At 45.9% G+C, this 288,358-nt stretch overlaps 4 protein-coding genes across 6 annotated transcripts in view; 1 reads left to right on the top strand and 3 right to left on the bottom strand.

Moving 5' to 3' along the window:
* Nucleotides 1-10,800, bottom strand: part of LOC137431415 (3-mercaptopyruvate sulfurtransferase) — a 20,343-nt gene extending 9,543 nt beyond the window's left edge. Inside the window, exons 1-2 of the mRNA XM_068122715.2 lie at nt 10,278-10,800; nt 5,046-5,212 (exon numbers count right to left, since the gene is read on the bottom strand). Of these exons, the coding sequence (XP_067978816.2) occupies nt 5,046-5,212; nt 10,278-10,559 (449 nt within the window). The 5' untranslated portion in view covers nt 10,560-10,800. The remainder of the gene's footprint in view (nt 1-5,045; nt 5,213-10,277) is intronic.
* Nucleotides 10,801-11,971: 1,171 nt separating this feature from the next.
* NT5DC1 (5'-nucleotidase domain containing 1) lies at nt 11,972-45,348 on the top strand. 2 transcript variants are annotated; one of them, XM_078780508.1, is made up of 11 exons: nt 11,972-12,201; nt 12,379-12,464; nt 12,891-12,962; nt 13,633-13,742; nt 14,025-14,192; nt 16,446-16,620; nt 17,855-17,952; nt 18,252-18,370; nt 36,655-36,888; nt 38,080-38,218; nt 43,484-45,348. In XM_078780508.1, exons 1-11 carry the CDS (start codon nt 12,106-12,108, stop codon nt 43,558-43,560), a joined length of 1,374 nt encoding a protein of 457 aa, XP_078636634.1. In that variant the 5' UTR covers nt 11,972-12,105; the 3' UTR covers nt 43,561-45,348. The 2 variants fall into 2 exon arrangements, with proteins under 2 accessions (XP_078636634.1, XP_078636636.1); XM_078780510.1 differs by lacking the exons at nt 11,972-12,201; nt 12,379-12,464 and adding an exon at nt 12,675-12,797.
* On the bottom strand, nt 43,995-144,667 carry LIG1 (DNA ligase 1). 2 transcript variants are annotated; one of them, XM_068122844.2, is made up of 26 exons: nt 144,599-144,667; nt 139,050-139,115; nt 138,154-138,595; nt 131,709-131,787; nt 116,734-116,898; nt 115,422-115,580; nt 115,163-115,244; nt 104,335-104,442; nt 94,356-94,412; nt 94,018-94,190; nt 93,407-93,573; nt 92,937-93,013; nt 88,127-88,215; nt 76,717-76,804; nt 72,418-72,503; nt 71,336-71,451; nt 68,729-68,824; nt 65,031-65,141; nt 61,317-61,388; nt 58,683-58,827; nt 58,463-58,545; nt 54,470-54,622; nt 54,325-54,378; nt 53,416-53,559; nt 53,222-53,314; nt 43,995-44,897 (listed from the first exon to the last, which is right to left on the bottom strand). In XM_068122844.2, exons 1-26 carry the CDS (start codon nt 144,631-144,633, stop codon nt 44,811-44,813), a joined length of 3,027 nt encoding a protein of 1,008 aa, XP_067978945.2. In that variant the 5' UTR covers nt 144,634-144,667; the 3' UTR covers nt 43,995-44,810. The 2 variants fall into 2 exon arrangements, with proteins under 2 accessions (XP_067978945.2, XP_067978952.2); XM_068122851.2 differs by having other exon boundaries at nt 116,734-116,895; nt 144,599-144,653.
* Nucleotides 144,668-158,563: 13,896 nt separating this feature from the next.
* On the bottom strand, nt 158,564-278,658 carry UBE2O (ubiquitin conjugating enzyme E2 O). The gene is made up of 20 exons (XM_068122737.2): nt 277,927-278,658; nt 272,447-272,509; nt 266,863-266,973; nt 262,866-262,963; nt 262,138-262,201; nt 257,678-257,818; nt 257,420-257,529; nt 244,505-244,655; nt 239,657-240,432; nt 239,208-239,362; nt 218,828-218,943; nt 218,434-218,559; nt 205,021-205,110; nt 201,577-201,763; nt 174,901-175,157; nt 174,662-174,800; nt 166,407-166,543; nt 163,559-163,762; nt 161,683-161,740; nt 158,564-160,728 (listed from the first exon to the last, which is right to left on the bottom strand). The coding sequence occupies exons 1-20, from the start codon at nt 278,230-278,232 to the stop codon at nt 159,965-159,967; spliced, it is 4,053 nt and encodes a 1,350-aa protein (XP_067978838.2). The 5' UTR covers nt 278,233-278,658; the 3' UTR covers nt 158,564-159,964.
* Nucleotides 278,659-288,358: the final 9,700 nt, after the last annotated feature.

The following is a 288,358-nucleotide window of genomic DNA, read 5'->3' as shown; positions in this document are numbered from 1 at the left end:
TGCTCTGCTGCTCTATCTCACCCTCTCTCTGTTCTCTTCACCCTCTCTTTTGCTCAAGGTCAACTGCCATCTGCTTGGAAATCAGCCAACATCACCGCTTTGCACAAAAAAGGTGCAAAAACAGATCCTAGCAACTACAGACCAATCAGCCTTCTCCCAATTATCAGCAAAGTCATGGAATCCATCATTGCTTCGGATATGAAATCTTTCCTCTTCTCCAATGGCTTGATCTCTGATCATCAATTTGGTTTCAGACCTGGTCACTCTACTCTGGACATGCTGCTTCTGCTGTCTCAACAATGGATGGAGGTCCTCAATGCCAAACAGGAAATTAGAGCTGTCTCCCTCGACATATCACGTGCCTTCGACACGGTCTGGCACCCCGCTCTGCTCACCAAACTCTCCTCCTTTGGTATCCATGGAAATCTCCACGCATGGCTGGCGGACTTCCTCTCTAGTCGTCGTCAACGTGTGGCCCTGAATGGGTTTCTCTCATCTCCTCTTCCTGTTCAGGCTGGAGTTCCCCAAGGCAGTGTTCTGGGCCCCGTGCTTTTTCTGGTCTTCATCAATGATCTCTCTGACTCTCTCGAAAATCCTCTCTATCTCTTTGCTGATGACTCCACTCTCTGCCGCTCCATTCCTCTTCCCTCAGATCGGCAGTCTGCTGCCTCCTCACTCTCTGAAGACCTGGACAAAATCACAGACTGGTCAAACAAGTGGAACATGTCTTTCAATCCTGACAAATCTCACACTCTTACTATGTCTCTCCGAAAAGATCGACTGGACAACCCTCCCATCTACTTTCTCAACAATCCTCTCCAAGAAGTTCTGTCGCTCAAGATTTTGGGTCTCAATATCTGCCATGATCTTTTTTGGGAAAACCACATTTCCAAGCTGGCCTCCAAAGCCAGTCGCCGACTGGGCATCCTCCGTCGTGCGAAGTCCTTCCTCGGCACACCTGAGCTCCTCACCACATACAAGGCTTTCATCCGCAGCTCAATGGAATACTGTTCTCCCCTATGGGCCGGTGCTCCTGCCTCACACCTAGCTCGGCTTCACGCTGTTGAAACCAAAGCTTTCAGAATTATTGGAATCTCCCGCGATGAAGCTATCTCTGAGGGCCTTTCACTCACTCACCGCAGGCAGGTAGGTGGTCTTTCTGTCTTCTACCGACTCCTCTCCGGCCTTGCACCCCCAGCTCTCTCTGTGCTCTGTCCCCCAAATATTCCTACAGGTCGCACAAGATCTGCCAGCAACCCTCTGATGGTTAAACTGCCGAAATCTCGGCTCTCTGCTCACCTTCACTCTTTCATTCCTCTTTTCTCCCGCCTCTGGAACAAACTCCCTCACTCCCTTCAATCCCACTCCTCCCTCCAGGTCTTTAAAACAGCTGTTCACCACCATCTCTTATCTTCCCCCATCCAAAACCTTGATCTTTTCTACCCCCGCTAATTCACCCCAGATCCACCTTGTTTGAAATTCCAACTTCTTTCCTGGAAGTCCTGGCAGTGTCCATATGTTTTATACCTCTCCCACCGCCCCCTTCCCATGCCCCCCCCCCCCCAAAGCCCTCGCCCTCTCTCAGATCTCTCCATGTCTCTCGGTCCCTGCTCTCAAATGTTGTGTTTGTGTCCTTCCCCCTCTCTCCCCATCTTGTCTACCGCTCCCGATGTTATATGTTTTATGTGTCGGTTTGTCTTTCTGTGTGATTAATGTTCGCTCTTTCACGAGCCTCGATCTTGTATACAAAAAAAATAAAAATAAAATATAAAAAAAGACCAGATAAGGCCATTACCCATTTACACGAACATAACGACCATGTTGCTTTTCATTAATTTGCATTCCCTCATCTGTATCCGAAGTCTGTGTGTGGGGACGTCCCGATTAGGACATTTTATTATCGGCGCGTGCTTTTCCTGTCCTTGCCTTTTACTCTAATAAACCCTTGTATTATTTTCCATTCCCTGTTAAACCTGTGCCCGGTTGAATTAATTTCCCTGCAGGATTCGAAGCTGCCGTGGGTTCGTTGAAGGTAAGCGCTTGCGCAGCTTCCACTTTCCTTCTTCCTCCCGTGCGACATAAAGTAAAATCCGTGTTTGGCCGTCGCCTCAATTAAAGCCGTTTTCAGTCCATCCGCGAGCCTCTGGTATTAACCGAAGGCTACGCATGACAACTGGTAGTCAGTAGTGGGATTGAACCCTAAAAAAAAAAAAAATTGGTGTCAGAGTGTGGAGAATTTGAACGCAAATTCTTTTAGTCAGAGGCGATAAACTTCCATCGGCGATCGGTGCGCGAGACGCTGACGGAGCATTGTTAAAAGTTAAATTTTATTCCTGTAAAAGACTCGCGGGGAAGCTACTCCTTCTTACGGATGGAAGAAGTAAGCAATATGGAGGAAAGGAGAATGGAAGATGCGGGAAGTCTTGGGAGTGAGTCGGAAGTAGTGGGGGTAGAGGGTAGTGTTGGAATTTCCCCCACCGCTCGGACGGCCCCGACAACCGACCAGATGTTGGAGCAATTGCTTAGGGCAATGAATACTCAGAGTGAGAGCAGTGAGCGAACCAATGCAGAAATTCGGGAATTGAATGACAAAATTGGGGGATTGAAAAATGATGTGGGAGAAATGAAAAACAAAATGGATGCTCAGGGTGAGTGGTTGGACGGAAAAATTGAGGGATTGAATAACAAAATGGAGTCCCAGGGGAGTGAACTAAACGGAGAAATGAGGAGATTTGGCGCCAATGGGGCACAGGAGAAGCCAACGGTGGCAGAATTTGAATCGGAATGGGGGGAAGGCAAATTGGGAATTGCACCGGGAATGGCAAATGAAGAGGTGAATGGGGAATGCGCACAGGTGAATGTGGAGTGCCCACAGGTAGATGGGGAGACTGAATGTGAAAATTGTAGTAGGGAATGTTGCCCACATCGTGGCCTGGAGGTTTATCGGGACCGGGTGGATGCCACAACACACCAACAGGGGGATGAATTGGAATCATTGCAGCACGAGGGCAGTTGTGCGGTGCAACAGGGGGTAGAGTTATTGGGGGTCCATGTGAAGGAGCCGGACCATGTATTTATTGATCAAGACCTGTGGGGGCCAGAAATGATTTGTGATAATGATGTGGATGATGAGCATGATGTGACCCAGCGGCTGGAGACCTGGGACAGTCCCATGGAAGACAAGGTTGACCGGGCCCAAAGGAGCCTGGGGGATGAGGTGAGTCGGTCTGAGGAGGTGGCTGTGGTGACCAAGGGGACCCTCACCGTGCACAATGATTGGGTACAAGAGGCTCCGAAATTGAATGACCAGTTGGGAGAGTGTGTTGGCTCTGGGCTGGATTGGGACATTGGAGGATCGGGAGATAGAGCCTCTGGAAATTTGGTCCCTGTAGGGAATTTGGAACAGCTGCAGGGAGGGGCAGAACAACCTGAGGAGGTTGTTACCTGCAGCTGCGGTTTTTGGACACCTGGGGCCAAATTTTTTAAAAGGAAATTTAAAATAAAATTAAAATGGGAATGTGATTTGGCACGGCCATGGTTGGAGTCGGTCCCCGGGCTGTGGAATGTGGACCGGGAGAGGTCATTGGTGATGGCCTCAGGCAAAAGCTGCCCCTTTGGAAATTTTGGTATGCCAGCCGGCTGGGGGGCTGTGCTGGCGAGATTTGGACGTGGGGTCCAGCCATGGGTGGCATGGTACGACCTCGGCCCCACGGGGGGTCTGGTGGAGTGTGGCGTCCCTTGTCCGTCGGGGCGCCGTCCGGGTGCGTCGCTCGGGCCGGCAGGGTCACCGGACCCTGGTGGGGGTTAAGACTTCTGGGGGGGGGGGGGAGGGGAGGGGTCAGAGGTGGTTTCTCAAGCCTGGGATGGCATATATTGAGGACCACTAGGGGGAGGTGTTGTGGGTCGCGCTTTGGTGGTGGCACCACGGACGGCAAACTTGGGCCTGATGTAGTGACCACCCGGGCATGTGGCCTGACACCCTCTCTCTGAGACTCTGGGACAGCCAGCATGTGGTGACCTGCCATGCCGTGCTGGTCTATGGACGTGGGTCAAACCGAATGGACAGGGATGGACATAGCCTGCTGGACAACCATTGGGGCATCTGTGGAACGTGATGGTGCGAGAGTGACCTTCCACAGATGTTCCGTTATGATTTGTGGACTCTCGGTTTGGGAAGAGAGCCACGGGGATGTGAATGGGAATTTGTAACGAGCCGAGCATATGGGCCATGCTCGGCTGGCATGTGTATGGCAAAGCATCTTTCTTTGGTGAGTTTAGCAAAATGTGAAAAATGTTTGGCATGGGTAATTGGAGAGTTAGATGTAAATTTAAGGGTGGATTTTGAAATGTCATGGGGGTCACTGCACAGTGACACCATTATTGATCCAGGTGTGTAGACCAAAGTGTTGGAGGCTGTGATAAAATTGACATGGTAGCAGGACACAGCCTTCAACTGGTTGCGGGGGCGACTGTGCTGATATTTGGGACGCGTGTAAAATCCGTGTTTGGCCGTCGCCTCAATTAAAGCCGTTTTCGGTTCATCCGCGAGCCTCTGGTATTAACCGGAGGCTTCGCACGACAATACACACACACACACACACACACACACACACACACACACACACACACACACACACACACACACACACACACACACACACACACACACACACACACACACTTTTTTATAGAAGGGCAAAACCCTGCCAGGCTTTCAGTGTATGATGTCAATTAATGCAGCATTTAAGTCTTTATGATTGTTATAGCCAAGGACAGAAGAACATCTCTGTGCTCATGTGGACAGGCCTTCATCAAACTATGTAATACCTTTTGTCTGCCTCCAATAGATGATGGACTGCGACAACATAAAAATGTATAGCTCTTAGCCCCACGAAATGCCACGAACACTTTAATTTCAGGCCAAATTTCACAAATGCCAGTTCTTCAGCACGCTTTAAGTCAAAATTTATATTCCTATGAGCTCTTAGTAACACACATAAGCCCATTTAACCAACTGTTGGTCCCCAACAAAATAGATTCCTTACTGTCCACTTTCAACGGCGAATCCCTGAGCCGTCCACGCAGCCAGGCCTCCATCCAGTACGGAAACACGGTTGTGGCCAAAGACGCGAAACATCCACCAAACACGTGGCGCAGAATACTGTCCAAAAGTACTACCATCGTACACCACTACATGAGTATCTCCTCCAATCTGTACACACGACACGCAGAATAAATTTTAATGTAGGTGCACACAATAAGACAACGTGATCTTGATGTACCATTTGGATATTCTTTTCTCCAGAGTCTGTCTGTTTTGTAGAATACTGACAATATGATCAGTGTATGCATTGGCATGCATATCAATGTGGTTTGGCTGCTTTGCAATTTACTTTCTACAGCAGGTTTATTAAAAGCGTATGAAACTAGAGCAATGTGATTGTATCACCAATATGTCTCCGCATAGTCCCACAACGGGTACATGTCCTCGTTCATTGTCCTAAAAATAAACAAGTTTGATTAAAATCCCTTCAGCAGTTTTCAAGTATCACATTTTCACCAGCCATGACAGGTTCCACATCGATCGGTGAAGCGGTTTCAGAAAAGGGATTTTTTTAAAAATATCGACGTTCAAGCTAATATGGCTGCCATACCACATGACATATGACCTTAAAAATGTACACTTTGCATATGTATGGGCAAGGGACCCCTTTTGTGAAGTTTCCTGTTGATCGGATAAGGTTCGTTTTTCTATCCAAGATAGCTGCCAAACCACGTGACCTACGACATCATCATTTTCAAATTATATGCAACAATAGCATTAGATGATATTTGCAAAATTTTGCATTGATAGGGTAAGCGTTTTCAGATATAATTATCTAATATTTCCTTTAATACAATATGGCTGCCACACCATGTGACCAAAGATGTTTCTGTGATCATCTTTTAATCGCCATGCTTAGTCAACGACACACATAAAGTTTTGAGTCAATTGATTTGGTGGTTTGGGAAAATATGTTTTTTTAAGGTTTTAGGATAAAGCCAATATGGCTGCCAAACCATGTTATAAATTTTATATTTCAATACAAATGGGTCATAGATCATGTGCATGCAATTTCAGATTTTTAGGATGAGGTATATTAAAACAATTTTGGCTGGTATACTGCTTCACCTATGATGTCATCAATATTATGATTTGTTCCCTATTGGGAGTACTTGACAATGTGCCAAGTTTCAAATTTTTCCAATCAGCGGTTTCCGAGAAATAATTGTTTAATTATTTGCGTTTAATTCAAGATGGCTGGCATACCACATGAGCTATGACGTCACAATTATCATAAAAACATTCTGCATGGGTGTCACTGCTACCCTGAAAGTTTCGTCCCAATCGGATGTGGTTGCTGAGAAAATCGAGGTTTAGCCCATACGGACGTATGGACAGATGGACAACCCAAAAACAGAATGGCTCTGGCCACCTTCGAGGGCGGAGGCATGAACAAAGATAAATGTGCTTGTCATTGCTTTTGCATCAGACAAGAGACTATTTAAAAAAATTTTTAATACCTCCGCCACCGAAGGTAGACAAATTCAGATGAAACTTAGTGGATAGGATGGGTGTGCCGTGTGTGCAAGGACGAATTGATTCGAATTTGGTGAAGATTCGATTGAATGGACTTCACAATTATTGAAAATAGAGCCAAAAAGATATATAGCAAGGTATTTCAAAAAGTTATGGACGGGTTAGGACAAAACCTGGTGGGTGAGATGGGTAGATGATTAAACCAAGTTGATTTGAGGTCGAAATCTACATCTAGCCTATCAGTGGGATACAAAACGTAAACTTTCCAGCCTGGCAGAGAGAGGTACGTGCTCTACCGAGTGCCCATTCTAGTTACCCTCGCCAGTGGAGAGGGTATTGCATTTCAGTCCGTTTGTTTGTCTGTCTGTCTGTGTTTGTCCCGCACAGAATAAATATGATTTTGTCTGCAACCGTTGGTCCGATTGACAGGAAATTTTCACCAGAGGTGCAACTCCACTTGTATATATATTTTTTATGATAATTATGACGTCATAGGTTACGTGGTTTGGCTGCCATCTTGGAAAAAACGAAAAACTTTGCACCTCTATATCTCCGAAAGCGCTGCATCTATCTATAATTCCAGTAATCTCTGTGTGTGTGTGTGTGTGTGTGTGTCTGTGTGTCTGTGTGTGTGTTTGTTTGTTTGTCTGTGACCGCTGTTTCTCGACAACAACGGGTCCGATATACTTGCAACTTGCCAGGTATATTGCTGGGGACCCGAGGATGTGCCTTTTCAAGGTTTGAAATTAATCGGACAAGTAGTTACCGAGCTATGTCCAAAAAACGATTCAACCAATCAGAGAGCAGCGAGCTATCACGTGTGCCGAACGTGGCGAACAGACTCTGCCTCGGACGGCACATTTGAGAGCGTATTCATTTATTTCACAACTATGTTGGCGCTATGTTGGCGTTAAACTATGTTTTAAAACTAATAAAAACTAATTTGCGATTCTTTCGCTTTCCTGCGCGTTTGGGCACGCTATGGCGATTTCTTTACCAAACTCCGCAAGCCGTTCGCTTTGGACCAAACCATTTCATGTAAATAGAGGGGGGGGGGATTGTCACCGTACTCGCAAGCCGTTCGCTTTGGACCAAACCATTTCATGTAAATAGAGGGGGGGGATATAATTTTAGATATAGATATAGTACGGGCATGCCCTAGTAGAAAAAATTGAGACATGGCTCATTGTAAAGAACTCCCCATGGGGAATAACATATGTTAATGACGGTGTCATAGGTGCCTCCAATACGACTCATAATTCGACAAATACAAAACGTCATCCGATCAAGATGAAATTTCTTGAGCGTCATCTAGGGATAAATTGGTGGAGAAAAAAAAATGATGACGTCATTGGTTATGTGGTTCGGCCACCATATTTATTTTAACACAAAAACCTTAACAACCACTAAAACATGTCCTGGCGGGGGTCTGCAATTTCTGATCTTTCTTGTTCCATTTGTTACATCCGCCACCAAAGGTGGATGGAGGTTATGTTTCACCCCTGTCTGTCTGTTTGTTTGTGAACAAAATATCTCAAAAAGTTGTCGCCGGATTCGCACCAAATTTTGCAGAGATGTAGCGTATATCACAAGGACGAAATGCTTAGATTTTGGTGAAGATCCGGATTCGGATCCGGCTACTAGAATTTTTTAAGTGATTCTTAACCATTGGGAGATAGGGCCAAAAACGATACATCGCAGGATATAACAAAAAGTTGTGGACGGATTTGGACGAAACTTGGTGGACCGGTTGGGTGTCTGACAAGGACAAACAGATTTGATTTTGGTAAAGATCTGAATATGGATTCGGATATGAGAATTATTTAATTTCTTAAGTGATTCTTCACCATTGGGAGATAGGGCCAAAAACTATACATTGCGGGATATCTCAAAAATGTATGGATGGATTTGGACGAAACTTGGTGGACCGGTTGTGTGTCTGACAAGCACAAACAGATTTGATTTTGGTAAAGATCTGAATATGGATTCGGATATGAGAATTATTTAATTTCTTAAGTGATTCTTCACCATTGAGTGATTGGGCCAAAAACGATACATAGCAAGATATCTCAAAGTTGTGGACGGATTTGGACGAAACTTGGTGGACCGGTTGGGTGTCTGACAAGCACAAATATATTTGATTTTGGTAAAGATCTGAATATGGATTCGGATATGAGAATTATTTAATTTCTTAAGTGATTCTTCACCATTGGGAGATAGGGCCAAAAACTATACATTGCGGGATATCTCAAAAACCTATGGACGGATTTGGACGAAACTTGGTGGATCGGTTGGGTGTCTGACAAGCACAAACAGATTTGATTTTGGTAAAGATCTGAATATGGATTCGGATATGAGAATTATTTAATTTCTTAAGTGATTCTTCACCATTGGGAGATAGGGCCAAAAACTATACATTGCGGGATATCTCAAAAACGTATGGATGGATTTGGACGAAACTTGGTGGACCGGTTGTGTGTGTGACAAGGAAGAATCGATTCGATTTTGGTGAAGATCTGAAAATGGATTCCGATATGAGAATTATTTAATTTTTGACGAAATTTTGATTCTTCACCATTGAGTGATATGGCCAACCAAGCGGAGGTATGCTCTCTACTGAGTGCCGTTCTAGTTTTTAGTGTTTTAGTGCTAGCTCGGACAGGAATTTGGAATCCAGTGTCCCAACAACTTGCCTACTATTGATTGAAAAGCAACGTGGGATCTTTCACATCTTCCAGCTGATGCTGAGCGTCAACCCTGCAGTTTAACGTCCATCTGCGGGAGTCACACACATTGATGCCTTGCCCTGCATGCGAAATACCAGGTAACAGTTTACAACTGGGCAAGATTGAACCACAATCTGAAAGCAAGGTGAAATGAAGAATGAAGAACTAGTCGTGCTGGTGAAGACTGGTGTTCATCTTTGTCGGTACAGAGGTAGGACAATGCATTAAATCGACAGAATGTTGAGCGAGGTACGCTAACCGCCATGGAGGGGTGAAAGGAGATATAAAAAAAACTTGTAAAAGACAGAGGGATGGCAGGATAGCTTTGATGATGCGTTGACCTTTTCCATTAAAGGAATAGGAGAGTTATCGCCGGCACCCTGGATTCTAAATTCCAGTTTGAACACACCGAGGGGGCACTGCATCAGCGGCACGTGTAAACAACAGCTAATGGTGATGCACACCAGGAAACGATTCAACTAAATGGGGTATTTGCTCTTGGAGATGGGCGCATGGAGGGACTTCGTACCCTGAGTTGGGAAGCATATTGTGAAAAGTGCCCCGTGCTGGGCAGCATGTATATGGTCATACCCCGATGTATATGGTCATACCCCGATGTATATGGCCATACCCCGATGTATATGGTCATACCCCGATGTATATGGCCATACCCCGATGTATATGGTCATACCCCGATGTATATGGTCATACCCCGATGTATATGGTCATACCCCGATGTATATGGTCATACCCCGATGTATATGGTCATACCCCGATGTATATGGTCATACCCCGATGTATATGGTCATACCCCGATGTATATGGTCATACCCCGATGTATATGGTCATACCCCGATGTATATGGTCATACCCCGATGTATATGGTCATACCCCGATGTATATGGCCATACCCCGATGTATATGGTCATACCCAGATGTATATGGCCATACCCCGATGTATATGGTCATACCCCGAGTTGGGAAGCATACTGTGTGAAGTGCCCCGCGCTGGGCAGCATATGGTCGAACTCCGAGTCGGGCGAACTCGCCACGTCCAGGTCGAAAAACCACGCTCCGGGAATGTGTTGCTGGCGGTACTCGTTCCGACCATTGCGCCCTGTTTTTGGGAGATACCAAGAGGTGTCGATTAAGCGGAGCTGCGCACCCGATAGAGGTTGCCCGGCGGTCTTGGCCACAGCCAGGCGTTCGGCTAACCAGGCACCGTTTACTAAGGCACGCACGGTCGCAGCCATTCCGACTTTGAGGAGCCCACGGACGCGGAAGTTGGCAAGGGGTACACCTCGGCGCACGCACGAAAGAATACCGAGAGATCGACCGCCGGGCGGGGCGTTAACGCTGGTGCTGATATTTTTTTTTCTTGTTCATCGTCCACACAATCTTTTGGGAATGAGAGACGGAGTTTTAGTTTGACCAATGGTTTTACATATCCGGTTATAAATAAAGATATCCGGTCAACCTGACAACATTGGAGCCAAAAAGGAGGCGTGGTTATCTCCATACAAAGTCCAGAAGGAGGCGTGGTGATCACATGGAATCATAAAGAAGGCGTGGTGATCACACAGAGACATAAAGGAGGCGTGGTGATCTCCACACAGAGACATGAAGGAGGCGTGGTGATCTCCACACGGAATCATAAAGGAGGCGTGGTGATCTCCACACGGAGTCATAAAGTCGGCGTGGTGATCTCCACTTGGACTTGGAGTCATAAAGTAGGCGTGGTGTCATGAAGAGCCATGAAGGAGGAAGGAACTTTGGTTGAAAGAATAGAATACTGAATACTCATCGGACTCCGACGTCGGACCCATCCTATTCCTCCCATATTTACTCGTATATGTCAACAACCTATACCTAGTACAGTGAAATCTTCTGTGAAAATGTTTGCTGATGTGATGACAAGAAAATCTACTGTGGAGTCTCTTGCCAAGATGACTGTGACATGTTGCAAATTGACCTAAATGTCGTTTCAGTCAAAGTCTCACAAATGGTTCCAAAATTTAATCTCAACAAATGCAACAATGACAATAACACCCAAGGAAATTCAGTACAAATGCACCTTGGATGGCTCCAACGCACCTACCTAGCTGACGTCACCGACACCTGGGCAGTGGGGTGGGTTCAGTTACCAAGTTTCTTGTAGAGTGTTCGCCAAGTGTAAGTAAACACTCCATTCAAAACTGTTGCTAAGGAACGGTTAGCTTGGCAAGCTCTAGCAAGTAGCTTAAGCACTTAAGCAAGCATTCATTGCATTCCAACATTCATTCCAGCAATTCCATTCCTCCATTTATACAGCACTCCAACATTTTTGCTGAATAATTTACCACAGAGAATTGAACACACTCCATTGTCCGGCTATAGGTCCCCAGCAGTAAAGTAATGAAAGATACCCTTTAATAGTGCAGGAAATAGATAAAGCAAGACCGCGAACAACGCAATCGAGGCGATAGCTTTGAGGTGTATTATCGTGATTTTTGGTTCGAATGGTTCCCTCCAATACTTTATTCCATCGACGAAGAACTTCGATTTTCAATACTATTTAATATCATTAATTAATGTACTGTATTGATAATTTAATTATACATTATATTCAGTTATTCGATTGATAATCAACTCACTGACACTCCCGGATGTTTCTTGGCGTCGTGATGAATAATTGTTGTTGTTGTTGTTGATGCTCATTCAGGAAGTCGATTACAGGTGGGAGTTGTTTCAATTCAGTCGTTTGAAACCAGCGTCAAATAAACCAGCGAGGGAAGGGAAAGTTACAAAATTGAGAATTACATGATGTTGGACTATTTCAGTCTTGAGGACTATGACGTGGTTGGTCTTGACATGGACCACACACTTTGCCGATATCATCTGAAGGAAACGTCTGAGGTACATCGGTTCGAAAAGTTTGTTATTGACATTGTTTAATCGCATCTGAAAGCATTCATGTTTTTTTTCTCTCGTCTTTGAACAAGGTCTCTGCTTTGAGTTGTAAGTCATTTATTTTGAGCCTTTTGATATTTAGTATTCGTTTAGTTGTTATATTTGCAAATTCACTTCTTCCAGCTCGTCTATAACAGCTATGCCAAGTTTCTTGTGGAAGAAAAAGGATATTCTGAAGAACTCCTGACGTCTTATGACCATGAATTCAGGTACCGCTCTCCTTGGTGTTAATTTTTGGCATTTATTCATTATATTAATATATGCCTCAGAGGGGAGGGGTTTGCACTGGAGTGTACCACGTGGGAGGATGAAGCCCCCTACCCCACGTCTTGGTCCCACCATTTTTCCGCGCCGATGGTTTGGGTTTGATTGACGCTCCTGGAGGATAAATTAAGGAAGTGACACTGATTTGTAGGTGGTGTTTTGGAACACACACAGAAAACGACTTGCGCTAAACCGAGGCAACGTTGGATCTTTGATGTCAATTCGTGCAAATTGTAGATTGATTTATTGATGGAGATGGCCTCCGCGTGCACCCGATAGTACGTGTGCGCCGGCTCATGCTGTGCAATGTTTTGAGTTATTTAGGATATGGAGTTCATGATGTGTTGGTGACCGAGTATTGTCTCCGACAGCATGCGCGGCTTGATTCTGGAATGCCTACAAGGAAATTTGCTAAAGTTGGACAAGGAGGGTCGAATACTTCGGTAAGTTTTTGGATACTTTGGTTTTTAGAGAGTTTTTGGTCATCTGTTTGGCATTCTGGATTGGTCTGCTTGGTGTTCCCATCTGAGCACTTGGCTCATAGTGCTGTGACAAAAGGTTAAAATGTTGAGGGTTAATTTTTTTATTGATCAGAAATTGAAAAAAAAAAGACACTATCCACATAGAAGGAAAATCTTCTTCTTCTGTTAAACGACAATTATTTACCCACCTTTTCTTGTGGTTTCAACCAGGGCAAGATTGGCTTGATACTTCATGAACTGGCTGGCCAGGCCTGACGTATGACTCGTTCGGACAGCAATTTATAATTTGGCTATGGTGCCGGCAATAGCTCATCTACTCTTTGTGAGGGACACCATGGGATCTTTAACGTCCACCAATGAATGCTGGCAGACGGAACGCCTAATTGATCATCCATCCGAGGGATGGCGTACATTGATGAATCGCCCTGCCAGTGAAACAACAGACTGAGTTTATAGCTGGGTCAGGAATCAAACCCATGCTCGAGCGTGTCTACCTTTAGGCCATCCTGTCAGTTCCTACATGGAATAAATTGATAGTTAAATTTTTTTGTTTGCAGTCATCTCTTCAACACCAACTCTTTTGCAAACGTCCAGAAACAGAAAAACCTTTGTTTTCCTTGTTGGACTGCAGGGCCAGCCACGGCACTCGGGCAATGTCTCGCGCCGACATAATAGAACAATATGGGCCGGAAATGCGATGGAAACACTTCGAGTCCTTCTCAAAATCCCTCGTCTCTCCTCGTAAGTATTATCTCGCAGGATTGGCTCGGTCTTTATTTAGAAATCCGAAATGACTCTAACCTACGTTTTACCAACATTCACTGAAATTGGAGATGTATACGTTTTAAGGTTTTGGCGAAAATGTGTGTTTGTAACTTATCTCGAGGTAAGGGCTTGTAAAATGCAGTACTGTACATTTATTATTTCTGCCCAAAGCGACACGGGTGCTTGTGGCGCTCGTCGAGTTGTCCGAGTACATGTGTTGGTATAATTGGGCTGGACTTCACTTTTCCCACCTTGCAGCACAATGCCATTTCTTTGACAACTTTGTGGAACAATCCGGCGCTTTGCTGTGCGCTCGGATTGTCGATTTGATGGACAAGGCAGGGGCCAGCGACACAAAGACCTACACTTTCTGGAAAGATGTGATTGCAGCTGTGGAGCAAAACTACAATCCCCGTTCTTTTAAAGGTGTGAAAAAGGTTTCCATGTCACTGACTGCTTGACTGTTTATGTTTATAGGTGTGTGCCCTGGTTGCTGCTGAGATAAACACCTGGTTGTAGAAGACATGAAGGGTTTTAAGTCTCCCTCTTCTTTGTCTCCCTCTTCCAAATCCTGGTGGCGTCTGGTCAAATCTGTTTCTGGTGTTTGTTCCCCCTCCATCCCCTCCCTCACCTCAAACGGCCACACGGCTGACTCCGCACGTGAAAAAGCTGAATGCCTCAACTCTGTGTTTGCCTCTAAATCTTGTGTCCCAAACCCATCCCTCTCTGTACCCACCATACCCAGCTGCTCCTGGACTCTGTCCTTTCCTCCTGACAAGGTGGAAAAGTTTCTGTCAACCCTCGACTCTGATTCTGCAACTGGACCTGACGGCATCAGCCCACGGGTCCTAAAATCCTGTTCTTCCGCTCTTTCACTCCCTCTCTCTGTTCTCTTCACCCTCTCTTTTGCTCAAGGTCATCTGCCATCTGCTTGGAAATCTGCCAACATCACTGCTTTGCACAATAAAGGTGCAAAAAAAGATCCCAGCAACTACAGACCAATCAGCCTTCTCCCAATTATCAGCAAAGTCATGGAATCCATTATTGCTTCAGATATCAAATCTTTCCTCTTCTCCAATGGCTTGATCTCTGATCATCAATTTGGTTTCAGACCTGGTCACTCTACTCTGGACATGCTGCTTCTGCTTTCTCAACAATGGATGGAGGTCCTCAATGCCAAACAGGAAATTAGAGCTGTCTCCCTTGACATATCACATGCCTTCGATACAGTCTGGCACCCCGCTCTGCTCATCAAACTCTCCTCTTTTGGTATCCATGGAAATCTCCACGCATGGCTGGCAGACTTCCTCTAGTCGAAGTCAACGTGTGGCCCTGAATGGGTTTCTCTCATCTCCTCTTCCTGTTCAGGCTGGAGTTCCCCAAGGCAGTGTTCTGGGCCCTGTGCTTTTTCTGGTCTTCATCAATGATCTCTCTGACTCTCTTGAAAATCCTCTCTATCTCTTTGCTGATGACTCTACTCTCTGTTGCTCCATTCTTCATCCCTCAGATCGGCAGTCTGCAGCCTCCTCACTCTCTGCAGACCTGGACAAAATCACAGACTGGGAAAACAAGTGGAACATGTCTTTCAATCCTGACAAATCTCACACTCTTACGATGTCTCTCCGAAAAGACCGACTGGACAACCCTCCCATCCACTTTCTGAATAATCCTCTCCAAGAAGTTCTGTCACTCAAGCTTTTGGGTCTCACTATCTGCCATGATCTTTCCTGGGAAAACACATTTCAAATCTGGACTCCAAAGCCAGTCGCCAACTGGGCATCCTCCGTCGTGCGAAGTCCTTCCTTGGCACACCTGAGCTCCTCACCACATACAAGGCTTTCATCCGCAGCTCAATGGAATACTGCTCTCCCTTCTGGGCTGGTGCTCCTGCCTCACACCTAGCTCGTCTTCACGCTGTTGAAACCAAAGCATTCAGAATCATTGGAATCTCCCGCGATGAAGCTAACTCCAAGGGCCTCTCAGTCACTCACCACAGGCAGGTTGGTGGTCTTTCCGTCTTCTACCGACTCCTCTCTGGCCTTGCCCCCCCCCCCCCCCAGCTCTCTCTGGGCTCTGTCCCCCAAATCTTCCTGCAGGTCGCACAAGATCTGCCTGCAACCCTCTTATGGTTAAACTGCCAAAATCAAGACTCTCTGCTCACCTTCACTCCTCTTTTCTCCTGCCTCTGGAACAAACTCCCTCACTCTCTTCAATCCCACTCCACCCTCCAGGTCTTTAAAACAGCTGTTCACCACCATCTCTTATCTTCCCCCAACCAAAACCTTGATCTTTTCTACCCCCGCTAATTTCACCCCAATTCCACTTTTTTGAAATACCAACTTCTGTCCTGGAAGTCATTGGTGTCCTTGTGTTTTATACTTCTCCCACCCCCCCCCCTCCCTTCCCACGCCTCCTCCCCCCAAGCCCTCTCCCTCCCACACATCTCCCTGCTCTCAAATGTTGTGTGCTCTCAAGTGTTTGTGTGCTTCCCCTTCTCTCCCCATCTTGTCTTCCGCTCCCTCTTTTTATATATTTTGTTTGTGTGGTTGATTTGTTTGTGAAGTAAATGTCAGCCGTTTCATGAGCCTCGATTCAGTATACAAAAAAAAGGAAAAAAAAGATTGTACTATCTTCCATTCATTCTTCTGACTTGCAATTAACCCTTTGTTCGTTGGGTAGCTGACAGGGGTGGATATTTCCCTGCATTGAAAAGGACTCCAGGAAAGTACCTCCGGGCACCAACGCCTGTCTTAGCCAATTGGCTGTCAAAGCTACGTAGTGCTGGAAAGGTCACCGTGCTGCTGACGTCATCTCACAGCGATTACTGTCGCCTTGTGGCCTCACACACCCTCGGGTAACATTCAACTTCCTCTTACCTCTCCCTTCACATGACTGGCACATGCTTCCTCCTAGATTTGAATGAGAAGAATAGGCTAGAGAAGGACGTTACAATTTTTTTTTCCCACTGAGATCATCTTCGTGTCACATGTGAAATAAGGGGAAGTGGAGGGAGTTTAATGAGTAAATAAGTGGTTTGTTTGTGTTCCCATCTGAACCTCTGACGCATTGTGAGGAACCCAGGTCAAAATCTCATGTACCACATGTTTTTGTCCATTGTCTAATTATCGCCTTTTCATTGGACACATACGTGCGGAAAATGAATGTCTGGAGAAGTCGATCATGCTGGTTGGGTTGAGGGAAGATGAGGAAGAGGCGGACCTTGTATATGCCTGATGGATAGGGTAAAGACTGCAACCATGCTGTCTCTGCCAGAGCTTCTGAAAGCAGTGCAGGATCGGAATTTTTAGAGAAATCCCATCATGAATGTCACCAGAAGTCGGATACGACTTGACAAAAAAACCCAAAAAAAAACCACCTTTAGAGGCCATTTTTCCCCGCAAAGCGGGGGTTGGCCTTTTTCGGGAACCGTGGTTGTTGTTGTTTTTCGGTCCCCTTTTTGAAGCAATGTTTTACGGCCGGATGCCCTTCCTGACGCCAACCCTTTTTGCCGCCTTTAACGACAAACAGGGAATTACCAGTGAACTGGTACTCAATTAGCCGACCTCGGAAGGTATGACAGGCTGAGTCAACCCCCCTGGCGTTAATTCAGCAATCGACCGGGATTCGAACCCAGGATCCATTGGATCCTAAGCCGGCACCCTAGCCGCTAGCCCAACACCACACCACACGACTAGCTAGCGACACGACACGGCTAGGGCCGGCACCCTAGCACACCACACAACACCACGTTGACATACGACTTGACAGAACTAGATAAATTATTCGAGTAAAAGTACAGTAACGTCTGCACATGTCTTTGTCCTGAATGTGATGCATGTACAAGGTTCTCCATGAGGTTTGGATCAATGTTTAAAAAAAATATTGTAAAGGTGCAGCATTGATATGTTAGAATAATGTAGAGAAGGGAATGTTTGGGATTCGGGAATAGTTATTCCATGCATTGAAAGATATGTGACACAAGCAGAACATCTAAACTGCTACCATATTAAATATAAAACTTAACATGTAGATAACACATTCACATACTCTACCTTGTTTGAGAGAAGAAGCCTGTGTTTATGCTTCAGGGTAGACTTTGAAAACCTGTTTGACGTGATCATCTCCTACGCACTCAAGCCTGGATTTTTCTCGGAAAAGCCCATCCGTCGGCCATTCTTGACCCTCGGTATGTGGTTTTTCAGATTTTAAACGCGTTTATAAACACTTCCAGTTCGTGGTGAAATGGACGTGCCTGGGCAGGATTGGGCTGTGATGCTGGTTTGAATGAATGAATGAATGAATGAATGAAGGATGAAACATGAAACAAAACGAAAGTGAAACTGGTTTGGCTTCCAAGCAGCTGCATATTTGCCACAAATCACCCAACATTTTGAAATGGCACACAACAGTCAAACGTAATATATTTTTAAAATTTGACATCTCTTAGACAGTAGCTTCCTGACACTTCTCTCACCCTCTACCCAGAGCAAGATGTGGAGGGTCCTGCACTTTCTGAACTTCCAGGGCCAGGATGGTACTCGCAGGGCAACTGGACACAGCTGCACTCGCTGCTACAGAGGTTAACAGGGAAAGCCAGTCCAAAGGTGCTGTCCCTCTTCACTCAACTTGCCACTCCTTCAATTAGCGAATTTCAACCTATCACTGGATATGATAATGTTGCGGATATGGGATTTGGCCTCCATATCCGCTTGTAAATATTCCCCTATTTCCCCAATACTCCCCAACTATCCCCAATCCCCCATTCCCTCGTCCCATTGTCTGTAAACAACACTCTGTAGAACCGACCTTCCCCTTTTCCCCCCATTAACTGTCGTGCCCAGGTCCACCGCATCTCACGTAGACAACTTTCGGACATCTTGCTAGTTATTCTTAGTCCATGTCAGTTAAGGACTCGTTTCCATTAATTCTGACTCTTCGTTGCACCAGAATGTGATTGTATGGCACCAGTAGTGAGTTTAGGACCTCCCCATACCTCCTCCCATCTTCCTCATGAAACGATAACAACAACAACAACTACAACCACAGCGGGGGCGGCGCGGCCGCGGTGCGGGGAGTGTGCGTCCTCACACCGGCTTGGTTAGCCGCCATTGCCATGTGCGCCCACGGGGTTACCACGAAGGGGCTGGCTGTCAGCTCCTCGTCAAGGGCGGAGCCCGGTAACCCCCGCACCCAATAAGAAGCAACGGGCCGATTCCATCTGGGGCGGAGCTAACGAGCCGAGGGCGTGTCACTCCCCGCCGGATATACGCAGCGACTTACCGGACGTGACGTCAGATGCGCCTCAGCCACAAAGGAGAAACAGACGCCACCTCCAGCGCGACGAGACCTCCCGCATCTCTGGACCGGACCGGACCGGGTCGATTCTGCCCCTGCGCCAAGGTGCACCTTAAGCCTCGACTACCTGCCCTTCCTTGCCATCAATCCCCGTGTGAGTCAGTCTTGTCCTGTTTATCTGTCGTCTGTCGGGGTTACTATAAGACCGTGATTAAGTGCCTACCTTACTATGCTGTCTCTCTTGTCCTTGTAATCTAACGTTCCGCAATATTATAACCTCCTCCGGAGGTCTTGAGAACTGTACCCCTGGTGTCGTGTCATTTAATCCAGCCGTTGTGTCCTTTCCTCAATTGATTTAGCGTAGCGCGACTCGGCCAACGTTCGAGTATAATCGGGTAAACTGTGCAGACGCGGTCATACCAAACCGCTCGGTAAACCAACATCCACAACCGCGTCTGTAACATTTGGTGTCAGGAGTGGGATTCGGACCTGGGACTAAATTCAGTTAGGCCCAAATTTTGGAACACCAATTGTACCATTAGGGTAACATTTTGGTGTTGGGAAGTGGAATTCGATCCGGAGCGCGTTTCACGCGCTCAAAATTATAACGGCGAAATTTGATTTTGTTTTACGAAAATAAAAACCCGAATTTTGAAAGTCGCGCTATGGCAGACCAAGACGGCTGGGTTCCGGTGGGGGAGAGTGAGGCAGGGTCGATCCAGGACCAAATTGAGGGACATGAGGAGAGCGAAGCAGTGAGGGTAGCAGACGCACGAAATGGCGCCTCGCACATGGCCACGGCGACCACGCCCGCGACCGTGGTAGCGCCGCTGGTGGATTCGAACCTTTTCCTCCTGCAAATGAGGGCCCTTATGGAACAAATGGGGAACCGGATGGATGCTCAGAGTGAGCGATTGGAGGGCCAAATGGGGATAATGGGAAACCAAATGGGGGTAATGGGGAACCGGATGGTAGCTCAGGGTGAGCGATTGGAGGGCCAAATGGGGGTAATGAGGGACGAAGCGAGGGGTACCAGCGAGGGGTTAGACAATAATTTTAAGGAGTTAGACAAGAAATTTGGGAAGTTAGACAATAATTTTGAGGGGTTAGACAACGGGATAAAAGAGGTGAGAAATGGGTTAATGGGGATAGAAAACAGAATGGCCGCTCAAGAGAATCAAATGGAAGGGATGCAAAAGGGGTTAGAGGGGTTAGAAAACACCATGGAAGGCAAATTGAGGGACACGAGGGACCAAGCGGAAAGGGAAGTTAAACAAATGGGGCAGCAGATAGAGGGGGTCAGAATGGGGGTAGAGACCAAACTGGATGCTCACAGGGAGGAAATGGAGCAGATGAGGGTGGCATCTGGGCAGGAGATGCAAGTGATGGGAGAGGAGATCAGAAGAGGTGTGAGTGAGGAGGTCGGAGGAGTGCGCGAGGAGGTGAGGCACTGTAAGGAGCACATGGAGAAGGAGGTGAGAAAGGGGACTGTAAAATTGCAAGGGGGCATAGAGGACCTGACGCAGGAGGTGGAACAGCTGACGGAGGGACAAAAAGGACTAACGGAGCAGGTTCAAAGGAACACTGCGGTATTAGGAGGGTTGAAAGCGACACAGAAAGAACTAAAAGACGACTTGATAGCGACGAAGAGGGAATGTCAGATGGTACGTGAGGGACTGACAACGAGGTTGGACGAGGTGATAGAGGTAATGGAGACGAAGGACCGGCAGGTGAGGACGCACATGGAAACGGTCAAGGTAGCCTTAGAGGACGAGCTTGAGGAGACGTACCGGGGAATAAAAGAGGTGAAGCAGAAATTAGAAGAAGTGGAAGAAGGGGTGAGCGAAATTAAGAAGCGACGGAGAGGGGATAAGAAAGAGATAAAAGAGGAGATAAAAGAATTGGTCCAAAGTCTGTGTTTGGATCGTGATGATGTGCTCATTAACCGGATGAGGGATTCGCAGGTGATGGAGGAGAAGCGAAGAGGAAGAGGACCCAGTGTAAGTGGTGACCAATATGGTCGTGCGTATGATGCGCCAGGGGATTTAAGAAGCTTGGGGGTCGAGATGGACCCGGGTGTTCGTGAGAGGCCGTTGGTGAAGTGTGCGACAGGTCTGGTGTGCGAAAAAGGAGGTGTGCGAGAAAGTCCGACTCTGGGGTGTGTGAGGAAAAAGTGCGTGCCAAGGAGTGAGGGTGCTGGCGAGAGTGAGTCGGTCGTAGCGCGTGTGCGAGGGAGCACATGGAAGTGCGGTGTGGTAAGTGTTACAGAGGGTGTGACGGGAGAGTGTGCGCAGGAGTGTGCGCGAGAAAGGTGTGTAACGGACGGGTGCATGGGGAAAGCGCATGCTGTCAAGAGTAAGGGAGAATGCACGCCTGTGGTGAGTGTTACAGAGGGTGTAACGGGAGAATGTGCGGAAGAGTGTGTGCGAGAAAGGTGTGTAACGGACGGGTGCATGAGGAAAGAGTGCGCTGTCGAGAGTAAGGGTGAGTGCGCTGTCAAGAATGGAGGTGAGAGTAGTGAGAGTGACACGGAGCGTGAGTTGGTTGTGGCAGGTGAGCGAGGATGTACACCTGGAATGGAAGGATGCACACCTGGAATGGTAGAGCGTGTGTGGGAAGGCACATTTGAGTTGGTAGTGAGGCACGTGGTTGGGTGTGCGAATGAGAGCACACCTGTGATTGTCACAGAGGAAGTGACCGAGGAGGGGGCGCGAAGAGGTGTGTTGGTGAGGTGTGCAACCAACGAATGTGTGCCAAAGTGTTCGGTGGTCAGGTGTGTGACCAAGGCTGGGAGTGGAATGAGTGTACCGAGGTGTGTAAGGAAAGGTACGAGGAGCATGGAGACGGCTGGATGTGTGAGCAAGGAACGGGCTGCGGGGTGTAAGCATGCAGGTGAGGCATCGAAGGTAACCGGGTTAGAGGTTAGAGCGACTTTTAGTCGAATCGGGCCCTCGGTGCGTGCTGGGCCTCGCTTTGAACGGCCGCGTCCGTGCTCCACTAGGCGGAGCGGGCGGCTGGATAGGAAGGGTCGTCATGGCGACCACTTTTTGTTGAGGCATTCCGGCAGGTCGAGATCGAGCCATGGGATGGCTCCACGCCGAGGTGGTGCGTGGGATCTCGGCCCGGGTAAGCCCCCGTCCCTGCACCGAGTGCCGGACGCATCCAGCCGCTGGCACAGAGCAACCCGCATTCATGGCTTGGCTTTACGAAGCCGGGCTTTGGACAGGAATTGGCGCACCGAGAGGCATTAGTGAGTAGACGGGTGATGAGGATAGTGTTCTGGCCCCAAAATTAGAGAAAAACAAAATTTGATGATTGGCAAAGGATTGGCAGTAATGATTGGCAGATGATGGGCAGTGATTGGCCAAATTTTTGATTTGTTGAAATTTGATGTGCAAAATTGGTAGTGAGTGATGGGCCCGGTGGGTAAAGGTGGCATCCCTGCCACCCTTCCCATGGTGGGGCAAATGCGCAATAGATTATGGGGTGTATGGCAGTGAAAACTAGCCCGGGTGGGTTAGGATATTGGTAGGGATCTAGCGAAGATGACATTAGGTGACGTTAAGGTTAGTTAGTGACTGATACCTGTAGTGGGGACGCAGGTAGATTAGTGTGGATTATAATGACGAGGGAGCGCAATAGTTTAAAGGGACGACTGGGAAGCGCAAGTTTCAGAGGGGAGTAGTTAGATGAGATGATGCTGTGTGAGAACTGAACAGGTGTGTGGAGCAGTGTGTGGAGTAGTGAGTGTTGTGGATCAGCGCGAATGCGCTTGGGGAGAGAAGGGTGCAGGCGGCACCAAGAATGAGAGCACAGGTGTGCAAGTACAGGTGTGTGGAGAGAGTTGGAGTAAGTGGTATGGAGTGGTGTGCATGGTGCGAAGGTGTGAATGGGGGAAGAGTGGACCCCCATTACGGATACCCGGGGCGGGTAGTGTAAGTGTTAGGTAGAGGGTATAGGTAAATTGTGGTTGGATATTGGCATTTGTGGTGCGGTTGCAGAATGGTGTTGTGGATGGGTGCATTAGTGTTGTGGAAATGGCTGGGCGTGTAGCCTGTTAGTGTGTGTAGTTGGTTGGGCACTCCACCACTGTGAGGATGTCGGCCAGGTGAGGCCGCAGGTGGGCTCTGGGAGCCGTTAGTGTCAGTGGGTGCCTGAGGATCCCGGGTGTGGATCGGGTAGCCCAGTGCCAGAGAGGGCACCGAGTGGGGAGAGCGCCAGAGGGCCTTCCCCAGGTAGTTAGGTTAGGGTAAGGAGCAGGTAAGCTCGGAGGCAACTGCAGTGGTGGAGGTGTGCAGGTGGGTAGACCCGCTGGGAGAGGTACACGCCACAGCCCAGAAATTGTGCGAGGGCACCGGGAGATGAATCGGGGGAGTGAGACCCCAAATTGAAAAGCACCACAGTTTGGTCAATGGGAATTGGTTTTTAGAACCCATAGTGTAAGAGGGCCAATGGTTTGGCAGGAGAAAGACCCCGGGTAATGTAAAGTTGTTAAAGTCATTTAGGAAATAGTTAGGATTGATGAACCTGTCGCACCATACGCAGCCACCTACCTGAGGTGATGATGATGACTCCACACCTGTGTTTTCTTTGTTCTGTTGCAGGAAATGAGAATTGCTGTGAGGATTTGTGAGACGCATCACGACGTGGATGAGACATTGGGGTGATTCCATCTCTCCCTCCCTAGGAGGGACTGATGATGAATTGGTGATAGCAAATTATGATGTTGAGTTGAAAATGGCAAATTTGATTGGTTAGGAGGGAGAGAGGACGAATTTGGTTTATGGGAGGAACGGGGAAGACAGTAGGGACGTTTGTTGATTTGTAAAGTAGATGTTTATGGGTAGTGTTGTGTTTTGTGGATACAGTAAGGGGTAAGGGAGGGGCCATGTAGGTTACCTGGTGGGGGAGGGGGGGAGCGGGGGGGGGGGGGCGTACGGTAGGAACGTACCTGTCTCACCTGGTTCCCATGTGCCCCCAGTGTGCATTACCTTACATTGCGTGCACTTTTGCGCCCTTACCACCTTACTCACTTGTCTGCTTCTTTTGTCTCCCACCTCCGAGGATCTGGCTTTGGGGCAGAGAGAGAGGTGCTGGCTCCGCAGTTGTGGGCCTGCACTTTCGCTGCTTGCTGCCTGGATCGATACACCATATGGACCGCAATTTTGGTGGCCACCCACAATGGACCGCAGTCTTTTGCGGGCAAGCACCACCCATTGATGGACCTATGGGTCAACGTGGCACCTATGCCATACAGGTGAACCACTAATAGTTGGCCCCCTGACGGCCACAATTTAGAAATGGACGCGGTTGGCGCCTTTCTTTATTTTTGAAGGGAGCCAGAACACCAAGTGCACCACACGAAGGCAAGACCAGCGGCAGAACATCGGCCGGCTGCGACACCACACCATGATTATTAAACATTTTATTGGTGCACCGGATGGTGCTGACTGTGTGATGGGGTGGTGCTTTTGGTGCTTGGAAGGGGTGCTCTGCACATTATTAAAGGCCGTAAGGCCACAGAGCACTCGTGGGTTGGTGTATCGATGCTGGCATGCGTGCTCTCTCTATGCATAACATCTGCATGTGTTCCTCCAAAAACAGGTCCTGGATCGTAGTGTAAATATCAGCGTAGTCTTGTGTAAATAATGCTCCCTACCGGCTGTATGTTTAGTTTGCGAATTCTTTCCGCGATTCGGTTATCCTGTGGGTGTGTTTCTGTGAGGAGAAGGGTGCAACGTCGCAGGGGGACATATTTACTCATTTGTGAACATCTGTAAAACTGTCGCACTCAGGGTAGAGTTAATAGTAGAGGGAACTACATCTGAGTGCCACACTAAAGTAGGTAAAAATTTATCGGGTCGGGACGCCCCGAGGGTAGAGAAGGGTGCAATGTTGCGGATATGGGATTTGGCCTCCATATCCGCTTGTAAATATTCCCCTATTTCCCCAATACTCCCCAATCCCCCATTCCCTAGTCCCATTGTCTGTAAACAACACTCTGTAGAACCGACCTTCCCCTTTTTCCCCCATTAACTGTCGTGCCCAGGTCCACCGCATCTCACGTAGACAACTTTCGGACATCTTGCTAGTTATTCTTAGTCTATGTCAGTTAAGGACTCGTTTCCATTAATTCTGACTCTTCGTTGCACCAGAATGTGATTGTATGGCACCAGTAGTGAGTTTAGGACCTCCCCATACCTCCTCCCATCTTCCTCATGAAACAATAACAACAACAACAACTACAACCACAGCGGGGGCGGCGCGGCCGCGGTGCGGGGAGTGTGCGTCCTCACACCGGCTTGGTTAGCCGCCATTGCCATGTGCGCCCACGGGGTTACCACGAAGGGGCTGGCTGTCAGCTCCTCGTCAAGGGCGGAGCCCGGTAACCCCCGCACCCAATAAGAAGCAACGGGCCGATTCCATCTGGGGCGGAGCTAACGAGCCGAGGGCGTGTCACTCCCCGCCGGATATACGCAGCGACTTACCGGACGTGACGTCAGATGCGCCTCAGCCACGAAGGAGAAACAGACGCCACCTCCAGCGCGACGAGACCTCCCGCATCTCTGGACCGGACCGGGTCGATTCTGCCCCTGCGCCAAGGTGCACCTTGAGCCTCGACTACCTGCCCTTCCTTGCCATCAATCCCCGTGTGAGTCAGTCTTGTCCTGTTTATCTGTCGTCTGTCGGGGTTACTATAAGACCGTGATTAAGTGCCTACCTTACTATGCTGTCTCTCTTGTCCTTGTAATCTAACGTTCCGCAATATTATAACCTCCTCCGGAGGTCTTGAGAACTGTACCCCTGGTGTCGTGTCATTTAATCCAGCCGTTGTGTCCTTTCCTCAATTGATTTAGCGTAGCGCGACTCGGCCAACGTTCGAGTATAATCGGGTAAACTGTGCAGACGCGGTCATACCAAACCGCTCAGTAAACCAACATCCACAACCGCGTCTGTAACAATACTATCAACCAAAACTATGCTTACTTATCAAATTGCCAGCATTTTTGTCCCCTTTGATATCCAATTCTATTTTCACGTGCACATACACAACATGACCAAAAGTATGTGGACACCCCTTCTAATTAGTGGATTCGGCTATTTCAGCCACACCCGTTGCTGACAGGTATCTATCTATAATTCCAGTAATCTCTGTGTGCATGTCTGTGTGTATGTCTGTGTGTCTGTGACCGCTGTTTCTCGACAACCACGGGTCCGATATACTTGAAACTTGCCAGGTATATTGCTGGGGACCCGAGGATGTGCCTTTTCAAGGTTTCATATTAATCGGAGAAGTAGTTACCGAGCTATGTCCAAAAAACGATTCAACCAATCAGAGAGCAGCGAGCTATCACGTGTGCCGAACGTGCCGAACAGACTCTGCCTCGGACGGCACATTTGAGAGCGTATTCATTTATTTCACGTTGGCAAACTATGTTGGCGTTAAACTATGTTTTAAAACTAATTAAAACTAATTTGCGATTCATCGTAACTGCGATATGCGACCTTCCGGACAGTCAAATGAGGACGTCACTTCCGGACTTACGGATAGTCATAGTGACGACGTACTGATGCTGAACGTGGCGAGCAGACGCTGCCTCGGACGGCACATTTGAGAGCCAGGTATTTATTTGACGTTGCAATCTGTGTTGATTGTTGTAAGGTACGATCGATTGTAGTACATACATATTTATATTTTGTACATATTCATTACGGGCACGTCACGGGTACGGTACGGGTACGGTACCGGGTACGGTACGGTTACGGGTACGCCACGTACGGGCACGTCCTAGTATATAATAAAGCACACAGCCATGCAATCTCCATAGACAAACAATGGCAGTAGAATGGGCCGTACTGAAGAGCTCAGTGACTTTAAACGTGGCACCGTCAGAGGATGCCACCTTTCCAACAAGTCCGTTAGTCAAATTTCTGCCCTGCTCGAGCTGCCCCGGTCAACTGTAAGTGCTGTTATTGTGAAGTGGAAATGTCTAGGAGCAACAACAGCTCAGCCACGAAGTGGTAGGCCACACAAGTGCAGAGAACGGGACCGACCAGTGCTGAAGCACCGAGCACGTAAAAATCGTCTGTTATCGGTTGCAACACTCACTACGAAGTTCTAAACTGCCTCTGGAAGCAAGGTCAGCACAACAACTGTTACTCGGGAGCTTCATGAAATGGGTTTCCATGGCCGAGCAGCCGCACGCAAGCCTAAGATCACCATGCGCAATGCCAAGCGTCGTCTGGAGTGGTGTGAAGCTCGCCACCATTAGATTCTGGAGCAGTGGAAACGCGTTCTCTGGAGTGATGAATCCCGCTTCACCATCTGGCAGTCCGACGGACGAATCGGGGTTTGGTGGATGCCAGGAGAGCGCTACCTGCCCGAATACATAGTTCCAACTGTAAAGTTTGGTGGAGGAGCATTAATGTTCTGGGGCTGATTTTCATGGTTCGGGCTCGGCCCCTTAGTTCCAGTGAAGGGAAATCCTAACACTACAGCATACAATGACATTCTAGAGTCTAGACGATTGTGTGCTTCCAACTTGGTGGGAACAGTTTGGGGAAGGCCCTTTCCTGTTTCAACATGACAATGGCCCCGTGCACAAAGCGAGGTCCATACAGAAATGGTTTGTCGAGATCGGTGTGGAAGAACTTGACTGGCCTGCACAGAGCCCTGACCTCAACCCCATCAAACACCTTTGGGATGAATTGGAACGCCGACTGCGAGCCAGGCCTAATCACCCAACATCAGTCCCTGACCTCACAAATGCTCTTGTGGCTGAATGGAAGCAAATCTCTGCAGCAATGTTCTAACATCTAGTGGAAAGCCTTCCCAGAAGAGTGGAGGGTGTTATAGCAGCAACGGGGGGAACAACTTCATACTAATGCCCATGAATTTGGAATGAGATGTGTTATGTTTGGGTGTCCACATACTTTTCGTCATGTAGTGTATCTTGAGCAGGTACAACCCTTAGAATGAATGAGTAGCTGAAGTGATAGATTGACAGCTGAAGGGTAGAATGACAATACATGTGGACTCGCTTGGCATTCTTCCACCGAGACAAGATTGGTTCATTCCTTTTCCTTCTGGAGTGCTTGTGCTGTCGTACAATGCCGAAAGCTTTGCTTTGAGTGCCAAAGCAAAGCCAACCCTTTTAATGGGTAGAGCAAGTGCTATGTTGGCTTGTGCAGATGGGAAAGGAAAGTCAAAATATGGAGAGAAAAGGAAGGCCACACCACAAATGCTCTGATTGAATGAAGGTTTATTTTGAGTAAACAGTGCCTATCACACTCGTTTGCGCTCATTCACACATGATGAGAGTTTCACAAAAGTACGGGTACTTCTATAACACTATTACTGCCACGTGTGCACTTTGTAGAGATGTCCTCCATGTTTCCTGATTGGGTGTGCGCACTGCGCATTTGCAGAAGTGCTCGTGTTTTAATCATTACTCTCAATTGCACGGTGGAATCGTGATCAGGACTACTTCCTCTATCTGTCTTGTGATTCCAATGTCCGTGATTATTTTATGCACAGGTTGCACACATTCTGTTAGAAATGTTTTCCTTGTTACACTCAAGTCTAAACTCAATGCTTTCTTGCTCTGTTTTCTAGCCTGTTAACTGTATTTTGCTGTAATGAAGGGTTAACTTCCAAAACGCCAGTTCTCCTCACTTCCCACAGTGCTGAGCATGTTTTGATTAATGGCCTTTTGATTTCTTTAATTTCATGGTCTATTTTGGTGTTGGCAGAGGTGATCTTCAAAACAAAGTTCATCAAGTTCTGACTTCTACTATTTCCAATCTTTGAATGTCTTCTCAATTCCCATTTCCTCAAGCATCTTGAATCCCAGTCTTCTATATGACCATCAATATGGCTTTCGCAAGGCAAGATCTACCAGTGATATCCTTTCTTACATTATAAATGTCTGGGCTTCTTCTCTGAGACATTGGGGAAACCTTTGTTGTAGGCCTTGATATTTGATAGAGTTTGGCATCAGGGTCTGACATCCAAGTTCCCTCTTTTGGCTTTCCTTCTCCACTCTGCTCTCTCATATTGAGCTTTCTTTCCGACTGCTCTATTTCCGTAATTGTTGATGGTTCAACATCTCCCTCCTTATCATCAGGGGGCGTCCCTCAGGGTTCTGTCCTGTCTGCAACACTCTTCCTTATTTTTATCAGAGATCTTCATCCTTCTACAAATAACCAAATGCACTTTAAAAGGCTTTTTTCAATTTCCTCTAAAATTAATTCCACTTCAAAAAAAAATTCAATCTCTTACAGTCCTTCCTTTCTACATTCTCTAAACTCACCTTCATTCCACCCCTCCTCTATCGTTTTCAAACAGATCTCTGACTTGAAAATCACAATAAACCCAGTTTGTAATATATGGTCGTTTTTCATTAATCATCCACTTTCTAAACTCCCTCCTCACCCCTCTCCTCCGAAACTCCTCCTCACCCCTCCCCTCCTAAACTCCCCCTCACCCCTCCCCTCCTAAACTCCCTCACCCCTCCCCTCCTAAACTCCCCTTCACCCCTCCCCTCCAAAACTCCCCCTCACGCTTCCCCTCCAAAACTCCCCCCTCACCCTTCCCTTTCAATTCTACCCCCTCACCCCTCCCCTTCAAAACTCCCCCCCCCCACCCTTCCCCTTCAAAACTCCCCCCTCCAAAACTCCCTCACTCCTCCCTTTCAATCTTCCCTCCTCCCCTCCTAAACTTCCCCTCCCCTTCAAATCTCCCCCCTCCCCTTCAAAACTCCCCCGTCCCCTTCAAAAATCCCACCTTGCCCCTCCCCTTCCCCTTCAAATCTCCCCCCCTCCCCCGCCATCTTTCTCCAATTCTCCCTCCTCCCCACTTCCTCTCCCGTCTATCTCATACCTCCACCTCCTCCAACGTTCGACTTTGCTCTGCCTCCCCTCAAACAACCCCTCGCTGTGCCTCATCCCATCAAACCTTTGTCCTCCTCATCCTTCCCTTTCTTCTAGCTCTTCTGCAATCTCTGACACACGATCAACAGCTCTCGTTACCTCCCCCTCTCACCCCATCTTGCCCTACCCCTACCCTCCCCTGTCCTGTACCCAATGCTCCCCCTCCCTCTTCATTAACGGTATGGACTTCAAACAACCGGGGCCTTCGCTCAAACCTGATTTATCTCTCCATTCAGGTTGCTTCTGACAAACCAGACGTAATCTGCTTAACAGAAACTTTCCTCCTTCAAGATGTCTGATTCCTTAATATCTCTTCCTGGTTACTCCCTCCTCCGGTATGATAGACCTGAGCCTCGTCCTGGTGGTGGGGTTGCTATCTTTATCAAAAACTATCTTCCTCACTCTCCTTGCACTGCACTCTCTCCACCCCTCCCCCAGGAGTACCTCTGGCTACAGCTTCCTCTCCACTCCCACCTTTTGTTCATATGTGTTCTGTACCGTACGTCCTCCAAACAGTGATGACTCCTTATACATTTCACTGTCTGACAACATGGACCAACTTCTATCCACTCATCCCAACTCTCTTCCTCATATATGACGACTTCAACTGTCATCATGCCAGCTGGCTGGGTGTGGGTGTGGGCCCCGGATCTCAGTCAACTGAGCATCTTCTCTTCTAGATTTGGTTATGACAAACTTTCCTGCAAATGTCTGCTGCTCTTCTTCTGCTCCAATCGGTTCTTCTGATAATTTGCTTGTTGAAGTGGACATCTCTCTGGCCATTCTCAAGAGCCTCCTCAGCATTGACGAGTCTGACATTTCACTCAGGCCGACTGGCATGGTCTTCAAGCAGCCATCAATCATCTGGACTGGTCTCCCATCTCGACTGCCTCTGACATCAACTCTTCCTGGGAATTCTTCCAAAGCAAACTGCTCTCTCTCATGCATAGATTTATCCCATCTCGTCTGCAGTTGTCATACCATTCCTCCTGCCCATGGTACACTGAATCTTTGGTGAGGCAGTTGCCCTGAAACAACTTGCCTTCACCTCATGGAAGGCTAATCCAACTGAAGGTAATCTCAGTTCCTTTCACAAAGCTCGGAACAAGTGTGTGTCTACTGTCTACCCTCAAGAGAGCCAGGAAGCAATATCTCTACTCTCAAGACTGAACTCTCAAACCTGTCTCCCTGCTCCAAATCATGGTGGAGTCTGGTCAAATCTGTTTCTGGTGTTTGTTCCCCCTCCATCCCTTCCCTTACATCAAAAGGCTACAAAGCCGACTGTACGTGACAAAGCCGAAGGCCTCAACTCTGTGTTTGCCTCAAAATCTTGTGTCCCAAACCCATCTCTCTCTGTACCCACCTGACCCAGTCGTACCCAACTGCTCCTGGACTCTGTGTCCTCTCCTGACAAGGTGGAGAAGTTTCTGTCAAACCTCGACGCTGATTCTGCAACTGGACCAGATGGCATCCTAAAATCCTGCTCTGCTGCTCTTTCACATCCTCTCTCAATTCTCTTAACCCTCTCTTTTGCTCAAGGTCATCTGCCATCTGCTTGGAAATCTGCCAACATTACCGTTTTACACAAGAAAGGTGAAAAAACAGATCCTTGCAACTACAGACCAGTCAGCCTGCTCCCAATAATGAGCAAGGTCGAGGAATCGATCATCGCTTCTGACAAATCCTTCCTCTTATCCAATGGATTGATCTCAGATCATCAATTTGGATTCAGACCACTCTGGACCTGCTTCTGCTGTCTCAACAATGGATGGAGGTCCTCAATGCCAAACAGGAAATCAGAGCCGTCGCCCTTGACATATCTTGTGCCTTCGATATGGTCTGGCACCCCGCCCTGCTCACCAAACTCTCCTCCTATGGTATCCATGGAAACCTCCACGCATGGCTTGCAGACTTCCTTTCTGCTCGCAGTCAACGTGTGGCCCTGAATGGAATTCTCTCTTCTCCCTTTCCTGTTCAGGCTGGAGTTCCCCAAGGTAGTGTTCTGGGCCCTGTGCTTTATCTGGTCTTAATGATCTCTCTGACTCTCTGGAAAATCCTCTCTTTTTCTTTGCTGATGACTCCACTCTCTGCCGCTCCATATCCCAACCCTCAGACCTGCAGGCAGCAGCGTCTTCACTCTCCGCAGACCTGGACAATATCACAAACTGGACAAACAAGTGGAACATGTCTTTCAATCCTGACAAATCTCACACTCTCACTTTGTCTCTCCAAAAGGACCGTCTGGGCAACCCTCCCATCTACTTTCTGAACAATCCTCTTGAAGAAGTTGTCACTCAAGCTTTTGGGTCTCACTATCTGCCATGATCTTTCCTGGGAAAACCACATTTCCAAGCTGGCCTCCAAAGCCAGTCGCCGACTGGGCATCCTCCGTCATGCGAAGTCCTTTCTGGGAACTTTTGAGCTCCTCACCACATCATCCACAGCTCAATGGAATACTGCTCTCCCCTCTGGGCTGGTGCTCCTGCCTCACACCTAGCTCGGCTTTACGCGGTTAAAACCAAAGCATTCAGAATCATTGGAATCTCCCGCGATGAAGCTAATTGAGGGCCTTTCTCTCTCTCTCACCGCAGGCAGGTAAGGTGGTCTTTCTGTCTTCTACCGACTCCACTCCGGCCTTGCTCCCCCTGCTCCGTGCTCTGTCCCCCAAATATTCCTGCAGGACGCACAAGATCTGCCAGCAACCCTCTTCTGGTGAAACTTCCAAAATCAAGACTCTCTGCTCACCTTCACTCCTCTGGAACAAACTCCCACACTTTCTTCAACCCCTCTCTTCCATCCAGGTCTTTAAAACAGCTGTTCACCACCATCTCTTATCTTCCCCCATCCAAAACCTTGATCTTTTCTACCCCCGTTAACACCCCAAATCCACCTCTTTAAATCCCCAACTTCTTTCCTGAAATTCCTAGAAGTGTTCATTTGCTTCATGCCATGTACCCCTCCCTCCTCCCCCAGCCCTCCCCCTCCACAGATCTACCGACGTCCCTGTTCTCTTCTGTTGTTGTGCTTGTGTGCTTCCCTCTCTCCCCCTCTTGTCTCCCGCTCCCTTCATTGCATGTTTTTTTTTGTGTCTGTGCATGTTTTCATGTTCCATGTGTTAGCTCTTACACGAGCCTAGATTCTGTATACAAAAAAAAAAAATGCACTTGTATGCTGATGACTCAACATAACATTCCTCCATGTTTTTTTCCCCATCTGCCCCTTCTTCCCTCACTTGATCCAAATCTCGTTTCATCGCAGCCACCTCTTTAAAATCGGATTTGGACAAGATTTCCCAGTGGGGTAAATGTAATCGGGTTACGTTTAATGCTTCTGAAACTCTATTTCTTCCAATCCCTCTCAAACTTAAAAAAAAACACATTTCAAATCTGGCCTCCAAAGCTAGTCGCCGACTGGGCATCCTCCGTCGTGCGAAGTCCTTCCTTGGCACACCTGAGCTCCTCACCACATACAAGGCTTTCATCCGCAGCTCAATGGAATACTGCTCTCCCCTCTGGGCTGGTGCTCCTGCCTCACACCTAGCTCGTCTTCACGCTGTTGAAACCAAAGCGTTCAGAATCATTGGAATCTCCCGCGATGAAGCTAACTCCAAGGGCCTCTCACTCACCGCAGGCAGGTTGGTGGTCTTTCCGTCTTCTACCGACTCCTCTCTGGCCTTGCCCCCCCCCCCCCCCCCAGCTCTCTCTGGGCTCTGTCCCGCAAATATTCCTACAGGTCGCACAAGATCTGCCTGCAACCCTCTTATGGTTAAACTGCCAAAATCAAGACTCTCTGCTCACCTTCACTCCTTCATTCCTCTTTTCTCCCGCCTCTGGAACAAACTCCCTCACTCTCTTCAATCCCACTCCACCCTCCAGGTCTTTAAAACAGCTGTTCACCACCATCTCATATCTTCCCCATCCAAAACCTTGATATTTTCTATCCCCGCTAATTTCACCCCAATTCAACTTTTTTGAAATACCAACTTCTGTCCTGGAAGTCCTTGTGTTTTATACTTCTCCCCCCCCCCCCCCCTTCCCACGCCTCCTCCCCCCAAGCCCTCTCCCTCCCACACATCTCCCTGCTCTTAAATGTTGTGTGCTCTCAAGTGTTTGTGTGCTTCCCCTTCTCTTGTCTTCCGCTCCCTCTTTTTATATATTTTGTTTGGTTTATTTGTTTGTGAAGTAAATGTCAGCTCTTTCACGAGCCTCGATTCAGTATACCAAAAAAAACAAGAAAAAAAAACTCAACTCTCCAATTTCCTTTGAAAGCTCCACAATTACACCAAGTGATTCAATAAACCTACTAGGTATTACCCTAATTTCAAATATATTCTGGAATCCACACATTACACAAATAGCTAGTCTGCCTCGAATAAACCAGGAGTCCTGTCCAGATGTCGAAAATTCTTCTCCTCTCAACAGTTGCTTCAACTATATAAAGGATTGATTCGTCCTTGTATAATAATAATAATAAATCTTTATGGTCCTACATTCAGAGAAATTATTCTATAGAGTGCTGCTCTCACATCTGGGGCGGTTCTAGCTCCACATACTTACTGGACAGAATTGAATCCAAAGTAATCCGACTTATCAACTCTCCCAATCTGACCTCAAAACTCGACCTACTCTAATTACGCCGCAAAGTTGGCTCTTTCTCTTTTCTACAGCGATTACTTCGTTTTCTGCTCCAAAGAACTTGCTGCTTGTATACTTCCGCCGTTAGCGAGACCATGGAATACTCGACAAGCCACTACACACGATTATTGTGGCCATTGGGAACTCAAGCGTGGGCCTTTATGATGTTTGTTTCTTCCCCTCCACTGCCAAACTCTGGAACTCTTTACCTTCCCATGTCTTTCCAAACACTTATAATTTTCCCCTATTCAAAAAGCAGATTTTTTTTTTTTTACTTCCTCAAAAACTCATGGACTATTCTCTCTTTCTTCACTTTTCTATCAATGCAGTTATTTTATTTAAGGCCTGGCCTCGATGAGGACTTAATAGTCTGTGACTGGAGCCTTCAACATTAAAAAAAATTGATGTGTTGTGGCTGAACGCATGGCAGGAGGATGCCTCTAAACCTCTGAAGGCTCTTTTTCCATTTACGCCAGGATGAGTGGCTTCTCATTAAAAATGTTTTAACATGTCCTTCCTTTTCTGCAAAGGCCTAATGTCAGTTCACCAATTCAGATTTAGACCAGGTCACTGCCTTGAACATGCTGCTTCTACCCCCCCACCAATGGATGGACTATGGAGGCCCTCAATGTCAGACATGAGATCAAGGCCATCTCTCTCGGCATATATTGAGCTTTCAATACAGTTTGGAATCCTTAATTGCTCTCAAACTCTCTTCCTATGGCATGCAAGACTTAATGACTTCCTCTACACTCGTAGCCAACTTGTGGCACTCAACAGAATCCTCTCAACCCCTCTAACTGTTAAGGCCCCAATTGGGTGTTCTGAGTCCAGTCCCATTCCTAATATTTGTCAATGATCTCTCTGACTCTGGAAAATCCTCTTCATTGATTTGCTGATGACTGTAATCTCTGCCATGACATCCCTCATCCTTCAGATAGACAGGCAGCATCTTCCCTCTCTACAGATCTTGATGGAGTCCCAAATTGGTTAAACACTAGGAATATTTCTTTCAATCCTGACAAACGTCACCATCTCGCAAACCCTCACATCTACTTTCTTAACAATCCTCTTGAAGTTCAGCCACTCAAACTCCTGGGTCTCACTATCAGCCATGATCTTTCAATCCACATTTGGAAGTTGGCCTCCAAAGCCAGCCGCCGACTGGGCATCCTCTGTCGTACAAAAAGTCATTCCTAAGCACACCTGAACTCATATCCACCTCCGAGGCAGGCTTCCATCCACAGCTTGGAGTACTGCTATCGCCTCTGGGCTGGCATTCCTGCCTCACATATTGCTCAGATTGATGCCGTGGAAATCAAGGCCTCAAGTATCAATGGAATTTCCTGCAATGAAGGCGAATCTATTGGCCGATCACTTTCCCCATTGCAGCCAGGTTTGGTGGTCTTTGTCCTCTACCCCCTCCTTTCTGGTCTTGCATCCTCTGTTTTTCCATGCTTTGTTTCTGCAGGGCACACGCGGTCCACAATCAACCCCCTTCTGGTGAAACTACCTAAATCCAGACTGCTCACTCATTTGTTTCTCTTTTTTGCCCACCTGTGGAACCAACTTCCACATCCTCTTCAATCTCATTCTTCCCTCCACGTCTTCAAGACAGCTGTTCACCACCATCTCAGATCGTCTCCAATCCAAAACCATTATTTTATTTGCTACCCCTGTTAACTCCTCCCCTACCTCAAGTCCACCAACATCCAAATTTCCATTCCTTCCTTCCTGAGAGTTTCCTTCTGCATCCATCTGTCCACCCTGCCCCTCTCATTCCTCCCCACATCCCTTAGTTGTCTATATCCCTCTGTTTTGTCCTTCAACCCTGCTGTTGGTGTTTCCCCCCTCTCGACTGTTCCTTTTGTTCGGTCGCACCCAGATCCATTCAGCATTCAAACTCTTCCATGATTCTTGAATTTGTTTACAAAAAAGATCCAATCATCCTGTGCAGTGTAACACAGCAAAAATGCATTTGCATGAATACTTGGAAATAGTAAAACTTTGTCAATTGTGTGCAACAGATGGTGTATGTTGGGGACAGCATAAGATGCGACATTCTTGCAGCTAGTCAGCGTGCCAACCTGGACACAGTCCTTGTCCTGGAGGAACTGGTAGACACAGTGTCTGGGAAGCAAGGACTGGATTGCAAAGTTCAAAAGAAGTTGGACTTAGAAGGCAACAGCAGTGGAGTTTCTATCCAGAGGGAGCCTCCATGCAAGAGAACAAAATGGAAGAATATTCCACTGACAAATACGGTGAGTAATTTGCACAGAATGTGTGCCTTTTATATGGCGAACGTCAGTGCTTTGCTGATATATTGGGAACTCTTCCCGACTGAGAACCTGCTAAAGGTCCACAGACACAGAAAAACATTTTTTGATGCGATATTGATTTTTAATTCTCAATTTTTTGGGAATGTTAGTCAGAAAAAGGAAACCCGTTGGGTACCGCCCCTAAAAATCACGATGGTCATGACATCATCTGCGTGACGTAATCAAAGGCAAGGTTGTCTCGGCAAGCAACAGATAATGGCAGCAGATAATGGATCTCGGCACTCACTTCAGTCATCACTCATCAGAAAGTGAATTTGATGAAGATCATCCTGATCAAAAATCCTCGGATAGTCAAAATCATTGTAAAAACTACCTACAGCAAAACGATCCTCGAGATACGTAGCGGGTCATGTGAGTAATCAAATTGCCGTTTTTGGGGAGGAGGGGCCAATCGAGCATAAAAGGACACCAAAAAAACATTAATATCTTCCTTTCAAGATATTTATTCAAAAAAATTAACAACGATTAAATGTTAAGTGAAGCCATATCTATTAATTAAACCAAACATGATGTTCTGTGTCTCTGGCCCTTTAAGCTCTGCTGCTGATACCTCGCCATCATAATGCAGGTCTGATTTAATTGAATCCTCAAAGTCTACGTGAAGAGCAGATTGATAATGGATGCTTGCAGGCTTGCCTGAACCTGTGGGGCAATGTCACCTACAGAGAGCATGCAACCTCAAATTGGCAAAAGCCTAGCGCCAGCATATAGACAATACATATTTGAATGATGGAGAGCAGTCGTAGCCAATGAAGACTAATAAAAGCTGATATTGAAAAATAAACCATTGCTGATATTTGGGGAGGAGCTAGAGTTCAGCATCATTGCCATTTTGGAGTAACAATGTGGATGATGGTCCCAAGCAATGTGGTCATTATGATGTATGGAATTTTAAAATCAACTTGATTGATGGACCTTTCTCGAACTTCAGTAGTTGTAGAGATGACTTCAGCAATTAGACGTTTCCATGAACAGTTCAGGAAATATCTTTATTTGTAATTTATATTCTTTTCAAGAAACTTTATTGGAAGAAAAAAATCTCGTGTACCTTCTAAAAAATTCAGAGTTGTTTTGGATATTGTATTTTTTCAAATTATCAAGTTTTGTGTGCAGGACAACGGGTTCTGGGGTCCCATGTTTTACGATGGGGGAATTGCAGATGTCAATGACTCGTCGCCAAAGGAGACGTTCTTCCATGCTGTGATGGAACAACATGCCTCGCTTGTCCTGCCCAGTGTCGAGGTGTTGGCATGTATGTCTATCAACACAAGTATCTCTTCCTTCAGAACATCGAGGTGGAAACGTGCTGATAATCAGCAAATCTGTAATGGCATAGACAGATTTGGATTTCACTTTTGACTTCAAATTCAGAAATATTTTAATTGGATCAAAGTTTGCTCTTTTATTTAACTCCTTCCCTTCTCCCCACACACCTACCTACCTCTCCCCTCCCCCTGCCACCACAACTCCAAAATCATATCAACCAAGGATATTTGGGACTGGTTTAACATGAAAAAGTCCATTAACCTACATGTTGAGTTTGATCTTCACCACTAGCATGTTCAGCTATGCTTTTTAGCCCCCGTTGGACCTAGTCTGAAATGGGGGCTTATGGATAGGGTCTTTTCCGTGCGGCCGTCTACAACCATATCTCGGACATGTATGGATGGATTTTGTTCATACTTGTCAGAAAGACGATACTTGATGATACATATGCACATCTTCTTTTTTTGCGATGCGATCAAAGGTGGTCGACTGGTGGTCGTTTTAGTTGTAAAGAAAACCCGGTATTTAACACGTCAACTATTTGTCTCAGACATGTATTGATGGATGGACTGAAGGAAAAGATGAACAAGTGGAAGGAATGTATGGAGACAAAAGGTCTGAAGGTGAATATAGGAAAGACGAAGGTGATGGCAAGTGGTAAAGCATGTGGTGAGGTGGAAAGAACTGGGAAGTGGCCATGTCCTGTGTGCAGGAAGGGTGTCGGAGTGAACTCCATTCAATGTACAATGTGCGCTGAGTGGGTTCATCAAAAATCTAGTGGTCTGAGAGGGTCATTAACCAGTGTGGCAGCTACATTCAAATGTAAGGTGTGCACAGAGGGAGCTGCAGATGAAGGAAATGTTGGGTTGGATCTTGGAGACGGCATGAAGCTGGAAGGTGTGAAAACATTTTGCTACCTCAGACATGCTGAATGGAGAAGGTGGATCAGACACGGCAACGGTTGCAAGAGTGAGATGTGCATGGAAGAAGTTTCGGGAACTGAGTGGCGTGCTGATGAGGAGGGGAGTGTCGTTGAAGCTGAAGGGAAAGGTGTATGCTGCATGTGTGAGAAGTGTTTTGATTTATGGGAGCGAGACATGGGTCATGAATGTAGAGCAGCAACGAAGGCTGGAAAGGGTGGAAATGCGAATGGTTCGGTGGATGTGCGGAGTATCGTTGAGAGAGAGGAAGACAAATGATGAATTGCGAAAGATGATGGGAATAGAGCCTGTGATTGATGCTGTGGAGAGGAACAGGTTGAGATGGTTTGGTCATGTGTTGAGGAAGGATGAAAGTGACTGGTTGACAAGAGTGATGGAAATGAATGTAGAAGGAAGTAGAGGATGGGGAAGACCGAGAAAGACTTGGCTAAAGATGGTGGAAGAAGAAATGCGGGCAAGGGGGTTAACAAGGAGAGATGCAGAAAATAGGGCAAAATGGAGAAGATTGTCATGGGGACCGCGAGGCTAACCCCCGCTCTAGCAGGGAAAATGGCCTTGAAATGCATGTTGTTGTTTGTATGTATTTACCGATCTTGTTCAAACTTGGCACACATAATGAATGATGGTGTACATATAAAACGTCATTTCCTTTTTGAGATCAGATCCAAGAAAGCAGACTGGCGGCCATTTTGTTACTTAAACGTGTCCTAAACAATTTCTCAGACATGCATGGACCGATTTTGTTCAAACTTGGCACAGACAATACATGAGAGTATGCATATGTAGAATATTTTCTTTTGTAATCCAACCAAAGATGGACGACTGGCGGCCTTTAACTCCGTACAGCAAAATTACTAAAACCACGGGGGCTATGACATTTGTCTTTTTTGTACACCATTCCTTTCCTATTCCATGTCCAGGCGATGCATGACACTATCACCGGGCACCATTATTCTGTTTCTCAATTTCTCGGTATTTGTTTTCCTTTAATTTCTGGCATACAATTTCCATGGACAGAAAGATGATTGTGTACATAGGCAAGCCTTTGCGAACAAAATACGCATTTTCCGTCGACGTAAGCAAGTCACATAGTAACAACGTAATTCCTTGGCACATCACACAAATGAAAACGTTTGTAAATAGATTCCAATCCTGTGAAGTAGATGTCGTTAATTTTGCCATGGATTTTGGTTCATTTCTAAATCTATTCCAATCCCATGAAGTAGACGTCGTTAATTTTTTCATGGATTTTGGTTCATTTCTAAATCTATTCCAATCCCATGAAGTAGACGTCGTTAATTTTGCCATGGATTTTGGTTCATTTCTATATCTATTCCAATCCCATGAAGTAGATGTCGTTAATTTTGCCATGGATTTTGGTTCATTTCGAAATCTATTCCAATCCCATGAAGTAGACGTCGTTAATTTTGCCATGGATTTTGGTTTATTTCTAAATCTATTCCAATCCCATGAAGTAGACGTCGTTAATTTTGCCATGGATTTTGGTTCATTTCTAAATCTATTCCAATCCCATGAAGTAGACGTCGTTAATTTTGCCATGGATTTTGGTTCATTTCTAAATCTATTCCAATCCCATGAAGTAGACGTCGTTAATTTTGCCATGGATTTTGGTTCATTTCGAAATCTATTCCAATCCCATGAAGTAGACGTCGTTAATTTTGCCATGGATTTTGGTTCATTTCTAAATCTATTCCAATCCCATGAAGTAGACGTCGTTAATTTTGCCATGGATTTTGGTTCATTTCTAAATCTATTCCAATCCCATGAAGTAGACGTCGTTAATTTTGCCATGGATTTTGGTTCATTTCGAAATCTATTCCAATCCCATGAAGTAGACGTCGTTAATTTTGCCATGGATTTTGGTTCATTTCGAAATCTATTCCAATCCCATGAAGTAGACGTCGTTAATTTTGCCATGGATTTTGGTTCATTTCGAAATCTATTCCAATCCCATGAAGTAGACGTCGTTAATTTTGCCATGGATTTTGGTTCATTTCGAAATCTATTCCAATCCCATGAAGTAGACGTCGTTAATTTTGCCATGGATTTTGGTTCATTTCGAAATCTATTCCAATCCCATGAAGTAGACGTCGTTAATTTTGCCATGGATTTTGGTTCATTTCGAAATCTATTCCAATCCCATGAAGTAGATGTCGTTCATTTTGCCATGGATTTTGGTTCATTTCGAAATCTATTCCAATCCCATGAAGTAGACGTCGTTAATTTTGCCATGGATTTTGGTTCATTTCGAAATCTATTCCAATCCCATGAAGTAGATGTCGTTAATTTTGCCATGGATTTTGGTTCATTTCGAAATCGATTCCAATCCCATGAAGTAGATGTCGTTAATTTTGCCATGGATTTTGGTTCATTTCGAAATCTATTCCAATCCCATGAAGTAGACGTCGTTAATTTTGCCATGGATTTTGGTTCATTTCGAAATCTATTCCAATCCCATGAAGAAGACGTCGTTAATTTTGCCATGGATTTTGGTTTATTTCTAAATCTATTCCAATCCCGTGAAGTAGACGTCGTTAATTTTGCCATGGATTTTGGTTCATTTCTAAATCTATTCCAATCCCATGAAGTAGACGTCGTTAATTTTGCCATGGATTTTGGTTCATTTCGAAATCTATTCCAATCCCATGAAGTAGATGTCGTTAATTTTGCCATGGATTTTGGTTCATTTCTAAATCTATTCCAATCCCATGAAGTAGACGTCGTTAATTTTGCCATGGATTTTGGTTCATTTCGAAATCTATTCCAATCCCATGAAGTAGATGTCGTTAATTTTGCCATGGATTTTGGTTCATTTCGAAATCTATTCCAATCCCATGAAGAAGACGTCGTTAATTTTGCCATGGATTTTGGTTTATTTCTAAATCTATTCCAATCCCGTGAAGTAGACGTCGTTAATTTTGCCATGGATTTTGGTTCATTTCGAAATCTATTCCAATCCCATGAAGAAGACGTCGTTAATTTTGCCATGGATTTTGGTTTATTTCTAAATCTATTCCAATCCCATGAAGTAGATGTCGTTAATTTTGCCATGGATTTTGGTTCATTTCTAAATCTATTCCAATCCCATGAAGTAGACGTCGTTAATTTTGCCATGGATTTTGGTTCATTTCGAAATCTATTCCAATCCCATGAAGTAGATGTCGTTCATTTTGCCATGGATTTTGGTTTATTTCTAAATCTATTCCAATCCCATGAAGTAGATGTCGTTAATTTTGCCATGGATTTTGGTTCATTTCTAAATCTATTCCAATCCCATGAAGTAGACGTCGTTAATTTTGCCATGGATTTTGGTTCATTTCGAAATCTATTCCAATCCCATGAAGTAGACGTCGTTAATTTTGCCATGGATTTTGGTTCATTTCGAAATCTATTCCAATCCCATGAAGTAGACGTCGTTAATTTTGCCATGGATTTTGGTTCATTTCGAAATCTATTCCAATCCCATGAAGTAGATGTCGTTAATTTTGCCATGGATTTTGGTTCATTTCGAAATCTATTCCAATCCCATGAAGTAGACGTCGTTAATTTTGCCATGGATTTTGGTTCATTTCGAAATCTATTCCAATCCCATGAAGTAGACGTCGTTAATTTTGCCATGGATTTTGGTTCATTTCGAAATCTATTCCAATCCCATGAAGTAGACGTCGTTAATTTTGCCATGGATTTTGGTTCATTTCGAAATCTATTCCAATCCCATGAAGTAGATGTCGTTAATTTTGCCATGGATTTTGGTTCATTTCGAAATCTATTCCAATCCCATGAAGTAGACGTCGTTAATTTTGCCATGGATTTTGGTTCATTTCGAAATCTATTCCAATCCCATGAAGTAGACGTCGTTAATTTTGCCATGGATTTTGGTTCATTTCGAAATCTATTCCAATCCCATGAAGTAGATGTCGTTAATTTTGCCATGGATTTTGGTTCATTTCGAAATCTATTCCAATCCCATGAAGTAGACGTCGTTAATTTTGCCATGGATTTTGGTTCATTTCTAAATCTATTCCAATCCCATGAAGTAGACGTCGTTAATTTTGCCATGGATTTTGGTTCATTTCGAAATCTATTCCAATCCCATGAAGTAGACGTCGTTAATTTTGCCATGGATTTTGGTTCATTTCGAAATCTATTCCAATCCCATGAAGTAGATGTCGTTCATTTTGCCATGGATTTTGGTTCTTTCATTCAACACTGGTGAGCATTTTAGTGGTATGTCATTCTTTTTGAGATTCCTGAAATGTGAGATTTATTTATTTATTTTCCTCCTTCAGCTGTTCCACTGAACTACAAGTTCCCTTGCACATCAGCATGTCGTGACTCCAACGCCAAATCCTGTTCTAACGAATGATCCAACCTCTTCGTGGAAGAACATTACAATGACCCACCACGTCTTTACTTTGTTTACTTGTGCTATAATAAATGGAACAAACCTGTTTTGTACTGGACTGTAAGAAACAGGTTCACTGCACTCTAAGAAACAATAAATGTATCTTGCATATTTCCGTACTGTAAGAAACAAAATCGTTCCATTTGCCATAAAATTAATATTGTTTACCTGAAGAATGCATTTCTCTTCTATTGTTAAGATATTGGCAGCTGTGCTATGGATTCGTCCTGTCTTCTGTTTCCCAAACCCCTGTATTTGCCATGGTTGATCAGACTAATCAGGTATAAGTTATTGGAAATGTTTTATTCTGTGAAATGTTTTGCCCTCATTTGCAACTTGTATTTAGTTTAGTTTTTTTTTTTATCGCATACATATTGAGCACTTTCTCGAGCAAGCGTCGTCAAGAGCTTTATTTGTACAAAATGCAAAATGGAATGATTGAATAGCAGGTGATGGACAATGCTGCTCATCATGTAAGACCAACAATACTTCAAGTCTGTCATGGGTTATATTCAATGTGTGGTTTTTTTTTGGGGGTGGTTTTTTTTTGGGGGGGGGGGGGGGGGTTTCTAAATAAAGCAATTCCACCAAGCTTGTGCGTTAAATTACAAGTTCTTTTTCAGGGTGGTGTAAGAGACATTCCCTTTGCAAGTTGTGCCAAGAGATCTTGAGATGTCCATTTAATAGGCATTCCCCAAGTATTTTTGTACCAGCCCAAGCAACTTCAGAAGCATTCAGCGTTTTTACCATTGGTCTTTCCATCGATTAACCAAATAACACAAAACATCCACATGTAGATATGTCCCTCTGGCCTTTTCATGAAACTCTGTAATCCAAATCGATAAATTAATCAAAGTGGGTGAGCAGACCAAAACCAATGAAAGTCACACTGATGAGCAACTTGGTGCTGTGTATAAGATTTACTTTACAATGGGTGTAATGTGATTCTCTCCTGAATATATAAAAACCACCTTTAGAGGCCATTTTCCCCCGCAAAGTGAGCATAAGGTGAGAGCAGGACCAAATTTAATATTTGTAAAATGTCTGTTCATGGGCTTGAGGGGAAGTTCAAATTACCTTGTTTGGAGAAATTTGTGTTAAATTGAGATCTGGCAGGTAAGTCCATCTAGTTTGCTTGCACCACAAGTACCCGTGTTCATTGGGAAGTCAGACAGGCGGCGAGTTGTATCCACCTTCCCGCATCCAGCGGTTCAATAGGTTTCTTTGTCTCCCTCTGGCCGATCGGCCGCTGCTCGCTGATTTTGCACCTGCTGCTGTTTGTTGTACAAATCTGCTACCTGAAGCATGCAATGCATATAATGTCAAATGAGATCCGGCAATCAGCATGCTTAAACACCGCATGACACCTGTTCATTTTTTTTTCTTTACAGGTGCAAGGCTCAGAGGAGCTGAGCATTTAATTATAAAAACAAAATTGTTTTGATGCAACTGACATGCGAGGGGGGGATGAGGGAGGTAATACTCAAGGCCATATATGAAGGGGTTCAATATAGTGCATTGGGTAACGAGAACGGTAATCCTAGAGTGAAAAGTCTCCTCGCGTGCTCATTCTGAACAAAAATACTATCATTAACTGAACACGCTGCTATTATGACCCATATACTCGTATCATCCATGCACCCTGTTACGTCACACATATTGCCATTACCCGTAGCTTTATGGATTAATTATTGGATATTTAACAACCACGTATGCATGTGAAGGCTAAATTGTGTCGATGGTGAATATAAAAAAAATTCAAACTATATTCTCCATGGCTCGTCGATTGTACCTAAAGTTTTGCATCGATCTATTAAATGATTCTGGAGAGGGTTTTTTAAACGTTTTTATTTTCTATCCAATATGGCCATCAGACTACCTTACAGATGACGTCATAAATTTAATTCGTCACTCATATCGGGTCATATAAAAGATATGAAGTTTAAGATTTTTCAGACAAGGATTTTGATTGAACCAAATTATGGCTGGAATACCACTTAGCCGACGATGCCATCGTTATCATCCTATATAACCCAAGTGGAGTTGATAACATACGCCATTTAAAAAAATTTCTTCAAGTGGTTTCGGAGAAAAAGATGTCCATTTTTTTTTTCCCCCTTTCATCCAATATGGCTGCCATACCATGTAATCTATGACAGAGTTATCAATAAAATATTCTCCATGGGGAATCGCTCTAATGTTGAAAGTTTCGCATTGATCAGACAAGTGATTGCAGAGAAAAATAATTTATAAGCTAAAATATATACGGTCAGACAGACACGGACGGACAGGGACGTTGCAATAGTCTCACATACCCTAGGGCACGTGACTAATGATTTCAATCTAGTTTGAAAAATTCCTTCATTCATGTAAATGGTAGAAGATGTATAATTCACCAGAGTAGCACATCTTGCACCATTTAGGCAACATTTAACACCATCTCAACATTGAGCACCTGTGGCTGAGCACGACATTACACAAATCGCTTCATATATTTTGACACCATAGAATTGAACAATACAGCGACATGTACTGATGCAATAAGATTCAAATAGGTTCAAACCCTGGCTGAATCATACCAAAGACTTTAAAAAGGTATGTGCTGTGGTCCTAACTCGACACTCAACATTTAAACGAGAACGGCACTTGGTAGAGCGCATACCTCCGCCAGGCTGAAGTTTGTTTTGTATCTCACTGATAGGCCGGATCCGGATTCGGAACTGAACCAAAATCTAATTGGCTTGCTCTTGTCACCTAACCAACTCTTCCACCAAGTTTAGTCATAACTCATCCATAACTTTTTTAAATACCACGTTATATATCGCTTTTCGCCCAATCTCTCAATGGTGAAGAATCACATACATACATACATCCGGACAGACAAACACTGTTCTGGACAGCTTTGCCCTTTGTGCTACGCCGTAAAAACCCATTGAACTAGAGCTAGTCTAGACCCAGATTCGTTCGCTTGTGTTACCAGCCAAGGTGGAGAATTGCTCGGGAGCAGGAGGAGAATTGCCCGAAGGGAAGGGAGAGACTATTGTAAAGCGTGTGCATGCCTGTGCACACAGATCTACTTTAATACAGATTGTTCATTCTCAGACATAACTTAATCTACGTAAGCAGCGACATCGGAATGAAAAGCTCTGGTTAAAAAAAAAAATTACATTAAAAAAAAGTTGTCTAATTTAACCATAAGTGAAGAATGCAGAAATTCTATGTACTGTATAAATTTGGTCCAGCAAATTGTGTTCATAAGATTCGCAGCATTTCTCTCAGGCCTTGCCTCGTATCTCAGACCCGAGCTTGATTTGCATGCCCAAGGTCTACAGGCTTCACGAGAAGGAAGAATATATGGAAGAGGAGGTGTATAACAAATTGATGATGATGGAAGAGGATGGTGGGAGGAAGATCGATAAATTGGCTTGTGACAGGGATGGGGATAGCAAGGACATGGAAGGGGGGGGGGGGAGGGGGGGGGAGGTGCATTGGTATTAAGGATGGTAGCGGGAGGCTAGTGCCAGAGAGGGGTGCAGTATTGAAGGAATGGTTCAACAGTCATCTAATTTAACCACAACTCCATTTTATACCTCGACTGTGGATTATGCTTCAGCTAGCCACTGTCAGTGAGTGAGTGAGTGAGTGAGTGAGTGAGCAAGTCTCGGAGATCTCGGAGATCTCGCGAGATCTTGGAGACGGCGGCAGGGATTTTCGAAGCTCCACAAGGTCTCCACGTTTTTCGAAGTTAAGTCTGTTCACAATTGTATTTTGTCGAAACTGTAGTTATCTTTCGGTGTGTGAAGTTATTGTGTGCAACTTTGGTTGTTTCTCGGTGTTTATCTTTCATAAATTGATCGTCTGTTTGCCGTGTCGCGAGCAAGGCCTTGTACAGTGTGCACTGTACAACCTTGAGGCTTTGTTTTTCTCTCAGTGGTCTGTCGTTTGTGATCCAATAACTTTCGTTCTCTGTATTCCCAGTCTTTTCACCCATAGCCTACTTCCTTGTGTAAATCTCAACTCAAAAAAAAAAAAAAAAAAACATTTCCTTCTCTGTTCTCATTCGTTTATTCATTCTTATTCGTTCGTTCGTTCTTCGACCACGTGTTTCTCCCCCATTTCCCCAGATAGTTTTCACTCATTAACCTTCAATGTTTACACTTTCCCCTCAAGTTATGTATTCCGTCATATTTTATAACACCTTTTTCTTCTTCTTCTTTAAAAGGCTGCTTTCGACTTGCTCACCAAATCAATTCATCCCAAAAAAAATATCCATCTCCTATAGTGCCTTTGTTCTACATTCCCTAAACTCTCCTGCACTCCATCCTCCATCCAGCGTCCTTAAACGTATTTTTAACTCGAAGGTCACAAGAAACTCATTTTGCAATAAATGTTCGTTTCCCATAAATCGTACACTTTCAAAAATCCAATCTCACCCCTCCCCTCCAAATCTTCCCCATAACCCCTCCCCTCCAAATCTTCCCCATCACCCCTCCCCTCCAAATCTTCCCCATCACCCATCCCTTTCAAATCTCCCCCCTTGCCCCCTCCCTCCTAAACTACCCCCTCACCCCTCCCCGCCAAGACGCCCCCTCGCCCCTCCCCTCCTAGAATCCTGCCTCACCCCTCCCCTCCAAATCTCCCCCATATCCCATCCCTTTCAAATCCCTCCCCTTGTCCCTTCCCTCCCAAACTCCCCCCTCACCCCTCCCCTTCAAATCTCCCCACCCTCATTGCTTCTCAATTTCCCCCCGCTCACTCCCCCTCCTCAAAGCGTCCTCCCCGCTTCTTCCCCCTTCAAACTCTCACCTCCATCTCCCCCAACCTTCTGCCTCGCTCTTCCCCCTCCTCAAATAACACCTCATTGTGGCTCACCCAATCACCATCAAACCTTTTGTCCGCCCCATCCTTCCCTTTCTCCGAGCTATTCTGAAATCTCTGACACACCTTCAACAGCTCTCCCTACCTCTTCCACCTCTTCCACATCTTACCCTACCCCTCCTCCCCCCTGTTCTGTATCTGATGCTCCCCCTTCCTCTTCATTAACGGTATGGACCTCAAACATCCGGGGCCTTCGTTCAAACTTAACCGATCTCTCCATACAGGTTGCTTCTGTCAAACCAGACGTGATCTGCTTAACAGAAACTTTCCTCCTTTATGATGTCTCTGATTCCATAGTATCTCTCCCGGGCTACTCCCTCCTCCGGTATGATAGACCTGAGCCTCGTCCTGGAGGCGGGGTTGCTATCTTTATCAAAAACTCTCTTCCTCACTCGCCCTGCACTGCACTCTCTCCACCTCACCCCCAGGAATACCTCTGGCTACGGCTTCCCCTTCGCTCCCACCTCTTGTTCATATGTGTGTTGTACCGTCCACCAAACAGTGATGACTCCATCTACATCTCGCTGTCTGATGATATGGACCAACTTCTATCTACTCATCCCAACTCTCTCTTCCTCATATGTGGTGATTTCAACTGTCATCATGCCAGTTGGCTGGGTGTGGGTACCTCTCTCACCAGCCATGGCTCCTCAGCAAAGGACTTCTGCGACTCACTGGGACTGACACAATCTGTCAATTTCCCGACCCGGATCTCAGTCAACGGAACATCTTCTCTTCTGGACTTGGTTATGACTAACTTCCCTGAAAATGTCTGCTGCTCTTCTTCTGCTCCGATCGGAACATCTGATCATGTCCTTGTTAAAGTGGACATCTCTCTGACCATCCTCAGGGAGCCTGCTCAGCGTCGACGAGTCTGGCATTTCACTCAGGCCAACTGGCACGGTCTTCAAGCAGCCATCAATCATCTGGACTGGTCTCCCATCTCTACCACCTCTGACATCAACTCATCCTGGGAATTCTTCCAAAGTAAATTGCTCTCTCTCATGCACAGATTTATCCCATCTCGTCTTCAGTTGTCATACCCTTCCTCCCGTCCATGGTACACGGAATCTTGTGGTGAGGCTGTTGCCCAGAAACAACTTGCTTTCGTCTCCTGGAAAGCAAATCCAACGGAAGGAAATCTCATTTCCTTTCACAAAGCCCGAAACAAGTGTGTGTCCACCCTCAGGAGAGCCAGGAAACGATATCTCTCCGTTCTCAAGACCGAACTCTCTTATCTGTCTCCCTCTTCCAAATCCTGGTGGCGTCTGGTCAAATCCGTTTCTGGTGTTTGTTCCCCCTCCATCCCCTCCCTTACCTCAAACGGCTACACAGCTGACTCCGCACGTGAAAAAGCTGAATGCCTCAACTCTGTGTTTGCCTCTAAATCTTGTGTCCCAAACCCATCCCTCTCTGTACCCACCATACCCAGTCGTACCCTGCTGCTCCTGGACTCCGTGTCCTTTCCTCCTGACAAGGTGGAAAAGTTTCTGTCAACCCTCGACTCTGATTCTGCAACTGGACCCGACGGCATCAGCCCACGGGTCCTAAAATCCTGCTCTGCTGCTCTATCTCACCCTCTCTCTGTTCTCTTCACCCTCTCTTTTGCTCAAGGTCAACTGCCATCTGCTTGGAAATCAGCCAACATCACCGCTTTGCACAAAAAAGGTGCAAAAACAGATCCTAGCAACTACAGACCAATCAGCCTTCTCCCAATTATCAGCAAAGTCATGGAATCCATCATTGCTTCTGATATGAAATCTTTCCTCTTCTCCAATGGCTTGATCTCTGATCATCAATTTGGTTTCAGACCAGGTCACTCTACTCTGGACATGCTGCTTCTGCTGTCTCAACAATGGATGGAGGTCCTCAATGCCAAACAGGAAATTAGAGCTGTCTCCCTCGACATATCACGTGCCTTCGACACGGTCTGGCACCCCGCTCTGCTCACCAAACTCTCCTCTTTTGGTATCCATGGAAATCTCCACGCATGGCTGGCGGACTTCCTCTCTAGTCGTCGTCAACGTGTGGCCCTGAATGGGTTTCTCTCATCTCCTCTTCCTGTTCAGGCTGGAGTTCCCCAAGGCAGTGTTCTGGGCCCCGTGCTTTTTCTGGTCTTCATCAATGATCTCTCTGACTCTCTCGAAAATCCTCTCTATCTCTTTGCTGATGACTCCACTCTCTGCCGCTCCATTCCTCTTCCCTCAGATCGGCAGTCTGCTGCCTCCTCACTCTCTGAAGACCTGGACAAAATCACAGACTGGTCAAACAAGTGGAACATGTCTTTCAATCCTGACAAATCTCACACTCTTACTATGTCTCTCCGAAAAGATCGACTGGACAACCCTCCCATCTACTTTCTCAACAATCCTCTCCAAGAAGTTCTGTCGCTCAAGATTTTGGGTCTCACTATCTGCCATGATCTTTCTTGGGAAAACCACATTTCCAAGCTGGCCTCCAAAGCCAGTCGCCGACTGGGCATCCTCCGTCGTGCGAAGTCCTTCCTCGGCACACCTGAGCTCCTCACCACATACAAGGCTTTCATCCGCAGCTCAATGGAATACTGTTCTCCCCTATGGGCCGGTGCTCCTGCCTCACACCTAGCTCGGCTTCACGCTGTTGAAACCAAAGCTTTCAGAATTATTGGAATCTCCCGCGATGAAGCTATCTCTGAGGGCCTTTCACTCACTCACCGCAGGCAGGTAGGTGGTCTTTCTGTCTTCTACCGACTCCTCTCCGGCCTTGCACCCCCAGCTCTCTCTGTGCTCTGTCCCCCAAATATTCCTACAGGTCGCACAAGATCTGCCAGCAACCCTCTGATGGTTAAACTGCCGAAATCTCGGCTCTCCGCTCACCTTCACTCTTTCATTCCTCTTTTCTCCCGCCTCTGGAACAAACTCCCTCACTCCCTTCAATCCCACTCCTCCCTCCAGGTCTTTAAAACAGCTGTTCACCACCATCTCTTATCTTCCCCCATCCAAAACCTTGATCTTTTCTACCCCCGCTAATTCACCCCAGATCCACCTTGTTTGAAATTCCAACTTCTTTCCTGGAAGTCCTGGCAGTGTCCATATGTTTTATACCTCTCCCACTGCCCCCTTCCCACGCCCCCCCCCCAAAGCCCTCGCCCTCTCTCAGATCTCTCGATGTCTCCATGTCTCTCGGTCCCTGCTCTCAAATGTTGTGTTTGTGTCCTTCCCCCTCTCTCCCCATCTTGTCTACCGCTCCCTATGTTATATGTTTTATGTGTCGGTTTGTCTTTCTGTGTGATTAATGTTCGCTCTTTCACGAGCCTCGATATTGTATACAAAAAAAAAAAAAAAAAAAAAAGTCTGTGGTGGTTCTCAGATCTACTGCAATCTAGATACCCTGACAAGGCACTCCATTGTCAATAGCTCTGTTGTTCCCTTTGACCCACAAGAGCAAGACAGCACAAAAGTTCACCAAGTTGCTTTTGACTGCTAAATTGTGCATTCTTTTTTTCAAATCGGCATGGGTGAAACTGCAGAAGTTTAAAAAAAAAAAAGGAAAATGACGGGGATCTGGGGGCATGTCCTTCCTCCCCCTTTCCCGCTCCCCTCTGTAAATTGTTGAAATTTTGATGTCAAAATATGCATTTTGGGGCTGATCTTGTCCAAATTCTAACAAAAAACTATGCAAATAAAAAAAAGTGATATTTGGTGGAATTTTGTTTTATTTCACCTGAGTATCCATTACTAGGAAGAATATTTTCAGTTAGTACAGCATTTTATTATCATAAAATAAATGAATACCACATTCCTTTCCAGGACTTCTGATACACTAGTGGACCTGTTGGTCCAAATTTTCATTGGTCCTCATGGCCTTGTAGTATACCTGCCCCCTGTACTGATTGAGCATTAGCTTGCCTTTCACCAAACCCAGATGTGCTTGAGCTAGGGTGGGGATTATACGTTCGTTATTATTTTTCCCAAATGATGTTACTCTTATTATTGTTGTTAATATTAATTCGATCATTTTGGTGTATTATATTCCACATCACACACATCAGATTCCACATCATGACATATGACACATGACACATGACACATCACACACAGATCACCATGTAATGGAGGGTTTTCCTGGAATCACCCTTGCTCCAATGTAAACCAGAGCAGATTTTGCACCATGGCTTTAATGGCAAATCCACAGAGGAGGTTAAATAGCAAATTTTATCTAAAAGATGGGTGGAATTAACCACCTCCTGCATCAAAGATCCTTGTTAACATTTATTGATCTCGTATGGAAGTGGTCACAAACTCACCGCGACCAACAGACATTATCAGGTTTTGTATTTGTATGCAGCAGAATCGCGTCTTCACTACATGCAATGTAAAGACGACATTTTGGTATTTTCCGTGAAGATCATAGGAGCGAACAGCGATGCGAAACTCCAACAATGGGCGCTATTTCCGTATTTACCAACATAGACTTTCTTCTGCCTGGCGGACATCTGATCACGGTAACTCACTTGCAAGCTTTTGTAGCCGGATAACTTCTACACGAATGTACACCGTTAAGAAACGAATCAGCTTATTGGAATAGCACCTTAATTCCCCAACAAAAAATCATGGCATACTTTTCTGATGACGAAAATAGGGAAACCTCAGTATGGGTTGTTACAAAAATACGGAGTTCCGTGCTATACGGAAGGAGTTTCGCCCATGTATCAATATGTGGTGAAAAAAATTGTTCGATCACATGTATTGTTTCTTAATCATACCTGGGAGTTGCTTGTGGCATCTTCAGGCTGCTTATCCTCCCGAATGCGAAGAAAGCGTGGAAACCGAAGGGAAATTCCTTTCTCAGGGTCCACCTGCAATACACCAAGGAAGAGATGGAGTGAATGATTACACGAGGCAAACTACTAGTTTGGTTTTCTCAAAATTATGGTCACACCTATTCCGCAGGACTTACCAGCCCTAGCGCAGCTTTGTACACGGGCGAGATGGACAGGTCGGCGCACTTGACCTCCCATACCTGCACCGGTTCAAACCAAACGTCTGGCTCCGCACCAGAGTCCCACCGATAGTACGCCCGTGGGAGTGTCAACACCTTTTCCTGCATCATCACAAAGACGACAAACTGCCACTTCCATTTCACTGGTTGAAATGAATTTGTGCCGAACATTCAAACCCTGGTGTTGGGCTAGCGGCTAGGGTGTCAGCTTAGGATCCTAGGTTCCTGGGTTCGAATCCCGGTCGATCGCTGAATTAACGCCAGGGGGGTTGACTCAGCCTGTCATCCTTCCGAGGTCGGCTAATTGAGTACCAGTTCACTGGTAATTCCCTGTTTGTCGTTAAAGGCGGCAAAAAGGGTTGGCGTCAGGAAGGGCATCCGGCCGTAAAACATTGCTTCAAAAAGGGGACCGAAAAACAACAACTACCACGGTTCCCGAAAAAGGCCAACCCCCGCTTGCGGGGAAAAATGGCCTCTAAAGGTGGTTATTTTTAATTTTTTTAAATTTATTCAAACTGGTGCCTGGTGTTGAGCCTGGTGTTGGTGTAGCGGCTAGGGTGCCAACTTAGGATCCTAGGATCCTGGGTTCGAATCCCGGTCGATCGCTGAATTAACGCCAGGGGGGTTGACTCAGCCTGTCATCCTTCCGAGGTCGGCTAATTGAGTACCAGTTCACTGGTAATTCCCTGTTTGTCGTAAAAAGGCGACAAACAGGGTTGGCGGCAGGAAGGGCATCCGGCCGTAAAACATTGCTTCAAAAAGGGGACCAACAAAAAACAACAACAACCACCACGGTGCGCTTTGCAGGGAAAATGGCCTCTAAAGGTGGTATTTTTTTTATTCAAACTCCCAAAGGATAAGGCCCACCTTGAAGAAGGTGCCATATGTCTCCAAGTCTTCATCCTTAAAACCTGTGCCAATCTGAGACGTAAGGGAACAATAATGCCGATGACCAATATAAATCATACAATGGTGGTAAATGTCAATTTTGATCGTGGACGTGTGGCCCTGCCTTGCAGATGGTCTGAAACTCCTCATTCTCCACATCGTAACAAGCAAGCAGGAAACCTCCATACGTGCCGGTTCGTTTTCCTTTGCCGTGATAGCCACCGATCACCACAAGATCCAGTGTGTCGCCCACTCCCTCAAGGTAGTCTTTCTTTAGCTGCGGGGTTGGAAGAACGGGGAGGGCTTGGTTAAGCAATTGATTGTTTCCGGCAAGTAACTAAACAATGAACAATTTATGTTAATAACAATTTGCGGCAAAAAGGGTTGGCGTCAGGAAGGGCATCCGGCCGTAAAACATTGCTTCAAAAAGGGGACCAAAAAAACAACAACAACCACGGTTCCCGAAAAAGGCCAACCCCCGCCTTGCGGGGAAAAATGGCCTCTAAAGGTGGTTTAAGTAACTAAAGACCCTGACGCTAATAGAAAATTAAGAGGAAAAAAAATATGTCACATTTCAAGCAGATTGAATTTCTTAAAATCCACAACCCAAATGAATATTAACTCTGATAATTCGCAACAGTTAACTTCAGGTGAACCCCGCTATTTTGCAACGAATAAATGGTGAAGTATTACAAACAATGGTGGTGTACTTTAAGAAGGATATACAATAGGTGAGGCAATCTTGATGATGCGGAACCAGAAACAACACCAAAGATCACGCCTCCGTCTCCCCCAGAAATTACAGTAGATTGCAACTTGTTTGCGAGTGTGCAAGGAACCATACGCTGTTTAAATTCACTCGTTTTCATCCACCAGCATATCGCCCCACCTTGGCTGCTTTGTGGGCTGACAGTTTGGCCTAGAAGTATGCATACTTGCCTGTGAGCTGTTTAGCCTGGGTTCGATTCCCGACCCAGCTATAAATTGTCATCCCGGTGTTTCACAGGCAGGGCGATCCATCAATGTGTGTGCCGTCTCTCGGATGGAGGTTAAACTGGCGTCCCGTCTGCCAGCATTCATTGGTGGATATTAAATATCCCACGGTAGGTGAGCCATCGCCGGCACCATGAACAAATTACAAATTCCTGCCCTAACCGACAGAGAGCACTCGCGCCCTCAGCCAATGATGCAACCCAGCACAAATGAAGAGGCTACTTTGTGATGACGAATCATAAGTGGTGATCTGCTTTTATTTTACGATTGCAGACTTAAAAAACAAAAAAGCATTGTGACCATAACCGACTCCAAAATGAAAATCATTAAATGTAAATCAAAAAGCTTTATGATCACAAAGGAAAAGCTCCAAGTGGGCTGTTTATGCAGAGCAGGAATTTAGAATTTGATCGCAGTGCCAGCGATAACGTGCCCGCTCTTGGTTGAAAGACAGTCAGTGGCATCCTTTATGCCTGTCCGACAGTCGGCACATTTAGCAACACAAACCCGTACGAGTTGCTCAATGTACCGGTGGTGCTTAGAATAACCTGTAGTAGTTAATTTACCTTGAAACAGTCTCATTTAGGTTCTGTCAAATTGATGCTGAGAATAACCTATTCGCCCAGCTACAAAGTGTCGGATTGGTGCTTCACAGGAGTGTGCCGTTCCTCACATGGATGTTAAGCTGGGAGTCTTGTCTGCTCGCATTAGGTAGTCGATGCTAGAGATTGCAAAATTTCATTTGTGACATGTAGGGGAGTGTGAATGAATGAATGAATGAATGAATGATCGTTTTAAGGCCATTTTTCCCCGCTAAAGCGGGGGTTAGCCTTGCGGGCCCCATGACAATCATGGTTCCCTGTTTGAGGCAATGTTTTTATGGCCGGATGCCCTTCCTGACGCCAACGCTTAGTCGCCTCTTACGATGCGCAGGGATACGGTGTACCTATTCTAAATCGGGGTACACACCGTGATCATTCATCCCAGCAAGTTGGTACTCAATTTGCCGACCTCGGAAGGATGACAGGCTGAGTCAACCCCCCTGGCGTTAATTCAGCGATCAACCGGGATTTGAACCCAGGATCCTGGGATCCCAAGCCGGCACCCTAACCGCTAAGCCAACACCAGGGATCAAGAAAAGTGTAGAAGAAGAAAATTAATGTGTAAATCAAGTAGATTTACCTGAGCCTCGACTTTGCCATTGAAAATACGTAAACTTAATATATATATTAAAAATATTTAAAAGAATGATGTATAACCCTCACTGATTCGAACTTTCTCCAACCCTGTTTTTCTCTTAGAGATTGAGAAGCAACCAATCTCCTCAGTCACGCGAAGGCATATTATCTATTAGAAACAGAAGGCTTTGTTTATTTTGTAAGATGTTAGAAATCTCTGTTATCTCTATGACTTGACATTTTATGGCTGGGAGAGTTGCATATGAAGAAAGAAAAAGAGCTGACCCAACGAGTTGAAGACACGAAATTGCCTGTTATCTTTCTTGAACCTTACCTGACCCCGCTCTTTGATCTCTGACTATAAAAAAAAGCCATGCCACGGCACCCTCGGAGAGTTCTTGGTTCATTTTCTTGTCTGAATGTGTGTAGAATGTAGCGTGGTGATTTCGTTTTATTCGTGTATGTGTAACTCAAATGGAAGTATATTCTGTAAATACCTTTGGTGAAAATGAATCAAGTATTACTATGTGTCATTAAATCATTAATTGTCTTCTGAGACGAAATGTGGACATTTAATTCTCTCGAGTCTTGTCAAATCAATTCAAAGGCTAATATTAGATTAAACAAAAAATTCCACAACAGGAGTTATCGCCGGCACCCTCAACAAATTACAAACTTATGCTTTAACATCAGCAGTATAGTCACGTCACCCAGAAATGAAACAGCCTGTGGGCCAAACTTGCAATCGATTCCCTTCCCAATATGCATACGATACGAAACGAGTACTTCAGTGATCTCCATTCTACATCAACAACAAAAACAAGACTTGCAATTCATAGTGCTTCAGTGACAACATACATGTTCACACAAGTGCAACAGCACAGCTTCAGAATATTATAAAAACCATTTTCACCCAAGTTAACGCTTTCAGGCATGTTCACGTGATGATCATGTAACAAAAATTAGACCATATTCACCTGATATGAGGACACGTAGAAATAATATACAATGACCTGAGGACAGAGGCCTGCAGCATCAGTGAACTAATCTATAGCAGAGACTAAACTGAGCGTGAAAGCCACACACCAATGCAATCCAATTTGCGCAATATTAAATTTGTACTTTATTTGTGCCGAATCTTGTAAATATTTTCAAGTTTTTGTGCATTATTCTTTCACGGCCGAACTTAAGCACCTAAAGGTCCGAAATTTTGGGTACTTCAAAATCTGGGCACGGTTTTAGGCGACCACACGATGGCCTGGACTTCCGTTTTGAGGCCAACAAAGGCCGCTATAAAGTGTATATTGGGTTGTGGGCTCAGGCGGTGCTGCCGCCGGTCCGCAGGAAAAAGGTAGCCACCATTAGGCTAAGAACTCCATCGCTTTTCAATGCCCAACACATCCCGAAACCCCCGCCAGGGAAAGCTAACCCAACCGGGATGTGCGGGGTAACTGCCCTCCCTCCCCTGGGCAGTGCCGGGTATCCCCTGCCAGTAAATAATATTACACATTTAGCGCCAACGGGTCGAGGCTGGAGAAACGAAATTCAAAGGCTAAGGGAATGGATATGTACTATCTTCTTCAACATCACTTCACATCGTTATAAAAACCCGAATTGTCCATAAATGCAAAGCGATGTCGATTCGATGCATATCGACCGGAGCAAATATGTCCGTAAGGTCCACCTCAGCAAACTCATCTACTTTAACAAACTGATCCAATCGCCATCAGATGTTGCAAATCATGCTTTAAATTTACTCGAGAGTTTAGCAACTTTATCAGTACAGTATTATCGTTAAGTACCCCGTTACACCACGTCAAGGTACAAGTCGTTCGTTTGTAACTGGCATTTGTAATACTTGAGATTGTGTTTACCACAACTTGACCTGCCTTCAGGTAAAGCGTCTCCAATATGCCACGTCAACTTATTGAGATTTCAAACCTCACCTTTAGCCAGTTGTGGGAGCGCTTGGCAATTTCATATGTGGCATCTTTATCCAGAGTTTTCACCATAAGCCCCTCACATGAGTCTGTAACACAAAGGTAAAGATCCAACCAAATGTGCTTCATGCATGATGAGGGCTTCCAGCTGTGATCAAGATGTAGCATTCTACTTGAATATGGCAGTTGCTTTTAACTATTCTCCTGAGGAACACAGAGGCGTTACCGCGGATTGATTGCTCCAAGAAGTCGGCGATGTCTTCTGTACTGCTGCTCACCATGCAGCGTGCGAACAGAAACTCACCCTCCCGCTCGTGAAATGCACCATGGAGCAACTCTCGCCGTTCACGCAACGGCCGTCGTACCAAAGACTGTCCCGAAAACATACAACATTCATGAGATTTCATACGACTGGGACCACACACATATGCAAACAAGAGTGAGAGGTACATTTATACGATAAAGGTGAAATTGTGTATTTATCCCCATGCTTTATGAAAAAGAAAACTGGGCGATATCGTAAGTCTGTCTGTCTGGTGGCCCGTCACGCTATCTCCTTCTAAACAGTTGTGTGGAAATTCAAACTTGGTAGTTGTGATGTTTACATGGCATTAAAGTGCAAGAGGAGCAACACTTTTGGCCCCCGCCCTAAGTCAAATACCAAACTAGAGGTTCCAGGGAACCTGAACTCAACTGGTCTATATCAATATGGTTAGAATATGCATAATAGAACCACAATCTATATAGTTTATATGTGCTAAAGAGGTACAGTAACGTTGAAGGTATCTCATGTTTAAACAGGAAACGAGAAAAAATTGAGTTTTAAGTGAGGCATGAAAAGTAAAACTACAATTACTTTTCTCAGATTTCAGACTTGAATTTATTATATGTGTTGAGGTTTGTTACATACTGTCTACACACCAAGTTTCAGCCTTCCAGCTACATTAGGAAGTACCAGATTGACAAAAATTGATTTTTCGATATGGCCACCCTGCCGCGACCATTTTTGGGCGTGCAACGCCCAAATGCAATCCCAAACTAGTTTATGTCTTAAAGATGCTGCATAACAAGTTTCATCAAATTTAATCAATATTTGTGACTTTTAGCACGTAGACGTCGAATTATTTACAGACGACAGACAGACGGACACTGGGTGTCGACAAAAACTCAGCTGGACATAGTCCAGTTGAGTTTAAAATGCAATTCCAAGTCTGGCCAGCTGGTTTGGGAAAGACTTTTTTTTCTTTTACCCCCGTTAAAACACCCCAAATCCGCCTCTTTAAACCCCCAACTTCTTTCCTGAAATTCATAGTAGTGTTCATTTGCTTTATACCGTGTACCCCTCCCTCCTCCCCAGCCCTCCTCCTCCTACAGATCTACCGACGTCCCTGTTCTCTACTGTTGTTGTGCGTGTGTGCTTCCCTCTCTCTCTCCCTCTTGTCTCCCACTCCCTTCATTGTATGTTTTATGTGTCTATGCCTGTGTTAATGTTCAATGTGTTAGCTCTTACACGAGCCTCGATTCTGTATTAAAAACAAAAACACGGATGAACTAGAATCCGGGCACTCGGTAGAGCGCATACCTTCGCCGCAGCTACTGTTCTGTACTTGGCATGGGAGTGTATGCGATGTGAAACTTTATGTGAAATGCGATCGATTTTTAAAAATCAGAATTTGAGCAAATCTGTTTCATTCGTCTGTTAATATGCCTCCCCGATTGACAAATCTGCAATTTGAATTTCATTTGAGGTTGAAATGATTGCGGGAGATCGCGTTATAGTGATGACGTCTTGGATGGACATCCTCTTCTTCAGTCGCTCATAACTTTGAGTGAAATACGATCGAGTTAAAAATAGTCAGAATTTGAGCAAATCTGTTTCATTCGTTTGTTAATATGCCTCATCTCTTGACAAATCTGCAATTATAATTTTTTTTGAGGTTGAAATGATCGCGGGAGATCGCGTTATAGTGATGACGTCCTGGATGGACATCTTCTTCTTCAGTCGCTCATAACTTTGAGTGAAATACGATCGAGTTAAAAATAGTCAGAATTTGAGCAAATCTGTTTCCCAAAATCTAATCAAATGTGTCCCGTATAATAACCAATCATCCCACCAAATTTCATGCAATTCGGTTGAATACTTTTTGAGTTATGCGATTAACATACACACACACAGACATACAAATAAATACACAGCGATCAAAACATAACCTTCCGCTTTTGCGAAGGTAAAAATACGGACGACAGACACTGGGTGTCGACAAAAACTCAGCTGGATATGGTTCAGTTGAGTTAAAAATGCAATTCCAAGTCTGGCCAGCTGGTTTGTGAAAGACTTAGGCCAGAGTTCAATCTCAGCTGACCCCACAAGGTGGGACGAATTGCACCGTAAAAGACGCAGTAGTGGAATACGATAATGGCCATATAATGAATTCAAATCTATGACACTTGTCTGATTTGCTTCCCATCCAATGATTGACACGAACAATAACATCATTCATGATATAAATATTTATGCAGGATGTTTCTTTGAACGCCAACTCTTTCCCAAACAACTCATAAAAAATAGTTATATATTACAATAACAATGACCGATAATAACATCTTTATTCAGGATATTGTGATAAATGGAAATTCCTTTCTACCCAGATGAGACGCATCTCCAGTTGTTCAAGCAGTTTCCTCTGCGAGATTGCATTTCCTATCCTAAAAAATGCCAGTGGTTACAAAGTAAAACTTAAAAGACCTTCAGTGGAAAACAAAACTAAAGTTATTAATCACCATTTTAAACAATGTTTACATTAATCAAGGAGTGCTAAAGTTACTGATGAAATGGGCCCAAACTCCTTGTGTTTCTCACCTCTCCGTTGAGGTAAAGCAGGTCAAATGCGTAAACACACACCTGCACCTTGATCTCAGAGGCATCCACATCCTGTTGGGAACATTCCATTAAAAACACCATGAGATATGGAAATTGCAGCAGGGAAAATACTGTTAATTACAAGCGTGACCACCACCATGATCACTCAAATGTATCACAAAGTTCATTTTGCAAGATTAGAAAAGTGCACAAGATTGAGGCACCATGTGACTGAAAGCAGTGGAGACCTGGACTCGTTTTTTCCCCACTGGGTCAAAGGCCCATGCAAGAGCTGTTGCACAAATCACACACGCATGCAGACAGACATGAGATAACAAAGAACTTTGTTCAGACAAACACGTCGGCGACCTTGGGGAAAGTGATCTCATTTCCTGTATAACTTTGAGTGCTGGTGACGCCACCTTGTGAAGTTGCCTCTCTCTTGACAGTCAGTGGATTACAAAGAAATCCAAAACCTCGCCCTCCCCTTCCCTCACCATTCCGACAATTGACATTAATCGTGCTCCTGCCAGTCATTTCCCACATATTCAAAATCAGAAAATGGGAGAAAGAGAGAGAGAGAACTTCCCTGGTATAATAGAGGAGGACGCTTAATGCAAGAGAGACCCGAACTGGATTAAAAATGAATGAGGCACAAGACAATTTTGCATCTATTACTACAAGCAGAACCGTCCGTCTGACCATCCGTTAATGTGTGTGTCACGCTTCTTCTAAAGGGTTCCTGCTGTCGTGGAATAATTAAAATGGTATCATTGGAAAACGAATGTTCTATTTACAATTTACATGGTTGGCAAGCTAATAATATCTTTACTTGGAACAAAAATTTGTGTCCGCATAATCATAACTTGCCTGTTTTTTAAAAAGCCCGTGTTTCCAGGATTGAAGAAGAAAAATAATCAGGAACGCGAGCTTTAATGCAGGGGTTCTTGCTTTTTGAAGTCTTGTGTGTGTGTCTGTGTGTTAATTGGAATGAAAATTTGTGTCCGTTGAATCAAAGAGATCCCCGTTTCAGAACTCCTCTTTCCAGGACTGAGGAAAAAGTGAGAATGGGTGCTTCATGTGGCGGTTCCAACAGTCACATTTATTAATCGACAACAGCAGTAACCCTTTAGAACGACATTGGAGGAGCACAAAAAATTATATAGAATTACATAGTAATACTTTTCGAAGCAATAGAAAAATATTTAATTGCATGGACGAAGCACACAAACAACCACAGCCATGCCAACAACAATTGCATGCTATAAAAGATCATTTTTTGCATGTTAGTCTTCCTTTTACACCCTCATTGATACCCACAGAGAGACATGCAATATTTTTTGTGAAATAAAACATGCGGTGTTTTGATTAAACCCGTCAGTGAAGTGATGAGTAAGTACGTCTAGTGTCTGATTAAAGAAGACAGGACCATTGGAAAAATGAACGACAGTGCAATGTTTAGCCAGAACCAAAATTACAGGTAAAACTACAACAGCACTCGGTAGAGCACATACCTCCACCAGGCTGAACAGTTTACGTTTTGTATCCCCCTGATAGGATGAATATGAGCAATCTAATTGGCTTATTCGGCTCACCTAACCAACTCATCCACCTAGTTTTGTCATAACTCGCTAACTTTTTGGAGATATCGTGTTACATTATAGTTTTTGGCTCTATCCCTCAATGGTGAAGAATCACTTTTAAAATGATAGTATCTGGATCCAGATCTTCACCAAAATCTAATCAATTCATTCATTCAGTCACACACCCCACCTGTCCACCAAGTTTCGTCCGAAACTATCCACAACTTTTTGAGAAACCCTGCTCATCGGAAAACAGAAAGATACATTCAAACTACACCGACCCATTGCCAAATAAATAAATAACATATCCTCCAGCATGCGACATTGCATTTGGCACACAGCGATACTACCGTGCAATACATGGAGGTTGAATTGGGAGGGAGTGGTGTGCAATATTTGACTCGTTGATTAATTGCGTAATAAAAATAAATAAATAATAATCATAAAATAATTAATTTCTTAATCAATTGACTAATATAATATCTAAACCACCACCGTTTCATCTGAATATGTAACTTTTTGAAAATCAATCAAATAAGTAATTAATCAAACAATTAATCAATAAATCAAAATACCCTTTACAGCCAAATCACTTGGTCATTGTCTTGTCCAAATATCAGCTTCCTAGTTCAAAAGGTGCCTGAGATATTGAGCAGATGAGAAAGAAAACAAATAAGTACTTAATAAATCGATGATAACTAAGTAATTCATCAATGAATAGATCGATCAAAAAATATAAAATACCGTTTTTGCCAAAGCACGTGCTCACTATTTTGACCCAATTTCAGCTTCGTAGCTCAAAGGATGGCTGAGATATCACCCGGACAAACAAACAAACAAACAAAGAAATATGTCGTGCATAGCACCATACTTGCAAAATCCCTAAAATAACTGGTTGGCCTATGATGACTTCAAAAATAATTGGTGGTTGAATTCAGTGACCAGATATGCAAATCCTCTTAAAATTTCAAGTCATTCAGATGAAAATTGACGATTTTAGAAATTTGACAAATTTGGTGACCTTTGGCCTATGTTGACCTATTGACCTTTTGACCCCAGAAACAATAGGCTTCCTCCTGCTTATGACCAACTCTGCCAATTGGTGAAGTTTATTGAAGATTGGTTGAAAATTGTGACCTGTAGGCGACTGTCATACAGACAGACAGACAGAATAAGAGAATGAAAAATCTTCAATTTTTGCAAGTAACAAGAAGACCGCATGCAGAGCACGATACTTGCAAAATCCACACCTCCCAAAATAAAACGTTGCCATGGATACATCCAATTGTCCATTTCATGAAGATTAAAATTGACGATTTTAATCAAAATTCAGGTCAACGAGATGGAAATTGATGATTTTTCAGATGGAAATTGATGATTTTAGAAGTTTTTACTTGAGTTGACCTTTGACCTCAAAAATGGTTTGTTTCCCAATTTAGTGACTCAAAATGCAAATGATGATCAATTTTCAAGTCAATCCGATGAAAAATGACAATTATAGAAATTTGACCTCAAAATCAATAGGCTTCCTTATGACCAACTCTACCATCTGTTGAAGTTTTGTGAAGCTCGGTTTAAAATTATGACCTGTAGGCGATTGACAGGCAGGCAGACAAACAGGCAGACAGACAGACAGATTAACGCACAAGACCAACCAATATACTTGAAAAATCTTCGATTTTGCAAGCAACAAACAAGAAAGAAAGCAACAAACAAAACAAACGGAGTGGAAACCGAGTACTCCCTTTCATTGAGCGTCATCGCTGGGCCCCCTTCGGTGCCCAGCGATGACATCATGCAGCACCTGGAGATGGAATAGGAAAGGAGTGGCGTACAACAGAGGTAAAAACACGCTCCGTCCACCTTGGTGTCAGAGGAAACAAGGGAGATAAATAAGTAGAACTTAAAAGTGCAGCGTTCGTCGAGTCCCGGCGAGTGTTGATATAATTTCACTTGTTTATGGTTTCTGCTGCAGCATCAAACTGAAACTAAGCCTTTTTTGTAGTTGGTGAAGTGTCATTGATTTTCAAAGGCGTTTCATTATGAAGAGGAGATTTATGAAGAGAAAGCACGAGGCTTTGTATTTTATTGTTAACATGATACCCTAGTGTAAGCCACAAATCGTATATGCCTTGCGTTTCCTTGTTGTCAGCACTTGGAAGGGTTGGATCTGCCGGTTCTCCCGGTCCCAAGCCACTGCCTCTGCGTCCAGCACGCAGCTCTTCACGTGGTCCTGCATCACCTTTGAACACAAGAAGAGCAATCACCAATAACAACCAACCTCTAACTTAGGGATATGTATTTATGACTTTAAAAAAGCATTCACTCTCTATGTCACTTCAGAGAGTTCTTCAAGCATTAAAAGGTAGCGTTTTGATGCTATTTACACATTGTAATTGAATTAACCATTTTGCAAAGTAAACAGTAAATTTCCTTTGCAAACGTTATGGAAACATAGGTGGTGGGTGGGTAGCACTGGTGCAGCACAAGGATTTGTATGAAAAGTATATTTGAATTTTTTGGGCATGTCTTGGATGATTGCACGCATCTCATGCATATAACCTGAACACAACAACAACATGCATTTTAAAGGCCATTTTCCCTGCTGGAGCGGGGGTTAGCCTTGCGGTCCCCATGACAATCTTCTCCATTTTGCCCTATTTTCTGCATCTCTCCTTGTTAACCCCCTTGCCCGCATTTCTTCTTCCACCATCTTTAGCCAAGTCTTTCTCGGTCTTCCCCGTCTTCTACTTCCTTCTACATTCATTTCCATCACTCTTCTCAACCAGTCACTTTCATCCTTCCTCAACACACGACCAAACCATCTCAACCTGTTCCTCTTCACAGCATCAATCACAGGCTCTATCCCCATCATCTTTCGCAATTCATCATTTGTCTTCCTCTCTCTCAACGATACTCCGCACATCCGTCGAACCATTCGCAATTCCACCCTTTCCAACCTTCGTTGCTGCTCTACGTTCATTACCCATGTCTCGCTCCCATAAATCATAACACTTCTCACACATGCAGCATACACCTTTCCCTTCAGCTTCAACGACACTCCCCTCATCATCAGCACGCCACTCAATTCCCGAAACTTCTTCCATGCACATCTCACTCGAGCAACCGTTGCCGAGTCTGATCCACCTTCTCCATTCAGCATGTCTCCGAGGTAGCAAAATGTTTTCACACCTTCCAGCTTCACGCCGTCTCCAAGATCCAACTCAACATTTCCTCCATCTGCAGCTCCCTCTGTGCACACCTTACATTTGAATGTAGCTGCCACACTGGTTAATGACCCTCTCAGACCACTACATTTTTGATGAACCCACTCAGCGCACATTGTACACTGAATGGAGTTCACTCCGACACCCTTCCGACACACAGCACAGGGCCACTTCCCAGTTCTTTCCACCTCGCCACATGCTTTACCACTTGCCATCACCTTCGTCTTTCCGATATTCACCTTCAGACCTTTTGTCTCCATACATTCCTTCCGCGTGTTCATCTTTTCCTTCAGTCCATCCATACTTTCCGCAATCAACACCAGATCATCTGCATACAACAACTCCCATGGTAAACCCTCCTTTACGTTCTGAGCCAGCACCTCCATCACAGCTACAAATAGTAGTGGACTTAGTACAGACCCCTGATGCACTCCCACCTTCACCTCAAACTCACCACTGTTCCCGTCCTTCGTCCTTACAGCTGTGCGCGCTCTTTTGTACATTGCCATCACTACTCTGATCAACCATTCCTCCACTCCTAACTTCCTCAATGCCCATGTCAATACTTTGCGTGGAACCCGATCGAATGCTTTCTCCAGATCAACAAACCCAAGAAACAACTTCTTCCTCTTCTCCATGTACTTCTCCTGCAACTGCCTCACAATGAAAAGCGCATCTGTCGTTCCTCTTCCTGGCATGAATCCAAACTGCATTTCGTCGATCTTCACTTTCTTCCTTATCCTCCTCTCCAACACCCTTTCCAATACCTTCATTCCATGCTCCAATAACTTTATCGCTCGGTACGAGCCACACTCCAGAGGGTCACCTTTCCCCTTGTATAGAGGGACGAGGGTACTCAGTTCCCAAGGCACTGGAATGCGGCCTTCTTTCACCACCAGATTACAGATCTCTGTCATTCTCTTCCCACCCCAACTTCCTGCTGCCTTCAACATATCTCCCACAACTCCCGTCGGCCCTCCCGCTTTTCTACCCTTCATTGCTTTTATCGCTTCCTCAACTTCCTTCTCAGTTATCTTCTCTGCCGGTCCTAAAACTGGGTTACTCTCCATGTTGCCATCCCATTCATTCTCTGTATTCAACAGCATTTCCATATATCTTTTCCATCTTCCTTTAATTCCATCTGGGTCGACAACGATTTGTCCCACTTCATCCTTCAAGCAACTCACCACCATCACATCACACCTCTCTTTCGCTATCTGCTTTGCAATCCTGAATACTGCTTTCTGACCCTCTTCCGAATCCAAGCGTTCTCCGAACATTTTCCTACATGCCTCCTGCGCCTTTGCTACCTCTTTCTTTGCAGCCTTCCTGGCTGCCTTATAACTTTCATGCTCTGCTGCTTCTGCTCCCGTACCCTTCGCCTTCTGCCACTCCTTGAACTTCTTCCTCTTCTCGTCAATCCTCTTTCCAACTTCATCATCCCACCACCATGTTTCCGAGTGCCTCGGTGGTCCTTTTGTCCATCCACATACCTCACCAACGGCTCCCAACAGACTAGCTTTCATTGACATCCAACCACTTTCAAGCTCAACCGCATCATCCTCGACCCTACTCAGCCTCTCTTTTAATGTCTCCCTTACTGTCACCTCTTTCAACCTCCACACCTTCATTCTCGGTTGGTACTTCACCCGCCGAGCTCTCCTCGCACCTTTCACCCTTACGTCGCAGACAACCAAGTGGTGCTGTGAAACAGCCTCCTGCCCTGGGATCACCTTTGTGTCCCGGAGGTGCCCCCTATCTCGCTTACGCACCATCAGGTAGTCAACGGTTGTCGTCGACCCACCTGACGTGTATGTAACAAGCTTATTATCCTCTTTCTGGAACTGAGTATTACAAATCAACAAATCAGCTCCATCATCAAACTCCAAAATCCTTTCACCTTCTCCATTTCTCACACCATATCCGTAACCCCCATGAACTCCGTCAAAACCATCCATACTCCTTCCCACATGTCCATTTAGGTCTCCTCCTACCACAACAACTTCCTCATCTTTCACGTTTTCCATCAGCTTCTCTATCGCACACCAGAACTTGTCCTTCTCTTCATCGCTTCGACCAACCTGCGGAGCATATCCCGAGATGACGTTCACCAAGAGCTTTCCAATCATCATTTTCACCATCATCAACCTATCACTCACTCTAGTCACACTCACCACACTGTCTACAAACTCCTCAGAAAACAGGACACCAACACCATTCACGCCCTCCAGGCACCCTTGCCACACAAACTTGTATTTCTGTCCCTGCCTACCCTTCACCATTCTCACACCACTTCCCTTCCATCTCGTCTCTTGCACACAACATATGTCCACTTCTTCTTCTGACCATTACTTCCACCACTTCTCCTGATCTCACTGTCATTGTCCCTACATTCCATGTCCCAAACCTCAGAAACCGATCTCCACTTCGTGCTGTACCCTGCCCACATGTAGTTGTAATTGTCATGGTTCTCTTTTGGAGGCAATGTTTTATGGCCGGATGCCCTTCCTGACGCCAACCCTCTTAGTCAATATAACCTGAACCTGAACGCCACACATGAACGCCACATGGCATATAACCTGAACGCCACACACAATTGTACCTCTTTCAGCCGGCCCACTATGTCTGGGTACTTAGACGTATTGTTCTCCTGGTTCCGACTGAAAACCATCACTTGGCCATCCTCCAGCACATGTATCTAAGGGTTGGTTGGGTTGTGGAGGTAAGGTGTTGGGGGGAGCGAGATGGTGGTGTTGAAAATAGTGATGAGTAATGCATGGTACCACAAAGCAAAACCAGAATGACTCCAGGTTTATTGGCCTTTTTAAGCATTTCAGATTATGAATGACATCAAAGTAGATTAAATACGTTTAATCATGACATTGGAACAAAAGGGTCCTTGTATTCAAGGAGTAAAAACACCAAAAAAAAAACACCTGTATCATCTATATTATAAAAGGAGCCGTGCCTGTCTGTTTGTTTGTCGTGTTATAACTTGAGAACGGATTAACAGATTTCAATAAATTCAACTACCATGGATTCGGGTAACTCCTGGGAGTGATTGTGATCCAAATTTTTTTTTTATGGGTTCATGGACACGCATGTCAAAACTGCAAATGCCAACATGTGACGTTGATTATCCCTGCACGGAGAGCAGGATCTCCCAGGAATCTTTTTTTTCTTCCCCCATAGATTAGCCATCGCAGCAAAGATTGGTATTTCCGCCAGCGAAGCGACGGGTCTTATATTCTAGTACTCTATTAACAGGGAGTTGGTGCTGCCAAAGCAGTTTTTGGTAAGAGTTTTACCAGGCGGTTTGCCATTGCCTTCCCAGGATTGTCTGCCCATATCCTTTTAAATGCTAAGCGCCAAGCAAGGAAGCAGAACGTAACATTTTTGTGTCTTTGGTACGACACAGCCATAATTTCCTCCCAAACCTCCCAGACTCAGAGCAGATGCTCTTACCATTACACCACCGAATCTGGGAAATCAAGGAGTAAACTTGGAGCAATCAAGGATTAATCACGGAGTAAAGTCGACAGTAAATTACAGGGAAATTTACTCATGCATTTAAAGCTTAATGGTACATTGCTTTTATGATCATACTTTGAAATGCGACATTTTCACTTCATATGAAGAGCTAAGCACAGAGAAGTATAGTTGAAACAGGAATTTTTTAAAGGTAAAGCTCATGGAGCTTGTACATAAATCGCAGTCACAGGCCAAAGACGTTGGTAGACATCAGCATACTTTTGCATGTGGACAATGGATAAACACGCATAGTTTATGGTATTTGAACCTGGGTCCCCACATCATGAGCCATTCATTCACATGGGAACGTGAATAGGCCAACAGACTGCAAAAACCTCATCTAAGTATTTCATATATACCAAAAATTGTAAAATCTAAGTATTTCTATAGATAGCAGCAGTGCTGATTGATAGTTATGATCTCTGTTGTATTTCTGAGTTACATTACCCACCCACCTACCCATACCAGGTAGCCCCAACCACTGTATTTGCACAATTTAAACTGTATGTTTTTTTTAATTACAGAAGTTTGATGATCTCATCAAAATTTGTTGTTCTTGCCCATTACCCTCTGTTAGTGTGGCAAGGAGGTATCTCAAACCCTTTTTGCATATTACTCGTACTAACAATGTCCTGGTGTTGGCTTAGCGGTTAGGGTGCCGGCTTGGGATCCTAGGATCCTGTGTTCGAATCCCGGTCGATCGCTTAATTAACGCCAGGGGGGTTGACTCAGCCTGTCATCCTTCTGAGGTCGGCAAATTGAGTACCAGCTTGCTGGGATGAATGATCACGGTGTGTACCCCGGTTTAGAATAGGTACACCGTATCCCTGCGCATCGTAAGAGGCGACCAAGGGTTGGCGTCAGGAAGGGCATCCGGCCATAAAAACATTGCCTCGAACAGGGAACCATGATTGTCATGGGGCCCGCAAGGGTAACTCCCGCTCTTGCGGGGAAAATGGCCTTAAAACGATCATTCATTCATTTATATAACAATGTCCAAAGCCCCACCGCACTAACGGAAGGTTAACAAAACCAAAATCAAACTAGAACGTCACTCGGTGGAGAGCATACCACCAGGCTGAACAGTTTATGTTTTGTATCCCACTGATAGGCTGGATCTGCATCTGGACCTGAATCAAAATCTAATCGGCTTGTTCTTGTCACCTAACCAATTCATCCACTGAGTTTAGTCATAACTCGTCCATAACTTTTGGAGATATCATGTTATATGTCGGTTTTAGCGAGATCTCTCAATGGTGAAGAATCAGTTAAGATTAAATAATTTTCGTATCTGAATCTATATCCAGATCTTTACCAAAATTGAATTGATTCGTCCTTGTCAAACACCGAACCTCTCCACCAAGTTTCGTCCAAATCAGTCCACAACTTTTTGAGATATCCTGCTATGTATCGTTTTTGGTGAAGATGGTGAAGAATCACTAAAAATTCTAGTAGCTGGATCCGAATCCAGATCTTCACCAAAATCTAATAATTTCGTCCTTTTCACACATGCTACCTCTCTGCCAAATTTCGTCTGAATCCATCCACAACTTTTTGAGATATCTTGTTCACAGACAGACAGACAGACAAACAAACAGACAGGGGTGAAAACATAACCTCCATCCACCTTCAGTGGCGGAGGTAAAAATACAGCCAAACTGGCATTCCCTGAAAATACCTGTGCTCGTTCTCCATCGTACTTGAACTCGCAGGTAAACTCAGCCTCATCAAACCGTTTAAGGACCTCCCCAATGCCCTTGGTAGGATGTGCCAGCATAGGTTTTAAAGGAATTCCTGTATAAGTGGGAAGGGTGATTTGTCCAAGCCAGTCAGTGAACAAAAATTGAACACAAAACAATCAGCCATAAATAAAATGTTTACATTTCTATTCAAGCAAACCGAAAAATCCACCATCTCAGATCAAACAAATCAAACAGAAATGAGCCTTGTTTAAAGTTTATGCTCTTTGCCTCCATCACCAAAAGTGGACGAAGGTTGTTTTCACCTCTGTTTGCCTGTGAGGACGATATCTCAAAAAGTTGCAGCGGATTCGGACGAATTTTTGTGGACAGGTTGGGTATGTGACAAGGCCGACTTGATTAGATTTTGGTGAAGATCTGGATCCGGATACTAGAATTTTTAAATTGGTTCTTCAACATCGAGTTAGAGGGTTAAAAACAATAAACAGCACAATATCTCAAAAAGTTATGGACGGATTCAGACGAAACTTGGTGAGCAGCTTAGGTGTGCGACAAGGACAAACTCCTTCGATTTTGGTGAAGATACGGATCCGGACACGAAAATTTTAAAAATGATTCTTCACCATTGAGAGATGGGCCCAAAGACTATATAAAAAACCACCTTTAGAGGCCATTTTTCCCCGCAAGCGAGGGTTGGCCTTTTTCGGGAACTGTGGTTGTTGTTGTTTTTCGGTCCCCTTTTTGAAGCACCCAAAGACTATATATAGCACAATATTTCAAAAAGTTGTGGATGGATTATGACAAAAGTAGGTGGATGAGTTGGGTAGTTCAGAATAACAAGCTGATTAGATTTTGATTCAGGTCCGGATCCAGATCAAGCCTACCCGTGGGAAACAAAGCGAAAACTGGCCAGCCAGCCTGGTGGAGATAAGTGCTCTACCGAGTGCCATTCGAGTTGAACTTGCTCCCATTGGTAAGCAGTTTTTTTTTCGTGAAAAAGCCAATTTTTTGAGTGGAAAATACAACCGAGGTGTTAATAAAGTCTATTTTCAAGCCAAACCTGGGGTCAGCTTGCACAGTTCAGGAAGCCTTTCGAAGCCTTCAGCCAGCAACGTGGGCACGATGATATCATAGTTGGGGAGCTCACTGCAATGGCATGTACACAGATCTCGATGACAAACCTCCTTTAGCTAAGCAATACAACAACAGGCATTTTAAAGGCCATTTTCCCTGCTAGAGCGGGGGTTAGCCCTGCGGTCCCCATGACAATCTTCTCCATTTTGCCCTATTTTTTGCATCTCCCCTTGTTAACCCCCTTGCCCGCATTTCTTCTTCGACCATCTTTAGCCAAGTCTTTCTCGGTCTTCCCCGTCCTCTACTTCCTTCCACATTAATTTCCATCACTCTTCTCAACCAGTCACTTTCATCCTTCCTCAACACATGACCAAACCATCTCAAACTGTTTCTCTTCACAGCATCCATCACAGGCTCTATTCCCATCATCTTTCGCAATTCATCATTTGTCTTCCTCTCTCTCAACGATACTCCACTCATCTACCGAACCATTCGCATTTCCACCCTTTCCAGCCTTCGTTGCTGCTCTACGTTGATTACCCATGTCTCGCTCCCATAAATCATAACACTTCTCACACATGCAGCATACACCTTTCCCTTCAGCTTCAACGACACTCGCCTCCTCGTCAGCACGCCACTCAGTTCCCAAAACTTCTTCCATACACATCTCACTCGAGCAACCGTTGCCGAGTCTGATCCACCTTCTCCATTCAGCATGTCTCCTAGGTAACAACATGTTTTCACACCTTCCAGCTTCACGCCGTCTCCAAGATCCAACTCAACATTTCCTCCATCTGCAGCTCCCTCTGTGCACATCTTACAGTTGAATGTAGCTGCCACACTGGTTAATGACCCTCTCAAACCACTACATTTTTGATGAACCCACTCAACGCACATTGTACATTGAATTGAGTTCACTCCGACACCCTTCCTGCAGAAAGCACATGGCCACTTCCCAGTTCTTTCCACCTCACCACATGCTTTACCACTTGCCATCACCTTTGTTTTTCCGATATTCACCTTCAGACCTTTCGTCTCCATACATTCCTTTCACTTGTTCATCTTCTCCTTCAGTCCATCCATACTTTCTGCAATCAACACCACATCATCTGCATACAACAACTCCCACGGTAAACCCTCCTTTACGTTCCGAGCCAGCACCTCCATCACAGCTACAAATAGTAGTGGACTTAGTACCGACCCCTGATGCACTCCCACCTTCACCTCAAACTCACCACTGTTCCCGTCCTTCGTCCTTACAGCTGTGCGCGCTCTTTTGTACACTGCTATCACTACTCTGATCAACCATTCCTCCACTCCTAACTTCCTCAATGCCCATGTCACTACTTCACGTGGAACCCTATCGAATGCTTTCTCCAGATCAACAAACCCAAGAAACAACTTCTTCCTCTTCTCCATGTACTTCTCCTGCAATTGCCTCACAATAAAAAGCGCGTCTGTCGTTCCTCTTCCTGGCATAAATCCAAACTGCATTTCGTCAATCTTCACTTTCTTCCTTATCCTCCTCTCCAACACCCTTTCCAATACCGTCATTCCATGCTCCAATAACTTTATCGCTCGATACGAGCCACAGTCCAGAGGGTCACCTTTCCCCTTGTATAGAGGGACAAGGGTACTCAGTTCCCAATCCACTGGAATGCGGCCTTCTTTCACCACCAGATTGCAGATCTCTGTCATTCTCTTCACACCCCAATTTCCCGCTGCCTTCAACATATCTCCCACAACACCCGTCGGCCCTCCCGCTTTTCTACTCTTCATTGCTTTAATCGCTTCCTCAACTTCCTTCTCGGTTATCTTCTCTGCCGGTCCTAAAACTGGGTTACTCTCTATGTTGCCATCCCATTCATTCTCTGCATTCAACAGTATTTCCATATATCTCTTCCATCTTCCTTTAATTCCATCTGGGTCCACAACGATTTGTCCCACTTCATCCTTCAAGCAACTCACCCCCATCACATCACACCTCTCTTTCGCTATCTGCTTTGCAATCCTGAATACCGCTCTCTGACCCTCTTCCAAATCCAAGCGTTCTCCGAACATTTTCCTACATGCCTCCTGCGCCTTTGCTACCTCTTTCTTTGCAGCCTTCTTGGCTGCCTTATAACTTTCATGCTCTGCCTTTTCTGCCCCCATACCCTTCGCCTTCTGCCACTACTTGAACTTCTTCCTCTTCTCGTCAATCTTTTTTCCAACTTCATCATCCCACCACCATGTTTCCGAGTGCCTCGGTGGTCCTTTTGTCCATCCACATATCTCACCAACGGCTCCCAACAGACTATCTTTCATTGACATCCAACCACTTTCAAGCTCAACCACATCATCCTCTACCATACTCAGTCTCTCTTTTAATGCCTCCCTGTCACCTCTTTCAACCTCCACACCTTCATTCTCGGTTGGTACTTCACCCGCCGAGCTCTCTTCGCACCTTTCAACCTTATGTCGCAGACAACCAAGTGGTGCTGTGAAACAGCCTCCTCCCCCGGGATCACCTTTGTGTCCCGGAGGTGCCCCCTATCTCGCCTACGCACCATCAGGTAGTCAACGGTTGTTGTCGACCCACCTGACGTGTATGTAACAAGCTTATTATCCTCTTTCTGGAACTGAGTATTACAAATCAACAAATCAGCTCCATCAGCAAACTCCAAAATCCTTTCACCTTCTCCATTTCTCACACCATATCCGTAACCCCCATGAACTCCATCAAAACCGTCCATACTCCTTCCCACATGTCCATTTAGGTCTCCTCCTACCACAACAACTTCCTCATCTTTCACGCTTTCCATCAGCTTCTCTATTGCACACCAGAACTTGTCCTTCTCTTCATCGCTCCGACCAACCTGCGGAGCATATCCCGAGATGACGTTCACCAAGAGCTTTCCAATCATCATTTTCACCATCATCAACCTATCACTCACTCTCGTCACACTCACCACACTGTCGACAAACTCCTCAGAAAACAGGACACCAACACCATTCACGCCTTCTGGGCACCCTTGCCACACAAACTTGTATTTCTGTCCCTGCCTACCCTTCACCATTCTCACACCACTTCCCTTCCATCTTGTCTCCTGCACACAACATATGTCCACTCTTCTTCTGACCAATACTGCCACCACTTCTCCTGATCTCCCTGTCATTGTCATTGTCCCTACATTCCATGTCCCAAACCTCAGAAACCGATCTCCACGTCGGGCATCAGACTTTTCGTCGTCATAAATGGAGTGATTTCCACCCTTGCTTCGATCGGGTTCCCCACCTTGAGTTTTGACGAGAGGGAGTGGGGTCCCCCACGGGGTACTTCGGGCTGTACCCTGCCCATATCTAGTTGTAATTGTCATGGTTCTCTTTTTTGAGGCAATGTTTTTATGGCCGGATGCCCTTCCTGACGCCAACCCTTTTAGTCGCCTCTTACGACACGCAGGGATACGGTGCACCTATTCTAAACCGGGGTACACACCGGGGGTACACACAGAACGAAGAATTTGCGTAATGTCGCCAGGATGGCAAAAACACAAGTTTTGGCAAAATGGTCGACTGATTAGGCACACCCCCTCCACCTTGGGTATATCTGGGAGGCCATCCCAGGTCTCAAAGTATCCACCTCCGTGTGAGTGTGTGCGAGTCCAAATATGCATGTATGGGTGTGTATGTTTGTGTTGTTGGCTGCTATCTCCACACGTGGGTGAGTTTCAGGAGATGGAACGGAGACCTACGAGCTCTCAAACTATATACCTCCATTTTGTGTGTTTGTGTGTGCCTGTGTGTCCAATATTTGTGTACATATGTAAAATTAAATAAAAAATACGAATCCCTCATCCCATTAAAGCTCATGTTATGTAATGTTTCTAAACCAGTGCTTCCTGCTCTGCCCTCTCTTCGACCCTGTGTGAATTCGGTTATGTTTATTTAAATTTGATAAATGACGAAACCCTTCGAACACACAGCACACCTGTACGGCTTCTCCCCCGTGTGAATTAGTTTGTGTGTTTTTAAAGCTGAAGGACAACGAAAATCTACAGAACACACAGCACACTTGTACGGTTTCTCTCCCGTGTGAATTAGTTTGTGTTTATTTAAAGTTGATGTTGATGCAATAAAGGAGCATTATTGGGGGGGGGGGGGGGGGGTGGGGTATATGTATTATCGTGAATGGTATTGTTAATGGGAAACGGATTAAACATCCCAATCACATAAAAAAGGGTCAACAAGTCAAGAGGTCACACCTGACTCCATGGCATACAGGCCAAGACAATCACTCGCTCACCAGTAAGTCTGCTTCAGGATGACGAGCTTTGCCTCAATAGATGCTTTGCGCGCATCAGCAGACAATCCCCTGCACGTGTCCAGCACGTCTGAACAGGATAAACAAAGAAAACATCTTCAGATCCTCCTTCACTTGTGACATTTCATGTTCATCAAAATTAGATGTTGATAGAATCGTAACCATGTCCAAGCGCTTTTTCCTATTAAAAGAACAAGAAGAAGGAGCTGACACTCCAGGCCCCCCCATCTTTTGGATGTTATGAGGAATAGATCTGTGTGATATGAAAGCTAAATATTGAACAGTTTTAGAAATATCGCATACACAAACCAAGTAAACGAGATGTTTGCCATGACAACATAATTCAGCCAATCACCGCCATGATCTAATCATGTTGAGATAATGTCACGAGGAATAGATATCTGCAATATGTAAGCTAAATGTTCAATGGTTTTTGCAATATTGTGCACACATAAGTACATTAATAATAATAATAATAATTCATTTATTTGCATAGCGCTTTTCATGAAGCCCAAAGGCGCTTTGACAGAGTGCAAAACATAATGCATAACAAAACATGAAAACAACAATTGCAAAAAGACAAGAATCAATAGGGAAATATTTAAAGCAAAAGGAGGGAGAAGGAGAAGTGATAGTCAGGGGTTAAATGCTGTGGGTTGAATGTTGAATGCAGTGCTGAACAGGTGGGTCTTGAGTGATGTTTTGAATGTGGTGAGTGAGGAGGAGTCTCTGATGGTGTGAGGTAGTGAGTTCCAGAGGGTGGGAGCAGCGATGGAGAAGGCCCTGTCCCCCCAGGATCTGAATTTGGTCCGGATGGGGGGGTCAGGAGGTTGGTACCAGCAGAGCGGAGGTTGCGGGTGGGAGTGTGTCTGGAGAGGAGGTCAGCCAGGTAGGATGGGGCCAGGTTATGGAGGGCTTTGTAGGTCAAGAGGAGGATTTTGTACTGGATTCTCTGGGAGATGGGGAGCCAGTGAAGCTTGTAAAGGACGGGGGTGATGTGGTCACGGGTCCGGGAATGGGTGAGTAGACGGGCAGCGGAGTTCTGAATGTATTGGAGTTTATTGGTGATTGTTGAGGGTGAACCATAGAGGAGGCTATTGCAGTAGTCCAGACGGGAGGTGATGAAGGCGTGGATGAGGGTTTCCGCAGCCGTGGAGGAGAGGGATGAGCGGAGACGGGCGATGTTTTTCAGGTGAAGGAAGGCTGTCTTTGTGATCTGTTTAGTGTATTTGTCGAAGGAGAGGGTTTGGTCAAAGATGAAGCCATGATTCCGGATGAGAGGGGAGGTGGATACTGGGATACCGTCGATGTTGAGGGCAAAGTTATGGGTGGATTTTGTGAGCGTTTTTGGGCCAATGATGATTATTTCAGATTTATCACAGTTAAGTTTGAGGAAGTTGATTTGAAGCCAGGATTTTATTTCAGAGATGCAGTTTGTCAGGATAGAGTGGGTGTCGGTGGAGACGGACTTGGTGGAGATGAAAAGCTGGATGTCATCGGCGAAGCAGTGGAATTGGAGACCATGACGGCGGATTAAGTGACCGAGGGGGGACAGGTAAAGGATGAAGAGGAGGGGGCCAAGAACTGAACCTTGGGGGACACCTTGGGGGAGGGGAGCAGTGGGGGATTTGCAGTTATTGATGGAGATGAACTGGCGTCTGTCAGAGAGGTGTGATTTAATCCAAGAGAGGGCAGTGCCGGTAACGTTAAAGGTGGATTCAAGTCGGGTGAGGAGGATGGTGTGATCGATGGTGTCAAAGGCAGCGCTGAGGTCGAGGAGGACGAGAATGTTGAGGTTGCCAGCGTCAGAGGAGAGGAGAAGGTCGTTGGTGATTTTGAGGAGAGCAGTTTCAGTACTGTGGTTGGAGCGGAATCCGGATTGGAATGTTTCATACAGGTTATTGGCAGAGAGGTGATGTTTGAGTTGAGTGGCTACAGCGCGTTCCAAAACTTTCGACAGAAAGGGTAGGTTGGAGATGGGTCTGAAGTTGTTTAGGGTGTCAGGGTTTAGACCAGGTTTTTTTAGAATGGGGGTAACAGCAGCAATTTTGAGGGATGGTGGGACGATGCCTGTAGACAGGGAGGAGTTTATTGTTGCAATGATAAGTGGAGAGAGAGCAGGGAGGGAGGCCTTGACAAAGCTGGAGGGGATGCGGTCAAGAGTGCAGGTGGCAGTTTTCATTCCTATGAGGAGTTCAGAGAGGTCAGTAGGGGAGACCGGGGAGAATTGAGACAGGGGAAGGCAGGATAAGGGGGGGCAGGTGGTTGGAGGGGGAGCGGGTGCGGCGGTGGTCAAGCTGTTGTAGATGTTGTCAATTTTGCATTGGAAGAAAGAAAGGAAGGAGATGCAGTTGTCTACTGTGAATGACTGGGTGGTGGTGTCCAGGGGGCGGAGGAGTTTGTTTATTGTCGAGAAGAGTGCTTTTGGGTTTCCGGAGCCAGAGTGGATAATTTGAGAGTAGTAGGCGGAGCGGGCATGGGAGAGGGCATCTTTGTAGTGTTGTAGGTGGTCCTTGTAGGCTTGGGAGTGAACTGTGAGACCTGTTTTATTGCGGAGTCTTTCAAGTTGGCGAGCACGAGTTTTCATCAGGCGGAGTTCAGGGGTAAACCAGGGAGCACAATGGGTGAAAGAAACTGTTTTGGTTTTTACAGGCGCAAGCTGGTCAAGGCAGGAGGAGAGAGTGTGGTTGTAGTAGTCAGTGAGGTCGGAAGGGGTGTGGAGGTCAATGAAGGGAGAAGTGGACATTTTTTCAGAGAGGGTGGATGAGAATGAGGTAGGTGAAAGAGCATTTAGCTTACGGAAGTTGATAGTGCGATAATGTCTTGGTGTTGGGGTGGGGATGTTGATGGTCATAGTGATGGCTAAGTGGTCAGAGAGGGTGAGGTCGGAGCCAGAGAGATGGTGCAAAATTAATCCAGTGGAGCAGACAAGGTCCAAAATGTGACCACGGATATGCGTAGGAAAGTTGACATGTTGAGTGAGGTTAAAGCAAGTGAGTAAATCAGTGAAGTCAGTGGTTATTGTGGAGTCAGTGGAGTCCATGTGGATATTGAAATCACCAAGGAGGAGGATTGAGGGGGAGAGGGAACATAGCTGGGTCAGAAAGTAGGAGAAGTCAGACAGGAATAATGGGTGTGGTTTGGGAGGGCGGTAGACGACAGCCATGACTGACTGCGTGCGACCAGAGAGTTTAAAAGCCAGGTGTTCAAAGGATGAGGATGAGGCGATGGGGATGAGGCTGGTCCTGATGTCTTGACGGTGGATAACGGCAATTCCACCACCTCAGCCCTCCGAGCATGGTTTATTGACGTAGGTATATCCATTGGGTGTGGTGAGGTTGAGCGTGTAGTAGTCCAGTGGTTGTTGCCAGGTTTCGGTGAGACAGAGAAAGTCCAGTTTGTTATCCAGGATGTAGTCGTTGAGGATGAGGCATTTGTTGTTGAGGGACCGGGTGTTGAACAGGGTGAGCTTGATGTTGTTTTGAACAGCGGGGATGAATTCAGGTGATTTAGCCAGGGTTCACAGGCAGGAGGTGCGATTTTGTGCGTTGCCGTGATTAGGTGCGCTGGGACGATGAGTGGGAGTGCGCTGAGCCGACCAGAGGACGGGGATGGAGTGACCTGATTGTACATATACAAACTTACGACCGGAGCCACGGTGAATGTACCTGGGTCGTCGAAGGAGTCCATTTGATTTGATGGCAGAGATGCATGATGGGGTGGAGCAGGTATTGAGCAGAAGGAGCCTTGCGGCGGTGTACCGCAGAGCCATGCCAGGCAGGAGCGGAGAGGCGAGCACGAGGCCAAGGTTGAGGAGGTGAAACAATGGTCCCAACCCACGGGAGCAGGCCCAAGGAAACGAAGGAGACGAAGGAGCCAGGTAGGTGAAGCCAGGAGCAGAGTCGGGACCAAGCAGAGGGCAGACAGGAGCAAAGAGACGATCACGAGGCCAAGGGTGATCACGGCAAAGCGGGAAATGCAGCGGCAATCAACCACCGCCGCTACAAATCAAGATCACGGTGGGAAAACCGCCGCCACACCGCTGCGAAGGACACAACCCACGAGAGCGTGCCCAAGGAAACAGCGAGCAGGCGAAGGAGCCGGGTAGGCGAAGCAGGGAGCAGAGCCGGGACTATGCGGAGGGCAGACTCAATGGCCAAAAAATCCGCACGACCACCAAAAAAAAGCAAGCCACAGACAGTGGCCCAGTCGAAGAAGCGGCGAGCATGTGACGCCTGCGTCCTCTTCAGACCGGACCGGAAGCGGAAGCCCACATTGATGGAAAGACTTCCGCTTGGGAACCCCCGCTTCCGGTTTATCGATCGAGGTGGCGACTTTTGTTCTCTCTGGGCATCCAAAGTTAAGTTATTTTCCCATTTGTGTGTTTGTCAAATTTCCACTCGTTATTTCATCATCTATGCGTTATTGTTTGTTTCTAGTTCATTTTGGTTTGAATTTCCTGTAACTCGTAATAAATTAATCGTTTTCTGTTTGTTCCGTATATTATGCGGCCTTGTAGCCTGAGGCTTCCCCCGTCGAAGTTTGTTCACTTAAGTTCCTTCCTTCGCTGTTTTGCTCGGTTCTTAGATTTTTTCCTTCTCCCCCGAACTTCCCCGAACATCTACTCTTTGTCTAACGTTTTAAATCCCCCCCCCCCCCAAAAAAAAACAACAACATTTATTTCCCTTTCTCCACGTGTGCTTTTGTCTCATATTGTGCTTCTGTCCACATGCGTTGTCTCGCCCCGCCCACATTATCCCCTTGCCTTCCACCTTTTGCCCTGCTCACGTGACTCGTGGTTGTCCTCTAGGCCCTCTCCCCATTGGTATTTTTGTGAATCTAAGATTGTTCTTCAGGATTCTGTTTAAATATGTTTAAACTTTCCCCTGCAGTTTTATTCAGTGGTATATTACAACACGCTGTTTTTCTTCCTATTTAAAAGGCTTTTTTCAATTTCCTCTCCAACTCATTCCACTTCAAAAAAAATTCAATCTCTTATAATTCTTCCTCACTACATGCTCGAAATTCACATTTATTCCACCCCTCATCTATCGTTCTTAAACGAATCTCCAACTTGAAAATCACAATGAACCCAATTTGTTATAAATGTTCGTCTTTCATTAATCATCCACTTTCTAAACTCCCCCCTTGCCCCTCCCCTCCAAATCTCCCCCATTGCCCCTCCCCTCCCAAAACCCCCCTTCCCCTCCCCTCCCAAACTCCCCCCTCACCCCTCCCCTTCAAAACTCCCCCCAGCCACTCCCCTTCAAATCTCCCCCCCAACCCCTCCCCTTCAAATCTCCCCCCCAACCCCTCCCCTTCAAATCTCCCCACCCACCCCTCCCCTTCAAATCTCCCCCCCCCCTACCATCCCTCTCCAATTCTCCCCCCTCCGCCTCCTCCTCCTCCTCAAAGCTGCATCCTCCCCACTTCATCTCCCTTCAATCTCATACCTCCACCTCACCCAACCTTCTACTTTCCTCTACTTCTACTTCCCCCCCCCCCCCCCCCCCTCAAACAACCCCTCACTGTGCCTCATCCCATCACCATCAAACCTTTCGTCCTCCTCATCCTTCCCTTTCTTGTAACTCTTCTGGAATCTCTGACACACGATCAACTTCTCTCCCTACCCCCCCCCTCTCATCCTTCATCTGACCCTAACCCCACCCCTCCCCTGTCCTGCACCCGATGCTCCCCCTCTCTCCTCATTAACGGTATGGACCTCAAACATCCAGGGCCTTCGCTCAAACCTGATTGATCTCTCCATTCAGGTTGCTTCTGACAATCCAGACTTGATCTGCTTAACAGAAACTTTCCTCCTTCAAGATGTCTCTGATTCCTGAATATCTCTTCCTGGTTACTCCCTCTCCGACATGATAGACCTGAGCCTCGTCCTGGTGGTGGAGTTGCTATCTTTATCAAAAACTCCCTTCCTCACTCTCCTTGCTCTTGTTACGGATTCGTCACTTCCGTTTTTTTTTTGTTTTTTTTTGTATACAGAGTCGAGGCTCGTGAAAGAGCTAACATTTATCAAACAAACAAGCAAACAAAGTATATAAAAAGGGGAGCGGTCGACACGATGGGGAGAGAAGGGGAGGAAGCACACAAACACAACATTTGAGAGCAGGGACATCGGGAGATGTGTGGGAGGGAGAGGGCCTGGAGGGAGGCAGGATAGGTATAAAACGCAAGGACACCAAGGACTTCCAGGAAAGAAGTCGGCACCTCAAAAAAGTGGATTTGGGGTGAAATTAGCGGGGGTAGAAAAGATCAAGGTTTTGGATTGGGGAAGATCAGAGATGGTGGTGAACAGCCGTTTTAAAGACCTGGAGGGAGGAGTGGGATTGAAGAGAGTGAGGGAGTTTGTTCCAGAGGCGGGAGAAAAGAGGAATGAAGCAGTGAAGGTGAGCAGAGAGTCTTGATTTTGGCAATTTAACCATAAGAGGGTTGCAGGCAGATCTTGTGCGACCTGTAGGAATATTTGGGGGACAGAGCCCAGAGAGCTGCGGGAGCAAGGCCGGAGAGGAGTCGGTAGAAGACGGTTGTGGTTCTCATCCACTGTAAACATTTTTGGTTGCATGTACTATTATTGTTATCGTTTAAGTGAAATAGAGATTACTGTTTTCAAAAGGTAAAAAAAGTTAGTGTTTTAAAAGAAACCGGAAACCGGATCGGGAACCAGACGAAAAAAAAGAGAAAAAGGAGGCGGAGGGAGTGAGGTCGGAGAAGGAGCCGAGCTGCGTTGAGGTTTTGAGCAAACGCTGGCGAACGGGGGTCACTAGCGAACTTTGGGGTTTCCTGGGAAAGGGATTCCTGCGACAGAGTTGTTATCGTTGTGACAGATAAACCTGCATGACAGGTTTTGCGTTTGATTCCGAAGAGAATCATTGAAGTGCCGTTACGTCTCGAGAACGGACCGTTGGCCATTTTGCATCGCGCTGGATTTTCGCATCGCTCCAGGTTTTTCACCTCGCTTCAACTATTTCACCGCATCCAGTCGTTAACCTGGTGTGTGTGTGTAACGTGGATTTTGAGTGTGAATTTGCGGTTCGCCGATTGGGAGCCGTTGAACGTCCATACCCGAAGGTGTGATTTCCCAGCCGCCTCTTGAGGACACTTTTGCCTATCTTTGGCAGTGTGATGGTCAACCGAGCGGGATTCTGGTCTCGATACAACATCGTTCTGACGATCACTAGAGCGTGGATCGACTTTGGTTTGAAGCTGGGACAGAGACATTGGGAATGTTATTTTCGCTCACTTGGAGCACAGTGAGTTATATTGTACGAAACTGATGGTACAATCATAGGAATGATATATTGGTTGTACAATTGATTAATATTGTTATTGTACTGTTATTCTTGTGTGACCTTAATACAATACTTGTTTGTTGGTAACAATTGGTGTGGTTTCACCATTGATCTTTTGACATACAGAATAACAGATCTTTCTGCCGTGACTCCTCTCGGGGCTCGGAGGGACCTCGTGACTGGGGTTTGGGGAGGAGCACGTAACACTCTGCCTCTGCCAGGAGTACCTCTGGCTACGGCTTCCTCTCCACGCCCACCTTTTGTTCATATGTGTTCTGTACCGTCCTCCAAACATTGATGACTCCATTTACATTTCGCTGTCTGACAACACGGACCAACTTCTATCCACTCATCCCAACTCTCTCTTCCTCATATGTGGTGACTTCAACTGTCATCATGCCAGCTGGCTGGGTGTGGGTTCCTCTCTCACCAGCCATGGCACCTCAGCAAAGGACTTCTGCGACTCATTGGGACTGACACAATATGTCAATTTCCCGACCCGGATCTCAGTCAATGGAGTATCTTCTCTTCTAGACTTGGTTATGACAAACTTCCCTGCAAATGTCTGCTGCTTTTCTTCTGCTCCAATCGGTTCTTCTGATCATGTGCTTGTTAAAGTGGACATCTCTCTGGCCATTCTCAGAGAGCCTTCTCAGCGTCGACGAGTCTGGCATTTCACTCAGGCCGACTGGCACAGTCTGCAAGCAGCCATCAATCATCTGGACTGGTCTCCCATCTCTACTGCCTCTGACATCAATTCTTCCTGGGAATTCTTCCAAAGCAAACTGCTCTCTCTCATGCACAGATTTATCCCATTTCGTCTTCAGTTGCCTTACCCTTCCTCCCGTCCATGGCACACTGAATCTTGTGGTGAGGCAGTTGCCCTGAAACAACTTGCCTTTGCCTCTTGGAAGGCAAATCCAACTTAAGGCAATCTCAGTTCCTTCCACCAAGCTCGGAACAAGTGTGTGTCTACCCTCAGGAGTGCCAGGAAGCACTATCTCTCCACACTCAAGAATGAACTCTCAAACCTGTCTCCTTCCTCCAAATCCTGGTGACGTCTGGTCAAATCCGTTTCTGGTGTTTGTTTCCCTTACCTCAAATGGCAATACAGATGACACCGCACGTGACAAAGCTAAATGCCTCAACTCTGTGTTTGCCTCAAGTTATTGTGTCCCAAACCCATCTCTCTCTGTTCCCACCTTACCCAGTCGAACCCAGCTGCTCCTGGACTCTGTGTCCTTCTCTCCTGAAAAGGTGGAGAGGTTTTTGTCAAACTTCGACTCTGATTCTGCAACTGGACCAGATGCCATCATCCACGGGTCCGAATATCCTGCTCTGCCGCTCTATCTCACCCTCTCTCTGTTCTTTTCACCCTCTCTTTTGCTCAAGGTCATCTGCCAGCATCTTGGAAATCAGCAAACATTACCGCTTTACACAAAAAGGTGCAAAAACAGATCCTTGCAACTGCAGACCAATCAGCCTGCTCCCAATTATCAGCAAAGTCATAGAATCCATCATTGCTTCGGATATCAAATCCTTCCTCTTCTCCAATGGCTTGATCTCCGATCATCAATTTGGATTCAGACCAGGTCATTCTTCTCTGGACATGTTGCTTCTGCTGTCTCAACAATGTATGGAGGTCCTCAATGCCAAACAGGAAATCAGAACTGTCTCCGTTGACATATCACGTGCCTTCGATACGGTCTGGCACCCTGCTCTGCTCACCAAACTCTCCTCCTGTGGTATCCATGGAAATATCCATGCATGGCTTGCGGACTTTCTCTCTGGTCATAGTCAACGTGTGGCCCTGAATGGATTTTTCTCATCTCCACTTCCTGTTCTGGCTGGAGTTCCCCAAGGGCAGTGTTCTGGGCCCTGTGCTTTTTCTGGTCTTCATTAATGATCTCTCCGACTCTCCTATCTCTTTGCTGATGACTCCACTCTCTGCCACTCCATTCCTCATCCCTCAGATCGGCAGTCTGCAGCGTCTTCACTCTCTGCAGACTGGACAAAATCACAGACTGGTCAAACCAGTGGAACATGTCTTTCAATCCTGACAAATCTCACACTCTTACTATGTCTCTCCAAAAAGACCGACTGGAAAACCCTCCCATCTACTTTCTCAACAATCCTCTCCAAGAAGTTCTGTTGCTCAAGCTTTTGGGTCTCACTATCTGCCATGATCTTTCTTGGGAAAACCACATTTCCAAGCTGGCCTCCAAAGCCAGTCGCTGACTGGGCATCCTCCGTCGTGCGAAGTCATTCCTTGGCACACCTGAGCTCCTCACTACATACAAGGCTTTCATCCGCAGCTCAATGGAATACTGTTCCACCCCTCTGGGCCGGTGCTCCTGCCTCACACCTAGCTCGGCTTCACGCTGTTGAAACAAAAGCTTTCAGAATCATTGGAATCTCCTGCGATGAAGCTAACTCCGAGGGCCTTTCACTCACTCACCGCAGGCAGGTTGGTGGTCTTTCTGTCTTCTACCGACTCCTCTCCGGCCTTGCTCCCCCAGCTCTCTCTGTGCTCTGTCCCCCAAATATTCCTACATAACCTTGATCTTTTCTACCCCCGCTAATTCACCCCAGATCCACTTTTTTGAAATTCCAATTTCTTTCCTGGAAATCCTTGCAGTGTCCATATGTTTTATACCTCTCCCACCTCCCCACAAGCCCTCTCCCTCCCACAGTTCTCTCGATGTCCCTGCTCTCAAATGTTGTGTTTGTGTCCTTCCCCCTCTCTCCCCATCTTGTCTACCGCTCCCCTTATTTTGTGTTTTATGTGTCGGTTTGACTTTTTGTGTGATTAATGTTTGCTCTTTCATGAGCCTCAATCTTGTATACAAAAAGAAAAAGAAAAAAGAAAGAAAAGAAGACGGTCGGTCGGACGGAGTTCATTTTAATGTCTCCCGTCTCCGACCTTGCCGGAGGGGCAGGGGACAAACAGTTCCCTTGCTGTTGAATCAATGACGTTTTACAATACAAAACCAATCCTTAATGTTTAGGCCAAAAATATACGAGTGAGAATTTTAACGAGTGCATTTGACACAAAGACCAGAGCTCGTCATGAGCAAAATGCAGGCGAGTAAGTGATCACTCTCCAAAATTTTCTCCTCAGCAACAGAGGCTATTGATTAAATTTAAGGGGAAGTAACTCCATATAAGCAATAAGACAAAAAGTTGTTTGATCCAATAAATTCACAGGAATGAATTTGTCAACTTACACACAAAGTCATCATAAATACAGTATATGACTAGAGACAAAAATTAAACAAAACAATACAGAACATTTATTGAAATAATGTATGTACACAAATAGACAAATTAAGGGTGCGGGTTGAGAGTGGAGGGACAAGGTCACAATTGGGAGGGAGAGGCAGGACTTTGTGTCTCAGACAGACTGCTCAAATAGTTTGTGGGCTGTTAAGGCAAAGGGGAGGGAATCTCTCCGGCTCTTCAAGATAGCTGTTTACCACCATCTGAAATCATCCCCAATCCAAAACCATGATCTTTTTTACCCTCGTATTCCCCCTCCCCTCACCCCTCCTCCTTCCAAATTTCCGTTTTCCCATTCTGAATGAATGAATGAATGAATGAATGATCGTTTTAAGGCCATTTTCCCCGCTAGAGCGGGGGTTAGTTTCCATTCTGAGAGTCTCCTTCTGTATCCATCTTGTCCACCCCATGTGTCCTTTAGTGCTCCCCTCCACCCCCTTCCCCCAAATCATCCCCACACCTATTGCTTGTCCAGGTCTGTCTCTCTTTTGGCCTTCAACTCTGCTGTTGGTTTTCCCCCTTTCTCTACTGGTCCTTTTGTCCTGTTACGTCCCGATCTGTTCAGTGCATTAGCACTTCCAAGAGCTTGAAAAAAAAAAGGCAAGCGGCAAATTACTTGCCCCAAACGAATGCAAGGTGGGTGAGTATGAGGTGCACGCGAGTGATCACTCGAGCTTTGGAGACCATTCATGTGAAATAGCATGCAAGACAATGAAAACATATTCAGGTCCTTCTTTATTGGTTTGTAAGGAAACAATGAAATTAGAATGTTAAAGCAAGTGCAAATATGATGTTGGCATCCTCACCATTTCCTGGAGTAAGACACAGTGCCTGTGCCAGGGCTGCTAGGACAGACTGCTCTGCTAGCCCAATGCGAAGTTTCCCACCCAGAGATCTAACATGACAATGATGCAAGACAATAAGACACAAACAAGCAAAAGTCAGAATCCTGATCCATAATTCACCATCCCAAGGACTAATAAAGAAACAAAATAATTAGCCACGTATTCCCAAACAGAACACAATTGAAATCATGGATGTACACAAATAGACAATGTAGAGTGTGAATTGAGAGTGAAGGCCCATAATGTCCCTAAAAACAGTGAGCTTCCTCTTTGAAATGATTTTCAATTATGTTTGACTGCCAGACAGGTAGACAGATAGAATCAGTTACTTCAGTCTGTCTAACACTCTCTGCCGAAACATCCCTTATCCTTCAGACAGGCAGGCAGCAGCCTCTTTCCTCTCTCCAGACCTTGACAAAATCAGAAGATGGTCTAACACTTGCAATATGTCTTTCAATGCTGACAAATGTCACACTCTCAATATCTTCTCTGAAGGGACCGTCTGGCAAACCCTCATATCGACTTCCTTAACAATCCTCTTGAAGAAGTTCAGTTATTCAAACTCCTGGGTCTCACTATCAGCCATGATCCTTCCTGGACAACCCACATTTCAAAATTGGCCTCCAAAGCTAGCCACCGACTGGGCATCCTCTGTCGTACAAAGTCCTTCCTTGGCACACCTGAACTCCGATCCACCTACAAGGCCTTCATCCGCAGATTGATGAAGAAATACTCTCCCCTCTGGGCTGGCGCCTCTGCTTCATAACTTGCTCAGCTAGATGCCGTGGAAACCAAGACCTTCAAGATCATTGGAATCTCCTGCATCAAAGCTGATTCAATGGTATCACATATCACTTCACCATAACAAAGAGGTCGGTGGTCTCTCTGTCTTTTAACGTCTCCTTTCTGTTCTTGCACCCTTTGCTCTCTCCGTGCTTTGTCCCCCGCCCCAACCCCTCTTCCCCTAGGTTTCTGCAGGGCACACATGGTCCATCATAAACACCCTTCTGGTGAAACTACCTAAATCCAGGATCACCACTCACCACCACCCATTTGTTCCCCCTGTGGAATTAACTTCCACATCCTCTTCATTCTCATTCTTCCCTCCAGGTCTTCAGGATAGCTGTTCACGGCCATCTCAGATTGTCAGCAATCCAAAACAATGATCTTTTCTACCACCGTTAACTGCCTCCTCTCACTTCCCCCCGCCCACTCCAATCCCTCCTCCCAATTTTTTAGTTTTCGCTGCGGAGAGTTGCTTTCTGCATCCATCTTGTCCACCCCATGCATCCTCTCCTGCCCCCCCCCCCCCCACCCCCATTCCTCCCCACACCCATTGTTTGTCCGCCTCCCTCTGCCTTGGCCTTCGGCTCTGCTGTTGATGTTTCCCCCTCTCTCGGCTGTTCCTTTTCTCCTGTTGCATCCTGATCCATTCATTGTACTAGTACTAGTTCTTACACGAGCCTCGACTATATATACGAAAAAAAATCCATTGCACCAACATCATCCCAGCGCTTATACACAAATTCGATGTCAAAATTATTTCCTCGATCTTTCAAGAAAAAACACTCCCAAGAAAAATTCCCTGCAATTGGTACGACCATGGTCAAAATACTACTTTTTTGTCAATTGTTGAATTTTGAAACTTAATGACAAGGTTACATGCTGTGTGATCCAAGATGGTAATTTTGGCAAAGCAACACAAAAAAAAACTAGAGCAAAGTCAATGGCACAGCGTAACAAATCCCCACCCTTCCCACCTAAAGCAAAGTTGAATAAATAATGTTTTAAAATATACTGATAATTGCATTTTTGGTATTTGACCTTTTGACCCCACCCCAAGGCCCCAGAGGGCAGGACCAAAATGATACTGCTCTCGAGCCTTCTTGCCATATGGTAATCATAACTACCAAGTATGGTGAATTTCGACGCAACAATTTAGTTGGAGATGACGTGACGGACAGACAGACAGAGACAGGCAGGCGGAGCTGATAAAATATTCCCCGGTATTTTTTTTTGATAGAGTAGGAATAATGAAGGAAACATCAACAAACAGGAACAATGACAAACGGAACTAGAAAGATCATAGAATACTTACCCCGCACACTCTTGAGAAAAAGGACATGGGAAGGGCCTTTTCAACTCTTGATTCATGTTTCCAAGCACAATCTATATTTAAGAGCGCGAGCTGTCTTTTTTGTCAGTCTCGTTATTACTCCGCCCCCAGAGTGTGCAGCAAATTTTATTGGTCGAGACAGCGTCAAGTATTGTCCAAGAACTGCTAAACCAAAGGTTTTTGGAAGTGCAAACAAGGCAATTTGTGTTCTCGTGTTTAAGTATACTAGGGCGTGCCCGCACGTACGGGCACGCCCGTACGTGCTTGCCCGTACGTGCGTGCAAAAAAACATGCGTGCAAACAACAACAACAAAAAAAAAAACTTTGAAACCACGTGGCAGTAACGACCACAGAACCCCCCCCTCTATTTACATGAAATGGTTTGGTCCATTCGCAAAGCCAAAGCGAACGGCTTGCGAACCCCCCCCCCCTCTATTTACATGAAATGGTTTGGTCCATTCGCAAAGCCAAAGCGAACGGCTTGCGAACCCCCCCCCCCCCCTCTATTTACATGAAATGGTTTGGTCCATTCGCAAAGCCAAAGCGAACGGCTTGCGAGTACGGTGACCATACCTTGGGAACCACTTGTCCGATTAATTTCAAACCTTGAAAAGGCACATCCTCGGGTCCCCAGCAATATACCTGGCAAGTTTCAAGTATATCGGACCGGTAGTTGTCGAGAAACAGCGGTCGCATACATACATACATACAGACAGACACACAGAGATTACTGTAATTATAGATAGATGTTTAAGTATATAATTCAATTATGATAAAATTAAGGTTTTAAAGCCTGTAGGAAAAAACCTTTTTTCATCCGTTTACCGCTGCAGATGCACCGTCTTTTACACCACCACCAACAGGCACAAATAACTAACACATTAAATTAGTTATTTGTGCCTGTTGTTTGTCCTTTATGACATCTCTAAAAAGTATGTTTCCTGTTTGGAATGATCTTAAATTTTATTTAATTGCCAAACAGACAGAGTAAACAAAATTACCTTATTCTCTGCAAATGCGCGATTGGGACGAGATTCCGTACAATTTGCCAAATTCAGAGCCAAAGTACCGCTAAGCTGCAGGTTCGTGTTCCGATTCATGTTCTCTGTATTCAAAATATAAAATCAAATTTAAATTAAGTAGTTTCTTGATCAAAGACCGACATCTGTCATATGAGCAGACAGATTGAACCAATTGCAAAACCCTTCTTAACTCTGCATGTGGTAAATGGAGACAATAACAATCCCATAAGGATCAGGCTTGAAGTGCCTCCCAATGGAATGCTGTGATGAATGCCAAATGCTTTGGAAAAGATTAGTTATGACTGGGCCAAACGGAATAATGGAAGAGTTGGTAATAAATTTAAATGCCATACGCAGAATTGAAACACCATGTTAATTAGGCCCACAAAGTTTGGTGACGATGCACAAAGCGGTGAGAGTAGATGGGAAGCTAAAAAGACACAGACAAACAGACAGACATACATACGGACAGACACCATCCTTTTTGCTTATACAGATTCGACATACAATCCAGATATTTACAAATACAAAACAAGCCAGTCAGGGTTATAGATTTGACATCAGGCTAAATGTTGAATAAAGGAGAATATTCTTTCACTTGATCAAGTTATTATGGAGGAAAGTACATGGCATAGCAAGCAGCTCCACATGATTGACGGCATTCTAAGAACAATCGAGATAATTGATTTTTTTTTTGTGCATGTTTTAAAGTAAAATGATTCCCTCCCTTGTTTGCACATTTTATATTTCATTTTAAAGTGAGTAAACATGGAATGCATAGTGCTTTGGACAATCCAAAACATGGACATAATCCACATTCAAGGCACAAAATCAAATATTGGTTTAATTAGATATAAAATGTTGCGGTTAAGTCAGACAACTCTGTTGTACTGTAACAAATCCCGCAAGCTATCGCCACATTAAAGTCCATCGGCAGGCGAACTAACTCGCTCACAATGACCGACACATAACGATTGCAATAGCCTCTCCTGTCCCTTCAGAAACGAGCAATGATAAAAAGACTATTGTAAAGCAAGGATAAACAAGAAAGAGCAATCAGAGATTGCATACCCTCGCCAGGACGTGTAGAGCAATCAGAGATTGCATACCCTCGCCAGGACGTGTTTTTAGTGGTTTTTAAGGCTTTTGTGTTAAAACAAATACGACAGCTGAACGATGTAACCGATGACATCATTAATTATTATTTTTTCTCCACCAATTTATCCACAGATGACACTCAAGAAATTTCATCTTGATCGGATGAACTTTTGTACTTGTTGAATTATGACGTCATAATGTAAATGAAACTTTGTATACGTAATCAACATTGTGGGACGAATGAAGTATGTACCACTTTCTTGGATTTGACCCCCAGTTCATTCCCCAGGGGGTGGGCACTGAGTATGACAGAGTGAAAACAAGGGAAAAAATGTTCAATTCAAAATTTGATATTGGGTCTTTGCTTTAGTTGGGAAGCGTGGGGATTTGAGATGGCGCGCCATCGACTTCGCCCTGGTTTTGATCTTGCTTTCCAACTCAAAATTCCTTTTAATAATAATATTTGTTAATTTATTTGATTTTCTCGCTGCATCATTGCATCAACTGAGACCCATCAGTACGTGTGAAAAATTACCTGATGAGGTAGCGTGCTTCCGAGTGTCGACAAGCAACAAACATCATCTTGATCACGTCAATCTTTTTGTTCATCGACTGCAGAAAACATCATAAAACCCTTGAAAGAAGGCTAACATAACAAATCAACGAGCCAAAATGTAGTGTCACACATGAACCAACAAGAGTGTCATCCTAAACATGCACAAGCGGGTTCAAATAAATGATCCAATCAGTGTTCTCCGAAACAGCCACGTCCGGGTTAAATGGTCACAAGTAAACCGATTTGTGCCTTCAATCAGGTTTGTTTCAAACACTACATACGTGTCACTTTCTCAATATGTTGTCTGGTCGTTTGTCATAAAAGGTGAAGTAAACATTCAAGAAATAACGTGTTAGAAACAAAGTGAGTTAAATTTTGGCCTATCATTTATAAAAGTGGAAGCTTCAAAGGTAAAAGACAAAAACTAATTGCTAATGAAAATTACTCACAGAGTGTCCTGTCAATTGAGCAATCTCCTTCAGACGAGAATATACTGTGGAAACTGTGAGCTTTGGAGGAGCAAACATGGTCTTCTGATTGCTGCGGCTGCATTCAGCCACGAGCCCCAAATCCCCTCGCTCCTGCACATCTGCCTTCACCTTGTCTACCTGCCGCCCTGCTCGCAAACAGAAAAAGGTAGAATACATCACACACGATATCAAGATGTCTTGCTTCATCAGACAAAATATTTGGCACTTCCTCATTGCATGCAGGTAGGTGTTTGGGTTGGCAGGATAGCTCAGAGGTTGTGCACTTTCCTTGGAGCTGTCTAGTCTGGGTTCCATTACTGATGCAACTATAAACTGTCACCACAGCATTTCAGAAGCAAGCATCCTGCATCAATGAGTACACTGCCTGTCAGATGCAATATTAAATGGGGGACCAGTCTGCCAGCAATGAGTGCTGGTGGACATTGTTGTTAAAGATCCCATGGTGTCTTTTGCAGAGTAGGCCTTCAGAGGGCACCACATTAGTGGCATGACCACATTGCAAGACATGGGTGGGTGTGTGTGTGTGTGTGTGTGTGTGTGTGTGTGTGTGTGTGTGTGAATGCACATACCTGTAGCTTGGGCAATGGCTTTTATCAAGACGGTATCACCTATGCCGAGCTCAATGCCATCATAGGCAGGGCCCAGACGATTAAGGCAGAGATAAATACAGGGAAGTATGTCATTCGGTGTAAGAGCCACCACTGAGCGGAATAGGTTACTCAGCATCTCCACTATGCGAAGCCTGTGAAACATAGATGCAATGAAAAACGATTACTAGTAAGGGGTAGAAGTTGGGGGAAGGAAAGCCAAAATAAACAAGTGAACTGCAAAATAAATTCAAGAAGAAATTTTCTGAACTATAAAGTGGCAATGCCTTGGGAGTGCAGCATATGGTGGTCTCTCTCACCTGGCAGATTCATCCTCGATCTTTTCAAATGTGCGAGCGACTGCCATATATGGTACTCTGCCAGGCACAAACAACCCATATATGACAGGGAATGCGAAACAATGTGGTGTTTATGCGAAGCATGTGTTAAAGAATCATATAAAAGAGTCAAGAGTCAAATAAATGAGTAGTGCCAGTCATATTTGGTGAACAACAACAACACAAAATAAGATACAACTGTCCAGAATAATCATTTCAAGACAAAAGAACTGATGGATACAAAAACCAAGCATGTCAATTAATTTGGACATGCAACTGCGTGGCAACTGCCGATTTGCTTTCTGACCCCGAGCAGTCAATGGGGACAAATTGGCCGAATATGCATATTGCACATCCTGTATCTTACTATAATTCACCAAAAGTCCGTCCGTCTGTCTGTTTGTTTGTCTGTCCGTTCGAAGGTACCGCAAAAACGGCTGAATCAATCGCAACGATATTTTGGGTGGGTAATCCTGGGATCTCCTGGAGTAAAATAGGGTATATTGTTTGTCCAATTTCAGCTTTGACCTCCAGCATTTTCAGGTTTGGACTCCCACATCACGTTATTTTCCCGGGTGCCGCACAAACGGCTGCACCGATCGCTGCACGGCTGCACCGATCGGACTCGGTGACCTGCCTATCCTATCAAAGACCTTTTATAAGGACATGGGTTGAATGCCTGCTTGAGAGAATGCCAACCCCTTCCCTGCCATCACGGTCGTCTCTCCAACTCACAATCCCACGAGATATGCGGAAAGGACGACCCAAAACCAATTATCTTCCTTTTGATTCGTATATAAACATCATTAAAAGTAAATAATAACCTCAGCCAAAGTTCAAACGACGTGAGTTTAATCTCTACATGAGAGAATTCCACATAGCTATTTGGGCGGTGTATACACTAACAGATCGCTGTCTCCATCGATCTTGCCAAGGACGTAACACCTATCAGCTCAAAATCCTTTTAACTGTTGACTTGGTAGTTTTTACAATGAAGGAAACATTAACAATGTTGTTAAACGTTTATTTTGTGATTAATTTGTGATTGGAGTTATGTTGTTTGGAATGAAAAAAAGAGATATAGAGTTGAAGTAAATGATGGCATGCCGTGATGGTTTATACTTTCTAAACGTGAACTTCGCGGATCGCCATATGCAGATTCGCCACGTACCCACGATCGATGTTTCTATACGTGAACATACCCATTTGTTTGCGAACGGGTACGTTTTTCATGGAAGTCCTTCACGAACTTGCTGTCCATGTCTGTGCTGTCCATGTCTGACGTGCGACTGAGGATGCTACAGGAATGTGGAATTTATTGGTTTCATGCTTTCGCATTCGCCGTATCTGCATTGCCTGTTTGCTTCTGGCTTCCCACCCGTGCGTAGCACGGGTATCTCACTAGTCTATATAATGCATATTGTAAGTTTCTAATGAACTGAAAACTTAATTTATTTGCACAACTTTTCTTCGCCCCATTTATGCCTCAGAAAAATATTGTTACGGATTCGCCTCCTATAAGGGTCGCGAAAGGCGTTCTCGGATCCCGGATTCCGCTTAATTTAGGTATGGTCCAGCATCCAAATCCCGCTTTATCTTCCCGACAAATTAATCACCCCAGATAAGGACTGTGCTTCCCAATGCTCCAATACTATTTATCAAAACGGCCAAGCGATACAGCTGACCACAACGAAATGGCAAGGCTGAACTCCCAGTCACTATCCATGCACTATGTTGTAACTCGAACCAAGACAAGATGACAATTTGGCAGTTTGGGAAACGGTTTATAGCGTTCAACATGGAGCATGTATTTACAAGCAGTGTCACAGAAAAAAGATATTACCCCCAGCACAGAAGGCCACTCTTAGTCAGTCATAGTCACAGGTTCTACAACACAGGCACTTCAGTCATTCTGGGGAAATGAGGTAAGGTAGAAGTACAAAGAGAAGGAGAGAAAGGTTTGAGGCACAGGGTTGACCTCCCGTGCATTGGACACAAGCAGACAAACAGACACCTCAATTATGCGAGACACCCCAATTATGCGACTCAATGTAAGCCAGTCCCAATGAAAAAGAGAAGAGGGGGGGGGGGGGGTGAAGAAGAGGAGGATAGAGTGTAATGCAAAGTGTAAGGAGAGGTGTAGGGGTGAATACGTGTCGTGCTTAGAGGATAACGTGAAATCCAAGTCAGTAAGCCATCCTGTGAAGGACAAGGGCTTTTCGTTGATGCTCCGTGCATTCAAAGGGAACAAATATATTTAGTGAAAGTAAGAGACAGATAGCGCAAGTCAGTGTGTATGTGTCAACACGTCGGGGAATTCTCCGCAGGCCGGGCTCGTTCCTTGCATGGAACCTCACTCGCTTGAACGCTCCACCAGCCCTCAGGTCACCAGTTTGCTAGTCTCCGGTCCCAGATGTGTCAACAACTACTCTTTGCTCAAAATCTCCTGACTTATAAAGCCCAAGGATAGGAGTGGCTTGGGGACTGAGTAGCCTCCCAGCTGCGCTCCCGAACGCTGCCTTGTTGCCTTGAAGGTCTGTCTCGCAGCCGTTGGAATCTGATAGAGCTTTTTTGCCTCATTGGCCCATCCTATATCTACAGGTCCTATCGAAAGACTACACCCACTTTCAAAATTTTAACCTTTTGTTGCCTTATAGCCTGGTATTAAATCCGACTTTTTCCACCTATATTTACACATCGTAACTGACAACTTACAAGTGAAAAACAAATTCTACACATTTCAGAAAATTAATGAAAACAAGCGTTACGCCTAGGTCCCCCGTCGGGGAAGTGATGTGAGTTGACAAAGTGGAAGACGCAAGGCGGCCATCTTGGATTTTGACGTGGCGACCCAATTTTCAATAGCGTGCTCCCTTATGCGTAGATACACCCACACACCAGATTAGAAGTTAGTAGTTCGTTTATTTTTCAAGATATTACACTCACAAGGTTCAGACATAAAAATGGTGGCGGCCATCTTGGATTTTGACATGGCGACCCAATTTTCAATAGCGTTCTTCCATATGCGTAGATACACCCACACACCAGATTAGAAGTTAGTAGTTCGTTTATTTTTCAAGATACAGTCACGTGAAAAGGTAAGTACACCCCACGTAAAGTTTGGACTTTTTCATAGTTGTCCGGTTTCATAGTACTCGTAAAGTTTGGACTGGTGTCAGGAGTGGGATACAGACCTGAAGCGCTGAGTGCGCTCAAATTACGAGTGGGCCAAAATTTAGTTTTATTTAACATCGTAAATTTGAAAGTCGTGCCATGGACAATCAAGGCGATCGGATGCAGGTGGGGGAACTAGAAGAGGGGTTAGGGGTAACGCAGGACCAGAGGGAGGAAATGGAGGAGAGCAATGAGGAGGTGGTTGAGGAGGTGTCAGGTGCACAAAATGGCGCCCTCGCGCACGTGGTTGAAGGGACGCAAAATGGCGCCTCGCACATGGCTACGGCGGCCGCACCCGCTGCACAAGTGGGAGGGATAGCCCAAATGCAGGCCCTCATGGAGCAATTTATGGCACAAATGCAGGCGTCCCTGAACCTGCAAGGGGATAAATCAAGGGCGGAAAGCAGAGAAATGGGACAAATGATGGAAAGGAATAGTGAGCAATTGAAAGACGGGTTAAACAATATGGGAAACAAATTTGAGGGGTTAGACAATAATTTTAAGGGGTTGGACAATAAATTTGAGGGGTTAGACAATAAATTTGAGGGGTTAGACAATAAATTGGAGGGGTTAGACAATAAATTTGAGGGGTTAGACAATAAATTTGAGGGGTTAAACAACGGGATAAAAGAGGTGAAGAATGTGTTAACGGGGGTGGAAAATAGAATGGCTGCCCAGGAGAATCAGATAGAAGGGGTGAAAAATGGGTTAAGGGGGTTAGAAAACACAATGGACGACAAATTGCGGGAAGTAGGGGAGCAATCCGCCCGGGAAATCAAACGGATGGGGAACCAGATAGAGGAGGTGAAAATCGGGTTGGAAGGTAAACTGGATGCTCAGAGGGATGAATTGGGACAGATGAGGGCGGCATCTACTAAAGAAATGGAGGAGATGGGGGAGGAAGTAAGACGAGGTGTAAGCGAGGAGGTCTCGGGGGTACGCGAGGAGGTAAAGCGAGGTGAGAAGCGTATGGAGAAAGAGGTGAGGAATAATACGGCTAGGTTACAGGGGGGCATAGAGGGTCTGACGAGGGGAGTAGAACAGCTGACAGTGGGACAAAAGGAACTAGTGGACCAAGTGGAAAAGAACACTGCAATAATCGGGGGGTTAAAAGCAACACAAAAAGACATTAAAAATGAATTAATAGCGACAAAGAAGGAATGTCAGATGGTACATGAGGGACTGACAACGAGGTTGGACGAGGTGACAGAAGTAATGGAGACAAAGGACCGGGAGGTGAGGACGCACATAGAAACGGTCAAGGTGGCATTGGAGGACGAAATTGAGGAGACGCACCGGGAAATAAAAGAGGTGAAGCAAAAGTTAGAGGAAGTGGAAGAGGGGGTGAGTGAAATTAAGAAGAGACGGACGGAAACTAAAAAGGAGATAAAGGAGGAGGTGATGGAGTATGTGCAAGGTCTGTGTTCAAATCATGATGATGTGCTCACTAACCAAATAAAGAGTTTGCAGGTGGCGAAGGAGGTGCGGAGACGAGGTGCCGAGGTGAGTGGCGATATACGCGGAAATGTATATGGTGTGAGGGGAGCTTCAGTCGGCTTGGGGGTTGGTGTGGACCCGGGTGTTCGTGAGACGCCGCTGGTGAAGTGTGCGACAGGTACGGAGTACGAGAGAGGAGGTGTGCGAGAATGTCCGACTCTGGGGTGTGTGAGGAAAAAGTGCGTGCGAAGGAGTGAGTGTGCTGTCGAGAGTGAGTTGGTCGTAGCACGTGTGCGGGGGGGGGGGCACATGGAAGCGCGTCGTGGGGAGTGTTACAGAGGATGTAACGAAAGAGTGCACACCTGTGGTGAGTGTTACGGAGGGTGTAACGGGAGAGTGTGCGCAAGAGGATGTGCGAGAAAGGTGTGTAACGGGTGGGTGCATGAGGAAAGAGTGCGCTGTCGAGAGTAAGGGTGAGTGCGCGACCGAGTGTGGTGGTGAAAGTAGTGAGAGTGACACGGAGCGTGAGTTGGTTGTGGCAGGTGAGAGAGGATGTACACCTGGAATGGAAGGATGCACACCTGGAATGGTAGAGCGTGTATGGGAATGCACACTGGAACTGGTAGTGAGGCACGTGGTTGGGTGTGCAAGTGAGAGCACACCTGTGGTTGTCACAGAGGAGGTGACCGAGGAGGGCGAAGCGAAGCGAAGAGAGCAAGAGATAGAGAGGGCGAAGCGAAGCGAAGAGAGCAAGAGAGAGAGAGGGAGAAAGAAGCAGAAAGAGGGAGTCAGGGCGAAGCAAGAGAGGAAGAGAGGGAGTCAGAGAGAACAAGTGCCAAGTGCCAAGCCTGAGGACAAGTAACAAGTACCAAGCCTGAGAACAAGTGCAACCACCGCAGCTTTAAACCACCACAGCTTTGAGCTTCGACGGCAGTTTTCGTCCGTGGCTGCGAAGGAACGGCGGCTGCTAAACGTGCCGATCGACCAGGGGGGGGCGGCGGCTGCTCACTCCCGGCCTGACCGTGCTCCGGTTCCAGTTTTCGTCCTCTCCCTCCAGCCATCCACCTCCTGCCATTCCTGTCATCATTCCCCGCGTGAGTCTGTCTTTGTTTGTTCTGTCCCTGGGTTAATTAAGCCTGTATAGATAAGCTAGCATTTCACTGTGTCACCTTTCCTCTTCTGTATTTTATTTTCTTATCCTTCCTTCTTCCTTGGTCAGTTCCACGATTTTCCACGATTTTCCACGATAATCCACGATTTTCTTATCCTTCCTTCTTCCTTCCTTGGTTTCTTTCAATTGTGTAAATAGTAAATAAATCATATTTGTATTTCTTACCCTTTGCCTTTCTTTCTTCTTTACATCCTTCGTCTTAGTCTTTTCCCCTCTGTGGCGCGATTCGGCCAACGTTCAGGAATCGGGTTAGTCGGGGTAACTGTTCGGGCGCGGCGGCCATCCGCTCGGCAAACAACATCCTCGCCGCGGTCCCGTAACAATTGGTTACGTAACATACCCCCGGATGCAAAAATTTCTCCCAGTCGTTGTGAGAGACTGGTAGACAGTTATGAGAAACGCCTACTTGAGGTTGTTTCTGCCATAGGGGGCAATACCACCTATTAGAGCCAAGGGTGTACTTACTTTTTCCACATGCGAAATTTACATTTATGTTTATTTAAATTATACAATGGACTACAAAATGTAAATGTTTCATGATATTTGTTATATTATATCATCTTTATCTGTCAATATTGTGGAAATGAAGATCAAATAGCTGTATGTTGAAATATGTCGAAAAAGTCAAAACTTTACATGGTGTACTTACTTTTTCACATGACTGTATTTCGCTCACAAGGTTCAGACATATATATATATATTATATATGGTGGCAGCCATCTTGGATTTTGACGTGGCGACCCAATTTTCAATAGCGTTCTTCCTTTTGCCTAGATACACCCACGCACCAGATTAGAAGTTGGTACTTCGCTTATTTTTCAAGATATTCCACTCACATCGTTCAGACATACATGGCGGTGGCCATCTTGGATTTTGACGTGGGTTGCACGCACACACCAAATTAGAATTCGGTCCTTCGCTTACGCACGCACGCACCCACGGACGGACGCACGCACGGACACACGGACGGAGGGGAAAATCATAGTGACGGGGGACAAATACAAAACTAGAATATTGTCGCGCCTATACCCTCGGTTAAGACCGTGGGATCGTGGATAGCCTGAACGAGCTTTAACTCTGAGGCGACGATCAATTGCGGATTTGACTATGCAAGCACGGGAGGAAGAAGGAAGAGGAAGAAGCAGTGAGCTCTGACCTCACAGCCTGCGCGCGCCAGCGTCTTCAACCTGCAAATTAATAACTCAAACAAATGTGGAGGTAAAATGTACAAAAGGAATATTTATTACGTACCCGAGAACAAAGGAAAAGCGACGGTAAATAAATAATGTTCCTAACTCGGGATACCGCACACAGACTTCATATGCAGGACAAATGTAAAAGGGGTAAATCAAAGGATTCTTTCTCTCCTCCCGGACACGTGCTTGTTCGCTCTCCTCCTCGTCTCGACTTGTGCCCCGCCCCCTCTATCTCGTTTTTCTTCCGCCTCTGCTCCTTCTTTCTCAAATCCATGTTCTCGCTTGGAGACTTTTCCCAGATTGTTTTTCATGGTTTTCATGGTTCTGTTTGGATATTGTTGGAATATGTTTAAACCGCAGCCGTGATGCTGACGCCGCCCTCCCCCCCAACTCCCCTCTCTGCATGGTCCGTCTCGCGCCAACACAGCACAGCACGCAGGCACCAGGAGCACGAACCACAGAGGAGGATGATCGTCAGCGCTGGTCTCTCCGCCACAGTTCAAAGGCAAGAACAGGTCAATCGCGAGGGGACAGTCAAGCGCAAGAGGCCAAGGGAAGAGAAGAGAGGGAAGAGACAAAATGCCGGCGGGCGAGCGGTTTTACTGGCGGTCCTCTGACATCAGCTCGCTTCCCCTCCAACCAGTGAGTCGCTTCTCACCTTCTCGAATCTTCTCTTCTCGTTGGTGTCCTTTCATTGGCCATGCGCTTTTTGCCTTTCATGTCAGGCCATCCTGGTGGCCAACCACAATTCCTTCTTTTCCCTCTAATCACGGGGACGCTCTCTGCCCCTCCATTGACCAATCACTCGTCCTCCCCTACTCTGCCAATTGGTGACCTGCTTGTTGCTCACCCCTCCCCCTGGCCAATCAAGATTCTTCCTGGGCGTGGCTATTGCTGCCTTCCACTATGTTTGATGCCCATGGTGGCGTACTACGCGGCTGCTGTCTGTTGGCTCTTCCAAAGTCATTGTGGCAGCGGGGGAATTATTTAATGTGTGGTGCGCTAATGGGCCTATCTAATGTCTATGGGATGTATTGCCATAAGGGACACTGGGATGCTCACAGAGGGAACAACACACAAGGGAATTTTACCCATAATCCCTGCACTAATTAGCATGCCCCGCCCCCTCGTAACAGGGACGAAGATACAAGCTTAATCCGACAATCGGGCTACAGAAATTACATCTAGATTCGCTATAACGACAGCCGGACACCTACCTATGCAGATCTACCTGGATCTAGATATTCCTCAACCCCAAATTCATAACAATATCTTGATTGGATAAGTGTCCACCCCTCTGAGTTGATACCTGGTGGAAGCACCTTTGTCAGCAATGCCACGACAGAGTTAGAGTGAGGGAGAGAGACAAGAGGGAAAGGGCCGGTCCATGGGCACAGATCGGCACTCTGACTGTAACCGCCCTGCCCTAACAAATCCGGGCAGCAGGGAAGAATGGGGAAGATTTGGCCTCAGACTTGCATTGGGGAGTACAACCACCATGAAGAGGCATCCCCGATAGTTGGCGCAGATGTTGTTGTTAATGCTGCTGTCATTGTGGCTTTGGTGGCTGGTATTTGTGTGCTCATTCCATGCACGATTATACATTACCTCCACCACAGAAAATGCATGGACATTATGTTTGCACGCCTGTTTGCTGTCTGTTTGTGAGCAGGATATCTCAACGTTTGGATCCGGAAGTGGACACGATAATTTTTTAATTCTTACATCATTATTATTATTTTTCTTAAAAGAGATTCTTCACCAATGAGAGATATGGCCAAAAACGATGGATAACATGATATTTCAAAAGGTTGTGGACGAGTTATGACAAAACTTGGTAGATGAGTTGGTTCGGTGACAAGAACAAGCCGATTATATTCTGGTTAAGCTCCGGATGCAGATCCAGCCAATCAGTGGGATACAAAACGTAAATTGTTCAACATGGCAGATGTATGCGCTCTTCCAAACACCACCCTCGTTTCCTATTGCTCCAAGAAGTATTACTATTTAATTTGTGTGCTCCTTCGGTGTGAATCACACATTCTTCTAAAGGGCTCCTGCTCTCGTAGAATAATAAAATTATGCCTTGAAACCTCTGCATTAAAGCATGAAAGAAGAGGCACCACCTGGATTATGCTGCATTATGTAGAACCTTACTTATGTAGAACTCTTAGCAATGGAACTGCCGAATGAAATGGCGCAGCATAATCCACGATATTTGGTACGTACTGTATATTACTATTCAAGCAAAACAAAACTAACAAAAAAAAACTCTCAGCAGGGAAATCCATTGTGAATTGAACGCCATACGGTAGAGCACACACTTCAGCCACGATAAACAGTTTATGTTTTGTATGCCACTGATGGGCCGGATCTGGATCCGGACCTGAACCAAAATAGGATCAGCTTGTTCTAGTCACCCAACTAACTTATCCACCTAATGTTGTCATAACTCGTCCAAAATTTATTTGAAATATCACACAATATATCGTGTTGGCCCAATCTCTCAATGGTGAAGAATCACTTAAAAAAATTATTGTATCCATATTCGGTTTTTCACCAAAATCGAATAATTTTGTTCTTATCATACAAACAACCTGTCCACCAAATTTCGTCCGATACCATCCATAACTATTTGAGATATCCTGCTCACACACAAATAAACAAACAAACAGGGGTGAAAACCCAACCTCCTCTGTCCACCTTTGATCATGAGCTACATGAAATCAGGAGTGAGGGGTTAGGAAGATATCAAAATAAAATCACTTTAATACCCCACAAATATTTATTATCCACACCCCCTTGAAAATCACAAAGCCATCTTGCATCTTGTGAGACAATGTCAGCAATCAAACTCATAATCCTTGGACAGTTCAACAAGAACATACCATCAAGTGCTCAAATGCCAACGTAAAGAATAAGTCAAGGATGTTTTTGACCAAGGGAGAAAAGCATAAAAATATGGGACAAAAACTTTCCCCACCTTTCTCCACATGCCCAGCAGGCATGGCTGATGGGATGGTAGGGACTCTTGGTTGGGTCGTAGTCAGTAGGGGAGCAAACTGTAGATGTATTGCTTGAAGGTTCAACTCTGCATCACAACAAACCGTTAAACTTTAGCAACAATTCACCACGTATCACGAAATTAATTCCACAGGACAACAACTAAACAGGTCATGTGCACTTACCCTGCTTCTTTCACATCTATACACTTACTTTCTTATATACTACCTTGCAATACTACCATCTTCTTACAGTTTTTCAACTTTGATGTCATATGAACTTGTGAGGTATCACACCATATACAATTCAGCATGTGTCGTTGGTTGTTATCTTTATATGCAAGTTTCAGAAGGTGGAGCGGAGCCCTCCTAGGTCTCGAAGTATCCACCTTCGTGTGTGCACTTATATGTGTGTGCGTGTGCATGAAGTTGCTGTTGTTGATGGCTGTCTCCATAGGTGGCTGGGCTTCAAGAGATGGAACGGTGACCTACCTGGTCTCAAAGTATGTATCAATGTGTGTGTGTGTGTGTGTGTGTGTGTGTGTGTGTGTGTGTGTTTGAGTGCGCGCGTTTGTGTTTGCTTGACTTATTTGCACTCCTAAAAGGCTGGATGGAATAAGTTGAAATTTGTTAGTTGTACTTGGGGTGTGTCCAGTAAAGTTTTAGGCATTAAAAAAAAAAATCATTATCAGGAGAGTTTGGAAGGGGGGAGATGATTCTCTATCATAAAGTGTCACTCCTGGTGGAGAGTGCATTGCAAGTCACAATTGTTTACTGGAATATACTATTATGTCTATATGAAAACCTTAGGTAATTGAAAACTACTTCACCAATTTACACACGTGTTCTGCATTTTATGCACTCATAAACCACTGGACGAAATAAGTTTAAAAGTGGTGGTTGCACTCTGGGCATGCTAGAAACGTTCCAGGGCAAGTCCAAGATATTGTGCGCATTACTTTTTGGAAATTTAGAGTTGAATCCGTCAAACTCAGTGAAGAAGTTTTTGGTTTTCATGTTTGGTATCTGACAAAGGAATACTGTCAGCAAAAATGTCACAGATCTTTCAAGTGTTCAAGTTAAGATTTCTCTAAAAGTCTTTCATTCATTAGCCAAAAAGTCAGCCAAAGTCTTTCATTATATAACTTGGGTTCCAGTGTGGAGATAGATTGAACACTTGAGATTATTTGTGCATTTTGATGTCAAATGAACTTGTGAGGTATCACAACATATATAATTCAGCATGTGTCATTGGTTGTTATCTCCATATGCGGGTTTCAGAAGGTGGAACGGAGACCTCCAAGGGCTTTGTTATCAACTTGTCGTTTGATAAGGTCTTCATATGGAAAAAAACTATTAAAGAGCATTAATTATATTTATGAGGGCATGTCACATATGGGACATTTGTCTCCCATTGTTTATACTTCAATGAGACAATGTTATAAATCAGTGACCATAGTCGGAGAATTAAATCCCCTCCTACAAACTAGCGGACAGAATTGTCGTGATGTAAGTATTAACACATGAATCCTATTTAGGGGAAAACAATTTAAATATTTTTCACATGTGAAAACGGTAAGCAACAATTGTGTAACAAAAACATATTCATGAGCATGAACAGTTTCTGTAACCTTTTTCAGGAAACGTATGGATCTCTCGACTTTTTTATGCCTCTGCCGCCGAAGGCATTATGTTTTCGGGTTATCCGTCCGCTGTCGATCCCTCCGTCCGTGATAGGTTTTCGTGAACACGGTAACTTAAGAACAGCTGAGGGGATCCAAGTCAAACTTGGTACAAATATGTAAAACGATTATGCAGAGAAATAATTATGCCTCGCAGAGAGTTCTAACCATGTCCAGAGCGGCTGGGTTTTATGAGATCTTCTCCAATCGTGTGAGGCGTTTTTTCTTGTCTTTTCGAAAAAAAAGAAGCACGATCTAACAGTTAGCACGAGTCCAAATTTGCACATCCAAGAAGTTATTTTTCTTTTCTCGTAGTTATGAAAACTACATGATCTATTACAAGAGGTGTTCCTTGAACAAACGCTGTGTTAGCATAATTTATAAATAGCTTATCGTGCAGTTTTCGTGGGATAACCTCCACCAGATTGCTTGCTCCATTTTGAATGGCGTGCTTGCTCGAATGCTTAAACCACTTGGCGATCTCTCCACAAGAAACTTGGGAAATGAACACACCCAATGTTCTTGAGACCCGACAATAGATCGACTGTAATCTATATACCCCAAAGAGGAATGACACTTCCTGCCACTCCCGTAGTGAGCATGTGTTTGCACCACAATGTCATTATAGACGTAATGACGTTGCGTGATGGCCTGACACAAATCTGCCGCTACTTTAATATATACACTACCGGTCGAAGGTTTTAGAACACCTCAATTTTTCCAGTTTTTATTGAAATTTACGCAGTTTAATATCCAGTGAATAACCTGAAATGGTACAAAGGTAAGCAGTAAACTGCTCGAGGTTAAAAAAAAGTTTACGTTGGCAAAAACGGGAAAATAATGTAAATTGCACAGTTATATTGTAAAAAAAGGCCTTCTTCAGGGAACAAGTAATGGGTTAACAACTTACAGCTGTTCTGCAGTAATGTAAGTAAATTAAGCCTTGAAAGTTGATGCAAACAATTCCTACAGGTGTCCCAACCTTTGCCGATTACTTCATTACAAACCCCCTGTCTGTATAAAAGCAGTATTGGAACAGACTGTTATTACACCCTCTGAAACATTATTTGAACAATATTGCAATGCAGAAAGTGGTATATTGCAAACTGGAGGAAACTCTGAAATTCTGGAAACTCTGAGAGGAAGAGGTCTGGCAGACCCAAAGCCACAACAGGAACAGAAGACAAGTTTCTGAGAGTCAACAGCTTGTGTGATAGGCGGCTCACTGGACAACAGCCTCAAGCACAGCTTAACACTGGTCGAAGTAAGCAAGTCTCAGTTTCAACTGTGAAGAGAAGACTTTGAGCTGCAGGTTTGACAGGTCGAATGGCAGTAAGAAAGCCATTGCTAAGATGGCAAAATAAGAAAAAGAGGCTTGCCTGGGCCATGAAGAACCGCCAGTGGACTACTGAAGACTGGAAGAAGGTCTAATGGACCGATGAATCAAAATTTGAAATCTTTGGTTCATCACGCAGGGTTTTTGTCCGCCGTCGAGTAGGCGAAAGGATGGTGCCTCAGTGTGTGACACCAACTGTCAAACATGGAGGAGGAAGCGTGATGGTCTGGGGCTCTTTTGCTGGATCCAGAGTCCGCGACTTGCACAGAGTGACTGGTACCCTGAACCAAAAGGGCTACCACAGCATTTTGCAGCGCCATGCAATACCCTCTGGTATACGCCTAGTTGGTCAGGGGTTCATCCTACAGCAAGATAATGACCTTAAACACACCTCCAGGCTATGTCAAAACTACCTTCGAGGAAAAGAACAAGACAGTAGACTTCAAATCATGGAATGGCCAGCACAGTCTCCAGACTTAAACCCCATCGAGCTGGTTTGGGATGAACTGGACAGAAGGGTGAAAGCAAAGCAACCTACAAGTGCAACACATTTGTGGGAACTTCTGCAACAGTGTTGGGAAGAACTTCCTGAACAATATTTGATTTCCATTGTAGAAAGAATGCCACGAGTGTGTTCGGCGGTTATATCTGCAAAAGGTGGCTACTTTTCTGAGTCAAAAATTTAAATTAAATTTTGTTAAACAAAATGATTCTATGATTTCTTTTTTTATCTCCAATTGTTTATTTTGTTTATGCTTAATTTCAGAGTACATTGAGACATTAAACTGCGTAAATTTCAATAAAAACTGGAAAATTGAGGTGTTCTAAAACTTTTGACCGGTAGTGTCGAAGATATATTTTAACCTCCAGTAACTTTGCAGTCACCACAAAGGGATTAGTGTTACAATTATATTTACTATAATATTAATGTTACGTTATCATTATTATGAAAATGCGAATGAATGAATTGTGAATTGAATTTATTACGAAATTAACATTACGAATTGTGAATTGTCACATGTGAATTGAAGGATGTTCCAGTTGCATTATGGGTGATCTATTGACTCACACTTATTCTTTTGTTTGAACTTTGCTAAAAGTACTGAAAAAGTACTCAAAATGTGCTTTTGTGTCAGCTGAAAGGTATTCTCTCACTCTTGTATCGGTTAGTAACGTTACATCTGTTAGTAACGTTACATGGTTAGTAACATAAAAAGATTTTTATGGCTTATGTAACCTACATAGCAAAATCTTCATTAATCTAATTTCCTTTTTTGGACTCAGGAGTGTGCAGAGGAGAAAAATTCAGAATATGAAAATTCTACACCAATGCATTTTCTAATGACAAAAAATAAGTTGATGTCTTGGTTAGTAACGTTACATGGGGAAAATGGGCTTAAAATTCTACAATCTGGTTTGCTCTCTCCCCATCTTGTCTACCGCTCCCCTTATTTTGTGTTTTGTGTGTCGGTTTGACTTTTTGTGTGATGAATGTTAGCTCTTTCACGAGCCTCGATCTTGTATGCAAAAAAAAGAAAGAAAAAAAAAAAGAATCAGAATCACAACTTTCTAGCTATTAGAGGTGGATGACGAGTTGAAACAAAGAGCAAATAAGATTTAAATGGTTTGATAATTTGAAGTCTTCTTCAGTAGACTATGAATACAATTTTTATCATTTTCAACAGAAAATTGGATTTTGAAACATCAATGGGATAAATCTTCAATTTTCGTATATTGCTCATAAATACATAACATCACCATCACTTTTTCCAGAAGCATTGATGTATGTACTATCAAGTAAATCTGATTTTTATGTGAAAAACACAATTCTGAATTTTGAGGTCATGTCCACCTCTTCATGGAATTGCCCTAAAGAAGAATCATATAATACAAATCATGAATAATACAAATATAATATACAAATTATACAAATCAAAGAAATAAAAAATTATAAAATCATTAATACAAATATAATACAAATCATATAATACAAACCATCATCATTCATGAACAAAAATAAAAAATGCTAATTTTCTTTAATTCAAGTGTTGAGTCATTTTATCCTTTTCATAAACATCTATAGGGTAAGCTAATGATTTTCAACACATACATGTATTCATTGCACACACACCACAACACTTTCATCTAGCCATCGGCTGCGATTTTACCTCTCGTTACAAAGGAAACATGGTTACTCACGATACACTATGGTTACTCACATTACACGGTTACTCACGTTATTTATTAGTGTTAATTATTAAATGTTAATTTTATAATGTACTAGCTGTTAATTATTAAATGTGGGCATGAATACCACAAAACACTAATTTTTAAATCAAAGGTCACTACAACTAAAAATTCTAACTACCAGAATTTTATTGAATAAAGAAGTTGATCACAGCAAACAGACACACTTTTGCTGTTACTCACGTTACATCATCCAAACAGGTACGCTATATCACTTTTTCACATTCAAAATGACAAGGGATCTTCAAATACGTGTGTACTTCAGAGAATTTGACCATCATACAGTCTGGAAATATGTAAAAATTTGAAATACCTCTCATCTAATCACTACCAATGTAGGTCCAAACTTTGCTGGATTTTTAAAACTTTTTTCAGTCAAAACTTGTTTTCAATTCACATGCCAATTTCTCTAAAAACTCGTACAGAAATGACTATTCCTTGTCTGTTTCACCTACCTGAATGTATAAATCAGTAAAAAAAAAAATGTAGTCTGAAGAAAAATCACATTCTAATTTTCAATGTGTTACATATTTATGTGAATGTATGTGAATTACTATTCAGGTCTTTGCTTATCAATGTGTAGTCGATTAAAGGTTGTTGTGATTAAAGGGTCAGGAGCCCTTCTGAGGAAAAGGAGACCGGAAACGGAAGAAGAAAAGACACGAGGTCCTGGAGAAGCGACGATTCTTCTTCTTCCTCGCCGAGCTCGGACGCGGGCGGTATCGATTGAGCAACGTCAGAGAATCGGCGTTTCAAAGCCCATCTGGCGAGAGGAGTTACCGGGACGTGTAACTACCCTTTGACACGTCAAGTCACTGTGGGTTCGTGCACGGAAACAAGCAGCTGGCACAGTTCGCCTCGCCGTCTACAAGGCCGCGTACGGGTCGCACCTTGGGCCGCGCGCGCTGGGCAAGCCGCGTGTTGCTTTGCCTGCTTTACATTACCCGCTTTGCTTGGCCAGGAGGTGTGCGCTGCAGCCGTTGTTCCCGGTACGGGACGTGCCTGGTGAAAGCACGTCAGGAAGGGTCCGTTCAACCGCCCACGTGCGGAGATCGAACTACAGGAGTACGGAGACATTGTGAGAGACATTGACCACGGAGGGAGTCGGGAGTGGGGCTCACGTGAGGAATGTATAAGATGGCCATCTTAGAGTTAATGTAAATGAGTTTACATCTTTGTACTATTGATTGCTGATGGTTGATGGTTGATTGCTCGGGGAATATATCATTGATTATTCCGGATCCTTGGTGTGGGGTTTTTTCTTGGTTGGAATTCATATTGATTGCGTTACTAAAGCGCATACATAATAAATCTTTCTGGCGGAGTTCCTCTCACGGTCCGGGGGTCACCGAGACCAGGTGGTCACCGGGAGGACCACGTAACAGAATTGGGGGCTCGTTCAAATTACGATTTGCGGATTCGCAATTGGGTCTACGTCCGGGATCTAAAATTGTATAACATAATAAAATAATAGTTTTTATTAATTAAAATTAATTAATTAATTATTAATTGGTAAATTTTTGAGAAATTGTGGTAAAGTCTTGGGTGAAGGTTAACAGGTGTTAACGATAGTCACCATGGCGTTTGTTGCACAGAACTTTGCGGTAACACCTAGTGAGGCACAGTTCCGAGCATTACTAAAAGCGGACCTCTTGAAATTGGCCAAACATTTTAACTTGGAGGTCCAAACTAATTTGAGGAAGGCAGAGTTGCAGACCACGGTGATACAGTCTATGGTGGGATTAGGAACATGGGACGAGTTAGCCTGGCAGTGGCTACCCGAAGAACCAGAAGACGTTGAGCTCCGGAAACTGGAGTTGCAATTACGGAGCCAGGAACGGATTAAAGAAGAAGAAAGGAAAGCAGAAAAGGAAAGAGCAGAAGAAGAAAGGAAAGCAGAAGAGAGGAGAGAAGAGAAACAAGCAGAGGAAAGGAGAGTGGAACGAGAACTCCAGGAAAGGTTAGCAAAAGAAGAAAGGAAAGCAGAAAAGGAAAGAGCAGAAGAAGAAACGAAAGCAGAAAAGGAAAGAGCAGAAGAAGAAAGGAAAGCAGAAGAGAGGAGAGAAGAGAAACGAGCAGAGGAAAGGAGAGTGGAACGAGAACTCCAGGAAAGGTTAGAAGGGAGAAAAGCAGAGGAGAGGAGAGCTGCAAGGGACCTCGAAGCAGAGGAGAGAAAAGCGGAAAGGGAATTAAAGGAACGTGACATGGAGCTTCAGCAAGAAATTAAATTCAAGGAGCTGGAGTTAATGAGAGAACGGGGAGAGGTACCACCCTTGCTGACGGGGTCGACACCTAGCCAGAACACCTGGGATGTGGGCAGACATGTGAGGCTGGTTCCACCCTTCAGTGAAAAGGAAGTCGCTAAATTTTTTCCACACTTTGAGAAAGTGGCTCGACAGTTAAACTGGCCGGAGGAGGCCTGGACCATACTAGTGCAAAGTGTGCTGGTGGGAAAAGCTCAAGAGATTTATTCGGCGCTACCAATGGACCAATGTGCAGATTATGAGGTATTGAAGAAGCACATCCTCAAAGCCTATGAGTTGGTTCCGGAAGCTTACCGGCAAAAATTCAGGAATGCCAGGAAGAGGGAGAGTGAGACCCATGTGGAGTTTGCCAGAGTGAAAGAAAATATGTTTGATCGGTGGTGTGAGTCCAAAGGAGTCGGGAACGACTTCGAAGCATTGCGTGACCTGATGCTGGTGGAGGAATTTCAACAGTGTGTCCACGAGGACATCAAAGTGTACCTGCAGGAAAAGAAAGTACCGAAGTTGTGGGACGCAGCCACCCTGGCAGATGATTATGCCTTAACACACCGGATAGGGGTCCACGAACCTAACTCCTCGCCTAGATCTCCGCAGGGGAGGTGGGGAACAGCAGGTGCGGAGAACGACAATACATGGCGGCGGCCTCGAGAGGATTATGGGGACAACGCGGATACCCCACCTGTTCGAAATCAGAGGGCTGCGGGCCCAAGACAAACTTATTTTTCGGGGGGCCCGAGGCAGACCACGAGTTTTTCCTCCGGGCCTACTTGCGCTTTTTGCAAGAAACCTGGACACTTGATGTCCAGTTGTTACCTCATGAAAAGGGAAGACCCAGAGCGGAGTCCGACTAGTACAACTCCGAATGCGATGGCAAACGTAAGAAATCGCCCACAGAAGAGTTACCAACCATTTATTTATGAGGGGTTGGTCTCACTCAAGGGAGACTTGACTAACCCAAGACCGGTTAGGGTTTGAGGGACACAGGAGCCCATCAATCCTTAATGCTTGAAGGCATTTTGCCATTGTCAAAGAGTACCGCAACTGGTGATAGTGTTCGGTTACAACGGATCGGTGGCTGTGTTAGTGCCCCACTTCATGTCATCCATTTGGAATCCGATTTGGTGTCAGGACCAGTCACCGTCGGTTTACAAGCCACGCTTCCTGTAGAGGGAGTATCTGTGATTATCGGAAATGATTTGGCCGGGGGGCAAATTTATGGTAACCCGAGGGTTGGTAAAGAGCACAGCAGGGAAAATAACACCCCACCAGCTCGGGATGGCGACAAAAGTTCCAAGTTATTTGTAGGGGGACTGAACTTCAACACAGAGGAAGAAGTTCTGACCTCTGTCTTCAACAGATATGGGCCACTGGTGGAAGTGCGGGTGGTAAAAGACAGGGAAACGCAACGGTCAAGAGGGTTCGGCTTTGTCACGTTTGCAAGCACAAGAGACGCCAGAGAGGCAGAGAAGAATTGGAATGGTAAGGATTTGGAGGGTCGGACCATAACAGTAGGGAAGGCATTTCGTAGGCGTCGAGAGGTCTACAGAAGAGGACCACTTGGCAGGAGTTTTGGGGTTGGCAGCAACCGATATTACTATGGAGGCTCCCAGAGTTACGGCACCACCCGAAAGAATGAATGTCAGAGCACTGGCCGAGAAGGAGACCGCCAGTCAGGTAACGGCTGGGACAAGGAGTCCCACCGTAACTGTTAGGAGTCTGGAGAAGTTGAAGCACTATATACGGGGGAGCCGCCGAGCCGAGGCTCCTACACGGACTAACCGTGAACGCCACGTTCTTAAAGGCGTCCAGGTAGTGAACTGTCCTGCACGGACTAACCGTGAACTCCACGTTCTTAAAGGCGTCCATGTAATGAACTTTCCTCCCCGGACTAACCGTGAACTCCACATTCCTTAAGGCGTCCATGTAGGAATACTCCGCTGGGCCTCCCGAAAAAGTGCTATAGAGAGGTTTAAATTTGGGGGCTTTGGGTCACCACCTCTTAACCGTCATTCAAGAGAAACTAGAAGTGGTTGACGCTTGGTCCAGAGTGAATTAATCTCGGGGATTGGGTGAAATTTTGTTGCTTTATTTTTAAGTGATGACTGTGCCCGGGGGGAACTGATGATTTGGGGGGGGGGGGGGGGGTGAGTTATCTGGTTTGTTTATCCAAGTTGGCCGGCAAAGAAAGTTTTCGCTGGGTTCAAACTTTCTTTCTTGAAGGGGGGGAGTGTTACATATTTATGTGAATGTATGTGAATTACTATTCAGGTCTTTGCTTATCAATGTGTAGTCGATTAAAGGTTGTTGTGATTAAAGGGTCAGGAGCCCTTCTGAGGAAAAGGAGACCGGAAACGGAAGAAGAAAAGACACGAGGTCCTGGAGAAGCGACGATTCTTCTTCTTCCTCGCCGAGCTCGGACGCGGGCGGTATCGATTGAGCAACGTCAGAGAATCGGCGTTTCAAAGCCCGTCTGGCGAGAGGAGTTACCGGGACGTGTAACTACCCTTTGACACGTCAAGTCACTGTGGGTTCGTGCACGGAAACAAGCAGCTGGCACAGTTCGCCTCGCCATCTACAAGGCCGCGTACGGGTCGCACCTTGGGCCGCGCGCGCTGGGCAAGCCGCGTGTTGCTTTGCCTGCTTTACATTACCCGCTTTGCTTGGCCAGGAGGTGTGCGCTGCAGCCGTTGTTCCCGGTACGGGACGTGCCCGGTGAAAGCACGTCAGGAAGGGTCCGTTCAACCGCCCACGTGCGGAGATCGAACTACAGGAGTACGGAGACATTGTGAGAGACATTGACCACAGAGGGAGTCGGGAGTGGGGCTCACGTGAGGAATGTATAAGATGGCCATCTTAGAGTTAATGTAGATGAGTTTACATCTTTGTACTATTGATTGCTGATGGTTGATGGTTGATTGCTCGGGGAATATATCATTGATTATTCCGGATCCTTGGTGTGGGGTTTTTTCTTGGTTGGAATTCATATTGATTGCGTTACTAAAGCGCATACATAATAAATCTTTCTGGCGGAGTTCCTCTCACGGTCCGGGGGTCACCGAGACCAGGTGGTCACCGGGAGGACCACGTAACAAATGCCATGTCCATCAACCTGTGGAACTGCCCCCTTGGTAATTGACCACATACACTACCAGTCAAAAGTTTAGGTACACTTTTAAGTGTTAAGTACACCAGTAAAGTACCTAAACTTTTGAATGGTTGTGTACATCTGCAAATTAGCATCAGCCTGGCATGTCTAATCAATCAAAAGTGCTTTTCTCACCGATTCAGAGTTCCTTTGCTTGATGCAGAGCCTACAAGAGCTTTTGTCGATGTATCTGTGCTGTTTACAGATCTTCTCGGAGCTGCAGATTAGAGCAATAAAGATCATCAACAATGAATGCAACAAGAATGCCAAAATATACATGGTGCATGTGATACAGATCAAAAAGCTGAATGCACATGAAAATTACAAACAAGGAATGTGAGGGTAGTTACAGAGAGTGGCGGGTAATAGGATAAACTGCAGCTTCATTCCTCACCAAAGAATCCAGAAATATCTGCCTTGGGCTTGCTCTTTTCCTGTGGAAATGCTGGAGAAGCCAATTTCACATCTTCGGACACTTCCTCATTACTTGTAGTACCCTCCGTTGATGGTTGTTGGCTTTGCTTATCTACATTACCTTCTTTGTGCCTATTTTCTGGAAAACAAATGCAGGTGGGTATAAAAAAAGTGAAACAGAAAGTGATAAAAATCAAGGCAAAATTCAAAATGAAAGTAAAGAGGAATAAATGCGACGGTGCTACAACGACAACTACTTATATAACAGCTGCAATTATTCCCACCTTCTGGGGTCAGCCTAGACACGTGTTTTCAGGCAAAGTCTTTCACGAACCGGCTGGCAAGGTATGACATTCAATGGCAGGAATTTGGAATTTGTTGAAGATGCCAGCGATAAGTCACCTACACTTCGCGAATGACAATGTGTGATCTTTAATACCGCACAACCAGTGCTGGCAGATGGGTAAGGAGTTAACATTCTAACCGAGGCTGGACAACTGAAAGGTTAGTGTAGAGCAATAAATAAGCATATGAGAATAACAAAGATAAAGATAACAAAAATAGAGATTTAAACAAGAAATGGATAATCTAAATAAGAAAAGACGATAAATTATAAACGAATGTGTAGAAGTGCCATGTCGGAGGAAAAATAAATACAACTAGAACGGCACTCGGGAGACAGCATACCTCCACAAGGCTGAACAGTTCACATTTTGTATCCCACCGATAGACCAGATCTGGATTTGGACCTGAACCAAAATCTAAACGGCTTGTTCTTGTCACCTACCCAACCCATCCACAAAATTTTGTCCTAAGTCGTTCACAAGTTTGTGAAATATCATGTTATTTATTGTTATTGGCCCTATCACTCAATGGTGAAGAATCACTTTTAAAATGTTTAAAATCTCTGATCCGGATCAGGATTGAATCTTCACCAAAATTAAATCAGTTCTTCCTTGTCACACACCCAACCTGTCCACCAGGTTACATACGCATCTGTCCACAACTTTGAGATATCGTTCTATATACCGTTTTTTGGCCTATCTCTCAATGGTGAAGAATCACTTAAATTCTCGGATCCAGATCCGGATCGTCACCAAAATATAATAATTTCGTCCGTGTCACATACTCAACCAACCTCTCCACTAAATTTCGTCCGAATCCGTCCACAACTTTTTGAGATATCCTGTTCACAAACAGACAGACAGACAAATAAACAGATAGAAGTAAAAACATAATCTCCATCCACCTTCTGTGGCAGAGGAAAAAATTGCTGTGTATCTGCACAATACCCGGTGTTTCCTGTCGAGCCTTCTTTTTCACAGACATACACCCCAGACTCTCATCTTCACTCTCCTCTTCATCATCATCATCATCATGGCCTTTTCTGACATCTCCATTATTGTCACTTTCTCCATCCTCCTCCAGTTTCCTTTTGGACAAGTGTTTTATAGCTGCTGGTGAAAGTATGCAAAGCACAAATGTAAAAAGAGCAAATTATCATTAGCAGTGACACAGCTGATAAAAATTAGAGACTTCGTAGAACACGAGACCTCGTGCACTGTCACTTCAAATTTACTTCAATTTTAATAAAATTGTGATTTTATCAATCGTTAAAAATCGGATGTTTAGTGCTATTGAAGTAGTCCAGAAGCAGTCCTGAATACCCCGTTACACAACACCCCATTGAACCTTTATTTAAATTGAAGTACTGTCGGACCCCGATATCTGCGGGGGATATGTTCCTGGAAAATGTCAGAAATGTCCAATCTGTGAATGTAGGGGCATTGCTTGAATGGGGTGTGGTGAGGGGATGGGGAGGAGGATATTTTTTCTTTTCTTTCTTGCATGGTCTAGGTTCATGGAAGAGCTATGACACAGATCAAATCAGGACAACATAACAAAGGGAACAGCAGGAGAAAGGGGGAAATTCCAACAGCAGGGGAGAGGGAGAAAATAGATGGAGACAGACAAACAAGGAATGCAGGTAACGATGAGAGGTAAGGGAGAACACAAAGGATGGACAAGATGGATACATAAGCAATATTTTTGGGAGGGGTGAGAGGTGGTTTAACAGATGCAGAAAAGATCATGATTTTGGATTTGGATGGGGGATGACTTGAGATGGAGGTGAACAGTTGTCTTGAAGACATGGAGGGAAGAATGAGAGTGAAGAGAGTGTGGCAGGTGGTTCCACAGACGGGAAAAAGAAGAACAAATGAGTGGAGGTAAGCAGTGGTTCTGGATTTAGGCAGTTTCACTAGGAAGGAGGGGGACTGCGTGCATCCTGCAGATACCTGAGGGGAACAAAGCACGGACAGGGCAGAGGATGCAAGTCTTGACAAGGCGCCACCAGGTTTTAAAGGTGGGAGACAAGTTTGAAGGCTCATTCTTGAGATTGGACAGATGTTGTTTTCTGATGCTCCAGAGTAGACACACACTTGTTTGTGAGCTTTGCGGAATGATCTGAGGTTGTCTTCAGCTAGATTTGCCTTCCAGGAGGGGAATGCAAGTCGTTTTAAAGCAACTGCCTCGCCACAGGATTCAGAGTACCAAGAGCGGGAGGATGGGTAAGATAATTGAGGACGAGATGGGATTAATCTATGCATAAGGGAAAGCAGGTTTCTGTAGAATAATTCACAGGCTGAATTAATATCAGCGGCAGTAAATAAGAGACCTGTTCTGGTGTAAAAAAAAAAAAAAATAGGGTTTCTTTTCAAAAACTGCGAATATAGAAGCAGGTCGCATTTTATGAACAGCAAACACGTGGGGTCTGCATATGTTGGGACCATGAATGTTGTGGTCCGATAGTACTGCAAAACTGGAGGTTTTTGGAAGTAGTATGACACACCATTTGTGTACTACAGTGTTCAAGTATGTAATTCAATTTGAAAAGTCGTATATAGAATTAATTCTGGTTTTACTGCCATCTTCTGCAATGTCTATTCAATCATCCTATCTAACATATTCACATAAGTTTGCCATGCCTTTTGTTTGCATATTATACAACACAAACGCCCTTATGAACAGTAGGCTCCTGTTTGGAATGATTTTCAATTTTGTTTGACTGCCAGGCAGGCAGACGGAGTACAAATATTTATGTCAATTACCTCTCTGCGCATCTGCAATCGGGATGAATTCTGAGCTAAGGTACGGCAAAATGAAAGACTTGTCTTCCTATTCATGTTCCCAATCGTGTTCAACATATAACATTCTATTTAAATAAGTTGTTTCTCGATCGTAAGCTGACAATCATAAACTGATAAAACAGACTAGTCAGACCGATGGATGGATGGACGGACATGAACCAATTGCTTAACCCCACATTTTGCTTCGCGTGTACAGGGTAATAATTCTCAAAAAGGAAATGCAGGAAAGGAAAATACATAAAGAAATGAAAGACAACAAAGTTTCTCATAATAGTAATCTTCATCCAAAAGTACAAGATATTAAATCAATCCATAGTAGTGTCAAGTAGTAGATTTGTTATTGCCTAAAGTTCAGTTATAGACGTTGGGTGTTAATGTGTTATGATTTATATGATGTCTAAAAATGCTATTTCATAAAGTAAATAAAGGGTTTTTGCTTCGTTTTAGTTTTGGATGAGGAAAAGCTTAAAATGAGGTCATGCTGAACAGATTGTATACGTGTGCTTTTTTCGAGGCTGGTCGTAAAACCACGCCCACATGCGCTTGTTTTTTTGCGTAATGCAAGTAGAATGACATGAACCTATCGTTAACTATATATATTTTGTTTTAATCTCAGCAAACGCATGACTCTGTATAAACATGCTTTGGATTACTCATGTACACAAACCCATAAAATATATGGGTTTGTTTGGCTAAGCATACACTCTTCTCTTTGTGAGTTACAGTTCTGTTTTCTCGGAGCCCAGAAAAACAATTGATAAGGACGGGCTGACTCCCCCGAATGATAACGGTGGGAGGAACCTCTCCCAGTGTTGTTTGTTCCCTCGGAGATTTCCTGATAAAACGTGTCCCTATATAAATGGACTGGGAATCAATGTGTTTTCAGGAAGGCTTGACGTGGCATGTTCTTGCTGTAGATTGCTGTAGACGTCGGTCTCCTCCGGATCCGTATAAGTTGGTTATTAATAAAGCTGCGCCATTTTTCAGGCTATTTGTGGACTTCTTTTGCAAACGAAGAGCTGATTCTTCACAGATGGTACCAGGAGTGGGGTGTCAACAGACGCGGAGGACGGGAAACGGAGCCCGAGGGACAGGAGGAAGGCTGACCTGAGGCCGGCGCCGGCACGTTGATTTGAGTAAAGGTGGGAGTTGTTTTATATCAGAGGGCTATTATTCCAAATTCGTACCTTCCTCCCTCGCGCGGGTTCAGTCTCCTTGTCTTCCCCGCTGTCTGCACTCGAACAGAAATTGTAAGTAGAGGCTCATTTAGGCCTCAGAATGACGTAGCTTTGTTAAAGCCAGGATAAACAAGTAAGGATAGTAAGAGTAACGTTACAATATTTGCGCTGGATAAACATTAAGGGTAAAAAGCTAAGGATAGATTTTGCGCAGGATATCAGTAAGGATTTAACAGGAAGCTTAAAGTTACAGTTAGCACCAGGAGGGGAAAATGAGGTCGGACAGCCATATAGGCTGAAACCAGGTGGCCAAGATTTTTCCAGGAAGGAACAGCCCAGAGACAAGATGGGGTATGCCATTGCATGCCAGGGAACAAAGGGCTGTGGCTAAACTTAGATAAAAGGCCATAGGTTAACTTAGAAGGCCAAAGGGACATGGCCAGGAAAAGGGAAATGCGCAGGTACCATAGGTTTGACAAGAAGGTAGTGACAACTACGAGGTCAAGCCAGGAAGTTCTAGACAAGAGGTCCAGATAAAGCAGGCCAGGATCTGGTGGACAAGAGAAAATAAATAAGCTCACAGGAAATGGGCCAGGTGAAACAATTAAGGAGGTAGTTAAGCAAGCAAATCAGCGGCTAATGCCGCTCGTCCATAATCCGGACCAAGACCCCGCGAAAGGGGAGGTAGCCACCATGCCCCCAACCCCCCCCCAAGACCTGAGCTCAGTCCCGGGGCTCTAGGCAACACCCCAACACCCCACCCTGCCTTCCCCTTTTTTTTCACCTCAACCCACCCCCCGTCCAAACCCGTCCCAAAAAAAATCCTTTTCCTTGAATGAGAGACGTAACATGAATGAGGAATGAATGTATATTGGGATGTTAATTGACGTGTGTGTCTGGCCAATGTGTTTGTCTGTGTGTCAAGTGCAAAGCAGAGGGTTTCGGTGTGAAACTTTGTAAGCGATCTGCTCGACTTGGGGGAAATTCAGGCCGGGAATGTCCATTTTAACGTCTATCCGAGAGAACAGGCGAGGTCCTGAACTGAGTCCGGATTTTCATCTGTTTGGGAGTTGTTTGGGAAGCGAATTGATATAAATCGGGTCAGGAAAGCACCCGGAGTGCCCTTGTCGATCTACTGTTGATATGAAGCGGTTTATTGGAGATGGTTGCAGGATGGGCTGTTTTTTTTCGCTAAATGCAGAATTCGAATCAATATGTGTGTTTTACTTGAATTGAAGAGTTCATTCAATGGCAGATATTGTGTATTGTATGTGTGGGATGTATCGCTGAGGCAGCTCACCTTTGAAATTGGTGTCATATAGTGCATTTTGGGGTCGGGTGCGATGAGGTTGCTCAGAGTGCCGGCGATAACTCGCCCACTCTCAGAGGAAGTGTGTGCCCAAATGCATTGTGGGTCATTTCGACTTTGCTGGATGTCGGACGTTCACATGTCAGTATCTTGTCAGAATCTTCTTCTTCATATCATGTCCTTCATCCTTCATCTTCTTGTCAGAATTAGACATGAGTCATGAGCCATGTCGGAATAGTGGCCGGCTGTGACATATATGCCAGGCAATGTCACAGGACGAATACGTTATTTAAGATGGATTTATAAGATGGATAGATGGATGGATTTATTTAGGATGGCTAAAATAAACGATTTCAAGACAGAGTAATTAATTTCCGGAGTCAAGTTCCAACAGGAAGTCTTGTTCATACAGTAAGGTACAGTGCGGAGTGGCGGCTGGAAGATGCATCGAAGCATTTGGGATGATCGATGCGCCGGACAAAGGGTATGCTGGCGAACGATGCTGATAAGGTTAAGTTATTAAAACGCATATGGGTCTGGAGGCAGATAATGTGGGACAAGCTGCCTCACGGGCGCTGCAGGGAGAGTATTTGGAAATTCAATAATTTGAGCAGAAATGTCACGTTTTCAACAGAACGCTGATCCGAGGAAGGAGGACGGTCGAGGTTTCAACTGTCGGTATGTGGTGTGGCTTGTGCCAAGGTGTGGGCGCGAGGAGGTGCGTTGATGAAGCGTTGTGCGAACGAGGAAGGATGTGCGATGGGCATTGTGAAGCACGCCTCGTACGGAAGTCCCTGGACGGATTGTGACGGTTGTTGGATTCGTAGAAGTTAGCATTATGCTATGTAGAGCCACATTAAGGGTCATTTGTCCATTGTCGCCGGACTTGCATTATTTGCGGAAAAATAAAGCGCTGGTTGACCAATTCGAAGTTTGACCTTTTAAAGTTTAGTTGACCTTTGTTCGAGATATGCAAGGGAAAGAGGTCGGAGATAATTCACTAACCTTGGAAGAACGACAGGCGGAGTCAGTCTACAGGGTGTTGCTTTAACGACAGGATATAGAACCTAAATCTGGAGAGAATATCGGGACATATATTGTGGGTAAAACCAAAATCATGTACATAATTAGTGGACAGAGAATACAGTACGCTTGGAATTTAATTTAACCGGGCCGAGCGGTGAGGATGAAGAGATGCAAGTAACGTGGATTAAATTGTGGTATCACGAGTTGGGTGCCAGAGATATTGTGGTTATTATAACTCACTGATTATAGGGGGCGCCGGGCGCACCGAGTACAGATCGGGTTGCATGATGGAGCACGCAGGCATGGATTTTGGCTTTGCGAGGCCCCGGATAGAAATTGGCATTTCGATGCTGTGGATTATATTGTACCTGCCCGGAAAGGGGATGTCCTGTGCTGGGGCTGGCGACATGCCTCTGTTATTTGTCTGTCTGTCGGTCTGATTGTAAGTCTTTGGTACTGGGAGGGCTAATTGAGTGCTCAGGCGTCATTGTTCCATGGAGGCAGGAGCTGTGAGTCACAAAATGTAAATGTAACACAGAGAGATGAACAGGACAACAACGGAGTTTATATGGACGGGTTTGGGGATGCAACTTCGTCCGGGGGTTTTGGTCCAGCCTGCAAGGAGTCCAGGGGCTTGTTTTAGGGCTGGGTCGCCAAAAATGGGATGCTGTGCCCATCTGGATGTAAAATTATCCATCAAGGACGGGGAATAATGTGCAGTGTGATTGGGTAAGAGGTAAAGGCCATAAAACACCAACCCCATGAGGAACGAAATAAATGGAGAGATGTTGGGATCACATGATGGTTGGGATTGAAGAACAACCTACTGGGATTTCAAACCTGTGTTTGGGTCTGGGGCAACTGGGTGATGGGCAATAGTGTATGAGTGAGTAATTATGATCTGTTTAAGTGTAAGAGGCGGTGGAGAAGAAAGGGGTGATGAAAGGTTATTTGTTTTAGATAAGTTATTTTATTATTATTTGTGAAGTTATTTTATTATTTATTTGGTTTCTGTTTTATTTTATTTGGTTTGGTATTTATTTATTTGGTTTGGTTTTATTATTAATTTATTTATTATTATTTATTAAAAGTTATTTTATTTGTGAAGTAGGTTGGTTGCTTATTTGTCACAGTAAGATGAGAGTTGTGTTTTTAAGCTTGGTCTTTGAATGAATTGTTGCTTGGAATGTGTTGATTGGAAAAGTGATTTCTGATCGCTGATCCGATCTGGTTTTGAATTGTTTGATTTAATTTTGAATTGATTGGAGGTAATAAGGATTTGTGTTGATTTCCTGATTTGAGTTCATCTGGAAACGAAGACAGATGGGATTAATGTGTATATCAGGAACAATTTGGAAAAGAAATATGGATATATGACATTACTAAAATATAACCAAGCAATTGAGAGTTCTTGGGTTAATGGGATATAAATAAATGCATCTACAAGTTGATGGTTTATAAAAATTTAGGTCTGGATGATACTTAAACGATGAACAATGTTGGCAATATACAAAGAATGTGACTTGTTTCTGGGGGGAAAACATGTGGTTTAAATTTGGTTGGCTAAGTTTTAAAGATGGAGATGTTTCGCAGAACTCTTATGATTATTTACATGAGTGGTGGACTATTCCATGGCGAAGCATTTTTCAGTTTTTATGATTAAGGTTTAAGGTCTTTATGATCTGTTTAGTGTATTTTTCAAAGGAGAGGGTTTTGGTCAATGATGATGCCAAGATTCCGGATGTGGATACTGGGAAACCATCGATGTTGGGGGGAATGAAGATTAATTCAGAGTTAGCGTAGTTAAGTTCGAGGAAGCTGATCTGAAGCTAGAATTTTATTTCAGTTAGGCAGTTTGTCAGGATAGAGTGGGTGGTGGTGGAGCACGATTTGGTGGAGATGAAAAAGCTGGATGTCATCGGTGAAGCAGTGGAATTGGAGACCATGGTGCATTGGCTATGGTGCATGACGGATTAAGTGACCAAGGGGGGATAGGTACAGGACGAAGAGGAGGGGGCCAAGAACTGAACCTTGGGGGACACCTTAAGGGGGAGTGAATTGTGGTGATTAAGCTGTTGTAGATGCTGTCAATTTTGCTTTGGATGAATGGTCCAGGAAGGAAGGAGGGTGCAGGTGGCACCAGGTGTGAGTGCACAGGTGTGCACCAACAGGTGTGTGGAGCAAGGTGGTGGTATCCAGGGAGCTGAGGAGTTTGTTCACGTTGTAAAGTTTGTTTATTGTAGAGAAGAGTGCTTTTGGGATTCCGGAGCCAGAGTGGATAATTTGAGTGCTGTAGGTGGTCCTTGTAGGCTTGGGAGTGAACTGATTTGGGTTTAATAGGCACAAGCTGGTCTAAACAGGGTGAGGAGGATGGTGTGATTGATGATGTCAAAGGAGGCGTCGAGGTGAGGAGGATGAAAATGTTGAGGTTGCCGGCATCAGAGGAGAGAAAAGGTCGCTGGTGATTTTGAGGAGAGCAGTTTCAGTACTGTGGCTGGAGCAGAATCCGGATTGGGATGTTTCATACAGGTTATTGGCAGAGTGGTGATGTTTGAGTTGAGTGGCCACAGCACGTTCCAAAACTTTTGACAGAAAGGGTAGATTGGAGATGGGTCTGAAGTTATTTAGGGTGTCAGGGTTTAGTCCAGGGTTTTTCCAGAATGGGGGTGAAGTTTCACGAGTTTTTGGGGAAATCGGTATGTGAAGCTGGATTAAGTTGGAACTGCTTGATGAGCCATGGAGATGGATTGGGTTTTGTTGTTGGTTGTCTGGGAGTTCGGTTGTTGCATTGCCAAAGGTTTCTGTGTGGTGGACACACTCGTTGGCTGTTGTCTTGTGTGACGTGGATGGAGATGTATGTGGCTGTGTGTGGCTGCCTGGAGGGGAAGGCGGCTACAGTGGTTGATATTGGCTGTGGGTTGTCCGGGGTGCTTCGATTTGCATAAAGGGTGAAGATTGGGATATTACATTATTTTAAGTAAGTATTGGTATGAGTAATTACATAAGTAATTATGAGTATTAGTTATGAGTAAGTGATTATTTTAGTAAAGTTACATGTTTCGCTGTGTTGTGGATCTGGGGACAAGCTAGTTTGATGGGTACCCTGGGGTCTTCGGCGTGTCTATGTGTTTGGCTGTCTGTCACACCGGACTCTTGAATGGGTTTTCATGAGACGAATTTCAGACATAACAGTGAGAATCTATTTTGAGCGAATCACAGTGGGTGAGGAAAACATTGTGTGTGACCAGACACCAGAACTGACCAGAATTGAAATTGGAAGTAGACCAGGTTATTTCTATTATTTGTTTATTCGTGAAAATAAATAAATAATAGGGGGAGGTTAATGGAGGTTAATGGTGGTTTGTTTGTGTTAATGGAGGTTAATGGTGGTTTGTTTGTGTTAATGGAGGTTAATGGTGGTTTGTTTGTGTTAATTCTAGTTGAAACTCTCGCTGAAGTAATTTTCGTTTATTTTTATTTTTTGATTCGATTTGAGAGTTGAGATGATTGATTTTTTATTAATTTTATAATTTTATTTTTATTGATGTTGGAAACAGGTAATGGGATGCTGAGAGAAGGATGGAATTTAATTTGAATTGGACTGGATTAAATGGGATTGAATTTAAAAAAATTGAATATTGGATAAAATTGGATCCACTTGGAAAAAAGTGGATTAGGAAATTGGAGACCTGTAGACCAGGCGCTCCCAGGAGACTTGTGGATCAGGTGTTCCACCAGAGGAAAAAGACCAGGTGTTCGTGGAGCACTTCACCTGCAAGAACGCCTTGGAACCAAGGTGGAAGGGACCAGTCCAGGTGTTGCTGACTACACCAACGGCAGTCTTTTGCGAGGGCAAGACTTCGTGGATCCACGCCACGCACTGTAAGTTGGCCATACAAGCACCAGACACCACACCCCCAGAACACAGTAAGGATGGGCCTAATCATAGGTACAATACTATTGATAGCGACAGCAGCTAGGGGAAATTCCGATTCCAATAGATGCGAAAACGAAACCCGACACCTCACCGTAACATGGGGACAAAGAGTATCACCACCATGTTTCGAACAGAAAGCCCTGCACACAAATTGGGTGAACATAAATTGGCTAGCACTGTCGGCAGGGCCTGGACGCGTTGGCATGGTACTACAAAAGCAACGAGAGTTCCGGGAAGACGGGCAAGCTAGCATTAAGACCTTGGCCCAACCAGGATACCAATGGGGAACCCCTGATTTTAAGCTACAAACACGCACGCGCCTAGAGAAAGACATGACCATGCAGGTCCGGTGCAGCGTCTGGACCCCTGGCGCGGCCGGTGGCGAAAGGAACTACATACCATGCATCGAATACATACTCACGCCACAACCCCAGAATAAGGCCCCAAAGAAGGGTGAAAACACATATTGGAAAGTGGCCAGGGAAGTGGCAACAATTCAAAATAGGACACACTGCTGGTCGTGCATGCACTTTCCCCAAGCAGGCACCACAGGAATACACATGATAGTGCTACCCTCGTCCCTCAATGACCTCTGCTCACAACCTATCGATTCCCCATGTTTAGTCACCACGCTGGAAAGAGAAGGGGTTGACAACGGCAAGAGTTGCAATCGACAATTTAATTATCGCCCGTCAATGATTGCCCATGTGGCCGAGAGGCCTGCCCCCGTCTGGGTCAAACCACAGAAAGGGAGGGTCTGCCTCCAGGGTTCCGGCCACTTGCGTATGGGAGAATCAGAATGCGCCTACACTCTCCCCGGGAAGCTGGGACAAGGGAGCTCGGGGATTACATTACGAATAGTACTGCAAGATAAACACAACCACAACATAACGGCTATAACATTCTCTAGGGGGGTTAGTAGGATTAATGGGGTGGTAAAGGGACTCCAGTGCTTATCCACCCACCTGGTCCCACCCCATGGGACAATGTTTATATGCGGCGACAAGGCTTACCCCTATTTACCAAATAATTGGGGGGGCACATGTTATCTGGGTTCAGTCCTTCCTGACGTTGAGATACTGGATGAGCTAGACCCAAAGTCCTTGGACAGGCGTTATAAGAGGTCAGTCATGAACGAAGATGGAACCACTAAACTACACGGGAGTCTATGGGAAAAGGTGTTTGGTTTCTTCTTCCCAGGAGCGGGCACAGTCATGGATAGTTTCCGGATAGATAAATTGGCTTTGACCCCAGAAAAGGTGGCAAACGACACCGCTACGGCTCATGACATACTATTGGATCGATCGGATCGCGCGCGAAAATTCTTATACATTTAGCTGGCTCACTGACTGGTTCCAGGGATGGACGGGCACCATAGTGAAGTGGTTATTGACCGCACTGGCTGTGATAATCGGGGTAGTAATTTGGGGGGCACTAATGAAATCTCTAGTCCTCCTCTATATGAGAAAGTATTTTACAGGATGGAAAGTGAAGAAGCCGCCGACAACAACTATGGCTCTGACCACAGAGGCCGTCGACCTGAACGGGTCCTTCAACAAGGCAGTTGCGACCAGCGCTCCAGAAAATTGTATTGAATTTTGTGACGACTGTGATACTTGTGTGGATCCCATGTGGGAACTGGCTGCTGCCTGTAACGGTGTATGTGATGACTGTGATACTTGTGCTATAAACCCCTTGCGTGTACTGGCTAACGCTGCTTATGTATTACAAGCTGACAGCTGCACGCCCCCTTCTGACCCAACTATGGATCTGATTGCGACACTGGGTCTGGCGGTCGAGGGACCCGACGTGGATATCCTAGACCCGCAAGCCGACCAGGCGCCCATGGGAGACTTTGACATAAAGGAAGTCCCTCTCTTTTCTTCAAATGTTTCGGATCTCTTTGATCCAAATGTTTCGGATCTCTTTGATCCACATGTTGCGGATCTCTTTGCTTCAAGTGATTCGGATTCGGATTTTTACGCTCTGTACCCTGACCAGGAAATTGAGACACAAGATACTGACGACATTTTGTATTCCCCAGAACAGCAACACGTGAGGGACCTCATGGGCATGACCGTTGATTAACTTCGAAGATCTGCAAGGACTGCGTCTGCAAAGGGTGGGGGGAGCCAGTTCCGCAGGGGAAGTGATGCACCCTCTGGCGGAGCAGAACCTCATCTGGACCAGACGTCTTCGTTGTGGATCCGAAACGTTAATGAACTTTCATGTTTTGAGCCCTCAGGCTCCGAGCACGCACCACACGACACGTTCGCCAAATGCACGGGCGAGGCGCTTTGGGCGCACGATATGCCCTTGGGAGATACCCGCATTACACAATTATTTTTTCAATACCCGCATTACACAATTATTTTTCAATAAAGCCCGATGTGGCACGTTGTCTCTTAAGATACTTTGTCTCGACGAGACAAGAGGAAGGAATGTCAAGTAGTAGATTTGTTATTGCCTAAAGTTCAGTTATAGACGTTGGGTGTTAATGTGTTATGATTTATATGATGTCTAAAAATGCTATTTCATAAAGTAAATAAAGGGTTTTTGCTTCGTTTTAGTTTTGGATGAGGAAAAGCTTAAAATGAGGTCATGCTGAACAGATTGTATACGTGTGCTTTTTTCGAGGCTGGTCGTAAAACCACGCCCACATGCGCTTGTTTTTTTGCGTAATGCAAGTAGAATGACATGAACCTATCGTTAACTATATATATTTTGTTTTAATCTCAGCAAACGCATGACTCTGTATAAACATGCTTTGGATTACTCATGTACACAAACCCATAAAATATATGGGTTTGTTTGGCTAAGCATACACTCTTCTCTTTGTGAGTTACAGTTCTGTTTTCTCGGAGCCCAGAAAAACAATTGATAAGGACGGGCTGACTCCCCCGAATGATAACGGTGGGAGGAACCTCTCCCAGTGTTGTTTGTTCCCTCGGAGATTTCCTGATAAAACGTGTCCCTATATAAATGGACTGGGAATCAATGTGTTTTCAGGAAGGCTTGACGTGGCATGTTCTTGCTGTAGATTGCTGTAGACGTCGGTCTCCTCCGGATCCGTATAAGTTGGTTATTAATAAAGCTGCGCCATTTTTCAGGCTATTTGTGGACTTCTTTTGCAAACGAAGAGCTGATTCTTCACAGTAGTACTCGGCTTCATCAATCAAATTGAAGGAATGAACAACAGAACGATTTTTCTAATATACATTGTGTTACGGATTCGTCACTTCCGTTGTGGTGGTTTTCATCCACTTGAAACATTTCTGGTTCTATGTATTATTATTATTGTTGTTTGAGGGAAATAGCAATTATTATTGTCAAAAGGTAAAAAGGTTAATGTTTTAAATGAAACAGGAACCGGATGGCGACGAAGAGGAGGAGGAGAAAGAAGGCGGAGCGAGTGAGTTCGATAAAAAAGCCGAGCTGCTCCGAGTTCTGAAGCGAACGTTGTCGAACGGGAGTCACTAGCGAACTTTCGGGTTTCCCGGGAAAGGGATTCCTGCGACAGAGTTGTCATCGCTGTGACCGATCAACCTGCGTGTCAGGTCTTTGGCGGTGGATTCCGAAGATAATCATCAAGGGGCCGTTACGTCTCGAGAGCGTGCCGTCGGCCATTTTGACTCGCGCGCTTTGCACGTCGAGCAAGGTTTCTTTGCTTCGTCAGCCGTTTTCACTGCTTTCAGACGTATCTGGTGTGTGTGTGTTCAACGCGGCTTTTGAAGATTAATTTGCGGTTCGCCGACTGTGAGCTGTGAAACGTCCATACCCGAGGGTGTTATCTCTCAGTCGCCTGTAGGGCGCCTTTGGATTTCCCAGTCGCCTTGAGGGCGCCTTTGCCCCGCTTTGGCAGCGGGACTGTACTTGTCATCCGAACGGGATTCTGGTCTCGATTGGACATCGTTCTGACGATCGCTGGAGCGAATCGACTTAGGCTGGAAGCCAGGAATAGAGACATTGGGAATGTTCTTGTTTCACTCACTTGGAGCACAGTGAGTTATATATTACAAAACTGATGGTACCATCATAGGATATTGATTGTACTCTTGATTCATATTATTGTTGTACTGTTATTCTTGTGTGATCTTAATACAATATTTGTTTGTGAGTAACAATTGGTGTGGCTTCTCCATTGATCTTTGACATACAGAATAACACATTTTTCTGCCGTGACTCTTCTCGGGGCTCGGAGGTACACTGTGGTCAGGGGGTCGGGGAGGAGCACGTAACAATTGTAATGGAGCTCACGCACGCACACGAACACAAACACAACCACTGATCTTGGGGGAAGTGCCGTCACTTCCCGGTATACTTTGGGTACCAGCAACATCATGACAATGTTGCCGCCTTTCTCACCGCACTCAGCGCATCCAAAACTTCACAACAGGCTTTATTGTATTGCTAGACAAGATCATTTGCATCATAGTCAGAACTTTCCAGTTAAATATTAATCCCATTTTAGTCGCTCGATCTCCTCTTCCTCACTCCCTGTCAAGGTTGGAGTTCCCCAAGACAGTGTCCTATTTCTGATCTTCATCAATGATTTCTCTGAATATATGGAAAATCTGTATGTATTTGCTGATGACTCCACCCTCTGCCATAACATCCCTCATCCTTCTGGCAGGAAGGCTGCAACCTCTTCCCTCTCATCAGACCTTGAAAAACAAATTACCAACTAATCAAACACTTGGAATATGTCTTTAAATTATGACAAATCTCACACTTTCTCTCTCTCTCTCTCTGAAAGGATCATCTGGCAAACACTTCCATATACTTTCTAAACAATCCTATTAAAGAAGTTCATTCACCAGAAGACTTTAGCCTGGTGTTGGCTTAGCGGTTAGGGTGCCGGCTTGGGATCCTAGGATCCTGGGTTCGAATCCCGGTCGATCGCTGAATTAACGCCAGGGGGGTTGACTCAGCCTGTCATCCTTCCGAGGTCGGCAAATTGAGTACCAGCTTGCTGTGATGAATGATCACGGTGTGTACCCCGATTTAGAATAGGTACACCGTATCCCTGCGCATCGTAAGAGGCGACTAAGGGTTGGCGCCAGGAAGGGCATCCGGGCATAAAAACATTGCCTCAAACAGGGAACCATGATTGTCATGGGGCCCGCAAGGCTAACCCCTGCTTTAGCGGGGAAAATGGCCTTAAAACGATCATTCATTCATATTCATTCACTCAAATTCCTGGGTCTCCCTATCAGCCATGATATTTCTTGGGCAAACAACATTTCAAAGTTGGCCTACAAAATCAGCCGCCGACTGGGCATCATCTGTCGTACAAATCCTTCCTTGGCACACTGAACTCATCCATCGACAAGGCCTTCAGCCACAACTTGATGGAGTACTGCTCTCCCATCTGTGCTGGCTCCCCTGCCTCACATCATCATTTAAAAAAAATAATAATACAGTGTATTAAAACAAAGTATTGTTAAAACTACAGGCTTCACTGCAAGACAAACGTGGCTTTCAGTGCAAATGATTACAGCGTTGTTCATATTACAATGCTATGACTTTCTGCTATGAAATAAACTTTCTCTCGTACACAATGTAGATATATGTTTAAGCAACAGATATGAACCAGAAGGCGATTGCAATCATTGCATCTCCTTAGACTATGCAGTCCTGAGATTCGGCGCACATAACTTGGAAATACCTTTTCCTTGCTTAGAGCCGACACCTTGTTTCCGAGTACTGTGGAATATCCTCTTTGAAATCGTACTCGTATCTTCCTCCTGAAAGACAATTTTATGCATGAGGATCTGCAGGGTGACGTCAGCTTCTGGTAGCGTTAGAGATTGAGCATTTTTTTGCAAACAGTTAAGTGCGACTGCTTGCCATTTCAAGTATGAATGCTGAACAATTTTCTTTTCAATAGGAATTTTCTTTTCAATAGGACAAGATAAACTGTCACCCTGACGTATGGCAGGTGGACCTTTCATGCTGACTCAAGTTACATTTTCATCTACCTCAATGTCTTGATTTTTCTGAATTTTAATAATAATTCATTTCAACACTACTAGTCCATGGGCTGACTAGGGTTTACATGCACCCCCCCCCCCCCCCCACAACTTAACTTCCCGGGTATGTCCATGTACCCCCCACCTTAGGGGTTAGGAAAAATCATGTTAACAGAAAAAAAACTCATTCCCAAGGTACCTCCCACGCATATTTTGATGTTACCCCCCCTGTGTCAGTGATTTCCGAAAATTAGGGGTAGGCGAAATTCAAATGGCCATAACTTTTTACCTAGTCATCCTATGGTTGCATATGACCCCTCAAAATGTTTGTCCTGGGACACTCTTTACAATGATATGTGTTATATGCAAATGAGATCACTAATGAGGTCACCAGAGGTCAAACTATGAGGGAATGAGTTTTTTTTCTGTTAACATGGTTTTTCCTAACCCCTAGGGTGGGGGGTACATGGACATACCCGGGAAGTTAAGTTGTGGGGGGGGGTGCATGTAAACCCTACTCAGCCCAAGGACTATACCTTCTGTGTATAGTAGCCTCCGCCAGGCTGAACAGTTTACGTTTTGTATCCCACTGATAGGCCAGACCCAGATCCAGACATAAACCAAATTGAATAGGTTTGTTCTCGTCACCCTAACCAACCCATTCACCTAGTAACTAGAGAATTACACACATAAAAACCAAATCTTCTCTGTCAATTCAAAAATAAAATTTTCAAGACCTTTGTCCTTACTTCCATGGAAACTGTTCTGCACCACCAAATGACATTGTCGTGAATGCATATTAGAGGGCATTCTATTCTGAATTCAGCTCACTCCTGAGGCATGGCTGTGCCGCTGATGCATTGCCCCTCCACATTTATGGAGGAATTTGGAATTAAGTCAGGATGCCAGTGATGACTCGCTTCCTCTTCACATAGGTTATTTGACATCCACAAACTAATGCCAGCAGACGTGGGTTAACGTCCATTCGAGGGACGGCGCACACATTGATGCCTTGCCTGCATGTGAAACACCAGGATGGCAGTTTATGCCTGGGCTGAGATTCAAACCCAAGCTAGACAGCTCAGACGAGAGCGGCTAAATTACATCAAATGATGTGACTGCCCGCACGTTAGAAGCAACTAGTCCTGGAAACTGAGGATCATCAGGCTTGTGTCATTTGTTCTTCCATAAATAAGACAAGCATAAGTCGGACCTCTGCATTAAGCAGCTGTGTCACCGTGGTTATAGGAAAATAGTAATCCGAAATTTTTTGAGTGGTCTGGAAGGGGTCCACAAAACCAAAAGGTTGGAAACCACTATTCTAGTACAGTAATAATACTGTCGCGCGAATACCCTCAGTTAATACCGTGGGATCGCGTATGGCCAAACGGGCTTTAACTCCGAGGCAACAATCAGTTGCGGATTTGACTGGGCAGCACGGGAGGAAGAAGGAAGAAGGAAGAAGGAAGAAGAAGAAGCGGTGAAAGCTCTTACCTGTAGCAATCTCACGGGCAGCTCCGATCCTGCAGGAAATGAACTCAAACGAACACAGGGGGTAAAATGTACAAACATAAACGATTAATTATGTGGAACCCGATACAAAAGAAATGCGACAGTAAAAACTGTGTTCTAAATTGGGACGTCCCCACACAGATTTCAAATACGAGACAAAAGGGAGAATGAATAAAATAAATGTCTCGTCGTGTGGCGGACACGAAAGCCCACTGGCGTGGTGACATCATTCCGCGCACCAAGTGGGCGGCGGCCACGCCCGAGGGGTAAGCGTGGCCTCAGGATATACACCGGGCGCGCAGCCCGGAGCACGCCAGTGCTACAGTGACCTCTTTGGAATAAAGAACGATAAACTTACCGCGTTGTCCGCTTCCTCCTTGGTAGCAAGTCACGCGCGTAGCACCGCGTGCTAAATTGGTGACTCCAACATTCGAGTCAGCCGTCGCTGACTCCCCGAAACCGCCGCAACAATGGCTACCAACGCGGTCTCCATCAAGCTCCCCGACTTCTGGGAGTCACAAGCCGAAGTTTGGTTCCTGCAGGTGGAAGCCCAGTTCCGACTTCGAGGCATCACGGTGGACGACACCATGTACTGCCACGTGGTCTCTGCCCTCGGGCCCGGCACGGCCACCCGCGTCGTATCGGTCCTAAGGGATCCACCTGCCGACGGCAAGTACGAGGCGGTCAAGCGTCTCCTCCTCGCCACGTTCGGTCTTACGGTGGACGCACGGGCCGATCGCTTCTTGGACCTCCCCGAGATCGGGGACACGCGACCGTCGGTCCGTATGGACCATATGCTGGCGCTCATGGGCGACGAAACCCCGAACGCTCTATTCCGGGCATTATTTCGACGCCAGCTGCCAGCATGAGTCCGCCTCGCTTTGGCTGGTTCCGCGTTAACGGAACCCCGTGCGCTCGCTGCTGAGGCCGACAAATACTACGCGGCTTTGGACATGCAGGCGAGTCTTGGCGCGGTTGCCGCTCCCGAGGTTCCCGAAGCTTTCCCCGATGCACCGCACCTCGTGTCCACCGTCACGCCCCGCCCACCAGCACCACCACAACCACAACCACCGCCGCCGCCGCGAAGAAAACCGCGGCCTCCGACGCCGCAGCTGCCCGCCTGGTGTTTCTTCCACGCCAAGTTCGGCCACGAGGCTCGGCAGTGTCGCCCGCCGTGCTCATTCGGCAGGTCGGGAAACGGGCGAGCCGGTGCTCGGTGGCAATGGTGAGCGTCGGCAATTCCAACAGCCTGCTGTACATAACGGACGCCTTGTCCGGGCGCCGTTACCTGTGCGATACGGGAGCGCAGGTGAGTGTCGTTCCTGCCGGTACGTCCGACAAGCACACCGCGGGCCGAGGTCCCGCGCTGCTTGCGGCCAATGGTACGTCTATACACACGTACGGAAAACGCTGTCTCTCCCTGCGGTTCGGAGGTCAGGTTTTCCGTTGGTCGTTCGTTTTGGCCGACGTGCCCATGGCACTGCTCGGCGTGGACTTCTTATGTGCTAATGGATTACTGGTCGATGTAAAGCGCAGAAGGCTTGTCCAGGCTGAGACGTCCAGCTCGCTCGCGTGTTCGCTGCCCGGCTCGTTGAGCAGCTCACAGAGCGGCTCATCGAGCGGCTTGCTGAGCAGTTCCGTTCCGGCCAGGTTCATCTGTACGCTTCCGGCAGCGGACGAATTCGCCCGCCTCCTCGCAGGTTTTCCGGCCCTCACGCGGCCGACCTTCTCGGCGGGGATCGTCAAGCACGGGGTGGAACACCACATCCCCACCGCCGGGCCACAGGTCTACGCCCGGGCACGCCGCCTCGAGCCGACGAAGCTCGCCGTAGCTAAAGCGGAGTTCGCTACGCTGGAGCAGCTCGGCATCGTGCGGCGCTCCGAGAGCGCGTGGGCGTCCCCGCTCCACATCGTGCCCAAGCCCGGCGGGGGATGGCGACCGTGCGGGGACTACCGGCGCCTCAACGACGCCACCACCCCCGACCGCTACCCCGTCCCCCACATTCAGGACTTTTCCGCCCGCTTGGCGAATATGTCCTTCTTTTCAAAGGTGGACCTCGTATGCGGCTACCATCAGGTCCCTGTCAGGCCGGAGGACATCCCGAAGACGGCTGTCATCACGCCATTCGGGCTTTTCGAATTTCTTCGGATGCCCTTCGGTTTGAAAAATGTGGCTCAGGCGTTCCAGCGCCTCATGGACAGCGTCTTGCGCGGCTTGGATTTTTTGTACGTCTACCTGGACGACATCCTCGTCGCCAGCGCGTCCCGCGAAGAGCACCTTCACCATCTCCGCACGCTCTTCGAACGTCTGGGCCAGCATGGCCTGATCGTGAACCCCGCCAAGTGCCGGTTCGGTGTCGCTGAAATCGACTTTTTGGGGCACCGCGTCACCAGGCACAGGGCCGTCCCCCTACCGGCCAAGGTGGAGGCGGTGAAGGGGTTTCCGCGGGCCCGCACGATCAAGGGGCTCCAGGAGTTCCTGGGCATGGTAAACTTTTACCATCGGTTCCTGCCCCGCATCGCCCAGCTCCTGCGCCCCTTACACGAGGCCCTTCGAGGGAAGCCGGGCAAAGGTGACGTTACCTGGACCGAGCAGATGGACGCGGCGTTCTCGGGCGCGAAGCTCGCCTTGGCCAACGCCACCATGCTCGCGCACCCGGCGCTCGATCGCCCTCACCTCCGACGCCTCGGACTACGCGGTGGGCACGGTGTACGAGCAATGGGTGCATGGAGCTTGGCAACCGCTGCCGTTCTTCAGCCGGCAGCTTCGCCCGCCCGAACGCCGTTACAGCACCTTCGACCGCGAGTTGCTTGGGTTTCACCTGGCGGTCAGGCACTTCCGCCATCTGCTTGAGGGCCGTGCGTTCACGGCCTTCGTCGACCACAAGCCGCTGGTTTTCGCGATGGGCAAGGTCGCCGAGCCAAGGTCGGCCCGGCAACAGCGTCACCTCGCGGCCGTGTCCGAGTACACGACGGACATCCGGCACGTCGCGGGAAAGGACAACCCGGTGGCCGATTGCCTTTCCCGGGCCGTCGCCCACGCAGTCCACCTTGGCATCGACTATGCCCGGATGGCAGCGGACCAGGCCGCCAACCCCGGGGTCCAGGCCCTGCGGACCGCCGTCACGGGCCTCCGCGTCACTGAGGTGCCCTTCGACGGCGTGGGCACGGCCCTCGTTTGCGACGTCTCCCTCGGGCAGCCTCGCCCCATCGTGCCCGCAGGCTGGCAGCGCCAGGTTTTTGACGCCATCCACGGCCTGTCCCACCCGGGCACGAGGGCCTCCCAGCGGTTGGTCGCCGACAAGTTTGTCTGGCATGGCCTCCGGAAGGCCGTCCGCGGCTGGACCAGGACGTGCCTCGCGTGCCAGCGTGCAAAGGTGCACCGACACACCCAGAGCGCGCCAGTGCTACAGTGACCTCTTTGGAATAAAGAACTATAAACTTACCGCGTTGTCCGCTTCCTCCTTGGTAGCAAGTCACGCGCGTAGCACCGCGTGCTAAAGTCATGTATTTGTGAATGCGAGCTTAGCTGTCTGTAGATGTAGCGTCCGTTGGGAATCGTCCAGGCTCCGGTGTTCAGGACCCAAGCGTGCAGTCTGGGCACGGCCCGGTTGGCGTGAAATGGCTCGGGCATTGGCACGAAATGCTCGGGCGTTGGCGCGAACACCCCCACTCTGCACGGTCCGTCCCGCGCTACACAGCACAGCATACAGGCACCAGGAGCACGACACAGGGGAGGATGATCATCAGTGCTGGTCTCTCCAACGTCCTTCAAACGTCCACACAGCGGAAAAGGTCCAACATGAAGGGACAATCAGGAGCAAGAGGCCAAGGGAAGAGAAGCGAGGGAAGAGAGAGTGAAGCGCCAGCCAGCGAAGAGACAGCCAAGAGAGAGCGAAGAGAGAGAAAATGCCGGCGAGCGAGACGTTTTGTCACACGCGGTGTGATGTCAGCCCTTTCTCTTCCCCAACCAGTGCCTCGTTTCTTTGTGGTCTTTCGCGCCTCCCGACGTCACCGGCGCTTGTCCTCCAACCAGCGAACTGCTTCTAAGTCGTCCTTTTGCACCTTCTGCACTGATTGGCCGAGGTGTCAACAGTAGGTGAGTGGCCAATCAGTGTGCCACTCCTTCCACCTTCCTTTCACCAATCAGTGGCCAACCTCTTACCCCAACCAATCACACGTTCCCTGGGTGTGGCTCCAGCCTGCCTGGCACGATGTTTGTCGCCCATGGTGGCGTACTACGTGGCTCCTGCCCTGTTGCTCTTCCAAAGTCATTGTGGTGGCGGGGGAATTATTTAATGTGTGGTGCGCTAATGGGCCTATCTAATGTCTATGTGAGTGCATTGCCATAAGGGACACTGGGTTGCTCACCGAGGGAACGACACACAAGGGAATTTTACCCACAATCCCTGTACTAATTAGCATGCCCCGCCCCCTCGTGGCGGGGATGAAGATACAAGCTTAATCCGACATTCGGGCTACATACAGAACTTATTACATCTAGATTCCCTATCACGACAGTCGAGCACCCACCTATGCAGATCTACCTGGATCTAGATATTCCTCTACCCCGAATTCATAACAATACGTTGAAACAGAACATACAAATATCTGTATTTTTATTCTTACCTTTTTTATCGTCTCTTCTTTCAACTCCTGATTTGCATTCTTTTCTTGTTTTCCTTCCTTAGCTACTTGTATTTCTTCCTGTTTCACTACCTTTGTTTCCCTCTTGTCATCAGATTTTTTCGTTTCCTTCCGTGCACGCCCTTTCTTTTTCTTTCTCTTCCTATTTTTGTCCTCCTCTGACGATTCATCTTCTTTTTCATCTTTTATTGTCTTCTTTTCAATCTCCCCTTCTTCCTGCTCATTGTTCATTTCCTCCTCCTTCACCATCTCAGTTTTGATATTCTTTCCTTCATCATCATCATCATCATCATCACTATCAAACACTCTCCGCTTTTTGTGACGAGTTGACTTCACAGGGGAATGAAGGCTTTGTGATGTTGTACAAAGCTCATCTCCATTCTTTGTGCTGCTCCCTTCTGCAATTCTTGATGGAACAATCATCCTGCGCATAAAACACACAACAAAAGCCAGCACTACAATCCATACTAAATTGAATGAAATGCATTTTCATTTCTTGTATTCTTTTCATCCACACAATTCTCTTCCTGTTGGCCTTGCATCAACCACCCTTGCTTGAAAAATAGAAAAATAGAATTTGACGTGAATTCGTTGAACGATATACACCCACCCATGTTACGTATGCTTTCAATTAAAGGTCACATTAGAGAGAGCGTGAGAGAGAAAGAGAGAGATAAGTCGAAGAGAGACAACATCGGAGTTTAGTTGAACCCCCTTCATTGGTACAAACGTTATTGCAGTAACAAAAACAAACTGGTAACAAATGGATGGATGCACAACACAGTGACGGACAAACCAAAAAATAATGCCTCTGGGCTTCAGTTGCGGAGTCATAAAAACACAATTAGTACTCACAAAAGATTTTAAAAAACACAAACCTGTCTCCTGCCTTTTCCTGCTCAGATCCCGATTTCTTGTTCTTACTCGCTGGCAGGAAAAATGACCTGCAAAATACAGAAAACAATGTAGGATTAATCCAGAATATTCCTAGAGATGTCGAAGGGATAAAACTCTCCATTAAGCTGTCTAGTTTAAGTATGATTGCTGGCCAGGCCGACTCATGGCATTCAGATACCTCAGAGGCAAAAGTACCAAATGGCAAAGGATCTTTAACATCCAGAGGTGAGTGACAAGCAACTATGACAACCTGCTTCAGCATCTCCTCTATGGATCATTCTCAAAATATCGTATCTTTCCATCTGTAGTTTTTGGACACGATGAGGTATCTCCAATCAATATCAAATATCGTATATGGGAGAGACGCACCACCAATGTGGTCTGACGAACCATTCTGAGATGGACTCTGGCCTATCCCTGATATACACAAGCGTCATCTCAGACCTATCTTAAAGTTGTGTCATTAACATTGCAGACACTTCAATTGGGAAGGGGGGGGGGGTAAGGGGAGAGTGGAGACAACCAATGATCAGTTTGAAATAAGTATCACTGATTAAACCGGATCCTTAGGTGTCCTACATATGGATGATAATGATATGGAGAAAGTTGATATTGCAGATTATCCTTTGTGCGATTTAGAGCTCCTGACTTGATTGAGCCTGATGGCTATGGCACGAAATGAAGAAGTCCTGATACTATATGCCATAGCAAGACAATAAATTAATTTAAGTGGTGTGTGAGCAGACTGGGTCCTCCTCTAAATCGTCACATAGCGGGGGTCAGGTTCATTGAATATTTTTCGAGCATATCACATGAAACGTGGTTGTGACACCAGTGACACGATTATAACACCAGTGACCAGGTGAAACACCAGTGACAAGCCATTTGTTGATCTTTGTTGCTTTTTAACAGCCACTATTATCCCACCTTATGGGGTCGGCCGGGGGAAGCTTGGCCCATGTCTTTTACGAACCGGCTTGGCCAGGCCTGACGTTCCCCTAGTTAGGGCAGGAAGTTGGAACTTGGCCATGGTGCCGGCGATAATTGCCTCCTCCTTGCGAAGGACACCATAGGACCTTTAACGTCCACAAACCCATGCTGGCAGACGGGACTCCCAGTTTATCGTCCATCCGAGGGACGGACGTCCATCCGATATCAGCGTCGTCGGTTTGCACATCAAACTGAGATGTCTTGGGTTCATAGCAAAGACAGTTCGGTATTCCATCGCTCAGTCTGCACACCCAACTTATGTCGCAATAATAGATGGCTCCTTTGTTCACTGAGACAATTTCATGCTGCTTCAATGTACCCTTGATGGTAGGTATTTCAAGATAATTGAACTTGCTCTCCGCAGAGACCTGCTCCCGCTTGATGTAGAACAGTTTAATTAATGATCGTGTGCATTCTAGCGTGCTAAACAGCACTTCTGCAGTTGGAATGTCCTTACCAAGTTTGACCTGACAATCCGCTGTTCATTTTAGATTCCCCCATGCCGTCTGGAGCACGAAGTGCTTCAAAGAAGTGCCAGGCGATAGTCAAATCCGAATTCAAATGGCTTGGTCGTCAGGTAGTAGAAATTACCGTTCTGGCGATATTGGCTGGTTGATCTGTCAATGAATGCGTGAAGTGAGCGGACCTCTGGATTATCATTTCTCATCATCCTGCAAACTGGTGTCAGATGTGCCCAGATGGCTGGTGGGTCATGTTAGGTATGAGGCGATATTGAACAGAATGGTCCTCATCCTTCAGGTGCAGCACACCAGTGTGTAAGCTCATCTGTTGATGTGTTCCTCCGAAATGGACCGATTGTATTTCACGCACATATTTGCCACAATAGTTATCACTGAAGTCCATGTGGATTAAGCACATGCCAGGGTCAGATTCTCACGAATGTTTCTATAAACTCGATATTGATTGTGCATGTTGAAAATGTGCTCCTTGAAGAGAAGAGTTTCACTCTGAAATGTATCCACCAGTTCCCCAACGCTTGAGAGGTTTCCCTGCTTTGCGACGATGGTGTACTCTGTAACAGTCAGTCAACTGATGGGACTTGTCACCACAAGGGACTTTCATGAGGCCCCATTGGAAGTATGTCACCTCTTCAACCTCCACATTACCCTTTATGGGGCATGAGGCCTGGTTGAGGTTTTCCTTTACAAACTGAACAGGTGATGTAAGCACAATCCTTTGACATGTTATTGCATACTCTGCCATCCACCAGCACTTCCAAATCGGATGTACGCAGGATTCAGAGCTGCTTTAGTTTTTCGGACATGAACGTCATGTTTTCAGGTCACTTACACAAGCAGCTCTGCATGTCAAGCCGCTTGCATTCAACCACCCAAGTATGGCTTGATTGGTTTCTTTCTGTTGGCATCTCTTCAAACTCAAAAAGCGTTTCTATATTTGATTCTATTCATGCCGTTAATCATCCAAACCCTCTTGGAGGTCAACACTTTGAGCGATCTTTTGCTCCCTGCTTTCTCCAGCAACACCTCTGTCTCGATGAGGTCTCACTTTCACTCTTTCATTCCCCTTTTCTCCCGCCTCTGGAACAAACTCCCTCACGCTCTTCAATCCCACTCCTCCCTCCAGGTCTTTAAAACGGCTGTTCACCACCATCTCTCATCCCCCATCGAAAACCTTGATCTTTTCTACCCCCGTTAATTCACCCCAGATCCACTTTTTTGAAATACCTACTTCTTTTCTTGAAGTTCAAGCAGTGTCCATGTGTTTTATTCCTTCTCACCCCCCATCCCTTCCCATGCATCCTCCCCCAAAGGCCTCTCCCTCCCACGGATCTCCCGATGTCCCTGTTTTCTACTGTTGTACTTGTGTGTTTCCCTCTCTCTCCCCACCCTCTCTCTCTCCCAATCTTGTCTCCCGCTCCCTTTATAACATGTTTTTTTTTATGTGTCCGTTTGTTTTTTTGTGATTAATCTTAGCTCTTACACGAGCCTCGATCATGTATTTAAAAAAAAAAAAAAATTAAATAAAAGTCCACACAGAAAATGTGTCATCCTCATGAGTAATTGTCAAGATCATTCTATAGATCTGAGTGACCAATCAAAAAATTACGTAGATTCTGACCCTGCCTGGTCCAATGTTTCGCTGGGGATTCTGCTTGGACATGAAATATACAATATTTTGAGAATGACCCTTATCAGACATGTCAGTTGCTCTGACATCCCCATTTCTGTCAGAATAATCCACATCAATCCATTATCAACACGATCGAAAGTTTTGCAGATTTTGATATTCTCTTGCTTTTTCCATGATCCACCTCAGATGTGCGATTTGATCCCTTATTGTCTCTTCCTGTTTGCTCAACAGGGATCTCTTGCTTCTTGAAGTTTTCTATTCTGTGTTGAACGATCATTAGTAATATCTTGACAATGGTTTGGTTATTTGAACATTCTCTTGGATCCCCTTTCTTTGCCAATGGTATGTAGATAGGCTGCTTCCACCTTTTGGGCCGTACAATCTTACTCCAGATTGGTGCACAGACAGCTGTCAAAAGTTTGATTGCCTCCTCCCCAATTACCTTAAAGTTTATTGGAATTTCGTCGGCACCTGGTGCTTCCATTGGCCAGCTTTTTCAGGGCTCTACGTACCCCTACATTCCATCACTGTGGTTTTTACTCATATTCTCTTTCCTCGAAGGTTGCCATCATATTGCTACCCCATTTGCATAGAGTTCCGGTTATAGTCCTTACATCTTTCTGTCACCTGTGTTTCTTCTGTCCGATATTTTCCTGTTCTACTCTTAAGGACCCCAATACAGGACCTATATATCTTCTTTCGATCTCTCCAATGATTTTTTAAAAGATTTTTTGTTTTCCCCGCTCAGTTGTCACTTTCTATCTCTATACATGCATCTTTGAAATATTTATGCATCTTTCCTCGCTTGTTGTTGGAAGTCGGCATTTGTGCACCTTTGGTTTTCATCTCTTTTCTTTGGTTCGTGGATGTTAAAGATCCTATGGGGTCCATTACAACGAGTAGGTGAGCTATCGACGGCACCATGAACAAATTACAAATTGCTGCTCTGATTTCCTGAGTCGAGTGGCGACACAACCAGATCTACGACCCTAAACATAGAAACGGTTTTTGTAGCATCGACGCTCTGTACAGAGCATGGTTCATGATCTGATCTACAAATGGCGAACCCTCGGTTTGGTGGCCTGTATTTTAGTGCCTCTCCTCCCGCCTACATACCCCTGCTCTCCGTCTCAGCCCTCCGAACCCCCCAAGCTCCTTCGGGATCACAATTTCTTCGAGTAAATCGTCCTGGTTAAACTTCCAGCATCCAAGCTCATTGCACACATTAACTCTGTTGTTGCTCTTTCCTCCCATTTGTGAAACTGCCAGAGACAGTTCAATCTAACCCTTCCCTCAACGGCTCCAAGCAAATGACGCACTAGCATCTCATGTCATTCCCCATCACTACCCATAATCTTTATTACCCCCTTTCGCCCTTCCACTCCCAACCCTCTTACTTGGAGGTTAGCGCTTCCTTGCATGCTCTCACTCTTCTTTTTCTTGTTCGTTCATTCCCTTTCTTCTTTCACTCAACTTTGTCCCCGGACTTTTTTTTACCAGCACTTTGCTCCTTCATAAAACACCTTAATAAGAATCCTGCATTCACATTGCTATAATAATACCATCCCATCCCAGAATACCATCCCATCCCATCCCAGAATAATACCATCCAATCCCATCCCAGATGCCGCCGGAAGCATCCCCGATGGCATCCCAGACGCTGCTAGCCGCCCGTGGGCGCTTCGGCCGGGTCATCCGGTTGCCCCGCAAGCTGACCCTTCAGGTGCGCGGGAATTCTGGGGGGGCGCGTGTGGCGGACACGATGGCTCGCTGGCGCAGACATAATTCCGCGCACCAGCGGGTGGCGGCCACGCCCCAGGTAGGGCGTGGCCTGGAGATATATACGCGGGCTCGCTGCCGCGCGCACGTTAGTGCAGATGAGTGAGCAATGAATAAAGAGCTCGATAATAACCAAAGCGTTGTGGCCTACCTTTGTTCAACGTGTGTGCTCCCGCACCACAACAAACGAATTCCATCAATTTCAATACACCGCCCAGACGTCTAAATGGCAATAACAATTAAAATCGTTTATGTCAATGTCTTCAGCTCCTTTGCACTTGCAGGAACCTCTGCACACTGTTCAGGTGTGTTCAGTGACCAAGCAGCTTGCTAGCGCTTGCCAAGCCAGCCGTTCCTTATCAACGGTTTGGAATGGAGTGCTTACGTCACTCGGCGAGCGCTCCACAAGAAACATGGTAACTGAACACACACACCTGGTGCTATTAGTATTACTATTATCACAGATTATCATATTCATTGACATTGTTGTACGGTTGTTGACTTTTCTGTATGCAATGCTCAAAAATATCGATATTCAAAAGATTCCCTTCTATTTCTGCAATCATCTCCATTACATTCATGTAAATACTTTAACATATCATTATGAGGTAAAACTTGGTGTTCGCTCGCGAATAACGCGCGGCCTCACGAGATAGAGCGCTGCCCATCACGAACTCCCGCCATAACTGACAATTGATCACATGGTCGAGGATTCTTCTTCATTATAGAGTATTTATCTGCAACGTTGATTTGACTAAAAAAAACCATTTGTAAAATACTTCGTACTTGGTGTAATATTATAAAGTTAATCATCCTTGCCACAACCAATATTAGAAAACCCCAACTTCCGCTCATTGTTGTAAATTTAACAATAGTGACAGACATCGCGCAATATAATTATAATATAGCGAACTATAAACTTTGGTTTTCACCACCGTTACAAGTATATTTCATGATGAAAAGTAATTATATTACCTTTATGCTTGACAACAACGTGCTTTCCATCCGGCGTGTTCGGATTGGTTGTAAACATTGTCCTAATTGGTCGAAGCAACGTCACATGATTTTATGGCGCCATTATTGATCCAACTCGGTGTCATATCGCGCATTAACGGAGGGTGTTTAGTGACGTCAGTAATTTGTGCGCACACACGGTACAGTCATATTGGAGTACAAGCAGGGAACAAAGGAAGGTCCATTCACAATCGGTGAAGTAGATATTTAGTGTTCGTGTTTTGCCATTGCCAAACAATTAGGTTTTATTTTTTTGTTTCTTTTAGTTTTATTTGTATACAGAATCGAGGCTCGTGTAAGAGATAACACATTGAACATGAAAACATGCACAGACACATAAAACATACAATGAAGGGAGCGGGAGACAAGAGAGGGAGAGAGAGGGGAGCACACAAGCACAACAACAGTTGAGAACAAGGATGTCGGTAGATCTGTGAAAGGGGGAGAGATGGGGGTGGAGGGTTACACGGTATAAAGCAAATGAACACTACTAGGAATTTCAGGAAAGAAGTTGGGGGTTAAAAGAGGCGGATTTGGGTTTTTTTCAAACGGGGGTCGAAAAGATCAAGGTTTTGGATGGGGGAAGATAAGAGATTGTGGTGAACAGCTGTTTTAAAGACCTGGAGGGAGGAGTGGGATTGAAGAGAGTGTTGGAGTTTGTTCCAGAGGTTGGAGAAAAGTGGAATGAAAGAGTGAAGGTGAGCAGAGAGTCTTGATTTTGGCAAATTCACCATAAGAGGGCTGCAGGCAGATCTTGTACATCCTGCAGGAATATTTGGGGGACAGAGCACATCACAAGAGCAGGGGGAGCAAGGTCGGAGAGGAATGGGTAGAAGACAGAAAGACCACCAACCTACCTGCGGCGAAAGAGAGAAAGGCCCTCAGAATCAGCTTCATCGTGGGAGATTCCAATGATTCTGAAAGCTTTGGTTTCAACAGCGTGAAGCCGAGCTAGGTGTGAGACAGGAGCACCAGCCCAGAGGGGAGAACAGTATTCCATTGAGCTGCGGACGAAAGCTTTGTATGTGGTGAGGAGCTCAGGTGTGCCCAGAAAGGACTTCGCACGATGGAGGATGCCCAGTCGGCGACTGGCTTTGGAGGCCAGCTTGGAAATGTGGTTTTCCCAGGAAAGATTATGGAACATAATGAGACCCAAAAGCTTAAGCAACAGAACTTCAAGAGGATTGTTCAGAAAGTAGATGGGAGGGTTGTCCAGTCGGTCTTTTCGGAGAGACAAGGTGAGAGTGTGAGATTTGTCAAGATTGAAAGACATGTTCCACTTGTTTGACCAGTTTGTGATTTGGTCCAGGTATGCAGAGTGAAGATGCTGTTGCCTGTCAATCTGAAGGTTGAGACATGGAGCGGCAGAGAGTGGAGTCAACGGCAAAGAGATAGAGAGGATTTTCCAGAGAGTCAGAGAGATCATTAATGAAGACCAGACAAAGCACAGGGCCCAGAACACTGCCTTGAGGAACTCCAGCCTGAACAGGAAGGGGAGATGAGAGAATTTAATGTAGGGCCACACGTTCACTGCGACCAGAAAGGAAGTCTGCAAGCCATGCATGGAGATTTCCATGGATACCAATACGATAGGAGGAGAGTTTGGTGAGCAGGGCGGGTTGCCATACCGTATCGAAGGCATGTGATATGTCTAGGGAGACACCTCTGATTTCCTCTTTGGCATTGAGGACCTCCATCCATTGTTGAAACAGCAGAAGCAGCATGTCCAGAGTAGAATAACCTGGTCTGAAACCAAATGGATGATCTGAGATTAAGCCATTGGATAAGAGGAAGGATTTGATCTCAGAAGCGATGATGGATTCCATGACCTTGCTGATGATTGGGAGCAGGCTGATTGGTCCGTAGTTGCAATGATCTATTTTTGCACCTTCATTGTGTGAAGCGATGGCAGATAACCTTGAGCAAAAGAGGGTGAAGAGAGCAGAGAGAGGGTGTGAAAGAGCAGCAGAGCAGGATTTTAGGACCCGTGGGTTGATGCCGTCTGGTCCAGTTGCAGAATCTTCGTCGAGGTTTGACAGAAACTTCTCCACCTTGTCAGGAGAGAAGGACACAGAGACCAGGAGCAGTTGGGTTCGACTGGGAAAGGTGGGTACAGAGAGAGATAGGTTTGGGACACAAGATTTTGAGGCAAACACAGAGTTGAGGCATTGGGCTTTTTCACGTGTGGTGTCGGCTGTGTAGCCGTTTGAGGTAAGGGAGGGGATGGAGGGGGAACAAACACCAGAAACAGATTTGACCAGACGCCACCAGGATTTGGAAGAGGGCGACAAGTTTGAGAGTTCAGTCTGGAGAGTCGAGAGATATTGTTTCCTGGCTCTCCTGAGGGTAGACATTCTGACTCCTGACGGTTCAAAGCTTGTACTGAAGCTTGGGTACGTCGATACGTTTGGACACTTTGTCTCGGCGATATTATTATTATATGTGGAGCGATATTATTATTATAGCAATACAAGTTCGGCAACCCAGACCTGTGCGAATTGCCGAATATAGGGCCTAGTCCAGAAGCGAGACAAACTTTCCAACCATTTTATATCCAGATTTCGTGAATTATCTCATACTTGAAGGACCCGCTCCCGCAGGGGACTTATGTTATTATGCTTATTCAAACGTGTAATTCAAAATACCTGTCACTGCGTAATACAACACACTTCCTTACACTGGAAAACGTGGGGACAGGAATAATGTGCTGTAAAGGTGGGACTTGTAATACCCTCTCCCACCTGAAGCGGCGCTACACGATACACATTTACATGGAGAATTTGCATCCTCTTCCCCTCCTCCCTGCTCAAGACCACCGACAAAGATAAAAGACGCCCATGCACTAATTGTGGTCATGCTGATCCTATGTAGCAAGTCTGGATGTAATCGGCCCAGAACTGTAGGAGTAGCGCGACAAACAAACAAACACTATAAATCACAGAGCGACACTTGGTGAAACAGAAAAAAGTAGATCGGGTGGACGGTAGAGCGCATACCTCCACCATTCTGAACAGTTTACGTTTTGTAGTCCGCTCATAGGCTAGATCTGAAACAAAATCAAATCGGCTTGTTTTTGTCGCCCAAACAACTCACCCTGTAATTTTCCCATAATTCTTCCACAATTTTTTAGAAATATCATGCAATATTGTTTTTGGCCCTGTCATTAAATAGAGAGGAATCACGTAAAAAAAAAAAAATAAAAAAAAAATTCTCGAGCTGGATCCAGATTCTGATCTTCACCAAAATAAAATCGATTCATCCTTGTAACACACCCAACCTGTCCACTAAGTTTCATCCGAATCCGTCCATAACTTTTTGAGATATCACGCAATATATAGTTTTTGGCCCGATCTGTCAATGGTGAAGAATCACTAGAAATTCTAGTATCAGGATCTGGATTCGGATCCTGAACAAAAACGTATGTTGCTGTCCTTGGGCAGTCACCTACAGTCGTGGCCACAAATATTGGCACCCTTGCAGTTGGCAATGCACCTTGCATCAAATAACTCACAATTTTCTCGAAAAATAAGTTGAAATTGACAAAAGTATTTTGTCTCCACAATTCTTTATTTCACTGTTAATATTACAGAACCTTTGATTTTTATTCAGAACTTAATATATCCTTTTAAATCAGGAAATAAAAAGAAATGGCATTGACAAAATTATTGACACCCTAGATTTAATATTTGGTAGCACACACAGCCTTTGGACAAAATAACTGCAGCCAAGTGCTTCCTATAGCCATGAATGAGCTTCCTTCACTTCTCTACTGGCAGGTTGGCCCACTCTTCTTGTGCAAACTGCTCCAGTTCTCCCAGATTTGAAGGGTGCCTTCTCCCAACTGCTGTTTTCAGATCTCTCCACAGGTGTTCAACGGGATTTAGATCTGGACTCATTGCTTGTCACTTCAGAACAGTCCAGCGTTTTGTCTTGAACCATTCCTGGGTGCTTTTTGAAGTGCGTTTGGGGTCATTGTTATGCTGCAAGACTCATGACCTTCGACGGAGACCCAGCTTTCTGACACTGGGTGGAACATAGCGCTTCAAAATGCATTTTCATCTCCTGATTTCATGATGCCATGCACACATTCAAGGCACACAGTGCCAGAGACAGCACAGCAATCCCAAAACATCACAGCACAGCAACTGAACCTCCTCCATTTTTGTCAGTGGGGAAGGTGTTCTTTTCTTTGAAGGCTTCATTTTGTTTCCTCTAAACATAGAGATGATGTGGTTTATCAAAAGGCTCTAACTTGGTCTCATTTGTTCATAACAGCAGACGGCATCAGCCCACGGGTCCTAAAATCCTGCTCTGCCGCTCTATCTCACCCTCTCTCTGTTCTTTTCACCCTATCTTTTGCTCAAGGTCATCTGCCAGCATCCTGGAAATCAGCTAACATTACCGCTTTACACAAAAAAGGTGCAAAAACAGATCCTTGCAACTACAGACCAATCAGCCTGCTCCCAATTATCAGCAAAGTCATGGAATCCATCATTGCTTCGGATATGAAATCTTTCCTCTTCTCCAATGGCTTGATCTCTGATCATCAATTTGGTTTCAGACCAGGTCACTCTACTCTGGACATGCTGCTTCTGCTGTCTCAACAATGGATGGAGGTCCTCATTGCCAAACAGGAAATCAGAGCTGTCTCCCTTGACATATCACGTGCCTTCGATACGGTCTGGCACCCAGCTCTGCTCACCAAACTCTCCTCCTATGGTATCCATGGAAATCTCCATGCATGGCTTGCGGACTTCCTCTCTGGTCGTAGTCAACGTGTGGCCCTGAATGGATTTCTCTCATCTCCCCTTCCTGTTCAGTCTGGAGTTCCCCAAGGCAGTGTGCTGGGCCCTGTGCTTTTTCTGGTCTTTATCAATGATCTCTCCGACTCTCTGGAAAATCCTCACTATCTCTTTGCTGATGACTCCACTCTCTGCCGCTCCATTCCTCTTCCCTCAGATCGGCAGTCTGCAGCCTCCTCACTCTCTGAAGACCTGGACAAAATCACAGACTGGTCAAACAAGTGGAACATGTCTTTCAATCCTGACAAATCTCACTCTCTTACTATGTCTCTCCGAAAAGATCGACTGGACAACCCTCCCATCTACTTTCTCAACAATCCTCTCCAAGAAGTTCTGTCGCTCAAGCTTTTGGGTCTCACTATCTGCCATGATCTTTCTTGGGAAAACCACATTTCCAAGCTGGCCTCCAAAGCCAGTTGCCGACTGGGCATCCTCCATCGTGCGAAGTCCTTCCTCGGCACACCTGAGCTCCTCACCACATACAAGGCTTTCATCCGCAGCTCAATGGAATACTGTTCTCCCCTATGGGCTGGTGCTCCTGCCTCACACCTGGCTCGGCTTCACGCTGTTGAATCCAAAGCTTTCAAAATCATTGGAATCTCCCGCAATGAAGCTATCTCTGAGGGCCTTTCACTCACTCACCGCAGGCAGGTAGGTGGTCTTTCTGTCTTCTACCGACTCCTCTCCGGCCTTGCTCCCCCAGCTCTCTCTGTGCTCTGTCCCCCAAATATTCCTACAGGTCACACAAGATCTGCCAGCAACCCTCTGATGGTTAAACTGCCGAAATCTCGGCTCTCTGCTCACCTTCACTCTTTCATTCCTCTTTTCTCCCGCCTCTGGAACAAACTCCCACACTCCCTTCAATCCCACTCCTCCCTCCAGGTCTTTAAAACAGCTGTTCACCACCATCTCCTATCTTCCCCCATCCAAAACCTTGATCTTTTCTACCCCCACTAATTCACCCCAGATCCACCCTGTTTGAAATTCCAACTTCTTTCCTGGAAGTCCTGGCAGTGTCCATATGTTTATACCTCTCCCACCCCCCCCCCCCCTTCACATGCCTCCCCCCCAAAGCCCTCTCCCTCCCACAGATCTCTCGATGTCTCCATGTCTCTCGGTCCCTGCTCTCAAATGTTGTGTTTGTGTCCTTCCCCCTTTCTCACCATCTTGTCTACCGCTCCCGATGTTATTTGTTTTATGTGTCTGTTTGTCTTTCTGTGTGATTAATGTTCGCTCTTTCACGAGCCTCGATCTTGTATACAAAAAAAATAAAAAATAAAAAAAATAAGACATTCTCTCAGAAGGATTTTGGCTTGTTCAGGTGTGGTTTGACAAACTCCCGTCAGGCTTTCTCAGCAGTGGGGTCCTCCTGGGTATCCTACCATGGAACCCCCTTTCATTGAGTTGGCGACGGATGGTGAGAGTTGAAACTGTTGTACCTTGTGTCTGAAGGTCAGCTTGAATCTGTTTGGCAGTTGATCGAGGTGCTTTCTCCACCATTTGAACAATCCTTCGCTTCAATCTTCGTTTCAAGTTTTCTCTTGTGGCCACGTCCAGGGAGGTTGGCTACAGTGCCATGGGCCTTAAACGTCCTGATAACATTGTGTACAGTGGACACAGGAACATCAAGGTCTCTGGAGATGGACCTGTAGCCTTCATATTGTCCATGCTTGGCTACAATCTTGTGTCTGACCTCAGACAATTCTCTGGTTTTCTTTCTTTTCTCCATGCTCATTGCAGTACACACAAATGCTCATTGCAGTGACACAAAACAGAATCAGTAAGAGGCAGAATGAGTCCTTTTCTCTATTCAAACTGGTTGAATGAGTTATTTTTATATTGCAGGCACCTGCAACTCACCACAAGTGAGTTCAATTCCAAAGTAAAGGAGAATCACCTGCTTGAAATCTAATTATTTCTAATAACTTCTAAAAGGTGCCAATAATATTGTCTGGGCCATTTTAGGATTTGTGTGTGGAATAAGCTAAGATTTAGTATTTTTTTCAGCTTTTTTTGTTTTGTTCCACTGCAAACCAAAGAAATTCATGTGGATACCAAAATATTTTTTTAATCTCAACAATTTCTTGGAAGAAATGGTACATTATTTGAAAAAAGTGCAAGGGTGCCAATATTTTTGGCCACGACTGTACATACACAAAAAAATTGAGAACGATGGCTTGAAAACTGTGGATAAAATTGTGTGACAAACAAACAAACAAACAAACAAAGAAACAGCGCTGAGCGCACTTTGCTGCCTCAAAACAATGTTCACATTGAACTCCTCCAACATCCCAGGACCGACCAATACTCTTCCCTTCATTCCCTTGGATATTCCTCACACCAACCTAACTTCTGCTTCCAGCCTACCGTCCATTTCAGTGTAACCATCACCATCTCTCTTGGGACTGTTTCCCAGGCCTTCTCCAGATCCACAAATCCCAATGCCATTTCACTTTGCACCTCTAACCTCTTCTCCACCATCTGTTTCAGCATGGACATCCCATCTGTCGTTCGCCTACCCTTACTACAACATGCATTTTAAAGGCCATTTTCCCTGCTAGAGCGGGGGTTAGCCTTGCGGTCCCCATGACAATCTTCTCCATTTTGCCCTATTTTCTGCATCTCTCCTTGTTAACCCCCTTGCCCGCATTTCTTCTTCCACCATCTTTAGCCAAGTCTTTTTCGGTCTTCCCCGTCCTCTGCTTCCTTCTACATTCATTTCCATCACTCTTCTCAACCAGTCACTTTCATCCTTCCTCAACACATGACCAAACCATCTCAACCTGTTCCGCTTCACAGCATCAATCACAGGCTCTATTCCCATCATCTTTCGCAATTCATAATTTGTCTTCCTCTCTCTCAACGATACTCCGCACATCCACTGAACCATTCGCATTTCCACCCTTTCCAACCTTCGTTGCTGCTCTACGTTCATTCCCAATGTCTCGCTCCCATAAATCATAACACTTCTCACACATGCAGCATACACCTTTCCCTTCAGCTTCAACGACACTCCCCTCCTCATCAGCACGCCACTCAGTTCCCGAAACTTCTTCCATGCACATCTCACTCGAGCAACCGTTGCCGAGTCTGATCCACCTTCTCCATTCAGCATGTCTCTGAGGTAGCAAAATGCTTTCACACCTTCCAGCTTCATGCCGTTTCCAAGATCCAACTCAACATTTCCTCCATCTGCAGCTCCCTCTGTGCACACCTTACATTTGAATGTAGCTGCCACACTGGTTAATGACCCTCTCAGACCACTACATTTTTGATGAACCCACTCAGCGCACATTGTACATTGAATGGAGTTCACTCCGACACCCTTCCTGCACACAGCACACGGCCACTTCCCAGTTCTTTCCACCTCACCACATGCTTTACCACTTGCCATCACCTTCGTCTTTCCGATATTCACCTTCAGACTTTTTGTCTTCATACATTCCTTCCACTTGTTCATCTTTTCCTTCAGTCCATCCATACTTTCCGCAATCAACACCAGATCATCTGCATACAACTCCCACGGTAAACCCTCCTTTACGTTCCGAGCCAGCACCTCCATCACAGCCACAAATAGTCGTGGACTTAGTACCGACCCCTGATGCACTCCCACCTTCACCTCAAACTCACCACTGTTCCCGTCCTTCGTCCTTGCAGCTGTGCGCGCTCTTTTGTACACTGCTATCACTACTCTGATCAACCATTCCTCCACTCCTAACTTCCTCAATGCCCATGTCAATACTTTGCGTGGAACCCTATCGAATGCTTTCTCCAGATCAACAAACCCAAGAAACAACTTCTTCCTCTTCTCCATGTACTTCTCCTGCAACTGCCTCACAATGAAAGCGCGTCTGTCGTTCCTCTTCCTGGCATAAATCCAAACTGCATTTCATCGATCTTCACTTTCTTCCTTATCCTCCCCTCCAACACCCTTTCCAATACCTTCATTCCATGCTTCAATAACTTTATCGCTTTATCGATAACTCAATAACTCCAATAACTCAATAACTTTATCGCCTACCCTTACTGAACCCCTGCTACTCTTCTCTGATCTCCTTCGCCACACTCTTCCTTATCCTCGCATCCAGAACCCTCTCCAGCACCTTCAGGACATGACTAAGGAGCGTAATGCCCTTGGACTTCTCCGGATCTCGAATATCCCTCTTCCCCTTCCATATCAGCACAATTAACCCTGTCATCCACTCCGAAATTGAACCATCTCACATACACACATTCAACAACCTCTTCGTCCACCTCACTCCGACTTCTCCCACTGCAATTATCATCTCTGCACACACCTCATCAATGCCTGGCACCCTTCCCTTTTTCACCCTCTTCAATGCTGTCTGCACTTCCACTTCCGTGATCTCCACCACCTCCACATAACTCGGTAGCTCCAGCTCACTGTTGCTTCCTTCCGGTTCAACAACTCTTTCAAAATATCCTTCCCGCACCTTCAATACCGTGCCCCTCTCTGTCACTAGCCTCCCGCCATGATCCTTAATCACCCCCCCCCCCCCCCTTTCATGTCCTTTTTTATCCCCTCAAAATCAACAGTCACTCTTCTAACAAATTGCACCAAGGAACATAGCGGTGCACCACACATCACACTGAACAACATCCCTATTCCACACACACCAAACAAAAATATGTGACCTCACTTTTAACACTTCCATGCCATTCTCAGATCACATCACAAACATTAAAGAAACATGCACACCCAAGCTGAACACACTTAGGCCACTCACAGGCACAGACTTTGGACACCACAAAAACATCACTAAAATACAAACAGTACGTACATTAGATCAATCATCAACTATGCCAGCTCATCTTGGGCCTCCAGCCTATCAAACAGACATCTCAACACTCTGCAGACCATACAAACCAAAGCCCTTTGCATCATCACATGTTGCACATTAACAACACCAATCGAGCACCTACACACAAAAGTAAAAATGCTAAAAATCAAAGACTACTTAGACATGGGAGTTGCACAGTTTCTTGCAACGGCAAATGCCAACCCTAATCACACATGCCACCACATGTACAACGACCCACAGGCCCCTAGAGACATTAAAACTATACCAAAAAGACACTACAGTGACATCCTTTGTAACATCCTCCCACCAAACAACGGAAACTACAAAAAAAAAAACATCCACACCCACATCACCACAAATGCAATAAACCACCTGGGCCCAAACAGTATCTTGGGCACAAAACCCCCACCCATCGATGACACAGAGAAACTACTCCCCAGGTCTGAAAGTGTTCACCTTTCACCCCTTCACTATGGACACCACCACCAACCCCCGTTGCCACACCAAGAGACAAGTCGCCCGGTTTTGTGTCCCTCACCCCAACACCCCCGTCTGTGCTTGTGAATAAGAGTAAGGCGTCTTAGTTGTAATAGGATTTATTTTACCTCATTAGTTTACCACATTGTATGTAATGATTATTGATTTTATTTCCCCTTGTTGTTTGTTTAGGAATAAACCCGTTTGTTTTTATAAGTCTTAAGGTTGCGAGTTTATATCACTATAATTCAGAATGCCTCGTAGTTAAAGCCTGTTTCGGTCCATCCGTTCACAGGTCTCTGTGTTAACCACCCTGAACACGACAATATTTTAGAGTTTTATAAAAACAAGATATGCATCATCGCCCCAAGGTCGGGATTACATTGTGAAAGGAAGTTTCTTCATTCCTGTATTGATGTCCGACATGATGGTCTGCAGCGTCCTCCAAGGTTGACTCTCTCCATCAAAAGATGTCCATCAAAAGAGCATCGTTTTGAAGCTTTCCAGGAGCATTTGAAAAGCTTCGTTATTCCTGGTCATGCATTTTCATGGATAACTAGATATCTGCGATCACAAAGGGTAAGCCGCCTCATCCGACTCCCAGTGATGGTGATCCAATGATGGCCATTTTTTTTTTTTGGACCACCATATGACCTTGACCTTCACCATATCGGGATATAGTGTAAATAAAGAAAATGTGTCCCCATCAACATTCTATCCAACAAAACTCAACATCATGAAAATCAGACAAAAAAAAAAATTCAGGTTATGATGAAAAGGTGTTTTTTGTTAATTCGGTCACAATCCAAAAAACGTAGATCAAGGACACATCAAATATCAGGTGCACAACTTCAGTGCAGGTACACTATTATGATGCAAGAAGATTTTGAGAAGTCTTCGAGATTCCGCATTGCCTAAAAAGTGTTTATTTCTTTCAGACTGCAATTTCACCTTGACATTCAACTCAGAGGGGTGATGTAAAATGTAAATCAAGAGTAAATGCAACTTGCCCTAGGCTATCTAGTGAGGGCAATTTCGTTCCAACCAGACAAACCTTAGTCGGGTTATGCTGAAAAATGTTAAAATGTCTATTATTGGGTCATGACCTTAAAGATTATGTCAAGGTCCAAAAAAATCTCAACCACACGCACTTTATATTCTCATTATTAATGTTAAATTTCACTCCAAAAGTCCTTGGACATTGGCCAAAAAAAAGGGAGAACTAGAACGGCACTTTTGGACGTCGACCGTTTTTCCTCCACTCACATTACATCATTGTACATACCTGTACCAAGTTTGATTTAAATCCCTTCAGCTGTTCTCAAGTATCACATTTTACCTGACATGACTTCTGATCTTTGCTGCCGAAATGTAATCAGTTCATCTTTTCATCATAATATATATTTGTACCGAGTTTGGTCAAAATCCCATCACTGGTTCACAAGTTGGTGCAGTAACAGAATTTTGACCGAATGACACCTCTGACCTTTGACTCCATAATGCAATGCATTTATCTTTACATCATTATACATACTTGTACCAAATTTGACTTAAATCCCTTCAGCCGTTCTTAGGTTACTGCGGTAACAAAAAACTATTACAGAAACTGACCTTTGACCTCTTGATGCAGAAATCTAAACAGTTAATCTTGGTATCATAATAAATACTTGTACCAAGTTTGGTGAAAATCCCATCACTGGTTCACAAGTTAGCTTGGTAACATAATTTTTACGTAAAGGACCTCTGACCTTTGACCTCTTGACCCCATAATGTCATAAATTCATTTTACATCATTATGTACATACTTGTACCAAGTTTGACTTAGATCCCTTCAGCAGTTCTAAAGTTATTGTGGTTACGAAAACCTATCACAGACGCAAAGACGGACAAACGCACGAACGGACAACCCAAAAACATAAACCGGCAGCTTCGTCGGTGGAGGCATAACAACCTAAATGGTGGTTTAATTAGGGGTGTAAGACCATCATTTTTAACCCAGAGGAATATGATGTAAAGTAAGCATAAATGCACCGCACTCTCGGCTATATAGAGGGCAATTTCGTTCCGATAGGACAAATGTTAGTTGGGTTATGGTGAAAAATGTTAAAATGTCTTTAATTGGGGTCATGACCTAAAAATTATGTCAAGGTCAAAAAATGTCAACCCCGCATACTTTGTATTTTCGTCATTGATGTAAAATTTCATTCCAGAAATCCCAGCCAGCTCTGAGATACAGCTCGGAAATTGGTGGGGGGAAAAAAACACCGAAATGGTGGTTTCGTTCTCCAAGGGGTCCAAGAAACTCTGTTGTACCATTAAAAATTGAGGGCACCAATTGTAGAAACAAACCTTATAACATCAATATGCCTTGCCCTCTTATATAGGGGGGGAGCTTAATTATGCATTGAGGGCACCAATTGCAGAAACAAACCTTACAACATCAATACGCCTTGCCCTCTTATATAGGGGGGAGCTTAATTATGCATTGAGGGCACCAATTGTAGAAACAAACCTTACAACATCAATACACCTTGCGCTCTTATATAGGGGGGGGAGCTTAATTATGCATTGAGGGCACCAATTGCAGAAACAAACCTTATAACATCAATACGCCTTGCCCTCTTATATAGGGGGGAGCTTAATTATGCATTGAGGGCACCAATTGCAGAAACAAACCTTATAACATCAATACGCCTTGCCCTCTTATATAGGGGGGAGCTTAATTATGCATTGAGGGCACCAATTGCAGAAACAAACCTTACAACATCAATATGCCTTGCCCTCTTATATAGGGGGGGAGCTTAATTATGCATTGAGGGCACCAATTGCAGAAACAAACCTTACAACATCAATACGCCTTGCCCTCTTATATAGGGTGGAGCTTAATTATGCATTGAGGGCACCAATTGTAGAAACAAACCTTACAACATCAATACACCTTGCGCTCTTATATAGGGGGGGGGGGAGCTTAATTATGCATTGAGGGCACCAATTGCAGAAACAAACCTTACAACATCAATACGCCTTGCCCTCTTATATAGGGGGGAGCTTAATTATGCATTGAGGGCACCAATTGCAGAAACAAACCTTACAACATCAATATGCCTTGCCCTCTTATATAGGGGGGGAGCTTAATTATGCATTGAGGGCACCAATTGCAGAAACAAACCTTACAACATCAATACGCCTTGCCCTCTTATATAGGGGGGAGCTTAATTATGCATTGAGGGCACCAATTGCAGAAACAAACCTTACAACATCAATATGCCTTGCCCTCTTATATAGGGGGGGGAGCTTAATTATGCATTTTTCACTCTTTCTCAAACTTCCTAACTTGCAACATTTTCAGATAAGTGCTTTTAAATCCTGGAAAAAAAACCTCAAAGCGGATATACAAGAGAAAAACCTCAGAAGGTGTCAAAGCAGAAAATACTTCATAAAAGGGAAGCAAGTGCACACGGTACTTTGTGTGGTAATAAATCTCATGAAGCGTACAAGTAAGAGGCATGCAAAACAATTTTTATTTTTCAGATCTTGCATTCCTCGGAAATGTGTTTCAAGCAAAGCAGCAATGAGAAAGTGCAGCAGCAGGGATGTCCGTCGCTGGAGAAAGGACGAGAAAAGTTAAATGCATCATGTGTGTAAGGGTGAAGCGGACGGGCGAAACATGTAAGGACGATGGGCGAGGGTGGTGCAGATGGCAGGGCAGAATGAATGGCGATAGCGATGCAATGGTTGGAGAGAATCGAGAGAAGGGAATGGCAATGGGGGTGAGGCTGACAATTTGAAGGTTAGCGAAGAGCTTCGCAGAAAAGTGGAATTGGAGAAGGGTAACCAGACCGCTATACAAGAGGTGGTACGTGCAAAACAAACCGGCAGAGTTTGGAGGAGAGAGTTTGGAAGCCAGACACACACGAAAAAATAGGTTAGGCAAGACTGAGAGATGGGATGAAAGAAAGGCCAACTGTCATTGGTACAACTACACTGCAGTGAATCATTCTCTGGAAAGAAGCCTGTTTTCTGGCAGCTTATGAAGGATTGCTGTTGTTATGAGGAACAGACATACATCAGTCGAAGTGTACTTGAAGGAAGGTATGTTAGATAGAATGTGACATTAAGGACACAAAGGATTTAGCATTACAGCACGCACACTGGCACCTGTACAGAAGCACAGGGACAATCGCAGATAGAACTCGGCAGCATGGGGGGTGGGGGCAAGGGTGAAATATACATATGATAAACATGTACAATAATGATAACATTCAATGTTAAGATCACAGCTGCATTCTTAGCTTTTCATAAAAAGCCAATTAAATATTTCGTTTGTTTCTAATCCATAAGTGCATCGTTCATCCATCACTCCACTTCGAATCATCAACATGCTCGGATGCGGTGTGCGAGCCGAACGAATGTTTGTATGGTGCGGGGCCAACGTTCGGACCCGAAACGAACACAACAAGAAGGTTCACAAGTGAAAAACGAGGTCGGTACAGGAAGGAAAATGCTTACTCTGTTTTCCATCAAATGGACCAAAAAAACCCAAAACAATAACGGGTGATTGAACATGAAAACTATACTCTCGTGATGGAAAGAAACGCAGCCACATGAACCCATAATAAAAAAAAACCCATAATGAACATGAACATGAACATGAACATGAACATGAACCCATAATGATCCAAACAAAAACAATTAGGAGACACTCTCCTTACCAAATTATTAACATTAATATTAAATCATGTGAACTCCCCCCCCCCCCCCCCCGCAATGAAACAGTTAAATATATTAGGTGCTCAGAGAGTAAACATTTAATTGCAAGTGAGAAAATTCTACACCACCAAGAGATAGGCTGTATAGGCAAGGTTCATTTAAACTCTGAAACAAAGTTTGAATTGTGCATCAAGATGTAGCTTGAGGCGTTGGGCCGAGTCCTCTAGACTGGGACGATAGCACGGATACATCTTCGACATCATCAGGAATGCCAGCAGTTTGTAGCGTTGAAGAAAGCTGTTGTAAACAAGGTTCGACACTTTTTATGAAGCCCTTCGACAGTGGGAAGAGTGGAAATCCAACATTTGGTGGATATTTCTGCCTCCCTTGCAAGAAGCTGTGGTAGCTTTTTCGCCGCTTCTTGGGCCGCACACCAGCCGACGACTCGGCTCTGCCGCCGCCGTCGGTCTCATCGTCCGAGTCACAAGCGACGGTGGCGGTGGCGGTGGTAGGTGATGAAACAGAAGAGGAAACCGCCGGTGTGGGAGTGGGTGCTTTGGAGGCCGACGGTGCCTGGGCAGAAGCAGTCGACGAATCGACAGTTTCTTCCTCAGCAACTGTTCCCATCGTTACTGCGCCAGTGTCAGGACGCTCGGTCGTCGTACAGCCGGACGTGTTGGACGTGCTGTGCGTGGCTCTGTACTGTAACCGCTGATTAAGTGATAGCCAGCCCTGCAAACGGTGGTAGAGCCGCCATCCCCGTGTGCGGAAGTGATTCGTAACCTCGCGATGGAACATGGGGTGTGGGTCACGGATCAATAATGCGGTGGACTGCAGCAACTTGATGAGCACCATCTCGTTGTAGCAGCGACTGTTTTCAAAACCTTCCTGGAGGCCACGGTCACTCTCAAATCCTGCCTCGTTGTAGTACGGTTCATTCACCAGGATTAGTCCTGTCAAGGTAAATGATATTCACCATCAAATGTGATTCCACAGGAAAACGATTCGCATTTAATATCCAAATCAAAGTATTACACCTTTACTGACCTGGTACGAACTTAAAAATTTTGTGATTTTAACAAATTTGTAGTTTCAGTTTTCAAACCGTAATCCAACCGAACACAACAAAGAAAGTGAGGCATTGCCGGAACCTTGCCCAACTTTCAAATTACTGCTCTAACCTAGAGTGGGCGCTGCATCGGCGACACAGCTGCGCCCCCAGCAAATTTATACTGCCCGCAGCTGTGTGCTAAAAGCGAAAGAAGAAGAACCACAACAAATATTGCAAATATAAAGTGATGCAACATAAAAGTTTTGCATCTGAAGGGTTCACATAAAAATATATTCTGCAAATGATACCCCTCCAGCTCCTTGCTATTACATCAAGAGACTTACTGTAATTAACCAGAAAGTAAAACGGCACTGGGGAGTTAACTGGTTATGTCTTTTTGTTTCAATGATAAAATGATTGCTAAATTAAACTCCCTCGCTCTCTTCAATCCCACTCCTCCCTCAAGGTCTTTAAAACAGCTGTTCACCACCATCTCTTATCTTCCCCCATCCAAAACCTTGATTGTTTCTACCCCCGTTAATTTCACCCCAGATCCACTTTTTGGAAATACCGACTTCTTTCCTGGAGGTCCTAGCAGTGTCCTTGTGTTTTATACCTCTCCCACCCCTCCCCCCTTCCCACACCTCCTCCCCCCAAGCCTTCTCCCTCCCACAGATCTCCTGATGTCCTTGTTCTCTACTGTTGTACTTGTGTGCTTCCCTCTCTCACCCCATCTTGTCTCCCGCTCCCTTTATCATATGTTTTATGTGTCAGTTTGTCTTTTTGTGATTAATGTTAGCTCTTACACGAGCCTCAATCTTGTATAAAAAAAATATTTAAAAAATGTTCGACAAACCTTGTATGGAGATAAGAACTTGCAGCAAACTGGACTTGTTCGTCCATTTCTCCGTACCCTGAAACACATAATAAAGAAGATTTATTACGAGATTCCGTTTCATCGATATTAGGCTCGGCAATATTGTAGATAATTTGTTGAACCTTGATGTCCCATATGGGTTTTACTTTTTCTTTTTAATCAAGTATCAACTGTCATTTAGGTTACTAGAAACATCTGCTCATGGGGCAAATATATTTTGTGCCGTGGCTAATAATCCTCCGTCTGCAGCAGGGGTCAGTAAACCACTTGCACTGTGACACGTGTACAGGAGAAAATTATAAGTCGTTTCCTCCCCCGCCCCTTTAAGGGGAGATTGGAGGAAGGGTGGGATTTTTTTGTGCCCATGATCTGACCCTGGGTACTACCAACACGTTTGCTAAATTTGGTGGAGATCGGCCCCCTGCCTGGTTAGCTCACCTGGAACGAAGTTTAGGGGAGCTCATGCGATCGGGCGTCGTCCGTCCGTCTGTTCGTCAGTCAGTCCGTAAACACTTGAAACTTCTTCTCTGAAAACCGCTGAAGGGATTGCGACCATATTTTGCACAAATGATATCTGTTGTGTTGTGACTAAAGTTTGTTCACTGCATTAAAAAAACAATCGGGGTCTAAGGGGGTTTGCCGGGGTCAAAGTGGATCCAGGTTTGACCCCCCAAAATATGAATTTGCTCTTTCCTCTGAAACTACACACACTATTTCGATAAAACCTGACCACAACCTTCATCACCTGTGATGTACCGAAGTTTGTTTACGGCACTAAGAAAATCAAAGTCTAAGAGGGCCTGTGGGGGGTGTGGGGGGGGGGGGGGGGTCAAAGTGGGTCCAGGTTTGACCCCCCAAAATAGGTATTTGCTTTCTTCTCTGAAACTACACAAACAATTTTGATGAAACTTCACCACAACCTTCACCATCCCTGATGTACCAAAGTATGTTCACGGCATTACAAAAAATCTGCCCCTTTGTGGGTCTACGGGGGGTTGCCCCCCAAAATACGTATTTGCTTTCTTCTCAGAAACTACACACACAATTTCGATGAAACTTCACCACAACCTTAATCACCCATGATGTACCAATGTTTGTTCAAGGCATTAGAAAAATTGGATTCTTAGGAGGTATAGGAGGTATTCCTCTTATTCTCTGCTCTGGAACAAACTCCCTCACTCTCTTCAATCCCATTCCTCCCTCCAGGTCTTCAAAACAGCTGTTCACCACCATCTCTTATCTTCCCCCATCCAAAACCTTGATCTTTTCTACCCCCGTTAATATTCCCCAAATCCACCTCCTTCAAATTCAGTTTTCTTTCCTGAAATCCAATGTAGTGTCCATCTTGTTTATCCCACCCCAGCCCTCTCTCTTCCACAGATCTCCTGATGTCCCTGGTTCCCTGCTGTTGTTGTGCTTCCCTCTCTCACCTCCTCTTGTCTCCTGCTGCCTTTGGTATATGTACTGTGTGTTAGCTCTTATATGAGCTTCGACAACCTATACAAAAAAGGTGTGTGACAAAGATGTAAACATAGTGGTGCAATCATGGCTTCAGGACCAATCGCAAGATTATCTAATGCTGCCATAAGGAAGCTCGTGGGTTGCTGGGATTAGGGTGTTTTCCAAGAGGGCTACTACGAGCAGAAATAGTCTGTCATGTATGTGCAAATAATTGCATCATCGGAACATTCACTTTTGAGTCTTTACTCTAGAGAAACCTCCATGGATAAAGATACTCTGTCTATAACACATCAGCTATGTTTCTTAGACTGATAACATAATCTGGCATCAAATGAAACTTAGGAATATCAACTAATCATTTTGAGAAGTAAGCCATTGTTTCATGCATGCATACCTTGCCACTCCATGTGCCCAGTAAGCTGACGCACACCTTTCCATTCTCGTACAGGTTTGGATTGAGCCGACCATGGCAAAATGAGTGATAATGGAGTGAAGGTGGGCTCGAGGGATAGTTTCCTGGAAGCTGAATATCGAAGATGAAGAGACCATCCTCGTAGGGAGTACGTTCTGGTCCATTGATGAGTGCTGTGAACAAGTCCTGTACAGAAGTCCAAACATTCTCTGAAAGTCTATCTACAAATTACATACGAGATGACATTTTGACAACCCCTCCCTGTCTCCTCCCCAACGAGCTCTACATATTAGCATCCCTCCACTCCCCTCAATCCCACCATGTTCCACTCTTTTTCCTTTTTTTCCATACCACTACTAGCTAACTACTCTAACCATGCTTTTCTCCCCTGTACTCCCTCCTCCTAAATAAACATCCCCTGCACTCTTTGCATATATAATGTAATATTGTAAAATTATATTTTATGGACATGCCCTTGCATCACCCCAAAATGAACCATTTATCTGAAACATTCTTCTGATAAATCTGAAATAATCATCATTGGCCCAAAAACGCTCACCAAGTCCACCCATAACTTTGCCCTCAACATCGACGGTTTCCCAGTATCCACCTCCCCTCACATCCGGAATCTTGGCATCATCTTTGACCAAACCCTCTCCTCCGACAAATACACTAAACAGATCACAAAGACGGCCTTCTTTCACCTGAAAAACATCGCCCGTCTCCGTCCATCCCTCTCCTCCGTGGCTGCAGAAACCCTCATCCACGCCTTCATCACTTCCCGTCTGGACTACTGCAATAGCCTCCTTTATGGTTCACCCTCAACAATCACCAATAAACTCCAATACATTCAGAACTCCGCTGCCTGTCTACTCACCCATTCCCGGACCCGTGACCACATCACCCCCGTCCTTTACAAGCTTCACTGGCTCCCCACCCCCCAGATAATCCAGTACAAAATCCTCCTCTTGACCTACAAAGCCCTCCATAACCTGGCCCCATCCTACCTGGCTGACCTCCTCTCCAGACATACTCCCACCCGCAACCTCCGCTCTGCTGGTACCAACCTCCTGACTCCCCCCATCCGGACCAAATTTAGATCCTGGGGGGACAGGGCCTTCTCCATCGCTGCTCCCACCCTCTGGAACTCGCTACCTCACACCATCAGAGACTCCTCCTCACTCAACACATTCAAAACATCACTGAAGACCCACCTGTTCAACACTGCATTCAACATTTAACCCACAGCATCTAACCCCTGACTATCTCCTCTCCTTCTCCTTCCTTTGTGCTTTGAATATTTCCCTATTGATTCTTCTTTTTTTGAAATTGTTTTTATGTTTTGCTATGCATTATGTTTTGCACTCTGTCAAAGCGTCTTTGGGCTTCCTGAAAAGCGCTATATAAAATAAATGCATTATTATTATTATTATTATTTAAGCCACAGCACAACCACCATGTATACATAATATGTAGATAGCTGGAGAAAAAGCTGGTTCGAGATTGGAAGATCCATATTCAAAAATGAAGGCACAACCAACTGGTGTAGCCACCCAACAGGCAAGGATTAGGTTCTAGCTTGGCCTGTTGGGTGGCTATAATGATCTCTACCACCGAAGGTTGGCGGAGGTTATGTTTACCTCTGCCACAGAAAATGGAGGTTATGTTATGACCCCTGTCTGTCTGTTAGTCTGTGAGCAGTGTATCTCAAAAAAGTTGTGGACGGATTCGGCCAAAATTTGGTGGAAAGGTTGGCTTGGCTGCGTGACAAGGACGATTTGATTAGATTTTGGTGAAGATCCGGATCCAGATATTAGAATTTTTCAAGTGATTTTTCACCATTGAGAGATGGGGCCAAAAACAATATAGAGCACGATGTCTCAAAAGTTTTGGACGGATTCGGATGAAACTTGGTGGATGAGTTGGTTAGGTGACAAGAACAAGCCGATTAGATTTTGGTTCACGTCCGGATCCAGATCCGGCCTATCAGTGGGATACAAAACATAAGCTGTTCAGCCTGGCGGAGGTATGCGCTCTACCGTGTGCCGTCCAGTTACTGTTTGTGGCGCCTTCATTTTCGATTGTAGATGGCTCCTTATTGTAGCAATGTTGTTGCACATTCTCCATCAAGATGCATTTCAGTCTAACTTCATAACAAGATGCACTCTCTTCAATCCCATTCCTCCCTCCAGGTCTTCAAAACAGCTGTTCACCACCATCTCTTATCCTCCCCCATCCAAAACCTTGATCTTTTCTATCCCCGCTAATTTCGGTCCCCTTGTGTTTTATATTTCTCCACCCCCCCCCCCCCCCCTTCCCATGCCTCCTGCCCCAAGCCCTCTTCCTCCCACACTTCTCCCTGCTCTCAAATGTTGTGGTTGTGTGCTTCCCCTTCTCTCCCCATCTTGTCTTCCGCTCCCTCTTTTTGTATATTTTGTTTGTCTGGTTGATTTGTTTGTGAAATAAATGTTAGCTCTTTCACGAGCCTCGATTCAGTATACAAAAAAAAACAAAAAAACAAACAAAAAACTGTCTTGTTAGCTTTATATTGATGCCGTTAAATGCTGCCCACCTCAATCAATTCAATTTACAAGTGCTTTACTTCACGTATAACTTTACAGCTGCTTCTGAACACTGCAAAATCCTTCAGTGACGCTTATCAATTGACAAGACCCAGACAACCTTCGATTACCTTAACCATGAACCCAGAAATGTAACAGTTCGGAGGCTTCTGAATTTCAATCGCAATTGGATTTCTCCAAAGCAAACTGAAAAATTCACAAGTACAAGTACTGTAAGGAGAATGGCGTCAAACACAGATGATACACACCATCCTGTCCTCAAAGGCTTTGACGCGGATTCCTTCAGGCAAGGAAGTTGCGAGCAAAAGCATCTCTTTTCGGATCGTGTTTGCGAACTTCTTGGGATCCAGAGGCTGGAACTCGCTCCCTTTGTAAATGTGGCAATCTGAAAGAACATCGCAAGTTATTGTTACTTTCAATCCCCCCCCCCCCCAAATTATTCTAGGAGAGTGCAAAAGTGTTAACCAGGTTAAATTCTGAAATATGTTTGCATCGTCATAATGAAATAAAGGTTTGATTTTTACAAAACAAAACCTGTCATGGAACAAACCAATGTTCAACCCCCCCCCCCCCCCCCCCATTTCCCCCCCAAATCGAACACAGATATTGGAGCGCTCTGGCTATGGTGATAAAGTGATGAGCCTTTTTTATTTATTTTATTTTTTGTATACAAGATGGAGGCTCGTGTAAGAGCTAACATTAATGACAAAAAAAACAAACGGACACATAAAACATATAATAAATGGAGCAGGAGACAAGATTGGTGGAGAGGGAAGCACACAAGTTCAACAGTAGAGAACAGGGACATAGGGAGTGGGCTTGGGGAGAGGGGGCATGGGAAGGGGGGGGGGTGGGGGTGGGAGAGGTATAAAACAAATGGACACTACTAGGACTTCCAGGAAAGAAGTTGGTATTTCAAAAAGGTGGATCTGGGGTGAATTAACGGGGGTAGAAAAGATCAAGGTTTTGGATGGGGGAGGATAAGAGATGGTGGTGAACAGCTGTTTTAAAGACCTGGAGGGAGGAGTGGGATTGAAGGGAGTGGGGGAGTTTGTTCCAGAGGCGGGAGAAAAGGGGAATGAAGGAGTGAGGGTGAGCAGAGAATCGTGATTTTGGCAGTTTAACCATCAGAGGGTTGCTGACAGACCTTGTGGGACCTGAAGCAATATTTGGGGGACAGAGCACAGAGAGAGCTGGGGGAGCTTGGCCAGAGAGGAGTCGGTAGAACACAAAGACCACCAACTAGTCCGGTTGCCAGGTTGAGTACCTTGTTGTTGCGAGAAGTGTATTGTTTTTTGATGGTTTCGTACTCACATTGGTCTATAGAAAAGATTTAGCATGGTTGCCGGAGTGGCAACCTTGGGGAACTCCGATAATTGGCATAAATCCAAGATGGCCGCTGCGGACGGAGGTGGAAAATAACTTTTCAGCCATTCAACCGTCAATCACGTGTGATATATTTTTTCCGTATAATTTCGATGTGAGGAACCGATTTCTGAGGTCAGTTGCGTGGTCTGGGGTCAAATTCAGTGTCAAAGGTCAAGTTAAAGGTCATTTTTGTACATTTGGGGGGTTCAAACTTTTTGACCCCTGCATCAACTGCACACCACTCATGAACTCGATACGTTGATTCTAATCTCACCTCTTCTTCTTTTCAGAGAGACGTATGCATATGGCCGACTCAAGGTGTCTTCTCCCGGTGCCTGCGGCAAACATGATCATGGAACAAACGCCCTCACTCCCTTCAATCCCACTCCACCCTCCAGGTCTTTAAAACAGCTGTTCACCACCATCTCTTATCTTCCCCCATCCAAAACCTTGATCTTTTCTACCCCCGTTAATTCACCCCAGATCCACCTTTTTGAAATACCGGCTTCTTTCCTGGAAGTCCTTGATGTCCTTGTGTTTTCCTTTCCTGTTTTCCTTGTGTGTCCTTGGTGTCCTTGTGTCCTTTCCCGCACCATATTTGATTTCCATTGTAGAAAGAATGCCACGAGTGTGTTCGGCGGTTATATCTGCAAAAGGTGGCTACTTTGCCGAGGCAAAAATTTAAATTAAATTTTGTTAAACAAAATGATTCTATGATTTCTTTTTTTTATCTCCAATTGTTTATTTGTTCTATGCTTAATTTCAGAGTACATTGAGACATTAAACTGCGTAAATTTCAACAAAAACTGGAAATATTGAGGTGTTCTAAAACTTTTGATCGGTAGTATATATGTATATGTATCAAATGGCCAGCAAGTACTGTACAGTACGTACCAAGAAAACGGAACCGATGTTAGGTCCTCCTAATGAGCGAATGAACACTCGACCAATCAGCAAGCGTTTCCTTACACTTGTCTTTCCTGCCGATGCTCTATTGTTTGGTCTCGGTACGCTCATATGCAGTGAGGTTATTTTTTACTCCTTACGTGCTTGGTGACAATATTAGACCCATCATGTCTGGACAACGGCCTGCGAGTGATGTGCGATGAAAGTGTCCAAGTTAACAAGGAAAAGCATCAACATGGATGTGAAGTTTCATGTACAAAGGAGAATGGAGGCGGGTGAGTATCAGGCAGATAGATGTTGGGTGGTCTCTTGCTTTCGCCAACTCTACCATTATAACCATCCTCAAGAATGAGCCACAGCCTGGCCCAACTTCCCATAGCACCTTACTCTCATCTCGCACCGCTCCCTTGTCGTCTCCTTTGTCTCCCACCGATAGCAATAGTAAACACCAAGCAAGCCCTGGCAAAATTCACGAGTGAGTGTTGTTTATGGTAAAAATTTTTTTAAATGTTATGATGTTATGTTATATGCTTAACAATGTTTTTTTATGACTCCGCCCCGAAGGTGGCCAGAGGCATCATGTTTTCCGGTTGTCTGTATGGGCTAAACCTCGTTTTTCTCAGCAACCACATATCCGATTGGGACAAACCTTTCAGGGTAGGAGCATTACCCATGCGGAATGTTTTAGTGATAATTGTGACATCATAGGTCACGTGGTACGTGGTAGATGGCTGCCATATCATCTATTTAAGCCAAGATGGTATGGCAGCCATCTTGGCTTAAATGTAAATAATAAAAAAGTTTCTCTGAAACCGCTGAATGGAAAAATTTGAAACTTGTCATATTGTCAAGTACTCCCAATGGAGAAGAAGAGCATGACAATGATGACATCATAGGTGAAGTGGTATACCAGCCATAAATGTTTTAATCAAATGTCTTATCCTAAAAACCTGAAATTGCATGTATATGATCTATGACCGATTTGTATTGAAATGTTAAATTTATGACATAATTGGTCACATGGTGTGGCAGCCATTATGGATTGAAGGAAAATATCAAATAATTACATCTCTGAAACCGCTTACCCAATCAATGCGAAATTTTACAAATGTTATCTAACACCATTGTTGCATATAGTTTGAAAATGATGATGTCATAGGACACATGGTTTGGCAGCCATCTTGGATAGAAAAACAAACCTTATCCGATCAACACAAAACTTCACAAATGTGATCCCCGACCGGAAACCCTTCCACGCGCTCGCTGCGGGTTTGGTGGCTGGAATTGCTCAGCAATCCGCCCCCACGAGTGTAGAGTGGGTAGCGGCCTCGTGGACTCGAAGCTCGAGGGGGAGCAGGGCTTAATCCCCCCTCAGTACGTCGACGAGCTCGAGATCCGCAACAATATGTAGAGGGTACATTATTGATGTCATGTCACATGGTTTGGCAGCCATATTAACTTGAAAGCCGATATTTAAAAAAATCCCTTCTCCGAAACAGCCTCACCGATCGATGTGAAACCTGTCCTGTCTGGTAAAAATGTGCTTCTTGAAAACAGCTGAAGGGATTTACTTGGTTATTTTTAGGACAGGGAATGAGGGCATCTACCCGTTGTCACACGCAGGGACTAAGCGGTGGCATATTGGCGACAGAGTCGCATTTTTCTAGTTTTATTCATAAAACTCAATGACAACATCTGTATATAGTGATATCCGATGCCCAAAGAAGCTCTCCTATAACATTCATTCTTCATAAATACACTCTCGGAGAACCTATCTCCATAGGCACAATTATATAAAAGACCTCTTATCGCGCTACTTTTATGTAGCACTCACTCGTTATAAGAGGTATGATAGTATTTGGTATCCCTCTTCTACTCTGAGGTATTTGTATGATGCCTCGCTGTCTTGTTCCTGTATTGTTGTATTGAGGTCGATTTTTATGTTGACCGTTTTTGTTAGTTTACCTTGTACGTCAAAGTACCATTTTCTCCAAAGTGGCCAAATTCCATTTGAATGTCGTACCACTTCACCAAATCCAGTTCTGCCAATGTTTCGTCATTCGGTGCGAAGAGTTTTAAATCATCCATGTGGAGCAGACGTGTCATCTTTCCTTTCTCTTTGGCAGTTATTTTATTATTTGGATGTTATAATATATCCGTGTCATTGCTCATCGAGTTTGTTAGTGGGTCCAGGGACACGCAAAACAGGAGCAGAGTAAAGGCTGTCACCATGAAAGGCATCATATCTTCCCCCCTGGAATTTCAATCTTTCCTTCATAGTGTTGTAATATCTATGTGGTGTTCCAGTGTTGCATTGCTTTCTCAATCAGTTTGGTTATTTGGCGGTTCATCTTGTATCCCTGCATGCATTTTATCATCCATGAATGCGGGACACAATTAAAATCTTTTCTTGGAGTCTATCCAGGCTGTGGACAATTTTATTCTTCTGGTTTTACAGTTTTAGAATATGGCCTTGTTCAGTAGTAGGTGTCTATTGTTCCATAGCATCCTCTTTTACATCCCTTCAGTTCTGCATCTAGGCCTCTTTGTTGTGTTAGGTGGTGGTACATACTTTCTGTGATGATTCAAGTCAGAAGTTTGTCTGCTGTTGGTGGACATGTTATTGGTCTAGACTTGTGAGGTAGTTTGGTTTCTTCAGATTTTGGGATGAGGAAGGTGTTACCTTCTGTGAGCCACTCATCCATTACCTTTTCTTCTTGAATAAATTTGTTGAATGCTTGAGTATAGCGATTGTGCAGCGCATCCTTTTTTGTATACATAGTCGAGGCTCAAGGAAGACAGTACAGTGAACACATCAGGATGTAACCGACAAAAACAGGATGCAAAACACTTATGCATGTGTAAGACAAAATGGATGCAGAAGGGAAACTCCAAGGAGGGAAAACTGGAAAATTGGAAGGAGGAGGGATTTTGTGTGGGGTTAACGAGGATAGAAAAGATCATGGTTTAGGATTGGAGATGATCTGAAATGGTGGTGAACAGCTGTCTTGAAGACCTGGAGTGAAGAATGACATTTAAGAGTCTGTGGAAGCTGATTCTACAGGCAGGAAAAGAGAGGAGCAAATGAGTGAAGGTGAGCAGTGATCATGGATTTGGGTAGTTTTACCAGAAGGAGGTTGATGGTGGACTGTGTGAGTCTAGCAGAAACCTGGGGGGTAGGGGGGGGGGGGGGAGCATGGAGGAGGAGGGTGGAGGAGACAAAGCACAGAAAGAGCAAAGGGTGCAAGACCAGAAATGAGGCGGTACCCTTCGAGGTATTCAACCCTTTGAGGTATTCAACCAAATTCTCCTTTTCATCATGGAGTTCCCATGTTCATTATCTGTGTGGTAGAGCTGTAACAGCTGAATTGGCTACTCATCTATGCTTCCGTGATTCACTTTATGACGACTTGTTGAATGTGACTGACATCAAAGCACAGGGCCTTTGTCAGCTTCACCATTTGTGCGCACCATCTGTACTTTTCGTCAAGACCAGTGGTATTTCCGCCGACCTTGCACCCATTCATGACCCGCTGGGTTTAATGTGCGAAATGCTTGATTAAGCTGAGTTTCCATGTCGAGAGTCGCGAGTTAACGTATGGTTCAATTTTTGTATGTAACATTCGTACTTTTTTCATTCGGGATTCTTAGGAAAGTCATTTATTGCTACAATATGATTGTGTTTATGGTATACATTAGGGATTATTAAATGTTTATTATAACATTACCTTTCTGTCTCCTGCAGTATGTTGATTTCACCCTTAAAACAACACTAAGGGCACATCAGTGTCTTTATTTCTTTTCTGCCATGACACCCCCGGACTACCAGTACACTCGCTGCGGTGCTTTGAGGTTGACAGGCAACTATATATTGATTTAGAAATCTGGACCGGACAGTAATATATATATATATATATATATATATATATATATATATATATATATATTAATGTACACGACATGGCCAAACAGTATGTGGACACCCCTTCTAATTACTTAGTGGATTCGGCTGTTTCAGCCACACCTATTGCTGACAGGTATATATAATTAAGCACACAGCCATGCAATCTCCATAGACAAACATCGTCAGTAGAATGGGCCATACTGAAGAGCTCAGTGACTTTCAACATGGCACCGTCAGAGGATGCCACCTTTCCAACAAGTCAGGTCATCAAATTTCTGCACAGCTAGAGCTGCCCCAGTCAACTGTAAGTGCCGTTATTGTGAAGTGGAAAAGTCTAGGAGCAACAACAGCTCAGCCGTGAAGTGGGAGCCCACAGAAGCTCCAGAACAGGACCGCCGAGTGCTGAAGCCCGTAAAAATCGTCTGTCCTCAGTTGCAACACTCACTATCGAGTTCCAAACTGCCTCTGGAAGCAACATCAGCACAACAACTGTTCGTCAGGAGCTTCATGAAATGGGTTTCCATGGCTGAGCAGCTGCGCACAAGTCTAAGATCACCTTGCGCAATGCCAAGTGTCGGCTGGAGTGGTGTGGTGTAAAGCTCGCCGCCATTTGACTCTTGGGCAGTGGAAACACATTCTCTGAAGTGATGAATCATGCTTCACCATCTGGCAGTCCGACGGACAAATCTGGATTTGGCGAATGCCAGCAGAACGCTACCTGCCCGAATGCATAGGGCCAACTGTAAAGTTTGGTGGAGGAGGAATAATGGTCTGGGGCTGTTTTTCATGGTCGGGCTGGGCCCCTTAGTTCCAGTCAAGGGAAATCTTAATGCTGCAACATACAATGACATTCTAGACGATTGTGTGCTTCAAACCTGGTGGGAACAGTTTGGGGAAGGCCCTTTCCTGTTTCAGCATGACAATGCCCCCATGCACAAAGCGAACTCCATACAGAAATGGTTTGTTGAGATCGGTTTGGAAGAACTTGACTGGTCTGCACAGAGCCCTGACCTCAACCCCATCGAACACCTCTGGGATGAATTGGAACGCTGACTGTGAGCCAGGCCTAATCGCCCAACACCAGTGCCTGACCTCACTAATGCTCTTGTGGATGAATGGAAGCAAATCCCCAAAGCAATGTTCCAACTTCTAGTGAAAAGCCTTCCCAGAAGAGTGGAGGCTGTTATAGCAGCAAAGGGTGGATCAACTCTATATTAATGCCCATGATTTTGGAATGAGAAGTTGGACAAGCACATACGGGTGTGATATTCGGGTGTCCACATACTTTTGGCTATGTAGCGTACCCTACTCTTTATAGGACACTGGTGCTACCGATGCACTTGATCGCTATGCTCTTCAAGCCAAAGAAAGCTGCATAAAGCAACCAAGTAACACTACACTAGATAACTCTTTTTTGTTTCATCAAATATAGTCGTGGGTAGTGGCGAGTCATAGGTCAGTGGTGCTCCAATATTTCCCCTTGTATTAAGTTCATAGCAGCAACACATTATAGCAGCTGACATTGCTGTATGGTTTTTCAAAAGAAAGGAAAAAGAAAAAAAAGAAAAAAAAAAGAAGCAAACATTTGAACAGAATCCACATTTTCCACATTTTCCCTTCGGATGTCCACATTTTCCCCACAGCCAAAGTACACAGTCCAACAAAGCCTGTCCCGTGAGCATACGCATGCTCCACAGCCCAAAGGCTGAAGCACATGCATCCTAACACAAAGGGCCAGAAAGCATTGTCATACAATAAGTGGAAACCACTCATCAGACGAAGTGGATTAGCCTCAAGAATCGACGAGCTTGCAAGCTCCACGATATGACACGAGCATATCACATCGTTAATCTTCACTCAAATGGTGACCCCATGAACCCTTGTCTCACATTAGCAATTGCTGCAAGAGTTCTGACCAATAGGGTGTGCCTCCCACACATCTACTCTATTTACACATCAATAAAACTGCTTACAAGAACTTACGCAGCTGGGTAATACGATTTTTGTAGTTTAAAGGGTGCTTCTGGTTTTTGCCAGTCTGCAGTCGTCATCGTCAGCTGCTATACTGCGGCTCGCAGATCAACCAACAAAAACGATAAATACGTAAACCTCTACTCCAACATGGCTATTTTAGAAAGCTGCACGTGTGAGGCATTAAGCAAGAATAAGTTGTGTGGTAGGCTATGGAAGACAATTTGAAACCGTTTCAAAGTGGCTTAATCGTCAAAGAAAAAGTAGATAAACCGGATGCAGCATACAATATTGGACACAATAGGCAAAATGATGCAAAAATGGTGCAAAATGCAAAAGAATAAAAAAACAAACCTCGCACCGACTCCATCACTGAGAAAATCTCTCCCTGAGCACTCTTCAGCACCACTCCAGAAGCAGCATCACTTTCTTCACGGAGTACTGGGGTGTTACCGTCTACATGCCAAGATGTGTTGGGTTCGGTATGTGGAACCTTGAGGTTAAAACAAAGCACAGGGCACCCGGGTAAACTTGGGATAACAGAGTTCCCGGGTCAAAAACGTTCTCATCTTGAACAATAAAATATGTTTTACCGTTTTGTTGAGCTGCGCATCATTGGCTGCTGTGAAACATTCAGTCTCGAGAGATTCCATATTCTTCTTCAAAAGCTTAACATCATTGCCGAACTTGGAATCGCTGGAAGCGGGGGCCACAGAGGGCAAAGTCTGGGATGTTCCTGAGGCCTGAGCGGAAGAAGCCAAGCAGGTGTCAACAGCTGTAGTGTTGGAGTTGGACCGCAGTTGGTCCACAGTCATACTCTTGAGCCCCTCGAGTAATCGTGCTGATGCAGCTGACAGGAAGAAAAAGGCATTACTTTTCAGTATTTGTTATTTTCCATTTTCATTATTTTCCAAAACTGTCAGCGAAGCAGTTGGTCCACCAACCATCCTCCCACACATACAGTACCACATTTCTCCATGCCCTCAACAAAAACAATTCATCTCCCATCTCATGATCTTTACTTCCGTTTGTTCTATTTGGGAATTTGAAATCAGCATCCTTTCACTTCATGTCCTTTTGCTTCTACCCCACCCACCCCCTCAAGATTTCATGTCCCCCCATTTTTGCATCTCTCCATACCCAACCCACTCAAGCCTTCCCCCAAATCCCACAAACTCAAACCTTCTCATGAGAAGGCTGAATGTCTCAATTCTGTATTTGCTTTCAAATATTGTGTCCTCAACCTCTCACTCTTGGTACCCATCCTTCCCTGTCATTCACAACTGCTCCTGGGTTCTGTCTCTTTTGCACCTGAGAAGGTGGAGAAGATTCTTTCAACCCTCGACTCTGACACTGGATTGCAACTAGAATGGACGGCATCAGCTCACGTATCCAAAAAACCTGCTCTGCTGCTCATTCCCATCCCCTCTCTGGCCTTTTCGCCCTATAATTTACCTTAGGTTATCTTCCATTTGCTTGGAAATCCACCAACATAATTGTATTACATAAAAAAGTTCAAAAATCGATCCCCTCAACTACAGACCTATCAGCTTACTTCCAATCATCAGCAAGGTCATGGAATCCGACATCGCAGTTGATATGAAATCCTTCCGTTTCTCCAACAACCGCATTTCAGATCACCAATATGGATTCAGACCAGGTCACTCTACCTTGAACATGCTGCTTCTACTCACCCAACAATTGATGGAGGCCCTCAGTGATCACAAATGAGATCAGGGCTGCTTCTCTGGATATATCTCATGCTTTTGATACAGTCTGGATTTCTGCCTTGTTCTCCAAACTCTCTGCCTATGGCATCCAAGGTCAACTCCACACATGGTTTACAGACTTTTTCTACTCTCGCAGCCAACGTGTGGCACTCAACAGAATCCTTTAAATCTACTCTCCCTGTCAAGACTGGAGTGCCCCATGGCAGTGTTCTAGGTCCAGTCCTTTCCTGATCTTCATTAATGATCTCTGACTTTCTGGAAAATCCCCATTATCTATTTGCTGATGACTCCACTCTGCCATGACATCACTCATCCCTTCAGACAGGCAGGCTGCACCCTCTTCCCTCTCTTCAGACCTTGAAAAAAAAAATCACCAGCTGGTCAAACACTTTCAATCCTGACAAATCTCACACTCTCACCTGACAAATCTCTCTCCAAAAGGACCGTCTGGAAACGCTAATGCCCCATATTCATTCTTAACAATCCTGTTGTGGAAGTTCAGTCATTAAAACTGCTGGGTCTCACCATCAGCGATGATTTTTCTTGGGAATACCAAATTTCAAAGTTGGCCTCCAAAACCAGTTGCCAACTCGGCATCCATCATCATACTTCCTTCCTTGGCACACCTGAACTATCCACATACAAGGCTTCCATCCACAGCTTGATGGAGTACTGCTCTCCCCACTTGGTTGGCTCCCCTGCTCATATCTTGCTCAGCTTGATGCCGTGGAAACCAAGGCCTTCATTATTATTGGAATCTACCACAATGAAGCCGAGTCTATGGGTCTTGTATCTTCTGTCTTCTCTGTGTTTTGTGCCCCCTTAGTTTTCTGCAGGGCCCACATAGTCCACCATCAACCCCCTTCTGGTGAAACTACCTAAATCCAGGATCACTGCTCATCTCGACTCATTTGTTCCTGTTTTTTTCCCCATCTGTGAAACCAACTTTCACACTCTCTTCAATCTCATTCTTCCCTCCAGGTCTTAAAGACAGTTGTTCACACCACCATCTCAGATCATCCTCAATCAAAAACCATGATATTTTCTACCCTCATTAACGACCCCCTCTCCCAAGCACTCCTCCTTCGAAATTTCCAGTTTTTCCTTCCTGAAAGTTTCCTTCTGCATCGATCTTATCCACCCATGCGTCGTCCCTTCCTCCCTACACCAATTGTTTTGTCCAAAGTCTCCCTCTATCTTGTCCTTCAACCCAGCTGTTAGTGTTTCCCCACCTTCTCTGTACTGTTCATTTTGTCCTTTTGTGTGTCCTGATCTGTTCTATGTTCTAGCTCTTCCACGAATCTTGACTTTGTATCCCCTCCTCCCCCCCCCCCCCCAAAAAAGGGCACAAAGATAAGAAAATCAATTTGCTGTGTTCAAAATGCTTGCACCTGATGACAGGGATTTTTCAAAAGATTTGCAAGATCTGAAAAAGTTATTGTTCTTGCAGGGTAAGATCGTACGTACTCTTGAACGCCTTGAGTATGAATGAATGAATGATCGTTTTAAGGCCATTTTTCCCCGCTAGAGCGGGGGTTAGCCTTGCGGGCCCCATGACAATCATGGTTCCCTGTTTGAGGCAATGTTTTTATGGCCGGATGCCCTTCCTGACGCCAATGAATGAATGACGCCAATGTTGCCTTGAGTAATCGTGTCAATATAGCTGACAGGAAAAAAGGCACATAAATAAGAAAATCAATTTGCTGTGTTCACAATGCTTGTACCTGAAAGGGATTTTTCGAAAGTTTTGCAAAAACAGAAAAAGTTACTGTTCTTGGTGGCCAAACGCAAAAACTTGGAGGTTTTTTTTTTTTTTTTTTACACTTTAGATCAAAAGAAAATGGAATTGTGGGCCAAAAGCAACAGCTTGTGTCAAAAATGCTAAAGATTGGTCAATAATACAATGCACAGTTCCATGGTGTCAATTATTTCATTGAAGTGATGATTTTACTTTTAACATTTTTTGACTTCTGAATAAGCTGTTAGTGTTTCTACAATATACTCTAAGAGAGTTGTTTGAATCGTCATATTTAAAACGTACTAGAATACAAGATCCAGTGCTTCGCTGACGGGAATACCAATCTTATGGATAGATATATATTTGTTTTTTTACAATATAATTTTTTTACGATTATTATTATTATTTTTTCATTATTAATAATTTATTTATTTTCTTTCTCATCTGGCCAATATCTCAGGCACCTTTTGAGCTAGGAAGCTGATATTTGGACATGACAATGACCAAGTAATTTGTCTGTAAAGGGTATTTTTGATTTATTGATTAATCAATTAATTATGTATTAATTAATAAATTAATTATTTAATTTTTTTATTGATGACTTATTTAATTTAATTTATAAAAGTTACATCTTCGGATGAAGCACTAGTGGTTTAGTTATGCTATTAGCCAATTGATTAAGAAAATATTTGATGACAATCTTTTATCGATTTTAATTATGCAATTAATCAATCAAATATTGTGCACCTCTCCCTCCAAATACAGTCTCTATGAGCTGCACGGCGCCCCGGCAATGCCGCGCTGGAGGATATTTAATTATTTGGCATGGGGGGCGGTGTACTTTGAATGTATCTGTACTTGTTGTGTTGTTATTACGCAAAATCTAAAAATGCTCACTGAATGCCTGAGCATGCCTGCCGAAACACAACACTGAACATAATGTGTACATACAAATAGTTTTTGGCCAATCGACAGACACGGCAGTTGAGGGAGGAAACCTGTACAAATGCAGTACGATACAGTACAGAATGGTGCCACCAAAAAGCTAGATAGATGCATCATGGGAACATTAATGAATCCCTGTTCCCCACACATGCAATGGTTGTTTTACCACATTCAAGTGTTCAATTTTCCTGTGCGCTCAGTGCGATGTTCAAAAAGCCTATTGTTCAAGTGTTCAATTTACCTGTGCGCTCAGTGCGATGTTCAAAAAGCCTATTGTTCAAGTGTTCAATTTACCTGTGCGCTCAGTGCGATGTTCAAAAAGCCTATTGTTCAAGTGTTCAATTTTCCTGTGCGCTCAGTGCAATGTTCAAAAAGCCTATTAAAACCTTTTTTTAAATAAAAAGATTATTAAATGTACTTTTAAAATCAAGAATGAATAAATTAGAAGAGATCAAACATGTGTAGTGTAAGGGCGACGAGGTATAACTAACTAGTTAGAGGGGGCAGAGCAAAGTGAAGCAGGCAGCAATCTCTCGTACCAGTAAGGAAAGCACAGAGAGAAAGCTGTGTCTTGTGCCGGGAAGGAAAGCATAGAGAGAAAGCTATCTCTCGTGCCAGTAAGGAAAGCATAGAGAGAAAGCTATCTCTCGTGCCAGTAAGGAAAGCACAGAGAGAAAGCTGTCTCTTGTGCCGGTAAGGAAAGTATCGAGAGAAAGCTGTCTCTCGTGCCACTAAGGAAAGCATAGAGAGAAAGCTGTCTCTTGTGCCGGTAAGGAAAGCATAGAGAGAAAGCTGTCTCTCGTGCCGGTAAGGAAAGCACAGAGAGAAAGCTGTCTCTTGTGCCGGTAAGGAAAGTATCGAGAGAAAGCTGTCTCTCGTGCCACTAAGGAAAGCATAGAGAGAAAGCTATCTCTTGTGGCACTAAGGAAAGCATAGAGAGAAAGCTATCTCTTGTGCCAGTAAGGAAAGCATAGAGAGAAAGCTATCTCTCGTGCCAGTAAGGGAAGCACAGAGAGAAAGCTGTCTCTTGTGCCGGTAAGGAAAGCATAGAGAGAAAGCTATCTCTTGTGCCAGTAAGGAAAGCATAGAGAGAAAGCTATCTCTCGTGCCAGTAAGGGAAGCACAGAGAGAAAGCTGTCTCTTGTGCCGGTAAGGAAAGCATAGAGAGAAAGCTATCTCTCGTGCCAGTAAGGGAAGCACAGAGAGAAAGCTGTCTCTCGTGCCAGTAAGGAAAGCATAGAGAGAAAGCTATCTCTCGTGCCGGTAAGGAAAGTATAGAGAGAAAGCTATCTCTCGTGCCAGTAAGGAAAGCATAGAGAGAAAGCTATCTCTTGTGCCAGTAAGGAAAGCATAGAGAGAAAGCTGTCTCTCGTGCCAGTAAGGAAAGCATAGAGAGAAAGCTATCTCTCGTGCCGGTAAGGAAAGCATAGAGAGAAAGCTATCTCTCGTGCCAGTAAGGAAAGCATAGAGAGAAAGCTATCTCTTGTGCCAGTAAGGAAAGCATAGATAGAAAGCTGTCTCTCGTGCCAGTAAGGGAAGCACAGAGAGAAAGCTGTCTCTTGTGCCGGTAAGGAAAGCATAGAGAGAAAGCTATCTCTCGTGCCAGTAAGGAAAGCATAGAGAGAAAGCTATCTCTCGTGCCGGTAAGGAAAGCATAGAGAGAAAGCTATCTCTCGTGCCAGTAAGGAAAGCATAGAGAGAAAGCTATCTCTTGTGCCAGTAAGGAAAGCATAGAGAGAAAGCTATCTCTCGTGCCAGTAAGGGAAGCACAGAGAGAAAGCTGTCTCTTGTGCCGGAAAGGAAAGCATAGAGAGAAAGCTGTCTCTCGTGCCGGTAAGGAAAGCATAGAGAGAAAGCTATCTCTCGTGACAGTAAGGGAAGCATAGAGAGAAAGCTATCTCTCGTGCCAGTAAGGAAAGCACAGAGAGAAAGCTGTCTCTTGTGCCGGTAAGGAAAGCATAGAGAGAAAGCTGTCTCTCTTGCCAGGAAGGAAAGCACAGAGAGAAAGCTATCTCTCGTGCCAGGAAGGAAAGCATAGAGAGAAAGCTGTCTCTTGTGCCAGTAAGGAAAGCATAGAGAGAAAGCTGTCTCTTGTGCCAGGAAGGAAAGCATAGAGAGAAAGCTATCTCTTGTGCCAGTAAGGAAAGCATAGAGAGAAAGCTATCTCTCGTGCCAGGAAGGAAAGCATAGAGAGAAAGCTATCTCTTGTGCCAGTAAGGAAAGCATAGAGAGAAAGCTGTCTCTTGTGCCAGTAAGGAAAGCATCGAGAGAAAGCTATCTCTTGTGCCAGGAAGGAAAGCATAGAGAGAAAGCTGTCTCTTGTGCCAGTAAGGAAAGCATCGAGAGAAAGCTATCTCTTGTGCCAGTAAGGAAAGCATAGACAGAAAGCTATCTCTTGTGCCAGGAAGGAAAGCATAGAGAGAAAGCTATCTCTTGTGCCAGGAAGGAAAGCATAGAGAGAAAGCCGTCTCTTGTGCCAGGAAGGAAAGCATAGAGAGAAAGCTATCTCTCGTGCCAGGAAGGAAAGCATAGAGAGAAAGCTGTCTCTCGTGCCAGGAAGGAAAGCATAGAGAGAAAGCTATCTCTTGTGCCAGGAAGGAAAGCATAGAGAGAAAGCCGTCTCTTGTGCCAGGAAGGAAAGCATAGAGAGAAAGCTATCTCTCGTGCCAGGAAGGAAAGCATAGAGAGAAAGCTATCTCTTGTGCCAGGAAGGAAAGCATAGAGAGAAAGCCGTCTCTTGTGCCAGGAAGGAAAGCATAGAGAGAAAGCTATCTCTCGTGTCGGTAAGGAAAGCATAGAGAGAAGGCTATCTCTTGTGCCAGGAAGGAAAGCATAGAGAGAAAGCTATCTCTTGTGCCAGGAAGGAAAGCATAGAGAGAAAGCTATCTCTCGTGTCGGTAAGGAAAGCATAGAGAGAAAGCTATCTCTTGTGCCAGGAAGGAAAGCATAGAGAGAAAGCCGTCTCTTGTGCCAGGAAGGAAAGCATAGAGAGAAGGCTATCTCTTGTGCCAGGAAGGAAAGCATAGAGATAAAGCTATCTCTCGTGCCAGGAAGGAAAGCATAGAGAGAAAGCTATCTCTCGTGCCAGGAAGGAAAGCATAGAGAGAAAGCTATCTCTTGTGCCAGGAAGGAAAGCATAGAGAGAAAGCTATCTCTTGTGCCAGGAAGGAAAGCATAGAGAGAAAGCTATCTCTCGTGCCAGGAAGGAAAGCATAGAGAGAAAGCTATCTCTTGTGCCAGGAAGGAAAGCATAGAGAGAAAGCTGTCTCTCGTGCCAGGAAGGAAAGCATAGAGAGAAAGCTATCTCTTGTGCCAGTAAGGAAAGCATAGAGAGAAAGCTGTCTCTTGTGCCAGTAAGGAAAGCATAGAGAGAAGGCTATCTCTTGTGCCAGGAAGGAAGGCATAGAGAGAAGGCTATCTCTTGTGCCAGTAAGGAAAGCATAGAGAGAAAGCTATCTCTTGTGCCAGTAAGGAAAGCATAGAGAGAAAGCTATCTCTTGTGCCAGTAAGGAAAGCATAGAGAGAAAGCTGTCTCTTGTGCTAGGAAGGAAAGCATAGAGAGAAAGCTGTCTCTTGTGCCAGGAAGGAAGGCATAGAGAGAAGGCTATCTCTTGTGCCAGTAAGGAAAGCATAGAGAGAAAGCTATCTCTTGTGCCAGTAAGGAAAGAATAGAGATAAAGCTATCTCTTGTGCCAGGAAGGAAGGCATAGAGAGAAGGCTATCTCTTGTGCTAGGAAGGAAAGCATAGAGAGAAAGCTGTCTCTTGTGCCAGGAAGGAAGGCATAGAGAGAAGGCTATCTCTTGTGCCAGTAAGGAAAGCATAGAGAGAAAGCTATCTCTTGTGCCAGTAAGGAAAGCATAGAGAGAAAGCTATCTCTTGTGCCAGTAAGGAAAGCATAGAGAGAAAGCTATCTCTTGTGCCAGTAAGGAAAGCATAGAGAGAAAGCTATCTCTTGTGCCAGTAAGGAAAGCATAGAGAGAAAGCTATCTCTTGTGCCAGTAAGGAAAGCATAGAGAGAAAGCTATCTCTTGTGCCAGTAAGGAAAGCATAGAGAGAAAGCTGTCTCTTGTGCTAGGAAGGAAAGCATAGAGAGAAAGCTGTCTCTTGTGCCAGGAAGGAAGGCATAGAGAGAAGGCTATCTCTTGTGCCAGTAAGGAAAGCATAGAGAGAAAGCTATCTCTTGTGCCAGGAAGGAAAGCATAGAGAGAAAGCTATCTCTTGTGCCAGGAAGGAAAGCATAGAGAGAAAGCCGTCTCTTGTGCCAGGAAGGAAAGCATAGAGAGAAAGCTATCTCTCGTGCCAGGAAGGAAAGCATAGAGAGAAAGCTGTCTCTCGTGCCAGGAAGGAAAGCATAGAGAGAAAGCTATCTCTTGTGCCAGGAAGGAAAGCATAGAGAGAAAGCCGTCTCTTGTGCCAGGAAGGAAAGCATAGAGAGAAAGCTATCTCTCGTGCCAGGAAGGAAAGCATAGAGAGAAAGCTATCTCTTGTGCCAGGAAGGAAAGCATAGAGAGAAAGCCGTCTCTTGTGCCAGGAAGGAAAGCATAGAGAGAAAGCTATCTCTCGTGTCGGTAAGGAAAGCATAGAGAGAAGGCTATCTCTTGTGCCAGGAAGGAAAGCAGAGAGAGAAAGCTATCTCTTGTGCCAGGAAGGAAAGCATAGAGAGAAAGCTATCTCTCGTGTCGGTAAGGAAAGCATAGAGAGAAAGCCGTCTCTTGTGCCAGGAAGGAAAGCATAGAGAGAAAGCTATCTCTCGTGTCGGTAAGGAAAGCATAGAGAGAAAGCTATCTCTTGTGCCAGGAAGGAAAGCATAGAGAGAAAGCCGTCTCTTGTGCCAGGAAGGAAAGCATAGAGAGAAGGCTATCTCTTGTGCCAGGAAGGAAAGCATAGAGATAAAGCTATCTCTCGTGCCAGGAAGGAAAGCATAGAGAGAAAGCTATCTCTCGTGCCAGGAAGGAAAGCATAGAGAGAAAGCTATCTCTTGTGCCAGGAAGGAAAGCATAGAGAGAAAGCTATCTCTTGTGCCAGGAAGGAAAGCATAGAGAGAAAGCTATCTCTCGTGCCAGGAAGGAAAGCATAGAGAGAAAGCTATCTCTTGTGCCAGGAAGGAAAGCATAGAGAGAAAGCTGTCTCTCGTGCCAGGAAGGAAAGCATAGAGAGAAAGCTATCTCTTGTGCCAGTAAGGAAAGCATAGAGAGAAAGCTGTCTCTTGTGCCAGTAAGGAAAGCATAGAGAGAAGGCTATCTCTTGTGCCAGGAAGGAAGGCATAGAGAGAAGGCTATCTCTTGTGCCAGTAAGGAAAGCATAGAGAGAAAGCTATCTCTTGTGCCAGTAAGGAAAGCATAGAGAGAAAGCTATCTCTTGTGCCAGTAAGGAAAGCATAGAGAGAAAGCTGTCTCTTGTGCTAGGAAGGAAAGCATAGAGAGAAAGCTGTCTCTTGTGCCAGGAAGGAAGGCATAGAGAGAAGGCTATCTCTTGTGCCAGTAAGGAAAGCATAGAGAGAAAGCTATCTCTTGTGCCAGTAAGGAAAGAATAGAGAGAAAGCTATCTCTTGTGCCAGGAAGGAAGGCATAGAGAGAAGGCTATCTCTTGTGCTAGGAAGGAAAGCATAGAGAGAAAGCTGTCTCTTGTGCCAGGAAGGAAGGCATAGAGAGAAGGCTATCTCTTGTGCCAGTAAGGAAAGCATAGAGAGAAAGCTATCTCTTGTGCCAGTAAGGAAAGCATAGAGAGAAAGCTATCTCTTGTGCCAGTAAGGAAAGCATAGAGAGAAAGCTATCTCTTGTGCCAGTAAGGAAAGCATAGAGAGAAAGCTATCTCTTGTGCCAGTAAGGAAAGCATAGAGAGAAAGCTATCTCTTGTGCCAGTAAGGAAAGCATAGAGAGAAAGCTATCTCTTGTGCCAGTAAGGAAAGCATAGAGAGAAAGCTGTCTCTTGTGCTAGGAAGGAAAGCATAGAGAGAAAGCTGTCTCTTGTGCCAGGAAGGAAGGCATAGAGAGAAGGCTATCTCTTGTGCCAGTAAGGAAAGCATAGAGAGAAAGCTATCTCTTGTGCCAGTGAGGAAAGCATAGAGAGAAAGCTATCTCTTGTGCTAGGAAGGAAAGCATAGAGAGAAAGCTGTCTCTTGTGCCAGGAAGGAAGGCATAGAGAGAAGGCTATCTCTTGTGCCAGTAAGGAAAGCATAGAGAGAAAGCTATCTCTTGTGCCAGTAAGGAAAGCATAGAGAGAAAGCTATCTCTTGTGCCAGTAAGGAAAGCATAGAGAGAAAGCTATCTCTTGTGCCAGTAAGGAAAGCATAGAGAGAAAGCTATCTCTTGTGCCAGTAAGGAAAGCATAGAGAGAAAGCTATCTCTTGTGCCAGTAAGGAAAGCATAGAGAGAAAGCTATCTCTTGTGCCAGTAAGGAAAGCATAGAGAGAAAGCTATCTCTTGTGCCAGTAAGGAAAGCATAGAGAGAAAGCTGTCTCTTGTGCTAGGAAGGAAAGCATAGAGAGAAAGCTGTCTCTTGTGCCAGGAAGGAAGGCATAGAGAGAAGGCTATCTCTTGTGCCAGTAAGGAAAGCATAGAGAGAAAGCTATCTCTTGTGCCAGTGAGGAAAGCATAGAGAGAAAGCTATCTCTCGTGCCAGGAAGGAAAGCATAGAGAGAAAGCTATCTCTTGTGCCAGGAAGGAAAGCATAGAGAGAAAGCTATCTCTCGTGCCAGGAAGGAAAGCATAGAGAGAAAGCTGTCTCTCGTGCCAGGAAGGAAAGCATAGAGAGAAAGCTATCTCTCGTGCCAGGAAGGAAAGCATAGAGAAAGCTGTCTCTTGTGCCAGGAAGGAAAGCATAGAGAGAAAGCTATCTCTCGTGCCAGGAAGGAAAGCATAGAGAGAAAGCTATCTCTCGTGCCAGGAAGGAAAGCATAGAGAGAAAGCTGTCTCTCGTGCCAGGAAGGAAAGCATAGAGAGAAAGCTATCTCTCGTGCCAGTAAGGGAAGCACAGAGAGAAAGCTGTCTCTTGTGCCGGTAAGGAAAGCATAGAGAGAAAGCTATCTCTCGTGCCAGGAAGGAAAGCATAGAGAGAAAGCTATCTCTCGTGCCAGGAAGGAAAGCATAGAGAGAAAGCTATCTCTCGTGCCAGGAAGGAAAGCATAGAGAGAAAGCTATCTCTTGTGCCAGGAAGGAAAGCATAGAGAGAAAGCTATCTCTTGTGCCAGGAAGGAAAGCACAGAGAGAAAGCTGTCTCTCGTGCCAGGAAGGAAAGCATAGACAGAAAGCTATCTCTTGTGCCAGGAAGGAAGGCATAGAGAGAAGGCTATCTCTTGTGCCAGGAAGGAAAGCATAGAGAGAAAGCTATCTCTCGTGTCGGTAAGGAAAGCATAGAGAGAAAGCCGTCTCTTGTGCCAGGAAGGAAAGCATAGAGAGAAAGCTATCTCTCGTGTCGGTAAGGAAAGCATAGAGAGAAAGCTATCTCTTGTGCCAGGAAGGAAAGCATAGAGAGAAAGCCGTCTCTTGTGCCAGGAAGGAAAGCATAGAGAGAAGGCTATCTCTTGTGCCAGGAAGGAAAGCATAGAGATAAAGCTATCTCTCGTGCCAGGAAGGAAAGCATAGAGAGAAAGCTATCTCTCGTGCCAGGAAGGAAAGCATAGAGAGAAAGCTATCTCTTGTGCCAGGAAGGAAAGCATAGAGAGAAAGCTATCTCTTGTGCCAGGAAGGAAAGCATAGAGAGAAAGCTATCTCTCGTGCCAGGAAGGAAAGCATAGAGAGAAAGCTATCTCTTGTGCCAGGAAGGAAAGCATAGAGAGAAAGCTGTCTCTCGTGCCAGGAAGGAAAGCATAGAGAGAAAGCTATCTCTTGTGCCAGTAAGGAAAGCATAGAGAGAAAGCTGTCTCTTGTGCCAGTAAGGAAAGCATAGAGAGAAGGCTATCTCTTGTGCCAGGAAGGAAGGCATAGAGAGAAGGCTATCTCTTGTGCCAGTAAGGAAAGCATAGAGAGAAAGCTATCTCTTGTGCCAGTAAGGAAAGCATAGAGAGAAAGCTATCTCTTGTGCCAGTAAGGAAAGCATAGAGAGAAAGCTGTCTCTTGTGCTAGGAAGGAAAGCATAGAGAGAAAGCTGTCTCTTGTGCCAGGAAGGAAGGCATAGAGAGAAGGCTATCTCTTGTGCCAGTAAGGAAAGCATAGAGAGAAAGCTATCTCTTGTGCCAGTAAGGAAAGAATAGAGAGAAAGCTATCTCTTGTGCCAGGAAGGAAGGCATAGAGAGAAGGCTATCTCTTGTGCTAGGAAGGAAAGCATAGAGAGAAAGCTGTCTCTTGTGCCAGGAAGGAAGGCATAGAGAGAAGGCTATCTCTTGTGCCAGTAAGGAAAGCATAGAGAGAAAGCTATCTCTTGTGCCAGTAAGGAAAGCATAGAGAGAAAGCTATCTCTTGTGCCAGTAAGGAAAGCATAGAGAGAAAGCTATCTCTTGTGCCAGTAAGGAAAGCATAGAGAGAAAGCTATCTCTTGTGCCAGTAAGGAAAGCATAGAGAGAAAGCTATCTCTTGTGCCAGTAAGGAAAGCATAGAGAGAAAGCTATCTCTTGTGCCAGTAAGGAAAGCATAGAGAGAAAGCTGTCTCTTGTGCTAGGAAGGAAAGCATAGAGAGAAAGCTGTCTCTTGTGCCAGGAAGGAAGGCATAGAGAGAAGGCTATCTCTTGTGCCAGTAAGGAAAGCATAGAGAGAAAGCTATCTCTTGTGCCAGTGAGGAAAGCATAGAGAGAAAGCTATCTCTTGTGCTAGGAAGGAAAGCATAGAGAGAAAGCTGTCTCTTGTGCCAGGAAGGAAGGCATAGAGAGAAGGCTATCTCTTGTGCCAGTTAGGAAAGCATAGAGAGAAAGCTATCTCTTGTGCCAGTAAGGAAAGCATAGAGAGAAAGCTATCTCTTGTGCCAGGAAGGAAGGCATAGAGAGAAGGCTATCTCTTGTGCTAGGAAGGAAAGCATAGAGAGAAAGCTATCTCTCGTGCCAGGAAGGAAAGCATAGAGAGAAAGCTATCTCTTGTGCCAGGAAGGAAAGCATAGAGAGAAAGCTATCTCTCGTGCCAGGAAGGAAAGCATAGAGAGAAAGCTGTCTCTCGTGCCAGGAAGGAAAGCATAGAGAGAAAGCTATCTCTCGTGCCAGGAAGGAAAGCATAGAGAAAGCTGTCTCTTGTGCCAGGAAGGAAAGCATAGAGAGAAAGCTATCTCTCGTGCCAGGAAGGAAAGCATAGAGAGAAAGCTATCTCTCGTGCCAGGAAGGAAAGCATAGAGAGAAAGCTGTCTCTCGTGCCAGGAAGGAAAGCATAGAGAGAAAGCTATCTCTCGTGCCAGTAAGGGAAGCACAGAGAGAAAGCTGTCTCTTGTGCCGGTAAGGAAAGCATAGAGAGAAAGCTATCTCTCGTGCCAGGAAGGAAAGCATAGAGAGAAAGCTATCTCTCGTGCCAGGAAGGAAAGCATAGAGAGAAAGCTATCTCTCGTGCCAGGAAGGAAAGCATAGAGAGAAAGCTATCTCTTGTGCCAGGAAGGAAAGCATAGAGAGAAAGCTATCTCTTGTGCCAGGAAGGAAAGCACAGAGAGAAAGCTGTCTCTCGTGCCAGGAAGGAAAGCATAGACAGAAAGCTATCTCTTGTGCCAGGAAGGAAGGCATAGAGAGAAGGCTATCTCTTGTGCCAGGAAGGAAGGCATAGAGAGAAAGCTATCTCTCGTGCCGGTAAGGAAAGCATAGAGAGAAAGCTATCTCTTGTGCCAGGAAGGAAGGCATAGAGAGAAAGCTATCTCTTGTGCCAGGAAGGAAAGCATAGAGAGAAAGCTATCTCTCGTGCCGGTAAGGAAAGCATAGAGAGAAAGCTATCTCTTGTGCCAGGAAGGAAGGCATAGAGAGAAAGCTATCTCTTGTGCCAGGAAGGAAAGCATAGAGAGAAAGCTGTCTCTTGTGCCAGGAAGGAAAGCATAGAGAGAAAGCTATCTCTTGTGCCGGTAAGGAAAGCATAGCGAGAAAGCTGTCTCTTGTGCCAGGAAGGAAAGCATAGAGAGAAAGCTGTCTCTTGTGCCAGGAAGGAAAGCATAGAGAGAAAGCTATCTCTTGTGCCAGGAAGGAAGGCATAGAGAGAAAGCTATCTCTTGTGCCGGTAAGGAAAGTATAGAGAGAAAGCTGTCTCTTGTGCCAGGAAGGAAGGCATAGAGAGAAAGCTATCTCTTGTGCCGGTAAGGAAAGCATAGAGAGAAAGCTGTCTCTTGTGCCAGGAAGGAAAGCATAGAGAGAAAGCTATCTCTTGTGCCGGTAAGGAAAGCATAGAGAGAAAGCTGTCTCTTGTGCCAGGAAGGAAAGCATAGAGAGAAAGCTATCTCTCGTGCCAGGAAGGAAAGCATGGAGAGAAAGCTATCTCTCGTGCCAGGAAGGAAAGCATAGACAGAAAGCTATCTCTTGTGCCAGGAAGGAAAGCATGGAGAGAAAGCTATCTCTCGTGCCGGTAAGGAAAGCATAGAGAGAAAGCTATCTCTCGTGCCAGTAAGGAAAGCATAGAGAGAAAGCTATCTCTCGTGCCAGGAAGGAAAGCATAGAGAGAAAGCTATCTCTCGTGCCAGTAAGGAAAGCATAGAGAGAAAGCTATCTCTCGTGCCAGTAAGGAAAGCATAGAGAGAAAGCTGTCTCTCGTGCCGGTAAGGAAAGCATAGAGAGAAAGCTATCTCTCGTGCCAGTAAGGAAAGCATAGAGAGAAAGCTGTCTCTCGTGCCAGTAAGGAAAGCATAGAGAGAAAGCTATCTCTCGTGCGAGTAAGGAAAGCATAGAGAGAAAGCCATCTCTCGTGCCAGTAAGGAAAGCATCGAGAGAAAGCTGTCTCTTGTGCCAGGAAGGAAAGCATAGAGAGAAAGCTATCTCTCGTGCCAGTAAGGAAAGCATAGTGAGAAAGCTGTCTCTCGTGCCAGTAAGGAAAGCATAGAGAGAAAGCTATCTCTCGTGCCAGGAAGGAAAGCATGGAGAGAAAGCTATCTCTCGTGCCAGGAAGGAAAGCATAGAGAGAAAGCTATCTCTCGTGCCAGGAAGGAAAGCATGGAGAGAAAGCTATCTCTCGTGCCAGGAAGGAAAGCATAGAGAGAAAGCTATCTTTTGTGCCAGGAAGGAAAGCATGGAGAGAAAGCTATCTCTCGTGTCAGTAAGGAAAGCATAGAGAGAAAGCTATCTCTTGTGCCAGGAAGGAAAGCATGGAGAGAAAGCTATCTCTCGTGCCGGTAAGGAAAGCATGGAGAGAAAGCTATCTCTCGTGCCGGTAAGGAAAGCATAGAGAGAAAGCTATCTCTCGTGCCAGGAAGGAAAGCATAGAGAGAAAGCTATCTCTTGTGCCAGGAAGGAAAGCATAGAGAGAAAGCTGTCTCTGGTGCCAGGAAGGAAAGCATAGAGAGAAAGCTATCTCTCGTGCCAGTAAGGAAAGCATAGAGAGAAAGCTATCTCTTGTGCCAGGAAGGAAAGCATCGAGAGAAAGCTGTCTCTGGTGCCAGGAAGGAAAGCATAGAGAGAAAGCTATCTCTCGTGCCAGTAAGGAAAGCATAGAGAGAAAGCTGTCTCTGGTGCCAGGAAGGAAAGCATAGAGAGAAAGCTATCTCTCGTGCCAGTAAGGAAAGCATAGAGAGAAAGCTGTCTCTTGTGCCAGGAAGGAAAGCATCGAGAGAAAGCTGTCTCCTGTGCCAGGAAGGAAAGCATAGAGAGAAAGCTATCTCTCGTGCCAGTAAGGAAAGCATAGAGAGAAAGCTGTCTCTTGTGCCAGGAAGGAAAGCATAGAGAGAAAGCTGTCTCTGGTGCCAGGAAGGAAAGCATAGAGAGAAAGCTATCTCTGGTGCCAGGAAGGAAAGCATAGAGAGAAAGCTATCTCTCGTGCCAGTAAGGAAAGCATAGAGAGAAAGCTGTCTCTCGTGCCAGGAAGGAAAGCATAGAGAGAAAGCTGTCTCTGGTGCCAGGAAGGAAAGCATCGAGAGAAAGCTATCTCTTGTGCCAGTAAGGAAAGCATCGAGAGAATGCTGTCTCTTGTGCCAGGAAGCAAAGCATAGAGAGAAAGCTATCTCTCGTGCCAGTAAGGAAAGCATAGAGAGAAAGCTATCTCTTGTGCCAGTAAGGAAAGCATAGAGAGAAAGCTGTCTCTTGTGCCAGGAAGGAAAGCATAGAGAGAAAGCTATCTCTTGTGCCAGGAAGGAAAGCATAGACAGAAAGCTATCTCTCGTGCCGGTAAGGAAGCATCGAGAGAAAGCTGTCTCTTGTGCCAGTAAGGGAAGCATAGAGAGAAAGCTGTCTCTTGTGCCAGGAAGGAAAGCATAGAGAGAAAGCTATCTCTCGTGCCAGTAAGGAAAGCATAGAGAGAAAGTTATCTCTTGTGCCGGGAAGGAGCACCAAGGAGAGAAAGCTGTCTCTCGTGCCAGTAAGGAAAGCATAGAGAGAAAGCTGTCTCTCGTGCCAGTAAGGAAAGCATAGAGAGAAAGCTGTCTCTCGTGCCAGTAAGGAAAGCATAGAGAGAAAGCTATCTCTTGTGCCAGGAAGGAAAGCATAGAGAGAAAGCTATCTCTCGTGCCGGTAAGGAAGCATCGAGAGAAAGCTGTCTCTTGTGCCAGTAAGGGAAGCATAGAGAGAAGCTGTCTCTTGTGCCGGTAAGGAGCACCAAGGAGAGAAAGCTGCCTCTCGTGCCAGTAAGGAAAGCATAGAGAGAAAGCTGTCTCTCGTGCCAGTAAGGAAAGCATAGAGAGAAAGCTGTCTCTTGTGCCAGGAAGGAAAGCATCGAGAGAAAGCTGTCTCTTGTGCCGGGAAGGAGCACCAAGGAGAGAAAGCTGTCTCTCGTGCCAGAAAGGTAAGCATAGAGAGAAAGCTATCTCTCATGTCAGTAAGGAAAGCATAGAGAGAAAGCTATCTCTCATGCCAGGAAGGAAAGCATAGAGAGAAAGCTGTCTCTTGTGCCAGGAAGGAAAGCATAGAGAGAAAGCTATCTCTCATGCCAGTAAGGAAAGCATAGAGAGAAAGCTGTCTCTTGTGCCGGTAAGGAGCACCAAGGAGAGAAAGCTGTCTCTTGTGCCAGGAAGGAAAGCCGAGAGAGAAAGCTGTCTCTTGTGCCGGTAAGGAGCACCAAGGAGAGAAAGCTATCTCTTGTGCCGGTTAGGAGCACCAAAGAGAGAAAGCTATCTCTTGTGCCAGTAAGGAGCACCAAGGAGAGAAAGCTGTCTCTTGTGCCGGTAAGGAGCACCAAAGAGAGAAAGCTATCTCTCCTGCCAGAAAGGAAAGCATCGAGAGAAAGCTATCTCTCGTTCCAGTAAGGAAAGCATAGAGAGAAAGCTGTCTCTTGTGCCAGGAAGGAAAGTGTTGTGGATATGAGAATGTTTTTTTAATTTATTGTTGTGGTAAAATGTTGTTGTAAAAGGTTGTTGTAAAATATCACCCCTCCTCCCTCCGTTTGTGGTTGTATAAAGGTCAAAGGGCGTTCCCGTAGTTAGTCCATAAAACATACATGCAGGACATGATATATCTTTGTTGACAGTTATATCCTTATTATGTGTATTAATGTAAGGCTGTGTCTTCCATTAATTGAAATACTCCATTGCACCAAGTGAAATAAGATAGATTCCCTTTCATTCCCATTCCCAAAACCTCCATTTCCAACTGCGTCATTGCCATTCGCATTGCCAACTACATTTGCCGCCATCACCGAGGTAATCTCGGAGAAGAAAGGTGTGTCTCCACCTCGTCATAGAGGAGTGAGCCAGCCCCGAACAACCAACCAAGTACAAGGGGTTTGGCTTGAGAGGGCGGAGAGAGAACGCTCGGGGAGGTTCGCGAAGGTTCGAGGGTGTGGCATATATAACCCGCGGCCCCGACGCCCCGAGAGAAAAGAGTTGAGTAAGAGATCCCTGAAAGAGAAGTTTCAGCCACTGCAGCTTCAGCCACAGCAGTTTCAGCCACCGCAGCTTCAGCCACAGCAGTTTCAGCCACCGCAGCTTCAGCCACAGCAGCTTCAGCCCCAGCAGCTTTGGGGCCTTGACGGCAGTTTTGAGCGGGGCCGCGAAGGAACGGCGGCTGCTAAACGCGCCGATCGAGAGAGGGCGGCGGCTGCTCATCCCCGACCCGACCGTGCTGCGGTTCCAGCTGGACCTTCCTCCCCCTCCAGCCATCCACCTCCTGCCATTCCTGTCATCACTCCCCGCGTGAGTCTGTCTTTTGTTTGTTCTGTCCCAGGGTATTAATTAAGACTGTAGGTAAGCTAGCATTGCACTGTGTCTCTGATTTCTTCTGTATATTATTTTATTATCTTTCCTTCTCCTTGGTTTTTTTTGGTCCTGTAAATAGTAAATAAATTATATTTGTATTCCTTACCCTTTGTCTTTCTTCTTCTTCACAACCTTCGCTTTAGTCTTTTCCCCATTGAATATCTGTGGCGCGATTCGGCCAACGTTCAGGAATCGGGTTAGTCGGGGTAACTGTTAGGGCCGCGGCGCCATCCGCTCGGCAAATCAACATCTTATCCGCGGTCCGTAACATTGTGCCAGGAAGGAAAGCATAGAGAGAAAGCTGTCTCTTGTGCCAGGAAGGAAAGCATAGAGAGAAAGCTATCTCTCGTGCCAGTAAGGAAAGCATAGAGAGAAAGCTGTCTCTTGTGCCGGTAAGGAGCACCAAGGAGAGAAAGCTGTCTCTTGTGCCAGGAAGGAAAGCCTAGAGAGAAAGCTGTCTCTTGTGCCGGTAAGGAGCACCAAGGAGAGAAAGCTATCTCTTGTGCCGGTTAGGAGCACCAAAGAGAGAAAGCTATCTCTCGTGCCAGTAAGGAGCACCAAGGAGAGAAAGCTGTCTCTTGTGCCGGTAAGGAGCACCAAAGAGAGAAAGCTATCTCTCCTGCCACAAAGGAAAGCATCAAGAGAAAGCTATCTCTCGTGCCAGTAAGGAAAGCATAGAAAGAAAGCTGTGTTTAGTGCCAGGAAGGAAAGCATAGAGAGAAAGCTGTCTCTTGTGCCAGGAAGGAAAGCATACAGAGAAAGCTATCTCTTGTACCAGGAAGGAAAGCACAGAGAGAAAGCTATCTCTCGTGCCAGTAAGGAAAGCATGGAGAGAAAGCTGTCTCTTGTGCCAGGAAGGAAAGCATAGAGAGAAAGCTATCTCTCGTGTCAGTAAGGAAAGCAAAGAGAGAAAGCTATCTCTCGTGCCAGTAAGGAAAGCATAGACAGAAAGCTGTCTCTTGTGCCAGGAAGGAAAGCATAGAGAGAAAGCTGTCTCTTGTGCCGGTAAGGAGCACCAAGGAGAGAAAGCTGTCTCTTGTGCCAGGAAGGAAAGCATAGAGAGAAAGCTATCTCCCGTGCCGGTAAGGAGCACAAAGGAGAGAAAGCTGTCTCTTGTGCCGGTAAGGAGCACCAAGGAGAGAAAGCTGTCTCTTGTGCCGGTAAGGAGCACCAAGGAGAGAAAGCTGTCTCTTGTGCCGGTAAGAAGCACCAAGGAGAGAAAGCTGTCTCTTGTGCCGGTAAGGAGCACCAAGGAGAGAAAGCTGTCTCTCGTGCCAGTAAGGAAAGCATAGAGAGAAAGCTGTCTCTTGTGCCGGTAAGGAAAGCATAGAGAGAAAGCTGTCTCTCGTGTTGGTAAGGAAACCGTGGAGAGAAAGCTGTCTCTCGTGCCAGTAAGGAAAGCATAGAGAGAAAGCTATCTCTCGTGCCAGTAACGAAAGCATAGAGAGAAAGCTGTCTTGTGCCAGGAAGGAAAGCATAGAGAGAAAGCTATCTCTTGTGCCAGGAAGGAAAGCAGAGAGAGAAAGCTATCTCTCGTGCCAGGAAGGAAAGCATAGAGAGAAAGCTATCTCTTGTGCCAGGAAGGAAAGCATAGAGAGAAAGCTATCTCTCGTGCCGGTAAGGGAAGCATAGAGAGAAAGCTGTCTCTCGTGTTGGTAAGGAAACCGTGGAGAGAAAGCTGTCTCTCGTGCCAGTAAGGAAAGCATAGAGAGAAAGCTATCTGTTGTGCCAGTAAGGAAAGCATAGAGAGAAAGCTATCTCTTGTGCCAGGAAGGAAAGCATAGAGAGAAAGCTATCTCTCGTGCCGGTAAGGAAAGCATAGAGAGAAAGCTGTCTCTTGTGCCAGTAAGGGAAGCATATAGAGAAAGCTGTCTCTTGTGCCGGTAAGGAGCACCAAGGAGAGAAAGCTGTCTCTCGTGCCAGTAAGGAAAGCATAGAGAGAAAGCTATCTCTCGTGTCAGTAAGGAAAGCATAGAGAGAAAGCTGTCTCTTGTGCCAGTAAGGAAAGCATAGAGAGAAAGCTATCTCTCGTGCCAGTAAGGAAAGCATAGACAGAAAGCTGTCTCTTGTGCCAGGAAGGAAAGGATAGAGAGAAAGCTGTCTCTTGTGCCGGTAAGGAGCACCAAGGAGAGTAAGCTGTCTCTTGTGCCAGGAAGGAAAGCATAGAGAGAAAGCTATCTCTCGTGCCGGTAAGGAGCACCAAGGAGAGAAAGCTGTCTCTTGTGCCGGTAAGGAGCACCAAGGAGAGAAAGCCGTCTCTTGTGCCGGTAAGGAGCACCAAGGAGAGAAAGCTGTCTCTTGTGCCGGTAAGGAGCACCAACGAGAGAAAGCTGTCTTGTGCCGGTAAGGAGCACCAAGGAGAGAAAGCCGTCTCTCGTGCCAAGAAGGAAAGCATAGAGAGAAAGCTGTCTCTTGTGCCAGGAAGGAAAGCATAGAGAGAAAGCTGTCTCTTGTGCCGGTAAGGAAAGCATAGAGAGAAAGCTGTCTCTCGTGTCGGTAAGGAAACCGTGGAGAGAAAGCTGTCTCTCGTGCTGGTAAGGAAACTTTTATGTATTGCATGGGATTAAACCGGAAGGCGGATATGAAGGAGGCGGGGCATACGGCTTGGCAGAGGAAGCTGGGCCTATGCTGGGCGCTTGTGGTTTTCCCGGCTGCGCAATAAACGACTGATGGTGCACTCAAACTGCCTTCCCAGCCTGATACATTACATGGCGACGAGGATGCGATTCTGGTGAGCACGTGCAAAGCAAGCTGAGCTGCTGCAGTTAGCTGTTGGCCTCCCAACTCGTTCTTTCACGGCATACGCTACTTGAGCACCATGTCCTACGGCTGGATTGACGAGTTCAACCCGCACGAAGGAAGCTGGGAGGCGTACATTGAGCGTCTACAGTATTACTACCAAGCTAACGGCATTGAGGATGATGCCAGGAAGAAAGCAATCCTGATGTCGGTATGCGGCAGCGAGACGTTTACTATTCTGAAGAATCTCGCCATGCCCACGACCACGATGGATTTAACACACGCCGAGCTTATGGCAGCAATGAAGGAGCACTGCGAACCTACACCCTCAGTCATTGTGAGCCGATTCAATTTTTACATGTGTCGCCAAACCTCAACGCAGTCCATTTCGGCATTCATAGCTCACCTGAAACACCTTTCCCAGCATTGCCAGTTTGGTGCTACATTCGACGACATGCTAAGGGACTTGCTCGTAGTGGGAGTGGAGCAAGATCGAATTCGCCGGCACCTACTTGCTGAACGGACTCTGACATTTTCCAGTGCAAAGGACATTGCTATCGCAATGGAGTGTGCAGACAAAAATGCTGCAGATATTGCACACTACATCACTTACCAGCCTCGTGCTGACCTGTCATCTGTCAACCGTGTGGGACAACATCCGACCCGAAAATTCGCCACCAAAACACCTGGAAAGTGCTTGGCAGCTGGTGCTGGAAAATGTTTCCGCTGCAATGGGGAGCATTCTCCCACTACGTGCCGTTTCAAGAATGCTGCTTGCAACTACTGCCACAAGGTGGGTCATATCGCCTCTGCGTGCTTGTCTCGAAAACGGAGGGCAAGGAGAGAGGAATGCAAAACCCACCTCCTTGACTCAGAGCCTAACCAAGAAGATGTGACTGATGGAGACAGCCCTAGCTACAGAGTTCAGTCATATGACCTCCACACAAAGTCTGGCAGACAGTCTACTCCAATACTGGTTAATGGTTATAGTAGATATAGACGGACGGAATGTGGAAATGGAGATAGACACGGGTGCTGCCGTCTGACTCATGAGCGAAGCAGCTTTCCGTAACCTGTGGGGGAATTGTGAACAACCCAGCCTCCATTGGTCCCCGATCCAACTCACCACGTATACTGGTGAGTCAATACAAGCCTGCGGGTCGTGTGATGTCACAGTAACCTACGGAAACAACACTCACCAATTACAACTCTTGGTCGTCCCTGGGGATGGACCCACACTTCTCGGGCGAAACTGGCTCGATGTTGTCAAACTCAATTGGGAACACATCCACCAACTACAGGCTTCCAAGCCAGCAACTGTACTGCAGCACCTCCTAAGGAGATACCCGGACATCTTCAAGGATGAACTCGGGACATTGAAGGGCTTCACTGCCAAGCTCAACATTGAGAAAGATGTGAAGCCAATTTTCTGCAAAGCACACCCCGTCCCTCTCGCATTGCAAGAAAAAGTTAGCGCAGAATTAGCCAGACTGGAAAAGTTAGGTATCATTGAGTCAGTTCAGTACTCAAATTGGGCTGCTCCAGTTGTTCCTGTTATGAAGGCAGACAGGTCGATACGCCTTTGTGGGGATTACAAAATGTCAATCAACAAATGTTCCACCTTGGACAAATATCCCATACCAAGGATCGATGACTTATACGCAAAACTGGGTGGAGGACAGTCCTTTACCAAGCTCGACATGAGATCGACCTACCTACAAGTCGTTCTGGATGAGGATTACAAAGAATATCTCACCATCAACACACATCGGGGGCTCTACAGATACAACCGCCTGAGTTTTGGTGTCAAATCGGCGCCAGGAATCTACTAACGCTGTATGGACAGCCTGTTCGCTGCTGAACCACACATTGTTGTTTACCAAGATGACATCCTAGTCACTGGCCGCTCAGAGCTTCATCATCTGGACAACCTCAAATGTGTGCTACGTATTATTTCCGACTCTGGACTACGCCTGCGGAGAGACAAGTGCGAGTTCATGGTTCCGTCGGTGACCTATTTGGGCCACCATATCGATGCCGAAGGCTTATATCCCACAGAAGAGAAGATCAGAGCAATCAAAGACGCCCCTGCTCCGACAAACATTACTGAACTCAAGGCTTACATTGGCATGCTGCAGTACTACAGCAGGTATATCCCAAATATTGCTACCATGCTGGGCCCACTGTATTGCCTGTTAAAAAAGGCATCAGCTGGAAATGGGACATTCTGGAGTCAGCAGCCTTCCAGAAGTCAAAAGACATGCTACGGTCTTCAAATGTGCTAGTTCACTACGACCCAGACAAAGACATGGTCCTGTCGTGTGATGCGAGTCAGTACGGGGCTGGTGTTGTTCTGTCACACATTATGCCAGATCACACAGAGACCAATAGCATTCGCATCTCGTACACTGTCTCCTGCTGAGAAGAACTACAGTCAGTTGGACAAAGAAGGACTCGGCATTGTATTTGGAGTTAAGAAGTTTCACCAGTACGTTTTCGGTCGGCATTTCACGATTTACACGGACCACAAGCCACTGATTAGTTTGTGTGGTCCATCAAAGGCTACCTCAGAGGTCTTACCGCCTCAGATCATACGCTGGTCACTTTCACTCTCAGCTTATGATTACGATATTACATACAGACCTGGCTCCACAATTTCAAATGCAGACGCCATGAGTCGCCTACCACTTCCGGACACAGTGTTTGACCCCCCTGTACCTGGCAGCATGATATCTCTGATGGACTTTTTGAATGACAATCCAATCGATGCCAACCAGATACGGACCTACACCAGGCGTGACCCACTTCTTTCCAAGGTCATTCGTGCTACTGGGCATGGGTGGGGCCTTCTACAATCTACGCGATGCTGACCCTGAATTGAATTCTTACAAGGACAGGCAAAATGAACTTAGTGTCGAGAATGGCTGCTTGCTGTGGGAATGCCGGGTGGTCATTCCCCCAAACATGTGCACAAAGATTTTGGACCAGCTTCACGACTGTCATCCAGGCATTGTAAGAAGGAAATCGCTGGCACGGAACTATGTCTGGTGGCCTCACCTCGACTCTGACATCGAACAGTGTGTGAAACATTGTTATCCATGCCAAAGCAGTCGAAACGCTCCTGCTAAGGCACCATTACACCCCTGGGAATGGCCCACTGAACCATGGCAGAGGATTCAGCTTGACTATGCTGGACCCATCGAAGGCCGCATGATCCTTGTTGTTACGTACACTCACACTAAATGGATCGACGCCTATGTAACACATACAGCAACCTCACACGCTACCATAGAGAGGCTGCGCCAGTGCTTTGCCACTCATGGTTTGCCACGCTTGATAGTCACTGACAATAGAACCTGTTTCTCAAGTTCTGAATTCACTGAATTCACCCGCCTGAATGGTATAATTCACAAGTTTGTGAGCCCACACCATCAAGCTTCAAATGGACTATCTGAAAGCTCTGTGAGTTTTGTCAAGTCTGGTCTAAGTAAGATACCCGGCGGAAGCCTTCAGACCAGACTATCACGTGTGCTTTTCGCTCACCACATCACTCCCCACACAACAACAGGGGTGACACCAGCTGAGCTGCTGATGAAACGACGTTTGCGTACACGACTGGATTGTCTAAGACCAGACGTGGTGTCGGTTGTGTATCAAAATCAGTGGAAACAGAGACTTCATGACAAACATGCTGTACAGCGCTCTATAAAGGTCGGGGACCCGGTGTTTGTGAGAAACTTTGGTTGCGGAATGGTTTGGTTACCAGGGCGGGTTCACAAAAATGAGGGACCGTTGTCCTACGTTATCAAACTAGAGGACAATCGAGTCGTCCAGAGGCACCTTGATCATGTCCGGTATTGGTCCTGTGATCCTGTCATATTCACAAATGATATCTCGCCACTTCCTGAACCTGTGAACAGCGACATTGTTGCCGCAGATAGTACTGCACCACTCCCTGAGGCTGAACCCCATAACGCTGCTGCAGCACCACCAGTGGAGCCGTGTGGTGGCTTTGCACCCCGACGATCATCCAGAGTTCGAAAGGCGCCTACTCGCCTTGACTTGTAGCTAATATTCTTGTATGCATTTTGCATTCGATTTTCAATTTCAATTCAATTTTCGCATTCAATTTTGCATTTGCAATTTCGCAATTTTGTTTGTCTGTATTTTTGTATGCATTGGTATGCTTTTCACTGTTATTTTCACATTGGTATTTTCACGGCTAATGGGAGGGTTCCTTACCAGCACCAGGTGCTGGGGGGGGGGGGGGGGGGGGAGAGATGTTATGTATTGCATGGGATTAAACCGGAAGGTGGATATAAAGTAGGCGGGGCATACGGCTTGGCAGAGGAAGCTGGGCCTACGCTGGGCGCTTGTGGTTTTCCCGGCTACGCAATAAACGACTGATGGTGCACTCAAACTGCCTTCCCAGCCTGACCATTACAGAAACCATGGAGAGAAAGCTGTCTCTCGTGCTGGTAAGGAAACCATGGAGAGAAAGCTGTCTCTCGTGCTGGTAAGGAAACCATGGAGAGAAAGCTGTCTCTCATGCTGGTAAGGAAACCGTGGAGAGAAAGCTGTCTCTCGTGTTGGTAAGGAACCAATGGAGAGAAAGCTGTCTCTCGTGTTGGTAAGGAACCTCATGGAGAGAAAGCTGTCTCTTGTGCTGGTAAGGAAAGCATAGAGAGAAAGCTGTCTCTTGTGCTGGTAAGGAAAGCATAGAGAGAAAGCTGTCTCTTGTGTCGGTAAGGAAAGCATAGAGAGAAACCTGTCTCTGGTGCTGGTAAGGAACCCTCTCGTGTTGGTAAGGAAACCGTGGAGAGAAAGCTGTCTCTCGTGCTGGTAAGGAAACCGTGGAGAGAAAGCTGTCTCTCATGCTGGTAAGGAAACCGTGGAGAGAAAGCTGTCTCTCGTGCTGGTAAGGAAACCGTAGAGAGAAAGCTGTCTCTTGTGCTGGTAAGGAACCCGTAGAGAGAAAGCTGTCTCTGGTGCTGGTAAGCAACCCATGGAGAGAAAGCTGTCTCTCGTGTTGGTAAGGAACCCATGGAGAGAAAGCTGTTTCTCGTGTTGGTAAGGAACCCATGGAGAGAAAGCTGTCTCTCGTGCTGGTAAGGAACCCGTAGAGAGAAAGCTGTCTCTGGTGCTGGTAAGGAACCCGTAGAGAGAAAGCTGTCTCTTGTGCTGGTAAGGAATCCGTAGAGAGAAAGCTGTCTCTGGTGCTGGTAAGGAACCCATAGTGAGAAAGCTGTCTCTGGTGCTGGTAAGGAACCCGTAGAGAGAAAGCTGTCTCTGGTACTGGTAAGGAACCCGTAGAGAGAAAGCTGTCTCTCGTGCTAGTAAGGAACCCATAGAGAGAAAGCTGTTTCTGGTGCTGGTAAGGAACCCGTAGAGAGAAAGCTGTCTCTGGTGCTGGTAAGGAACCCGTAGAGAGAAAGCTGTCTCTGGTGCCTGTATGGAGCCCATGGGGAGAATGACGTGTGAAATGGCAGAATGATAGAGCGAAGCCCATGTGAATGAGGTGTGAATTATCGTGTGAATGGGTCATTAACTCTCGAGGTGCGATTTTCTGCATTTAACGCTCAACTAAATGATATGTTTATGTTCAGTATATTCGGTATGTTCAAAAAAGCCATTTTCATGTGAATGGATTGAACATTCAAAAAATGGAAACATGATTATAAAGTACCATGTTCGTACGAATGTATGTTCAGAAACTGCACGTTCGTAAACCGGGGACCTCCCTGTATATAATATTCACGTGTAGAAATTGGGCTTGTAATTTCAAAGAATGTATTAGTCCTCTTATCAACACCAATGCTAAGGCACCACTTCTGTTGTGTGGCAGCAGAAACCACCGTCTCTGCGAATGTTGCTGTTAACATTGGTATCACACCTATCAAATGAGGTATTGCACCCTCAGAGCTTGGTAATTCGCCACCATTTCCTTCCAACGTCTCCTCTTCCTCAGTTTCCCAGCTGTCACAGCTGTCACTCTCGCCTTCGCTGGGCTCGGCAGCTGAGTCAGCACTCAGAGATTCGATTTCAGAGTCCTCAAAATCTGAAGTCACTTTGAACAGCTCCTGCAGTACAGTGGATCAAAGCCTCCATTAACTCCTCAAACGAGGAAAACAGTCAAACCATCTCCAAGCATTGACTTTCAGTTCAGACAAAACAACAGCAACATGTCCTATATTTACAAGCAGAAAGCATTTGAGTCAGGAGATTTTAAAAATTGGGGGGAGGTGTTTGGCGGGAGGAGTAGTGGGAAGAGTGGTGGACATGGGTGGGTATGATGACACAAAACTTTAACAAATTAATTTCTCTGTTATCCTATTGCTGTATACAATACTGTGTATCAATGTATTGTAATGAATGAAATATTCATATTCATTCATATTCAATGTATTGTAATGCGACACAGGCGAGTGGGAAAAGGAGAGGGTTGAGAACATCCAGGTGGTGCACCAAAACCCAAGCAACTACGGGCACAATGAAACACGCTACGAGGCGGACACCACACCCTGATCATAGATTCAGGACTCATCATGGGTTCAGGTGTCATGATCCAAATAAATGAGCAGTTGGGATGGCCAATTAACCCATTAACCGATAAATCAGACTCGTTCTTTCCACAATGCACCACGGTGTGATCAAAATGAAATGCTTTATTCATGATTCAACAAAGTAAAAAGAGATAACTTTAAAAAAATCAAATCCTATCAATTAGCTCTTTAAAATGCTGCTCTTTGTTCCAGTTCCAGGCCAAACCAATGCTTTGTTACTGCGGATCCTCCCTTCAAATACATTGCCTGTCAGTGTCAAAATGTCTTCCACAATAGACCAATCGGCACGACTACAAATGACTTCCATCCTTTAAGATTGGCAATCCCAAATAGATGTATTGCTTTTCAAAGTGGCCTTTTAGTAATGACACTGACCAGTCATGGCGGTTGTAACTAGGTCACAGACTGTCATAGCCATATTCCATTTTGCAATAACTCATCTAAATTATAACCGACCATCACAAACACTTCTAAACTGCGCTTACAAAATTATTATGTGCATTGAATAAGAAAAATCGTGAACACTGCATTCTAAACACAATCAATTCCACACAACTCTAGGAGCACTAATTTACAATGCAACAAGAAACCACGATATAAATAAAATCAAATATGAAAATTCCTCTGCCCCCGTGCGTGTCCGCACTCCCTCCGCCCACGTGCGTGCCCGCACTCCCTCTGCCCTCGTGCGTGCCCGCACTCCCTCAGCCCTCGTGCGTGCCCGCACTCCCTCCGCCCTCGTGCGTGCCCGCACTCCCTCCGCCCTCGTGCGTGCCCGCACTCCCTCCGCCCTCGTGCGTGCCCGCACTCCCTCCGCCCTCGTGCGTGCCCGCACTCCCTCCGCCCTCGTGCGTGCCCGCACTCCCTCCGCCCTCGTGCGTGCCCGCACTCCCTCCGCCCTCGTGCGTGCCCGCACTCCCTCCGCCCTCGTGCGTGCCCGCACTCCCTCCGCCCTCGTGCGTGCCCGCACTCCCTCTGCCCTCGTGCGTGCCCGCACTCCCTCCGCCCTCGTGCGTGCCCGCACTCCCTCCGCCCTCGTGCGTGCCCGCACTCCCTCCGCCCTCGTGCGTGCCCGCACTCCCTCCGCCCTCGTGCGTGCCCGCACTCCCTCCGCCCTCGTGCGTGCCCGCACTCCCTCCGCCCTCGTGCGTTCCCGCACTCCCTCCGCCCTCGTGCGTTCCCGCACTCCCTCCGCCCTCGTGTGTTCCCCGCACTCCCTCCGCCCTCGTGTGTTCCCCGCACCCCCTCCGTCCCCGCACCCCCTCCGCCCTCGTGCATGCACCCTCCGCCCTCGTGCGTGCCCGCACTCCCTCCGCCCTCGTGCGTGCCTGCACCCCCTCCGCCCTCGTGCGTGCCTGCACCCCCTCTGCCCTCATGTGTGCCCGCACTTCCTCCGCCCTCGTGCGTGCCCGCACTCCCTCCGCCCTCGTGCGTGCCTGCACCCCCTCCGCCTCCGCCCTCGTATATGTTTATATATTTTTGTAAAAAGGAATGTACATCTTCTCACGTGCCCGCACTCGCTATACCTTCAGGCATGCCTACATTAGCTAGCCGTTAGGTGTGCCTGCACTAGCAATGCCCTCACCACTGTGTGGATGTGCTTTCCCCTCACCACTGCCTGCAGTCGCTAGAGCCTCACCATTGCTAATCTTCAAAGCAAACTCAGTCCACAAACATAACCAACTTTAATCTGCAAGTTTTTCACACTACATTAACTCTGACTGGTGTTGGGCTAGCGGCTAGGGTGCCAGCTTAGGATCCCAGGATCCTGGGTTCGAATCCCGGTCGATCGCTGAATTAACGCCAGGGGGGTTGACTCAGCCTGTCATCCTTCCGAGGTCGGCTAATTGAGTACCAGTTCACTGGTAATTCCCTGCCTGTCGTAAAAGGCGACAAAAAGGGTTGGCGGCAGGAAGGGCATCCGGCCGTAAAACATTGCTTCAAAAAGGGGACTGAAAAACAACAACAACCACGGTCCCCGAAAAAGGCCAACCCCCGCTTTGCGGGGAAAAATGGCCTCTAAATGTGGTTTTTATTTATTTATTTATTAACTCTGACTACAAATTAGTAATCCAATACTTCAACCTATCAATTACAATCCTGAAGTGTGCCATTTCTGTACATTTCCTGCAGCATATATAATACCACCAACCTTCAATACCATCTGTGATATTTCCCATGTGAAACATTTATCAGATTGTTTCTAATCTTCCTCTATTCTTATTGTTCTCCTATTGACCCACTTCCCAACCATCTTCTCACGACATTTATTACTTGTAAAAAGGAATGCACAGCTTGACTATTCACTAAAATGAGGCCTTAAAGTACATGCTTCAAAAAAAACCAATACAATTACCCACCACCTAATCTGCTCTGAACACAACTGGAGCACGACATCAAAACTACACCTTCAACAAAATAATGACAACAAATCAGAAAAACTACAAAATTAAGCATTTATCGCATTGTGCAGTAAGGAACGCTAAATCCACCAAATGGAAGCCCAACACTGAAAAAAAAGATCAATGTCCAACCGGCAGGCGGGTGCAGGCCAAACTTGTATTCATTTAAAGGATAAAGTACAAGTGATACGTGAGGCATACCCGCAACAGCAAAGCAACTGATGACTGGCTCTTCTTATCCATCCACTCTCCCACCTCACCCCCAATACCCTAACCTACACACTCTGCTTTACCATCTATATACACCTGCCATCAACAAAAGACCATCAGGGAAATGAGGAATCAGCCAAAGGTGCATGGCCATAGTCCTACCTGAGCAAAGATGCTTGTTATGCTGCCATCTGCCCACTGCACACTGATCTTGCCATCCTTCTCTAAGAAAATAACTTGCCCTACACAAGGCTGCAGAGACACAGTAAACATTTTATTGCGTTATACTAAGCACTATAAGACAGTGCATTAGTGAATTGGCCAACATTGTGCAACCTATTGTCATATATATATATATATATATATATATATATATATATATATATATATATATATATATATATATATATATATATATATAGATATATATATATACATATACAAAAACATATATACTCGTATATGTCTATATATATACATATACAGTCACGTGAAAAAGTAAGTACACCCCATGTAAAGTTTTGACTTTTTCAACATATTTCAACATACAGCTATTTGATCTTCATCTATCTATAATGCCAGTAATCTCTGTGTGTCTGTCTGTGTGTCTGTGTGTTTGTCTGTGACCGCTGTTTCTCGACAACCACGGGTCCGATATACTTGAAACTTGCCAGGTATATTGCTGGGGACCCGAGGATGTGCCTTTTCAAGGTTTGTAATTAATCGGACAAGTACCTACCGAGCTATGTCCAAAAAACGCTTCAACCAATCAGAGAGCAGCGAGCTATCACGTGTGCCGAACCGTTAATGCAATGCAAGCGTTAATGCGTTAATGCAAGGCTTTTCTTTTTTTCCCTCTTCTCTTTCTACTTTTCCTTGCGATTAAATTGCAAACAGCCAAAATACGTTGGCGCTAATTGAATAATTGGCCATTAACACTAAAATAATCGTAACTGCGATATGCCAACTTCCGGACAGTGCAGCCTTCCATGTTGTTGTTGTTTGCAGCAGCTGTTTGCAGCAAGGCAAGGCTTTTCTTTTTTTCCCTCTTCTCTTTCTACTTTTCCTTGCGATTAAATTGCAAAAAGCCAAAATACGTTGGCGATAATTGAATAATTGGGCATTAATAGATAGATAGATAGATATGCGATATGCGAACTTCCGGACAGTGTGCGCGTTACGAGCTGACCGCCATTACGGTACGTAATTCGATTTCTTATGCGCATTATTTCTCCCAATTCAGTCAGAGCGAAGGGCGGAAGCGAAGAGCGTTGTTATTTTTTGTTTACGGGCGTACGGGCGGGGTAGAGCGTACGGGTAGCGTTTTTTTTTTTTTTTTGGCAAGGAACGGGCACCCACGTACGGGCAATGCCCTAGTCTATCTATAATTCCAGCAATCTCTGTGTGTCTGTCTGTGTGTCTGTGTGTCTGTGTGTCTGTGTGTCTGTGTGTTTGTCTGTGACCGCTGTTTCTCGACAACCACGGGTCCGATATACTTGAAACTTGCCAGGTATATTGCTGGGGACCCGAGGATGTGCCTTTTCAAGGTTTGAAATTAATCGGACAAGTACCTACCGAGCTATGTCCAAAAAACGCTTCAACCAATCAGAGAGCAGCGAGCTATCACGTGTGCCGAACCGTTAATGCAATGCAAGCGTTAATGCGTTAATGCAAGGCTTTTCTTTTTTTCCCTCTTCTCTTTCTACTTTTCCTTGCGATTAAATTGCAAACAGCCAAAATACGTTGGCGCTAATTGAATAATTGGCCATTAACACTAAAATAATCGTAACTGCGATATGCCAACTTCCGGACAGTGCAGCCTTCCCTGTTGTTGTTGTTTGCAGCAGCTGTTTGCAGCAAGGCAAGGCTTTTCTTTTTTTCCCTCTTCTCTTTCTACTTTGCCTTGCGATTAAATTGCAAACAGCCAAAATACGTTGGCGCTAATTGAATAATTGGGCATTATGTTTTACAACTAATAAAAACGAATTTGCGATTCATTCGCTTTCCTGCGCGTTTGTGTACGCGATGGCGATTTCTTTACCAAACTCCGGAAGCCGTTCGCTTTGGACCGAACCATTGCATGTAAATAGAGGGGGGGGATTGTCACCACTCGCAAGCCGTTCGCTTTGGACCAAACCATTTCATGTAAATAGGGGGGGGGATATAATTTTAGATATATATATAGTACGGGCATGCCCTAGTTTCAACAATATTGATAGATAAAGGTGATATTGTAGCGGCTGCCGCTGGGGTTACACAATCGCCTTGCACCTATCAAGGACGCGGAGCGATCACCAGGCCGGGCTCGTCCAGGACGCCCGGGCAGGCCCGCGCTCGACTTGCCAGGCCTCGGTCGGGACGCCCGGGCAGGCTCGCCCTCGGCTTGCCAGGCCGCAGCCGGCCCGCGGGGCCACGCCCCCTGGCGCCAGGCCTGGGCAAACCCCCTGGCGGAATAGATATATATTGCCGACCGTAAAACGTTTTTCCCAGAGTGCCTGAGTGTTTGATTCTAATAAAGCAGCTCAGATGAATTCAAGCTTTTTGTCGCGTCCATTCTTTCGATCGACGTGGGAGCCACAGCTCCTTCATTGGTGACCTACCGACATGGACACGGCAGTCGCCCTTAAACTGCCTACCTTCTGGGAGGCTCACGCGGCGGTTTGGTTCGCACAAGCGGAGTCCCTGTTCGCCCTGCGGGGCATCACGGCGGACGACACCCGCTTCCACCACGTGGTCGCTGCGCTCGGTTCAGCCACCGCAGCCCGCGCCCTGAGCCTCCTCGAGAGCCCGCCAGCCGCGGACAAATACGGCGCGATTAAGAAGCTTCTCCTCGATGCTTTCGCCCTCCCAGCGGCGGAACGCGCACGGCGCCTGCTCGATTTGCCGGAGCTCGGCGACACGCGCCCTTCCGAGCGAATGGACTACATGCTTTCGCTGCTCGGCGAGCACTCTCCGGCATTCCTGTTCCGGGAGCTGTTCCTCCGTCAGCTGCCTAACCCGGTACGCCTCGCCCTGGCAAGCACGACGATCACAGATCCCCGGGCCCTTGCCAGAGAAGCCGACAAAATCTCCGCCGCGGGACAGCGCATCGCAGCGGCGACATGGGACCCGCCGCCGCCTGATGCACCATCCATGGCGCCCGAGCACCCGGCGCGTTCGACGGCCGAACTGCCGACGCAATTGGCGGCCGCTATACCGAGCCGACCACGTTCAGCACGACGTCCGAAGCCTCCACCCGACCAAGCGTGGTGTTCCTATCATGCCAGGTTCGGACAGAAGGCCCGGACATGCCGACCCCCGTGCACCTTCGGCGGGTCGGGAAACGGCCAGGCCGGCGTTCATTACCTGCCATGAGCGCCGGCCACAGTCACACGGGCAACTTACTGTTCATCACGGATAAAGCGTCCGGACGGCGCTTCCTGTGCGACACCGGCGCCCAAGTGAGCGTCATGCCCGCCTCTGACCAGGACAGGCAATCCGCGGTTTGCGGCCCCTCCTTGGTTGCGGCCAACGGATCGACTATCCGCACCTTCGGCCCGCGCAACGTCACCCTCTGCTTCGGCGGCCAACGCTTCGCTTGGACGTTTGTAACCGCCAACGTGCCCATGGCTCTGCTCGGCGCCGACTTCCTCTGCGCACACGGACTGCTGGTGGACGTCCAACGGCGTCGTTTAATCAACGCTGAAACCTTCAGCTCCCTGGTATGCACATTGAGCAGCTCCGCGCCGACCGAGCTGGCATGCACCGTCCCGGCGGCGAACGAGTTTGCTCGCCTGCTCGCGGAGTTCCCGGCCCTCACGCGGCCGACGTTTTCGGCCGTCGCAGTACGGCATGGGATCGAGCACCACATACCAACCACGGGCCCGCCGGTCTACGCCAGGGCCCGCCGCCTCGACCCAGCCAAGCTTGCCGTTGCGAAGGCCGAATTCGACGCGTTGGAGCACCTCGGCATCGTGCGGCGCTCCGATAGCGCGTGGGCCTCGCCACTGCACATCGTGCCAAAGCCGGGGGGTGGATGGCGCCCGTGTGGCGACTACCGCCGTCTTAATGACGCTACAACACCCGACAGGTACCCGATCCCGCATATCCAAGACTTCTCCGCCCGTTTGGCGGGACGGGTCATTTTTTCAAAAATTGATCTCATACGGGGATATCACCAGGTACCTGTCAGGGCGGCCGACGTCCCTAAAACGGCAGTCATCACGCCGTTCGGCTTATTCGAGTTCTTGCGGATGCCGTTTGGTCTCAAGAACGCGGCTCAGGCGTTCCAGCGCTTGATGGACGGCGTGCTGCGTGACCTGCCGTTCCTTTTCGTTTACCTGGACGACATCCTCGTCGCCAGCACGTCCCGGGCCGAGCACCTCCTCCACCTCCGAACACTGTTCGGGCGCCTCAGCGAGCACGGCCTCATCGTCAACCCGGCCAAATGCCACTTCGGCACGACGGCCGTTGATTTTTTGGGCCACCACATCACCAAGAACGGGGCTGTGCCGCTGCCAACCAAGGTCGAGGCCATCACCACTTTCCCGCGTCCCCGCACCATAAAGGCCCTGCAGGAATTCCTGGGAATGGTGAATTTTTATCACCGCTTCGTGCCCCGCGCTGCTCAACTCATGCGGCCCCTCTACGAAGCCCTCCGGGGCAAGCCGGCCAAGCACGACATCGCCTGGTCCGCAGCAATGGATGCGGCCTTCCAAAGCTCAAAGCGGGCCCTCGCCGACGCAACACTGCTCGCTCACCCGGTGCTCAACGCTCCCATCGCCCTCACCACGGATGCCTCCGACTACGCGGTGGGCGCCGTACATGAGCAATGGGTGAACGGGGTTTGGCAGCCACTCGCTTTTTTCAGCCGGCAGCTCCGGCCGAACGAGCTCAAATACAGCACGTTTGACCGGGAGCTCCTCGGTCTACACCTGGCCGTCCGCCATTTCCGCCACCTCCTGGAGGGCCGACCTTTCACGGCGTTCGTCGACCACAAGCCGTTGGTTTACGCCATGGCCAAGGTCACGGAGCCATGGTCGGCCCGCCAACAGCGCCACCTCTCCGCCGTGTCGGAGTTTACCACGGACATCCGGCACGTCGCCGGCAAAAACAACGCCGTGGCCGACTGTCTTTCCCGGGCCAGCGCGAACGCGGTCCACCTGGGCGTGGATTTTGCGCTCATGGCGGCGGACCAAACCACCGACACCACGGTGCAAGCCCTCCGGGCGGCGGACACGGGCCTCCGCCTGGCCGACATCCCCTGCGCGGACACTGTCCTGCTCTGCGACGTCTCCCAAGGCCGGCCTCGCCCCATCGTGCCCGTCACCTGGCAACGCCGCATCTTCGCCTCCCTCCACGGCCTTTCCCACCCGGGCCGGAAAGCTTCCCAGAAGCTGGTGTCGGCGCGTTTCGTCTGGCACGGCCTTCGTCGGGACGTCCGCGATTGGACCAGCGCCTGCACCGCCTGCCAACGGGCCAAGGTCCACCGACACACCCAGGCCCCGCTGGCACCTTTCACCGTGCCCGAACGACGTTTCGACCACGTCAACGTGGATCTGGTGGGCCCCCTTCCCCCATCACGAGGGTTCACACACCTGCTCACCATGGTGGACAGGACCACCAGGTGGCCGGAGGCCGTTCCCCTCGTCTCCACCACCACCGCCGACGTGGCGCAGGCCTTCATCGCCACCTGGGTCGCCCGCTTCGGCGCACCGGCGGACATCTCGTCAGACCGCGGACCACAGTTCACCTCCGAGCTGTGGGGCGCGGTCGCCCGCAACCTGGGGGTCAAGCTCCACCGTACTACGGCCTACCACCCCCAAGCAAACGGGTTGTGCGAGCGATTCCACCGCTCCATGAAGGCCGCGCTCATGGCCGGCCTTCAAGACGGCGGTTGGGCCGACCGGCTGCCGTGGGTCCTTTTGGGCCTTCGCACGGCCCCCAAGGAGGACCTCCAGGCATCCACCGCCGAGCTGGTCTATGGCCAGGTGCTACGCGTCCCGGGCGAATTCGTGCCCGACGCTACCAGCCCCTGGTCCGCAGCTCGCCAGCGCTCGGACCTCCAGGAGGCCGCCCGACGGTTTGCCCCCGTGCCGACATCCCACCACGGTGACCCCCAGTCCTACGTCCCCCCAGCACTCCGCACCGCGGAGTATGTTTTTGTGCGTCACGACGCACATCGGCGGCCACTCCAGCCGCCGTACGACGGGCCCTTCCGGGTGCTGCGACGGGACGACAAGTCGTTCGTCATCGACATCGGCGGCAGGTCGGACCGGATTGCAGTGGACCGCCTCAAGCCGGCGCACGTGGACGTCGACCACCCACCACGGGTGGCCCTCCCGCCGCGGCGAGGCCGCCCCCCGTCCACGGTGCCCCCCACTCGACCGCCCACCACCTCACCGGACCCCCTCCCACGACCCACCAGGGGTCGCTTCGGCCGGGTCATCAGGACCCCCCTCAAGTTGACCCTGCCGGTGCAAGTCGATTCTGGGGGGACGTGTGTAGCGGCTGCCGCTGGGGTTACACAATCGCCTTGCACCTATCAAGGACGCGGAGCGATCACCAGGCCGGGCTCGTCCAGGACGCCCGGGCAGGCCCGCGCTCGACTTGCCAGGCCTCGGTCGGGACGCCCGGGCAGGCTCGCCCTCGGCTTGCCAGGCCGCAGCCGGCCCGCGGGGCCACGCCCCCTGGCGCCAGGCCTGGGCAAACCCCCTGGCGGAATAGATATATATTGCCGACCGTAAAACGTTTTTCCCAGAGTGCCTGAGTGTTTGATTCTAATAAAGCAGCTCAGATGAATTCAAGCTTTTTGTCGCGTCCATTCTTTCGATCGACGTGGGAGCCACAGCTCCTTCAATATAATATAACAAATATCATGAAACATTTACATTTTGTAGTCCATTGTATAATTTAAATCAACATAAATGCAAATTTCGCATGTGGAAAAAGTAAGTACACCCTTGGCTCTAATAGGTGGTATTGCCCCCTTTGGCAGAAACAACCTCAAGTAGGCGTTTCTTATAACTGTCTACCAGTCTCTGACATCGACTGGGAGAAATTTTTGCCCACTCCTCCATGCAGAATTCTTTCAGCTGTGCGATGTTTGAGGGGCTTCTTGCATGCACAGCTCGTTTCAAATCCCCCCACAACATCTCGATGGGATTTAGATTCGGGCTTTGACTTGGTCATTCCAGAACCCTCCATTTCTTTCTTTTCAGCCATTCCTTGGTGGATTTACTGGTATGTTTAGGGTCATTGTCGTGTTGCAAGGTCCACCTTCGGTTGAGCTTCAATTTTCCGACAGATGCTCTCACATTATCGTCAAGCACCCTCTGGGACAATGAAGAATTCATAGTGGATTCTATGATGGTGAGCTGCCCAGGCCCTGATGCAGCAAAGCTGCCCCAAACCATAATATTTCCACCACCATGCTTTACAGTTGGTATCAGGTTCTTGTGGTCAAATGCTGTCTTTGGTTTTCGCCAAACATGTCTTCTGGCACTGTGGACAAATAGCTCTCCCTTTGACTCATCTGTCCAGAGCACTTGTTCCCGAAATGCTGGTCTTTGCCGAGGTGTTCATTGGCAAACTTTAGTCTTGCCCTGTTGTTCTTTCTGGACAGCAAAGGTTTCCTCCTGGCACACCTCCCATGTAGATCAAATTTGTGCAGCCTCTTTCTAATGGTAGACTCGTGCACTTTGACATCAACAGTGGCAAGAGCTACCTGTAGGTCCCGTGATGACATTCTGTGGTTCTTCGAGACTTCTTTCAGCATCTTGCGGTCTGCTCTCGGGCTGAACTTGCTGGGGCGGCCTGGCCTGAACAAGTTGGCAGTTGTTTGGAATCTTCTCCACTTGTAGATGATCTTCCGGACAGTCGAATGATTGATTTCAAATTGTTTGGAGATCTTTTTAAATCCCTTCCCAGACTCGTAGGCATCTATAACCTTCTTTCTGAAGGCCTAAGAGAGCTCTTTTGATCTAGGCATGGTGATGCCGCACACTTCAACAACAAAGAGCAAACCAAACTAAATGTCTGAGGATTAAATAAGACAGTTTCCTCCAAGATCCTCTCTAACGATGTTCTAATCATTTACACCTGAGCTGGTGCACCTGATTCTAATTTTAGGTATTTGAAGTAGTGATAAATGTAGGGGTGTACTTACTTTTTCCACATGCGAAATTTGCATTCATGTTTATTTAAATTATACAATGGACTACAAAATGTAAATGTTTCATGATATTTGTTATATTATATCACCTTTATCTATCAATATTGTTGAAATGAAGATCAAATATCTGTATGTTGAAATATGTTGATAAAGTCTAAACTTTACATGGGGTGTACTTACTTTTTCACGTGACTGTATGTACATACACACACACACACAATTCTTTCAGCAAACAGCAATTCTTCACCATTGAGAGATGGGGCCAAAAACAATATATAGCATGATATCTCAAAGAAGTATGGACATATGACAAAACTTGGTGAATGAGTTGGGCAGATGACAATAACAAGCCAATTAAATTTTGTTTAAGATTTGGACGAAGATCCGACCCATCACTGGGCACAAAATGTAAACTGTGAAGCCTGGCAGAAGTATGCACTCTACCGAGCAACCCATTTAAAACAAGTTGCATAAGTGCATCATATAATAATGCATAAGTACATCATATAAATAATATTAATACAATAAAAATACGACCAGACTCGGTGGTGTAATGGTTAGAGCATCCGCTCTGAGTCTGGGAGGTCAGCACTTCAAACCCCAACCGAGTCATACCAAAGACTTTTAAAATGGTGCGTGCAGCTTCCTTGCTTGATGTTCAGCATTTAAAAGGATAAAGCACGGACAATCTAAAGCACGGACAATCCCCATCGGTTAGCATCCATGGGGAAGAGGAAATTCCTCCTGGGGAAATGCCCCCCTAAGTGTGGTGAGAAAAGAGGTATCACTGTTATGACGTCACTGGTACGCAGAGTATCCTGGGAAGGGTCGGCAGCAACGGCACTTCCCCCAAGCTCAGTGTGTGTGTGCGTGTGTGTGTGTGTGTGTGTGTGTGTGTGTGTGTGTGTGTGTGTGTGAGCTCCATTACGAGCCTTAGACCTTGAATATAAAAAAATTAAATGTGGATGTAAGTACGGTATATTACATTTCAAACTTTTTCTGACAGAATAGACCTGTCCCCTTCTGGCACAACAAACCATTGCTGTAAGGTGCCTTACTAGCAAAGCATGCCTCCCATGCAATCTCATTATTAAGAGATAGAGAAGCAAAAGATAAAAAGATAGAGTTGCATTTTTCTACAACGAGTACACCCATTCCCTGTAGGAGTGGCAAGAAGCACCATTCCTCTCTGGGGTATATAGATCACAGTAGATCTAGGGTCGGGCCTAAAGAGCATCGGGGGTGTGTTCATTTACCAAGTTTCTGGTGGAGCACTCGCCAAGTGGTTTAAGCATTCGAGTAAGCACTCCATTTAAAACCGTTGATAAGGAACAGCTAGCTTGGCGAGCGCTAGAGCAGCACAGTAACTGAACACACCCCGGGTTTCCTCCCTTTCAGTTTCATGTTAAACAGCAGCATCGACTGTTTCATAAGGTAAATGTGTTTGTGGTTTATAATATTTTTACTTCTGGTAGGGCTGCTCCCACAAAACGGCACGATAAGCTATTTATAAATGTTGCTATGGCGTTTGTTGAAGGAGGAAACACCACTTGGGGAGGAGAAATGAATTTGCTTCAACCTTCATCGTGTTACCCTTAGTCCTCCTGTCAAGTTTGCTTGAGATTGGATAAGCATCAACAAATGTATCACGGTCAAAAATCGTCAGACAGATACCAAATTGCGTATTTTAGTACGATTGCAGTTTCACATTTATTTGAAGCTGGAGATATTACATCACAATTAATGTCCTGCAGATGAACCCAATATCACTCCTTTGACAAATAATCTGCAAAGGTCTTGAAGAAAACAATAACTATACTTCAGGGGGAAGAGCCAGCAGATAATAAAACTGCACATTGCCACTTAGAAGATTTATCACATAGAATCGATATATATTCAAAAAGATTCCACTTTAAGAACATTTGTTGTCACATTTAGTGCCGTATCTGCAGTTGGAAGTTTTCTTTGGAAGCTGGTGCTCAGCCGTATGTATACATATAAGTTTCCTTTGGCAAGTTGTGCTAAATTGCTTTGTTTGATGTTTTCAGCTGTACTCGGTGGCAACTTTGGCCGTCACATTACTATGCAAACAGCAACACTGCACATACTTATGTTCGGGGTTGAAGTCGCAGCAGAGGTGGGATTGGCCAATGCACAAGCTTGCAAGCATTAACAAAATGGGAATGCCCTGTATTTTGTCTGTTATTAGCTCACCAGGAACAAAGTTCAGGGGAGCTTATGCGGTGGCGCATTGTCCGTCTGTCAGTCCGTCCGTCCGTCCGTCCGTCCGTCCATCCATCCATCCGCCCGCCGGTAAACACTTGAAACATCTTCTCCAAAACCACTCATGGGATTGTGATCAAATTTGGCAAAATTGTATTTGTTGTGTTGTGACTAAAGTTTGTTCATGGCATTAAAAAAAAAATTGGGGTCTAAGGGAAACCCCCTTAGACCAAATTTTTTTTTTAAATCAAACCAGGGGTCAAAGTGGATCTAGGTTTGACCCCCAAAAATAGGTATTTGTTTCTGAAAACTACACATGCAATTCTGATGACCCTTCACCACAATCTTAATCGCCCATGTTATACCAAAGTTTGTTCCTGGCATAAAAAAAAATTAAAAAAAATCGGGGTCTAAGGTGGTCTATGGGGTGGGGGTAGGAGGGAGGGTTGTCCCCCAAAATAGGTACTTTTTGTTTGTTTAAAGTCTTATGATATACAACAACAACAACAACAGGCATTTTAAGGCCATTTTCCCTGCAAGAGCGGGGGTTAGCCTTGCGGTCCCCATGACAATCTTCTCCATTTTGCCCTATTTTCTGCATCTCTCCTTGTTAACCCCCTTGCCCGCATGTCTTCTTCCACCGTCTTTAGCCAAGTCTTTCTCGGTCTTCCCCGTCCTCTACTTCCTTCTACAGTCATTTCCATCACTCTTCTCAACCAGTCACTTTCATCTTTCCTCAACACATGACCAAACCATCTCAACCTGTTCCTCTTCACAGTATCCATCACAGGCTCTATTCCCATCATCTTTTGCAATTCATCATTTGTCTTCCTCTCTCTCAACGATACTCCACACATCCACCAAACCATTCGCATTTCCACCCTTTCCAGCCTTCGTTGCTGCTCTACGTTCATTACCCATGTCTCGCTCCCATAAATCATAACACTTCTCACACATACAGCATACACCTTTCCCTTCAGCTTCAACGACACTCCCCTCCTCGTCAGCACGCCACTCAGTTCCCGAAACTTCTTCCATGCACATCTCACTCTAGCAACCGTTGCCGAGTCTGATCCACCTTCTCCATTCAGCATGTCTCTGAGGTATCAAAATGTTTTCACACCTTCCAGCTTCACGCCGTCTCCAAGATCCAACTCAACATTTCCTCCATCTGCAGCTCCCTCTGTGCACACCTTGCACTTGAATGTAGCTGCGACACTGGTTAATGACCCTCTCAAACCACTACATTTTTGATGAACCCACTCAGCGCACATTGTACATTGAATGGAATTCACTCCGACACCCTTCCTGCACACAGCATACGGCCACTTCCCAGTTCTTTCCACCTCACCACATGCTTTACCACTTGCCATCACCTTCGCTTTTCCGATATTCACCTTCAGACCTTTTGTCTCCATACATTCCTTCCACTTGTTCATCTTCTCCTTCAGTCCATCCATACTTTCTGCAATCAATACCAGATCATCTGCATACAACTCCCACGGTAAACCCTCCTTTACGTTCCGAGCCAGCACCTGCATCACAGCTACAAATAGTAGTGGACTTAGTACCGACCCCTGATGCACTCCCACCTTCACCTCAAACTCACCACTGTTCCCGTCCTTCGTTCTTACAGCTGTGCATGCTCTTTTGTACATTGTCATCACTACTCTGATCAACCATTCCTCCACTCCTAACTTCCTCAATGCCCATGTCACTACTTCACGTGGAACCCTATCGAATGCTTTCTCCAGATAAACAAACCCAAGAAACAACTTCTTCCTCTTCTCCATGTACTTCTCCTGCAACTGCCTCACAATAAAAAGTGCGTTTGTCGTTCCTCTTCCTGGCATAAATCCAAACTGCATTTCGTCAATCTTCACTTTCTTCCTTATCCTCCTCTCCAATACCCTTTCCAATATCTTCATTCCATGCTCCAATAACTTTATCGCTCGATACGAGCCACAGTCCAGAGGGTCTTATGTCTTATGATTATGTTATGATTAATAAAGTCTTATGATTATGTTGGTATGATTCTACATGCTGCTCTGTCTTCTGGCAACCATAGAAATTGGTTTAAAATACCTTTAGTCAGTGCAGTGTTCTGTTTATTCTACCAGATGAGCGCCAGGGGTATTGCCCCTATGTTTCTGAATTGCATTTGACAGTGGAATCTCATTATAACAAACTGACAGGTTCTGTGGACCGGTTGTTGCATATTGAAAATATGTTTATATAAACTCCCCATTCCCCCCTCCAGATAGGCCGGATCTGGATTAGGACCTGAACCAAAATCAAATCAGCTTGTTCTTGTCACCTAACCAACTCATCCACCAAGTTTCATTTGAATCTGTCCACAACAATTTTCAGTTATTGTTGACCGTATCATCACAGTGTTTGTCCAGGTTGAATAACTATAATCACACACATGGAACTCCCGACTGCTTCAAACAATGGTGATGGTGTCTGGTGTGCATTTGCCCAGTGTGTCATGTTTGTCGAGTGGATGGTTAAGGCAAAACAGTTAAGCCAAATTAATTATTGTGGGCGCAGGTGAATCATAACTGCATCTGATTATTGTAGTATAGTACTGTACATTGACCTGTTATTGCTGCATTGTACATTGATCCTGTTATTGCTGTTGATACATGTTTTTCTCTCCTCCAATCTCCCTTCCCCATTAATTAAATCCGAATATTTCAATTCACTTGTGTCAGCTGATTCGCAGTTCATCATTTGGCTATAATCCCAGCGTGGTTAAAAAACATGATCGTGGAAAATTGGTGTTATTACCTCAAAGGAGGCTTTAAAAAACTACTGCCGTATCACCCAAGCCACCGCTCGGGCTTCCATCCTGTTCAAAGGGGGATCCAGACAGATTCTCGTTAGAGCTGTCTGTATGCCGAAAGCCGAAGTAAAGATCAATTCAGCTTTCCCGGCGGATGGAGTATGGTCTAAATCGCTAAATTGGTGATCGTGCGGGTGAAGGGTTTGACCTCGAGTCCAACTCCGGTCGACCATAATATTGGTTCGTCAGGATTAGAATCGGGACACTGGTCCAAATCCGGCAACTGCAACAATATTGATAAAACAAAATTAGATTACGTATTGGATATTTTCCAAGAAAGTATTGAATGCCCCAAGTATCAACAAAAAACGAGGACAGGAAACTAAGTAGAAAATGAAAGTTGCCATTTTGCCTCTTCAGTATTGGGGATGACGACGTCCAACCTCTTGATGCGCAGGACAATGTCCAATTGTCGAAGAAAAAAGTCTGGGTGATCTGCAAGGTCGTAGACGCTCACATCTTGCTCATGACACAAAATCTGGAGTGTGCACAAAGGGACAACTTCTAATTAATAAAGCTATAACAGTAATAGTCCAACAATATTTTTCAAAACTAGGTAAAGTTCAACAAAAGGAGGATATGAAATCTCGATTCCCTCACATATAAGGATGAGTAGTGCAAAACTAAATACATGCAAGACATAAAACATGGTTGGACACGAAAGACATAAAAGCCTTAATATTGTGCTACACTAATACAAGACATGAGCAGAGCACAAAAAGGTGTGTTCAGCAGTTCGCTTATACCTGAGGTGGAAGGTTGTCATGGGACCTGAGCCAACTCACTGTACACGTTCGGCCTTGGTGATCAGTGGAGGATACAACACCATACACCTCTTCATCGTCCTCGTTTCTCTTTAACCCTGCAAGTAAAACACATGAGAACAGAGTAATGGCCCCACCCTTTACTACCAAATACCACCTCTGACGAAGGGGAGAAAACCCATCACCCATACTACTTTCTACCCCTGGATCCATGCCTAATAATGCAATAACATTCGGTATCCAGAATACGTTTAGGTCATGGATGAGGGATGGCAGGATAGCTGTAACGTGCATGACTCCATGCTTTGGTAGAATGGCAGTGGGGGTGTTTAATCTCGAAGCATGCCTTCATTTGGATGTGTACTTAATTCCAGGTGTCTTGTATGCTTTTAAGTTAAATATCTAGCATTGTAAAATAATAAAGAATTTAGGGAGATTGAGCGTCAGTATCCTGGCTGAATCCTCTACTTGCAGATAGTTGTATTGTATTACTAGTGGGGAATGCTTACACATTGTGTAAGCAATAATGAACCATGCTTCATACATAGGTATATAAGAAATATAAGCTTTATAGCACCATATATATATATAAAAAAAAAAAATTTAAATATAAATAAAAAATATAAATAAAATAAAATATAAATTAAATATAAATTAAAAATTAAATATAAAAAATATATTAAAAAATAATAATAATAATAATAATAAAATATAAAGCAATATCTATCTATAATTCCAGTAATCTCTGTGTGTGTGTGTGTCTGTGTGTCTGTTTGTTTGTCTGTGACCGCTGTTTCTCGACAACCACGGGTCCGATATACTTGAAACTTGCCAGGTATATTGCTGGGGACCTGAGGATGTGCCTTTTCAAGGTTTCATATTAATCGGAGAAGTAGTTACCGAGCTATGGCGATTTAGCCGTTCGCCGTTCGCTTTGGCTTTGCGAATGGACCAAACCATTTCATGTAAATAGAGGGGGGGGGGGTTCTACCGTACTCGCAAGCCGTTCGCTTTGGCTTTGCGAATGGACCAAACCATTTCATGTAAATAGAGGGGGGGGGGATATAATTTTAGATATATATATAGTACGGGCACGCCCTAGTAAATATAAAACAGGCAAGCACCACCGACCTGATGCTAGATATCAATTTAGGTTTATTTATTTATTTATTTTACGGATGTGTTTGCGGGGGTTTTTTTCATATATTTTTATTGAGATTTTTATTTCACAGTTTACAGTTATATAAATTACAATTTTCAAATGCTAGATATTGATCGAGGTTTTTTTTTTTTTTTAAACGTACACATTTACAGTTTTTCATGTAAATTTTCATTTACAGACACTTTCCGACAGTTCTGTGATTTTTCCCAGTGCACTGGCTTCGATATCCGTTGGCATGCCAAATTTCAGCTTCAACAACACCTGGAAGGTACTGAACATCAATACCAGTCAGTCAATCGGTCAGCGTTTAGAAACAGCTTTATATACTAGACTAGCAGGAGCACGCAGCGTTGCCAAGGGGGGTTGGAGGGGTGGGGGGAAGTGGCGCTACACGGTACACATTTACATAGAGAATTTAAGCCCCTCTCCCGGTCCCCCACACCACCGCATGAGGCCGAGCCACATAGCCTATGTTACCCCCCAGACAAAGTTGTATTTGTATCCCGAGTAAAGTATACAAGTGTTTAAAGCTGGAGTACCCGGCGTTGCTAAAGCGAAAAAGAAACATTAACATATTTGAAATGAGATCAAATATAATGGGAAAGCAATTACATCCAAATCAGAATGCATCACAAATGTCAAATCATCATTTTACCTTTTCGTTGAATATATGCTGCTGAATGTGCTGTTGATCACGTTTCCGAGTTAAGTGTGATGACGTCAGAAAGAAGAAGAAGAAGCCTTACCACCAACTTCGACCGCTTCCCGGAATTGTTTATTTGTGTTCAAATGTCTGGCGATTGTTTTGTATTTATTTATGCGAATGTATACTAGTATATAACGGTCATTAATCAAAAAGGCTTCGGCACGACAGAGCGATTTAAAAAAAATTAAAGGAAACAAACTTTTCTTTTCTTTTTTTGGCCTAAAACACTCCACGGCACTCACTTATGAACCTCTGAAAGTTTGACGAAGATCCGTTAAGCCATCTCTGAGATAAATGGCGACACACCAATGGCTCTCTTGTATAGTAGATTAACACTCGTGGGCATTCTTGCCCTCCGGATGGGAGTACTCTTCTCGGCCCACCTTCGGTGGGGCAATGTGCTGTGGCACAGGCTTGGGAATTCACTTTATAATTTTTGTCATTTTTAAAAGAAATTTTATTGATCACAACCTTTCATGAGATAAAGGAAAATTATTTGCAATACCGGCTACCACCAAAGGTGGCGCTATTTCCGTGACGTCAATTTTGGACTTTCGGTGACATCCCCGTTTGCTCCATTATAGCAAGATTCCTTGCATTGCCTGGAGGTGCAGGGATGTGAAATGTCGCAAGCATCATGGCCGAATTGCCTCCTGTGTACCTGTTTTCTTCCATTTATAAAAGACGAAATGTCTCTCAGCCAATCACACAAGAACTACTGTATGATTATAGGCAAGCACCACCGACCTGATGCTAGATATCAATTTAGGTTTATTTATTTGATAAGCATTTGTCATGAGCATTTAAGAAATGTCTCTCAGCCAATCACGCAAGAACTACTTTATGTAGATAGATGATCCCTAACTCATTGGAAAGGTATTGTGTAGCAGAGTGGCATGGACATATATTATTTTGTAGCGGTTACCGCTGGGTATACACAATCGCCTTGCACCTACCGAGGACGGGCCAGGGAGCGATCACCATGCCGGGCTCGTCCAGGCCGCCCGGACAGGCCCAGACGCGCCTCTCCCGGGCATGCCCGGACTCGCCGTTCCCAGGCTCGCCCGAGCCGCCCGGGCACGCCCGGTCTCGTCTTTCCTGGGTATGCCCAGTCTCGTCGTTCCAGGGCTCGCCCAGGACACCCGGGCATGCCCGCTCTCGCCTTTCCAGGGCTCGCCCAGGATGCCCGGGCATGTCCAGACTCGCCTTTCCAGGACTCGCCCAGGACGCCCGGGCACACCCAGCCTCGCCTTTCCAGGGCTCGCCTAGGACGCCGGGCATGCCCGCTCTCGCCTTTCCAGGGCTCGCCCAGGACGCCTGGGCATGTCCAGACTCGCCTTTCCAGGGCTCGCCCAGGACGCCCGGGCACGCCTGCTCTCGCCTTTCCCGGGCACACGCTCTGGCATGATGTGTATATATATTGCTGCCCGATAAACGAGCTTTTCAGAGTACCCGAGTTTGATACGTGCAATAAAGCAACTCGGACGAATTTCCGTCTTTGGTCGCGTCAATCCTTTCGACTCGCGTTGGAGCACAGCTCCTTCATTGGTGACCCACGACATGGACACGGCAGTTGCCCTTAAACTGCCTACCTTCTGGGAGGCTCACGCGGCGGTTTGGTTCGCCCAGGCGGACTCCCAGTTTGCCCTGCGAGGCATCACCGCCGACGACACCCGCTTCCACCATGTGGTAGCAGCGCTCGGCTCCGCCACCGCGGCCCGCGCCCTGAGCCTCCTCCAGCGCCCGCCAGCCGCTGACAAGTATGGCGCGGTCAAGACGCTCCTCCTCGACGCTTTCGCCCCCTCACCGGCGGAACGCGCACGACGCCTGCTCGACCTGCCCGAGCTCGGCGACACGCGCCCGTCCGAGCGAATGGACTACATGCTCTCGCTGCTCGGTGAGCACTCTCCGGATTTTCTGTTCCGAGAGCTGTTCCTCCGCCAGCTGCCTAACCAAGTACGCCTCGCCCTGGCAGGCACGCAGATCGCGGATCCCCGCGCCCTCGCCAGGAAAGCCGACAAGATCTCCTCGGCAGGCCAACACATCGGGGCCGCTACCTGGAGCCCACCACCGTCCGAGGCGACGCCCATGGCACCCGAGCGCCCTGTGCGGTTGGAGGCCGAACTGCCGGTGCAACTGGCGGCCGCCACGCCGCGCCGACCGCTTCCAACACGACGGCCGGGGCCTCCGCCTGACCAGGCGTGGTGTTATTACCACGCCAGGTTCGGACGGAAGGCTCGGACGTGCCAACCCCCGTGCACTTTCGGCAAGTCGGGAAACGACCGGGCCGGCGTTCATTACCAGCCATGAGCGCCGGCCACTCAAGCAACTTGCTTTTTATTAAGGACAAAGCTTCCGGGCGGCGTTTCCTTTGCGACACCGGCACCCAACTGAGCGTCATACCCGCCTCCGAGCAGGACAAGCAGACCGCCGTTTGCGGCCCCTCCTTGGTCGCTGCCAACGGATCGGCCATACGCACCTTCGGCCCGCGCAACGTCACCCTCTGCTTCGGCAACCAGCGCTTTAACTGGACCTTTGTGATGGCGAGCGTGCCCATGGCGTTGCTGGGCACCGACTTCCTCTGCGCACATGGGCTGCTGGTCGACGTCAAACGGCGTCGCCTTGTCAACGCCGAGACCTTCAGCTCCCTGGCATGTACGATGAGCAGCTCCGCGCCGACCGAACTAGCATGCGCCCTCCCGGCGGCGAACGAGTTCGCTCGCCTGCTCACAGAATTCCCGGCCCTCACGCGGCCGACGTTTTCGGCCGTCGCAGTGAGACATGGTATCGAGCACCACATACCAACTACGGGCCCGCCGGTCTACGCCAGAGCCCGCTGCCTCGACCCGGCCAAGCTCGCCGTGGCCAAAGCCGAGTTCGACGCGTTGGAGCGCCTCGGCATTGTGCGGCGCTCCGATAGTGCGTGGGCCTCACCACTGCACACCGTGCCAAAGCCGGGGGGCGGATGGCGCCAATGTGGCGACTACCGCCGCCTCAACGACGCTACCACCCCCGACAGGTATCCGATCCCGCACATCCAAGACTTTTCCGCCCGTTTGGCGGGACGGGTCATTTTTCAAAAAATTGACCTGATACGGGGATACCACCAGGTACCTGTCAGGCCTGCCGACGTCCCACAAACGGCCGTCATCACGCTGTTTGGCCTGTTCGAATTTTTGAGGATGCTGTTTGGCCTCAAGAACGCGGCCCAGGCGGTCCAACGCTTGATGGACGGCGTGCTGCGCGACCTGCCATTCCTCTTCGTCTACCTGGACGACATCCTCGTCGCCAGCACGTCCCGGGCCGAGCACCTCCTCCACCTCCAAACACTGTTCGGACGCCTCAGCAAGCACGGCTTAATCGTCAACCCGGCCAAATGCCACTTCGGCACGACGGCCGTTGACATTTTGGGCCACCGCATCACCCAGAACGGGGCCGTGCCGCTGCCGACCAAGGTCGAGGCCATCACCAAGTTCCCGCGTCCCCGCTCCATCAAGGCCCTGCAGGAGTTCCTCGGCATGGTGAATTTTTATCACCGATTCGTGCCCCACGCTGCTCAGCTCATGCGGCCCCTTTACGAAACCCTCCGGGGCAAGCCGGCCAAGCATGACATCGTCTGGTCCGCGGCCATGGACGCGGCATTCACGAGCGCGAAGCGGGCCCTCGCCGACGCAACGCTGCTGGCTCACCCGGTGCTCGACGCTCCCATCGCCCTCACTATGGACGCCTCCGACTACGCGGTGGGCGCCGTACACGAACAATGGGTGAACGGGGTGTGGCAGCCACTCGCTTTTTTCAGACGGCAACTCCGGCCGAACGAGTTAAAATACAGCACGTTTGACCGCGAGCTCCTCGGTCTATTCCTGGCCATTCGCCATTTCCGGCACCTCCTGGAGGGCCGCCCGTTCACGGCTTTCGTTGACCACAAGCCGTTGGTTTACGCAATGGCCAAAGTCACGGAGCCGTGGTCGGCCCGCCAGCAGCGCCACCTCTCCGCCGTGTCGGAATTTACCACAGACATCCGGCACGTCGCCGGCAAAGACAACGCCGTGGCCGAATGTCTTTCTCGGGCCAGCGCGAACGCGGTCCACCTCGGCGTGGACTTCGCGCTCATGGCGGCCGACCAGACCACCGACACCACGGTGCAGGCCATCCGGGCGGCGGACACGGGCCTCCGCCTGGCCGACGTCCCCTTCGCGGACACTGTCCTGCTCTGCGACGTCTCCCAAGGCCAGCCTTGCCCCATCGTGCCCGTTACCTGGCAGCGCCGCATCTTCGCCTCCTTCCACGGCCTTTCTCACCCGGGCCGGAAAGCTTCCCAGAAGCTGGTGTCGGCGCGTTTCGTCTGGCACGGCCTTCGACGGGACGTCCGCGATTGGGCCAACGCCTGCACGGCCTGCCAGCGGGCCAAGGTCCACCGCCACACCCAGGCCCCGCGGCACCTTTCACCGTGCCCGAACGGCGTTTCGACCACGTCAACGTGGACCTGGTGGGCCCCTTCCCCCATCGCGGGGTTTCACACACCTGCTCACCATGGTGGACAGGACCACCAGGTGGCCGGAGGCCGTTCCCCTCATTTCCACCACCACCACTGACGTGGCACAGGCTTTCATCGCCACCTGGGTCACCCGTTTCGGCGCACCGGCGCACATCTCTTCGGACCGCGGTCCGCAGTTCACCTCCGAGCTGTGGGGCACGGTCGCCCGCAACCTGGGAGTCCAGCTCCACCGTACCACGGCCTACCACCCCCAAGCCAAAGGGTTGTGCGAGCGTTTTCACCGCTCCATGAAGGCCGCGCTCATGGCCGGCCTTCAGGACGACGGTTGGGCCGACCGGCTGCCGTGGGTCCTTTTGGGCCTCCGCACGGCCCCCAAGGAGGACCTCCAGGCGTCCACCGCCGAGCTCGTCTACGGCCAGCCGCTCCGCGTCCCGGGCGAGTTCGTGCCCGACGCTACCAGTCCCTGGTCCGCAGCTCGCCAGCGCTCGGACCTCCAGGAGGCCGCCCGACGGTTTGCCCCCGTGCCAACGTCCCGCCACGGTTGCCCCCAGTCCTACGTCCCCCCAGCGCTTCGCACAGCGGAGTACGTTTTTGTGCGTCATGACGCACACCGGGGGCCACTCCGGCCGCCGTACGACGGGCGCTTCAGGGTCCTGCGACGGGACGACAAGTCGTTCGTCATCGACATCGGCGGCAGGTCGGACTGGATTTCGGTGGACCGCCTCAAACCGGCGCACGTGGACGTCGACCAACCACCACGGTTGGCCCTTCCTCCACGGCGAGGCCGCCCCCCGTCCACAGTTCCCCCCGCTCGACCACCCACCACCACACCGGACCCCCCCCCCCCCCCCCACGACCCTCCAGGGGTCGCTTCGGCCGGGTCATCAGGACCCCCCTTAAATTGACCCTGCCGGTGCAAGTCGATTCTGGAGGGCGTGTGTAGCGGTTACCGCTGGGTATACACAATCGCCTTGCACCTACCGAGAACGCGGCCAGGGAGCGATCACCATGCCGGGCTCGTCCAGGCCGCCCGGACAGGCCCAGACGCGCCTCTCCCGGGCATGCCCGGACTCGCCATTCCCAGGCTCGCCCGAGCCGCCCGGGCACGCCCGGTCTAGTCTTTCCCGGGCATGCCCAGACTCGCCGTTCCAGGGCTCGCCCAGGACACCCGGGCATGCCCGCTCTCGCCTTTCCAGGGCTCACCCAGGACGCCCGGGCATGTCCAGACTCGCCTTTCCAGGACTCGCCCGGGCACGCCCAGCCTCGCCTTTCCAGGGCTCGCCTCAGACGCCCGGGCATGCCTGCTCTCGCCTTTCCAGGGCTCGCCCAGGACGCCCGGGCATGTCCAGACTCGCCTTTCCAGGGCTCGCCCAGGACGCCCGCTCTCGCGTTTCTCGGGCAAACCGGCATCCGGCATGATGTGTATATATTGTTACAGACGTGGCTTGGATGTTATTTACCGAGCGGTTTTATGGTATGACCACGTCTGCACAAGTTACCCGATTGTGCCCGAATGTTGACTAATCGCGCTACGCTGGCTCAATAGGAAAGAGAAGACACCCGGCTGGGTTATAATGACACAATACGACACCAGGGGTTCAGTTCTCAAGACCTCCGGAGGAGGTTATATTAAGGCGGAAGGTTAGATTACAGGGACAAGAGGGAAACATAGGAAGGTGGGCACTTAGACACAACCTTATATTAACCCCGGACAGACGACAGACACACGGGACAAAATGCTGACTCACACGGGGGTTGATGAAAAGGAAAGGCAGGTCGCGATGGCTCAAGGTGCACTCTTGGCTCAAGGCAGAATCGACTCGGTCCGGTCCAGAGATGCGGGGAGGTATCGTCGCGCTGGGGGTGGCGGTGGCTTCTCTCTCCAGTCTCCAAGCTGAGGCGCATCTCTCGTCACATCCGGCGCGGGGCCGCGTATATCCGGCGGGGAGTCACACGCCCTCGGCTCGTTAGCTCCGCCTCGTGGAATCGGCACGTTGCTTCTCATTGGGTGCGTGCGGGGGGGGTTACTGGCTCCGCCCCTGACGAGGAGCTGACAGCCAGCCCCTTCGGGGTAACCCCGTGGAGCGCATGGTCTGGAGCTAATCGAGCCGGTGTGAGGACGCATCCTCCCCCGCTCCGCCGCCATCTCCTCTGTTGTTGTTGTAATTGTTGTTGTAGTTGTTGTTATTGTTGTTGTTTGGGGAAGAAGATGGGAGGAGGTATGGGAAAGGTCCTAAACTCACTACTGGTGCCATATAATCACATTCTGGTGCAACGAAGAGTCATAATTAATGGAGACGAGGCCTTAACTGACATAGAATAAGAATAACTAGGAAGATGTCCGAAAGTTGTCTACGTGTGGTGCGGTGGACCTGGGCACGACATTTAATGGGGGAATAAGGGGAAGGTCGGCTCTACTGATTGTTATTTACATGCAATGGGACTAGGGAATGGGGGATCGGGGAAAGTTGGGGAGTATTGGAGAAAATAGGGGAATATTTACAAGCGGATATGGAGGCCAAATTCCATATTCGCAACATTGCACCCTTCTCTACCCTCGGGGCGTCCCGACTCGATAAATTTTTACCTACTTTAGTGTGGCACGCAATGTAGTTCCCTCTACTATTAACTCTACCCTGAGTGCGACAGTTTTACAGATATTCACAAATGAGTAAATATGTCCCCCTGCGACGTTGCACCCTTCTCCTCACAGAAACACACCCACAGGATAACCGAATCCGGAAAGAATTCGCAAACTAAACATACAGCCGGTAGGGAGCATTATTTACAAGACTACGCTGCTATTTACACTACGATCCAGGACCTGTTTTTGGAGGAACACATGCAGATGTTATGCATAGAGAGAGCGCGCTTGCCAGCATCGATACACCAACCCACGAGTGCTCTGTGGCCGACGGCCTTTAATAACGTGCAGAGCACCCTTCCCCAGCATCAAAAGCACCACCCCACCACCAATCGGTGCAGTCACCATTGTTCAATGATTAAAAATAAATTCGACAACCCCTAACCCTGCAGGTGTCTCTTGCTCTTCTTGTGGTGCACTTGGTGTTAATTAACAGTGGTTCACCTTTATGGCATAGGTGCCACGTTGACCCATAGGTCCTTCCACGGGTGGTGCTTGGCCGCAAAAGAGCTGCGGTCCATTGTGGGTGGCCACAAACATTGCGGTCCATATGGTGTATCGATCCAGGCAGCCAACAGCGAAAGTGCAGGCCCACAACTGCGTAGCCAGCACCTCTCTCTCCTCTCTCTCTACCCCAAAGCCAGATCCTCGGAGGTGGGAGACAAAAGAAGAAACAAGTGAGTAAGGTGGTAAGGGCGCAAAAGTGCACGCAATGTAAGGTGATGCACACTGGGGGCACATGGGAACCAGGTGAGACAGGTACGTTCCTATCGTACGCCCCCCCCCCCCACCAGGTAACCTACATGGCCCCTCCCTTACCCCTTACTGTATCCACACAACACAACACTACCCATAAACATCTACTTTACAAATCAACAAACATCCCTACTGTCTTCCCCGTTCCTCCCATATACCAAATTCGTCTTCTCTCCCTCCTAACCAATCAAATTTGCCATTTTCAACTCTCATCAAAATTTGCCATCTCCAACTCAACATCAAAATTTGCCATCACCAATTCATCATCAGTCCCTCCTAGGGAGGGAGAGATGGAATCACCCCAATGTCTCATCCACGTCGTGATGCGTCTCACAAATCCAACAACAATTCTCATTTCTGCAACACAAACAAAGAAAACACAGGTGTGGAGTCATCATCATCACCACAGGTAAGTGGCTGCGTATGGTGCGACAGGTTCATCAATCCTAACTATCTCCTAAATGACTTTAACAACTTTACACTACCCGGGGTCTTTCTCCGGCCAAACCATTGGCCCTCTTACACTATGGGTTCTAAAAACCAATTCCCATTGGCCAAACTGTGGTGCTCTTCAATTTGGGGTCTCACTCCCCCGATTCATCTCCCGGTGCCCTCGTACAATTTCTGGGCCGCGACGTGTACCTCTCCCAGTGGGTCTACCCACCTGCACACCTCCACCACTGCAGTTGCCTCCGAGCTTACCTGCTCCTTACCCTAACCTAACTACCAGGGGAAGGCCCTCTGGCACTCTCCCCACTCGGTGCCCTCTCTGGCACTGGGCTACCCGGGTCCATCCTCCGGATCCTCGGGCCCCATCCACAACTCTACCGGCTCCCAGAGCCCACCTGCGGCCTCACCTGGCCGACATCCTCACAGTGGTGGAGTGCCCAACCAACTACACACACTAACAGGCTACACGCCCAGCCATTTCCACAACACTAATGCACCCATCCACAACACCATTCTGCAACCGCACCACAAATGCCAATATCCAACCACAATTTACCTGTACCCTCTACCTAACACTTACACTACCCGCCCCGGGTGCTCGTGAAAGGGGTCCACTCTTCCCCCATCCACACCTTCGCACCATGCACACCACTCCGTACCACTCACTCCAACTCTCTCCACACACCTGTACCTGCACACCTGTGCTCTCACACCTGGTGCCACCTGCACCCTTCTCTCCCCAAGCGCATTCGCGCTGATCCACACACTCACTACTCATACCCTGCTCCACACACCTGTCCAGTTGCACACCTGTGCAATCACACTTGTTCAATCCTCACACACACAGCATCATCTCAGCTAACTACTCCCTTCTGAAACTTGCGCTTCCCAGTCGTCCCTTTAACTATTGCGCTCCCTCGTCATTATCATCCACACTAATCTACCTGCATCCCCACTACAGGTATCAGTCACTAACTAAACTTAACGTTACCTAAGGTCATCTTCTCTAGATCCCTACACACACTATCCTAACCCACCCGGGCTAGTTTTCACTGCCATACACCCCATAAACTATTGCTCCTTTGCCCCCCCACCATGGGAAGGGTGGCAGGGATGCCATCCCACCACTTCGGGGGTCTCTCACTACCAATTTTGCACATCAAATTTCAACAAATCAAAAATTTGCCAATCACTGCCCATCATCTGCCAATCACCACTGCCAATCCTTTGCCAATCATCAAATTTTGTTTTTCTCTAATTTTGGGTCCAAAACACTAACCTCATCACCCAGTCGACTCACTAATACCTCTCGGTGCGCCAATCCCTGTCCAAAGCCCGGCTTCGTAAAGCCAAGCAATGGATGCTGGTTGTTTTGTGCCAGCGGCTGGATGCGTCCGGCATTCGGGACAGGGACGGGGGCTTACCCGGGCCGAGATCCCACGCACCACCTCGGCACGGAGCCATCCCATGGCTCGATCTCGGCCTGCCGGAATGCCTCACCAAAAAGTGGTCGCCATGACGACCCTTTCTATCGGGCTGCCCGCTCCGCCTAGTGGAGCACAGACGCGGCCGTTCAAAGCGAGGCCCGGCACGCACCGAGGGCCTGCTTCGGCTAAAAGTCGCTCTAACCTCTAACCCGTGTAACGTCGATGCTTCACCTGGACGCTTACACCCCGCAGCCCGTTCCTTGCTCACACATCCAGCTGTGCCCATGCTCCTCGTACCTTTCCTTACACACCCAGGTACACTCATTCCACTCACAGCCTTGGTCACACACCTGACCACCGAACACCTTGGCACACATTCGTTGCTCGCACACCTCACCAAAACACCTCTTCGCGCCCCCTCCTCAGTCACCTCCTCTGTGACAATCACAGGTGTGCTCTCATTCGCACACCCAACCACGTGCCTCACCACCAACTCCAGCGTGCATTCCCACTCACGCTCTACCATTCCAGGTGTGCATCCTTCCATCCCAGGTGTACATCCTCGCTCACCTGTCACAACTAACTCACGCTCCATGTCACTCTCACTACTTTCACCTCCATTCCTGACAGCGCACTCACCCTTACTCTTGACAGCACACTCTTTCCCCATGCACCTGTCCGTCACACACCTTTCTCGCGCACACTCTCCCGTTACACCCTCTGTAACACTCACCACAGGTGGACACTCTTCCTTACTTCTGACAGCGCACTCTTTCCTCATGCACCTGTCCGTCACACACCTTTCTCGCGCACACTCTCCCGTTACACCCTCTGTAACACTCACCACAGGTGGACACTCTTCCTTACTTCTGACAGCGCACTCTTTCCTCATGCACCTGTCCGTCACACACCTTTCTCGCGCACACTCCTGCGCACACTCTCCCGTCACACCCTCTGTAACACTTACCACACCGCGCTTCCATGTGCTCCCTCGCACACGCGCTACGACCGACTCACTCTCGCCAGCACCCTCACTACTCCTTGGCACGCACTTTTTCCTCACACACCCCAGAGTCGGACTTTCTCGCACACCTCCTCTTTCGCACACCAGACCTGTCGCACACTTCACCAACGGCCTCTCACGAACACCCGGGTCTATCTCGACCCCCAAGCCTCTTAAATCACCTGGCGCATCATACGCACGACCATATTGGTCACCACTTACACCGGGTCCTCTTCCTCTTCGCTTCTCCTCCATCACCTGCGAATCCCTCATCCGGTTAATGAGCACATCATCACGATCCAAACACAGACTTCGGACCAATTCTTTTACTTCCTCCTTTATCTCTTTCTTATCCTCTCTCCGTCGCTTCTTAATTTCGCTCACCCCTTCTTCCACTTCTTCTAATTTTTGCTTCATCTCCTTCATCTCTTCGTGCGCCCCTTTAAGTTCTTCCTCTAACTCCACTTTATTTTTTTCTATGTGCTCCCGCACCTCCCGCTCTTTAACCTCCATTACCTCTACCACCTTGTCCATTTTCCTCGTCAGGTCCTCATGTACCGTCTGGCACTCTTTTTTAATTACCCCTACGTCCTTTTTCATCTCCTTCTGTGTCGATTTTAAACCCTCTATTACCGCTGTGTTCTTCTTTACCTGGTCCCCCAACTCCTTTTGTCCCACTGTCAGTTGTTCTACTCCCAGCGTCAACTCCTCTATACCACCTTGCAATTTTACAGTCCCCTTTCTCACCTCTTTCTCCATGCGCTCCTTACAGTGCCTCACCTCCTCGCGCACTCCTCCGACCTCCTCACTCACTCCTCTTCTGATCTCCTCTCCCATCACTTGCATCTCCTGCCCAGATGCCACCCTCATCTGCTCCATTTCCTCCCTGTGAGCATCCAGTTTGGTTTCTACCCCCATTCTGACCCCCTCTATCTGCTGCTCCATTTGTTTAACTTCCCTTTCCGCTTGGTCCCTCATGTCCCTCAATTTGCCTTCCATACTGTTTTCTAACCCCTCTAACCCAGTTTTCACTCCCTCTATCTGATTCTCCTGGGCAGCCATTCTATTTTCTACCCCCATTAACCCATTTTTCACTTCTTTTATCCCGTTGTCTAACCCCTCAAAATTATTGTCTAACTTCCCAAATTTCTTGTCTAACTCCTCAAAATTATTGTCTAACTCCTCACCGGTACCCCTCGCTTCGTCCCTCATTACCCCCATTTGGCCCTTCAATCGCTCACTCCGAGCATCCATCCGGTTCCCCATTTCCTTCATTTGGCCCTCTAATCGCTCACCCTGAGCCCTCATTCCCACAATTTGGTCTCCCATTCGTTCCATAAGGGCCCTCATTTGCAACATAAAAAGGTTCGGATCCACCAGGGGCGCTGCCACGGTCGCGGGCGCGGTGACCAGCGAGGCGCCATTTTGCGCGTCTGCTACCCTCGCTGCTTCGCTCTCCTCACGTCCCTCAATTTGGTCCTGGACCGACCCTGCCTCACTCTCCCCTACCGGACCCCAGCCGTCTTGATCCGCCATAGCGCGACTTGCAAAATTCGAGTTTCGTAAAACAAAACAAATTTCGGTCGCTCCAAATTTTGACCAAATTTTTTTTTTTTTCCTCTATTCGTTTTTTTTTTTTTTTTCTTCAAAATTTGGTCGGGCCTCGAATCTCACTCCCGACACCAATTGTTACGGTACTAACACAATTGGTGTCCAAAATTTGGGCTAAATAAATTTAGTCCCAGGTTCGAATCCCATCTCCTGACTACCAATTGTTACTGATACGACTTTGATGGTATGGTGGGCCGAGCGGGATGGCCGCCGTATCCGTACAAGTTACCCGATTGTGCCCGAATGTTGACTAATCGCGCTACGCTGGCTCAATAGGAAAGAGAAGACACCCGGCTGGGTTATAATGACACAATACGACACCAGGGGTTCAGTTCTCAAGACCTCCGGAGGAGGTTATATTAAGGCGGAAGGTTAGATTACAGGGACAAGAGGGAAACATAGGAAGGTGGGCACTTAGACACAACCTTATATTAACCCCGGACAGACGACAGACACACGGGACAAAATGCTGACTCACACGGGGGTTGATGAAAAGGAAAGGCAGGTCGCGATGGCTCAAGGTGCACTCTTGGCTCAAGGCAGAATCGACTCGGTCCGGTCCAGAGATGCGGGGAGGTATCGTCGCGCTGGGGGTGGCGGTGGCTTCTCTCTCCAGTCTCCAAGCTGAGGCGCATCTCTCGTCACATCCGGCGCGGGGCCGCGTATATCCGGCGGGGAGTCACACGCCCTCGGCTCGTTAGCTCCGCCTCGTGGAATCGGCACGTTGCTTCTCATTGGGTGCGTGCGGGGGGGGTTACTGGCTCCGCCCCTGACGAGGAGCTGACAGCCAGCCCCTTCGGGGTAACCCCGTGGAGCGCATGGTCTGGAGCTAATCGAGCCGGTGTGAGGACGCATCCTCCCCCGCTCCGCCGCCATCTCCTCTGTTGTTGTTGTAATTGTTGTTGTAGTTGTTGTTATTGTTGTTGTTTGGGGAAGAAGATGGGAGGAGGTATGGGAAAGGTCCTAAACTCACTACTGGTGCCATATAATCACATTCTGGTGCAACGAAGAGTCATAATTAATGGAGACGAGGCCTTAACTGACATAGAATAAGAATAACTAGGAAGATGTCCGAAAGTTGTCTACGTGTGGTGCGGTGGACCTGGGCACGACATTTAATGGGGGAATAAGGGGAAGGTCGGCTCTACTGATTGTTATTTACATGCAATGGGACTAGGGAATGGGGGATCGGGGAAAGTTGGGGAGTATTGGAGAAAATAGGGGAATATTTACAAGCGGATATGGAGGCCAAATTCCATATTCGCAACAATATATTGCTGCCCGATAAACGGGCTTTTCAGAGTACCCGAGTTTGATACGTGCAATAAAGCAACTCGGACGAATTCCCGTCTTTGGTCGCGTCAATCCTTTCGACTCGCGTTGGAGCACAGCTCCTTCAATTTATTACTTTTGCGGGGGAGGGGGGGGGGGCGGGGGGGGGAGAAAGATGGGAAGCGATAATGGCTTAAGTTACAGAAAAATTACTTGTAGCTCTGACAGTGTTGTGACAGGGAGTGAGGGAAGGGGGATGATGGGATGTTCTTTTTGTCCCCCGTCGCACAGCGGAGCGAAAGGGGGACTATGGCTTTCCCCTCCGTCCGTGCGTCCGTCCGTCCGTCCGTCCGTGCGGGCGTGCGTGCGTGTGGAAGTGAAGGACTGCATTCGAATTTGGTGTGTGGGTGCAACCCACGTCAAAATCCAAGATGGCCGCCACCATGTATGTCTGATGTCATGTATGTCTGAACCTTGTAACCTGCATATCTTGAAAAATAAGCGAAGTACCAACTTCTAATCTGGTGTGTGGGTGTATCTATTGGGTCGCCACGTCAAAATCCAAGATGACCACCGCCATGTATGTCCGAACCTTGTGAGCGAAATATCTTGAAAAATAAGCGAAGTACCAACTTCTAATCTGGTGTGTGGACTGTGGGTGTATCTAGACATAAGGAAGAACGCTATTGAAAATTGGGTCGCCACGTCAAAATCCAAGATGGCCACCACCATATATATGTCTGAACCTTGTGAGCGAAATATCTTGAAAAATAAGCGAAGTACCAACTTCTAATCTGGTGTGTGGGTGTATCTAGATATAAGGAAGAACGCTATTGAAAATTGGGTCGCCATGTCAAAATCCAAGATGGCCGCCGCCATGTATGTCTGAACCTTGTGAGATGAATATCTTGAAAAATAAGCGAAGTACCAACTTCTAATTTGGTGTGTGGGTGTATCTCGCCATAAGGAAGAACGCTATTTAAAATTGGGTCGCCACGTCAAAATCCAAGATGGCCGCCACCATATATATGTCTGAACTTTGTGAGCGAAATATCTCGAAAAATAAGCGAAGTACCAACTTCTAATCTGGTGTGTGGGTGTATCTAGGCACACGGAAGAAGGCTGTTTAAAATTGGGTCGCCACGTCAAAATCCAAGATGGCCGCCGCCATGTATGTCTGAATCTTGTGAGATGAATATCTTGAAAGATAAGCGAAGTACCAACTTCTAATTTGGTGTGTGGGTGTATCTCGGCATAAGGAAGACCGCTATTGTAAATTGGGTCACCACGTCAAAATCCAAGATGGCCACCACCATATATATGTCTGAACCTTGTGAGCGAAATATCTTGAAAAATAAGCGAAGTCCCTTCTGGTGTGTGGGTGTATCTAGGCATAAGGAAGAACGCTATTGAAAATTGGGTCGCCACGTCAAAATCCAAGATGGCCGCCTCCATGTATGTCTGAACCTTGTGAGCGAAATATCATATCATAGCATGTTTTCTGCGTGTTCCACTTTGTCAACTCATCACTTCCCCGACGGGGGACCGAGGCGTAACGCTTGTTTTTTCGTGTTTTGCCTGAACATAGATTTAGTGCTGCCAAAGAAGCCCCCCAGCAAGGACAACACTGAGTATTGCTTTTGTCTTCCCAGCGGTAATGGGGGCAAGACTATGTAATTTTAGCTGGGGTACTGGGGTAATACCTCACCTACTCTTCGTGAAGGTCATCATGGGATATTTAATGTTCACAAACTACCCAGCAGACAGGATGTCCAGTTTAACCTCCATCCAAGGGACCGTGCACACGTCAATGCCTCGCCCTGCCTGCGAGACACCAGGCCAACAGCTTATAGCCAGGCCAATATTTGAACCCATGCTAGACAGCCTAGAGGAGAGTGGGCATACCTCCAGGGATCTGGGATATTCTGCCAACCAATGGTGGGATGGATCCACTGTTTTAGTTCACTTAGTCCAATAGAGCATGGGCAATCACCGAGAAACCTCGAAGCAACTTAATAAGAATAAAACGGCAAAAAAAGTTATATCAAGAAAAGCAACTTGTAAAAAACGGAAGAATTTTAAGTACAGAACCTGATACAAACAACATGCATTTTAAGGCCATTTTCCCTGCTAGAGTGGGGGTTAGCCTTGCGGTCCCCATGACAATCTTCTCCATTTTGCCCTATTTTCTGCATCTCCCCTTGTTAACCCCCTTGCCTGCATTTCTTCTTCCACCATCTTTAGCCAAGTCTTTCTCGGTCTTCCCCATCCTCTACTTCCTTCTACATTCATTTCCATCACTCTTCTCAAGCAGTCACTGCTTGAGAAGAGTCCTTCCTCCTTCCTCAATACATGACCAAACCATCTCACTGTTTCTCTTCACAGTATCCATCACAGGCTCTATTCCCATCATCTTTCGCAATTCATCATTTGTCTTCCTCTCTCTCAACGACACTCCACACATCCACCGAACCATTCGCATTTCCACCCTTTCCAGCCTTCGTTGCTGCTCTACGTTCATTACCCATGTCTCGCTCCCATAAATCATAACACTTCTCACACATGCAGCATACACCTTTCCCTTCAGCTTCAACGACACTCCCCTCCTCATCAGCACGCCACTCAGTTCCCGAAACCTCTTCCATGCACATCTCGCTCTCGCAACCGTTGCCGAGTCTGATCCACCTTCTCCATTCAGCACGTCTCCGAGGTAGAAAAATGTTTTCGTACCTTCCAGCTTCACACCGTCTCCAAGATCCAACTCAACATTTCCTCCATCTGCAGCTCCCTCTGCACTGTGCACACCTTACATTTGAATGTAGCTGCCACACTGCTTAATGACCCTCTCAGACCACTACATTTTTGATGAACCCACTCAGCGCACATTGTACATTGAATGGAGTTCACGGCGACACACTTCCTGCACACAGCACACGGTCACTTCCCAGTTCTTTCCACCTCACCACATGCTTTACCACTTGCCATTATGTTCGTCTTTCCGATATTCACCTTCAGACCTTTTGTCTCCATACATTCCTTCCACTTGTTCATCTTTTCCTTCAGTCCATCCATACTTTCCGCAATCAACACCAGATCATCTGCATACAACAACTCCCACGGTAAACCCTCCTTTACGTTCTGAGCCAGCACCTCCATCACAGCTACAAATAGTAGTGGACCTAGTACCGACCCCTGATGCACTCCCACCTTCACCTCAAACTCACCACTGTTCCCGTCCTTCGTCCTTACAGCTGTGCGCGCTCTTTTGTACATTGCCATTACTACTCTGATCAACCATTCCTCCACTCCTAACTTCCTCAATGCCCATTTCACTACTACGCGTGGAACCCTATCGAATGCTTTCTCCAGATTAACAAACCCAAGAAACAACTTCTTTCTCTTCTCCATGTACTTCTCCTGCAACTGCCTTACAATAAAAAGCATGTCTGTCGTTCCTCTTCCTGGCATAAATCCAAACTGCATTTCGTCAATCTTAACTTTCTTCCTTATCCTCCTCTCCAACACCCTTTCCAATACCTTCATTCCATGCTCCAATAACTTTATCGCTCGATACGAGACACAGTCCAGAGGGTCACCTTTCCCCTTGTATGGAGGGACGAGGGTACTCGGTTCCCAATCCACTGGAATGCGGCCTTCTTTCACCACCAGATTACAGATCTCTGTCATTCTATTCACACCCCAACTTCCTGCTGCCTTCAACATATCTCCCACAACTCCCGTCGGCCCTCCCGCTTTTCTACTCTTCATTGCTTTTATCGCTTCCTGAACTTCCTTCTCAGTTATCTTCTCTGCCAGTCCTAAAATTGGGTTACTCTCTATGTTGCCATCCCATTCATTCTCTGCATTCAACAGCATTTCCATATATCTCTTCCATCTTCCTTTAATTCCATCTGGGTCCACAACGATTTGTCCCACTTCATCCTTCAAGCAACTCACCCCCATCACATCACACCTCTCTTTCGCTATCTGCTTTGTAATCCTGAATACCGCTCTCTGACCCTCTTCCAAATCCAAGCATTCTCCGAACATTTTCCGACAAGCCTCCTGCGCCGTTGCTACCTCTTTCTTTGCAGCCTTCTTGGCTGCCTTATAACTTTCATGCTCTGCTTTTCTGCCCCCGTACCCTTCGTCTTCTGCCACTCCTAGAACTTCTTCCTCTTCCATTGTCAGAATGTCCATTCTTCTTCTGACCAATACTTCCACCACTTCTCCCGATCTCCCTGTCATTGTCTGAACATTCCATGTCCCAAACCTCAGAAACCGATCTCCACTTCGGGCATCAGACGTTTCGTTGTCATAAATGGAATGATTTCCACCCTTGCTTCGATCGGGTTCCCCACCTTGAGTTTTGACGAGAGGGAGTGGGGTCCCCCACGGGGTACTTCGGGCTGTACCCTGCCCATATGTCGTTGTAATTGTCATGGTTCTCTTTTTGAGGCAATGTTTTTTCTGGCCGGATGCCCGTCCTGACGTCAACCCTTTTAGTAGCCTCTTACGACACGCAGGGATACGGTGTACCTATTCTAAACCGGGGTACACACCCAAGTACAGAACCTGATGATAGAAAGAAAAGGATCAACTTGACGGGTATGTAAACTAGGTTTTGTATAAAGAAGAAACACAAGCAAAGGATAGCCACATCCATAACAGAAGCAGCCGATAGAAACAAAATGTTTTTGAAACAACGCAAACAGCCTAAAGAAGATAATGTGCAAAAAAAAATAATAATAGGATCAAAACCACCAACAGATCATTCAACTCAGATTAAATGGAACATTCATTCAATGCAGAGACAGCCAATCCCAAGCACACCTCTCTTGTCCAGCACAAAGTCGCCAGGACAGTATTCATATTCATCTACGTGCATAAGGATCCCGAGGTTGTTGGAACGCACATTGTGTGCAATGCTGCCATCCTGCCACATCACATCTACGAATGTCTTCGTGTGAACCACCTCCACAGCCAGCCTGCCACACAATCAATGTCAAAACTGCACAATGAAGGACAGTGGAAAGCACAGATCCCATTTTCCACATCCGTAAAAGCTGACAATAATGAAAAAAATTGAAGATTACCAAAAATAAAAACACAAAAACAACAATTTCACTGGATTTGATGAATTCACTACTCAAATCCCACAACTTTTGTACAAACAATACATGCTATCCAATTAAGGAAAACCAAAAATTTAAATGTAGGAAGCACAAAACAAACCAATAATATATTTATAATTTAAGATGCAGTATTTTGCACCACCTTACCTTTGGCCTGGATGTACGGGGTGAATTGCATCCATCTGACGCTTCTGTTTGCGTCTTTTTTTCAAGTGTTTCAGACCTGTAGGCAGAAAAGGCTTCCGGCGACCAACCGGCAGTCTTGCGTTCAAGAAGCTAGAACCAACTGAAGAAGCAGAGCCTGTTTCCACTTCATCATCATCATCATCATCATCGTCATCATCATCCTCTTTCACTTCATCATCTTCATCCATGTCTGCCCACCTTCCACCTGTCTGTGGCAGCTTTTTTCTTGCTGGGTTATCTTTTATTGACAGGTCATTGGTCGTGTCAAAATCTCTTGCTTCCGTGTCCAATGTGGCATTCCCATTGCAGGCCAAATCTACATCTGCTGTGCTCGGCTCATCTTTGGCACCGGCTTGTGAATCTACGGCATCTAGCGCATTTCCTACGGCCGGATTCTTTGTGACGTTAGATTCAAAGTTTACCTTGATCTGCGAGAGCTCAGATAAGAATCTCGAAGTTACATCCAGAGCACGAGTAGCCACTTGGAATACTGGGGATGCATCCATCTCACAAGCTTGCTCTGGTTTTGCTACGATACCTGAAAGTTCCAAGCAAAATGAGCGCATTTTGGTGATGAGAGATTGGGCTGAGACCTCCACGTCATGGGCAGTTTTTGTGGCTGAACATGAAGCGGTTTCAGGCATGCAAGACGCTGCTCCATTTTTTGCATGGTTCTCCTTAACCTTCTCCGGTATCTGCCCCGATGGGAAGATTCTTGACATGTACAACTCCTTGGGCTGCAGAAAGTAATATCAGTAAAAGTGCAAATGGAGAATGGCAGCAGTGAAGGAAGACGCAGTGGTAAATATTTTGTATATCATTTGATATTAGCGAAACACTGTTCTGCACTTCTGCAGAAATAAGTGCTTTAAAAAACAAACAGGGTACAGTATTATATACCATGGATGTGGAAATGTGAAAAGGGAGTGGGCATTTTTTTTTTGTATGCTAAGTCGAGGCTCATGTCAGAGCTAACACATATAACATAAAATAAAGGGAGCAGGAAACCAAGAGGGGGAGAGAGCGAAGCACAACAACAGAAGGGAACAGGGACATCAGGAGATCTTTGGAAGAGAGAGGGCTGGGGTGGGGTACACGGGATAAACAAGATGGACACTACAAGGGCTTTCAGGAAAGAAAACAGGGAATTTGAAGGAGGTGGGTTTGGGCAGGATTAATGGGGGGTAGAAAAGATCAAGGTTTTGGATGGGGGAAGATAAGACATGGTGGTGGACAGCTGTTTCAAATAAATGGAGGGAGGAGAGGGATGGAATAGAGTGTGGGAGTTTGTTCCAGAGGCAGGAAAAAAGAGGAATGAAAGAGTGAAGGTGAGCAGAGTCTTGATTTTGGCAGATTCACCAGAAGAGGGTTGCTGGCAGATCTTGTGCATTCTGCAGGAATATTTGGGGGACAGGGCACAGACAGAGGAGGGGGAGCAAGGCTGGAGAGGAGTCAGTAAAAGATAGAGAGACCACCAACCTGCCTGCGGTGAGATGAGAGAGTGACATGCCCTCAGAATCAGCTTCATCGTGGGAGATACCAATGATTCTAAAAGCCTTGGTTGCTACAGCGTGAAGCCAAGCTAGGTGTGAGGCAGGAGGACCAGCCCAGAGGGGAGAGCAGTATTCCTTTGAGCTCAGGATGAAAGCTTTGTAGGTGGTGAGTCATTCAGTAGTGCCAAGGAAAGACTTTGCACGACAGAGGATGGTAAGGAAGGACTTCCAAGGAAGGATCTCCCCCCCCGCACCCCTCCGCCCCCACCTCCAGTCTCCCTCACCTCACTCCGTCATCATACTCGCTCACTGTGTAGAACAGTTGGCCTTCAGCCATTGTTTTAATTGAAATTTTCCCCTCGATATCGACTCCAATTCAAATGACACATCAATGCTCACACCAGCTTGTATTTTGATCAATGGGATATAATACATCACAAATTAGCACCAAATTAATTGGTGACTATTAAAAAATAAACTACAAAATTTGGAGTGAAATGGGGGTGAAACTGGGTGGTGAAACTGTTGCCAATTTAAGTATCCTCTAGAGGGCATGCTGACTGGCTGGTTTCCTTCCGACAGGCAATGCTGCAGGTTGGAATTGCTATGCCTGAGGTTCGGCAAATTAATCAGACTTCAATGATATTGTCACTTGAATGAGAACCTCTGGAAAGGACGCATCGAAACAATGCAGTTTTCATCACATGCTGAGGCAGACACCGGACCAAAGTAGATTTTTCCAATGCCGTGAACAAACAGTGACACCACGGGCGATGAAGGTTGCGATCACGTTTCATCAATATTGTGTTTAGTTTAGGAGAAAACAGCAAATAGCGATTTCAGAGCGTCAAACGCCAGGCATACCCCTTTAGACCCAGAAGTTTGTATGCCGTTAATAAACTGTTGTATATCACGGGTGACATATCTATATATATCTATATATATATCTATATATATATATATATAGACACTACATGACCAAAAGTATGTGGACACCCGAACATCGAACATCTCCTTTCAAAATCATGGGCATTAATATGGAGTTGGTCCCCCTCCCCACCCCCCCCCCTCCCCCAACTTTGCTGCCACAACAGCCTCCACTCTTCTGGGAAGGCTTTCCAGTAGATGTTGGAACATTGCTGCAGGGATTTCCTTCCATTCAGCCACAAGAGCATTAGTGAGGTCAGGCACTGATTTTGGGTGATTAGGCCTGGCTCGCAGTCGGCGTTCCAATTCATCCCAAAGGTGTTTTATGGGGTTGAGGTCAGGGCTCTGTGCAGGTTAGTCAAGTTCTTCCACACCGATCTCAACAAACCATTTCTGTATGGACCCCGCTTTGTGCATGGAGGCATTGTCATGCTGAAACAGGAAAGGCCTTCCCAAAACTGTTGCCACAAAGTTGGAAGCACACAATCGTCTAGAATGTCATTGTATGCTGTGGCGTTAAGATTTCCCTTCACTGGAACTAAGGGGCCTAGCCCGAATCATGAAAAACAGCCCCAGAACATTCTTCCTCCTCCACCAAACTTTACAGTTGGCACTATGCATTCAGGCAGGTAGCGTTCTCCTGGCATCCGCCAAACCCAGATTCGTCCGTCGGACTGCCAGATGGTCAAGCAGGATTCATCACTCCAGAGAACGCGTTTCCACTGTTCTAGAGTCCAATGGCGGCAAGCTTTACACCACTCCAGCTGACGTTTGGCATTGCGCATGGTGATCTTAGGCTTGTGTGCGGCTGCTCGGCCATGGAAACCCATTTCATGAAGCTCCCAACGAACAGTTGTTGTGCTGATGTTGTTTCCAGAGGCAGTTTGGTAGTGAGACTCGGTAGTGAGAATTGCAACTGAGGAAAGACGATTTTTACACGCTACGCACTTCAGCACTCGGCAAGTCCTGTTCTGGAGCTTGTGTGGCCTTCCACTTCGTGGCTTTGCTGTTGTTGCTCCTAGACATTTGCACTTCACAATAGCAGCACTTACAGTTGACTGGGGCAGCTCTAGCAGGGAAGAAATTTGACGAATTGACTTGTTGGAAAGGTGGCATCCTATGACGGTGCCACGTTGAAAGTCACTGAGCTCTTCAGTACGGCCCATTCTACTGCCAATGTTTGTCGATGGAGATTGCATGGTTTTGTGCTTAATTATATATACCTGTCAGCAATAGGTGTGGCTGAAACAGCCGAATCCACTCATTATATGGGGTGTCCAGTGTCCACATACTTTTGGTCATGTAGTACATATATGTGTGTGTGTGTGTGTGTGTGTGTGTGTGTGTGTGTGTGTGTGTTTGATGAATGAAACCACATGAAAATACATTTTCAAGCACTCTTAAACATTATGACATCGACCGATATATGCCTCCACCAACATTATTACATCATCACACGTACTTGTACAAAGTTTGATTTAAATCTCTTCAGCTGTTCTCAAGTATTACATTTTTACCTGACATGACCTCTGACCTTTGATGCCAAAATGTAATCAGTTCATCTTTTCATCATAATATATACTTGTACCAAGTTTGGTCAAAATCCCATCACTGGTTCAAAAGTTATTGCAGTAACAGAATTTTTAGCTAATGGGACCTCTGACCCTTGACTTCTTGGCTCCATACTGTAATCCATTTATCTTTTCATCATTATACATACTTGTCCATCATTATACAAAAAAGCCCTTTTTTATACCAAGTTAGACTTAGTTCCCTTCAACCGTTATCAAGTTATCGTGGGGAAAAAAACAACCTATTACAGAAACTGAACTATGACCTTTGATCTCTTGAGGCAGAAATCGAATCAGTTCATCTTTGCACCATAATGTATAATTACACCAAGTTTGGTCAAAATCCAATCACTAGTTCACAAGTTAGCGCAGTAACAAAATTTCAACAGGATTTATACCTAACATGACCTCTGACCTTTGACCCCAAAATCTAATCAGTTTATCTTTAGCTCATTGTACATAACTGCACTGAGTTTGACTAAGATCCTTTCCGCCGTTCACAAGTTATCGCTGTAACGAAAACCTATCATGGACGGACGGACGCACACACAGACAGACAGACGGACAACCCAAAAACATAACGCCTCCGGCGACTTGGTCTGCGGGGGCATAAAAAGACTCGGTCTGCACATCAGTGGAAAATAATGACTTGGACACTAAATGAATCGACATTAGCAGTGATAATCCTTGTGCACCATAAACCAAACGTTTAACAATATATTTTTCAGCATGGACGGAAGTTTAAGCTTTTGAAATATAAATGAAATTGCATTCTCACCCAAAAACAACAACTACTCGCTGTATATTCCAGAGCTTACCTGGAACGGCCTTTCATCCTTGAAATGATCCCATGCATAGAAATCCATTTCAGTCTTTCCAAAAGCCACGTGACAGTCCTCCGGCACCTTGTACATCATCCGTTCTCCCATGACCATGCGTCCATGGTCAAAAAGGCTGAGTCGCTGCAACCTAACGACGTAACCATTACCATGTGGAACAAATTAAGGTGTTGGAGTCCAAAAACTGAAGGCAGAGGGATGATAAAATACAAACAATTATACATTTTATGGCGAAAGGCTGGAGAGGATAGTGAGGGTGTGAGTAAAAATGCCCAGGTTTGTAACAGGAGGTGTCAAAGTTCATCGTAAACCTCTGTGATATGTCCCCACTCCTTCAGAGGAACAAACAACAACAACAACAACATGCATTTTAAGGCCATGTTCCCTGCTAGAGCGGGGGTTAGCCTTGCGGTCCCCATGACAATCTTCTCCATTTTGCCCTATTTTCTGCATCTCTCCTTGTTAACCCCCTTGCCCACATTTCTTCTTCCACCATCTTTAGCCAAGTCTTTTTCGGTCTTCCCCGTCCTCTGCTTCCTTCTACATTCATTTCCATCACTCTTCTCAACCGGTCACTTTCATCCTTCCTCAACACATGACCAAACCATCTCAACCTGTTCCTCTTCACAGCATCCATCACAGGCTCTATTCCCATCATCTTTCGCAATTCATCATTTGTCTTCCTCTCTCTCAACGATACTCCGCACATCCGTCGAACCATTCGCATTTCCACCCTTTCCAGCCTTCGTTGCTGCTCTACGTTCATTACCCATGTCTCGCTCCCATAAATCATAACACTTCATAATAATCAATCATAAAACTCCTTCAGAGGAACCAAAATGCAAAAAAAAAAAAATTCTGTAAAGTGTAAACCATTAATCACGGGCTAATTTGAAGGGAAAAACAGTCGATTTTTTTTTGCCAAATGGAAGGTGTCGAAAAAAGCCCAAAAGCGTCGATTTTCGATTCCGCCAGTGACGTCACACTCATAACCCACCTTGATCCAAATGGCAGTTTTACATAGAGAAACAGTGCATCTCGAGCTCGGATTCAGATATTGATTCCACCGTCATCAGCAACTCTGAAGGTTCTCAGTATGTTGAAACTGATGTGCGTTTTTAAAGAAACGATTGGAGACAAAATTAATGCTGGAAACACGTCCCGGGGGAATTATGGAGCCGCATCGTATTGAGCGTCATGCGAGCAATTCCGACGATGACGGTGTTCATGAAGGTAACGGTGTTCGTAGTGTAGATGAAAACGTCGGTCGCATGTTCACTGCAGATTGGTCGGTTTTATTTCTCTGTTCAATTGACGGTTTATCAGGGATTTTGTATTAATTCATGAATCAGTTATCTGGACTTTCTCTGTCTCACCGAAACCTGGCAACAACCTCTGGACTACCACACACTCAACCTCACCACACCCAATGGATATTCCTACGTCAATAAACCACGCTCGGAGGGCCGAGGTGGTGGAATTGCCGTTATCCACCGTCAAGACATCAAGACCAACCTCATCTCCATCTCATCTGCTCCATCATTTGAACACCTGGCTTTAAAACTCTCTGGTCACACGCAGTCAGTCATGGCTGTCGTCTACCGCCCTCCCAAACCACACCCATCATTCCTGTCTGACTTCTCCTACTTTCTGACCCAGCTATGTTCCCTCTCCCCCTCAATCCTCCTCCTTGGTGATTTCAATATCCACATGGACTCCACTGACTCCACAATAACCACTGACTTCACTGATTTACTCACCTGCTTTAACCTCACTCAACATGTCGACTTTCCTACCCATATCCGTGGTCACATTTTGGACCTTGTCTGCTCCACTGGATTAAATTTGCACCATCTCTATGGCTCCGACCTCACCCTCTCTGACCACTTAGCCATCACTCTGACCATCAACATCCCCGCCCCAACACCAAGGCATTATCGCACAATCAACTTCCGTAAGCTAAACGCTCTTTCACCTACCTCATTCTCATCCACCCTCTCTGAAAAAATGTCCACTTCTCCCTTCATTGACCTCCACACCCCTTCCGACCTCACTGACTACTACAACCACACTCTCTCCTCCTGCCTTGACCAGCTTGCGCCTGTAAAAACCAAAACAGTTTCTTTCACCCATTCTGCTCCCTGGTTTACCCCTGAACTCCACCTGATGAAAACTCGTGCTCGCCAACTTGAAAGACTCCGCAATAAAACGGGTCTCACAGTTCACTCCCAAGCCTACAAGGACCACATACAACACTACAAAGATGCCCTCTCCCGCGCCCGCTCTGCCTACTACTCTCAAATTATCCACTCTGGCTCCGGAAACCCAAAAGCACTCTTCTCGACAATAAACAAACTCCTCCGCCCCCTGAACACCACCACCCAGTCATTCACAGTAGACAACTGCATCTCCTTCCTCTCTTTCTTCCAACGCAAAATTGACAACATCTACAACAGCTTGACCACCGCCGCACCCGCTCCCCCTCCAACCACCTGCCCCCCCTTGTCCTGCCATCCCCTGTCTCGGTTCTCCCCAATCTCTCCTACTGACCTCTCTGAACTCCTCATAGGAATGAAAACTGCCACCTGCACTCTTGACCCCATCCCCTCCAGCTTTGTCAAAGCCTCCCTCCCTGCTCTCTCTCCACTTATCATTGCAACAATAAACTCCTCCCTGTCTACAGGCATCGTCCCACCTTCCCTCAAAATTGCTGCTGTTACCCCCATTCTAAAAAAACCTGGTCTAAACCCTGACACCCTAAACAACTTCAGACCCATCTCCAACCTACCCTTTCTGTCAAAAGTTTTGGAACGCGCTGTAGCCACTCAACTCAAACATCATCTCTCTGCCAATAACTTGTATGAAACATTCCAATCCGGATTCCGCTCCAACCACAGTACTGAAACTGCTCTCCTCAAAATCACCAACGACCTTCTCCTCTCCTCTGACGCTGGCAACCTCAACATTCTCGTCCTCCTCGACCTCAGCGCTGCCTTTGACACCATCGATCACACTATCCTCCTCACCCGACTTGAATCCACCTTTAACGTCACCGGCACTGCCCTCTCTTGGATTAAATCATACCTCTCTGACAGATGCCAGTTCATCTCCATCAATAACTGCAAATCCCCCACTGCTCCCCTCCCCCAAGGTGTCCCCCAAGGTTCAGTTCTTGGCCCCCTCCTCTTCATCCTTTACCTGTCCCCGCTCGGTCACTTAATCCGCCGTCATGGTCTCCAATTCCACTGCTTCGCCGATGACATCCAGCTTTTCATCTCCACCAAGTCCGTCTCCACCGACACCCACTCTATCCTGACAAACTGCATCACTGAAATAAAATCCTGGCTTCAAATCAACTTCCTCAAGCTTAACTGTGATAAATCTGAAATAATCATCATTGGCCCAAAAACGCTCACAAAATCCACCCATAACTTTGCCCTCAACATCGACGGTATCCCAGTATCCACCTCCCCTCACATCCGGAATCTTGGCGTCATCTTTGACCAAACCCTTTCCTTCGACAAATACACTAAACAGATCACAAAGTCAGCCTTCTTTCACCTGAAAAACATTGCCCGTCTCCGCTCATCCCTCTCCTCCACGGCTGCAGAAACCCTCATCCACGCCTTCATCACCTCCCGTCTGGACTACTGCAATAGCCTCCTCTATGGTTCACCCTCAAAAATCACCAATAAACTCCAATACATTCAGAACTCCGCTGCCCGTCTACTCACTCATTCCCGGACCCGTGACCACATCACCCCCGTCCTTTACAAGCTTCACTGGCTCCCCATCCCCCAGAGAATCCAGTACAAAATCCTCCTCTTGACATACAAAGCCCTCCATAACCTGGCCCCATCCTACCTAGCTGACCTCCTCTCCAGACACACTCCCACCCGCAACCTCCGCTCTGCTGGTACCAACCTCCTGACCCCCTCCATCCGGACCAAATTCAGATCCTGGGGGGACAGGGCCTTCTCCATCGCTGCTCCCACCCTCTGGAACTCACTACCTCACACCATCAGAGACTCCTCCTCACTCACCACATTCAAAACATCACTAAAGACCCACCTGTTCAACGCTGCATTCAACATTCAACCCACAGCATTTAACCCCTGACTATCTCTTCTCCTTCTCCCTCCTTTTGCTTTAAATATTTCCCTATTGATTCTTGTCTTGTCTTTTTGATTCTTGTCTTATATATATGCCGTATATCGCTGCTGTTTGTTTTCTTGATTCTTGTCTTTTTGCAATTGTTGTTTTCATGTATTGTTATGCATTATGTTTTCCACTCTGTCAAAGCGCCTTTGGGCTTCTGGAAAAGCGCTATACAAAATAAATGAATTATTATTATTATTATTATAGTTATATTACTGGAGAAGAAATATGACACGACACAGCATGGACATGGAAACGACACAGTGTGGTGCTGTGCACACACAACTCGTTTGCCAAAAAGGTAGGCCACAACGCGTGGTACAAACGAAAGCACTTTATTACAAGCTCGCACATCAGCACTGGGCGGGCTCGACCTTCGAGCCCGCATATATGTCCCGAGGCCACGCCTTGCTCCCGGGCGTGGCCGATCGGCCGAAAGGCGGGGCATGTATCTCAGTTCCACGCCCGGACGCTCGCGCCACCCACTGGTGCGCGGAATTATTGATCATTGTGCCCGCCACAACAGCATGGACATGGAAACGACAGAGCATGGACATGGAAACGACAGAGCATGGACATGGAAACGACAGAGCATGGACATGGAAACGACACAGCATGGACATGGAAACGACAGCATGAACATGGAAACGACACAGCATGGACATGGAAACGACACAGCATGGACATGGAAACGACACAGCATGGACGTGGAAACGACACAGCATGGACGTGGAAACGACAAAGCATGGACATGGAAACGACAAAGCATGGACATGGAAACGACACAGCATGGACATGGAAACGACACAGCATGAACATGGAAACGACACAGCATGAACATGGAAACGACACAGCATGAACATGGAAACGACACAGCATGGACATGGAAACGACACAGCATGGACATGGAAACGACAAAGCTTGAACATGGAAACGACACAGCATGGACATGGAAACGACACAGCATGGACATGGAAACGACACAGCATGGACATGGAAACGACAAAGCATGGACATGGAAACGACACAGCATGGACATGGAAACGACACAGCATGGACATGGAAACGACACAGCATGGACATGGAAACGACACAGCATGGACATGGAAACGACACAGCATGGACATGGAAACGACAAAGCATGGACATGGAAACGACACAGCATGGACATGGAAACGACACAGCATGGACATGGAAACGACACAGCATGGACATGGAAACGACACAGCATGGACATGGAAACGTCACAGCATGGACATGGAAATGACAAAGCATGGACATGGAAACGACAAAGCATGGACATGGAAACGACAAAGCATGGACATGGAAACGACACAGCATGGACACGGAAACGACACAGCATGGACACGGAAACGACACAGCATGGCCATGGAAATGACACAGCATAGACATGGAAAGGACAGCATGGACATGGGAACGACACAGCATGGACATGGAAAGGACAGCATGGACATGGGAACGACACAGCATGGACATGGGAACGACACAGCATAGACATGGAAAGGACAGCATGGACATGGGAACGACACAGCATGGACATGGGAACGACACAGCATGGACATGGAAACGACACAGCATGGACACGAAAACAACAAAGAATGGACATGGAAACGACACTGCATGGACATGAAAACGACACAGCATGGACATGGAAACGACACAGCATGGACATGGAAACGACACAGCATGGACATGGAAACGACACAGCATGGACATGGAAACGACACAGCATGGACATGGAAACGACACAGCATGGACATGGAAACGACACAGCATGGACATGGAAACGACACAGCATGGACATGGAAACGACACAGCATGGACATGGAAAAACGACACAGCATGGACATGGAAACAACACAGCATGGACATGGAAACGACACAGCATGGACATGGAAACGACAAAGCATGGACATGGAAACGACACAGCATGGACATGGAAACGACACAGCATGGACATGGAAACGACACAGCATGGACATGGAAACGACACAGCATGGACATGGAAACGACACAGCATGGACATGGAAACGACACAGCATGGACATGGAAACGACACAGCATGGACATGGAAACGACACAGCATGGACATGGAAACGACACAGCATGGACATGGAAACGACACAGCATGGACATGGAAACGACACAGCATGGACATGGAAACGACACAGCATGGACATGGAAAGGACAGCATGGACATGGGAACGACACAGCATGGACATGGAAATGACAGCATGGACATGGAAACGACACAGCATGGACATGGAAACGACACAGCATGGACTTGGAAATGACACAGCATGGCCATGGAAACGACACAGCATAGACATGGAAACGACACAGCATGGAGATGGAAACGACACAGCATGGACATGGAAAGGACACAGCATGGACATGGAAATGACACAGCATGGACATGGAAAGGACAGCATGGACATGGGAACGACACAGCATGGACATGGAAATGACACAGCACGGACATGGAAACGACACAGCATGGACATGGAAACGACACAGCATGGACATGGAAATGACACAGCATGGCCATGGAAACGACACAGCATGGACATGGAAATGACACAGCATGGACACGGTAAAGACACAACATGGATGCGACACAGCACGACACAGCACAGGACGGACACAGCACGGCACTGACACGGTAATTACAGCACGGATATGGCACGACACAGCACAGACACAGCATAACACAACATGGACAGTGGATACGGCACTGCACTGACCTGGCACAGACACCTCACAGACACACTCGGACACCGCCGACCAAATGGACGACTAACGCTTTCTCACACCATAGCAGGCTAACACGGTATCCTGTGTTGCAGGATCTTCCCATTTCATACTTTTCCAGGGTGCCATTTGTGTCTGTGTTCGTGCTGTGTCGTGTCCGTGTCCGTGTTGTGCTCTGATCCACACTCGGGTACTTCAGACAAACCTCGTCCGATCTCTGGCAACCCTCGGATCTTTGGGCCATTGGTGAAGCATGAAACCATTTAGGTTTGTATTATTACAACCACCAAGGATGCATCAACTCTGCATATTTGTGGAAAATCTAAAATTATTCACCGTTTGAGTTCAATCGTACCACGAAGTAACCCATAGACAGTACGAATATGGTGGTCGACCTCTGAGAGTGACGTCACGGCTAAGCATGAAGAAGAAGAATTTGACTTTTAATCGCAACATTACTGACTTTATAAATCACAATTTTTTGGTTCACGAGTTATCAAGTGACCACTATATTCCTCATGTGTGTGCGTCTGTCTGTGTGTGTCTGTCTGTCTGTGTGCCTGTCCGCAGCATAACTACCCGATGATATCATCCGATCTTGATGAAACTTGGGTGGGAGGTTGATATCATGATCTAGTTGTGTCCTGCCTAGAGTGGGCGTATTGCGCCCATTGTGGGCGGAGCCACGCCCGAAAAAGATGTATTTTTCGGGGGTAATCGAGTTCAAGCTACATCTTCTCCGAGGGGTTTGGTGGAATCTGACAGGGGTTTCGATATTTGGTTAGGCCAATGTCATGTGTCCAGCCCCACGGAGCTCGATTTTTCATTTTCGCCCCAAGGTCAAGGTCACAAGGTCACGAAATTTAGAAAAGTCGATTTTTGATGGTTTTATTACATTGTTCGCTTCCTGATAGGGTGAAATGTCGTACATGATCTTATATTATCACATACATAATGAAATACAAGTTTTTCAACAAATTGCAGAATCTTCGACCTTTGACCTTTGAAGGTCACAAAGGTCAAATTTTCAAAGTTGTCGGAATCTAACCAAATTTTCGGTATTGTGTAGCTAACTAACCTCATAACTGATTATACATTATTTTCTATCTCATTTCAAGGTCAGTAACCTTCGTTTTGACATTTGCGGGCCTGGCCTGTCCGGGCCTGTTTCGGTTATAGTCCATCCTTTGTCATTGAATACCGCTCACTCGTGAACCATCGTCGTCTCCTGACTTGTTTTTTTATTAAAAACATATCTATTTTGTAGGGTATCAAGGGATAAATTAGCGTATACATGGTCTGAGTGTTTGGGTTCACATTTGAGTTGAAGCCACAATAGGAGAACCCGTCCTTATGGACGGGATGATTCCCCTAGAATTACCGGTCGGGATAATTAGACCAGAAATGGCATATTTTCATTTAACTTGTAATACCCCCTTCCCCCAACCCACCTGTTATATTTACATAAAGAGAATTGGGGTCATCCCTTCACCTTGGCAGAACCTCTGGTAAAATTAATTATTCTTCACACCAAAAACCTTCCTGTATCCTCTCTGAGTAGAACCAGCAGTTTTCAACTCATTTGATCCAGTGTTTCGGGATAACATAGAAGTCAAACAAACAGACACTTCTCAAATTATACTCTAGTATGAGAAAATGGTGCGTATATATGGGATTAATCATAATTCTAATGATATGAATGTTCCCCCGACATAACATCAGGCTGCTCAAAAGCTTTCTTGTAACTAGTACTTGCTGATGGAATGCAGCCGTGAACAATTTACAACCACCAACTATAACAACAACTGTTTTGCACATCGAAACATAAATGTGAAAGATTCTTTGCTAGGTTAGAACAGGACTCGGCCTGACTTTTGGACAGTACAGCAATTCAGCCTCTCCGAAGTTGTAGGACCATGGTCTGTTTTAAGAGCTAGAAAATATTTATCAAAGCATGAGCACAAACACCATGAACCAATTAGTGGGAAAGGATTCTCATTTGTTTCCTTTCCCTATCATGACCGTTTAAAAAAAAAAAAAATTGGACAAATCGATTTCTGACACAATGTAACATTTAGAAAGTTTCAAAGTAAAAAAAAAATCTGAATAAAGTAAAGAAACAGTGAATAGTTGTACAAAACTCCACAATCTATAAGGCCCAAAATAGCTATGCTGAAGGGGGAGGAAGGCAGGAGGGAGAATGTTTGGTGAAGGTCACGCAAAGGACTCTCAAAAATTGCTCGAATTTGTATCCATACGTAGATAGATTATGAAAAAGCAATAATCGGATTGCAAAGTGAAATGGCTTTTCCATGCAATTCCGATAAATATCCTTTTCTTACTGTTAGTGTATTTCTCACGACTAACAACGGTACCCGCCCTACGGGTGGGGCTTCAATTGGGGGGCCCAAATGAAAAGGCAAAATATCAGAAATTGAAGACTTTTTTTATTTTAAACGATTCATATAAACATCCGTTAAATCATATCACACGCAAATCATCAAAATCTGAACAGTATTTGTAGAATTTCAATAAAAGCAACGTCACTGTTCATATCGGTAAATATTATTCCATCGTGTTTGGAAAAACTGGAAAAAAAATTTGGAAAAACAATATAGCCTATTTTACTACAGGGGGTCCCAGGATTACCCACCCAAAATTTCGTTGCGATTGGTTCAGCCGTTTTTGCGGGAGCTGGGAACAGACGGACATTTGGTGAATTATAGTAAGACTAGGGCATGCCCGTACTATATATATGCCCGTACTATATATCTATCTAAAATTATATCCCCCCCCCTCTATTTACATGAAATGGTTTGGTCCATTCGCAACGCCAAAGCGAACGGCGAACGGCTTGCGAGTACAGTGACAATCCCCCCCCCTCTATTTACATGAAATGGTTTCGTCCATTCGCAACGACCACAGAACCCCCCCCTCTATTTACATGGAATGGTTTGGTCCATTCGCAACGCCGGCACACGCGATCGTTCGCTGCTCTCTGATTGGTTGAATCGTTTTTTGGACATAGCTCGGTAAGTAATTGTCCGATTAATATGAAACCTTGAAAAGGCACATCCTCGGGTCCCCAGCAATATACCTGGCAAGTTAAAAGTATATCGGACCCGTGGTTGTCGAGAAACAGCGGTCACAGACAAACAAACGTACAGACAGACAGAGATTACTGGAATTATAGATAGATGAGACGGTTTCATCATCTCCTAACTTTCCAACAGATGGATGGACCAAAATTGGTTGCATGATTGTTTAATCCCAAGTCATGGGTATAGACTACTAACTATCACGTTGCTGCTTAAGACAGCTTGTAGGCATCGCACTACATATGCCATCTCATCATCATATCTGCTTGAAGCCTTGAACATTTGAAATTAATTACTACCGCCGCCACTGAAGTGGAAAGAGGTTATGTTTTCACCCCTGTTTGTCTGTCTGTTTGTTTGTCTGTGAGCATGATATCTCAAACGGTTATGGACTAATTCGGACAAAATTTGGTGGAGGGGTTGGGTGTGTGACAAGGACGAATTGTTTTGATTTTGGTGTAGATCCACATCCAAATAAGAGTTTTCAACGTTTTTTTTCAAGTCATTCTTCACCATTGAGAGACCAGGCCAAAAAATATATAGCACCACCTTTAATAATAATAATAATAATGCATTTATTTTATATAGCGCTTTTCAGGAAGCCCAAAGACGCTTTGACAGAGTGCAAAACATAATGCATAGCAAAACATAAAGACAATTGCAAAAAAAGAAGAATCAATAGGGAAATATTCAAAGCACAAAGGAGGGAGAAGGAGAGGAGATAGTCAGGGGTTAGATGCTGTGGGTTAAATGTTGAATGCAGTGTTGAACAGAGGCCATCTTTAGAGGTGCTTTAGAGGCCATCTTTCCCCGCAGAGCAGGGGTTGGCCATTTTTGGGCACCTTGGTCCCCTTTTTGAAGCAATGTTTTACGCCGGATGCTCTTCCTGCCGCCAACCCTGTTCGTCGCCTCTTGCGACATACAGGGAATTACCAGTGAACTGGTACTCAATTTGCCGACCCCAGAAGGATGACAGGCTGAGTCAACCCCCCTGGTGTTAATTCAGCGATCGACTGGGATTCGAACCCAGGATCCTAGGTATCCTAGGTATCCTAGGATCCCAAGCCGGCACCCTAACCGCTAAGCCAACACCAGGCTCAGATCAAAAACTATATACAACACGATATTTCAAAAAGTTGTTGACGAGTTATGACAAAAATTGGTGGACGAGTTGGGTAGGTGACAACAATCCGATTAGATTTTGGTTAACTTTTGGTTAACGTTAACTTAAGTATGAGTGGAATACAAAAAAAAAGTGTTCAGCCTGGTGTAGGTATGCACTCTACAGAGCGCCGTTCTAGTTCCAGTTGTTTTTATTTTTTTTAACAAACATGTCTTTATTGACATGTTTATGATCAAGGTAATCCAATTTTCGTTGAAGTTTCAAATAAAATGTACATTAATTTTACAAACACCCTTTAATACAGGCTTGAAATAAATAAAGAAATAAATAAACAAGAAGACGTCATGCAGAGCACATTGAAAAATCCGCCCCCCCCCCCCCAAGAAAAAAATTCCATTGATACAGCAAATTGTCTCCATTTCATCAAGATTAAAATTGACAATCTTGATCAAAGCTTTGGTCAATAGGAAGAAAAGTGACGATTTTTCAGATGAAAAATGATGATTTTGGAGGGTTAACCTTTGACCTTTTGACCTCAAAAATAGTTAGTTTCCCTATTTAGTGACTCAATGTGCAAATGATGTTCAATTTTCAAGTCAATCAGATGAAAATTGATGAATTTTGAAACTTGGCCTATGTTGACCTTTTGGCCTATGTTGACCTCAAAAATACTTGGTGGTTAAATTCAGTGACCAGATATGGAAGTCCTCTTCAAATTTCAAGTCAATTGGATGAAAATTGAGGATTTTAGAAATACGGCAAAGTTGGTGACTTTTGGCCTATGTTGACCTTTGGACCCCAAAAACAATAGGCTTCTTGCTTATGACCAACTCTGCCATTTGGTTTCGTGAAGATCGGTTGAAAATTGTGACCTGTAGGCGACTGTCATACAGACAGACAGAATAAGAGAATGAAAAATCTTCAATTTTCAATCTTAGGTGACAAACAAACAGACAAACAGACAGACAGACAGACAGACAGACCCACAAACGCAACCGACCAATATACTTGAAAAATCTGCGATTTTGCAAGTAATAAATATGCTGCCATGGCATGATACACTGAGTGTGAGGCAACTTTGAGAAGACCAAACCAAAAAAGCACAACCGATAACGTTATCAATAACCATCACAATAGTTGTTAGGGTTGTAGATAAAAATGGCCGTTAAGATGTGACATTGCTGCAATGCTTTGCAAGTGAAACACCAGGGTGACAATTTATAGCTGGATCGAGATCAACCCCAAGGTAGACAGCCTACAAGTCAGCAGTGTTATTGATAATCTATCACGTTTTCTATTATCACTTGCTTTTATCAAGTCTAAATGCTACTCACGCTCTCTCTTTAGCTTTTCATCGACAATTTTTCAATTATAAAAGAACATGGAAAAGTGAAAACAAACAGGTGATGCAGTACACCCACATTTTGATTTGGGCAAACCTTTTTTTGAATTACTACTATCGTGCCCTAACCAAAGAATATTTGACAAATTCAAGCTGACAAATGGGAAATACATAACATTATCACAGTTTTACATTCCATTTCAGTCCAAATATTTTACCAAGAGTATTCTGCAATGTTTGGCCACAAAAACGTATTCATATGAAACCATTATTACATGGGATAGATGCAAGGAGAAAAAGGACGAAATATTAAATTATTATAAACAAATAGGAAGAGAGATTGGTGTGGAAGCAAATCGGGGTTTCATGTTTCAAAAATAGGAAATATAATTTCGATTTACCTGTCCAATTGTTGTTTCAGAATGATGCTGTCAGGCAGAATGCCGGTGTTGGAAATACTAGGCCAGTAACCCCTGGTGATCCATCGGACTGTCAGTTGAACTATCTCCACCTGATCAGAACATCAGCACAGTAGCATATATAAAGACATGAGTGAAAATCTCAATAAAACACAATTTCAACTTAGTGGTGCAAACTTTCCTGCCAGTTTATTTAGGTCTCAACATCCACATATCTTTTTCAACTTCCCCCAACCCCACCTTCACAACCATGGCTCGGAATTTGCTCTTCTTACGGATGACAGGCCGGACTCCGGAAATCCACTGCACAGATGCAAAAACCTGTGCAGGACCAATCAACCGCTGACCAGGGTAGAATCCCGCATATTCGTAGAAGACCCCCTGTAATGACATGCACATAGTTAACAAATGTCCAATAAGACTATAAAAGTTAGGATCCCTTACACATATTTTATCCACGACTGACAAGACGTCATTGTCATCCTGCAATTCCGCTATTTGGAGCCGTGAAGTTCCCCTTCCCTAACCCCTTCCTTTTCCCTATCGTACTGTTTCCTTTATTTCTATCCTTAACCTTGTTCAGCGAATTCTAATTGCTCTTGGTTATTATAAACTCGTACTAGGTGCCAATTAGATTCATACAGCTGCATGAAGAAGTAAATGTATTTTATTTGCCAGATGTAGGGCTCCCCTTTTTAATGAACTTTTCAAGAGCATTACCTGGTTCCTCCTAAGAACACAAGGGTAGTCCAGCATGCACACCAGATTTTTTGAATGTCCCTTCTTTTCTATTATTTGGCATTTTCTACAAGCTATGCAATGTCCCTTCTTTTCTATAGTTTGCCACATGGCACATACCAAATGGCCTTTTCTATGCCCCTGGCATTTTCCCAAGAATGGTTTTAGCATGTGCTCCAAGTCTGGAGCATCCGCTCCGAATCTGGGAGTCGGTGGTTCAAAACCCAGCCAAGTTATACCAAAGACTTTGAAAATGGTCCGTGCTGCTTCCTTGCTTGACGTTCAGCATTTAAAAGTAAAGAGCACAGGAAATCCCCTTGGGGAAATGCTCCGATGACTGCGGTGAGAAAAGCTGCGCCATTGTTGTGACGTTGCTAATAACAAGTTGGCATCATCCCTGGAACCTCTCTCAGTATGCTGGTCTGTTGCTTCCTTGAGCCTTTCCTACAGATATTACCACGGAATGTGCTCTCAGGGTATTGCACAGGTTGTTCCACCTGAGCATACTTTCAGTTTCTCTGCACGTTTGGCAGTTTCTTCCCATCCATACACTGTATCTGTCCCAAGAAGCAAGACTGTGAGGTATTCTACTAGATTTTTTTCCACACACAGCATCACTTTGGAACAGTTTACCTGCATCCTGCTTTCCCCTCTATCCCAACCTACCTCAATTCAAGTGGAATGTCAATAGATTCCTCCTTTCTGTTTAATATCTAAACTTTCCTTTGTGTGGCCCCCACCTCGAGTGTCCTTAAAGGTTTGTGGCGGCCGATATCTCATTTTTTAAAAACCCTGAATAAAGGGAAAAATGGTCATAAAACAGTCGGTGTTGTTGCTATCGTTGTAGTGAAAGTACTGTCCATTTATCACATTTCTAATCACTTTCATTCTCCCAAAAAAGGCAAATTCAGGGGTTTTCCACGTTTGAGAAAATAGGTGTCAAATGAAAAGCATACGTATCTGAAGAGCGCAAGGAGGCAAAACAATATGACCGGAGGCTCAGATTGTGGTGGTGCTCAGAGGACTTTGGGGCCATTTTGGCCACTTATTGGACAACACATAACTTAAATTCAATTATAAAAGTATACAATAGAGGAAATATTTTGCTTTTGTTGTGTTACAGCCTGAATTTAAAATGGATTAAATTTAGTTGTTTTTTTTGTCACTGATCTACACATAATACCCTATAATGTCAAAGTGGAATTTTTATTTTATTTATTACACATAAATTAAAAATGCAAAGCTGAAATGTCTCGAGTCAATAAGTAATCGACCCCTTTGCTATGACACTTAAAATTGAGCTCAGGGGTATTCAATTTCTTTTGATCAACCTTGCAATGTCTCTACAACTTCATCAGAGTCCACCTGTAGCCAATTCAATTAATTGGACATGGTTTTAGAAAGAAACACACCTTTTTATACAAGTTCCCACAGTTGACAGTGCAGGTCAGAGCAGAAACCCAACCATGAAGTCCAAGGATCTGTCCATTGAATAGAAGATCTGGGGAACGGTATAAAACAATTTCTAGAGTGTTGAAAGTTCCCAAGAGCACAGTGAGCTCCATCATTAAGAAATGGAAAGAAAATAGAACTACCCAGACTCTTCCTAGGGCTGGCTGTCCGACCAAACTGAGCAACCGGGCAAGAAGGGTCAGGGAAGTGGCCAATAACCCAATGACCACTCTGACAGAACTACACAGTTCCTCGGCGGAGATGGGAGAACGTGCTGGAAGGACAACAGTCTTCACAGCCCTTCACAATCTAGGCTTTATGGGAGAGTGGCCCCATGGAAGCCACTCCTGAGAAAAAGGCACATGACAGCATGCCTGGGGTTTGCAAAAAGGCAGTGAAAGACTGAGAGCATGAGGCAAAATATTCTGTGGTTGATGATGAAAATTGAACTCTTTGGACTGACTACAAAGCGATATCTGTGGCGGAAACCGAGCACAGCTAATCATCCATCTAACACTATCCCCACTGTGAAGCATGGTGGTGGCAGCATCATGCTATGGGAATGATTTTCAGCGGCAGGCAATCGGAGACTTGTAAAGATAGAGGAAACAACGAATGGAGCCAAATAAAGATAAATCCTTGAGGAGAACCTGCTCCAGAGTGCAAGAGAACTTAGACTGTGGTGAAGATTTACATTCCAATGGGACAATGTCCACAAGCATACAGCCAAAGCAACACTTGAATGGCTTCAGGGAAAAACGTCAAAGTCTTTGAGTGGCCCAGCCAAAGCTAAGACTTGAATCCGATTGAGAATCTGTGGAAAGACCTGAAGATTGCTGTTCAGCAACACTCCCCATCCAACTTGACAGAGCTTGAGCAAAGCTGCAAGGAAGCATGGGAGAAACTCCCCAAATCCAGATGTACAAAGCTGATACAGACATACACAAGAAGACTCGAAGCTGTAATCGCTGCCAAAAGCGCTTCTATGAAGTATTGACTCAGGGGGTTGAATACTTATGTAAATTAGATATTTCTGTATTTAATTTTTAATTATTTCGCAAAGATTTCTCAAAAAAAATTCCACTGACATGGGTTATTATGTGTTGATCAGTGACAAAAAAAATCTCAATTTAAGCCATTTTTAATTTAGGCTGTAACACAACAAAATGTGAAAAAGTAAAGGGGTGTGATTACTTTCTGAAGGCACTGTGAATATCATAAACAAGTGAAAATGGAATAAACTCCTGAAAAATAAAACAGTTAGATCTGCTGCAATCTATATCATTCATATTTTAATCTAAATTTTTTTGTTAATTATAGAATTTTATTTTGTAAAATAAAGTTTAATTTACATTTACATTTACATTTTAAAGGTTGTTCTTCAGAATGCACAAAAAAAGGAGATTGAATGTTAATATTTAATTTTCAACATGTTGCATTGATTAATAGCATACAAGTGGTGATGAGGAAAAAGAAAAAGCAGCAGCAGCATTAATATTGTCACGCTCCATGGTTATCTGCGTGCTGTTTCTGAGGGTGAGTTTTCACCCCTCAGCCCAAATTGGGCTAAGGGGTATTGTCGTCATGGGCGTCGTCCGGGCGTCCGTGAACTTTTGGTTTCCGTCAATTTCAAGGAGAACGTCTTGTCCGATTAAATCCATTTTCGCAGTGTGTGTTGGGGTTGAGTAGAGGAAGGTTCCTTTAGAAAATGGGCGCGCTGGGATTTTCAATATGGCCGCCACGGCAGCCATCTTGAAATTGGTTTCCGTCAATTTCGAGCAGAATCGCTTGTCCGATTAAATTCATTTTTGCAGTGTGTGTTGTGGTTGAGTAGAGGAAGGTTCCTTTCGAAAATGGGCACGCTGCGATTTTCAATGTGGCCGCCATGGCAGCCATCTTGAAATTGGTTTCCACCATGCATGGGCTGAGGGGTTACGCCCACTTTGCGGTGCTATTTATTTTACATTGGGAAACTTTCACTTGCCCAGTCTTATTGGTTCCTGCGACACAGCATCGCTTCAAACATACTGTAGGTAACTTCAGCATTTTTCCAACGTCATTACCCCTGCCCCCGAAGTTGAAGAGACATTATGTTTTCACTCCTGTTTGTCTGTGAGCAGGACATCTCAAAACTATTGGCGGATTTGGATTAAATTTTGGGGACACGTTGGGTGCGTGACAAGGATGAATTGATTACAATTTGGTGAAGATCCGGATCAACAAAGGAGAATTATTAAAGTGATTCTTCACCATTGAGAGATGGGGCTCCAAAATGATATACTGCATTGTACAGCACAATATCACAAATATTTGTGGACGGATTATGGCAAAACTTGATGAATGAGTTGGGTAGGTGACAAGACCAAGCCGATTAGATTGTTGTTGAGGTCTGGATGCAGATCCGGCCTATCAGTGGAATACAAAACTAAGAAACTGAGAAACAAATAAGTAAAAGAAGTGAAAAATGTGAACAGCAAATAAAATAAATATTTGACTAAATGCTCTCTTACCGAGTCACTGCAATGAGGATTCACATCCTGTAACCTGCAAGCATCGTCTGCATCCATGTAGCACCTAAAGGAATAGAACATCATACCCAATAAAACTTTACAATGCCTTTCTTTTTCTTAAATCAACAAGATGCTCATTCAAAATGTATGTGATGTGGTCGAGCAAGCGCACAAGCACATTTCACGTTCCAATCCCATAAATTCCCTCTTGCTGTGCTCAAAATTCAAACGGCTTACAGCATTTTGTTCATTTTCTACTAATGCCATTACTACTCATGCAAAATACACTGCCGTATGAGAAAGAGGATATTAGCGTAGCACTGTAAAAGGTGCTAGCTCAGCTACAGGCAACCACGTCTAAATGCTCGGATTAACGGCACCAAGCAGACTCACAAAATGCATGAATTGTAAGCTTTTTAGGACTGCGGGAAAAGGCCTTACAGCATTATTAACTGCAAGACAATGTCAGGGGAATATTAAAGACAATAATGTCACAACGTAATTTTAAAAGATTAAGGACCGCAAACTGAGAATTTATGACAATTAAATTCCATTTCAAAACGAATGACATCAATAAGACATTCGACTCGAGGCAAATTGTGAAAAGCCGTAATTACATTCAAGATATAGACCACAGTTTGTGTCCGTGTAGCTTGTTTGACTAATTCTGACATTTACCATCGAGACCAATCACTATTCCTTAGGTCACAGGACAAGACAATTCTTACTGAGCCCCATTTGATAGCTGAAGAGCAAGTTGAGTCTTCACTTCGAACACTCGGCCCAGCCAGCAATCAAGCACCACATAGTCCCCGTACACAAACGGCTGTTAGACAAGGACAAAGCAAAAAAACATTAGCTAGGCCCATGTTGCATAAACTATGTCAGGAAAAGAAAGATGACACAGGTTCAATGTAAATTGTTGTAAAATGAGCACAAACACGAAGCACCAGCATGTGATATTAAACAGCCAATCATGGCCCAGCCAAAGCAGTAGGAGGCTGCATCACAGATATTACTGCGATGCAAAATTTAACAAGTGAAATTATTTACTTTTAATGGGGCAATCTTTTTCATCAAAGGCTGCAAAACTAACTAGATGGTATTCATGGAATACTTACCCTGCGCAGTCAACTTGGTATGAGCCAACTCTTTTGTTTTTGAACGTTTCTTTTTTTTTTGATCCAATATGGCTGCCAGACCACGTGAGCGATGATGTCATCAATTTATATCCTCCAATATAATTGTTGCATAGATCATGCTCAATAAATTTCAAACTGATCAGACGAAGCGTTGTCCTTGTCGAATTATGACGTCATACTTATGGCACCAATGTCGTCATCATTAACAACACCTCTTCCCCATATGGAGTTATTACCCTGCGCTCGCAAAGTGAAAAGTGGGGTTAAGCATTCGGTTGCACACTTGTGCCGTGTGCTGTACGTGTGCTGTATGTGTGCCTCTGCAACTGTTAGTCTGATTGGCACAACATTTTCAGAATATGAGTGGCTCCCCCTGTAGAATGTTTTAGCCGGCGAAGCCGGTGTTGTCAATGAACGCGTACGTATTATGTTGAAAAAACAGATTATGCTGGATCCCTTGGCTTGAGAATTTCGAAGCTTTGACGCACCAAATCGCTCAATGGAGGCCGCCATCTTGCGGATGCGGAAGTATGCATAACAAATTTGAAAAAGTTCCATAGGAGTTTGTTTCACCCATCTTTGTTTGATTCACAATCTTATGCACCTCTAATTTGTAATTAAAATACTTTAAGACCAACCTCGTTATCTTCAACGAAAATCGTCACCAAACACCGGAACCAATGAGATTCGAGCATTTGAAAAAATACTTCAAAAAAGCTTATTACGCGTTTCGGAGGCTGAAAACGGCGTCAAATATTCTAAAATTGACGAAGAATTATTTTTTAGAAATCTCGTGGCCATAGGGGATAGTTTTTCACTGCCGGAAATATCCGAAGTTGAGACGGAATTCACCGAATTAATCAAGAAGTAAATTTTATCAATTTTAATCTAATCCAGAATGCAAATGGTGTCATTTTAGGTCTGAATTTGCGAAATTTTGTGAGCTGACCAATCAGCGATCAGCTTAGGTCAGCCAATCAGCACCATCGACACGGTTTGATTAACGACAGTCACACATTGCCGTTGAAACGGCGCTATCGTCTGATCTGTCGGCACTGATCTTACTGCAAGCTAACTTCTTCTGGTGGAGGAAGCCGCAGTGCCCGGAGAGAACCAGTCCTGACAGCGACTGAAGTTAGAAGACTACACTCATACTGTGAAAACGTATATTAAGCCCAGTTAAAATTTCATAAAATAGGCCCTGAGCTAGCACATCGTATAGTTACTTCCTTAAGCTTCTTGTGACATTTATTGTATGTAGGTATTGGGGAGGACTGTCTGCTCTTCTCTTGTACCAAGTCTTACCAGGTACGGTACCTACTACACCTACCTACTACCAACTACCTAACCCACTGATGCCATCGTGATGGGTAAAATAGTGGCAAGAGGCTTTGGCTTCGCCGGCTTATTGCGGCTTTGCAGTCGGGTACTAGTAATGACTATTATGACGTCATAGGTCATGTGGTACAGGCGCCATCTTGGATAAACTTCACACCTCTATATCTCTGAAACAACTCCATGGAAAAAATTGAGACCTGGCTCATTGTCAACTACTCCCCATGTGGAATAAGATATGTTAATGATGATGTCATTGGTGCCTTCATTATGACGTCATAATTCGACAGGGACAACGCTTAGTCTGATCAGTTTGAAATTTATTGAGCATGATCTATGCAACAATTATATAAGAGAATATAAATTTATGATGGCATCGCTCATGTGGTCTGGCAGCCACATTGGATCAAAAAAAAAAAGAAATGTTCAAAAACAGAAGAGTTGGCTCACACTAAGTTGACTGTGCAGGGTAAGTATTCCATGAATACCATCTAGTTTACAATGAGCAACGTTTCAGGTTTTTCCATACGGCGGTTTTGAAGATATGGAGGTGCAACGTTTTTTGGTTTTTCCAAGATGGCGCCTGTGCCACGTGACCTATGACATCATAATAACCATTAAAATATTCTACAGGAGGAGGCCCTCCTATGGTGAAAATTTCGTGTCAATCGGTCCAGGAATTGCAGTGAAAAAAATTCATACTGATCAAATCAAGCGTTGTACTTGTCGAATTATGACGTCATAATTAAGGTGCCGATGACATCATCATTAACATGTCTTATTCCCCAAGCGGAGTACTTGACAATGAGCCATGTTTTAATTTTTTCCCATGGAGCAGTTTCGGAGATATAGAGGTGTAACTTTTTTTGATTTTTCCAAGATGGCGCCTGTACCACATGCCCTATGACGTCATAATTATCATTTAAAAAATTCCACAGGAGGAGCCGCTCATATTCTGAAAAATTCGTGCCAATCAGACTAACAGTTGTAGAGGAATTTTTTTTTTTCATACTGATCAGATCAAGCATTGTACTTGTCGAATTATGACGTCATAATTAAGGCACCGATGACATCATCATCAACATGTCTTATTTCCCATGAGGAGTACTTGACAATGTGCCATGTTTCCATTTTTTCCATCGAGCGGTTTGGGAGATATAGAGGTGTAACGTTTTTCCAAGATGGCGTCTGTACCACGTGACCTATGACGTCATAATTATGAATAAAACGTTTCTACAGGCTGAGGCGCTCATGTGGTAAAATTTCGTGTCAATCGGACCAACGGTTGTCGAGAAAATGAATTTTAAAAATGCAGACACGGCACACGTACGGCACTCGATTGCTCAACCCCGCTTTTCACTTCACGAGCGCAGGGTAATAATCCAAAAATTATCAGATCTTATAATTAGCAGTTTTTGAAATTTGAATCGTTCACATTTAAAGTTTGCTTTTTTATGTTTTGCTGTCATGTGATGGTAGAAATTCCACTGCTTGATAAAAGCTCAGTTATTGTTACCGCCAACGAAGGTGGATAGAGGTTACGTTTTCACCCCTGTCTGTCTGTCTGTTTGTTTGTCTGTTTGTTTGTGAACAGGATATCTCAAAAAGTTGCGGACGGATTCGGACCTAATTTAGTTGGAGAGGTTGGGTATGTGACACAGACGAAATTATTAAATTTTGGTGAAGATCCGGATCTGGATCGAATCATTTAAGTGATTCTTCACCATTGAGAGATAGGGCAAAAAAACAACAAATGGCACGATATCTCAAAAAGTTATGGATCGATTCGTACGAAACTTTGTCGACAAGTTGGGTGTGTGACAAGGACGAATCTATTTCATTTTTGTGAAGATCCAAATACGGATACAGATACAAGAATTTAAAATTTTTATAAAGTGATTCTTCACTGTTGAGTGATGGTGCCAAATATTTCAAAACATTGTGGATGACTTATGACAAAACTTAGGGAACGAGTTGGTTAGATGACAAGAACAAGCCGATTAGACGTTGGTTCAGGTCCGAATACAGATCTGGCCTATCAGTGGGATACAAAACGTAAACTGTTCGGTTTGGCAGAGGTGTGCGCTCTACCGAGTGCCGTTCTACTTAATGATGCAACGTCATTAACGAATTACCCAGCAGGTTCCAGTACCATTTGGGTCTCGAGGCAAATGTGATTTCAAATTTTGTGTTGTGGACAAAAAGGTTGGGGAACACAGACTTAGGAGGATGAGGGCTTGTTGCTCACTGTTACGGCTTCAAGGTCTTTGCTGTTCACAGGGAAGAGAAGATCAGACGTTCCCAAGAGCGCAAGGGTGCAGTACACATTGACGTTCAAAACCGTGCCGCACTGACCATCCTGCACTCCGTGGAAACCGATAGAAAGAACAAATATCACAACCAAAAATACAACAGGCCTTCATTATGATACATTTTTTCACAAGGTTGTATTATTCAAGAGAAAGGCCGAGATGATCTATAAGTGATCACATGTTTTATGTATATACACGATATATAATGCAAAAACATGGAGCACATTAATACCATTAGTAAGGGAAACATATGAAAATCTGTTAACTAAATTGTTACCAAAAAATTTCTTCACCAATATGTTTGTAAAGGTGTGTAATAACATGTGTTAAAATGTTGAAGTTCAACTCCCGTGGGAAACCCAGAAAAAAAGCTGTTGAATTCGGGTACCGAAAAATTATTTTCGAGAATTTTTATTTTTTTAATCGGCCCTTAAGTAACTTATGAGGGGTCAAATAAGGGTTTTTCATGATTCTGAGTTGATTGTTAACATTTATATTTCACCACAGACACTCCTTTGTGGAAAAATAATTTCTAAATATATCTCATTTTCTACTTTGCAGGACATGGAGTCTAGCAATATGGATGAAGACGTTACTCCACCTGTGCTCAATTGCTTCATCTGTGCACGCTCGGATACACCAGCTGAAAGGCTCATACAGGCAACTCCAAAGGGATACTCAACTTTATTGAAACAAGCAGAAACTGTCGAAAATGTTACTGTTGTGGAACGTATGAAGGAGGCTCAAAAGGAAGGAAAACTGAGGTACCACCAGAAGTGTAAAAATGATCTGTACAACAACTTTGTTGCAACCACCAAGAAGTCAGCTCAAGCATCAAAGGCAGAGAAAGAGTCATCAAAGTTGAAGAGAAGACGCACTACTTGTGAGTTCAGTTCATCAACTGGCTGCAGTTCTAGAAGATCACAGTCAGTTGACCTCCTGTATAAGGATGTATGCATTCTTTGCAACCAACCAGCCCAGCTCTACAAAAATAATCCAGCACAAGCTAGAAAGAAATACAGAGTGCCAGATAATTTGACTGCAGATACACTGAAGGCAAGCTTGCTGAAGACAGCACGGAGTCGCGGGGATGACTGGGGCACTGAAGTCACTGGACGCCTGGAAGGGATCAACGACTTGGTAGCAGAAGAAACACTGTACCATTTGCGATGCAAACTTATGTTTGCGAGAGGTGACAGTTTGTCCAAGACTGATGAGGAAGGAAAAAGGAAGAGAGGACAGAGGAGTATTGATGAGGAGCGAGAGGCAGTTTTTATTGAATTCTGCGAATGGTTAGACTCAGAATTAGAGCATGGGGTAATGAACATGGACCAAGTCCATGAAAAGCTGCAGGAGTTTGATCAGTCACCAGAGAAGAGCCTTTCTTATTCAAAGCATTGGCTAAAGATAAAACTTCTAGAGAAATACGAAGACACCTTGTATTTCACAACACAGGAAAGAAGGGCAGATGTACTCTGTCTCAAAGATGGCACCGACAATATTCTGCGAGTGCATCATGCTAATCTTGACCATGGAGATGAGAAGACTCAGATCATAAAGACGGCACTCAAGTTCATATCCAATGATATTGCCTTGATTGATTTAGGTCCAAAGTCATACCCCACCACACACAGTATGACTGACATCGATAGTCAGCTGACACTTGTTCCTGCAAGCCTTCAGATGTTCTTGAGACCGATTGTCAAGACAGACGAAAGAGTTGCCGTTTGGGGGCAGAATTTTATTAAGGCCTGTCGACCTCGGTCTGGAGTATTGCCACACCAAATGGGGCTTGCCATACAACTTGATCATAGATTTGGGTCAAAATGGATGCTCAACAAGTTCCACCGGCTGGGATACACTGAGTCTTACACGGAGACACAAAACTACAAATACTGCTTCCTTAATAGTAGGAGTGGAGATGATGTTCCAGATACTTCTGGCACTCTTGACACCATTGTGGAGGAAACCGATGAACAGATCAATGATGAGGTTGCGGTTGATGCTGCGCTTGAGGATCAATCAGTGATGACAGCCAAAGTGCCAGCCAGTGAAAGTGAATTGTCAAGTAATGATCAGGTGGTCTTTATGGAGGTTGGGGAAACAAACAATGCAGTCACTCAGTTTGTTGGAGACAATATAGATTTAAACATTGTCTCTATTCACGGAAACACTCCCTTTCACTCAATGGGTTGGATCAAAGTCACCTCTCCGGCACCACCTTTGCCAGATCCACAGACAACAGCAGCTTTCCCCCGGGTGAAGTTGAAGGCACTCGACAAAGCTAAGATCCTGAGAGGAACTGAAGTAAAGATTATTCCATTTACGAACAGGAAACAGATAGGAACGAACGCGATCATGTTTCTCCCCCTCGCTGAGCTTTCCTCCTCCCTGGCTCATGATCAGCCACTCCTCACTCCAGGTGACACACTCTGGGCAGCGAGGTGGGTGATCAAAGCCAACGATCCTGAGTTCCCACACTCCAACTGGAATGGCTGGATGAAGAGAATCCATGCTAATGATGCAAAGCAGAGCACACAGATCGAGTTCCTCCCAGTTATTGAAGGAGACCCTAATGACCTCAACACCATCTTCACCACTCTGAAAGAGTGCATACGGTGCGCTGGGGTCGCTATAGTGACCTTTGATCTTCCGATTTGGCTGAAGGCTGTGAATATAATAAAGCAGGCAAATCTACCCGTCATTCCAAGGTTGGGTGGTTTTCACCTGCTGAAGTCTTATCTTACCTCCAACAGAGGGTGCAGCTGCACAACATTCACTCCGTGCCTACCTGTAGACCCGGGACTGGATCCTTCTACAGAGCATGTCTCTGAACCCCAGTGACTATGGATGGACAATAGGTGTGCATGGGTATGAGCCAGTTCCAACACTGGACCCCACGGCTCCTGAGGAGCTATTGCAGTTCACGAGCTGTAATTGTCATGGAGATTGCAGCAACCGGCGATGCAGCTGCAGAATGGGGTCACGTGCATCTCGGCCTGTGGAGTCTGTAATGGCATTACATGCAGAAACTGCAGTCATGATGTTGTTGAGTCTGAAGAAGACATAGACAATGACTGTTGAAACTTCTGACATTGTGAATGAGAAATATCTCTTGAGTATTATATATGTATGTGAAATAAAAGCTACTTTGTGTGTAAATGTAAAAGTGAAAATATAAATGTTAACAATCAACTCAGAATCATGAAAAACCCTTATTTGACCCCTCATAAGTTACTTAAGGGCCGATTTAAAAAATAAAAATTCTCGAAAATAATTTTTCGGTACCCGAATTCAACAGCTTTTTTTCTGGGTTTCCCACGGGAGTTGAACTTCAACATTTTAACACGTTATTACACACCTTTACAAACATATTGGTGAAGAAATGTTTTGGTAACAATTTAGTTAACAGATTTGTGAAATATCTCATAAAATGCCCTTACTAATCACAAATGTTTAAACAACACATGCCATTTTTCTTTCCTCTCGTATATCACCTATTTCCTTGCAATCAATTTTCACTTTTCTTCCCTCTCATCACAAATAACAATTCCTACTCTTCTTTTTCTCAATTTCCCTCCCCCCAACCCTCCCCATCCCCAATAGTTTTGAAAATATGTCCTCCATTCACAGCTTGATGGAGTACCGCTGTCCCCTTTGGGCTGGTGCCCCTGCCTCACACCTTGCCCTTCTTGATGCCATGAAAAGAAAGGCCTTCAAAATCATTACGTTCACCCCTGACAACGTTGAGTGTCTAGACCTGTTGCTTTCGTATCATGACTTTTGTATGCCCTTTCTTGGTTCTGTCCTGTCCCTCCCAGGTTTCTGCAAGGTGCATACATGGTCTGCCAGTAACCCTCTTCTTGTTAAACTATCAAATTCCAGGCTCAATGCTCACCTCCACTCATTTGTTCCTCTTTTCTCTCACCAGTGGAACCAACTTCCCCAGTCTGTTCATTCCCATTCTTCTCTCCAGGGCTTCAAGACAGATATTCACCACTACATCAGGTCATCCCCATCCATACTCATGATCCCTTCTACTCCAAATGACCCCATGCCCAAGCGCTCCCCCTTTCCAGGTTATTGCGATTTTTCCCCTCTCCCCTCAGCCCTTTTCATTTGTTAGTTGCCGGTTGGTTTGTTCCTTTTTTGCTTCATCCACACTTTCCTCTTCCTCTTCTTGCTGTGCTTCACTCAGCTTGTGTGCAGATTCTTCACCCACAGGTGTCCTTCTCCCCCTCACCTTGATGTCACTCTCACCTCTACTCTGTTAGTGGTGTTTCCCCCTTTTCCATTTTGTTCCCTTCCATTCTGGTGCATCCCCTTCCATTCCATGAGCCTCGATCACATACGAGGTGTGTTCAAAAAGTATCCGACCTTTGTTCATAAAAAATACTCGTATCCAGATACAACAAACTTATACTAATGTCCTTCAAAGTAGTCCCCTTGGGCTGCCACACACTTCTCCCAATGGTTCTGCCACTGTCGGAAGCAGCGCTGGAACGCCTCTTTTGGGATGGTGCGCAGCTGGTCCGTCGCATTCCGCATGATGTCTTCTCTGGACTGAAATCTGGTCCCTTTCAGGGGCATTTTCAGCTTGGAGAAAAGCGAGAAGTCACACGGAGCCATGTCATCATGTCACACGGCACAACCATCACCAAGGAGTATTACCAAGAGGTTCTGCGTCGCCTTCGTGACGCTGTGCGATGCAAACGGCCAGACCTGTGGGCAGCGGGCAATTGGCAGCTCCATCACGATAACGCACCCGCCCATTCTTCACATTTGATACAGAGTTTCTTGGCCAAACACAACACACCTGTGCTTCGTCAGGCTCCCTACTCTCCCGACATGGCTCCGTGTGACTTCTGGCTTTTTTCCAAGCTGAAAATGCCCCTGAAAGGGACCAGATTTCAGTCCAGAGAAGACATCATGCGGAATGCGACGGACCAGCTGCGCGCCATCCCAAAAGAGGCGTTCCAGCGCTGCTTCCGACAGTGGCAGAACCGTTGGGAGAAGTGTGTGGCAGCCCAAGGGGACTACTTTGAAGGACATTAGTATAAGTTTGTTGTATCTGGATACGAGTATTTTTTATGAACAAAGGTCGGATACTTTTTGAACACACCTCGTATACAAAAAAAGATTGTACTTTAGCGGTTGCCGAAGACGATAAGAAGAGGCCATTTCGTTGGGTACAAAAGGTTGTTTATTGTACAGAAATCTCCAGCAACTGCTAGCGAACGGAAGTCGTAACGGCTTATATAAAACCAAGAACCCTCTTCGGAGGGCGTGGCTCCAACAGCCGCGTGTGCGTCACGACGACACAACCAAAAGCCCGTGTGCGTGGGTTAGACCAAACCCATCGTAATGGTAACCGTCACATGCGGATAAGTTAACCGCGACAAGTGAATAAGGTAACCGCGACATGTGAATAGGGTAACCACTAACCACTACAGTACACTCAAAAATGAATCCCGACATGTGGGTGAACAAACCATTCTGTGTCAACTGCGGCAAACATACCGTCCCTGACGCAGTGTAATGCACCATGTCTCGGGGTATAACGGAGCGGTCAACAAGCTTGAGCTGTGGACACAGTGAGAATACATCACAATTACTTATGTTTGTATGTACAAACCCAAGGCCCATGGAAGAGGAAGGGGATGAATGCACCAATAAAACAGAATATGCAACAAACAAGAAAATGGACAAACAGCAAAAGGAGAGAAAAGGAAGGAAGGAAATGGAGATGTGCTCTTTAGAGGGGTGGGTTGATGGGGTTGAAAGGATCGGGGGTATAAATGAAGAATGACGTGAGGTAACGGTGTACTAACTGTAAACCAGAAACCATCGAGGGAAGAGTGCCAATGGCATGGTATGGGGAAGTAAGACATTTAACAGATAGTGCAATGAACGATGGCTGTCTTCGCATGTGATCATGGGGTTTGCTCAGTGACTATGACTGTATCCAACTCAACAATATATTACCGAATCTGTGGACTCGATAAATAGGAATGGACTGGAAAAGTTTTAAGCCTCAACTACAACTAAAATCTGTAAAATGTCAACTGAGAAAAACTCATTAAAAGCTTCAGCGATTTCCAATGTAGCACCACTCCCAAACTGGTTAGAAACCATCGCCAGAGCACAAAACAGGAATTATTCCAAAAAGATCAGTTTGGACTTCTTTCTTCAGAGACGAACAACCTCTTCTTTCACTTGCCAATGGATTGGCAACCTTTTTATGGGTTTATATTGAGAATCGAAGGTCAAATAACCGCATCAGGCATGAGCCTGTAAATGTCAGCGACAAATGGGGCATTCAGTTATAACAGAGGTCATGGTTTGAACTTGGTATTCACCATCACACTCGGGTGCTTGCCTCATCTTCAACTGAAAACGTTTTTGTGCACATGTTCCATGAGATGCCCGTATCGGGTTACATTTGCACCACTCTTTGCAGGGCAGGTTAAAGTCTTCATGATATACTCAACGGTCTGCCACAGGAGTTTGTGTTGGACCTTCCTGGAGTTTGTTATTCCAAGCAGGCTCTCATTTTTGTGTGCCATGGAGACAGACTGGGCGTAATAATACTCACCAGATAGGCTTTCAGGAATGTAATGTTGTTCTAGGATTATTTTAAGGTCCTGATTGAAAGGCATCTTTGGATTCCAGTTAATTTGGTGCAAAAGACAGTTGGTCTGGACATGTGACCAACGACTGATGCAAGAAAAGAAACCACCAACCGACATACGCGCACACACACATAAAAAAAACACACACACACACACACACACACACACACACACACACACACACACACACACACACACACACACACACACACACACAGATGTACTGAAACACATACATGCACTGAAACACACACACACACCTCAAATAATCAAACTGAATGAGAAAGCAATGGCACTCTGCAATACCAAATTGATATTCCAGAACTCAGGAGGAAATATCGAAATATCAGATGTGAAGATACGGCATGACAACGCACATCAACAAAGTAAGATGAACAATGAACTAGAACAACACTCAGTAGAGATCATACCTCCGTCTGGTTGGCCGTATCACTCAACGGTGAAGAATCACTTAAAAAACTCTACTCGCAGGATCCGGATCCGGATCTTCACCAAAATTGAATCGGTTCTTCCTTGTCACACACACACAACTTGTCCAACAAGTTTCGTTCAAATCCATCCATAACTGTTTGAGATATCCTGCTATGTATCGTATTTGGCTCTATCTCCCAATGGTGAAGAATCACTTTTAAAAACTTCTAGTAGCCGGATCCGAATCCGGATCTTCACCAAAATATAATAATTTCGTCCGTGTCACATATGCTACATCTCTGCCAAATTTCGTCCGAATCCGTCCACAACTTTTTGAGATATTTTGTTCACAAACTGACAGACAGACTGGGGTGAAAACATCCTCTATCCACCTTTGATGGTGGAGGTAACAAGGACAGGGATGCACCCTAACAGCCACTAGACGAACATCCAAAGAAATTGGAAAGGTGACACATCTACTATACATGGATGATTTAAAGCTTTTCGCACCAAATGATGAAAAATTGACAGAACAACTAAAACTAGTAAAACGGTTTCTGAGGACATTCAAATGGAATTTGGGCAAGACAAGTGCGCCAAGTGCACATTGGTAAAAGGTAAACCAACAAAAGCAGACAACTTAAAATTTGACCTTGAAACAACAATAAAGCAATTAGAAAATGAAGCATCATACAAATACCTCAGAGTAGAAGAGGGTCACAAAATATGTCACAAACAAATATGCAAAACAATCGCCAAAGAATACCTACATAGAACAAAGCTGATCCTGAAAACATACCTCTCCCCAAGAAACAAAAGCAAACCCATAAACCAGCTTGCAGTACCAGTATTCCAATATAGCTGCGGAATAATAAACTGGCCCCAATCAGAAATCAACAAGTTAGACATCAAAACAAGAAAACTCCTTACCATCCACAAAATGTTTTACAAAAACCAGTGCATTCCGAGAACGTACCTGCCAAGACGAGAGAGAGGGAGCGGCCTGATGGAACTCAACCAGGTGCACAGAGTGATTAGTGTAGGACTAGCTCAGTATGTGAAGTGCTCAACAGACTATCAGATGCAATTTGTAAACAAACATTAACACAATAAACCTGAAAAAGTATCCTGAACTCACCTTGCAAATAATTTACAAAAACATGCGCGAATAGAAGAAGTCGCACAGGAAAATGAAACAGCATCAAATACAGCCCCGACAATTGCAAAAAAAGACAAAAGAAATATATAAGAAGAACTAGAAAGGCACTTGGTAGAGCGCATACCTCCACCAGGCTGAACAGTTTACGTTTTGTATCCCAATGATAGGCCGGATCTGGATTCGGGCCTGAACCAATATCTAATTGGCTTGTTCTTGTCACCTATCCAACTCGTCCACCAAGTTTAGTCATAGCTTGTCCATAACTTTTTACGGCGTAGCCCATAGGACAAAGCCATCTAGAACAGTGTTTGTCCGTCCGTATGTATGTATGTATGTATGTGCCCTCAAACATATACCAATCAAAGCTGAGGATCTGGTCACATGACAGGGTGATGTGATTACGTCTGATGTCATTACGGCGGTACGGCAGCTGACTCTCCACACTCCGGCATTTCGATTCCAATTTCATTCAGGCCGAACATATTGTCGAACCTGTCATATATCACAATGGCCAAGCTCTACCTCTACGTTTTTCATTCAGTGTGAAACATAAACAAACCAATTGTTAAAATGATCATCAAATATCGAAAGCATCGGCGTTGCGGCTCTTCCAACAAAACGGTACATATAGGCCTTAGGCTTTATGCCTCACCTTCGGGCCGCTTCGGACAAATTAAGCCCAGGTTTCTAAATACAGTATCGTTTCAGTAGTATCGTTTTCATACAGTAGTGTATCATTTCAGTAGTATCGTTTTCGTAATAGTAATAATAATAATATCGTAAATATAACCATAACACTTTAATCCCAATGTCGTGAATACAAAGGTAATGTATTGAAGCGGTGTATGGTTCATGAATCAATGATACGCGGTGTACGGTACTAACAACCGTGGAAGTAAGGAATTAGCCTCGGTTTTTTGATTGCATGTTGTTACCTCAACCATTGTGGGGTATATAGATGACAGTAGATCTACCCTCAGTTCTGTAAGTAAAACCTACCTCACGGATGTCGGGATTCTTCCAAATTTATTTGTTTAATGTTATAAACAGCATTAACGACTGTTTCAAAAACTAATCATATGCATTTGTGGTTTATAATATTTTACAAGCCCGGCTATGCCGCTGTTGGACTTTTGGTCTTGTTTAAATATCATGTTATATATTGTTTTTCACCCCATCTCTCAATGGTGAAGAATCACTTTTAAAATTAAATAATTATCGTATCCGAATCCATATTCAGATCTTCACCAAAATCGAATTTATTAGTCCTTGTCACACACACGACCTCGCTGTCAATTTTCATCCGAATCCATCCACAACCTTTTGAGATATCATGTTCACAGTCAGACAGACAAACAGACAGACAGGGGTGAAACATAACCTCCATCCACCTTAGGTGGTGGAGGTAAATATTAAGAAATATACACCAACGACTGGGAGAATGAAAAAAAGAGCAAGAAAATACAAAAAATAATAGGACAGAGTGGGGCTAGACAAAGAAGGCTAATTGGAATGGCTAAGAAGAGGTCAGCTCAACTAAGACGGTGAATGAATCGTAATAAATGCCCAAGATCAAAGACTCTACACCAATGGATTTGAAAAGATGGTGGGACTAAGCCAGATGGACAAGCGTAGATTCTGTAAGAAAGACAGAAACAGAGAGTACTAGTCACCTGCTCTCGGGATGCAAATAACTATTATCAGAACAACTTTACACACAACGGCACAACAAAGTATGCAAAGTGATTCATTGGCGAATCTGCAAACATTTAAACATCCCAGTACCAGAAAACTCATGGAAACACGAACCAAGGGCAATCATTGCAAATGAGGACGTCACGCTCACGTACGACCTGATGATTCCATCGAGTGTGAACATAGAAAACAAAGCATTATGTCCGGACATTGTACTCAGGAACAAAAAGGAAAAGACAGCATTGATGATTGAGATATCAGTACCCAGCGATTTTGGCCTAAACAATACAGAAATCAAGAAAATGACCAAATACCAAGACCTCAAAAATGAGGTCAGGAGATCTGGGAAGCTGAAGAGCGTCGAAATTGTACCAGTGATAATTGGAGCAACAGGAATGATGAAGAAGAACCTCACTGAGATTTTGAAAACAATCCCCAGGAATATTACCACAAATGAACTACAACTGGAGGCAATCCGGGGTTCGGGGACAATCCTGAAAAGAGAGCTTGGAACAAAACTCTGAAAAACTTGAACAGTTTGGTCCATGAACCGTGATCCCTTACTGAAGCAGAGGTGGATACTTTGGGTCCTGGGAGGACTCCGTCCACCTCCAGAAACCCGAAAATGGAGGATAACAACCAACGATACACATGCACACACACACTGATACATGTGCACTGACACATGTGCACTGACATATACGCACTGACATATACGCACTGACACATACGCACTGACACATACGCACTGACACATACGCACTGACACATACGCACTGACACATACGCACTGACACATACGCACTGACACATACGCACTGACACATACGCACTGACACACACACACAATCTCGTTTTTTCATTTCTGTTCCTTACAATTCTATCCCTCTCTTTCTTTCACACACACACACACACACACACACACACACACACACACACACACACACACACACACACACACACACACACACCTCCCAACGATCGATACTACACCAGCACTCAGTATCCTTCTGTGCTGCGATTGTTATCATCAACGTCAACCGTTTCAGTGACCGCTGCCATTGCCATGGGTGCTCATTCACCTTGCTTTCCTTCACGTCTTGTCGGTTTCCTTTTGGATACCACTGCACCCGCACGTAACCGCGCTTGAGCACCTTGGTGTTGCGTCTCCTCGTAGTCCGGCATGCAGCTGCCGACGCCGCCTGGCTCCCTCTGCGATTCCCTCCACCGCCGCTGCTGCCGTCTTCGTAAGCCGAACTCGAGCTCTCATCACTGCTACCTTCTCCGTAGACGTCGCTTACTACGCCGTAGTGGGTCTCTCCCTTGTACGTGGCCGCCACCAAATCCTCGACCAACACCCGTGGCAAATAGCGTCCACTCTCCCCCATGTTTGCCGTTCAGGTTCACCGGATGAAACCGTCCTGGTCACGCGGGAATCACTTCCTGCTTCTTAAAAGCACAACCACGTTGTCTGCTATATTAATAGATTATCACCCTTTCTTGTGGCCATAAGATACGCACTGATACGCAGATAACTACACCGACACGTCATGGATAAACAAAGTATTATGGGCAAGGTGACGTCACGAAGCTGGATTCCCTCGCGATTTCGTTGAAAACCCAAATAGCGGGTGCTCTCGCTGAGCGACCGAGCTCGAATCCGGACAGTGACGCACTTTCACCACAGAATTTTCATACTTCTGTACTCTGGCCAGAAACGATCTTTTTCCGAACAAGGTCGATATGGTCTCCTTCAACACAAAGTTCAAAACCTCTTCCGGAAAGTACATCACGTGCGCCTCCTCGTGACGTATGGAGGAAAACGGAAGTCCTCACATCATTGCTTGGTCACTGTCGTTTGACCTTTCACCTTTTTGGCATTGGTTGTGATCGAGCGGGTCTTACATACATAGCCTGTCATGTTCCAGAAAGGATTGTTTCACTTTACTGTATTGTCGATTAAAGTAATCCAAAGATATTTGGCGATGTACACTATTTTAAATAGTATTTAAACAAATTCGGTGGTGTAAAAAATAAAGGTAAACAAGCGTTCACTCCCAAGTCTGAGAGGTTGGTGGTTCGAACCTCGGTGAGTTTGATAGCCGAAGCCTTTTTTTTTTCAATTACAAAAACAAGTTAAATAGGCACATCCATCCATAAATCAAGAAAACCAGAAACAAAAGGGCAAAACAATCGTCAAAACAATCGTCAAACCAAGGAAATACGCCAAAAATCAGAAATCAAAAACAAGAATCAATGAAACAATTAACAAATCAGAAAACAAGCAACAAAAATAATATGAATCACAAAAATAAAATCAAGAACAAAAATGAAGGTTATCAAGCAACAAAAATAAAATCAAGAAAAAGAGCAATCAGAGATTGCAAACCCTCGCCAGGATGTATTTTCAGTAGCTTTTAAGGCTTTTGTGTTAAAACAAATATGGCGGGCGAACCACGTGACCGATGACGTCATCATTATTTTTTTCCCTAAACTCATTTATTCCGAGACGAGCCGAATGCACCCGGCGTTGCCCGGGTTCTTTTTGAATGAATTTACAACTATAATTCTGCTTTTACTCGCGGCCGTAGAAGATTGACTACTATAATTCAGCTCAGCTTTTAATTGTGAAATGGGCCCAGCCCGGCCGAAGCGGCCTCGACCGACGTCGCCACCTAGCCTATAACCTTCCCGGAGCCCTCCCCGACATTTTTAGTTCTTTTTGAATGAATTTACGACTATAATTCTGCTTTTACTCGTGGCCGTAGAAGATTGACTACTATAATTCAGCTCAGCTTTTAATTGTGAAATGGGCCCAGCCCGGCCGAAGCGGCCTCGACCGACGTCGCCACCTAGCCTATAACCTTCCCGGGGCCCTTCCCGACATTTTTAGTTCTTTTTGAATGAATTTACAACTATAATTCAGCTTTTACTCGCAGCCGTAGAAGATTGACTACTATAATTCAGCTCAGCTTTTAATTGTGAAATGGGCCCAGCCCGGCCGAAGCGGCCTCGTCACCTAGCCTATAACCTTCCCGGGGTCCGTCCCAACATTTTTAGTTCTTTTTGAATGAATTTACAACTATAATTCTGCTTTTACTCGCGGCCGTAGAAGATTGACTACTATAATTCAGCTCAGCTTTTAATTGTGAAATGGGCCCAGCCCGGCCGAAGCGGCCTCGACCGACGTCGCCACCTAGCCTATAACCTTCCCGGGGCCCTTCCTGACATTTTTAGTTCTTTTTGAATGAATTTACGACTATAATTCTGCTTTTACTCGCGGCCGTAGAAGATTGACTACTATAATTTAGCTTGGCTTTTAATTGTGAAATGGGCCCAGCCCGGCCGAAGCGGCCTCGACCGACGTCGCCACCTAGCCTATAACCTTCCCGGGGCCCTTCCCGACATTTTTAGTTCTTTTTGAATGAATTTACAACTATAATTCTGCTTTTACTCGCGGCCGTAGAAGATTGACTACTATAATTTAGCTTGGCTTTTAATTGTGAAATGGGCCCAGCCCGGCCGAAGCGGCCTCGACCGACGTCGCCACCTAGCCTATAACCTTCCCGGGGCCCTTCCCGACATTTTTAGTTCTTTTTGAATGAATTTACAACTATAATTCAGCTTTTACTCGCGGCCGTAGAAGTTTGACTACTATAATTCAGCTCAGCTTTTAATTGTGAAATGGGCCCAGCCCGGCCGAAGCGGCCTCGACCGACGTCGCCACCTAGCCTATAACCTTCACGGGGCCCTTCCCGACATTTTTAGTTCTTTTTGAATGAATTTACAACTATAATTCTGCTTTTACTCGCGGCCGTAGAAGATTGACTACTATAATTCAGCTCAGCTTTTAATTGTGAAATGGGCCCAGCCCGGCCGAAGCGGCTTCGACCGACGTCGCCACCTAGCCTATAACCTTCCCGGGGCCCTTCCCGACATTTTTAGTTCTTTTTGAATGAATTTACAACTATAATTCAGCTTTTACTCGCGGCCGTAGAAGATTAACTACTATAAATTCAGCTCAGCTTTTAATTGTGAAATGGGCCCAGCCCGGCCGAAGCGGCCTCGACCGGCCTCGCCACCAAGCCTATAACCTCCCCGGGGCCCATCCTGACATTTTTAGTTCTTTTTGAATGAATTTACGACTATAATTAAGCTTTTACCCACGGCCGTAGAAGATTGACTACTATAATTCAGTTCAGCTTTTAATTGTGGGTGCTCTCGCAATTAAAGAGCCAGCTTCCGGTCCGGTCCGGAGAGGACGCTGGCGTCGCTTGCTCGCCGCTTCTCCGACTGGGCCATTGTCCGTAGCATGCTTTGCTGGTGGTCGTGGCGGGTTTTGGCCATTGAGTCTGCCCTCTGCATGGTCCCGACTCTGCTCCTAGCTCCGCCTGCCCAGCTCCTTCGCTGTTTCCCGTGGGTTGGGCCATTGTTTGCAGCGGCGGTGGTGACGGTTTGCCGCCGTGATCTTGATTAGCGGCAGCGGTCGTTTGCCGCTGCATTTGCCGCTTTGCCTCCTCAACCTTGGCCTCGTGCTCATCTCTTCGCTCCTGTCTGCCCTCTGCTCGGTCCCGGCTCTGCTCCTGGCTTCACCTGCCTGGCTCCTTCGCTCTTTCCTCGGGCCCGCTCCCGTGGATTGTGACCATTGTTTCACCTCCTCAACCTTGGCCTCATACTCGTCCCTTCGCTCCTGCCTGGCATGGCTCTGCGGTACTCCGCCGCAAGGCTTCTTCTGCTTAATACCCGCGCCACCCCATCATGCATCTCTGCAATCAAATCAAATGGACTCCTCCGACGACCCAGGTACATTCACCGTGGCTCCGGTCGTAAGTTTGTTTATTTACAATCAGGTCACTCCATCCCCGTCCTCTGGTCGGCTCAACGCACTCCCACTCATCGTCCCAGCGCACCTGGTCACAGCAACGCACGCAATCGCACCTCCTGTCTGCGAACCCTGGCCAAATCACCTGGGTTCATCCCCGCCGTACAAAACAACATCAAGCTCACCCTGTTCAATACCCGGTCCCTCAACAACAAATGCCTCATCCTGAACGACTACATCCTGGAAAATCAACTGGACTTTCTCTGTCTCACCGAAACCTGGCAACAACCTCTGGACTACTTCGCACTCAACCTCACCACACCAAATGGATATTCTTACATCAATAAACCACGCTCGGAGGGCCGAGGTGGTGGAATTGCCGTTATACACCGACAAGACATCAGAAACAGCCTCATCTCCATCGCATCTGCTCCATCCTTTGAACACCTGGCTTTTAAACTCTCTGATCACACACAGTCAGTCATGGCTGTCGTCTACCGCCCTCCCAAACCACACCCATCATTCCTGTCTGACTTCTCCTACTTTCTGACCCAGCTATGTTCCCTCTCCCCCTCAATCCTCCTCCTCGGTGATTTCAATATCCACATGGACTCCACTGACTCCACGATAACCACTGACTTCACTGATTTACTCACCTGCTTTAACCTCACTCAACTGTCAACTTTCCTACCCATAACCGTGGTCACATTCTGGACCTTGTCTGCTCTACTGGATTAATTTTGCACCATCTCTCTGGCTCCGACCTCACCCTCTCTGACCACTTAGCCATCACTATGACCATCAACATCCCCACCCCAGCACCAAGGCATTATCGCACTATCAACTTCCGTAAGCTAAACGCTCTTTCACCCACCTCATTCTCATCCACCCTCTCTGAAAAAATGTCCACTTCTCCCTTCGTTGACCTCCACACCCCTTCTGACCTCACTGACTACTACAACCACACTCTCTCCTCCTGCCTTGACCAACTTGCGCCTATAAAAACCAAAACAGTTTCTTTCACCCATTCTGCTCCCTGGTTTACCCCTGAACTCCGCCTGATGAAAACTCGTGCTCGCCAACTTGAAAGACTCCGCAATAAAACAGGTCTCACAGTTCACTCCCAAGCCTACAAGGACCACCTACAACACTACAAAGATGCCCTCTCCCGCGCCCGCTCCGCCTACTACTCTCAAATTATCCACTCTGGCTCCGGAAACCCAAAAGCACTCTTCTCTACAATAAACAAACTCCTCAGCCCCCTGAACACCACCACCCAGTCATTCACAGTAGACAACTGCATCTCCTTCCTTTCATTCTTCCAACGCAAAATTGAAAACATCTACAACAGCTTGACCACCGCCGCACCCGCTCCCCCTCAAACCACCTGCCCCCCCTTATCCTGCCATCCCCTGTCTCAATTCTCCCCAGTCTCCCCTACTGACCTCTCTGAACTCCTCATAGGAATGAAAACTGCCACCTGCACTCTTGACCCCATCCCCTCCAGCTTTGTCAAGGCCTCCCTTCCTGCTCTGTCTCCACTTATCATTGCAACAATAAACTCCTCCCTGTCTACAGGCATCGTCCCACCATCCCTCAAAATTGCCGCTGTTACCCCCATTCTGAAAAAACCTGGACTAAACTCTGACACCCTAAACAACTTCAGACCCATCTCCAACCTACCCTTTCTGTCGAAAGTTTTGGAACGCGCTGTAGCCACTCAACTCAAACATCACCTCTCTGCCAATAACCTGTATGAAACATTCCAATCCGGATTCCGCTCCAACCACAGTACTGAAACTGCTCTCCTCAAAATCACCAACGACCTTCTCCTCTCCTCTGACGCTGGCAACCTCAACATTCTCATCCTCCTCGACCTCAGCGCCGCCTTTGACACCATCGATCACACCATCCTCCTCACCCGACTTGAAACCACCTTTAACGTTACTGGCACTGCCCTCTCTTGGATTAAATCATACCTCTCTGACAGACGCCAGTTCATCTCCGTCAATAACTGCAAATCCCCCACTGCTCCCCTCCCCCAAGGTGTCCCCCAAGGTTCAGTTCTTGGCCCACTCCTCTTCATCCTTTACCTGTCCCCCCTCGGTCACTTAATCCGCAGTCATGGTCTCCAATTCCACTGCTTCACTGATGACATCCAGCTTTTCATCTCCACCAAGTCCATCTCCACCGCCACCCACTCTATCCTGACAAACTGCATCACTGAAATAAAATCCTGGCTTCAAATCAACTTCCTCAAACTTAACTGTGATAAATCTGAAATAATCATCATTGGCCCAAAAACGCTCATAAAATCCACCCATAACTTTGCCCTCAACATCGACGGTATCCCAGTGTCCACCTCCCCTCACATCCGGAATCTTGGCATCATCTTTGACCAAACCCTCTCCTTCGACAAATACACTAAACAGGTCACAAAGACAGTCTGCTTTCACCTGAAAAACATCGCCCGTCTCCGTCCGTCCCTCTCCTCCATGGCTGCAGAAACCCTCATCCACGCCTTCATCACCTCCCGTCCGGACTACTGCAATAGCCTCCTCTTTGGTTCATCCTCAACAATCACCAATAAACTCCAATACATTCAGAACTCCGCTGCCCGTCTACTCACCCATTCCCGGACCCGTGACCACATCACCCCCGTCCTTTACAAGCTTCACTGGCTCCCCATCCCCCAGAGAATCCAGTACAAAATCCTCCTCTTGACCTACAAAGCCCTCGATAACCTGGCCCCATCCTACCTTCCTGACCTCCTCTCCAGACACACTCCCACCCGCAACCTCCGCTCTGCTGGTACCAACCTCCTGACCCCCCCCCCCCCCAATGCAGACCAAATTCAGATCCTGGGGTGACAGGGCCTTCTCCATCGCTGCTCCCACCCTCTGGAACTCACTACCTCACACCATCAGAGACTCCTCACTCACCACATTCAAAACATCACTCAAGACCCACCTGTTCAACACTGCATTCAACATTTAACCCACAGCATTTAACCCCTGACTATCTCTTCTCCTTCTCCCTCCTTTTTGCTTTAAATATTTCCCTATTGATTCTTGTTTTTTGCAATTGTTTTTATGTTTTGCTGTGCATTATGTTTTGCACTCTGTCAAAGCTTCTTTGGGCTTCCTGAAAAGCGCTATATAAAATAAATGCATTATTATTATTATTAATTGCGAAATTGGCCCAGCCCGGCCGAAGGGGCCTCGACCGGCCTCGCCACCTAGCCTATAATCTTCCCGGGGCCCGTCCCGACATTTTTTGTTTCAGAGGCTTCCTCCTTTCTTTCACCGTTCAGGAGATTAGCGCGTGCAGAGTGCAGACAAACAAACAAACAAACAAAAACTTTCTTTTATATATCTATAGAAGATTATGCTCAAGAAATTTCATCTTGATCGGATGAAGTTTTGTACTTGTCGAATTATGACGTCATAATGGAGGCACCTATGACATCATCATTAACATATTTTATTCCACATGGAGAGTTCTTTACAATGAGCCATGTCTCAATTTTTTCTATTCAGCGCTTTCTGAGATATAGAGGTGCAATTTTTTTTGATTTTTCCAAGATGGCGGCCGAACCACGTAACCTATGACGTCATAATTATCATTAAAAAATTACACAGGTGGAGTTGCACCTATGGTGAAAATTTCCTGTCAATCGGACCAATGTTTGCAGAGAAAATCATATTTATTCTGAGCGGACAAACAAACAGACAAACAGACAAACGGACTCAAATGCAATACCCTCTCCTCTGCGAGGGTAATAACAAAAAGAAAGGTAATCAAGCAACAAAAAGAAAATCAATAACAAAAAAAGGTAATCAAGCATAAATAAATCACTAACAAAAAGAAAGGTAATCAAGCAACAAAAATAAAATCAATAACAAAAAAAGGTAATCAAGCATAAATAAATCACTAACAAAAAGAAAGGTAATCAAGCAACAAAAATAAAATCAACAACAAAAAAAGGTAATCAAGCATAAATAAATCACTAACAAAAAGAAAGGTAATCAAGCAACAAAAATAAAATCAATAACAAAAAAAGGTAATCAAGCAACAAAAAAATCACTAACAAAAAGAAAGGTAATCAAACAACAAAAATGTTATCAAGAACAAAAATAAAGGTAATCAAGCAAAAAAAATCTCCATGCTAAGGACAGCAGAGGAGTGTGGCCACAGGAGATCACGGACTACAAACCGAGGTCCGTAGCTCCCAGCAATGACATGAGTCTTGCTGACAGCCTTAATGATTTTTATTGCCGCTTTGATGTACCTGCACCCGCCCCCCAGTGGGAACTTTCAGCAGTGGACCACCTGGACCCTCCCTTTGTGATACAGGAACACACAGTCAGAGCCCTGCTGCATAAACAGAACTGCAGGAAAGCAGCTGGCCCTGATCTAGTATCAACAGCCATCCTGAAAGAGTGTGCTAACGAACTGGCGCCTGTCTTAACTGACATTTTCAATTGGTCTCTGAGGCTCTGTAAGGTTCCTGTATGTTTCAAATCTGCAGTGCTAATCCCTGTACCTAAGAAATCCAATGTGTGCTGTTTCAATAATTATAGGCCTGTTGCACTGACCTCTGCCATTATGAAGGTATTTGATCGGCTGATATGTAACCACCTGCTTAATGTTGTATTGGACCCCCACCAGTACGCATACAGAGCTGGTAGGTCTGTTGATGATGCTGTCTCCCTTTGCCTACATAACATCCTACAACACCTTGAGGCTCCTGCTACATATGCACGTGTTCTGTTTGTTGATTGCAGCTCTGCTTTCAACTGTATTCTGCCTTCTAGATTGTTCGACTGCCTCCTCAACCTAGATGTTAATCAATATCTGGCCCTCTGGGTCCTTGACTTCTTACAGAATAGAACTCAGGTGGTTAAAATCAATAACAGATACTCTAAACCCCTAAGTATTAGCACAGGAGCACCTCAAGGATGTGTGCTGTCTCCTCTCCTGTACTCTTATGTATACAAATGACTGCATCTTTCATCAGGACTCTGTCAAAATGTTCAAGTTAGCAGATGGCATGACAGTTGTGGGCCTCATCTCCTCTGGTGATGAATCAGCCTACCATGCCAAAATCTCCCTCATGGTCAACTGGTGTCACAACAACAATCTACAGCTGTCCATCACAAAAACCAAAGAGATGGTTGTGGACTTCAGGAGGGACGGGATGGAGCTTTCATCTCTGGTCATCAACGGCTAGGTGGTGGAGAAGGGGTGCAACTTTAAGTTTCTCGGCACCACCATCTCCCCCTCTCTGAAGTGGGAGGATAACACCATCTCTATCATAAAAAGGGCCCACCAGAGACTATTCATTCTGAGGCAACTCAGGAAGTTCAGGGTGTCAACTGAGGGCATGCTCCAGTTTTATCGCGCTGTCATTGAGTCATTGAATCCACACTTACCTTCTCAATAACTGTTTGGTTCAGCAGTATCACGGCCCAGGAAAAAAAGGAGCTGGACAAAGTCATACGTGCAGCCTCCAAAATCATTGGAACTTACCTGCCCTCTCTCTCCTATATCCACGAGTCCCGAATGCAGAGGGTTGGCCTGAATATCCTTTAGGACGCTTCTCATCCAGCCTTAAGGACGAGAATTGTGAAGGGGGGTGAAGAAGTCGCAAGTCGGGCAGTTGCTTTTGGGACTGCGGGCACCTAGCCTGAAGTGCCCCCACCATCTTGCTTGTACGGTACCTCCCGCTGCCTAGTTGAGGATCACACGTGTGTGTAATGACACCTAAGCCATGGTCTTGCAGGGGGGTTGAAAAAAGTTTTAGATTATACACTGTTGGCCATAAAGATGGAATATATTTTTTTCAACAAATTTTCATAGCATCATTATTTTAATCTAAATTACCATTGGCATTTATGGTGCATATAACCACTTTTCTTTATTATTCTGTCTCTTACGCACATTTGACAGTGATTTTTATTAATTATCAGTCCTAATCGGTTGGTGCCTTGAGCGTAAAACGACAATGACGACAATAGACAGTAAATTAAGGATCATGACACATTTCTTTTTAATCTCTGTCAGTTTTCCAGATAACATTTTTTGGGGTGATTTCATGGATCAATTTGCATCACAGTAGAGTCCTTGTTGTTACTCAGTCACTAATAGCGGGTATGTCAACCCCTGGCACGAATCAGGGCGTGCAGACGTCGTGGCATGCTGTCCACTAGCTTGTTGACGACGTCAACAGGCATAGCATCCCATTCTTCCCTCAGAGCGTCGGCCAACTCCTGCAAAGTTTGAGGAATAACATCTCTGTCGTTGATGGCTCGGCCTAGGGCATCCCATGCATGCTCTATGGGGTTCATATCCGGCGAGCAAGCTGGCCATGGCAACTGCTCCACGCCCTCTGCCTCAAGGAATTCCCTTACTGCAGCGGCCCTGTGCGGTCTAGCGTTGTCGTCCTGCAGTCGGAAATTGTGTCCATACACTCGTCTTGCATGTGGAAGGCAGTGGTACTCCAAGATATCCCGGTACACGACGGCGTTGACGTTTCCGTCCGGAACCACCAGTGGCGATTTCCCTCCATAATGGATGCCGGCCCATATCATCACTGAGCCGCCACCACCTTGAGTCGTCTCGTGGATGCAGTCATCACGAAGGTTCTCCCCGGGTAATCGATGAACTCGTTGTCTCCCATCTGTACGGTC

The sequence above is a fragment of the Myxine glutinosa genome, chromosome 1 (assembly GCF_964187855.1).
Source record: "Myxine glutinosa chromosome 1, kmMyxGlut1.1, whole genome shotgun sequence".
In the NCBI taxonomy this organism is placed as follows: Eukaryota; Metazoa; Chordata; class Myxini; order Myxiniformes; family Myxinidae; genus Myxine; species Myxine glutinosa.
This window is presented reverse-complemented; position numbering and strand designations above follow the sequence as displayed.

What these genes read in the sequence shown, in the direction of transcription:
- NT5DC1 (XM_078780508.1), top strand. Translation starts at nt 12,106, where the DNA reads ATGATGTTGGACTATTTCAGTCTTGAGGACTATGACGTGGTTGGTCTT. An exon ending in CAATCCCCGTTCTTTTAAAG is followed by an intron (nt 14,193 to 16,445) that starts GTGTGAAAAAGG and finishes TTCGTTGGGTAG; the next exon opens with CTGACAGGGGTGGATATTTC. An exon ending in CAGGGAAAGCCAGTCCAAAG is followed by an intron (nt 18,371 to 36,654) that starts GTGCTGTCCCTC and finishes TGTGTGCAACAG; the next exon opens with ATGGTGTATGTTGGGGACAG.
- LIG1 (XM_068122844.2), bottom strand. Translation starts at nt 144,633, where the DNA reads ATGGCGGGAGTTCGTGATGGGCAGCGCTCTATCTC. An exon ending in ACGATGGAGAACGAGCACAG is followed by an intron (nt 68,825 to 71,335) that starts GTATTTTCAGGG and finishes ACCAACCCTTAG; the next exon opens with ATACATGTGCTGGAGGATGG. An exon ending in CTTGGAGCAATCAATCCGCG is followed by an intron (nt 58,546 to 58,682) that starts GTAACGCCTCTG and finishes TTTGTGTTACAG; the next exon opens with ACTCATGTGAGGGGCTTATG.
- UBE2O (XM_068122737.2), bottom strand. Translation starts at nt 278,232, where the DNA reads ATGGGGGAGAGTGGACGCTATTTGCCACGGGTGTTGGTCGAGGATTTG. An exon ending in ATGCGCAGCTCAACAAAACG is followed by an intron (nt 174,801 to 174,900) that starts GTAAAACATATT and finishes TTTAACCTCAAG; the next exon opens with GTTCCACATACCGAACCCAA. An exon ending in AGTTCTTATCTCCATACAAG is followed by an intron (nt 160,729 to 161,682) that starts GTTTGTCGAACA and finishes TTACCTTGACAG; the next exon opens with GACTAATCCTGGTGAATGAA.